This window comes from Medicago truncatula, chromosome 7, assembly GCF_003473485.1.
Source record: "Medicago truncatula cultivar Jemalong A17 chromosome 7, MtrunA17r5.0-ANR, whole genome shotgun sequence".
NCBI classification, from domain to species: Eukaryota; Viridiplantae; Streptophyta; class Magnoliopsida; order Fabales; family Fabaceae; genus Medicago; species Medicago truncatula.
The window spans coordinates 54,249,677-54,533,536 of NC_053048.1; the positions used below are offsets into that span (position 1 = coordinate 54,249,677).

The 283,860-nt window shown below is 32.4% G+C and overlaps 38 protein-coding genes, 2 non-coding genes and 2 pseudogenes across 50 annotated transcripts in view; 19 read left to right on the forward strand and 23 right to left on the reverse strand.

Moving 5' to 3' along the window:
• LOC11433323 (WD repeat-containing protein 48) overlaps positions 1–330 on the reverse strand; it is a 10,948-nt gene extending 10,618 nt beyond the window's left edge. Inside the window, exon 1 of the mRNA XM_024770496.2 lies at positions 174–330. The gene's annotated coding sequence lies outside the window, so the exon portion shown is untranslated. The remainder of the gene's footprint in view (positions 1–173) is intronic.
• A 7,136-nt stretch (positions 331–7,466) lies between these two features.
• Positions 7,467–10,400, forward strand: LOC11433325 (uncharacterized). 2 transcript variants are annotated; one of them, XM_024769786.2, is made up of 6 exons: positions 7,467–7,767; positions 7,840–7,988; positions 8,079–8,240; positions 8,832–8,947; positions 9,257–9,302; positions 9,744–10,400. In XM_024769786.2, the coding sequence occupies exons 1-5, from the start codon at positions 7,578–7,580 to the stop codon at positions 9,297–9,299; spliced, it is 660 nt and encodes a 219-aa protein (XP_024625554.1). In that variant the 5' UTR covers positions 7,467–7,577; the 3' UTR covers positions 9,300–9,302; positions 9,744–10,400. The 2 variants fall into 2 exon arrangements, with proteins under 2 accessions (XP_024625554.1, XP_003626375.2); XM_003626327.4 differs by lacking the exon at positions 9,257–9,302 and having other exon boundaries at positions 7,469–7,767.
• A 2,172-nt stretch (positions 10,401–12,572) lies between these two features.
• LOC11434193 (U1 spliceosomal RNA) lies at positions 12,573–12,733 on the forward strand. Its single transcript, XR_003007388.1, has one exon. It is a non-coding gene; the product is annotated as a U1 spliceosomal RNA (small nuclear RNA).
• A 5,790-nt stretch (positions 12,734–18,523) lies between these two features.
• Positions 18,524–19,896, forward strand: LOC11420857 (uncharacterized N-acetyltransferase YoaA). 3 transcript variants are annotated; one of them, XM_024769911.2, is made up of 2 exons: positions 18,524–19,056; positions 19,505–19,896. In XM_024769911.2, exons 1-2 carry the CDS (start codon positions 18,588–18,590, stop codon positions 19,684–19,686), a joined length of 651 nt encoding a protein of 216 aa, XP_024625679.1. In that variant the 5' UTR covers positions 18,524–18,587; the 3' UTR covers positions 19,687–19,896. The 3 variants fall into 3 exon arrangements, with proteins under 3 accessions (XP_024625679.1, XP_013450516.1, XP_003626377.2); XM_013595062.3 differs by having other exon boundaries at positions 18,529–19,056; positions 19,497–19,618; XM_003626329.4 differs by lacking the exon at positions 19,505–19,896 and having other exon boundaries at positions 18,529–19,407.
• A 4,793-nt stretch (positions 19,897–24,689) lies between these two features.
• Positions 24,690–27,460, forward strand: LOC11432264 (benzyl alcohol O-benzoyltransferase-like; annotated as a pseudogene).
• A 4,663-nt stretch (positions 27,461–32,123) lies between these two features.
• LOC112416750 (protein MAIN-LIKE 2-like) lies at positions 32,124–32,827 on the forward strand. The gene is made up of 2 exons (XM_024771126.1): positions 32,124–32,276; positions 32,360–32,827. Exons 1-2 carry the CDS (start codon positions 32,124–32,126, stop codon positions 32,825–32,827), a joined length of 621 nt encoding a protein of 206 aa, XP_024626894.1.
• A 6,665-nt stretch (positions 32,828–39,492) lies between these two features.
• LOC11435992 (benzyl alcohol O-benzoyltransferase) lies at positions 39,493–41,512 on the forward strand. Its single transcript, XM_003626334.3, has 2 exons — positions 39,493–39,990; positions 40,502–41,512. The coding sequence occupies exons 1-2, from the start codon at positions 39,547–39,549 to the stop codon at positions 41,444–41,446; spliced, it is 1,389 nt and encodes a 462-aa protein (XP_003626382.1). The 5' UTR covers positions 39,493–39,546; the 3' UTR covers positions 41,447–41,512.
• Positions 41,513–43,643: 2,131 nt separating this feature from the next.
• On the reverse strand, positions 43,644–46,406 carry LOC112416751 (zinc finger MYM-type protein 1-like). Its single transcript, XM_024771127.2, has 2 exons — positions 46,372–46,406; positions 43,644–46,224 (listed from the first exon to the last, which is right to left on the reverse strand). The coding sequence occupies exon 2, from the start codon at positions 46,125–46,127 to the stop codon at positions 43,644–43,646; it is 2,484 nt and encodes an 827-aa protein (XP_024626895.1). The 5' UTR covers positions 46,128–46,224; positions 46,372–46,406.
• A 2,029-nt stretch (positions 46,407–48,435) lies between these two features.
• LOC11429609 (benzyl alcohol O-benzoyltransferase) lies at positions 48,436–53,689 on the forward strand. Its single transcript, XM_024770376.2, has 3 exons — positions 48,436–49,034; positions 51,285–52,167; positions 52,804–53,689. The coding sequence occupies exons 1-3, from the start codon at positions 48,594–48,596 to the stop codon at positions 52,869–52,871; spliced, it is 1,392 nt and encodes a 463-aa protein (XP_024626144.2). The 5' UTR covers positions 48,436–48,593; the 3' UTR covers positions 52,872–53,689.
• A 5,438-nt stretch (positions 53,690–59,127) lies between these two features.
• On the forward strand, positions 59,128–63,593 carry LOC11423175 (benzyl alcohol O-benzoyltransferase). Its single transcript, XM_024770282.2, has 2 exons — positions 59,128–59,602; positions 62,652–63,593. The coding sequence occupies exons 1-2, from the start codon at positions 59,162–59,164 to the stop codon at positions 63,591–63,593; spliced, it is 1,383 nt and encodes a 460-aa protein (XP_024626050.1). The 5' UTR covers positions 59,128–59,161.
• Positions 63,594–65,752: 2,159 nt separating this feature from the next.
• Positions 65,753–68,332, forward strand: LOC11423176 (benzyl alcohol O-benzoyltransferase). Its single transcript, XM_003626338.3, has 2 exons — positions 65,753–66,341; positions 67,245–68,332. The coding sequence occupies exons 1-2, from the start codon at positions 65,895–65,897 to the stop codon at positions 68,184–68,186; spliced, it is 1,389 nt and encodes a 462-aa protein (XP_003626386.1). The 5' UTR covers positions 65,753–65,894; the 3' UTR covers positions 68,187–68,332.
• Positions 68,333–69,346: 1,014 nt separating this feature from the next.
• LOC11425668 (aldehyde oxidase GLOX) lies at positions 69,347–71,285 on the reverse strand. Its single transcript, XM_003626339.4, has one exon. It carries the CDS (start codon positions 71,172–71,174, stop codon positions 69,462–69,464), a length of 1,713 nt encoding a protein of 570 aa, XP_003626387.1. The 5' UTR covers positions 71,175–71,285; the 3' UTR covers positions 69,347–69,461.
• Positions 71,286–75,951: 4,666 nt separating this feature from the next.
• Positions 75,952–80,791, reverse strand: LOC11429795 (benzyl alcohol O-benzoyltransferase). Its single transcript, XM_003626340.3, has 2 exons — positions 80,237–80,791; positions 75,952–77,045 (listed from the first exon to the last, which is right to left on the reverse strand). The coding sequence occupies exons 1-2, from the start codon at positions 80,675–80,677 to the stop codon at positions 76,107–76,109; spliced, it is 1,380 nt and encodes a 459-aa protein (XP_003626388.1). The 5' UTR covers positions 80,678–80,791; the 3' UTR covers positions 75,952–76,106.
• Positions 80,792–82,569: 1,778 nt separating this feature from the next.
• Positions 82,570–85,406, reverse strand: LOC11421383 (benzyl alcohol O-benzoyltransferase). Its single transcript, XM_003626341.4, has 2 exons — positions 84,829–85,406; positions 82,570–83,652 (listed from the first exon to the last, which is right to left on the reverse strand). Exons 1-2 carry the CDS (start codon positions 85,267–85,269, stop codon positions 82,714–82,716), a joined length of 1,380 nt encoding a protein of 459 aa, XP_003626389.2. The 5' UTR covers positions 85,270–85,406; the 3' UTR covers positions 82,570–82,713.
• Positions 85,407–89,914: 4,508 nt separating this feature from the next.
• LOC11429796 (5'-3' exoribonuclease 4) lies at positions 89,915–99,983 on the forward strand. 2 transcript variants are annotated; one of them, XM_039828329.1, is made up of 22 exons: positions 89,915–90,326; positions 91,052–91,154; positions 91,607–91,683; positions 91,767–91,958; positions 92,091–92,210; positions 92,310–92,372; positions 92,456–92,599; positions 92,697–92,861; positions 93,068–93,145; positions 93,346–93,432; positions 94,018–94,098; positions 94,303–94,395; positions 95,057–95,127; positions 96,376–96,504; positions 96,582–96,658; positions 96,741–96,781; positions 96,893–96,967; positions 97,404–97,555; positions 97,649–97,753; positions 97,863–97,905; positions 98,136–98,215; positions 98,550–99,983. In XM_039828329.1, the coding sequence occupies exons 1-22, from the start codon at positions 90,117–90,119 to the stop codon at positions 99,199–99,201; spliced, it is 2,838 nt and encodes a 945-aa protein (XP_039684263.1). In that variant the 5' UTR covers positions 89,915–90,116; the 3' UTR covers positions 99,202–99,983. The 2 variants fall into 2 exon arrangements, with proteins under 2 accessions (XP_039684263.1, XP_003626390.1); XM_003626342.4 differs by having other exon boundaries at positions 89,916–90,326; positions 97,830–97,905.
• A 2,684-nt stretch (positions 99,984–102,667) lies between these two features.
• On the reverse strand, positions 102,668–103,530 carry LOC11434194 (rubredoxin). The gene has a single exon (XM_003626345.4). The coding sequence runs from the start codon at positions 103,404–103,406 to the stop codon at positions 102,855–102,857; it is 552 nt and encodes a 183-aa protein (XP_003626393.1). The 5' UTR covers positions 103,407–103,530; the 3' UTR covers positions 102,668–102,854.
• Positions 103,531–104,898: 1,368 nt separating this feature from the next.
• On the reverse strand, positions 104,899–106,733 carry LOC11434643 (probable transcription factor At5g28040). Its single transcript, XM_003626346.4, has one exon. It carries the CDS (start codon positions 106,542–106,544, stop codon positions 105,219–105,221), a length of 1,326 nt encoding a protein of 441 aa, XP_003626394.1. The 5' UTR covers positions 106,545–106,733; the 3' UTR covers positions 104,899–105,218.
• An 11,570-nt stretch (positions 106,734–118,303) lies between these two features.
• On the reverse strand, positions 118,304–123,743 carry LOC11431323 (40S ribosomal protein S24-1). Its single transcript, XM_003626350.4, has 5 exons — positions 123,557–123,743; positions 123,330–123,371; positions 122,578–122,745; positions 118,827–118,913; positions 118,304–118,721 (listed from the first exon to the last, which is right to left on the reverse strand). Exons 1-5 carry the CDS (start codon positions 123,626–123,628, stop codon positions 118,680–118,682), a joined length of 411 nt encoding a protein of 136 aa, XP_003626398.2. The 5' UTR covers positions 123,629–123,743; the 3' UTR covers positions 118,304–118,679.
• A 3,851-nt stretch (positions 123,744–127,594) lies between these two features.
• On the forward strand, positions 127,595–133,019 carry LOC11431324 (uncharacterized). The gene is made up of 6 exons (XM_003626352.4): positions 127,595–128,385; positions 129,908–130,010; positions 130,753–130,808; positions 131,313–131,477; positions 132,370–132,483; positions 132,563–133,019. The coding sequence occupies exons 1-6, from the start codon at positions 127,744–127,746 to the stop codon at positions 132,653–132,655; spliced, it is 1,173 nt and encodes a 390-aa protein (XP_003626400.1). The 5' UTR covers positions 127,595–127,743; the 3' UTR covers positions 132,656–133,019.
• Positions 133,020–135,939: 2,920 nt separating this feature from the next.
• Positions 135,940–139,343, reverse strand: LOC11425669 (probable serine/threonine-protein kinase WNK9). The gene is made up of 7 exons (XM_003626354.4): positions 139,180–139,343; positions 139,062–139,099; positions 138,683–138,910; positions 138,339–138,559; positions 137,708–137,865; positions 137,197–137,623; positions 135,940–137,095 (listed from the first exon to the last, which is right to left on the reverse strand). Exons 1-7 carry the CDS (start codon positions 139,252–139,254, stop codon positions 136,062–136,064), a joined length of 2,181 nt encoding a protein of 726 aa, XP_003626402.1. The 5' UTR covers positions 139,255–139,343; the 3' UTR covers positions 135,940–136,061.
• A 9,728-nt stretch (positions 139,344–149,071) lies between these two features.
• On the forward strand, positions 149,072–151,392 carry LOC11425670 (protein IQ-DOMAIN 14). The gene is made up of 5 exons (XM_024771128.2): positions 149,072–149,154; positions 149,245–149,578; positions 149,897–150,115; positions 150,562–150,693; positions 150,759–151,392. The coding sequence occupies exons 1-5, from the start codon at positions 149,072–149,074 to the stop codon at positions 151,272–151,274; spliced, it is 1,284 nt and encodes a 427-aa protein (XP_024626896.1). The 3' UTR covers positions 151,275–151,392.
• A 101-nt stretch (positions 151,393–151,493) lies between these two features.
• On the reverse strand, positions 151,494–153,223 carry LOC11432817 (F-box/FBD/LRR-repeat protein At5g22700). The gene is made up of 2 exons (XM_024771129.2): positions 152,802–153,223; positions 151,494–151,973 (listed from the first exon to the last, which is right to left on the reverse strand). The coding sequence occupies exons 1-2, from the start codon at positions 153,172–153,174 to the stop codon at positions 151,921–151,923; spliced, it is 426 nt and encodes a 141-aa protein (XP_024626897.2). The 5' UTR covers positions 153,175–153,223; the 3' UTR covers positions 151,494–151,920.
• Positions 153,224–155,955: 2,732 nt separating this feature from the next.
• On the reverse strand, positions 155,956–156,735 carry LOC11429797 (DNA damage-repair/toleration protein DRT102). The gene has a single exon (XM_003626360.2). The coding sequence runs from the start codon at positions 156,696–156,698 to the stop codon at positions 156,087–156,089; it is 612 nt and encodes a 203-aa protein (XP_003626408.1). The 5' UTR covers positions 156,699–156,735; the 3' UTR covers positions 155,956–156,086.
• A 3,373-nt stretch (positions 156,736–160,108) lies between these two features.
• Positions 160,109–162,512, reverse strand: LOC11435133 (DNA damage-repair/toleration protein DRT102). Of its 2 annotated transcripts, XM_013595064.3 has the most exons (2): positions 161,575–162,512; positions 160,109–160,735 (listed from the first exon to the last, which is right to left on the reverse strand). In XM_013595064.3, exons 1-2 carry the CDS (start codon positions 162,446–162,448, stop codon positions 160,713–160,715), a joined length of 897 nt encoding a protein of 298 aa, XP_013450518.1. In that variant the 5' UTR covers positions 162,449–162,512; the 3' UTR covers positions 160,109–160,712. The 2 variants fall into 2 exon arrangements, with proteins under 2 accessions (XP_013450518.1, XP_003626409.1); XM_003626361.4 differs by lacking the exon at positions 160,109–160,735 and having other exon boundaries at positions 160,960–162,511.
• Positions 162,513–170,417: 7,905 nt separating this feature from the next.
• On the forward strand, positions 170,418–172,268 carry LOC11434650 (uncharacterized). Its single transcript, XM_003626365.4, has 2 exons — positions 170,418–170,618; positions 170,902–172,268. Exon 2 carries the CDS (start codon positions 170,984–170,986, stop codon positions 171,902–171,904), a length of 921 nt encoding a protein of 306 aa, XP_003626413.1. The 5' UTR covers positions 170,418–170,618; positions 170,902–170,983; the 3' UTR covers positions 171,905–172,268.
• A 4,006-nt stretch (positions 172,269–176,274) lies between these two features.
• On the reverse strand, positions 176,275–180,025 carry LOC11431330 (ER membrane protein complex subunit 2). The gene is made up of 9 exons (XM_003626367.4): positions 179,679–180,025; positions 179,495–179,559; positions 178,729–178,777; positions 178,035–178,129; positions 177,538–177,623; positions 177,361–177,420; positions 177,179–177,260; positions 176,888–177,001; positions 176,275–176,682 (listed from the first exon to the last, which is right to left on the reverse strand). The coding sequence occupies exons 1-9, from the start codon at positions 179,863–179,865 to the stop codon at positions 176,512–176,514; spliced, it is 909 nt and encodes a 302-aa protein (XP_003626415.1). The 5' UTR covers positions 179,866–180,025; the 3' UTR covers positions 176,275–176,511.
• An 812-nt stretch (positions 180,026–180,837) lies between these two features.
• On the reverse strand, positions 180,838–181,266 carry LOC112416752 (uncharacterized). Its single transcript, XM_024771130.1, has one exon. The coding sequence runs from the start codon at positions 181,264–181,266 to the stop codon at positions 180,838–180,840; it is 429 nt and encodes a 142-aa protein (XP_024626898.1).
• An 8,758-nt stretch (positions 181,267–190,024) lies between these two features.
• LOC11429618 (multisubstrate pseudouridine synthase 7) lies at positions 190,025–202,168 on the forward strand. Of its 2 annotated transcripts, XM_024770697.2 has the most exons (20): positions 190,025–190,410; positions 190,493–190,601; positions 190,702–190,902; positions 191,379–191,593; positions 192,560–192,632; positions 193,367–193,423; positions 193,503–193,582; positions 193,669–193,731; positions 193,865–193,952; positions 194,170–194,272; positions 194,404–194,507; positions 194,659–194,732; positions 195,509–195,573; positions 195,763–195,935; positions 199,766–199,833; positions 199,967–200,027; positions 200,985–201,022; positions 201,144–201,212; positions 201,322–201,631; positions 201,823–202,168. In XM_024770697.2, the coding sequence occupies exons 1-20, from the start codon at positions 190,154–190,156 to the stop codon at positions 201,850–201,852; spliced, it is 2,238 nt and encodes a 745-aa protein (XP_024626465.1). In that variant the 5' UTR covers positions 190,025–190,153; the 3' UTR covers positions 201,853–202,168. The 2 variants fall into 2 exon arrangements, with proteins under 2 accessions (XP_024626465.1, XP_024626466.1); XM_024770698.2 differs by lacking the exons at positions 199,766–199,833; positions 199,967–200,027.
• Positions 202,169–205,236: 3,068 nt separating this feature from the next.
• Positions 205,237–207,282, forward strand: LOC11434200 (trihelix transcription factor GTL2). The gene is made up of 2 exons (XM_003626371.3): positions 205,237–205,881; positions 205,948–207,282. The coding sequence occupies exons 1-2, from the start codon at positions 205,427–205,429 to the stop codon at positions 206,942–206,944; spliced, it is 1,452 nt and encodes a 483-aa protein (XP_003626419.1). The 5' UTR covers positions 205,237–205,426; the 3' UTR covers positions 206,945–207,282.
• Positions 207,283–210,077: 2,795 nt separating this feature from the next.
• Positions 210,078–212,784, reverse strand: LOC11434651 (protein IQ-DOMAIN 14). Its single transcript, XM_003626372.4, has 3 exons — positions 212,124–212,784; positions 211,745–211,984; positions 210,078–210,995 (listed from the first exon to the last, which is right to left on the reverse strand). Exons 1-3 carry the CDS (start codon positions 212,481–212,483, stop codon positions 210,444–210,446), a joined length of 1,152 nt encoding a protein of 383 aa, XP_003626420.1. The 5' UTR covers positions 212,484–212,784; the 3' UTR covers positions 210,078–210,443.
• A 1,221-nt stretch (positions 212,785–214,005) lies between these two features.
• LOC11425678 (uncharacterized) lies at positions 214,006–215,098 on the forward strand. Its single transcript, XM_003626373.4, has 3 exons — positions 214,006–214,314; positions 214,413–214,583; positions 214,809–215,098. Exons 1-3 carry the CDS (start codon positions 214,221–214,223, stop codon positions 214,853–214,855), a joined length of 312 nt encoding a protein of 103 aa, XP_003626421.3. The 5' UTR covers positions 214,006–214,220; the 3' UTR covers positions 214,856–215,098.
• A 1,590-nt stretch (positions 215,099–216,688) lies between these two features.
• On the forward strand, positions 216,689–219,684 carry LOC11432827 (uncharacterized). 3 transcript variants are annotated; one of them, XR_005643072.1, is made up of 7 exons: positions 216,695–216,984; positions 217,078–217,245; positions 217,326–217,412; positions 217,605–217,745; positions 217,846–217,911; positions 218,214–219,222; positions 219,303–219,684. XR_005643072.1 is itself a non-coding variant. In XM_003626374.3 (6 exons), the coding sequence occupies exons 1-6, from the start codon at positions 216,885–216,887 to the stop codon at positions 218,264–218,266; spliced, it is 615 nt and encodes a 204-aa protein (XP_003626422.1). In that variant the 5' UTR covers positions 216,695–216,884; the 3' UTR covers positions 218,267–219,684. The 3 variants fall into 3 exon arrangements, 1 of the variants encoding a protein (XP_003626422.1); XR_003007120.2 differs by having other exon boundaries at positions 216,689–216,984; positions 217,064–217,245; positions 218,214–219,684; XM_003626374.3 differs by having other exon boundaries at positions 218,214–219,684.
• Positions 219,685–220,121: 437 nt separating this feature from the next.
• On the reverse strand, positions 220,122–221,141 carry LOC11421390 (probable ribose-5-phosphate isomerase 3, chloroplastic). Its single transcript, XM_003626376.4, has one exon. The coding sequence runs from the start codon at positions 221,061–221,063 to the stop codon at positions 220,221–220,223; it is 843 nt and encodes a 280-aa protein (XP_003626424.1). The 5' UTR covers positions 221,064–221,141; the 3' UTR covers positions 220,122–220,220.
• Positions 221,142–224,036: 2,895 nt separating this feature from the next.
• Positions 224,037–224,650, forward strand: LOC11429806 (zinc finger A20 and AN1 domain-containing stress-associated protein 12). Its single transcript, XM_003626378.2, has one exon. The coding sequence runs from the start codon at positions 224,137–224,139 to the stop codon at positions 224,539–224,541; it is 405 nt and encodes a 134-aa protein (XP_003626426.1). The 5' UTR covers positions 224,037–224,136; the 3' UTR covers positions 224,542–224,650.
• Positions 224,651–228,722: 4,072 nt separating this feature from the next.
• LOC11433336 (peptide-N(4)-(N-acetyl-beta-glucosaminyl)asparagine amidase) lies at positions 228,723–236,222 on the reverse strand. Its single transcript, XM_003626380.3, has 16 exons — positions 235,977–236,222; positions 235,729–235,890; positions 235,522–235,620; positions 234,678–234,764; positions 234,149–234,231; positions 233,800–233,913; positions 233,283–233,337; positions 233,072–233,158; positions 232,442–232,497; positions 232,284–232,343; positions 232,110–232,197; positions 231,230–231,976; positions 231,082–231,142; positions 230,517–230,619; positions 229,610–229,744; positions 228,723–229,095 (listed from the first exon to the last, which is right to left on the reverse strand). Exons 1-16 carry the CDS (start codon positions 236,106–236,108, stop codon positions 229,011–229,013), a joined length of 2,154 nt encoding a protein of 717 aa, XP_003626428.1. The 5' UTR covers positions 236,109–236,222; the 3' UTR covers positions 228,723–229,010.
• Positions 236,223–245,807: 9,585 nt separating this feature from the next.
• LOC11434652 (protein ECERIFERUM 2) lies at positions 245,808–249,447 on the forward strand. Its single transcript, XM_003626383.4, has 2 exons — positions 245,808–246,350; positions 248,248–249,447. The coding sequence occupies exons 1-2, from the start codon at positions 245,910–245,912 to the stop codon at positions 249,184–249,186; spliced, it is 1,380 nt and encodes a 459-aa protein (XP_003626431.1). The 5' UTR covers positions 245,808–245,909; the 3' UTR covers positions 249,187–249,447.
• Positions 249,448–249,587: 140 nt separating this feature from the next.
• LOC112416891 (U1 spliceosomal RNA) lies at positions 249,588–249,745 on the reverse strand. Its single transcript, XR_003007403.1, has one exon. It is a non-coding gene; the product is annotated as a U1 spliceosomal RNA (small nuclear RNA).
• A 1,146-nt stretch (positions 249,746–250,891) lies between these two features.
• Positions 250,892–254,128, reverse strand: LOC11434201 (probable aldo-keto reductase 1). 2 transcript variants are annotated; one of them, XM_003626388.4, is made up of 7 exons: positions 253,929–254,128; positions 253,680–253,847; positions 253,388–253,591; positions 253,127–253,299; positions 251,903–251,999; positions 251,489–251,645; positions 250,892–251,301 (listed from the first exon to the last, which is right to left on the reverse strand). In XM_003626388.4, exons 1-7 carry the CDS (start codon positions 253,980–253,982, stop codon positions 251,285–251,287), a joined length of 870 nt encoding a protein of 289 aa, XP_003626436.1. In that variant the 5' UTR covers positions 253,983–254,128; the 3' UTR covers positions 250,892–251,284. The 2 variants fall into 2 exon arrangements, with proteins under 2 accessions (XP_003626436.1, XP_003626432.1); XM_003626384.4 differs by having other exon boundaries at positions 250,892–251,284; positions 253,929–254,127.
• A 1,458-nt stretch (positions 254,129–255,586) lies between these two features.
• Positions 255,587–258,475, reverse strand: LOC11432828 (probable aldo-keto reductase 1). Its single transcript, XM_003626390.4, has 6 exons — positions 258,110–258,475; positions 257,834–258,046; positions 257,459–257,631; positions 257,226–257,322; positions 256,763–256,916; positions 255,587–256,004 (listed from the first exon to the last, which is right to left on the reverse strand). The coding sequence occupies exons 1-6, from the start codon at positions 258,344–258,346 to the stop codon at positions 255,826–255,828; spliced, it is 1,053 nt and encodes a 350-aa protein (XP_003626438.1). The 5' UTR covers positions 258,347–258,475; the 3' UTR covers positions 255,587–255,825.
• Positions 258,476–258,920: 445 nt separating this feature from the next.
• Positions 258,921–262,046, reverse strand: LOC11430578 (probable aldo-keto reductase 1). The gene is made up of 7 exons (XM_003626393.4): positions 261,899–262,046; positions 261,602–261,772; positions 261,168–261,368; positions 260,757–260,929; positions 260,476–260,566; positions 260,016–260,169; positions 258,921–259,349 (listed from the first exon to the last, which is right to left on the reverse strand). The coding sequence occupies exons 1-7, from the start codon at positions 261,968–261,970 to the stop codon at positions 259,156–259,158; spliced, it is 1,056 nt and encodes a 351-aa protein (XP_003626441.2). The 5' UTR covers positions 261,971–262,046; the 3' UTR covers positions 258,921–259,155.
• Positions 262,047–268,758: 6,712 nt separating this feature from the next.
• Positions 268,759–271,210, reverse strand: LOC11431331 (probable aldo-keto reductase 1; annotated as a pseudogene).
• A 6,235-nt stretch (positions 271,211–277,445) lies between these two features.
• LOC11425680 (calmodulin) lies at positions 277,446–279,830 on the reverse strand. 2 transcript variants are annotated; one of them, XM_039827340.1, is made up of 4 exons: positions 279,719–279,830; positions 279,411–279,568; positions 277,874–277,954; positions 277,446–277,795 (listed from the first exon to the last, which is right to left on the reverse strand). In XM_039827340.1, the coding sequence occupies exons 1-4, from the start codon at positions 279,747–279,749 to the stop codon at positions 277,661–277,663; spliced, it is 405 nt and encodes a 134-aa protein (XP_039683274.1). In that variant the 5' UTR covers positions 279,750–279,830; the 3' UTR covers positions 277,446–277,660. The 2 variants fall into 2 exon arrangements, with proteins under 2 accessions (XP_039683274.1, XP_003626446.1); XM_003626398.3 differs by having other exon boundaries at positions 279,674–279,829.
• Positions 279,831–283,860: the final 4,030 nt, after the last annotated feature.

Below are 283,860 nucleotides of genomic sequence, written 5' to 3' on the forward strand. Positions count from 1 at the left end.
ACTGGTTTGATCATAAGATTATGCGATTTGCAACGGTTCTGAGGTAAAACGAAGTTATAACGAGATGCAATAATTTTTGTGAAGAATCGAAAGCAGTGAAAAAATCGAAAGAAAGGAAATCAAGTAGAAGAAGGAAAGGATGGAACAGTGGAAGAAAAAGGATAGAAACTAACCGTGATCAGCGATGAATTTGAAGCACTTTGTTTGGTTTTGTGTTAGGTTTCTTACAAAGCTCAAAGTTTCAACTTCAGAGAGAGAGAGAGGGGGGGGGGAGGAGGTGGATGTCGAACAAAGTGACTGTAAATGTGGGCGTCAAAATTTATTCCGGTAGATCCTTTGACCCGACTTGTGCTTTTTTTACTTTTTTTTTTTTGTTTTTTTTGTTACAGGTATATTTTTAACTTTAGTGAAAATAGATGGGATCGAGTTAGATAGATTTCGTAAAGTTTTGTTGATTTATTTATCATTTGTCATAACCTATCTTATAGATTTGAGACTTGCGTTCTAAAATATTGATATGGTTCGTAAGCCTCTTTAAAAGAAGTCTATTTCGTATGAATGTAGTTAAATAAATAATTTGATCGATGTTTGATAGAACAATTTAAAAGAAAAAAATAGACCAATATGATAAAAATTTATTTGATATTTAACATACATTTTAGAGAATTTAATTATTATATTTCTAATTTAACATAATGCATTTAAATATGTGAAAAAATAATTTAGCTTAATAAACGTGAATTATTGAAAATGTTAACAAAATCATGATTTATAATCTAGAATACAAAATTTAATATAGTAATAGTAGTTATAAAAGTTTGGTCTAGTTTAAACGTGAGGTAGGTTAGGTCATAGGCCGATCTCACATATTTTCACTCTAAGTATATAGGTAGATTGAGCTGTGTTTATTGAGTTTTTCGTTGACCAATAATAATAACAGGTTAGAATGTAGTTGATTCATCTAGATGACTCGATAATAAAATAAAAAATTTAGAAGCAATTAATTAGTCTATATTGTAAGAAATTTGGGTCCTTAAAAGTGTATGTTCAACTTTTACGCATGGAGTATGGATTTATGTGTTTCACATGTCTTTCACACTTGGAGTATGGATTTATGTGTTTCGCATGTTTTTCGACATTGAAAGTACTAAATCACGGTAGAAATTTCGTATATAATATATAACATAATATCATATGTGGTATAGTACTGATATTTTTAATCCATCATATACGGTAAAAGAAAATTATTAAGAAAAATGACTTGTTAGCAACAAAAAAAAATGAGACAGTGAATACTTGATTGATATTTTTAATCCATCATATATGTTATAACTACTCATGTATGGTATAATATCTACAATTCATTTTTTTTTTCCGGATGGTTAAAGATTGTTCATTTTAAGAGTAATGTTTTCTTGGGTACAATTCCATATATAAAAATATTTAGACGCACACATAAACTAATAAAAATTAAAAGAGAATTAAATAAAATAAAATGGTGTCGAAAATCCTCTAAATGTTGAGTCAATAGATATTGGGTGTGTTTGGTTCGGCGGCGGTGAAAATTGATTTTGATAGAATTGAGTTTGAGAGAATTGATTTTGATTAAAAGTGAGTTTGATGTGAATTGATTTATGTTTGGATGCACTCGCTTAAAAGTGATTTTGATGGGTTGATGTTGTTTGGATAGTTTGAATTAAAATTGATTTTGAACGTACAATGACTAAATTATCCTTTTAATTATATTTTAAACTAAAACCATAAATACATTTTTATTGATTCATAAATTCACTTTAAAATGATATTAGTTTATAAGAGTTTACTTTTTCACTAAAAAAAAAAGAGTTTATTTTTAATTTTTTTTATCAATTGTATAATTTTTAATATAATATAAAAATCAAAGGGTGTCAAAAGAAAAAAAGAAAACAAAATCTGTGAGATAATTGAATGAGTTTATTACAAAAAATAAATAAATAAAAATCGAATGGGCCTTTTCTGAAACAATATTGATCTTGCTTCCCTGACCTTCAGAAACCGAATTGTAGCTAAGAAGAGGGAATAGTGAAACGGTGAAACAAAAGGGAACAGTAGATGAAAACGCAGCAGATAAAAAAGGGTAAAGCTGGAAATAAATTTGGGGCTTTTGCAGAATTGATTTTAACAGCCGCAGAAGCTCCAATTTGTGGCTTTGAGGAAACGTGGGTTTGGAGCTAGATTCACGTTTGGTAGAAGCACTTTTGCAGTTACCCAAACATCTTCAAAAATGGTGAAATGGCATTTGAACATCTAGACTCACGTTTGAGGCTGAAAAACGCGTATCCAAACAGGTACATTGTTGCAAAAATGAGATAATGGGGTAAGGGAATATGCATTACAAGGAGTTCCATTGCGTTGGGGACATATTAGGCATCAAAGAGAAATTAATTCCTTTTCTCTCTTCCTTCTAGGTTTGTAGCCCGAGCATGTGAAATCTCACTCATCTTTGGATAGGATCCTATCTTCTTGTTTTTTCTCCAGGCATGCAAGTTATTTATGTCTGGTGAACTGATATATTCAGGAATTGAAAGATGATTTTGCAGGACCGAGGAGAAAATAGGTTTTATTGATATTTTGTTTTTTTTTAAATGCATAAAACAATTTAGGAGCCTGTAGTGCATATGTTGCGAAGCTTTGGAAGGTGTTTGAAGGTTTGAAGTTGGCTCTTTCTCATGGGGTTTTAAGGGTGGAGTTTCATGTTGATTCCAAAGTAGTGGTTAACACTATTACTTTTGCAAAAGATGGGTCACATATCGGACGAACCTCGGTTCAAAATATTAGAAGACCTTTGGAGGTGGATTGGGAGGTTAAAATTTGTCATTCATAGAGTGAAGTAGACTTTTGTGCAGATGCTTTAGCGAATTTGACGTGTTATGGTGGTTTTACTATGATTTTATATGAGCAATGTCCCGCTCAAGTTAATTCCATTTATTTAGCTGATGTTATTGAAGTTTATACTTCGTGCTAAGTTTAGTTTAGGTCAAATGCATCTAAAGGTCCTTTAAGTTTTACGTTTTTCCCAAAGTCGACCTTTAAGTTTCAAACGTCCCAAACAAGTCCTTTAAGTTTCAAAAGTCCCAAACAAGTCCTTTTAGTTTTTGAATCGTTTCAAACAAGTCCTTTTAGAGGATGATGGTGATGATTTAGATGATAGCAATAAAGAGCATTATCCACCATTTGTCATGCCTAAAAAGATGACTAATTTTAAGTGGATGTTAGGAGCCAGATTTAGTACCAAAGATGAGTTCAAGGAAGCAATTACCAACTATGCTATCTACAATAGGACTTGTTTGAAACGATTTAAAAACTAAAATGACTTGTTTGGGACTTTTGAAACTTAAAGGACGACTTTGAAAAAAATGAAAAACTTAAAGGACCTTTAAATGCATTTGACCTTTAGTTTATGTCTTTTTGGGATTTGACGCTCTTGTATAAAAAAAAATGCATGAAACAAGTAACGATATGGTGTTAGATCTCTTCGTGGTTTTAGACGTTTAGTTCACTGTCACTCTCGACACTCCCCATACTTCAACAATTAATGAAATTTATGTTTTACCATGAAAAATATTTAGGATTGAAATAGTACGGTGAATACTCTTAATACATAATCAATTCATATAAAACGGTACTAGAAGAATAAGAGCTTAAATAAAAGTATTTGGGGGTCAATTCTCTTCAATTTTCTATACCCTAATCATTGACAATCAATATTTTATGGCTATATTTTATTTAGTGCACCCTAATCATTGATAATTTGTATTCATTTTGGTTAAGTAGTGTACTGGTTAAGAATTCATCTTTATAATTCCTTCAAAAAAAAAAAAACGAGTGTAACTTTAATCCTATCATATATTATACAATGTTTCTATCAAACGAGTTAGACTCGCGAGGACAATCGATGTTTTATTTATACACAATTCAAGAAATATTATTTTAAGGAAATTCAAAGAATATTATTATGTTAATAATTTGGCAAATTCTATGGTACACCCAATAAATTTGGGTGTATCGGTACACCAAATCGTAAAATTAATAATAAATGAGTTTTTTTTTGAAGAAAAATAATTATTTTCTATCATTGACAACTAAGATAATTAAATTTTATATACCAAAAGTTTCGACGAAATAAAATTTAATTTTTAAGAATTTTTATTACTCATAACAATGAATATTGATTATTTTTTATGACAAAATGTAAATTTTGTAATATGATCCTTATAAACAATGAAATGATGGTTTTTCTTATGAAATGATGTTTTCTAAAATATAAATATTGACAAATACCTTTTTATTTCATTAAAGTGATCTTTAATTTATATATTTTGTGAAACAAGAGTACCGGTACACTCAAAATTGTAAGTGTACCAGAAGTTCCCTAATAATTTATCTCTCTTGTCTCTCCGTACTTTTGTAAAAATTATTGGTGTGTTATTTTTCATTTGATACTTTTGTCTTGTTTGAATGTATTAGGAAGTTATTCGTATAGGTCACAATATTGATATTTTGAGGCAATTAAGTTTATGGTCATATTGGCAATGTAGATTGGTTCATATCGTGCAAATACGTGAATTCAATTCTTGCTTCAGACATTCTTTAAACTTTAAGATATTTATTAATTTCGATGAGCCTACATTTGGTTCTCCCTCCAATAAGACCATCTTAAGCCTGGAAGACATATATGAAAAATAAAAAAATAATGAAGAGTATCATAAACACTCTCTTCATAACATCATCAATAAACAACATATACGTACCGATAGATCATAGAAATGAATTGAACTATTATCAACAAATGTAGCATATGATCAATTTTTGTAGGATTATTTATATTTTATATATAAAGAAAACTACCTCTTTCATGACACTTTTGGGTTAAACTTTTCTTTCCAAAAATACCCTTAATTTTTAATTTGAATTTTATTTTAAATAAAATAGCACATGTAACAAATAAATAAGAATACATTTAATTTAAAAAGAAAACTCACACACAATTCCTTATGAATTGTTCTTACTGTTAGCCAGTTATAAAATAACACGTGAATTACTAATTCATGTCACTAATTGTCCCAGCTAACCCTCTTTTACCTCCGTTAACCTCATATCAAACTCATAAAAAACTAGCACAAAAAAAACCTCATGTTACTTTTTAATCAGCCAATTTTATGTTGTACATCTGTGTTGTTCAATACAACCGACAAAGATTACCAAATATTTTCATATCCCTTCCACAAAAAAACCGTATTTCCATATTATTTTATTACTTAAAAAAACAGTATTTCCATTTTAATTTTATTATTTTATTAATATAAGTTACTCTTCCTTAGTCTTTGATCAATTGTAAAAAACTTGAGCAAAAAATAATGGTAAAGAATGGACTTTAAATCCTCTAAAAAAAGATTATTAACAAACGTGAGCAAAAAATAATGTTAAAGATTGAACTTTAAATCTTCTGAAAAAAAAGATTAGCAACAAACGTGAGCAAAATATAATGTTAAAGATTGAACTTTAAATCCTCTAAAAAAAGATTAGGAACAAACGTGAACAAAAAAATATTGTTAAAGATTGAACTTTAAATCTTCTAAAAAAAAATTTAGTAACAAACGTGAGTAAAAAATAATATTAAAGGTTGGACTTTCAATCCTCTAAAAAAAAGATAAGTAACAAACGTGAGCAAAAAATAATAATGTTAAAGATTGAACTTTTAAATACTCTAAAAAAAATAGGCAAAATTACATTTTTAGTCCCTTAACTTAATTTCAGGTAACAGTTTGGTCATTTATCTTTTTTTCATTTCAATTTGGTCCTTTTTGTCCATTTTCATATGAATTTTTAAGCTTAAAATTCATGATTTTATTTTCTTATGGTCCTTCAGTCTTCAAATCTATGATCTTCATCTATGTTTGTATAAGAATATTAGATTTGAAGCTTGAAAATGAACAAAAAGGACCAAATTAAAATGAAAAAAAGATAAAGGACCAAACTGTTACCTGAAATTAAGTTAAGGAACTAAAAGTGTAATTTTGCCAAAAAAATATTAGTACCAAACGTGAGCAAAAAATAATGTTAAAGATTGGACTTTAAATCTTCTTAAAAAATATTAGTAACAAACGTGAGCAAAATATAATGTTAAAGATTGGACTTTAAATACTTAAAAAAAAAAAGATTAGTGACAAACGTAAGCAAAAAATATTGCTGAAGATTGGACTTTAAATCCCCTAAAAAAAGATTAGGACTCAAAATATTTTAGAAAAATATTTGTTAGCACTATATTAAATATTAATAAGTAAGGTTCTCACAGTTCATAGTTCGTTCCTGCATTGTTTAATTTTTTCTTTTTCTTTAATGTTACAACTAATCAAAGCCGATTAATTTTATGGATTATGAGCCCGTTTGTTACAGCTTTTTTTGAGGAAAAAATCACTTTTAAAAAAAAAATCACTTTTAAGAATTTTGCATCTGTTTGTTACAGCTTTTTAAAAAAATCAGAATTTAAAAATAATCTAAAAACAACTTCAAATGAGAAGCTGTTAAGAGCATCTTCTCAAAAAATTAAGGGAGAGAGAAAATATGGTTTAAAAGATTGAACTAATTTTGTAACAAAAAATCTCTTTTTATATAGTTATATCCAAACAAATTAAATTATTTGTTTTTTTTATAGATTATGATTTTTCATAAAATCTCTAAAATATAATCTCTAAATTATTTTATGTGAAAATCACTTTTATTTTAATCCGTAACAAACGGGCCCTATATTTGACTTTGCTGGTTTATAAGTGATTATGAGTCAAAAATAATTTTGTTATATGCCTTGACAATATTTTGTTTATAAATCAATATATCAATAATTTCTATTAATAATTTATATAAATCAATATAATCACATGCGTTAGCGCAGTAGAAAGTGCCCGTCTTTACGTTAGTATATATAAAAAATGTTTTTAGAGTAATATTATCGTGTGACTATAGCGAGACTAAGCCTTACGATGGATCCGTCCATGTCAATTTAACCTTTTTGACAGTGGTTAACTTGAAGATGCATTCTAAACTCATTAGTAATTTTTTTTAAGGATTAATCAAACTCTAAAAATGAATTATATTTGTACAACTATGAAAAAAAATCTCACTTGAATTTGCAAACTAAAAGAGTGGTTTTTTATTTTATTTTTTATGAAATATATATAACCTATACGAAATTTCTCAAGTTTAATAGAAACGCAATGATCGATGAAAACTCTTTCAGTTAGTAGGATATTGCATATTATATGCAGGGACTTTGGATCGAGAACTCCAAACACCTCACTTTTCATATGTATTGTGTGAGCTCCGACCACTAGGCTATTTGAAATAAAAGAAAAAATCTAAACATGATTGAAAATCAAACATCAAATTGCTCAGCTAAACACTTTTATTTTTTTTCTTTGTCAAAAAGAAAAAAACCACAAAAATAAAATAATGAGTTGGGGGAAGCCAATCTGAGTTGGAGTCTAGTTTTCCACTTCCCAGTCTTACAGAAACAGGATTTGAGTTAAAGGAATCGATTAATGGCCGCACTTCGCATCGCAAATAGAATCATAAATTATCATCATAATCTCTTATACAACAATTACCAGTACCGTTCAATTTCCACTACGGTTCACCTTCAGAGTTCATGGATGGACAAGGTCAAAAACGTCTTCACAGGCCAAAAATCCGAAGGAGCACCACCAGACGCATCTCAATTCACCTTACTCAGTATGTTCATTTTCTCATTTCAATCTATTCTTCTAGGTTTTCATTTTTTTTTTTAATCTATTTCGCCCTCAGATTTTGCCGATGAAATGAAGAAAGCAAGAAAAGTTGGTGCGTTTAAAGAGTATATAGTTGGACGAAGTAGCGAAGTTACTTTTTCTACTGCCATTGAGAAATACGAAGTCATTATTCGATATCTCGCAGCTTTCGATTACACAGGAGAGGTTAGATTAAACTGTATTAATTTGTTTGAATTATTATTACTAGAATGTTCTGCATTTGTTGATTTTGTTTTGTTATGGTTAATTGGTTAGAACTTGACGACGAATCAAAAACATGAAGCTGCGAAACATTGTAATTGCACAATTGCTGAAGTGGAGAATGCACTTGCAAAGTTTACTTGGGCTAAAGAAGCACACAAGAAGATTCAAAAGTTAAACCAAGAAGGAAAACCCATGCCTAAAAATATGGCTGAAGTAATCTTTCTTCTTAACTAATAATACCTTCATCATTTTATTAATTGCTTATATTACCCTTGAAGAATTCAATATATTATATAGCATGTTTGTAATTAGAGCGATCATTGTCATGTAACAATGTCACAGCGTAGCTTGAACGGTCACACTTCACAGCGTCATAATTGCAACTCCCAATTACATACTTAGTGTTCTTTTGTTAGAATCCATCAGACACTGCTTTGACTACGTTGATCCGTGCTTCTGGAAATGTATTTTATGACATCATGTCCTAGATAAAAATGAATAATACATGTTTATGTGTCTGTTATGTATTTTGTTGTCTTTTGGTGTTGGTATTTGATATTTCATTCAGAATTGCTTTCCTTGTTTGCATGATTTGGGAGTTTATATCTAAATAATCTAATGCAAACGAAGTCAATAATCAATTTCTTTTATAGCTAAGATATATGTGAGTTTATGATTATGAGTATATGTGTAATAAAGCAAGACTTTGTTGTGTCAACTGATTTGTATAAATGTGTTTCCTGTTCTTGTAAGGGCATTTGAATTTATGTGTAACCATCTATATTTATGTTTCTTCTTCTCTAGCTACAAAAGATGGTCGGTACAAATCCTATGGACATTGCTAAGTCTAATTTGGCTAAAAGTGGACAAGTTAGCAGGAATGCCCTCTGTCCATGTGGTTCAAAGAAGCGATATAAAAGGTTGTTCTTTCTCCTCCTTTCAAAAAAGGAAAATCTTTAGAGAACAAGCTGATTCCTGACACTTTTTTTTCTTCTTTCTGTTTTATAGTAGTTGCTTGATGCTTGTTCATCAATTAGAAAAGGCAAAATGTTATGTCTTCTTTATTATCTTTACCTGCTGAAGTTCTTGAGGTTTCTCACGTATTTTTACACAGTAGCTGAACTTAATGATACTTCTTTAGTCTTTTACATAGATAAGCAAATAGGTTTAAATAATACATGCCCCGTGAGATTAACTCAATCGGTAGAGACGTTGTATTATATATGCAGGGGCCGGCGTTCGAACCTCGGACTCCCCACTTATTTCCCTTAAAAGGTGAATTTCTAGCCACTAGGCTTCTCGACAGAAAAATAAATAAAGGTTTAAAGAATACATTAGTGCTTTCTGACCTATAATTTACTACTTTTTTAGTCTTTTGATAGATATTATATTAGTTTTCCACTTAGTAACTTTGTCATTTCTTACGTCTCTGTCACTTCTGATTAAACTAAATTTCTTACTCATTTTGTATATCTTCAAAAACTGGGTTTGGTGTTTTAATATGTATTACATTGTGAAAACCATTGCATGGCTATTTTAAACAGAACTCTTAACATTTTTCTGTTCTTTTTAATTATTTTCTATTGAAAAAGTGAAGGACCGTTTTCTGTCCTCCAATTGTTTTAAATTTCAATTTCAATATATATATTAGAGTCTTCCTTGTGAATAGATTTTCAAAATTGATCAGCTTATGCTTCTGAATATTTATTTATGAAGGTGCTGTGGAAAGGATTGAAAGAATTCAGAGGCCAAGTATTAAACTGCAAGGAAGCCTTGACCGAATGGGATCTACACTCATAGTGTTTTATCTGGTTCAGATCAAAGCTGCTCAATGCACTAGACTGCAGACATGGTTATAATAATCAAATGTTAGGATAAGATATTTTTCCAAATAGTTGCTTGAGATTGTTAGTCTACAATTTTGGGGGTATATTTAGGTAGAACTAAACAGAATATTTTTGTTCAGTTGAAGAGTAATTAGTTAGTTAGTTCTATTCTTACCCTTAAGCCTTAATAAAAGGCAAGAAGCAAAATTGTTAAGGCAGGATTTAGTGATAGTTGAAGATCCTCTCCATTTGGCAAAATAAATGGAGTTTTGCAAGTTGGAGAGAGATAAACACAAAAAATATGGTGGGTCCCACCACTAAATGGGTCCCACCATCATTAATTATATTTTACTTTTTCCAAGATTTTATGTGTTTTATCTCTCCAAATTGAAGAAATAGAGAAACACATAAATGGAGAGGATCCTAACACGGATTTAGTTTATGCTCTTTAATCTCACTCTTTTCAATTTATTTGATCCGTAGTGTAATCTTGTTTTGAAAATTAACAGATTTCAATTTCAGCTCATTTACTTTTGATTTTCAAATAGATCCGGATTTATAATATTTATTTTCGATTTTCAAATAGATCCAGGTTTATGATATATTTGGTATGATGAAAAAGAAAGTGAGGCAAATTGACCTCACTTATAGAGAAGATGTTTATCTTATATTACTTTTGTGCTTTAGGCACTTTATTTTTTTAATGCTTTCATTGTCATTTTTTTCAAACTATAGTTAAGCTTCTGTCAAATATGGATCAAAATGATGCTTTATCAAATGACGCTGTGAGTCAAAGATGACCCCACTTTTAGTTACTGGAATTGCTAAATTACTTATCCAACTGGGGGAGAAAAGGTAGCCATGGATGTCAAAAGTATTTGCTTAAAATTGTTTAGCAGCCGGCGTTGGCTCTGCAAGGTGCATCTTTGTTCTCTGCATGTCATCTAGCAGACCTGAGCACAACATCTTATGATAATAATCTATTCACGTGATAGTTGAGACTCTGAACTTAAATTAGAAATTGATATATGTTATACACAAGGGTCTTTCATGTTTATGTTGGAGCAGACGCTCATATTCGGTCTGAAAGTGGATGAAAAATTGCCTAGAATTTAAGAGAAGGATGATGGAGTGATCTACAACTACAAGAAATGTCTTTGATCAATTTATGAGGACGCTCTCTGCACTTATTTATTGATTGATTTATTTATTTTGAACGGCCTCTATCACTTATTGAAATTTCCTGCATTCACCATAATGGAATTTTGAAGTTAAATAACAGCAGCTCACACCATATGAATATTTGCTATTAATCAAAGCAACAATTCACTTGTACTCAACAAATCGGAAAACAGGTAATGGAACACATCAAGCATATATATATGGGAAAAAGTATCAGCTCATAGTCGTTAAATACCAACAAGTGCTAGCTGATGAATCTATTCTTGACAATATGATTCCTTTGTTGTTGCAAGTATGACATTTCTATAACCTCTCATGTGTTGTATGAACAACGAAGATAAAGAATCTTGAAAGTAACATCGTGTGCCAATATCTGAGGTGTCAGGGGATCGGACAACTGATGGTTTTGTTCATTGTTCATGGAAGTTTGCTAATACTTCAACAAAAGCATACCTTGATGCCAGTTTGTACCTCTGTTTGAGATTCAAACTAGTTTCTGGTCTCTTTGCATAACTCAAAGTTAATCCCATACGAATAAAACTGATTGTTATTGGTTGAATACGTATAGCTCAGCCAAATTTGTGTTCCATGCTTAATTATATACATGTTACATGATTAAACCAGTTTGCTTAAAATTAACGTGCAATCATGTTCCACTAATATTTTCATTGTCTGGAGAGATGTGAAATTGTGATTTTGTTTTCTCAGTCTATTGTTTTTAAAATAAACTAGCTATTTGGGATGACAGTAATCAACTCATTAAGAGAAGGATGATTGAGTGATCTATAACTACAAGAAATGTCCATAATCAATTCACGAGGATGCTGTCTACACTCATTAAAATTTGCTGTTAATCATAATATAACTTTGAAGTTAAATATCTCCTTATGAATATTTGCTATGAATCCGCAAGCAACGATTCACATGTGTCAACAAATTTGAAAACATGTCATGGAACACGTCAAGCATATTAACACCAAAGATATGAAGATGTAAGGGAAATAGTATCAGCTCATAGTTTATTAAATAGCATATCTGTATGCCTATTGGCTCTTAGTGGAGTAGTGTCTTCTATTACTTGTTTCTCACCAACTGATCGTTATTCAGTTCATTTACATAGTTATCATTGTGTAAAATTTGATGGAAGATGTAAAAGAAGTCTTGAGAAAGTGTAAGAGAGAACAAAAAATGATTAGATCAGCCAAAACAATGAAGCAGTATGAGATGCTGCCTTCCAAATTTGCATCTCTTATGCCAAGTTTTGACATTGATAATGGAGTTTTTTGTATGTTCAATTGTTGCTATAAACATCGAATCTAACTACAGATGATTTGATCTCACATAGAACTTGTGATTTGAGAAGAAACATTAGGCTAATCACCTTCCATGTGGCTCTAAATAAAGAGGGTTCAAGGGATGTTGTTTCATTTTCATATGTGTGAAGTAGCAAAATATTAGTTAGTCCCATATCGGTGAAGTTGTACGCGTGCAATGGAACAGAAAGCTATAAATAAAGAGGTATCAGCAGCATTACAACATACTTACCTGGATGGGGTCAATGGGTGATCATGAAGGCCTATGGCCTAGAAAGGTGACCTCCATTGCACTTAGGAGGGGTGTTTTTCTAAGGTCTATCCAAGTGGTGGAGCCTACATTATAATTTGTTGCTGAGGGGGTCTGCGTTCGCGCGGCTTCCATCCAATCATAGTTCAAAATTTTGAGGTTTGCGTTAAATCGTAGCCGTTGAGAATTGAAGCCTCAATTTATCTTTGATCGGAGGCCCAATAATGTGTCTTTTTGCAGTTGTTATTCGTTTTTTTCTTGACACATATATTGGGGAAAATGTTTTTTTTTTATAAATTTATTGAAAATGAAGGTCATAGACTGTTTATGGAATTAAAGAAAGCAACCATTCTAACCTTGATGGTGGGGAGGGGAAGGGAGGGGAGGGAGAGTTTATATTTTATTTTTGGATTAATTAAGTTTTTGGTCCTTATAAATATCTGCAGTTTTGTTTTTAGTCCCTATAAAAATAAATCACACTTTTTAGTCCCTATAAATTTTTTTTAAGTGTTCATAACATTTGAAAGTGTTCATAATTTCTTTTGCAAGTGTTCATATTTTTTTTAAGTGTTTTTAGTCCATGTTAAATTAAAATTTGTTTAGTTATGCTTAAAGTTCTAGACTTTTGAAAGATTTTTTACATACATGTTCATAACATCGGAAGACACTATTTTATAATTTTTTTTAGTTTTTTAACATGTAATGAATTAAATATGAATTTTTCTAAAAGTCAAATTTTCAAGATTATATTAATGAAAATTTGGACCTAATAATAAAATTTTAAGTTATTTTTTTGCAGAGGAACTTTGAATGATATTCTAAGTAAGTATGTGAAAAATATGTTACAAATTTAAAAGTTTACACACAATTAAGAAAATTTTAATTTTATAAGGACTAAAAGTATGTGTTGGTCCCTATTAAATTGAAATTTGTTTAATTATACTTAAACTTTTATATTTTTAAATGATTTTTAACAGACATGTTACGAACATTATAATAATCTCTTTTATAAAAAATTAGAATTTTTTAACATGTAATGAATTAAATATAATCTTTTGAAAACCTCAAAAATTCAAGATAAAACTAACGAAAATTTGGATCTAAAAATAAAATTTTGAGCTAATTTATTGTGGCTGAACCTTTACTAATATTTTAAACAAGTACGTAAAAAATCATTAAAAAATTTAAAATTTTAAGCATAATTAAACAAATTTTAATTTAACAGGGACTAAAAACACTAACGGAAAATTTTGTAGGGACTAAAAAGTGTGATTTATTTTTATAGGGACTAAAAACAAAACTACAGATATTTATAGGGACCAAAAACTTAATTAACCCTTTATTTTTAAACTACGGGTATTATGAAATATTTCTTAAAAAGCGAACATATTAACATGATAAACAATCATGTAATAATTCAATCACACGTAACATGTTATATAGTTTTTTTATTAAAAAAGAAAGAAGTAAATCCTCCCCTCCCTTTTCCTCCTAAACCCTCAATTCAAACACACCTTAAAAGATATATTAATCCCTCTTACTTAATTGATATCTTGAAGATGGAAAAAAAAAAAACAAATAGTCAAAAACAAAAGAGGTCAGACTGAAATCAGTTGGTGGACTAGAGCTCTATCTTAAATGTACATCTTACCAACTAAATTGCTCTCCCACATCCAAAATAACCTTCAATACCCCCAATGTACATCTTTAACTGTAGTTAACTGTCGTTCGCTTATGACAGTTAACTATAGTTAGAAATATTGAAGGTCATTTTGAGGTGTGGGAGAACATTTCCTAAAGTGTAAAGAGAAAACAAACCCTTATAGTTGATAATACTATTTGGGTTATGAATGCTTTATAAATGTACTAGCTGATGAGTTAGCCCCCTTTTTCTTTTTCTGCTTAATAATATTTGTCTTTATTAAATAAAAAACGTAAATGTACACCACTAAATGAATAATGGATGATGAAATAAAAAAAGAAAAAGAATAATAGATGAATAAATAATCTAAGGATTTAATGATGGTGGGTTGACAGTTCAAAACATTTAGAATTGTCACATAAATTAAAAACTTTAATTAATGTGACAATTCTAAATATTTTTGATTGGTTGTGTGTGTAAAATTATTTTGAACTGTCGATGCACCACCATTAAATCCTTAATTTATATACATTACCAAGGTAATTTTTTTACATATGTATCTTGCTTTATAAATATATACTAGGTATATAACCCGTGCGTTGCACGGGTTTGATCAAAATATTGCTTGCAATTTGCCCAAGAACCATACCCAAACAATATTTTTAATTGGATCCACCAATTTTTCCACATTATCCATCCCACCTTGAAATATAATATTGTTTCTAATATTTTAAATGCACCATATTGTTACCAATCAAACCAATTGCTTAAATTTCTTTATATGACTTTGTTATAACAAAGCTCTAAAATGTTCTCTCGTATTGTTATTCATAGAACCTAAAACAAAATTAAAAGAAAAACAACATCAATCTTGTTAAAAATAATAATATGCTCTCTCTAAAAATAAAACACAACAACAATCTTGTTAAGAAAATAATGTGCTCTTTCAATATATAATGATGCAAAATTGAAGAATATCATCCAAGAGTTGGTTGAAGAAAGTGATAATGATGATCCAAAATCAAAACAATACAACCGAAATTTATACACAAAAGGATAGGACAATAGCCCCTAATTAAAATTATAACCAACCAATTTTCATCAAAAGTGTAAAGAAGTATTTGTTGTGAAATTGATATCAATAGAAGGCATGGTGGAAACATCCTGGGATTGAGTGAAAATGAATGTGGCATAAGTTGTGGTTATAAACGGTGTGCGGGAATTATAAAAAAAATACACTTTAAAATTTTCCATTTTGTAGGTTATAATTGAAGGAATGTTAGGAGATACATCCAATGATGATGGTGTAAAAAATTACGGAACGTTTGAATAGTTTGATACATGCATAAACTATTACTATTAGATTCTTAAAACATGACTATAGAAAAACAATGATGTTTCTGTTCATTAACGTAACATCTTTGTTATTTTTTCTCTAGAGTGAGATCATAACACATTGTATTCTAATGCATTGTATGATTGAATTAACATTATTGTGAAGAAAAAAAATGAGAAGTTACGTGTTAGATTAGTTTATTAGATAGAATAATTAGAGAATAGAAATTAAACCTTTTTTAGAGGTGCCACATAGGCACAATCCTAGCATTAGAAGATATAGTTTACAAAGAGAAGAAGATATAGATAGATAGATGCTCCAAATATGCGACACCCATCTTGTTCCTCAGCTCCTTAAACTTGCCATGCTTCACAAATTTTGTTGGAACGTCTGCTTCATATATAGCAGTAGGACAATGTAACGGTTTTAGTCTCCTTTTATTTACTTGATCTCGTGATTCATTGTCTAAATGTGTTTACGGTAAAATGTCACAATATTTTTTTAGATAGGTAAAGTATCATAGTGTTTAATTTAAGTTTAACAATTAGATTGGAGAAAAATATGACAACTTATAATTTTTTTCTTGATTTACATTGTATTTCAAATGGTTCAAGTAAAAAATAATAATTTATTTAATATGATTCCTAATCTTCACATATTCTTTTCCCATAATTTTATAATATATTAAAATAGACCTCGAAATTATTTCTTTACAACTCATCAATTATACGCTACATGATTACCTCACATCCTCCTCTAATCACTACACTCCAAAAAAATCATTCCCAACACTTCTTTTAATTCATTTCTCATTCTCTTTTTTTTTTTAACTCTTTCTCACATTTTCTACTCTCTACGCCTTTTTTAATGGAGGATAAATAATAACTACAAATATATTAAGAAAGGATGATAAGTTTTGTAACTTCAAATTACTTCCAGTGTTATAATTATTAGATTAGATAGATTAGATAGAATAAGAAAGGGTGAGAAATTATTATACTATATGAGAGAATGATTTTTTAGAGGTGACACATATGCATAATCATAGCTTAAGAATAATGAGTCAAATTTAATTTTGGGAATATCTTTAAGGTACCATATCATCATAATGCTAGATCAAGAGTAACTCAAACTTACTTTACAATATAAATATAGAAGACAATATATAATTGATATAAACACTTATACATTCAACCTTAACCTCATACTTTCAAATATATAAAATCCATATAAACTTTATTAAATTAAATCTAAAAATATTGCTAATAAATTTATTAAACCTTTTTAAAAGAAAACAACTAAATGGCAATAATGTCATTTAATTATCCTTAAAATAAAGTAATAATAAAACTTCCCCAAAAGAATGTGAGTATAGTTAGACAATTTCATAAGATGCACCCAAATTTACTCTTAATTGTAGGAAACTCAATTGATGGAAAGTATGAAGGTCACCAAATTCCATGATCAAAGGTTAAATTTCCATGTAAATCATCAAAACATGATTTTGACTCTCCAATTCACGAAGGTCAAGAACATTCCATTAGAATTTTGAATAGATGTGTGCTTCTACAATTAGTTACCTAGGCCTTGAATAGATGTGTGCTTCCACAATTAGTTACCTAGGATACTTGATCTTATAAGAACCTATTCAATTAAAAATATAATAAGAGTATTTTCACTTATTACAAAGACACGAAACTTGATCAAATTAAACTAACAGCTATGGATAAAGATTCTTACTTTCTCTTGTTCGACCCTTTAGGATTTTTGGTGTTGAGAGTTTTGAGTTTCTTGTAAGATTCAACCAAATCCTCCTCCATCTTATGACAATTAGTTGTGAAGGAAAAATCTCTAATAGTTATAGCAACAACCACATGTTGGCTTGGAATAAAAATGAATAAAAAAATATTCATTTTTTATGCATTTTTAATATGTTTCCTTCCACATGTTTAGTGAACTCTTGATCTCATAACAATGTTAAATAAAAAATTTCAATGAAAAAATACTTTAATTTCAATGAAAAAATACAATCACCATTTCATATATGAAGTGTCCTTTCAACAAAACTCTATCTTTTTCCAAAACCTGTGTCTTTGAAATCAAAGAAAAAATATCCATTAGAGAATATGAAAAGTTATAGAAATAGAAACACACACACACACAAAGCTTGAAGAGAAAATCAAAACTATCAAAAAATGAAATGGAAGAAGAAATGAAAAGGATAATATAAGCAACATATATATAAGCTTATAAAAAAATGAGGAGCTTTATAGTAATAAACTTGTGTGTGTAAGAGGATTGATTAAGAATATGAATAATTTTAAAATGTAACCCCTTAATATTAATAAAATGGATTATAATGCATTCATTGTGTAACTTGCATGAAGTGAAGTAAATGAAGTGTTTTTGCAACTGATGGAAAATGAAAGATAGATAGTAAGGAATGACTAGTAAAGAATCAAGAACAAAAGATAGCCACATGACATAAGTATGAGAGATTAGTTAGAAAGGGGGCATTGGTAAAGTGACACATAGGAAAAATATAGTTTAGAATATATATATATATATATATATATATATATATATATATATAGATAGATAGATAGATAGATTGCAACATATACACTAGTAAATACACAAAATTTGATCAGATTATCACCTTTTTCTCTCCCATTCTCATACTCTAAATCATTATTATGTTCTCTAATGCATGAAAGTAAAAGAAAGAAACATTTTGCTATAGAATTTTGTTGAAAAGTAGGCTTGAAGTTTTGAAAAGAGACGATTTAAAATATTTGATTACATAAGGAATATGCCAAGTAATACAAACGTCACTTTGGAGACAAAATTGACTATTTATTTACTTAATTAAAAGTCTAACGTTGAAATTGGTTGGTTAAACACTTAAACTAAAATCTTAATTATTTCTCTATGTACAATAATTGTTATAAATAAATGAATATATATAATAGGGTGGTAGTAACAAGAATAACAATGATCATTTGACCAACATGGCAAAGGTGGATCTATCTAGGATATCTCTGAGGCCATTCAAGCTAACAGACGTTGACGATTTCATGTTATGGGCAGGGGACGATGAAGTAACAAAAAACATCCGATGGAAAACTTGCAATTCAAGGGAAGAAGCTCAAACTTTCATCAAAGATGTCTGCATACCTCACCCTTGGCGTCGTTCAATCTGTCTCGACGACCATTCCATCGGTTTTGTTTCAGTGTATCCTTGGTCAGGTGATGATAGGTGCAAAGCTGACATGGGTTATGCTGTTGCTTCTAACTATTGGGGTCAAGGGATAGCCACAAAAGCAATCAAAATTGCTCTATCTCAAGTGTTTAATGATTTTTCTGATCTGTTAAGGTTGCAAGCTTTTACTTACGTGGATAACAAGGCTTCTCAAAGAGTTTTGGAAAAGGCTGGGTTCCTTAGAGAGGGTGTTCTTAGAAAGTATACTTATATCAAAGGTACCATCATGGATTTGGCTGTCTTTAGTTTTTTGTCAACAGATGAAATTCCTCCTGTTGTTTAGTTTGCCTCTTGTTACTCCTAATTATGATCTATTTGAATTGACTTATTTAAGTTTTTTTTTTTATAGACATGAGTTGTTTTTAACTTATTTTCATAAGTTCTCTAAGTTATTAGATTGTGAAAATATGTTATAACTTATACGGAACAATTTAACTTTATTGTATTTTTTATTATATAAATAATTTATACATAAACGTTTATCTAATAAGTGTTTGTTATACCTTAATTAGCCAACAGTATGTGGCCTCAGTGAATATGTTGTAATTTGGTTCAAAATAATGCCATAATTCTCACTTGCTTTTGATCTTACTATATTAAATACATGTTTTAGAAAAAGAGAAGAGATTTGTTCTCAGATATATTTTTTTCTTATTAGAAAATCAGACATGAAGATTTGTTTGGACCAAAAAATCATACTTGGAGAGAGCTCAATTAGCCAACATAAATTCAAGTTAGGTGGTTCAAATGGAGAAGAATTATATGATACAAAAGTACCGCTTAAGTTGAAGGTAAAATTTTATTGGACAATTATCAGACTGACAATGCTGTATGAGACGGAGTGTTGAGCGGTAAAGAACCAACACGTGAATAAAGTAAGCGTAGTGGAAATGATGATGTTACGTTGGGTGTGGTAAGTCAAGATAAGATACGATTAGAAACAACAATATTAGAGAGATAGATAGTTGGGGTCAGGGGTGGAGGGCTTCATAGGGATGGGGTAGAATTGGCTACCCCAAAAGAAAATAAATTCTTGAATAACAAGCCTAATTTTTTATATATATATATATATATATATATATATATAGCTACTCCATTAATATATTATTTGGCTATTCCAAACAATTTTGTTGATTTAAAGAGATATTATATTAACAAAAATTGATAATCTATTTAGTTTAGTGTCAATTATAGATAAATTTGTCTTCTTAAAACTCCATAGAACTCATCTTTTACAAATAAATAGTTAGCTTTTATTTTCTTCGTTGATAATATAAGTAAAAAATATTGTGCATTTATTTTACTTATCGATTATGTTTATTATATAATTGTTCACAAAAAAAAAAAGATTAATATATTAATTTTTAAAATATATTTTATTTCTTCTTTATATTTGGCCCCCTCGTAAAAATTATGCTAGCTTCGCCGCTGGTTGGGGTGACATATATAGTAGAAAAGATGATGGAAAATAGACTTAGGTGGTTCGAACACATGATAGAAGATCTGTAAGTTCTGCAGCAAGGAGATAACAAAAAAATATTTTTTTTCTCTCTCGTGAGATAAAAAAATATCTTAACAAGACGAAAAAGGTCTCTTGATAAAGTCATCGACACATCCAACCAATTAAAAATCGCGTGCAAAACTGCACTAGCAAACACAGACTTCAAGAAAAGATGATCCATCATCTTCCTCACCCCCGACGCTAATGACAATATGTCATTTATTAGATTTAGCATCGTTTAGGAGTTAGTTTTAAGTCCTTATAGCAAAGTCTCATTTGTTTTAGTCGAGTTTTTGTTAATAAACTGATGATGATGCACAAGGGAGATCACAATGAAGAGTGGGACCTTGAGTTAAATCACACAAACTAGAAATCTTTGTGGTTGTGCTATACATTTTTACAAGATTATCAAGTGAATTCTTGGGGCATAGTCACCACGAAAGTTTCAATGAGGCAAATGGGACAAGAGATGAAGAAATACAGATGAGTCAACTATTGCCTAAGAATCGACCGTGCTTTGAGCCACACATCGTGCCATTATAATGAGAATCAAAGTGGATGACTAATTAATGTCCTTGATGCGATGCACAAAAGTTGGTGTGCATCACATGTGTATTGTTTCGAAAAGTTAGGGTTTTACACGCCTATAAATACAAAGGCCTGGCCTCACTTGAAAAACAAGCTCGAACAACGAGAGAAAGGCGAAATTTGGATTTAGGAAGGTTACTCTCGATCGAAAGCATCCCGAAGGCGAGAAATCAACCTACTATGTTGAAACATTTTGCCAACTTAACCATTGGCAAGTGCAGCCCCCCTTCCCATCCTGCACGTTACTTAATTCTAATTTAAACTTGCAGTCGTTTGTAGGAATTTTACAATCCATATAGAAGCAAACTTATTACAAATATTTTACTTGACGACACATTTAATACACCTGCTAAATCCTTCATCAGGCACCAATGGCACATCGGCTCCTCCCATCTTCAAAACCCCGCGTCTGAACAAATTTTCTCTTGTTGGCAACTGACGTTGAATCATTCGGCAAGAGAAAATACTAACCAGTGATGAAGCAAAACATATTTTACTCAAATAGTTTATATGTACGTAAGCATATTTGACTCAAATACATGATTTATATTTAGGAGAAAACTTAGGTATAATTCCTAGGTGCTTTTCCTATGGTTCTTAACTAAATTATTTCCTCGAATCCATAATTTTCTCAAAGTTTGTTATATAAAAAAAAAAAAATGTATTTTTAGTTAAGAACCATACGAAAAGCACCTTAGAAATTGTACCTAAGTTTTCTCCTTATATATTTAATACCAAAGGAAGTAGTGGGCTTTTGTTTATGTCTCCTCATGCTTTTTATATTTCCTTTTTTATTTAATAAACTTTTGGTTGTTAGTTTTGAATTGGGTCACTGGTGGCTGTGTAGTCCGGATACGAGATACGATACAGATACGATACTGCACCGATATGTTAATATGGGAAAATTTCAAAAATCAAGATACGATACGGCTGTGATATGTTAATAAAAAAAATTATATATAACTAAATGTACAATATAATTATAACCATTTTTTTAATATGGAAATATATTAACAAACATAAGAAACCAAAGGCTCGTAGCACATTAACATAAATATAAATAATATTGACGATTAAGAAAGTGATGATTAGTCAATTACATACGCAAAATATACCAAAAAGAGCACCACCAGTGCTATACATCAATGCTAACTACATCCAAAAGGGACATTGTTAATGCTATACTATATCGATTCAAAAAAGAAGCACTATATCCAAAAAAGAACACATCAGTACTACCTCCGTCCCATAATAATTGAGCCATTTGCAAAAAAATATTGTCCCAGAAAAATTGACCAATTTCAATTTTCAATACAATATTAATTACCTTTTCCAATTATAACACTAATTAATACTACTTTCACCACTCTCATCTCAACATTTTGTACTTTGCATTTATGATAAAGAAGAATGCACCAATTGTTGATAAGGGCACTCAAAACCATTTTTCTCTCTCTTTCACTTATACACTTTTTCTTAATAAGTGTGAAATGAGCCAATGACTCGGTTAAAATGGAACGGAGGATGTAAGAGTTAACACTAACATGTAACTAACTTTTACATCTCCTCTCCCCCATTCCCATCATCAAGATACAAATCAGCTTCCAAAAAAGAAATGTTTTTATATTATAGTAATATAATGTATACAAAAAAAAATAAATCAAAATAATATAAAAAAACACAAGTATCCTTGCGTATCGGGACGTATTGGAAAGTGTCGGATAATTATTTTTTAAAAAAATAAAATTTAATATTTGGATACTCTCCAGATACATATCGGGCAGGTATCGGTGCAATATACGCAGGGGATACGATACATCATCCATTTTGAAGTATCGGGGCTTCACAGGTTAGTGGTGTCAATCTAAAATATTAATATTACAATACTAATACCATGGAAATAAAAATTACAAATAGATAATAGAACGTGGTTATCAATTTTCTGATCAAAGCAAAAATTAGGAAGGAAAGTGGTTGAGTTTATGGAAAAAAATAACGGAATATCGGGTATTAGGCAAAAGGGAAGAAGAACTGATGAAGGGCAATTAAGAAAAATAACCGGTTGTAACAACCAAAATATAAAATTTAATGCAGAATTGATTCTAACTAACTCAAAAGTTAGGAACGGTAGCTTCAACCATAATTTCGAGAAGTTGAATCAAACATGTTGGAACTACTTGTTTTCACTTTTGAGACTACTAGAAGTGCTTTTGAGACAACAAAAAGCTGAACCAAACAATGGCTATATGGACCATGCCAAAAAAGCCTTAATTGTTTTTTACTATTACTTTTCCCACGCTACTATCTTCTCGCGTGCCCTATAAAATTTCCAAAAATGTCCATGGGTTTTCAGATTATAAAATCAAAAAACATCCAAATTGTGTTCGGATTTTATAATCAGAAATATGATGTGTATAATCAGCAAATCAAAATCTCTCTCATTTCAGCAGATTTGAATTTTGCTTTTAAAAACAACAAAAAAAACAAAGTAAAAAATAATAAAAATATGTCAAATAAAATCATAAAAATACCACCAAATTTGTTTAAAAATCTAATAAAACTAATGCAAATTTTTTTACAGATTTTTCTGAGAATAAGAAAAATAAAAAAAAATGAAAAACAGGACTAAACGATGAAATTTTGGATTTTGAGAGGCGAAGTCCCGTAAGAAGTCCCTTCTAATTTTCTGTGGAAGTTTCGGAGCAATCTGATCAAGTACTCCGAAAATCAGATTTTTGACTAACAGCTAAAATTTATGCTGATACAGTTTGGGTTATATAATCCGAACTGTTTTTCCTCTGAAAAATGGTGTTTTGGGGGGTGTTCGGATTCTATAGTCCGAAAAAAGCAAGGAACACCATATTTTTTTGTTTTTGATGTTTTCGGATTATAAAATCTGAATTGGTGAAAAACTCATTTTTTTTTATCCTATAACAAAGGAAAAATTAAATTCGGATTCTAAAATTCGAGGAATTTTCGAAAAAAAGATGCACGAGAAATGAATAGGGTGAAACAAGTAATAATCATTGTTTTTTACAACTCTATTATGGACTAATGTGTTGTCCGTTCAGTCTGACCCATGTTTACAAGTCTAACTCGTTCCCATATTTACGATAAGGAAGAAATTGCACATTTGCCTCAATTTTTTTATATAAGTTTCCAAACAACTTGAGTTAAATGATTAAAAGTTAAAAATTCATTATTCAAATCATAAAAAAGAGAAAAAAAATTGATATAACAATTAACATTCGATCTTCATTATTAGAAAAAAAAAAGGAAATATGCTAACAAATTCACTAAAGACATTTTATAAGAAATCTAATAGAAAAAATTATCTTAGAAACTAACTTTGAATTTATTACATTAAAACTTTAAAAATCTTTTGACATCAGTGACTTGACTTTAAATTTCTTGATGATGTTACTTTTTATCCGTAGTAATGTTATAATTTTATTTTGACTTGTTCAAAAAAAAAAAAACTTTAAAAATCGACGTTTGTTTCATTAAACTTGTTAGCATAACCCTTAAAACAATTCCAACAACAAAAACGTGAGCTAGCTACTAGTACAAGATTGGACATTGTACTACTCTGCATATTATTTGCATGAAAATGCTGTTTCAATCATGTGGTCCTTGAATTTTCAATTATTTACTTTTATTTTTTGTGGCCATGATAGACTTCAGTTGTACTATTATTTTCAAACACTCCATTTATAAATAGAAGGCAATCAATATATAACAACACACTCAAACGAAACGAAACCGTTATATAAAACTTGTCCTTTTTTTCCCTTCCTTTTAATATCATGACTTCATCATCGTTAATGTTCACAGTGCGGAGGTGCCAACCAGAGTTGGTGCCACCAGCTGCACCCACTCCTCGCGAAGTTAAACTATTATCTGACATAGATGATCAAGAAGGTTTGCGATTCAATTAAGGCGCAAGTTGATGGTGGATTGTACTGGTGAAGGTGTCATGTTCATTGAAGCTGAAGCTGATGTAACACTTGATCAATTTGGTGATGCTCTGCATCCTCCATTCCCTTGCTTCCAACAACTCTTATACGATGTTCCAGGCTCAGAACATATTATTGACCGTACCATTTGACTCATACAGGTCCAATTATAATAACTCTCACATCCTTGAAATTTTACAAGCCTCTTAACTATGATGTTGTGAGTGAGAAATTTTAATAAATGTGGACCCCATTTTTTTAGTAAATTTTAATAAAATTACTATTATTTTTTATCATCTATTATTTATAATTTATAATTATAGAATTCTTTTTTTTTTTCCCTGGGACGCACACTTATTCACTTTAAAAAGTGAATTCTAGTCACTAGACTATTTGAAAAAAAAAACCATTTTTTTACTAAACCTTTAAACCATTTTCGAGAGGTCTATATTAGACGCAACCTACAATTTTAAAGGTTTATTATTATATGCCTGCATTTTTTTTGGAAAATATAGATAGACACCCTTTTTTTCATACCACTCTTGTATACACTCATGTGGGAGGTTATTTTGGTAATGTGAAACAAATGATAAGTAGTTATTTTGGACCCACATTGCCACATGTTGCATTTATATGTGAGGGTTTAAGAAGTGTATGCCACCTATGTGTGTCTATGTATAAGCACTTTTTTTTTTTTTTTGGGTCAAGAATATGCCTACAATTTTATTGACTAAATTAGTTATTCACCGCTCTACTTCAACTATCAATATAAGAATGGAGGCAACACTACCAAAAAAAAAATAAGAATGGAGGCAACCTACCATCAAAATAAAACAAAACTTTTTCTTTTATTTTTTTTTATGTAAAAATAGAAAACATTAAACATTAATCTCACATTCAACTGTACATACCTTCACTATCAAAAAAAATCGTACATTCCTTTTCTTTCCACATTTTCATTAAAAAAAGTATTAGAGTTTTGCTAATGTGTCTTAAGAATCAGGGGCGGATTTAGTGTTAGGCATGGTGTGGCAGCTGCCCCACCAGATTAAGATGCAACAAACTTGCTTTAGCCGCTTCGCTATAGTGCTTTTTCTGTTTAATTTTCACATTACTAATATATATATCGTATTATAAATCAAATGTACACTTAAAATTTTCTTTTATAATTTTGCCACACCAAACCATCATATCTAGATCCGCCTCTAAGAACACTCTTTAATGATTCCCAACTAAGAAACTATTCATTCAAAATGTCTGATACCTCGATTTCTGATACATCGAATGCATAAGTTTTCATAAAAACTTATTATTATCTAAAGTTCTTAAAAGAATGTCCTAGAGCACTGGTTATCATTTGCCAAAGTGTTAATTTAGAAACAACCACTTGAACTTTCTACATGTTAATGTTGTTGCATATGCCAGATTGAGTTGATTATAACATATTCACGTACATACATCTTTACACACATGATAATTAGAATTAAAATGACAGGTCACACGTCTCAAGTGTGGTGGTTTCATATTGGCCTTGAGTGTGAACCATACAATGGGTGATGCAGCTGGTTTGAGACAATTCATGATTGCATGGGCAGAAATGGCTCGAGGAGCAAATCAACCTTCCATTCAACCTGTATGGAATAGGGAGATTCTAATGGCAAGAGACCCTCCATACATTACATGCAACCATCGTGAATACGAACAAATACTTTCGCCAAATACCTACATCAAAGAAGAAGATACTACTATCGTAGTCCATCAATCTTTCTTCTTCACACCTGCTCACATAGCTGTGATTCGTTGCTTGGTTCCAATTCACCTTCATCATTGCACTACATTAATTTGATCTTATCACTGCATATTATTGGTGCTGCCGCACAAAAGCATTGCAGATAGAGCCAGATGAAGAGGTACGAATGATGTGCATCGTTAATGCACGTTCCAGGTTTAGTGCTAACCCTTCTTTGTTTGTTGGATATTACGGTAATTGCATTGCTTTCTCGGCGGCTGTCACCACCGCAAAGGAGCTTTGTGGAAACCAATTAGGTTATGCAGTGGAGTTGATAAGAAAAGCAAAAACTCAAGTTACAGAGGAATACATGCATTCTTTAGCAGATTTTATGGTTATTAAGGAACGATGTTTATTTACAACTGGAAGAACTTGTATAGTGTCGGATTGGACTCGTGCTAATTTCTCAGAAGTGAATTTCGGATGGGGTGAAACAATATATGGTGGAGTAGTAAAAGGTGGAATTGGATCTTATCTTGGAGGAACCTATATTGTCCCGCATAAGAATGCAAAAGGAGAAGAAGGGTTAATATTACCAATTTGCTTGCCCCCTGAAGATATGAAGAGGTTTGCTAAAGAGTTAGATGATATGCTTGGTAACCAAAATTATCCTACAATGAGTGGTCCTAGTTTCATCTTATCTACCTTATAGTTTGTAGCTTGTGATGTTACAATATATATAAATGATTTTGTGTGAGTCAAGTTAAATAAAATTGTGTGTTGTGTGTGCAATAATGAAAAGGAAGGAGTTTAAAAAAATTGAAAAGGAAGGTCTATTTTTTCATTTGAGATGTGGATAGGGTGTCCAATAATCTTTTCTCGTTTGTCTTTTTTTTTTTTGAAGGAAATCTTTTCTCAATTGTCATTGTCAAAATTTAAAAAATGTAATAAAAGGAAGTTTATTTTGTTGTGGCTTTGATTATGGTTTTGGTTGGGTGCATTGATTTGTTATTGCCTATTTTCTCTTTCTTTCTGTGGCATACTTTGTGCCTTGGATAGTTTTTCATTTATGAGTAGTATTTTGATCTTAAAAAAAAAAAATGTAATAACATGCCAACAGAGAATCGCCTATAATTAAGGCGGATCCAAGAAGTTAAAGTTAGGGGGATCGAGTACCAAAAACTTTTTATTTTTTTTTTTATTTTTTTTATTTTTATGAACAAGGAACATAATTTGATTAAAAAATAACTTTTTAAATACAATATGTATATAAGAAACCCTGAGCTAATATTTTCTTGTTTATTTTTTTAAAGAAATTTATAACTATATTTAATAAGAGAGACATTAATCAGCAAGTATAATTGATATACAAGTGTTTGTAGAAAAAATATTAAAAATTAGAAAGAGAAAACATAAACACCCTTGTAAAAAAATAGAAAATAATAGTGCATGCATATGTTCTAGGGTTAAATATGTTTTTAAAATCTGAGTTCAATTTTCGAGTAGAATAATTATTGGCCATACTTTAGTTATCCATCAACCAAATTTCGGATCATCAAGGCCCTTTACCCTGAGAGGGAGAGGGATAAATCCCTAATATAATGTTGCAAAGAGGCAAGTATATTGCATGAAAACACTTTTTTGCAGCTGCAGCCATTAAGAAAAGTAGAAAAATAGTGTGCTTGATGAAAATGATGGATTCCAATAACAAAAGTAGTGAATATGCTTGTTCGTACTCGAATTTTGATCGATCAATCAATTTAATACTCAAATTAATTGAAATGAAATAGCTTAAATGTTACACAATGTAATATATGTCTATCAAATTACTCCATGCGCCAAGTTTCGCCATTAGTGGCGTGGGCGTGTGATGCACCTTGATGAGTTGTTCTTTACACTTGTATTCCACATATGTAAGGGACTGAACTGATAGAAAACACTGTTACGTAAGAAAACCTTTCACTTTCCCCTGTCAGCTGTTTCACCCTTTTTTCATTTCATTTCAACAAAGTCCTCCAGACTGCGGCAGAACTTCCGACAGCCTACTCAACCTAGCAAACCCAAGGCTTTTTGGAGTGGCATTGAAATCTTTGCACATACAATTAGTCAAGGTATAAGATAAGAAAAGCAAGGCGTAGCTAGCGTTGAAGCAAATTCCCAAAGCATTTCATTATTATTATTATTAAGTGATTGTATTTTCACATGTAGAAATAAGAAGTAACGAGTCATGTCATTGATGGACCACTAGCCTGAAGTAGAAGTGCAAAGTGAAGCCAACCTTGCATTGATGAACATAAATAGCAAGGTTTGTTAGTATTAATTAATAGCTCAAGTATATGTCTCTAAAATAACATATAATAATTTATCCAACCTTGATATCTTAATAAAAATGAGTTAGTTATTAATATATACTTTCCATTATGATACTTTTATGTACTTATGTGCATATTTTTTTGTTTTGTTTTTTGTTATACTTATGTGCATATATAGAATAGTGGAAATGGAATATTCCTATGCAAATATAAATATAATTAATCTTTTGAGCGTGTGAGTGTATTTATAGTGAAGCATTGCCCATTATATATATTGCGTTGAATTCTTCAATGTACTTGCCTTTGGTATAACACATCTTTTAGGACACCAACAATCAAGCATTCTACATTCATCATTAAATATGGAGGTTGAAGATGAAACTCTACTGCAAGAGCTTTCTTCGGACACATAACCACCACCCATGTTCTCATTTTGAGCTTGAACAACTTTTAGAGAATAAAAATTATAGATATAAGATTGTTAATGTGGGAGATTGAAAAATTAGGTTTTTAGAATTATAGAAATTAGGGAAGAAGAGGATATATAGGTTGAAAACCCACCAATAGTCATGAATAGTAAAAAAACATTCGAAGCCAAGATATTTTGATAAAAAAAAAAAACGTCTTTCCTTACGTGGGAGTTTAGATGAGGTCCACATCAGAGGTTAACGTCACATCACATCACTAATAACGATCCTAATTGATAGAGGGGTTAAATTGATAGAACATTAATTATAACATTGGGGACTATTAAGCTACTTTGACTAATTAGAGGATGAATTTGATTGATTGAACTAAATTCAAGGATGAACAAGCGTATTCACTCCTAGGAAAAGTGTGTTAGACAAAAGTTTACTATTTCACATGAAAATTTAATATGTTGTTTGTGTCATCAAGATAATTACTTACATAGAGTAGCTTTGAATAACGTTCACTGTTTTCATTTATTTTTAAACTAAATTTCATTTATCATTACATTTTTCATCTATCTTGAAATGATAGATGATATATATATATATATATATATATATATATATACACAGACACACAAAAAAAAAAAGATAGAGTAGTTTGGAGTAATAGTTAATAACTCTATATCATTATATTTGATTTTTTAATATTAAATATTTGTAGGACCCGTAGATAAATGAAATGTTTATTTGAGACATTCAATGTTATTATGGGTGCGTTTGTTTCAAATTATATTTGTAGATTCTTAGAAATAAAATGATATAGAAATATATATTTCTATGTTTGTTACAAGTTTACTGAATTTTATTCTCAGGTATAAAATGTTCTTAGGAATTGAATTTTTTTTAAAAGAAAAGGGTGAGAATAAAGTTCCCATGAATATGAGAATAAATTCATGTGTAAACTATCTATTATAATCCCTATTTTTAAGGTCTAGGAGTATTATAATGTTGACCAAACATCTTTTTTTCTAAATACTTTTGAATAAAATTCACATTTTATATTCCAAAGAATAAATTTGATAAATTTAAAACAAACACATCCTAATCATATAATATCATATTCATATACAATTAATAGATACCAAGTCTTGTGGAGTAAACCCTCGTGGATTGTTTAAATAAGACTATTACCTTTTCCATCCTATGGCCTTCTTGCACACCCTATGCAAATTACGAAAATGCCTTTCAGATTATAAAATCTGGAACATGAATGCGTGTTCCGGTAATAAAATCCGGACAACTGCGAAGTATAAACGGAACTTCACCCCCCATTTCTACAGTTTCACTTTCACCATTCACTCTCTCTCTACATTATACCAAAATTCGAACAACACAAATCTTGTCCAAATTTGGAGTTTTGTTGCTCAAAAGCACCGCGTTTCAACCCTTGTCAAACATCATGGAAGGTAAGTTCGTTTTCTTTACATTTGCATGGTTAATTTGGTAGTTTTTTTTTTTTGGAATTCTGGTTGGATGCAATCCAGATTTGTTTTTCCGGACTAGATTGTTAATTTTCGGAGTTCGAAATCCGCAGAACGTTTTTTTGCTTCTGTTTTGTGTTGTTTGATTACCGTAATTTGAATGTTACAGAAGGTTCAACATCTAATACTCGGCGCGTAAGGGAGGCAGGACATGCTTCCCGTAGGAGAGCGCGTAGGCAACAACTGGAGGATGAAGGTGGTGTTCCTCCGAGGCGTCGGGGTGCTAGAGGACGCCGTGCTGATGTCGAGCCTGATGTCGAGGATCGGCCGGAGCAGCAAGAGTACATGGACTTGCAGCAAGAGCAGCCTGATATGGGCTTGCAGCACATGGAGGAACAGGAGCTTGAGGAGGAGTTGCATGCTATAGACGAGGAAATGGAAGATGTTGAGCTACGACAAAGGCGAAAGAAGAAGGAAAAAGTGGTGGACCCTGAGCCACACGATGACTATCCCGGTGGCCCACACGAGACTAGCATGCTTTGGAAGTACCATGTGCACGTGGCCAGGAAGGCTGGTGATGGCGAGGTATTTTTTAATGTTAAACTCACTTAATTAATGTTAATCTGTGTGAAAATGATGTTGATATTTGTGAAACTGCGTGTTTATGTAATGTTAAATCTGTTTGTGAAGCCATGAGTTTAAACTCACTTTATTAATTTTAATTATTTGCAGTGGCGTGGAAAATTAAAATGCATCAACAACGAAAAGAAGATAGAAGCGATGCATGATAATGACACCAGACCTATCATGGCTGCACGGTGGTGGGAGAACAAATTGCAGGGCACCAGCCTTGGTTGGCTCCAGGACACCAGCTACAACATGATTGACCATAGTCTGATTTGTGCCTTTGTGGAGAGGTGGCACGAGGAGACTTCCAGCTTCCACCTTCCATTTGTGGAGATGACAGTCACACTTGACGATGTGGCCTCTTTGCTGCATATCCCCATTAACGACATGCTCTTGTCCCACGGGTCCATATCACGGGGCGAGATGGTGGAATTTATCGAGACGTACTTGGGGTCTAGTACGTTTGATGCTCGTAGAGGGGTCAAAATGAACAAAGGTGCACATTGCCGATTTGGCTACTTGGAGGAGATCTTCAAGGAGCGTTTGAAGGAGCAGAGGGATTTGGCGGCAGAGTATGGTGTGACTTAGGAGGTGGAGAGGTTGCCGGACCAGGCTGTCTGCATATATTTGCTGTACTTGGTGGGGATCACGATCTTCACTAACAAGAGCCAGTGGGCTATGGATGTTGTGTACCTGAAGTACTTTAGAGACCTCGATCTTGTTTCTGGTTTTTCATGGGGAGCTATGACACTAGCTCACTTGTATAAGGAGCTCAACAATGCTGCACGTTGGAATTGCAGTCAGGTGGCAGGATACCTGACTTTGTTGCAGGTATAAATTAAAAACTATGTTTTATTATTTAAAATGTAAGTGTATATGGTTTGTATTTTTATATGTGGTTGTCTTTGGTGCAGGCTTGGGTGTTTCATCACTTCCCAGGTATGGGAAGCAAGGATGTCTGGGAAAAGTATGTAGAAAATCAATATCCACGCGCGATGCTTTTTTTACCATTGTCTGGTTTAGGCACAATGGACCACTACATAAACTATCTCGATGCGCTAGATTTGACGAGGGTTGTCATGGCCCCATATGGAGAGCACCGTCAAGCACATCAGTTTGAGCGGGTCAGCCTTTACTCTGAATGGCTGAGATTCGGAGAGCACATGGTGAGATATTTGCCGGAGAGGGTGCTTCGTCAGTTTGGGTGGGTTCAGACCATACCAAGACATCCGGTTGAGAGTGCAGCTGTTGATGTTAATTTGGCGGAGATCACAAATCGCTTTCGCCATGCACTTGATTATGCGTTGACACCTCAGCAGTTGGGAGAGCCTGCAGTTCATGGTGTGGAGGCAAAAGATGGATATATCGAATGGTTTTATTGACATTCCCATCCACGTATGGTTCTTCATGATATGCCGTTACCGGTGCCGAGGCCACCAGAGCGTGAGATCCTTGATGCGCAAGCTGCTCAGGAGGATGGAGACCTTGCGTACCTACAGCTTAGCGAAAGGATGAGCCGCATCAGAGACCACATCTATGCTGTGATGAGAAGTGGTCTCGTGCCGAAAGAGACTGAGGAATGGCAGCATTTGAAGGATGCTTTGAAATAGGTGCATGATGAGAAAGTTTACCGTCGCCGGGGAGCTACTGAGGGTGGCAGAGGTGGTGGCAGGGGGTGGTGGCAGAGGTGGTAAAGGTGATGGGGGGTGTAGTTATTAGAGATTGATTGTATTTTATTTACTTTTAATGTTTGAACATCTTGTATAATTTTTAGTGATGTAACATTTGGATAATTTTTAATGTATAGATCATTTTTAATTACGTTTGATCAATGTTATGTTTGCAAAATTATATTTTGTTGATGATTATAACTTTGATTTACTGTTAGAACATGTCAGCAGCATGATATGTTTGTTTGGAAGCAAGCAAAATGCGCCAAAATAGAGGCTCAGCAAAAACAGATGGCTTCTGCCTCTGTACTGATGCATTCCGGATTATAAATTTCGGACAGATTTATGAGATTCCGGATTATATAATCCAGAACCATCATTCACCACCCCTTTTGTTGACTTTCACCGCGGTGACTTATACCTTTCGGATTTTATAATCTGAAAATTCTCTAAATTGTTCGGATTGTATAATTCGGATCCATCTATTCATAACTTACATCTTCGTCCATCAGCATGATGAAGTGCCAAAAACCACAAAATATTCCGGATTATATATTCCGGAATGGTTCCGGATTATATAATCCGGACTAGGGGTATTTTGAAAAAAAATAGAACGCGCGAGGAAAGATATAAGGTAGGAAAAATATTAGTCTTTAAATAATTCATATTTGAATCGTGATTGGGCCAAAACATGTGTTCTTAAAAGGAAAACAGGTCTCATCAAGGTCTACTCAAATTGTACGATGGTTTACTTGGTCTAACAAACAAATGCATGTTCCAAGGGCACGAGTATATCAATCCAATATTGTGATTGTACCACTTATGGGTCCTATATGCACAAAATAGTTAGGTGATATTGAGTATGAAAAAGAGGACTAAAAAAACATTGAGAAAGAGGCGGCTACATGTGATAATTGTTGCACAAATGTATGAAGAATAGCTTGGCTTAACTATGTCATTCAACTAACCAAACAATGAAGCTCAAGTGATTAATAAAACTATAACAAATGATGAATTGTTTAAGATTTCATGAATTCGATTTATTGATAGAACAATTTTTTACTAAACTTTACTTAACTCTTAACCGAATTACAAATTATCAAAACTCTACTTCTAAAATATGGAGGGTTCACACCAAAAAAATAAATAATTTTTTCAACTGTCACTTTTTTTTTTTGGTCTTAGATGAAGTGGTAATCCACTGAAAATAAACTCACACACAACTAAGAGATCCCAGGTTCGAACCCGGGTCATGACGTCCGGCCTTGCAATTTCGGCATTTGCCAGTTGAGCTAGGACTTCTAGATTTTCAACTGTCACTTTACTCTTTGAAAACAAATTTGCATTAGGTGACACAAAAATAAGTATAACCACCTCTTCATTTTTGCAAGTGGGTTGAATCATTCTATTTGGATAACTAATTTAATTTGTACGTTATATCATAAACATTTTATATGATAAGTGCTCATATAGAATATAATTAAATTTGCACTTGCATTTTTGTCCCTTAATTATTTAGGTAGTATCATTTTGGTCCCTTAATTAAAATTCAATTTATTTTGGTCCCTTAACTTCTCCCCATTACATATTTTGGTCCTTTCCGTTAGTTTTAATTCAAAAACGTTAGATTTTCTTCATCTTCTTCTCCTCTTTTTCATCTTTATATCATCTCCATCAACATTCAACAACAAGAATCCCAAAAAAAGAAGAAGAAAACCTAACATTTTTGAATTAAAACTAACGGAAATGACCAAAATATGTAACGGAGAGAAGTTAAGGGACCAAAATAAATCGAATTTTAATTAAAGGACCAAAGTGATACTACCTAAATAGTTAAGGGACCAAAAATGCAATTTAGCCTTTAGCAAATTTGGTCCCTTAATTAAAATTCGATTTATTTTGGTCCCTTAACTTCTCCCCCGTTACACATTTTGGTCCTTTCCGTTAGTTTTAATCAAAAACGTTAAATTTTCTTCATCTTCTTCTCCTCTTTTTCATCTTCATATCATCTCCATCAACCTTCAACAACAAGAATCCCAAAAAAATTCCAAAAAAAGAAGAAGAAAACATAACGTTTTTGAATTAAAACTAACGGAAATGACCAAAATGTGTAACGAGAAAAGTTAAGGGACCAAAATAAATTAAATTTTAATTAAGAGACCAAAGCAATACTACCTAAATAGTTAAGGGACAAAAAATGCAATTTAGCCTTTAGCAAATATGTATTATATTAATGAACTTTATCAATTTGAATGAATAAAACATGAATAGAAATTGATTTTCCGTGGTTTATCAAGTATTTTGAATGAATTTGTGATTGTTTTTCAATTCATTTGTGTTTTTTTTTTATAAGAAAACTTAAGTGATAAATATGTAATTCATCCATTGACTAGTAATTCTGACTTTGCAACGTCGTTTATTAGAAGACAAATTAATAAATTTGCTTATAATATTGTTAGAGTATCTTAATCCCACACTAGTCTCCATATTTTCTATGATGTACCACCCATTGTGTACTCTTTAATTATGAATAAAATGCATTAAGTTTACCTATGAGAAAAAAAAATGTAATATTCATCCTCATCTATTATTGAACCTTCGCGGTCGTAAAAAAAACTCTAGTGACCCTTCCCTTCCCGACACTATTAATAGATTCTGATACTAAGAAGAAAATACACATTACTCTCTCTCTCTCTCTCTCTATAAGTAAAATAGTCAAATATGAGAAAACATGTTCTCACAATCCTCATGCTTTTATAAATTTGTTTTTGACATTTTCGACTTCCTAGCATCAGAGACGGTTGACATTTTACATAGAGTTATGCTCACGAGGACAACAACTCATTTTTTCCCTTAGTTATACTCCCTCTTTCTCACAATATGTGTCCTCTTTGGTTTTTTCTACATTACCCTCTCTTGTTTAGGGGGTATTTACCCCTTCAAGATATCAACCAATCAAAATGTGATATACAAATGTAATATTATATGTCAAATAAATGAGTCAATTTTTTCTATAAAAAAATCAATTTTAATAAGGTAACTTTTAATTTTTATTTAATTATATTTAGGTATACAATCTTAATTAATTTACAATATAGAGATTGTAACAATTAAAATTTCACATCAAATTCTACCCATCATGAATGTGTTTGGTAACACGAATAAGCTACCTTATAGCTTGTTGGATTAGCTTATAACATTTTGTGAAAAGCTATTTCAAGTAGCTTTTTGAACTTCGAACTTATAACTTTTTATATTCTCTTCCAATCCTAACCTCATTAATTTAATTTTATTATATTTTTAATAAAAAAAAACTACCCACAATCATATATAACTACCCACTTTTAGTAAAAATAAATAAATAATAACTACCCACTTTTTATATATTGGTGCAACCACGTTATTACCTTGGTGTATTTTTCTTATTATCTCATGTTGTAGTTTTTCTACATTTTTCTTATTACCTTGCTCTTAATTCATATAATATAATTTTAATTTTAAATAAAATATACAATAAATAGTGAAGCAAATGTTTAGTAAAAAAAATGTTAATTGAATTCATAAAACACATTTATCATTTTGGAGATGAAAGTAATTTGAAATAAATTTAAATAATTAAAAAGAAATAAATTAAGTAAATTTTTTATGTATATATTTTATAAAAAATAAATAAATAAACATGTCCTTTTATGTCATTTTATACTTATCAGCAACTAATTTTACCGAACACATTATTTTTAATAAACGAACTTTTCAACTATAAGCTATCAGTCATCAGCTATAAGCTACATTTTCAGCTATCAACTATTATAGCTTCTTTTTACAAAACAGAGTCATAATAAGATGTGTTTGGAAAAAAGCTTTTCTCACTAGCTTATAGCGTTTTTTGAAAAGCTATTTCAAGTAGCTTTTGAGCTTATAGTTGGTAATTTTTTTATATTTTCTTCCAATTTTAACCCTATTAATTTAAATTAATTATTTTTTAATAAAACAACATGTTCATGGCTTAAAAAATAACGGCCAAGTTCATAGCTTGTTTTTTAATAAAACAACCGTCACATTTTTTCCTTTGAAAAAAAACTGTCATGCTTTGTTTTATTTTTTAATGAACGCTTTATATATATTTCTTAAAAGAAATGCTTTATATTTAACTATAACTAGCCTACGGTATGTTGTAAAATTTTATATATTATTGCTTACATTTTTTTCCACGTTCCTCTTATTTTTTGGATTCATAAAAGTAGAGATCAATGAGCTTTTGCCCTCTTTTGTACAAAAAAATGAAAATCAGAGATCAAAATTGTCGGGAAATCTTATTGGAGACTAAAACCAAAAGTTTGAATATTTACGGGATCCAAAACATAGTTAACCATAAATTAAAATATTAAAAAACAAATACGTTAGAAAAAATGTCTATATATATATATATATATATATATATGTCATTTTATGTCATCTTATACTTATCAGCCACTTCAACAACTAATTTTACTAAACACTTCAATTTTAATAAACCATCTTTTCAGCTATAAGCTATTAGTTATAAGATATCAGCTATAAGCTAGTTTTTCAGCTTTCAGCTAGCTTATATCTTATTTTTACCAAACACACCCCACACACGTTCATAAAATTTGTTCCATTCCAAAACCTAGAACACACATAACGTGCAATTTCTTCCTATCTTGATTGTTCAATTCTCTCCTTCCATAATTGCTGTCGTTTCCAATTATCGTGAGAATCGTTGTCGTCCTTTTGATTTCAGACATTGTGAGAATCGGTGTTGTTTCCATAATCACATCAGGTATCGTGACTTGATTTTTCTTCTTGATTTGATTTTTCATTTTCGTTTCTTTCTCACTACTATCGTGACTTGATTGCAACCATTTCACACTTATAATGTGACTGTGGTGACTTTCAACTTTGGCATGAATTCCAATGATGCTTCCATTTTTATTTGGGTTTTGTGTTTGATTGAGTTGTTTGAGATTATATAAAATTGTATTTTATCACACATATTTTGCGTTTGATTAAGATAAATGGATCTTCAATGCGTTGATTATTAATTTTATTTTTGGGACAATATTGATTATTCAATTTACTTTTGGAATTTGTTTTATTCAAATCATTATATTGTGTTCTTATGTTGTTTCTGTTCCTGGTGAATTTTGTGTGCCGAAATGAACATTTGTTGAGATTGTGACCGCGGTGTGAGGTCGGTTAAAGCTATGGAAGAGAAGACAAAGTGAAATAAATAAATAATAAATAATGCTAATACAAACTTGAATTTCATAAGGTGAGCATTAATTCGTGGATATAGCTTTTGGAAACAATGGCGATCTCACGATGTCTGGAATCAAACGGACGACAACGATTCTCACGATAATTGGAAACGGCGACAATTCTGGAACGAGAGAATTGAAGAAACAAGATGGGAAGAAAAATGAAGAAGAAATTGCACGTTATGTGTGTTCTAGGTTTTGGAATGTAACAAAATTTATGAACGTATATGATGCGTTGAATTTGATGTGAAATTTTAATTGTTACAAGACCTATAGTGTAAATTAATTAAGATTGTATACCTAAATATAATTAAATTAAAATTAAAAGTTACCTTATTAAAATTGATTTTTTTTATTGAAAAATTGACTCATTTATTTGACATTTAATGTTACATTTGTATATTATATTTTGATTGGTTGATATCTTGAAAGGGTAAATAGTAATACCCGTAAACAAGAGAGGGTAATCTAGGCTTCACCGTCCTCTTTTCTAATTTTTCTTGTCTCAGATTATTTGTCTATTTTACAATAGCAATACAACATTTATTATTTTTTTCACTAACATACCCTTATTTATTTCGTGCAATCATCTATAAATACTCTATTAACTATAATTAATAAGAGTGTTTTAGTAAATGAAATATATTTTACCAATGAAGTCAATATTATTAATCATTTTTTTTTGTCAAGTAGCCTAGTGGCTAGAGCTCACACAATTTAATTGTGAAGTGTCCGGGGTTCGAACCCCGGCTCCTGCAGATAATATGCAATATCTCTGCCAACTGAGTTAAGCTCACGGGATTATTAATCATTTCTTTAATATTGTAAAATTCAAATTAGGCACCTAATATGAGATAGAAATAGTAACTTATAAGAATGTCTTTTTTATAAAATTAAAGTTTTTATTTAATGATTTACACACACATTGATCCTGTCAAAAAAAATATATACACACACATTGATATATTTTATATTGTTTTTTTTAGTATATGATATTTGCCTCCATGACTTTTCAAAATTCCTGTATCGTCTCTAGTTTGTACGTACGTGGTTATAAATAAGTGCAATCCATAGCTGTATTTATCACTCAAACAAAACTCAACACTTCTTCATTTTATTTGGTTGCATCCCTCTTTCTTTCTTTGTTTTAACATGACTTCTTCATCACCATTATTGTTCACAGTGCGGAGGTCCCAACCAGAGTTGGTACTTCCAGCTGCACCCACTCCTCATGAAGTTAAACTCCTCTCTGACATTGATGATCAAGAAGGCCTTCGTTTCAATCTTCCTGTCATATTTGTCTTTCGTCATGAACCTTCAATGAAAGAGAAAGACCCTGTTAAGGTTCTTAAACATGCACTCTCACGAACACTTGTTTATTACTATCCAGGTGCAGGAAGGATTAGGGAGGGTGCTGGGCGCAAGTTGATGGTGGATTGCACCGGGGAGGGTGTCATGTTCATTGAAGCTGAAGCTGATATAACACTTGATCAATTTGGTGATGCTCTGCAACCTCCATTTCCTTGCTTCCAAGAAATTCTATGTGATGTTCCAGGCTCAGAATATATTATTGACCGTCCCATCCGACTTATACAGGTCTTATTATAATAATTCTCACATCCTTGAAGTTTATTGATAAAAACAAACATCCTTGAAATTTTATAGGTCTCTTAAGTATGTGACTTTGAAAATTTAATTTCTAGCGAAATTCCAAAATGATTATAATGAGATGGAATGATTCCGTCAAGTTAATACATGATAATTTTCGAGCTTTCTAATATTGATCTGGTCCAATGGTGGACCCTTCATTATTCATATTACAAACACCCAATAACTTCAAAGGCCAATAGCTTGTTTGTAGTAACCGTAGATTTGCATTTCTCGCGTCCAGATGCATATTTAATGTGAAATTGAAGAAGGTACATTTTGTAACTTTAGTGAAAACGTACCTTAAGCTTGCATTCACAGTTAAAACTAACAGGAGCTAAATAGAACTGCCTAAAAAGACTAATGCCATTGATTTGATTTTTTTTTTTAGTAGTTTATAACATAGTAACATACATACATCTTTAGGTTACACACATGATAATTAGAATTAAAATGACAGGTTACACGTCTCAAGTGTGGTGGTTTCATATTGGCCTTGAGTTTGAACCATACAATGGGTGATGGATCTGGTTTAAGACAATTCGTGTCTGCATGGGCAGAAATAGCTCGAGGAGCAAATCAACCTTCCATTCAACCTGTATGGAATAGGGAGATTCTAATGGCAAGAGACCCTCCATACATTACTTGCAACCATCGTGAATATGAACAAATACTTCCGCCAAATACGTACATCAAGGAAGAAGATACTACTATTGTAGTCCATCAATCTTTCTTCTTCACATCCGCTCACATAGCTGCGATTCGTCGCTTGGTTCCACTTCACCTTTCTCGGTGCACTGCATACGATCTTATCACTGCATGTTATTGGTGCTGCCGCACAAAAGCATTGCAGGTAGAACCAGATGAAGATGTGCGAATGATGTGCATCGTTAATGCACGCTCGAGGTTTAGTGCTAATAACCGTTCGTCGCTCATTGGATATTATGGCAACTGTATTGCTTTCTCGGCGGCAGTCACCACCGCAAAGGAGCTTTGTGGAAACCAATTAGGTTATGCAGTGGAGTTGATAAGAAAAGCAAAAGCTCAAGTTACAGAGAAGTACATGCACTCATTGGCAGATTTTATGGTTATTAAGGAACGATGTTTATTTACAAAGGGAAGAACATGTATGGTGTCAGATTGGACTCGTGCTAAGTTCTCAGAAGTGAATTTCGGATGGGGTGAAGCTGTGTATGGTGGAGCAGCAAAAGGTGGAATTGGATCTTTTCTTGGGGGAACCTTTCTTGTCACGCATAAGAATGCAAAAGGAGAAGAAGGGTTAATATTACCAATTTGCTTGCCTCCTGAAGATATGAAGAGGTTTGTTAAGGAGTTAGATGATATGCTTGGTAACCAAAATTATCCTACAATGAGTGGTCCTAGTTTCATCTTGTCTACCTTATAGTTTGTAGCTTGTGATGTTCCGATTGATATATAAATGATTCAGTGTGAGTGAGTCAAGTTAAATAAAATTGTAAAAAAAAGGATGGTGTTTTAAAATAAATAAATATGAAAAGCAAGGTCTATTTTCTTATTTGCGGTGTGGATAGGGTGGATTGGTTGTCCACTAATCTTTTCTCATTTGTTATTGTCATAATTTAAAATATGCAAGTTTAAGGATTTTGCAATAGCTTGTGTTCAATGATTTTGCAATGTGAACAAAAATCCAGTAACCATTCGTAGACCACCTCCAAGTTTAAGGAAAATCCATCTCTTACTACCATAATTTCATAAAAAAATGTGTCGTGATAAATCCATATCTACTAAAATAAATACACAGTGACCCAAAAAAAACTCTATTTTGCGTGGGAGTGTATAATGTTAGAGGTGTAGTGTACCGATTGCACTTGCAATTTCAAATAAGGTTTGCTTCTTCCAATACTCACGTACTTGAATTCCCTTTACGTATTGCACCAAATTGCATACGTGTGTGAGAAGAGACCAATTGCAACATGTTATGGGAACAAGCAATGAATATGGCAATTGCAATTGATATGGGAAACCAACACAAAACAAACCAATCACAATCGGAAACAGGAAAAAGCAAATTGAATATCAACAATACATCGGTGGCAGATGTTGGATCGTGTTACGATTTTAGTGGGCGGTGCTCATGCTAGAACTCTAGCAGAGCGTGTCTCCAATTGATTCAGATTTTATTGAATACTCTCCGAAAAGGCTCACTCTTTTATTGAACTAAATTCACTCTAAAAATATATCACACAAAGAAAGTGGTGAGACCCACGTAAATTTTACCGTTAATATGAGATGAATTAGAGATTAACATTTCACTACACATGCAGCAATGGAGGAGGGGAGACTAGAGCTGAAACACATTTTATCGGGCCCACACAGTGTAAGTTTGCCTCTCAATAAATTTGATATCAAATTGAATAAGAGAGAAGAGAACGTTGATTAGTGAGGAATATGCTAAGCTAAAAACATTAGAGTGGAAAATGTTTTTATGCCTATGAAAAATTCACTTGTATGGTATGTGAGACCTTTTTTTTGAGGAAATTGCTATGCTATGTATCCCGAGATATATTGTCCTTAGAATTTTCACGAAAGTATTTGGTCTGTATTTTCCTTAAAGTATGCCCCACCGCTTCCTTGATTTGTGGTTAGGAAGAAATTTGATAGGGCACTTGTTTTTAGCTTTCTATTTGGACAACATTTCTCTAGGAACTTCTACGCTACACTTCTAAATTGAGGTTTACCGTTACTTTTGTTTTCTAAGTCTATAAATTAACGATCAATTTTATAAAATAAATATTTATTTATTGGCATTTATATTTTAAAAAATATCATTTCATAAGAAAAACACGTCATTCATTGTTTATAAGAATTTTAGTAGACATTTTTACATATTATCGTATAAAATAATCAAAATTCTCTAATATGAGCGATAAAAATTCAAAAAAAATTAATTTTATTTCGTTGACGTTTTTGGTGAATAAGATTTAGGCTTAATTGCATTTTTGGCCCTCTATCTTTTCAAAAGTTGCAATTTTGGCCCCCTAACTAATTAAAATACAAAACAGCCCATATGTATTGGATCTTTGGCAGTTTTGGCCCTCAAGGCCAATTTTGACTTGGTCTTTGCTGATGTGACAATTTAAAATAAATAAATATTTTTTTAATTAAAAAATATACTTTTTTAAATAATTAAAAAAATATTTTTTTAATTACAAAAATAAAAAAATTATTTTTAAATAATAAAAAAGTCCACGTGTTCGTTGACCAAGTCAAAATTGACTTTGGGGGCCAAAAATGCCAAAGATCCAATACATAGGGGGCTGTTGTATTTTAATTAGTTAGGGGTCAAAATCACAACTTTTGAAAAGATATAGGGCCAAAAGTGCAATTAAGCCTAAGATTTAATCATTATAATTACAAATGATAAAAAAATATATTTTTTCTTTTTCAAAAAACAACTAATTTAACTATAAATTTAAGGGTTTGTTGTACCGGCAGGGCCGTCTTAAACAATTCGTTGGCCCCGTTTTAATCTTATAAATTGGCCCCTGGATACAACTTTAAGCTACTTTATGTTCAAATCACTAACATCAAAATACAACTTTAAGCTACTATCATTCTTCTGGCTACTTAAAACGAGCCACTCTTGCAGCATTTTTTGAAGCAAATTCATCAACCAAGTCTTCATATTGTATTTTCTCCAAAATATCATTCTCAATTGCTATCAATGCTAATCCATTAAGTCTTTCTTGTGACATGGTAGATCGCAAGTAAGACTTCAACAACTTCAATTTTGAAAAACTTCTTTCTGCTGAAGCAACTGTCACAGGAATAGTCAATAAAATTCTATATGCAATGATTGTATTAGGAAAACAATCCATGTCAGTCAAGAATCTTAATATATCAACAGGTCCTTTTTTTTCTCCAGGCAACATTTGTCTTAGTAACTGCAACTCCACATATAATGCATTCCCATCAATATCAGATTCCTCATTATGTTTCAACACCTGCTCAAAATGACTACAACAAGACTTCAAAGTTGCATTGTCCAACGATTGTAACTTGTGAGAAGTAAACAAGAAACCAAAAATAGTTTCATACTCTTTGTATTGCTCAAATCTCTTATTAAGAGAAACAACAGCTTGATCAACAAGGCAATTAAAATAATTAATCCTAAAAGCTTCCTCTCCAGATAGCTCAACTGATGGGGTATTCAAATCCTCATCAAAATGTCTCTTTCTTCGAATTATACGTTTTTGAGGAAATGTTGGGTCGATATTCAATTCAATAGCGATTTCCGTAGCATTAGCCAATGCATTATGAAAACCATTATCTCTATATCCCTCAAAAAAATAAATCAACCCCTTTATTTTTTCAAGAGCAACATCAATAAACATAGCCTTTGATTGTAAAAGCTTGCTAACCGAATTAATTGCCGATAAAATTTCAAACCAAATAATTATAGCCATCAAAAACTCAAAATCACCAAGCTCATTTGTTGCTAAGGACTTAGCTTCAGAACATAATTTAGAATCAGGATCCTTTTCTGATACTTCAAGTAAAGCTTCTCTAAAATCTGACATTTGAGCCCTTATAGCTTTGACACTCTCTACATGACTTTCCCACCGAGTGGATGAGAGTGATTTTGGAGTCAACCCTTTTACATTATCTTTTAGAATTTGCCATCTCTTAATAGAATTGGCAAAAATTGTATAAATGCGTTGAACAACTCCAAAGAAATCTTTAGCTTTGGTACAAGAGTTAGCCATATCACACAATGCCAAATTAAGACTGTGGCAACCACAAGGAGTATAAAAGGCTCTCGAATTAATGTCTAAAAATTTCTTTTGTACACCTTGATGTTTTCCTTTCATATTTGACCCATTATCATAACCTTGTCCTCGCGCATCAAATATGTCAAGATTAAGATTTTTCAATTCATTTTGTAAAACATCAAAAAGCCCTTGACCAGTTGTATCATTAACATTCAAAAATCCTAAAAAAGATTCCTCAATGCTTACAGAATTTGAAGAAACATCCACATATCTTATTATCAAAGACATTTGCTCTTGGTGACTAACATCAGGCGTACAATCAAGTATCACTGAGAAATACTTTGCTTGTTTGATTCTTCTAATGATTTCAGTTTTAATTCCAGAAGAAAGCAAGAGTATTAACTCGTTTTGGATGTTATGCCCAAGATAATGAAAGTGGAGATCATCATGTGTAATACGTCTAACATGTTCTTGGACAATTGGGTCAAATTCAGCTAACATTTCAATTAAGCCCAAAAAATTACCATTGCTACTTTCGTACAATTTCTCCTTAGAACCACGAAAGGCCAAATTATATTTAGCAAGGAATTTCACTATTGAAATAATTCTTTTCAAAACATTTATCCAATGATCCTTTTCTTTCTGGAGTAGTCTTTGAGATGTTTTATCAATAATTTGATTCTTCTGCATCCTTTGACGCAACTCATACCAAGTAGTCATGTTCTTAACATGTTCCATGCTTGTCTCATGCTCTCTAAGTCTTTCACTAACATGTGACCAATCACTAAAACCCTCATTTGTTAATTGACCATTACCAACCCATCTTTTATAAACTTTACAACAAAAACAAAATACTCTATCAAGCTCTTTGGAATAAACAAGCCAATCTCTATCACACTTCTCTCCATTTGGTAAAACTCTAGTATACAAATTAGCCGTAAAACGTCTAGACAGTTTATCTCTAGGACCCTTTACAACGGACAAATCTCTTTTAGGACCATTCATAGCTAATAAGTCAATCATTTTAGAATCAAGAGCATCCCAATTTCTTGGATCAAATATATCAAGGAAATTATTCAAATTAACATCATCAACAATGGGCACATCATCTCTATTTTCCGGATCAACACTTTCATTCTCAATATCTTGAACAGTAACCACATTTTCAAGAACTCCAACATCAACATTATCAACATTTTCATTTTCAATAGGAATTTGTTGCGGTTCTTTTATCAAAAACTTATTAAGAGCTCCTTTTTGAGATTGAATTAACTTTTCAATTCTTTTCTTTCTCTTACGCTTTTCACATCCAGATTCATACTTTTTAGGAGGCATAGTAAAAACCTGGAATTTCTCACTGTTTTGTTAGCTTATGATCAGTCAGCAATGCTTCTGTCCAAGTTCAATAGCTTGTTGTTCTCCAAAAAAAAACCTGGAATTTCAATGCTCTGCTCATTAGTGTTTTCCAATTCCAATTTCCAAACAAAGATAAAAGTAAACATAATACCTAATAACATTCAAATTCCATGAATTTAACAAAGAAAATTCAATAAAAAATAAAAAGGGTTTTAGTTTTTACCTTTTTGGTGGCGGTGGAAAGAAGGAGAGAAGCAGCGGCGATTGGTTGGATGAGAAGCGGCGGCGGCGATTGGCTGTAGGAGAAGCGGCGGCAGCGATTGGCTGGCGGAGGCAGGTCTGAGGTGAGGAATTGAGGATATGGGTGGGTGTGGTGGTTTATGAGTTTATGAGTTTCTAACTTCTAATTCAACAAAAGGTCTGTGTTGAGGAACTGAAGGGTTTTCATTTTTAATTAAACAAAAGGAATTAGTTTGAGCAAAAAAAATGATTAAAATTAAAATATATTGGGCCCCACGGTAAAGAAGAACTGTAAAGGAAAAAAAATGTAAGAAAAACGCCCAGCAGGAGTTGAACCCTTGGCCAAGCGGTCTTGCACATAACGCTCAACCACTGAAGTAGTGTTAACAGCTTGTCAAATTCTCGCTTTCAGCTCTATATAATACTTACAATAGGACCTTACATATAAAAAAAATATATGGGCCCCCAAAAATTTGAGGCCCAGTGTCGTCGCCCAGCCCCGACGGGCTATGGGCCGGCCCTGTGTACCGGTACACTCAAATATGTTGTTGGGTGTACAGTAGAACTTGCCCATTTATATGAAGAGAAATTGCATTGTTCTTTTTTTTTTTTTTTTTTAATCTTTCGGTTGGTATCAAAGCTGTGAAACATTTGCGATGCTTTTCTCGCAATGTATAACACGACTCTTTTGAATAGATGATACACATTTTCCTTTCCTTTTTTTGTATGATGATAATGATAATGATAAAAAAGAAAATACACGTTTCCCTTTAATTGCCCATACAAGCAGATTTTCTCCAAAAAAGTGAAAACGAACCTACTTGAACAAGACAAGGGATTTTTTTTTGAAAGATGAACTAGACAAGGGATATGATATATCACATGTTCGCATGGTCCTAACTTCTAAGATTTTTTATTTATTTTATTTTTGTGGCCAAATTTATTTTTTGGTACCAAAATAATGCAAGTTCTTTTGTCTATGCCCATCTTTTCATTCCACACCACACCCTCTTAAAAAAAATCTTTTGATCTCACACCACGTTCACCTCGTTCCTACATTTACATTGGTTGATATGTATAGATTCCGTAACTAAATCCTGTCAAGTTAGATTCCGATACTAACTCCATTCAAGTTAGACTTCTGTTGTGAGTTCCGGTTGATAATCACACCAATGAAAAACAAAGATGCGTGGAGCAAAGGAAGTGGTAATCAATGTGTAAAGTGTCTCCAAGCAACAAAAACAAAAATAGACCTAGTCTAGTGTAGAGCAACACCACAAGCATAAACAAAGAATAAAGATAAGCAATGAAATAAGAAACAAACACACCAAAAGATTGTTGACCCAGTTCGGTCCAATATGACCTAATATGGGGGAGAGCAGCTCTCCAATCCACTATGATGAAAGTGTTATAAGAAAATAGCTTGCAAGCTTACACAAGAACAAGACCTAATTTCTATCCATTTGTGTTTCCCACTCTCTCAATAATGAACCCTAAATAGAAGACACAAAAGGAAGCTTTTGATCCTTCCAATGGTGAAATCTCACTACCCAAGGTATTTACAATGTTTCCCAACCGAAGAGATTCTCACTACAAAGACACTCAACCCTAAAGTTACCTCCTTTATAATCCAAGTTTCTCTCTCTTCAAGAACACTTATATAGCAGTCTTCAGCTGATAAAATCGTGCCACGTTTTCCAAATCGTGTCAAGATTGATACGTACGACCCAAGATACGACCAACCTTATCCTGAAAACTTAACCAGCAAGTTTGAAAATCGTGTCACGATTTCACACAATTGTGCCACGATTTGACACCCTACAAACCAGCTCACGACATTACAAAATCGTGTCACGATGCCAAAATCGTGTCACGATTTCTCTATTCTTCCAAACCACAAATTTGAAGCCAAATTTCAACAGCTTCTGTCCTATTCCACGTGTCCATGAATTCGTAATGTTTCACTGTCTATTTAATTTTCCTTTAATTATTTCATGTGCAAGTTTTCCCAATAATATTCATCACCCAAAAAAAAAAATCCAAGTTGTTCGGCAACGACACAATAAGGGGCGTGAAGTTTATATCACATGCTTACATAGTCCTTATCTTTTCAATTTCTGTATTTTTGTGGTCACCACAGACTTCAGGTTTACGTACACAAGTCATTTATTAACTCACACAACACTTATTTTCTCATATCATATCATGACTTCAGCACCATTATTGTTCACAGTGCGGAGGAGCCAACCAGAGTTGGTGCCACCAGCTGCACCCACTCCTCGCGAAGTTAAACTATTGTCTGACATAGATGACCAAGAAGGCTTACGTTTCAATATTCCTATGATGTTTATCTATCGTCATGAACCGTCAATGAAAGAAAAAGATCCTGTTAAAGTTCTTAGACATGCACTCTCACAAGCACTTGTTTATTACTATCCATTTGCAGGAAGGATTAGGGAGGGTGCTGGACGCAAGTTGATGGTCGATTGTACTGGCGAGGGAGTTATGTTCGTTGAAGCTGAAGCTGATGTAACCCTTGATGAATTCGGTGACGCTTTGCATCCCCCACTCCCATGCTTCGAAGAACTTCTATACGATGTTCCAGGATCGGAACTAATTATTGACCGTCCCATTCGACTCATACAGGTAAAGTTACGCTAGTAGATGATCAAGAAGGCCTACGTTTCAATTATCGCATTCCAATAATTTTTACGTACTCACTTTTTTTCTTGAATAATAAGCATATACTCCCTTGAACTTGAACTTTCTATGTTAATTACGTATGCTAAACTGAATAGTTTACAAACATATATCTTGATATGAGATTTAATATATCTGAATTTTTACGTTTGAGACTTTTAAATATCAACAATATAGCATTTTTAAAAATAAATTTGTTTAAGAGTACAACTAAAATAATGAAAATTCAGCCCACAAAAAATCGTATATCCAATTTTATGTTGTTATAGATGCATGGAGCCAAAAAAACCCTAACATCTAACAAAAGATGACCTCTAAGAGTTGCTTAAAGATGAGTTGCTCCAAAAAAAAAAAAAAGAGTACACCTTTTAAATGACGGAGCCACACACACAACACGAGGGCTCCACAAATTTTTTGAAATGGAATACTACATTATAAAAAAGTATTAACTAATTAAACCCTATATAAAAAATTTGGATCCAAATATAATATCTTTTTTTTTGAACAAGCCAAATATAATATCTTAAAATGTATAAGTCATTTAAATTTGGTGTAGTTTGTTGAGATAATTTTTCTATATAAAAATATAGTTTTGTAAAAAAAGTTATGGAAATTAACATGGGAGAGACTACGTGTGTAAAAAGAGAAATAAAATATAATTTTTAAAATTTGAATTAAGATTAAATAATTAAATTTATTGAAAATTATAAGTTAAAATAAAATTATAAATTAAAAATGGTTAAATATAATGAAAAGTGATGAGTATTTTGTTTTGATGTTTATGCAATTTTTTTTAGAGGATGTTTAGGCAACTCAAAATTTTTAAAACAATTAAAAACTCAACTGAAATACAAGCAAAATCACATCAATTTTCTAGGTTAATTACACTTGCTAAACTGAATGGTTACAATATACAAAACATGAGAAGTTGTTATTTTACAAGCCATGTTTCTTTGTTTTATAGTATATTTTCTAAGGAAGGGAAAAATAAAACCATGAAAAACTAGAGTAATTTAACACAACAGGTAAATGGAAAATAAATGGATTCAAAGTTGTTGGAAAAACGGTTACAGCATGTTTCATTTTTTTTTTAATTAACTAAATTTACAAAACTATCCTTCTATTTAAAATTGATTTGAATAATGACAAATGAGCTTTTTGGTAAATAATTAGTAGGTGTAGCTTGCTAACTTGCACCTTAGGGGGGTTTGTTTTTGGGAAACACAAATTATTCTCAGGAATAACATATCCGGGAATGAAAATATGAAAATTTGATTCTTGGGTATTTGTTAAAAAAAGTGTTTGGAAAATAACTTGACATTCCTGGAAAAAAATTGGAAGTTACAATTTTTTTTTTAAAATCTATGCATAATATCATGGGAATGCACATTCCCATCTCTTTACATGGGAATAAATTCATGGGAATAATGGAAGTTATGGGAGGTTACTCCATTCCCAGGAACCTTTATACCCAGGAATATTTTTTTCTCAACCTCATAACAAACATGGGTATAATCATTCCCTAGCCATGTATTCCCGGGAATGTCATTCTTAACCTCGAAACAAACACGTGATTAGTGTTTTTAGGTGGGTGCAAGTTACCAGCCCCCTATATATATATATATATATACAAAACATGAGAAAACATATTTTGGCAATTGATCAACATGCATAACAATATTATGTTTTCTAAGTTCATGAATGTTGGGTATTACGATGATTAATTTTGTCATCTAGAAAGGCTTAGTGACGCAGCTTATTGCGTCTTCCGCTCATTTTTTTTTGTTGTATATACCAGCAAAAAAGACGGACACTCACGTGCTTGTCTTTTTGTTCTTATTATTGCGCTAATACATGTAAATTATGAACAATGATTTTCATGAAATTAGGATTTTTTTTTAATAGTGTAGAGATTAGATATTTATGAATTGTAAATTGAAACAAACCCAATAAATTATGTTTATCTTTTACAATGACACCTACAATATTTGTCAAGAAAAAAGACACCAGCAATATAAAAAATTTAATATAAATTCTTGTATTTTTTTATGACACCAACAAAAAAAATATTATTATAAGAAAATTCGTTCTGTTTATAATTAGACCAGCCCAAAATCCATTATATTTATATATATATAGTATAAATAAATTTACTTCTATAACATATATCTTGATATTAGATTTAAAATATGACAGGTCACACGTCTCAAGTGCGGCAGTTTCATACTAGTCGTGTATTTGAACCATACAATGAGCGATGGAGCTGGTTTGAAACTATTTATGAATGCCTGGGCAGAAATGGCTCGAGGAGCACATAAACCTTCCATTCAACCTGTATGGAATAGGGAGATTCTAATGGCAAGAGACCCACCACACATTACATGCAACCATCATGAATACGAACAAATTTTTTCGTCAAATACAATCAAGGAAGAAGATACCACAACCCTAGTTCATCAATCTTTCTTCTTTAGGACTTCAGACATTGTTGTGCTTCGTCTCTTGGTTCCATTTCACCTTCGCCATTGTACCACATTCGATCTTATCACTTCATGTTTTTGGTGTTGTCGCACAAAAGCATTGCAGTTAGAGGCAGATGACGAGATACGAATGATGTGTATTGTCAATGCACGTTCGAGGTTTAATGCTAACAATTCGCCACTTGTTGGATACTACGGTAATTGTTTTGCTTACCCGGCGGCCGTCACCACTGCAGGGAAGCTTTGTGGAAACTCATTAGGTTATGCTGTGGAGTTGGTAAGAAAATTAAAAGCTGAAGTTACAGAGGAATATATGCATTCTGTAGCAGATCTTATGGTTATTAAAGAGCGGTGTTTATTTACAACTATAAGGTCTTGTGTTGTTTCAGATGTAACTCGTATAAAGTTAAGAGAAGTGGATTTTGGATGGGGTGAGGCCGTGTATGGTGGAGCTGCAAAAAGTGGGGCTGGGCCTTTTCCTGGAGCAGCCTATATCATCCCACATAAGAATGTAGAAGGAGAAGAAGGTTTCATATTACTAGTTTGTTTGTCCTTTGAAGCTATGAAGAGGTTTGCTAAAGAGTTAGATGAGATGCTTGGTAAACAAAATTAACCTAAAGCAAGTGGTTCCTAGTTTTGTCATGTTTATCTTTTTGTTTGTCGTTTGTGATGTTCCAAGTACTCATTCTTGTCTCAAATTGAAGTAAAAGTTGTGTAAGTAAAAGTTGAGTCAACAAAAATGAGTGTATTTAGTTCAAATTTTGAACAAAATATAAATTTGGACCTAGTATAACCTTTTAAACAAAAATGAGTGTATTTTCATGATCAAATACCATTAACCTTTTATGTTTATATGTTAGATTCTTTCTTTTAAATTAGAAATTTTTTAGATTTAGAGTTTGTTTAAATTTTGGTGTTTTTGGCAAGAAATCATACAATGTTTGCATGTAAATGACTTGTGTTGCTTAAATGTTTAGATGTTTGCATGTTTATGTTGTTGTTTTGAGTTTTAGAGAATTTTTTTAGATTTAGGGTTTGTTTAAATTTTGATTTTTTTTGCAAGATATGATACAATATTACATGCAAATGAGTAATATTGCTTAATTATCTAGATGTTTGCATGTTTATGTTGTAGTTATCATTTTTAGGGTTTATGTATAATTTGCACTCCAAGTGTTTGATAAAATGTTGGAATGAGTTTTTTCATTGATTGTGTTAAATTTCTTATTGTGTAGATTTGAAGCAATGGCCGGGTGGATCGACGTTCATGCAGAATTCAACGGCGGGGAACCTCAGAGGTTGAAGGTTCGGTGCCTTGATGTAACGTTAAGAGGTCTCAAGGATCAACTGAATGAATTCAACCCCAGAGACGCAAGGAGGGTGGAATACGTTCGTATAAACGTCCAGCGCTCGACGAGGGGAGAGTATCATTCACTTGGGTGGAGTTAAAGAACGACGAAAACGTGACGAGCATGTTTTGGGAGCACAACATGTTCCAGTGGATCGATATGCGGGTAACGTTGCTGAGATTAACTAAAAATATCATCAACAATTTGATTCCGCCAAAAGATCGTCATTAATTAGGGTAAGATGCATTCCAACTACAACAATTAGCTTACCTGTGAAATGGGGTAATTCAAACTTGCCAAACGACCCTAATTCAAGTATTTCGCCAAACGTTCATGTTTTTCCTTCATCCGCCCTTTTTGAGTTTTAATTCAAATATAAAAAAAAACTGCACACTACACACTTGAATGCTTCTCTTGAATTAATCGACCCCTCAAAATTTCGAAATAAAATAGTGAAACCCCATTAACAACTAAAATTACAAACTTGCTACAATAAAATCAAAATTTTGAAATTGAGTGAGAAACCATATAAATCCTCCAAATTGCAATTGAATAAGGTGAATCTCGTTATCAATCAAACACATGCAAATAGTTCTAATACAAAAAAAATCTATTTTATTTTGGCATACTCCATTTGATTTCTTTCGCATGGAGTGTGAACACCGATCTCTACAGTGCCACCATATTGTGTTCTTTTGCATCTGATTCACCCAGATTTGGGTTGCGTTTTCCCTCTTGGTATGGCGTCGACAAAGATCGATGAGATCGACAATCTGTCTCAGTAATACATAACGATTTCTGCTCTGCTCGAAATCATGATCTCCAAAAAAATTATTGGGCTACAATGGGAACAACAGTTGCAGTGGCTTCGACGGTTGGAAACAGATTTGTTGGGAAGAAGAGTTTACATATAGTATGAATTGAAAATTTGATTACATGTTGTTCAATAAACATGCAGTTTTGCAATTATAAAGGACCAACTATCCAGTTTATTCTCGACTTGTCTTTCATGTGTAATTTTCTATTTGCTATATATCATCAATATATAGTACAAATAAATATAAATAACACAATCTAGATCTGATAGTTTATATTACAAGTTAAAAAAAATCATGCTAACAAATGACGAAAGTATTCAAATTAAAAATAATTGATGAAATTCAGATAGAAAAAATTATTTTTTGCTGTTTCAATATTAAATGCACAATTTTTTAGATAAAGTCCTTATTTTAAACTTCTTAACCAATACCTTTAGACATGTGTTAGTATTTCACTTAACAAAAAATTAGCTATACACAATCCCAATCAGGAATTTTAGATTATTATTGGGAAAAAAATGAATTTAAGATTGGACAAGCCTAACACGCGTGACAACGTAATTGCCGCATTAAGTACAAATCCTATAAATTACACTATCGTCGCTACGAGTTAAGATCATCTTCATTTATTAAAAAAAATGAAGTATACAATTTGAAAAGAGATAGACAGATAAAGAGATAGTGGATATTTTGGGTTAAGATTCTCTCCATTTATTAGTTTCTCCATTTCAACCATTTGAAAAGATAAAGACACAAAGAAAATTGAAAGTAATTAATAGTGGTGGGACTCGAGTTAAGATCTTCTCCATTTTGTATCCTCTCCATTTCTTCATTTGGAGAGATATAGACTCAAAAAAATATTAGAAAAAGCAAAAAATAATTAATGATGGTAGGGCCTATTATCTATTTATGTGTCTATCTATCTCTAAATTGTGTAATTCCATTTATTTTATCAAATAGAGAGGATCCTAACCCGTGGGACTCACTTAGTGGTATGATCCACTACCTACTTTTTTGTTTCTATATCTTACCAAATGGCATTATCCATTTATTTTAAACAAATAGAGAGGATCTTTACTTGGATAAAGTACATATCCTCTCCATTTGTGAAAATAAATTGAGAATGACATTTAGAAAGAGATAGACACAAAAAATAGGACGTGGGTCCCACCATCATTAATTTTTTTCTTTTTCCAAAACTTTGTGTGTTTATACCTCTTCAAATGGTATAATGGAGAGGATATTGACTCAATTTTTTGTGTCTTTATCGAGTAAAGATCCTCTCCATTTATAAAAATAAATGAAGAATGTCATTTAGATAGAGATACATACAAAAAAAAAAAAAAAAGATTGTGGGTCATACCATTGAGTGAGTCATACCGTCATTAATTATTTTTCTAGTTTTTATGTCGATGAAGATCCTCTCCATTTAGCAAAATAAATGGAGTTTGCAATTTGGAGAGAGATAGACACAAAAAATTGATGGTCCCACCATCATGAATTATATTTTATGTCTTTATCTCTCCAAATTGAAGAATTAGAGAAAGAGACAAATGAAGAGGATCTTAACTTTTTTATGTATTTTTATCACTCCAAATAAAACAAATGAAAAATGACATAAATGAAAAGGATTTTAACTCATCTTTATCTTTTAAAACGGAGGAAACTGAGAGAATCTTATGTGCTAATATTAATTTCAGGACTGACACAGTAACAAGGCGTCATGAATCTATTGGTGCTCACAAAAAGACATAGTACGAAATGACGACTTAGAATTTTGTTGCCCCATTCCATGTGATGATGTCCTTCATGAATTCATAATGTGAATTTTCCGAAAAAAAAATAGAAAATGAATTCATAATGTGAGACTTGCTCAAAATAACTGCGGGTCATACACATTTTCCTTATATTTTCGGTGCAGGTTTTCCCAAAAAAACAAAAACGTGAGCTTTTTTATTATTTTTTTGAAGAAAAACGTGAGCTTTCTAGATACCTCCATTTTAAAATGAGTGTCGTTTTAGCAAAAAAAAATATTTTAAAATGAATGACACTCTAGATTTCCAATACAACTTTAGTTTTTTTTCTTCCAACTTTACTTTCAATAAAGGTCAAATGCATCTAAATGTCCTTTAAGTTTTTCATTTTTCCCAAAGTCGTCTTTAAGTTTCAAAAGTCTCAAGCAAGTCCTTTAAGTTTCAAAAGTCTCAAACAAGTCTTTTTAGTTTTTGAATCGTTTCAAACAAGTCCTTTTAGAGGATGATGGTGATGATTTAGATGATAGCAACAAAGAGCATTATCCATCATTTGTCATGCCTAAAAAGATGACTAATTTTAAGTGGGTGTTAGGAGCCAGATTCGGTACCAAAGATGAGTTCAAGGAAGCAATTACCAACTATGTTATCTACAATAGGACTTGTTTGAAACGATTCAAAAACTAAAAGGATTTGTTTTAGAATTTTGAAACTTAAATGACGACTTTGGGAAAAATGAAAAACTTAAAGGACATTTAGATGCATTTGACCTTCAATAAATACTTCAACTTTTTCCTCACACAATTTTCAATGCAATTTTATGTTTGTCTTTTTCATATAAAACAAGGGCAGTTTAGTAAAATTGTTATGTTTAATGGTTATTCCATTTCATTCTTTAATCTGTGTGCAATTGGCTAATGCGCACTAAAATGAGAGAGTACTAGTTTAATAATTGAAGATATGGTACAATTTATATAAAATTCAAATGGTAAGCATGCTTTATGTTATCTTGCGGTGGAAAGAGGTCACGCCGTACGATAGAAGCCTACAACCTAACATATTTAAAGTATGGTTCGGTCTAACTCGTTTAATAAAAATTCAAACTCAAACATTTTATAAAGTCTATTTAATTAAATAGGTCAAGCAGAGATTTACAAAAAAAGCATATTAAATCCCTCAGGCCAACCTATCAAGCAGAGACTTACAAAAAAGCATATTAAGTCCCTATAAATATACCAAATTTTTTGTTTAGTCCCTCTAAAATTTTCCTTCAACTTTTAGTCCATATAAAATTTTCAATCTTCACTTTTGGACCCTCGTTTAAAGTAAACTCATATGTAGAATTCATATTTTTAGATAAAATTTTGGACAAAAATGTATAATATTATAATGATCTCTCCCAAAAAAATTTAGAATTTTTGACCAAAACATGAATTAAATATGAATTTTTATATTTTTGGTGGTAAAAAGTTCATATTTAATTCATGTTTCGTTAAAAATTCTAATATTTTTGGAGTGATTTTTACAATATTCCATACATTTCTGTACAATTTCATTAAAAAATACAAAAATTTACTTAAAAATAGGGACCAAAAGTAGTGATTGAAAATTTTAGAGAGACTAAAACGAAAAGTTGATATATTTATAGGGACCAAAAACATATTTAACCCTTTTATTTTTTTTGAAGGAATATATCTTCTATTATTGATATTGTTAAGTTTTTTTTCCATAATCTCAAGTCGTCATATTATTTGGTTATTTATTAGCAGATATTATTAGTGTGATTAAATCTTCGTAAGATTTCGTTATTTAGTAGCAGATCTATTCGTATGCTTTAGATATTCATAAGTTTTGATATGTTTAGTAGTAGGTTTATAGATATTCTTAGGTCTTGATGTAAAATAAGCTTTTAAAGAGGCTTATACAAGTACTATGCTCCGAGCATCCACAACGGTAGCACATTAATAAACTTCTACTATTAGTGTACTATGCTTTGAACATCCACAATAATAGTACATTAATAGACTACAACTGTTAGTGTATTTTCATAAGTTTTTTTTTTTTTTTTGAAGAAGAAAATACTTTCATAAATTTTGATATGTTTAGTAGTAGGCTTATAAGGTACTATGTTAGATTTTTAATTTTTGAATTAATTTTTATAACTTTTGTAGTCATGATAGACTCATGTTTCTACATATAATAAATTTTTCTAATGTTTTTTTTCTTTGAGAAAATAGTCATGATTTTGCCCCTCGAAATTGTAGTGGTAAGGCATTTTGACTTTGCGAATAAAAAACAATATTGTGATTGTAGTTTTGTTTTTAAGATATGGGCGTGACTGCATATTCACGTTTGCTTTGTTGTATCATTAATTTTCAGTTCTCGGCGCGACTACAGTTTCGTTTCACATTTGGGCTTTGTCTCCGTTTGTTAATCTCGCGCGCATTGCAATGGTTATTTTTCTGCATGATCAATGTCTGAGGCAATTGGTCCATTGAGTGTTTTTTTTTTTTTTTTTTCCTTTCTGCGTGCTTTTTTCAGCCGGAAATCCATTTATTTCTTGTAGTGTTTGGTTGACCACCTACAATGTTGGTTCACCTTAAACATTTGAAATTAAAATTTTCAAAATGAGATTATCTTGACTAGCGGAAGTGCATTTAAGGGATCTATATAAGAAAAAATAATTAATTAATTATACGACCAACCCACTTGGGTTGGTCTGGTGTTGTTAGCTTGGGTTCTTGGAGTGTATTTCTTCTCAAAGTCTCAGATTCGATTATCTCTGGTACCAATTTTTGTGGGCTACTTAAAGAAAAAATTATATGACCGAAATGAAATGGTAAATAAGTTAAGGAAACAATATCTTATTTAGCATACAAAATAAGGTGCAATTTATATCAAATGGTCCCTGGGTTCTTAATTTTTTTTATGTTTTTATAATTTTTGTGGCCATGACAGACCAAAAGTTTGTACATATCATTAAGTTTTATATAAAATATTTGAGTAAATAGTCATTTCATCCCTTAAAATTGTAGTTGTCGACATTATGTCGTCTGAAAATGAACGAGATCGAGCATTTTGTCCCTTCCGTTACGTTGTGCCGTTAAGAGGTATGATGTAGCACGGTAACCGCATATATAAACATCCAAGTGGATGACACACTCGCGACACGTAGCAAGAAAAATCCATCAAATCATGACTTCGAGTATCAAATATTTTATTTTTATATTATGCATACTAGATTTTGAAAGCAATTGATAGACGAAACTTTCTTTTAAATTTTATTTTTTGAAGAAACTAAACTAACCCACTCCAATCGAAAAATAAAGAAGGGGCATGATTTTTTATGCTAAAAGAAAGTTTCCTCTAGTAGTACAATACAAGATAAGAAGCACTTTTGTAATGGTCCTTAGATTTTAAACTTTTCATTTGTTGTGGCCATGCATGGTAATTTTTCAGTGCAGGTTTTCCCAACAAAAACGCGTGTTTGGTTGAAAACTATATGTTCAATAAACATGGTCCTTAGATTCTTCAATTTCTAAATTTTTGTGGCCATGATAGTTCAGTTGTACGTATCATTTTCAAAAACTCCATTTATAAATTAACGCAATCAGTGTATAACTCACTCAAAAGAAACACGACACATATTAACTCTTATATATAGTTTTGTATATCATGACTTCATCACCATTGTTGTTCACAGTGCGGAGGTGCCAACCAGAGTTGGTGCCACCAGCTGCACCCACTCCTCGCGAAGTTAAACTATTATCTGACATAGATGATCAAGAATGCTTGCGTTTCAATATGCCTATCATATTTATCTATCGTCATGAACCATCAATGATAGAGAAAGACCCTGCTAAGGTTCTTAAACGTGCACTCTCACAAACACTTGTTTATTATTATCCACTTGCGGGAAGAATTAGGGAGGGAGCTAGGGACAAGTTGATGGTGGATTGTACCGGTGAGGGAGTCATGTTCATTGAAGCTGAAACTGATGTTACACTTGATGAATTTGGTGATGCACTGCATCCCCCATTCCCTTGCTTCCAAGAACTCATATACGATGTTCCAGGCACAAACCAAATTATTGATCATCCCATTCTGCTTATACAGGTCCAATTATGTTAATTCTTTCAACCTTAATGTTTTGCAGGCCTTGTCCATGAAGTTGTGACTCAGACAATATTACACACCTCACTTTTAAATTTTAAATTTTCCTTAATATTATTTTATTTCCTTTAAAAAAAGATATTATGTTATTAATAATAATGTCTACAAATTTAGAGAATAGGTTAATTTTTATCTAAAAATAGTAGATGGAAGGCATGGCAACTGAATCTACTCGAACCGATTTTTACAAAAAATTCATTAAAGCTTTGTTTGGGAGTTTGGAGGGGAAGGGAAGTGAGGGCTTTGGGGGGTTGAAAATATATAGAAAAATGTACAAAAAAATTCACATTTTTTGAAAGAACAGTTTTTTAGAGAATGATAAACTAATACTTATGATTAATATACTTTTAATTTTAAGAATATTATAATAACATAGATTGGATTTGAAAAATTCATATAAACCTTCCATAACCCCCCAAAATCCTCCCCCAATATAATTTTTGAGTTCCCCCAAATGAGGGGGATTTTTTATTATAAGTAAAAAATTAACCTCCAAAGCCCTCTCCTCCAAATGTCTTCTATTTCTTCCATTTGCTCCTCCCTTTTTTTCAAAAACCCTCCCCTCCCCTCCCATCCAAACTCCCAAACAAAACCTACGGGTAGAGAGCGTACGGTTCAAGTTTTCTCCATCAATTCAAATAAGGGCTGTGCTATATATCACAAACGTGAAACTTCTTTGGTAACAAACAAAAATAAAACAATCCATTTAGAGGCGGTTAGCAAAAATAGAGAAACAGGCGAAAGCGCAGGGTCGTGAAATTATGAGATTATTTTCGCTATAAACAACATTTTCTTTCAAAGAAAATTATATAAAAAATTAGTCATATTTTTTCTACAAAGAAAATTATATAAAAAATTATTCATATACTATGTTTAATACATTAATTTTTTAGGGAATGTTTAATATAGATATACATTTCCCTTGAAATAATACACATATAATTTTATTTTAGGCTAAATTAAATATCCAGTTCCTTAACTAATCTCATACTTTTCTTTTGGTCTCATAACTAATATTTTTTAGTTTTGGTTCCTTAATTAATGGGGAGAGGACCAATTGGTTGGCCGACGAAAACATATTTGAGGAAACAAAACGTAAGAAATATTAGTTTTGAGATCATAATAAAATTAAAAAATTAATTAAGGGACAACTAGACGTGTAATTTAGCTTTTATTTTATCATATACATATTTAAATTTTAATCTCTTTTAAAATGGAAAAATCATTTTAATTTGAAATTCAACTAGTCGAGTATGAGTTTAGAAGAGTGTGTTAGAGGATGTTTTTCTAATAATCTTCATAAATTAATTATGATTTATGGTCGCATGAGCGCCATAAAACGTTAATCTCATACTAATGAAGCCCGAATACTTCAAATATGAAGACGTACTCGCATCAGATACGTATCAGATCTCGATACTCTGCGGATACTCGTAGATAATAATCCACGATCAGAATTAATTTATTGGATATTTATAGGATACTCGAGAGATACACACATATATTTATAAAATATACTTAGAAGAAGAACGAATGGTAAAAAAGTGAGATTGTGTTGTGAAAATTCAATAGAGATGTATATATATATATATATATATATATATATATATATATATATATCGATTCCATGGATACTAGACAATTTGTCAAAACCCTTTCTGATACCCATAAAACAAAGGAGATTTTCCGTTATCAACCAACAACGTTCGAAACGGTAACGGTTCTTCAAAGATTGCAAAACAATTTGTCAAACCCTTTCTGCTACCCACAAAACAAAGGTGACTGTTCATATTCGGTTACTTGTTATATTCGAAGATTGCAATTTGTTGGCTATATGGTTTACAATTTGCAACCTTTCTTCAAACTAACATAAGGGGAATCGAAATATATTGAATTCAATACAAATACAAATGAGATTGTTAATCCATGAATATTGTGCAAATTAACAAATGAGAAAAGCTACACACAAAACTCGTGAGATTGTTAATCCATGAATTAACAATCACAACCTTTCTTCAAACTAATATATGGGTCACCATTGCGAAGGAGATGAGGAACTCTGGACATGAAGATACGATGGGAAACAAAGAAAATATTAAAGCGTGTGACTTAAATTAAGAGGTTTAATATAAGCCATTAATTTTGATCCAAAGGTTGTTAAAAGCTCCTCTCATCTCTCACAATAAAAAGTTTCACACTTGATATGCGCTATATATATAGGTGCACCGATACCCTCAAATTTTTCGAGTGTATTATAGAAATTGTCTATATATATACTCAATCAATCAACATTAATCAAACTTTGTTTTGAATTCTTTTATTGAAGCATTTGTTGATATCCTAATATATGAGTGAAAATAGAAAATTATTTATACAAAAACTTCACATTTTTTATATTATCACATGCATTATTTTGTGTAAGGAAAATGTTTAGCCGCACGACATTTGCCGTCGTGAAATACACACGACCAGTGTATTCCACAATACACTCTTCCAATTTTAAAAAATCATTTTAATTAAAAATTGATTTAAACAAATTAAGCGAAACCACGCATACATTCGTGCCAATCTATGGTCATGCATTGGAGCAGTGCTCTTTGTGTAAATTGTGACTTTCATGGTTATATAGTAACGAAGAGTAATCAATGTTTTTTCAAGTATTTTACATGCATGTAAGTTTTAGTAGAAATTTTTTGTTAACGTATCGTAGCAGCATTATCTCCTAAATTTTAAAATTTCTATGTATCCGTATATTTGTATCATATCGTACCAGCACCCGTACTACATATCCGGGCTTCACAGTCTCAGACTAAACAATATACTTGTCTTTTTTCAATGTTCATAGAAGAAAACACAAATTAATAACTACAATTAAACAACCACATGAACTTTCTACATGTTAACACAACATTACATATACAAAACTGATTGGATTAGATTTAGGACATATATTTATCTTTATTATTTACTACTATTACATTTAAAATTACAGGTCACACGTCTCAAGTACGGTGGTTTTATTGTGGGCGTAAATTGGAATCATGCAATTGCCGATGCAACAGGTTTGAAACAATTTATGAATGTTTGGGCAGAAATGGCTCGAGGAGCACATCAACCTTCCATTCAACCGGTATGGCGCAGAGAGATCCTAATGGCAAGAGACCCTCCACGTGTTACTTGCAACCATCATGAATACGAACAAATACTTTCGTCAAATATCAACAAGGAAGAAGATGTTGCTGCTACCATAGTCCATCACTCTTTCTTCTTTACGCTTACTCGCATAGCTGAGATTCGTCGTTTGATTCCATTTCACCTTCGTCAATGCAGTACATTTGATCTTATCACCGCATGTTTTTGGTGTTGCCGTACAAAAGCATTGCAGTTAGAGCCAGATGAAGAAGTACGAATGATGTGCATCGTTAATGCACGTTCAAGGTTTAGGGCTGACCATTCGCCACTTGTTGGATATTATGGTAACTGTTTTGCTTTCCCGGCTGCTGTCACCACCGCAGGGAAGCTTTGTGGAAATCCTTTAGGTTATGGAGTGGAATTGATAAGAAAAGCAAAAGCTCAAGTTACAGAAGAATACATGCATTCTTTGGCAGATCTTATGGTTATTAAGGAACGATGTTTATTTACAACAATAAGATCTTGTGTTGTATCAGACTTGACTCGTGCTAAGTACGCAGAAGTGAATTTTGGATGGGGTGAGGCGGTGTATGGTGGGGTGGTAAATTGTGTGGCCGGGCCTTTACCTAGAGCAACGTTTATCATCCCACATAAGAATGCAGAAGGAGAAGAAGGTTTGATATTACTAATTTTCTTAACCTCTGAAGTTATGAAGAGGTTTGCTGAAGAGTTAGATAAGATGTTTGGTAACCAAAATCAACCTACAACAATTGGGCCTAGTTTTGTCATCTCCACCTTATAGTTTGTGATGTTCCATTAGATAATTTAAATGGGATTAAGTTAAATAAATTTGTTGGCTTATGGCAATATATAATGAAAAGAGTGGTGATACATGTACCATCCCATCTGACAATACACCCTTTATACCCACATAAAATTCTGATATGTGGTAATCTGGATCCTATATAAATAGAAGATAAAGTGTGGTTGTGACATGGGGTGTACAATGGGATGTATGAATAAAGGGTATTTATGTAATATTTTCCTAATGAAAGTAAAAGACCAGTTTATGATTGTAATAAGTTGAAACTTTCAACAGTAGGTAGTCAGTAGTCAATAAGAGTTGGAAACTTGTGTAAAAGTTTTATCACTCTTCTATAAATAAGTTCTCTGTCATTGCAAAGGAAATATTTATTTTAGAAAGAACATAATAAATTGTCTCTATCAAATTAATTATGATCGTTTAAAAACAATTTTATGAGATTAAATTAACAACCTATTTAATTTAACGATCCCAAAAGAAAGTATGCATGGAATAGATAAATTGAAAATAGGAAAAAATTTCACGGCATAAACTCTTCACGGATTAAAGTGAACTCTGCACGGTGTCAAAAGGATTTGACGGACTAATGTTAATTTATTACTCCCTCCGATCTTTATTATAAGAAACAATTAACTTTTTTGTTCATTGTATAAATAATGTATTTAGTCTATATTTACAATAAGATACATTAATTATTCTATGAACCTAAAAAGTCAACTTTTTTTTTTATAATAATATAGTTGTCTTAGCTAACTCATGAGCAACCTCATTTGATTGCCTTCCAATAAGACATGAGAGTTTGTTAAAAAAGTATTACAAAACTGAATATTATTATCTATAATGGATCCAAATTCGGTGTTGGTGCTATCTCTTTTGCCTTTGTTAAAATAATCAGCTACTGTTTTTGAATTTACCTCAAAATCAACATTTGTGCTATTCGACCTATTAACTTTTTTTAACCTTTATATGTTAAATTTAAGGGTTAAACATACTCTTTAAAAAAAAAAGTTTAAATATGTTCGATCTCTATAAAATTATGCTTTATGGAGTCAAATATATATTCATAATTGCATATTTGTTAAATAGACTAACAATGTAAACAAATAAGTTATTTGCATTAAACTATCATCCATTTTGTTTAACTATTGATATTTTAAATGCTAAAAATACATTCACTTTAGTTGTTGTAAAGACTAAAATGTTAAAATAAGTTTATTAATCAAGTAATAGTTTGTTAATCTTTTTTATTTGTGCTAATTGTTTTGCAAATAAATTTGTTTGAAGTAGTTGAAAATATATTATTGAGGTAGCTAACTATATTAATACCTTATTCATTCAATAGAATAAAAAAAATATTTGGGTAGCCAAAGCTACCCAATCATTACACAGGCATTTGCCCCTCGTTTCGGTCTTAATATATTAGGAAGAAAATACACATTTCCCTATTATAAAAATGGTCAAATGCATCTAAAGGTCCTTTAAGTTTTTCGTTTTTTTTCAAAGTGATCCTTTAAGCTTCAAAAGACTCAAACAAGTCCTTTTAGTTTTTGAATCGTTTCAAACAAGTCCTATTGTAGATACCATAGTTGGTAATTGCTTCCTTGAACTCATCTTTGGTACCAAATCTGGCTCCTAACACCCACTTAAAATTAGTCATCTTTTTAGGCATGACAAATGGTGGATAATGCTCTTTGTTGCTATCATCTAAATCATCACCATCACATCCTCTAAAAGGACTTGTTTGAAACGATTCAAAAACTAAAATGACTTGTTTGGGACTTTTGAAACTTAAAGGACTTGATTGAGATTTTTGAAACTTAAAGGACCACTTTGGAAAAAACGAAAAACTTAAAGGACCTTTAGATGCATTTGACCTATAAAAGCATACAAATTTTCCCTTAAATTTCTAGTGCAGGTTTTCCCAACAAATTAAAAGAAACGTGAGCTTGTTGGATAACTAGTAGTCTAGTAGTACAATACAAGATAAGAAGCACTTTCAAATGGTCCTTAGATTTTAAACTTTTCATTTTTTTGTGGCCATGCATGGTAATTTTTCAGTGAAGGTTTTCCCAACAAAGAAAGGCGTGTTTACTTGAAAACTACTGTTCAATAAATATGGTCCTTAGTTTATCAAAAGTAACTTGATCCTTAGATTCTTCCATTTTTCAATTTTTGTGGCCATGATAGTTCAGTGTTGTACGTATCATTTTCAAAAACTCCATTTATAACTCACTCAAAAGAAACACGACACCTATTAACTCTTCTATTTTTGTATATCATATGACTTCTTCATCACCATTATTGTTGACAGTGCGGAGGTGCCAACCAGAGTTGGTGCCACCAGCTGCACCCACTCCTCGCGAAGTTAAACTATTATCTGACATAGATGATCAAGAATGTTTGCGTTTCAATATGCCTATCATATTTATCTATCGTCACGAACCATCAATGGTAAAGAAAGACCCTGTTAAGGTTCTTAAATGTGCACTCTCAAAAACACTTGTTTATTACTATCCACTTGCGGGAAGAATTAGGGAGGGAGCTAGGGACAAATTGATGGTGGATTGTACTGGTGGTGAAGGTGTCATGTTCATTGAAGCTGAAGCTGATGTAACACTTAATGAATTTGGTGATGCTCTTCATCCCCCATTCCCTTGCTTCCAAGAACTCATATATGATGTTCCAAGCACGAAACAAATCATTGATCATCCTATTCTGCTCATACAGGTCCAATCATGTTAATTCTTCATCCTTAATGTTTTGCAGGCCTCGCCACACTTTTGACTTAATCACCATTTTTGTCCTTAAAGTTGTGACTCAGACAGTATTACATACCTTGCTTTAAAATTTTAATTTTTTGTTGATTTCAGATATTATATTGTTATTGCCTACAGTTTTGGAGCCTAGGTTAATTGTTCAACCAATGTTTTTATCCAAAAAATAGTAGATGGAAGGCATGACAATTGAATCCACTCGAACCAATTTTGACAGAAAATTAATTATGGGTAGAGACAGATTCAAATCTTCTCCGTTAATGATCAAAGAAAATTATATACAAAAATTATTAATATACTATGTTTCATAACTAATTTTGTCTCTCAACTAACAGGCGAGAAGACAAGTTGGCTAACAAAAACTTAGTTGAAGGACCAAAACATAAGAAATATTTGTTATGAGATCAAAATGGAACTAGGATATTAATTAAAGGACTAAACATATAATTAGCCTTTATGTTATCATATACATATTTAAATTTTAATCTCTTAATGAAAAAATCATTGATTTGAAATACAAATGATTAACACTAAATGCATGTGAGACCTGCATGATTTAGTGAGACTCATTTGAGTTTCAACTAGTTGAGTATGAGTTGATAAGAGTTTGTTGCTAATGCTCATCATTTAATGATTATATGATTTTTATCATATGGAGCCAGAAAACATTAATCTCAGACTAAACAATATACTTGCCTATCTTTCTATGTTCATAGAAGAAAACATATAAATTAAAAATTACAATTAAACAACCACATGAACTTTCTACATGTTAATACAACATCACATATACCAAACTGATTGGATTAGGACATGGATTTATCTCTATTATTTAGTATTACATTTAAAATGACAGATCACACGTCTCAAGTGCGGTGGTTTCATTGTGGGCGTAAACTGGAACCATGCAATTGGCGATGCAACAGGTTTGAAACAATTCATGAATGTCTGGGCAGAAATGGCTCGAGGAGCACATCAACCTTCCATTCAACCAGTATGGCGCAGAGAGATCCTAATGGCTAGAGACCCTCCACGCATTACTTGCAACCATCGTGAATATGAACAAATACTTACGTCAAATATCAACAAGGAAGAAGATGCTGCTACTACCATAGTCCATCAATCTTTCTTCTTTACACTTTCTCACATAGCTGCAATCCGTCACTTGATTCCATTTCACCTTCGTCAATGCAGTACATTTGATCTTATCACCGCATGTTTTTGGTGTTGCCGCACAAAAGCATTGCAGTTAGAGCCAGATGAAGAAGTACGAATGATGTGCATCGTTAATGCACGTTCAAGGTTTAGGGCTGACCATTCGCCACTTGTTGGATATTATGGTAACTGTTTTGCTTTCCCGGCTGCTGTCACCACCGCAGGGAAGCTTTGTGGAAACCCTTTAGGTTATGCAGTGGAATTGATAAGAAAAGCAAAAGCTCAAGTTACAGAAGAATACATGCATTCTTTGGCAGATCTTATGGTTATTAAGGAACGATGTTTATTTACAACAGTAAGATCGTGTGTTGTATCAGACTTGACTCGTGCTAAGTACGCAGAAGTGAATTTCGGATGGGGTGAGGCGGTGTATGGTGGAGTGGTAAAAGGTGGGGCTGGACCTTTACCTGGAGCAACGTATATAATCCCACATAAGAATGCAGAAGGAGAAGAAGGTTTAATATTACTAATTTTCTTAACCTCTGAAGTTATGAAGAGGTTTGCTGAAGAGTTAGATAAGATGTTTGGTAATCAAAATCAACCTACAACGATTGGTCCTAGTTTTGTCATCTCTACCTTATAGTTTGCGATGTTCCATTAGATAAGTTAAATAAATTTGTTGGCTTATGGCAATATCTGAAAATGACAGACCAATTTATTATGGTAATAAGTTAAAACTTTCCACAGTATGTAGTCAATAAAAGTTGGTAACTGGGACTTTTGGTGTCACTGGTTGCTGGGTTCAGGTTGTGTTTTGGCTTCTGTTTTGATAGCAGGATCTGTTTTAGGCTTGCTGCCTTCCCGGTGTTCTATTTTCAGTTTTTAGGGAGTTTCTTGATTTTTTCAGGTTGCTGTTTTCTGCAGTGTACAACTGCAGTCCTGCTATTTTCCTTTCTTGGCCTCCACTGTAATGTGTACTGCTTGTATATTTCGGTGTTATTAATATAAGCTGTTTCAAAAAAAAGTTGGTAACTTATATAAAAGTTTTTTCACTCTTTTATAAATAATTGTTTCTATGAAATTAATTATGATCGTTTAAAAACAATTTTATAAGAATATTAAATTAACAACCTATTAATTTAACGAAAGTATACAGTAAAGAGATAAATTGAAAATAGAAAAAATTTCACGGCATAAACTCTTCAAGGATTAAAGTAAACTATGCACGGTGCACATGCACCCACGTCCCGCTATCTAAAAGATGATGGTGTGTAAAAATAAAACTATGGTTGGCATTTGGATATGCTTAGAGGTGGATATCAGAATATGGAATTGTAGTGTAGCTTCAACAAAAAGAAGTTTATGCTTCATCTTCTTAACCGATATTTTTCAACCCATCTTTTATCTTATCAACTTTGTAGCATTGACGCCATCACAATATTAACACATATAATTACATTGAATTAATTTATTTTCACAAATTTTTACATAGTGTCGTGTCTAAGTCGGTGTTTCATAGCTTAGGAGATATTTGTCTTTTGACATGTAGAATATGTTTTGATATGTAGAATATGTTTTACACTAAAAGGTGTGTTTGTGTCATTTAAAGATACCTCAAGGGTATGTGTAATTTTCTCAATAACTTATCGTATCTTTTTGAATAATATAGCAGCATGGTGTATAAAAAAATAGTTTAATAAGAAAAAAAGCAAAATAGTGTGAAAAAATCATGGCAAAACTATAGCAATGAATTTTTATTCAAAGTTTATTAAAATTATGAAAGCAAACTATGACCTACCTAAAACTTAAACAAAATACATTCTCCATGATAATTAATTTGCAAACATCTAATCTAACCTAATACAATCCTCCTAACAAATCAATCTAATCTAACAAACCAATATCTGCAACTACATTATTACATGAGTTGCACCCACTCACCTGAACTAGGCACACCAGCATGCACCAAAAACAAAAGGTAATAACCTGGTGGTGCAATCTCTTGAGTAGATGGTCCAACCACAGTAGCATAATAAATATCCAAATTCACCATTGTTACACCAATCAACTTCAAAACCACCATCCTCTGATTCATTCCAAAAGAATGTGTAGTAAACGACGGTGCCAATAACCTAACGGAAACTTCACTTGCCGAAGCAAACTTAGCTACCGTAAATGTCACATAATAAAACACCCTATACCCTAAAATTTTATTGGTGACATGCCAAATCGTTGGCCGCACTAGATCAAACTCCAACGACAAATAGGGCGGAGAAAATGCCTCTAAGCTTAAATCGGTTGGAAATTCAACTCCGGTAAAATTGTAATTTACATGTGGATTACTACCACCTACTAAAACTCTTCCATCTCTTAACACAATTGCAGATGAATGGTAGAGTCTAGGTCTAGAAGCTGGTGACATTACACTAAATCGTTTATCTGATTTGGTTTCTGATGAACGGAAAATTACCGGTGTTAAAACAGGTTGACGTCCGTTTTCCCATCCAGCTGTACCTGATCCAGCGCCGTTAATTATAATAACATCGCCGTTAGGTAGAATTAACATGTCTCCCATTACTCTTGCCATTGGCATATTCTCAATAATCCAACTAGGATTCGAATCCGTTACTTTGAGAAATCCACATGTTTTAAGTGCTGGCATGAAGTTCTTTCCCTTTGCAGCTTCGAATGATCCTCGAGGTGCTCCCCCACAGATCATGATTGTAGCTTCCATGGAGATTTGGTTTTCGTCTAATGGAAGAAGAACAGATGATCCTGAACTAGGATAGTTATGAGGATCACCACCTGGAATCTCAGGAAATTCTTTAACAACGACGTTTTGTTTGTAATCAAATAAAATGGATCGTGTGTTTGCGAAAATGAAAAGGTTTCCATTAGGTAGAAGATGAACGAATGGATATAAGTTGTTTTCGCTTGGATCGTTAGTTTCTTGGAGAAAAGATAGATGAATGGATGAAGAAGACGAAGAAGAAGAAGAAGTCGTTGTTTTAGGAATGAATTCATAGTTGAATTGTCTTCTACCACCAATAATTATAATGCGATTATCTGGTAGTATTTGATTTGTTGCATACCATCTTCTTTCGGATAAGTAACTTGGGAATTCAATCCAATCACAATTTTCGTTGAAACATGGTGTGAACATTCGAATTCGACGCTCACCATCGTTGAAACCACCGGTTTGGACTAATGTACCGTTTGAGAGAACAGAACCTGAGGAACACCAAGTGTCTGTTTGTACAGTTAAGGATCGGAATGTATTTGTGGCAATGTCGTATAGAACAGAGTGAGCAGTGCAATCAATTTTAAGGGCAGTGTCGAATGGATCCATACGACACCGGCCATTTGAAAGAGGGAGATTTGAAGGGCCAAAATCGGTTCGATCGAAAATTATGATTTTATTGTTGTGTGAAAGTTGCATGTGCATAGCTGAAATGCCAATGGTTGGTTGTATTAGTTCCCATTCTCCTTGATTGCTAGAGGGTGATGATAATAATGATGGTAATGGAGATGGTGATGGTGATGATGATGATGATGATACGATTAGGATGTGGAAATGTGGGATTAATGAAGATAGTATGAAGAAAATTAGGATTAATGTGATAGAGCTCATTTTGGGTGGGTTAGAAGAGAAAAGGAGGTAGAGTGTTGGAATTGAGTAGCTAGTAGTTGGATTAATATTTTACTAGTAAAGTGTTGGTGGGATTTGGGTTTGTTTAGTGTACGAAATTAATGAAATATATATTGATTTGAATGATTAAATACTACATGAGATATATATATACATGCATGTGGAATTGGTGGTAAGTGTCTTTGAAAGGAGTGATGGATTCGGCAACTAAAGGGGCAATTTTGAAGGAATGTAGTTTAAGGCCAAGAAGTATGATTCCTACTAATATGCGACAAATCTTGAATACATGTTCATGAAAGACTGAGCAATGGACTCATGATACAGTTACTAATTACTATAATTGGAGTATCATATCGTATAGTTCTTTGGTAGCAGTATGACACGTTTGCCTTTTAAATTTGTGGCATCTTTCATGCCAAGTTTAATTTCAGATTGATCATGCAGTATTTTGTGTGTAATTCAAAGGAGCCTATAATAAACACAGGTTCCAACAAGAGATAAGTTGATCTCACATAGAACTTAAGCTTTGACAAGAATTTTTTTGGCCAAACAACTTTTCGTAAACTCATATCAATTTGAAATTAATTTAAAAAACTTAGTTAGGCTACATCAAGAGTACATGTAAGACGGGTTCTTTTCTCTATCTTTTTTTTTTTTTGTCAAGAAGTCTAGTGGCTAGATCTCACACAATGTAATTGTGGAGAAGTGGAGTGTCCGAGGTTCGAATCCCTGCCCCTACATATAAAATGTAATATCCCTACCAACTGAGTTAAGCTCACGGAGATCTTTTTTAAATTGGTCAAAACCACTGGGGGTAAGTATTACATCATCATAATCCAAATAACAGTTAACATGAATATTTCAATTTAAACATCATGCACTTGATCAATAATAATATTCTCGTACATATACTTACATCAAAAACCCAATATCTCACATCAATAATCACCAATCACATGTGTCATGAACAAATATCAATTCACAATTATTCATACACAATCACCAATTACATACATCAATAAGACTCATGTCATGATATGCACCTATCGACACATATATGCATGTGGTACCAAATCATCCCAAGGTTGTCACCCATATCCAGACCACCAAGGGTCTCTGCAAGGCCTGAAGCCCAAAATCTAGATCACTAAGGATCTTTGCAAGACCGAAGTCCACAAACTAGATCACAAATGATCTCTGCAAGGCCGAAGCCCAAAAACTAGATCACAAATTATCTCTGCTAGGCCGGAGCCCAATAATGAATAAAACATCATATAAACTCTCAACACGACTATGATGCATGGACATGTACAAGGACTCGATAATGCAACAACAATCCACAATTTTCACCTCAAAATATAGGACAACACCCAATTATATTGATTATCTCCACAACATTTGCATTATCAAGAAAACATGTCCATACACAATCAATTCATAGTATTCATCTTCACACATCAACATGATTATCAATAATCAACAATGTCATTCAACATCAACTATCACATATGGTTTCACCATTCAAGCATTCCTTACATTATAAGTAAGATAGCATACATATCTCATGATAAACATCATATCCAATACAATCATTCATTCATACAACTTCACTTATTTATATAAAAATGGTCACCACAATTCTTAAAACAATTGGTTCAAAAAACATTTCCGACCAAAAACCGTGTCAAGTGGCAAACGGCAAACATTGACAACTCCCAAGACCAAACGTCATAGACAAGTTGAAAACATTCAAACAATCTTAATCGACAATGCATTCATGAATTTAAGTCGCCTCCGGATCATTAGACATTAACCCAAGAACAACTTAAGTTCGTATGAAAAACTCAATTTCACAACCTTTCACATTCCCACCCGAAATATCACTTTTTACATGATTAATATGTTTGAATACTCTTACAAGTTTTACCTAAGTCTATATGAGTTGTAGGTTCAACGTATAAGTCCCAATGTTTGCAAAAGTTTGTTTCCGACAAAAGTCTAAGTTCCAAAATTTCCAAGTTAAGACTCAAATAAAGAATTTCAAGTTTAGGCAAGCTAATCATTGTTCCAGTAGGTTTTAGGGGATTGACAGTAGTTAAACATGTTTAAAGAGTCATTTTACAAAGCTCGGATTGGCCCCCAAAGACCCTGAACAAAAATCAAGGTGGCTGAAAACTAGGCCTGTTCGCTTAAGCGATCACCTGGTTCACTTAAGCGAACGAGTTACAGAAGCAAACCACCTTGCACGTTTTCTGGTCGCTCACCCGTTCGCTTAAGCGACCACATGTTCGCTTAAGCGAACGAGTTCCAGTAGCAACCAGAAATCTTCGCTTACCAGCACGCTAACTGGTCGCTTAAGCGACCTAACCCAGAAAATCAGTACGAATGTTCGCTTACCAGGTCGCTTAAGCGAACGTTCACAGTTTTGTAGAAAATGTTATGGGTTTGGACCCCTTTTAACCCAAAATCCTCAATTTTGATCCCTCATTTCCCAAATGTGTTTCCATAACATGTTTATAGGTCAATATGACTAGAAAGACTCACAAAGACTCAATCAAACTTGAAAACACTTGACAATTGGACTAATTCACCATTTTCATCAAAACACCAACAACATCTCATTTCTCCATAACAAAATCATGAATCATGCAACACAAGCCATGAATTATCATCATCAACATGACTTAACAGCAACAGCAACAATTGATCATGAAACTTTTCACAATTCATCAACAACAAAGCATAATTCACCAATTGAGCATATTTTCAACACATACCCATTTTCATACACTTTGAACATGTAATTCAACTAACACAATTCAATTATTCATAACTTCATATATCTAAACATGGCATCATAATTAGAGCTCGAATTTCATCATTTATGAACAATTAATCAATTCATCCAATTAAGCATTTTTCATACAAATAATTGAAAAATTGCAATAAGTGATTATGATGAATTCTAACCCCCTTACCTTAATTAGGTTAATCTCTCTAGTTTAGACTTCAATTTTGCTCCAAGCTCTTCTCCCAACCCTTGATTCTTCAAGTCCTCTTCTCTCTAACCCTGTTCTGCTCTTGCTCCCACTTTCTCTCTCTATTCTCTCAAAAATATCTTATGAATGAAAGTGTGAAGAAATTTCTCAATAGTGTAGGTTTTTATACCAAGTTTCCTTAATGGGCCTAACTCTACACTTAATGGACTTAACCCATTTCTATTCACATCTCAAATGTTTCTACACTCTAACAGTAATTCACTCATAATGGTCAAATAACGGTAAAATGTCACTAACGGTCACTAAACGGTAAAATCTTAATTTTACTCTATTAACTTAGTAAAACAACTATTCTCACTAACAACTAAAAGTAATTCTCACCAAAACTTATAATTTTACCCGTTCTCACCCAATGACCAAAATACCCCTAAGTCCACAATGACTAAAATACCATTCTAATACGGAAACCATGAAAATGCACTCATGATGAATAATCACACACAAACACATAAAACACATAATAAAAGTAATTAAAATAATAGGAGTCACAAAACCCTTTCGAAGATGTTGTTAAAGAGCTCGGAAAGAAAAGACCTTTACCAGGTTTTACGGTACTTAACAATTCAAGTGCAACCTGCATATGCAAATAAGTAGGGGCGGAGAGATATGGACTAAGCCTACAAACTGAAAAAGAAATGTCACGACGAGAAGGAGTTAAATAAAGAAGCTTGCCAATCAGCTTCCTGTAAGGAAATTCCTCTCTTGGATCTTGCGGTTTCAAAACTCGAAAAATAACTGAGAACACTAAATCTTTTTTAACACTGTTAAGTTCAGAAAGATTGTTACCATAAATTAATAAATCATTCATACTAATTAAAAAAAAAAAAAACAGTGAAAGCAGCAGAAGAGCTTTTAGTAAATAAGGAATAATCAGACTTAGATTAGACTGCTTAAAACCAGAATTTGTGAGAGAAGAACATGATTTTTGGTTCCATTGTCTGCTCGATTGATTTAATCCATAAAGAGATCATTTTAGTTTGCAAAGACTCGGGTGGTTTCATAAAAACATTGTCATCAAGATATCCATGGAGAAAAGCTATGTAAATATCTAATTGATATAAATACCAATTTTTAGGATCAACAATGGTCAAAAGAAATAGTGTAGAAGTCCTCTTAACAACAGGGCTAAAAGTTTCTAGATAATATAATCCTTCAGTTTGTGTAAATCCTTTTGCTATGATTACGTGCCTGCCTTATAATCCTACATAATTATACAACACAAAACACTTCTACAATGGATTTATCAACAGAAAGAGTAGAATCAGAAACTTTGAGCAATTTCAACGTCATATTCCATATATATAGAGGACACTTTGAGCAATTTCAGGATCAGGACCGAGGACCATGAAAAATCAGAGTTTATTATCATTTGATACCATGTAGATTTACGAAAATTAACCAAAAAAGTACGCTACTATATGTTTCTTGTTAGCAGAAAAACTTGATCAATTGAATATGAAAAGGGGCGATTTGTTATATAGATGGCTCAAAGGATGTAGCATCATTCCCTTCTATCCTCTCTAACAGATTTGAATACAACCGTGCCATACTAACAAAAACTTACTTCTCTAATTTTGACTAATTAAGTCAATACAAAAAAAGGGTATAATCAACTGGGCTTAAGAGACTGAAACAACCAACTTAACTAAAACAGATGCAAAGCAGCCTAAGGCTAAATTAAATAAAACAGCTGATAATAATAAAAACAAAGAATAGGGGCTGATAGAATTATAATATTAAATCCTAGATACTAGTTAATATATCTCACAAACAATAGGCCTTTCATTATCATTATATAGCACACAAGCCCCCAACTTTATTTAACAGGAATCACGACATTACAAACTACAACAAACTATAAGGTAGACATCGCAAAATTATGAGCACTCGGTGTAGGATAATTTTGGTTACCAAGCATCTCATCCAACTCTTTTGCAAACCTCTTCATATCTTCAGAGGGCAAACAAATTGGTAACATCAAAGTTTCTTCTCCATTTATATTCTTATATGGGACGATATAGGTTGATCCAGGAAATGTTCCAGCCCCACCTTTTGCAACTCCACCATACACCCCTTCACCCCAACCAAAATTCACTTCTGAGAGCCTAGCACGAGTCAAATCTGAGATAACACAAGACCTTACAGTTGTAAATAAACACCGTTCCTTAATAACCATAAGATCGGCCACAGAATGCATGTATTCCTCAGTAACTTCAGCTTTTAATTTTCTTACCAACTCCACTGCATAACCAAATGGATTTCCACAAAGCTTCCCTGCAGTGGTGACGGCCGCTGGGTAAGCAAAACAGTTACCGTAATATCCAACAAGTGGCGAATTGTTAATGTTAAACCTCGAGCGTGCATTGACGACGCACATCATTCGTACCTCTTTATCCGCCTCTAACTGCAATGCTTTTGTGCGACAACACCAAAAACATGAAGCGATAAGATCAAATGTGGTGCATTGACGAAGGTGAAATGGAACCAAGAGACGAAGCGCAGCTATGTCAGAAGCTCTAAAGAAGAAAGATCGATGAACTAGAGAAGCAGTATCTTCTTCCTTAATGGTATTTGGCGAAAAAATTTGTTTGTATTCAAGATGGTTGCATGTAATGCGTGGAGGGTCTCTTGCCATTAGAATCTCCCTATTCCATACAGGTTGAATGGAAGGTCGATGTGCTCCTCGAGCCATTTCTGCCCATGCAGTCATGAATTGTCTCAAACCAGCTGCATCACCCAATGTATGGTTCCAATTCATGGCCACTATGAACCCACCACACTTGAGACGTGTGACCTGTCATAATATAATTCTAATATTAAGATACATCTATGCATGTTGTAAACTTGTAATCAATTCGATTTGGCATATGTAATTAACATGTACAAATTTCAAGTAATTGTTTGAAATTGTAGGAAATCATATGTTTTCTTCAAATGGAGCATGGAAAAATTAAGGTAAGTGCATATCAGTGCAAAAAATTTCAAATGGGTCAACCTGTAATTAAAAATAGATTGGTTTTTAAAGCATGTGAAATATAGGATTTGGACCTATATTGCATATCGGTGCAGTAACGTATCCACTACGATACGAGTACGGGTACAAAAATATGGCAATTTTTAGAAAAAGTAAGGTATATGTACGTCAATAAAACCATAAGTTTTGTTACGTAATACCAGCGTTCAGACGGCCATTGTCCGCTTTTTTTATTGCGTTAATGCGTATAAATTATGAAAATATTTTTAATACATTTTTTATTAAAATTATTTTGATTGTGATTAAAATTATAGGTATAGTAATATATTTTGCACTTGTATTCTAACAAACTATATTTATATTTCTCAATGATAACAATAATATAACAAATACAATATGAATTCTTATATTTTTGAATAACAATAAAATTTGTTTAATAGCATAATTGAAAATGAAAAAGTCAACCCAAAATTATATATTTCCTTTATATAGATAACATGAAAATATATATTCTTCAATTCACAATAACAAAATCACAATAAAAGAAAAGGTTAGGGTTGGTTGCAACGACAAAGAAACTCAAATTCACAAATCATATTATATATAAGAGAAAGCCACAAATTTCACTCACAATACAATACTGAGCAAAAATGCAGTATCACGAGTATTGTACATGCATCCGGTACGGGTGCTTTACCGTTTCAGAGTTTGGACATTAAAATTTGAACCCTAATTATAAGAGAGATTTTTAACTCACTCCTAAAACATGAAGAGGAGCACACTCACTCCAAGATCCTAAACCAACATCACGAGGTCAATAAATTAATGTATGTGTGTTTGTTTTTCTCAAACTCTCGTGTATATTATTTTAGCGCATATATTTGTCTATATGTTAATGTTTTTCATAATACATTCTCGTTTTTTCCTGTAATTAATTTGATTGGATAAAGAATAACAACTGTAAATACAAAAATGTTAACGGAGAGTAAATTAAAATTAGTAGAAAAAATAAGGTCAAATGCATCTAAAGGTCCTTTAAGTTTTTCATTTTTCCCAAAGTCGTCCTTTAAGTTTCAAAAGTCCCAAACAAGTCCTTTTAGTTTTTGAATCGTTTCAAACAAGTCCTATTGTAGATAGCATCGTTGGTAATTGCTTCCTTGAACTCATCTTTGGTACAAAATCTGGCTCCTAACACCCACTTATAATTAGTCATCTTTTTAGGCATGACAAATGGTGGATAATGCTCTTTATTGCTATCATCAAAATCATCACCATCATCCTCTAAAAAGACTTGTTTGAAACGATTCAAAAACTAAAAAGACTTGTTTGGGACTTTTGAAACTTAAAGGACGACTTTGGAAAAAATGAAAAACTTAAAGGACCTTTAGATGCATTTGACCAAAAAATAATTATACAAAAGTTTTTGTTTTATTTCTCATACCAAAAGTTGGTATATGAAGAAGGAAAACTTTTTAAATAAAATAGTTTAATAAAGATTATAAAATTGGATATCAAATTGTTTTTATGAGTATATATGTTTTAAGTCCTTGTCAAAAAATATTTTTCAACTTTCTTATAATATTGTACAGATGTGATTGAAGCTTGGATGATATAAATGCAACATTGATGCATCTTTTTAAAACAATTAATAAGGTTAGAAATGTATGTGCATTAGAGACAAACATAGTGTTTTGTCCTTGCAAAAACTTAGTGGTTTAGTCCAATTTGTGAAGTACATATTGAAGAAGCTCTTAGTTTATTTTCAACTTAGGAATGAGTTCATGAACTTAATTTGGGATCTATTGACTTTGAGTTGGATGCGAAGAGAATAGTTGATAGTTTTTTATCACATGGGCGTGATGTTACATAATTTGGAATTATTATTCAAAATTGTAAAACTCTCTTCAAGCAATTTTATGAAACTCAAGTCTTGAGTTTGTAGAGACAAGCAAATGAGGTTGTTCATAATTTAGATACAGCAACCTCGTTAGCTAGTTTTTAGATTTTGGTTAAAATACCAAATTGTATTGAATACATCTTAATTAATGAAATTTTATAAGTATGTTTCTCTAAAAAAAAATGTGGTGGAAACTTTTCAATCATATAGATAACTTTGGATTTTTTTCTATGCACATAACTTCAGTAACTATATTTTAATGGAAAAACCTCTCAAAAAAATATATATGAAAAAATAGTAAAAAAACGAGGTCGATCCGTAAAACATCTCGATGAATTTTAAGTCATCTACGTTGCAGATCCGAAAACATGAATATTCTTTCTTTTTTTTAGAAAGAAAACATAAATATTCTTAAATATAGTAATATTTGTAAGCATATGTACTATGTCATTTTATGCTATTAACATGTGTTCTTGATTGACCAAAAGGATCTTTGACCCATTTACTTAGGTCCAATACACTACAAAGCCCAAACACCACGTTTGGAAAAATTACTCGCGACACACCCATTCCACGCGAGGGGGTGCACGGAACGAAGGAGACTGGTTCAAACGAACCCCAACGTCTCTCTCCACCTTCCCGCAATAAACTCACAAGCGTTTACACTTCCCACGATTTCGTAACCGTCAGAGTAAGGTGTGCCATTACAACGGCTCTGCAGCCCTCCACCTCTATAAATAGGGGACTCAATGCAGTCCCCAAGGTAGAATCTTTCTTCCTCTCAAACCCTCACTCTCTGATCTCTACTGACTTGAACGTCGGAGTGCCAGGTACACACCCCCCATCCGCTCCAAGAAACATTCTGACGTATTCAACCACCGTCACCACCGCCACATTCACGACACCGGCAGTCACCTTCTGATCATGTACGATCAACATGTATATTGTGAGTTTGTTCCCAGATTCATCTTTTTTGTTTTTAGCAACTTTTTATTTATATTGTATTGATGTACTCTACCGTCAATTATGAAGGAATGAATATCGTTTATTTTTGTAAAAATAAAAATAAAAAATAAAAAAAAATAAAAAAAACTTATAATTAATATAATTGAACCTGTATTTGCCGAATGGGACGGTCGATAATTTGTGTTGAGCCTGGAACATCATATAGGAGTTGTTGGAAGCAAGGGAATGGAGGATGCAGGGCATCACCAAATTGATCAAGTGTTACATCAGCTTCAGCTTCAATGAACATGACACCTTCACCAGTACAATCCACCATCAACTTGCGCCCAGCTCCCTCCCTAATTCTTCCCGCAAGTGGATAGTAATACACAAGTGTTCGTGAGAGTGCATGTCTAAGCACCTTAAGAGGGTCTTTCTCTACCATTGATGGTTTGTGGCGATAGATAAATATGACAGGACTATTGAATCGCATACCTTCTTGATCATCTATGTCAGATAATAGTTTAACTTCACGAGGAGTGGGTGCAGCTGGTGGCACCAACTCTGGTTGGCACCTCCGCACTGTGAACATTAACGATGATGAAGTCATGATATCAAAAGGAAGGAGAAAAAAGACAGAAGTTTTATACAACTGTTTCGTTTCGTTTGGGTGTGTTGCTATGCATTGATTGCCTCCTATTTATAAATGCAGTGTATGAAAATAATAGTACAATTGAAGTCTATCATGGCCACAAAAAATAAAAGTAAATAATTGAAAATCCAAGGATCACATGATTGAAACAGCATTTTCAGGCAAATATCATGCAGAGTAGTCCAATGTCCAATCTTGTCTTGTACTAGTAGCTAGCTCACGTTTTTAATTGTTATTTAATTTATTTATTTTTATGATTTGAACTTGAATCATGAATTTTTAACTCTTTTCCATGATTTCTCTCTGTTTTTTTTTTTCTTTTCTTCAATTCAATGATTCATTTTGGAAGAAGATAGACAAACACAATAATACATCAAACCCATTTCTTCATTTTATTTTATGTATTTGAAAATGTTGAAAAAAAAAATCTTATCTTTTTGTTTGTTTCTTCCACTGTTTCAAGCATGGATATGTTTTTGGGGATGAGTTTAGTTTGCACCACCTCTTAGATTGATCCAACTTAGACCAATTTTTTTCACCTTAGATTAAATCATCTCACCATATTTTATCATGTTCCATACACATCAAATTCAATCCACACACTATTTTAGATCTTTGGATGCCTTTTTATTTCATTTTTCAAACAACAATTAATTATTAATTGAGGAAAACCAAACCACACACTCTCTAATCTTTATGTTTTTCGTTATCTCAATTATACTCTTAAACAATTTTTTTTATAATAAAGATTTTTGTTGATGTCATTAAAAAAAGAATTTAAATTATATTTTTTTATTATATTGTTGGTGTCATTGAAATAGATAATCATGATTAGTTTATTCAATTATAACTTGAAAATAGCAAACATAAAAAAACACCGTTATTGTTTGTTCATGTCTATGGAATCGAAAAAATGTGTACCTTGTAGAGAACCACAGTGAAAATCTTCCAAATAAGATGGTGGCCTAGTGATTCTAGTAGACTTTAGATGAAGGATATGTATAGTAGGTGTAGGAGAGTTGCTAGGAGAGTCGGTATGTGTGGGAACAATAGTAAGAAAGTGTCCAAAATGTCAAAAAGTGTCCAATAGTAAGTGTTTTTACCAACAAAAAAAAATAGTAAGAAAGTGTCTGTGACGATATATGGAAGGAATAGAAAAAGGTCCCAAAATGTCAACATGAACTAAATCGAAACAATTATCAAAACAAGTAATACTATGAGAAAAAGAAAATCTCTTTTGTTTTGCATAAAAACAAGTATCACAAGGTGAAGAAACCTTATTAATCAAAACAGAAGGAAATTTTGTATTGATGCGCATTAAGGTTTCACAAGATGGGTGACCAAAATGAAAATGCCAAATATTACAATTAGACCCTACATAATTATACAAAGCAGAAACACTAGGAGATTCTACAAGGGACTTATTAACATAAAGAGTAGAATCAGAAACTTTGAGCGATTTTTCAGCTTCATATTCTATATATATAGAGGACACTGAGCAATTTCAGGATCGAGGACCATGAGGAAAACCAGAAAATTAACCAAAAAATACTCATCTATGTGATTCTTGTTGGGAGAAAAACTTGATCACTTGAATATAAAAAAGGAGGATTTGTTATATATATGGTTCAAACTTCAAAGGTTGTAGCATCATTCCCTTCTCTCCTCTCTAACAGATTTGAATAGAACCGTGCCATACTAACAAAAACTTACTTCTCTAATTTTGACTAATTAAGTCAATACAAAAAAAGGGTATAATCAACTGGGCCTAATTAAGAGACTAAAACAGATGCAAAGCAGCCTAAGGCTAAATAAAACAGCCGAAAATAATAAAAACAAAGAATAGGGGCTGACAGAATTATAATATGAAAACCTATATACTAGTTAATATATCACAATAACAAACAGGTCTTTCATTATCATTATATAGCACACAAGCCCCCAACTTTATTTAACAGCAATCACGACAGTACAATTTTACAAACTACAACAAACTATAAGGTAGACATCGCAAAACTAGGAGCACTCAATGTAGGATGATTTTGGTTACCAAGCATCTCATCCAACTCTTTTGCAAACCTCTTCATATCTTCAGAGGGCAAACAAATTGGTAACATCAAAGTTTCTTCTCCTTTTATATTCTTATATGGGACGATATAGGTTGCTCCAGGAAAAGGTCCAGCCCCACCTTTTGCAACTCCACCATACACCCCTTCACCCCATCCGAAATTCACTTCTGAGAGCCTAGCACGAGTCAAATCTGAAATAATACAAGACCTTACAGTTGTAAATAAACACCGTTCCTTAATAACCATAAGATCGGCCACAGAATGCATGTATTCCTCTGTAACTTCAGCTTTTAATTTTCTTACCAACTCCACTGCATAACCAAATGGGTTTCCACAAAGCTTCCTTGCAGTGGTGACGGCCGCTGGGTAAGCAAAACAGTTACCGTAGTATCCAACAAGTGGCGAATTGTTAACATTAAACCTCGAGCGTGCATTGGCGATGCACATCATTCGTACCTCTTCATCTGCCTCTAACTGCAATGCTTTTGTGCGACAACACCAAAAACATGAAGCGATAAGATCGAATGTGGTGCATTGACGAAGGTGAAATGGAACCAAGAGACGAAGTGTGGCTATGTCAGAAGCTCTAAAGAAGAAAGATTGATGGACTAGAGAAGCAGTATCTTTTTCCTTAATTGTATTTGGCGAAAGAATTTGTTCGTATTCAAAATGGTTGCATGTAATGCGTGGAGGGTCTCTTGCCATTAGAATCTCCCTATTCCACACAGGTTGAATGGAAGGTCGATATGCTCCTCGAGCCATTTCTGCCCATGCATTCATGAATTGTCTCAAACCAGCTGCATCGCCCATCGTATGGTTCCAATTCATGGCCACTATGAACCCACCACACTTGAGACGTGTGACCTGTCATATTTAAATCTAATATTAAGTAGAGATATATCCATGCATGTTGTAAACTTGTAATCAATTCGATTTGGCATATGTAATTAACATGTACAAAGTTCAAGTAATTGTTTGAAACCGTAGGAATTCATATGTTTTCTTCAATGGAGCATGGAAAAAAGTTAAGTGCATACAAGTGCAAAGCTTTTTAAATGGGTCAACCTGATTATAATATATTGGTTTTTAAAATGTAAAATATAGGGTTTGGACTATGTTGCATAGGTACGGTACGCTGCCCACTGGCCACTACGATATGTAGACGCTCTTAGTTTACTCTCCGCGTTGGAATGAGTTCATGAGCTTAATTTCGGGCTTATTGACTTTGAGTTGGATGTAAAGAGAGTGCTCCCTCAATTGAGTTTGATGCAAAGAGAGTACTCCATCCCTTGCTAAGTAAATTTGATTTTTTAAGTTCATTCAATTAATAATGTATGTGGTTTATATTGTGGACCACATACATTATTAATCGAATGAACCTAAAAATTAAAATTGCTTATAATTGGCAACGGAGGGAGTAGTTGGTAGTTTTTTTTATCACCTCACCTGAAATTACATAATTTGGAATTATTATCCAAAATTGTAAAACCCTCTTCCGGAAATTTTATGAAACACAGTGTTGAGTTTGTATGAAGAGAGGCAAATGAGGTTGTTCATAATTTAATTACAGCAACCTTTATCGGCTAATTTTTAGATTTTGGTTGAAATACTAAATTGTATTGAACACGTTTTGATTAATGAAATATTATAAATATGTTTCTCTTAAAAAAAACGTGATGGAATCTTTTCAATCGTATAGATAACTTTAAACACGCCTATTTTAATGGAAAAACCTCTCAAAATATATGGAAAAAATAGTAAAAATCGAGGTCGATCTGTAAAATCTCTCAATGACTTTTACGTCGTCAACGTTGTAGATCCAAAAAAATAATATTCTTGAATAGTCATATTTGTAGGTATATATACTCTGTCATTTTATGTTATTGACATGAATGTTATGAGTTTGTTCGCATATTTATTTTTTTTGTTTTTAGCAACTTTGTATTTGTATTTGTATTGTCTGTCGTCAATTATGAATGAATGAGTATCGTTTATTTTTGTAAAAAAAATAAAAAAAATTGACAATTAATATAATTGAACCTGTATGAGTCGAATGGGACGGTCCATAATTTGTTCCGAGCCTCGAACATCATATAGGAGTTGATGGAAGCAAGGGAATGGAGGATGCAGGGCATCACCAAATTGATCAAGTGTTACATCAGCTTCAGCTTCAATGAACATGACACCCTCGCCAGTACAATCCACCATCAACTTGCGACTAGCTCCCTCCCTAATCCTTCCCGCAAATGGATAGTAATAAACAAGTGCTTGTGAGAGTGCATGTCTCAGAACCTTAACAGGGTCTTTCTCTGCCATTGATGGTTCGTGATGATAGATAAAGATCATAGGAATATTGAAGCGCAAACCTTCTTGATCATCTATGTCAGATAATAGTTTAACTTCACAAGGAGTGGGTGCAGCTGGTGGCACCAACTCTGGTTGGCACCTCCGCACTGTGAACAACAATGGTGATGAAGTCATGATATCAGAAGGAAGGGGAAAAAAGACAGAAGTTTTATATAAGTGGTTCGTTTCGTTTAAGTGTGTTGCTATACATTGATTGCCTTCTATCTATCTATAAATGGAGCGTTTGAAAATAATAGTACAACCGAAGTCTATCACGGCCACAAAAAATAAAAGTAAATAATCGAAAATCCAATGACCACATGACTGAAACGGCATTTTCAGGAAAATGATATGCAGAGTAGTCCAATGTCCAGTCTTGTACCAGTAGCTAGCTAGCTCACGTTTTCAAGCAAGCTCACGTTTTCAAGCAAGCTCACGTTTTTGTTGTTGGGAATTTTTCAAATTTGCATGATTAGGTGTGTTTGGTATGGCAGTGGCTAGAATTAATTTTGATATAATTGAGTTTCAGTGATTCTTATGGGTTGATGTTGTTTGGATAGTTTGAATCAAAATTGATTTTGAATGTAAAATGACTAAATTATCCTTTTAATTATATTTAAAACTAAACATCTCATTCTTATTTTAGATACTTATCTAAAATCATAAATGGATTTTTATTGGTTCAAAAATTTATTTTAAAATAATATCAATTTGAATATCAAATATATATAATATTAGTTTATAAAAATCTTTTTTTTTAAGAAAATTAATAAGATTTTTTTAAAAAAAACTTTTTTATCAGTTTGGTTATTTTTAATACAATATAAAAATTTTTCAAGGGTGTAAAAATATGCAGCATCAAACGATATTATCAATCCAAAATATTCGAACACAACCCAACCTAATAGATAAAAAAAAAAAAAAAAAAAAAAAAAAAAAAAAAAAACTCCAATTTATGTCACTCTAGAAATCACGTGTTCCTTCTTCTATTTCTTAGATTTCTCAGAAGCTTCATTACATTTCTACCATTTCCATCTCCTTCTCACCTCTCACAACTCTTACGCTTCTAACCTTTCTCCTCCCCCATCTCACTATTTTTCTTCCATCCTACCATTTCTCCATCGCTCAGTACTCGTCTGATTGGCCTCAAGCTCACAGAGGGGAAGATAGATTTGTATCGAAGGTGTGTGTTGTGAAGAAGAAAGTTGTTAATGTGTAATATGGGTAATTATGTAAATTTACATGTCATTGAAAAACAAATTGTTTGATTCGATTTTGCTTTGCTGTGAAAGCTTCAATTTGTAGCTTTGAGAAAACCCACGTTTGGGGCCAAATCCACGTTTCAGAGAATTGATTCTGAAACTCATCCAAACATCAAAAGTATGTTGAAACCGCGTTTCAAAAAACAAACTGGCTTTTGAGGCTATCAGACGTGATACCAAACAAGCACTAGGTCAATTTCATCCTTCAATTTTTCGAAATAGTCAATATGTAATTTTATAGATGTCAATTAATTTAGTTCCTTCGTCAAGTCTCGCCGTTATCAATGTTGACGTGTATATGGATGAATTTGATCAATTTTTTTTTTTGGACTTTCTTTTAAAACGTAAATCAACGCAAATTATTACACTGTCAAATCAATCCCCTAACTATGTCATTCATTGTCAAATCGATCTCTGAATTATTTATTTCATCTATCAATTTGATCATTGATAGTGTCAAATAAGTTGGATAAACAACTTAATTTGCAGCTTGTAGCATAAGCGCTAGTGCTAATAGATAAACTATTTTTATAACAAGGGTTAAATATGTTTTTTTATCCCTATAAATATGCCAACTTTTCATTTTCGTCCCACTAAAAAATTTCTTCAACTTTTAGTCTCTATAAAATTTTCAATTTTCACTTTTTGTCTCTCCTTTAAAGCAAACTCATATGTAGAATTCGTATTTTTGAATAAAATTTTGCAGAAAAATTCATAATATTATAAGAATCTCTCCAAAAAAAATTAGAATTTTTTAACAAAACTTGAATTTATATATTTTTTAAGGTTAAAAATTCATATTTAATTTGCGTTTTGTAAAAAAATTCTAATTTTTTTAGAATATTTTACACATTTCTGCACAATTTATTAAAAAATACAAAAATTAAATTAAAAATATGGACCAAAATTAGTGATTGAAAATTTTATAGGGACTAAAAGTTGAAGGAAAATTTTAGAGGGACTAAAACGAAAGGTTAGTATATTTATAGGGATCAAAAACATATTTAACCCTTATAACAATACATAAAATAAAGCTAAATTGTTTCCCTATAAGCTACTTTCACAAGCAATCCTGGAGAACTTGTGAAAATAAGTTGAAAACGGCTTATGAACTTGTATGTTTTTTTCCTATAAGCTGTTTTCGTAAGCTATCTTGATGAACTTATGAAAATAGCTTATATACAGTCATAATGTGTTTTCAAAAGTTCTTCCAAACAATCTCAAAATGCGTATGCTAGTAGACAAACTCATATAACTCAATCTAGACAAGTCTAGTTACTACATAAGATCTTATACTATAAACACTCAATTAAGTTGTTTATCCAAATAATGCCTTACTAAAATACTTTTGGTAACAACTAAAAAATGAAATATTTCACCTTACGGTAAACAGTAAACAACAACATACTGAACCCCTCTCTCTTCATTCATTTAAATTTCAAAGTACAAACATATAATTTTTGAGGAAAAATCATTTACTAGAAAAGTATATTCAAAAACAACAATTTCATGTGATCTTAACAAACTCATCAAATCTTGAAGAACACGCAAAATAGAATGCCTTTTCATAGCAACCATTCAACAAAATTATATGAACAATCATGAAATTCAAAACCGGTGAAATCGCGAAATAATTTAAAAGAAAAACGTAAAATATGGTGAAAACGAAGAACATGTGCGTGATTTGATTACGATAAGAATAAAATGGCGTAACCAATTAAGAAGAGTTTGAGCAAGGTTTAACCTAAGTGAGATTCTTCACATTCTTTTAGTTTTTAGGATATATTTGACGGTATCAAGGATTAAATTGATATATAAGATAAATGATTCAAGGATCGATTTGAAAGTGAGTGGCATAATTCAAGGACCAACTTGATTTTTAATGAATAATTATGGGATCGATTTGACAATGTACCAATTTTATTGACTTTCATTTGTTTTAAAAGTAAAAAAAAAAAAAAAAAAAAATTATCAAATTCGTCCATGTACACATGGAAGCTAACTTGGAACTAAGCGCTTAACATGACATTTCAGCACTGTTAACGACGAGACTTGATGGAGGGACTAAAATGATTGATATTTATAAGTTTCAAAGACGTATTGGCTATTTCGAAAAATTGAGGGATGAAATTAACCGATGCATGCAAATTTGAGGACCAAAAAACATATTCACTCAATTTTTTAATAATAAAGGTTGAATGTTAATTGTTATATTTGTATTTTCACTTTTTTATGATTTGAACTTGAACCATGAATTTTTATCTCTTTTAGTCATTTAGCTCAAGTTGTTGGAAAAACTTGTATAGACAGTTTGAGGCAAATGTGTATTTTCTTCCTCATCTTTTAATAATGTAAATATGAGAACGTGGTAGAGTTATAAAAATCGATCAGGCTTAACGGACGACACATTAACCCATAATTTGGATCAGGTTAGGCTATAAAAATCAAGCCAAAAAACAATTAGGCTTTTTTTCGTAGTCCACTCAGCCTTTGTTTGGTTTAGTTTCTTGTTGCCTAAAAAACACTTTTGGTAGCCTCAAACTTGAAAACCAATTATTTCAATATGTTTGGTACAACTTCTCAAATCAATTCTCATCTCGAAAAACAATTCTGCTTGAAACTATAAAATAGTGTGATTGTGTATTGCATTAGTCAAAATAGTTAACGTTGACAATAAATAACTCTCTCTTATAACGACCGATATGATAATAAATACTTATATGAATTAATATAATAATAAATAAGTATATTAAAAAACTAATACAATAAGGGCTAAATTGTATTTTTGGTCCCTTAACTATTTAATTAGTATCGCTTTGGTCCCTTAATTAAAATTTGATTTATTTTGGTATCTTAACTTTATCTCCTTACACATTTTGATCATTTCCGTTAGTTTTAATTCAAAGACGTTAGGTTTTCTTCATCTTCTTCTACTCTTCTTCATCTTCATATTATCTTCATCAACCTTTAACAACAAAAATCCGAGAAAAATTCCAAAAGAAAATGAAGAAAACCTAACATTTTTGAATTAAAACTAATGGAAATGACCAAAATGTGTAATGGAGTGAAGTTAAGATACCAAAATAAATTAAATTTTAATTAAGGGAGCAAAACGATACTAATTAAATAGTTAAAGAGGAATGTTAACCGGTGCTCCGGGGCACTAGTTAAGGTGTTTAAATGGTAACTTATCATGAAAATATGTGTAATCTATGGATCGAAAATTCGAAATATTTTTATGAAATAATTTCTTCTTTTGAAATCCTTAAAGAGTACCTCCGTTAACAAGACTCGTGATTAAAGGACAAAAAAACATAATTTAACCTACAAACTAGAAAATGAAAGTTAATATTTCCGCATACTTTTTGACATGTTAATCAATGCAAAAAGAAATAATAATAGAAATGATTTAATGTCAACTTTTTAACTATTATAAAATTGAACATTCTACTTTCCAGTCGTTTCTATGTAAAATTTCTATATTAGTTTTTTTACTCGTGATTAGTTAACATTTCCAAAACTAAAAAAAGTAAAGTTAATATTTCCGCATACTCTCCTTCTATTGTCAGTCGACCACCGCATCCGCCCGTACATTCGAAACTGGCAACTGAGATCGTCATCTCTTCTTAAATCTTATTTATCTCTCTCTCTCTCTCTCTCTCTCTCTCTCTCTCTCTCCGGTCGTTTCTGAACCGGACCGAACCAAACCGAACCGGAAACATGGGAGTGCCAGCGTTTTACCGGTGGCTCGCGGATCGATACCCGCGATCTATTGTCGACGTCGTGGAGGAAGCACCTTCCCCCTCCGTCGCCGGCGGTCCTCCGTTTCCCGTTGATGTATCAAGACCTAATCCCAACGGCATGGAGTTCGATAACTTGTACTTAGACATGAACGGCATCATCCACCCTTGTTTTCATCCCGACGGCAAGGTACCTACCCTACCTACTTCACTTTCATTCAATTATTGTTTTGTTTTTTCGGTTGAAGAAATTCAATATCTATAGCTAAAGAAGCAAGGAAATTGTAGCAATGAATTTCTGAATTTTCTTTTCAATTAACCATTGTTTTGCTTATTTCATTTACTTGTTAAGGTCTTCATGTGTAGTGAATTGATGCTCCGTGCTTAAATTTATGTTTGTGGAATTGTTTGTTCAAAACCTGTTGATGCGTTTAGATGAATTGTGAACTTTTAGTGTAACTAGTGCTTATTGAAGATATGTCAAAAATTGATTTTGAATATTAATTTTAAATAAAAGCGAGTTTAATTTAATTTTGAATAAAAGTAGGTCAATGTGAAGTGATTTATGTTCGTTACTTTTACATTAAAGCGAGTTGAATCATAAATCCGAGTGTGTAAATTACGTTTGGAGTTTAAAGCTACAAATCCTAGCTGTAAGTTAGAATTAATTTTGTAGACAAGATCAATTCTACTGGATAACTTTCAAACATGTCACAATCAATTTTACGTCTTCAAGATCAATTTTAACAATGATCGCGTGAGTAGAGTGGAATCTCATGAAATGTAAAGCAGACTATTATTCTATGGCAATTTTGGATCAGAAATTTATTGATTGTGTCTGAAATGGTGTAATCATGTAATGTGAAGTTAAATTTTTGTTCTGCACGCTGCTTGTTGATTAATTTTTTAATGCAGCCAGCACCTGCTACCTATGATGATGTATTTAAATCAATGTTTGACTACATCGACCATCTCTTTTCATTGGTTCGACCAAGGAAGCTTCTTTATCTTGCAATTGGTATGTCACATTTTATTGTTTTTTTGTATTTATGTAATGCACTAACTTCACTCATATACGTGTCAAATTTACTAATGTTACCGGATCCTCGTTGCCTTCTTTTTAAGTTATAAATCCAAGATGTCGAAAACCGAGTAATGACAATAAAGATGTTTATTAACCTCTAGCCACTTGGTTTCCATTAAGCCTTCAATTTCTTTTCAATTATTTGTAACTTAACACACACAATTCGAAGTGGTTTGAGCATTAAAATTTACTGCAAATCTTTTCAAGTGAATACTTAGATAAGTGTTTGTAAAAACAGAAAAATTAAAACTTGTATCCAATTTTTGGAATGCTGCAATCTTTTTGTCTATATTTTGTAATGTTAAGATTGTATGTCTTATTTAACTTTGAACTGATTTCTCACTCCAACCATTTCTTTTCCATATTTATTTCTCTTGCCCGTTCAGATGGTGTTGCACCAAGAGCCAAAATGAACCAGCAACGTTCTCGCCGTTTTCGAGCCGCAAAAGATGCAGCTGAGGCTGTAAGGAAATGAATGTGCCTTTGTTTACGATGGTCTCTTACTATTTCTGTGATGAAATTTTGAGTTATAGTGTGGTGTTGTAGGAAGCTGAAGAGGAAAGGCTTAGGAATGAATTTGCTGATCAGATAGAACTTTTGACTTCCAAAGAAAAAACCGAGACTCATGACTCAAATGTCATTACTCCTGGCACTCCGTTTATGGCAGTGCTGTCGGTGGCACTTCAGTATTACATACAAACTAGATTGAATTACAACCCGGGCTGGCGGAATACTAAGGTGCACTTGAACTTATCCTGATATTTTCTTTACCCAAATGGCACATACATCCGTTTTTAGGATAGTTTGTCTATGTGTATTTATATTTATTTATTGATTTATTAATGGGCTGCTTTGGGTGATTATTTGAAGGTCATGCTTTCTGATTCAAATGTTCCTGGCGAGGGAGAACATAAAATAATGGATTATATTCGATTACAGCGTAACCTTCCTGGTTTCGATCCAAATACTCGACACTGTTTGTATGGATTGGTAGGTTTTTGTCCAATTCTGGAAATCTCCCTTTTATCTGATGTTGGTATATTTATCAACTCATTGATTTTTACGTTGGTAATGTGATTTTTAAATTAGGATGCTGATTTGATTATGTTGTCCTTAGCTACACACGAGATTCATTTTTCAATATTGAGAGAGGTTAGTTTTTACTGTATGAAGTGCTTATTTTAACTCTTTGATCTCAATGGATTGCCTTGATGATTAATTATCTCAATGAGCAGGTAATAACTTTTCCTGGACAACAAGAGAAGTGTTACATGTGTGGCCAAGTTGGCCATCTTGCAGCTGAGTGTCGCGGTAAGCCAGGTGATAATGCTTTGGACTGGCCTGTTGACGATACTCCAATTCACAAGAAGAAATATCAGGTTGGAGGATTGGAATCTGGCATATCAATCTGAATCTTTACTTCTTTCTCTGTTGATTTTCAATTTTTCATTACTAACTAATTAAGTCTGTTCACAGTTTCTTCACATTTGGGTGCTGCGTGAATATTTGCAATATGAATTGTTGATTCCTGACCCTCCGTTTGAGATCGACTTTGAGCGCATAGTAGATGATTTTGTGTTTCTATGTTTCTTTGTTGGCAATGACTTTCTTCCGCATATGCCAACATTAGAGATACGTGAGGTAAGCATCTGGCAGGTGCCATGTTAAACTCAGCTGTAGCTTGAAACAGAAAATATGCCAATTCGGTCTGCTTCTTGTTACTACATATTGATATTTATTCTTTAGATATGGGACCTTAAAATGCTTAAATTATGCCCTTTTACCCGGATAGTTTGCTTTCCACCTGATGATTGATGTGCTCTCTGATAAGCTTTTTACTTTCTCAGGGGGCTGTGAATTTATTGATGCATATCTATAGAAAGGAATTCACTGCCATGGGTGGTTATCTTACTGATGCGGGTGAGGTAAATTCCTCTTCTCTCAAATTGTATTTGGTTTTGCATTTGTTGTTGTAAGTCAGTGATTTGTTCTTGAACATGATATATTCTTTTTCGGCAATCCTTCAGTTGCTTTTTTCTGTGCTTTGTTGACTCTTCAACTCATTCATGTGGTGTTTAGTCTTTTTTAATGATCATTGCAATGTGGATATCAATAAACCTCCCAGGTTTTCTTAGAGAGAGTGGAGAATTTCATTCAGTGCGTTGCTGTTCATGAAGAACAAATATTTCAGAAACGAGTTCGGATTCAGCAGGTATTGTGATTTCTGACTTTCTGTGTATTGACTGGATTTCTCTTTGGAATGGGTAATTATTATGAATCTTTAAACTTCTGAACCATTGGAAGTTTTGCACTAATCAAACTTGTTAACTGTCACTGTTATGATATTTTCATGTTCTGTATTTAGAGTTGGTATAACATGCTTGATGCTTCGTAACAAAATTGTTCTGTCAATATTGATCTGGGAAAATCTTCAATTTGTTCTATTCCATTTTGTTTCTGCAAATTTTTACCCGTTTAATTGATGAACATGATAGTTTTCCTCAATCTTGATTATTGTCACATATTTGAGTTGATCTGAATTTTATTTCGTAAGAGTTGAAGCCTTAATTATACTGCTTCATAAGCCTCAATCTTTAATATGGTTTTTAAGTTTATTTGTAAATGTATAATACTTGTGATTGTGATTTGGTTGTATTTTAGGTTCAAGAAATTAATGAAGTGATGAAAGCTAGGGCTTGTCAATTTCATGAACTGATATGCACAAGCCATGTGTATCTTTAATATGGTTTGAAGTTTAGTTGCAAATTTATAATACTTGTTTTATGGTTAATTTTAGTCTCAAGAATTCAATGAAGGGATGAGAGCTAGAGCAAGAGGAGAAATGCCTGAAGAGCCACGTGCCTCAGTTGTAGACAAGGTTCAGTAATAATTGTTATTGCCAGAATCATTTGAGCAGTTGGTTTGACTAATTATTTTTATTGAACTTTTAAACACGTGTTTGGGAGCTCCACCACAATTAACCGAAAGCATGGCTAATGTTAGACCACATGAAATTCAACGGTTAAGAAATCTAGAATTCATGAGAATCTTCTTATTAACTGCCGGGTGTTTATTATCTCAGGTTAAGTTAGGACAGCCTGGATACACGGAAAGGTATTATGCCGAAAAGTTTGGTGCATCAGATCCAGAGATTGAGAGAATTAAGAAAGATATAGTAAGTTCTGCCAGTATTCTTGGAATTGTTTACTGTTCTTTTACACACTTACGCTAAAACATTGATGGTACAAAATGAAAATAAGTATTTAAATTACAATTTTATTGCTTTAATTTTTTGAAGTCCATATCTTGAATGATGAGATTTTCAATTTTCTGAAACATGCTTTAGACAAGCTTGTTAATTTTTCCATTTTCTATAATGAATGTTGGACGCATGCTGATAGCATGTCTTGAATTTTGGTCTTTCTATCAGCTTGTGTTTTACAAGGAGGAAAAATAATTCAGTGCTAAAGGAGTATGTATTCCTTCCATTCAAATCTGAACATTTGTATATGGTGACCTTTTTTAACTTCTATTGGAATTTGGAAATAAAAAAAACTGTCAACCTTTGGGCATTTGAGTAGTAGGTACTAGAGGATTACCCAAAATTGTCTCCGTAAGGAGAAGAGAGAATATGCTTGTATAGTTCCTTGTATGCCATGCTCATTAGTAAATAAGTTCTGAACTGGCTGCAAATGTATTAATAGATATTTGTTGGATTGTATATTTTTTTACTTTCCTCACTTCTTGGTAATGGATATTGTGCTCAACTCCATTAATTCATGGTTTTTATGCATATCACATTAAGAGATAGCTGATTGTCACCTCTTTCCTTGCAGGTCTTGAAATATGTAGAAGGCCTTTGTTGGGTTTGCCGGTATTACTATCAGGGTGTCTGCTCGTGGCAGTGGTTAGTCATTATTTTTTGAGACAACGGTTATTGGTTATATTTGCTCTCCAGTGCTTACTGTTTTTATGTTATTGGATTAACAAGCTGTGCATGATATACTGTTGGTAACGAGTTTTGGTGAAAAATGTACTTCTAAACTCATGCTGAGAGAACTTATTTTGACTTTTATTAGTACTAGGAAGGTGACTTGTCTTGAATTCTGGATATTTGTTTGACTTATGATTATTTCGTAGCTTGATTCTGATATACTAGGGCAATGGGTGTCATAATCAATAATTGGTTTAAATATGTTTTTAGTTCCTGCAAATATACTACATTTTGCTTTTAGTCCCTGACCCTGTAAAAATATTTTTTATTTATAATCCTTGCAAATAGTATTTTTTTTATGCTTTTGTTCTTTGTTGTTTCTTTTAGTTCCTGAAATCTTAATTTACGTTTGAATTGATACATACGATATGTAGAACATTTGGTTTTTGTCCCTCCAATACTATGACTACATATGAACTAAAATGAAAATTACACACATATTACAAAGACTGGTTCTGACATGAACAAATTTTCCAGAGACTAAAAGAACATCAAGGACCAAAAGCAAAAAATTATATATTTGCAAGGATTAAAAACAAAAATATTATTTTGTAAGGACTTAATTCAAAAGGTGGTATTTTTTTCAGCACAGAATATATTTAAACCAAAATAATTTAATTGATGTGTGTCGTACACTAATTTAGTTTTTATTTTATTTGGTGGTGAGTACACAATTTTAGTATGATGCAGGTTTTAAGTAATTGTTTTGCATATCAATTATTCCTCATTTCATAATTACACTTTCTTGTGTAACCTCTCCACGTTGTGTTGTAAGATGATGAATTTTTTTTTAAGATGCTTTGTATGAAATATAGTGAGGAAAAACAATGGTTTGAATGTTCTCTTTCACAATTGCACTAAGTAACTTGAGTTGCAAGTTTTTTCTGCATCTTTCCATTCACTTGAAACTGTGAGTTGCTACTTGGAACTTGTAAGTTTCATTGAAATCTGATATTACCCAAACGATGGTTGCTAGGATGAACTTCAAATCATGGTTTTAAAAGGAATGTAATGTAATAAGCTGTAATATTCACTGGGATATAGCCTATAGGCGTTGGTGTTTGAGTTGCTTTAAGATGATGTAATTATCTCGGAGTGCCATTCATTTTATTGAATTGTCACTTCGTTATTCAATTTTTTCAATATTTATTGTTTCATCAGGTATTACCCGTACCATTATGCTCCTTTTGCTTCTGATCTTAAAGATTTGGCTGATCTGGAAATAACTTTTTTTATGGGAGAACCATTTAGACCATTTGATCAGCTCATGGGGACTCTACCCTCTTCAAGGTTTCTTCACCTCTCGAATCTTCAGATCTGTTGTATTGTATCTTCATATATTGATGCTTGTTAATTTTTTGATACAGTTCAAGTGCACTACCTGAAAGATATCGTGATTTGATGATTAATCCTTCATCGCCTATTCTTCAATTCTATCCTTCTGGTGAGATCACTTGGCTGTTATTGATATATTCTGCTATATCTTGTATACATTCTGGTATTTTACTTGGATTGCCTTTTGACAGATTTTGAGATTGATATGAATGGCAAAAAATATTCCTGGCAGGTAATATTGTAATGTTTTGCCGTGTGTACACATGCGCTCGTATGTGATTTTTCATCATTAAAATGCTTTAGAATGAGGTGGTAATAAGGCTATTGTTTGGAGTATTTTCAGGGTGTTGCCAAGCTGCCGTTCATTGATGAGAAGAAGTTGCTTTCTGCCACAAGGACACTTGAAGGCACATTAACGGTCTGGAAAATTTATTATTACATTTTTCTGGGAAGAGTTGTTTGTTACTATGTATTGTTCTCGTCCACCATATTTATGAATTAACTCAGATTTGTGGTCCAAAACTGTTGGCCTTGAAATCATATCATTTAAAGAAAAAATCTTATAAAAAAATGACAATTATTTTTTTATCAAAATAGAAGTCGATGATTGACAGTCGCAGCTTTTAAATTGACCTGATAAGTACTAATCCTCTGTCATCGCCGTCTTGTTACACTAATTATCCCAACTTCTTTGCACTCAATTGTATGTTCTTTTTGACCTTGGATTTTTTCTTTTTGGGAGGTAGCTTCAAATACTGTTTTTGAACATGTTCTACAGCGCATGAATTTATGAAACCAACCTATTCTTAGCTGTGTTTGAGTGCTTAATTTCAATACTGAGTTGTTATGTGCAGGAGGAGGAACAGCTCCGAAATAGTAAGATGCTTGATTTGCTTTATGTCAGCCGTGCACATAAGTTGGTTCCACATATCTTATTCTATTACCAAAATTATAGTCATTTGCCTCATCAACAAAGACCTGTTCTGCCAATTGACCCAAGTGCTAGGTTAGTAAATGTGCTTGTCATGTGCTTTATTTATCAATTCTCGTTCGCCTTTTCATACGGCTCATGGGCTTGTCATGTTTTCTTTATTGACAGTGATGGTATGAATGGATTTTTGTGGTCATATGAAAGAAATGTGTTCAGAACCGTTGTATCTTCTCCCATCAAAGGCCTGCAGGATATCGCGTGTAATCAAGTTTTGTAAGTGTTTTCCTTCGACCTGCCTAATATTTTAAAATTTTCTGATGTACTTATGTTGAGTGTTTTTAAATTTCAGAAATATTACTTACCTTAATCCTCGCACTCATAGGCATATCCCAAAACCTCCGGATGGTGTAGTAATGCCCCAAAAGGTCTGTATACTTCTCTTGGCATCTAATATAAAATGTTAACGAATTCATCCCGTACACGGTGTTCCATGACTAGATTTTTGTGTCAATAATATGGCTCAGATGGTTTCCATGTGTAAAATCATTCTATCAACTACTGTTTCATTATTTTCAAAGAAAACTTTAATTCTCATCTATTTCCTTTTGGTTCAACGATATTGATCACATATACTTTGAATTGGTTATGTTTGCAGATATTACGAGCCCTTGATATTAAACCTCTGCCTGTGTTATGGCATGAAGACAATAGTAGGCGGCATCAAGCCAGAGAAAGGTGAGAATCCATTCCGGAGTCTGTTAGTTTGATCACTGGTGTAACATTATTTTCATATTCTTGCACGCATCCCAGAATTACTAAAATATAATGTTCAATGCGGTAATATTACTGCTATATGCGGATTATTTTTGAAGAAATCATCCACACTTCAAGTTATATTCTTGTGGAGAATTTAGGAAATTTCATGTTATGTTGAGGGGTTACATTCTCAGTGCCCTTCAAACTAAGCTCATGAAGATTTTGGTGTGTGAAATCTGGTCTTTAGAATGTTAGTGTTGAGTCCTATACATTGAAAGAACTCTTACCTTTCAATTTGTGATACATCTCACAGACAACAGGTACCTGGAGCAATTGCCGGTCCTCAACTAGGAGAAGCAGCTCACCGTCTTGTCAGAAACTCCCTTCAGTTCAATAATAATACATCCTATCCGGACCAGTTTCCAAGCCAGCATACAATGAACAGGGTCAGACCAACTGGAGCCTCTGGATCTGGAAAATATTACGGTGAGGAATCAAGTGGTTATTATGGACAAAATTACAATCCCCAGGGCATGATGACCAGGCCTAGATTTCCAATAGCGTCTAATGGTTGGCAAAATGACAGACAGAATATTAGGATACAAGATAGGTCACAGCATCATGAACAGTTCCACAACATGAAAACTGGATTCCAAGCTTTGACCATAGATGAAGGTGTGAGACCTAGGTCATCTGCAGTGCCTTCACCAAAAACACCTGCAATGATGTTAATGAGGCCGCAAAATTCAGGGCACACAACCAATCTACAACCCCAATTCGTCCAGAACATTGGTCCTCCTATTCCACCTCCAAATTGGATTAGTAAAGCTCCAGATACGAATGGAATGTATGCTAGACATCAAGAAGCTGCAGTAGGGGGAGCTTATGATAAACCCATCAAGAAGGTGTACCAAATTAAAACTCGTAATCCCCAAGATATGCCAGAGCAGGGGAATCAATGGTGATTGTTGTGGACTTTATTTGTCTTATTTAACTGGAGTGCTCTTGCTTATTGCTTTCCTCATCCCCAGACTGGAGCTCATCCAAGTTGATAATTGCAGTTTGAGGGGGCACTTATTTGATACCATCATGCAATAGGCAGAAAAATGGTTATCAAAAGCCATCAAAGACAATCTGCAGGGAAGGTGCTGCTTTTATCTTCGCATACTAGACATGGGACTTCCTTGATAGTGGTCCAGGCCTAAACCAGTTGGAAAGGTCCGAGATTCATGAAATGTTCACAGTTGTTGTACATTCCTAGTTCTGTACTCATTGAGCTGGTCAAGGCCGTTGGAGGATATCAACTAGATTACTGTAAAACAAGTGTTATAAAATCATGCTGGCCTCGGGGCTCATTCAATTCTTGTCTTTCATTTTTTTTGTATTGATGTCAATCTTCAATGTTATGTAAAGCTTAGACTGGTGGAGTAGAATGAATTCAACGACCGTATAAGGTAATCCAATCGATCAAGTTCCAAATAAACTATATAGGGGAGGTTGCAATATGGATGGTAGAATGTCTTTTTCCTTCTAAAGAGTCTAGCGGCGAAACTTACACTAACAAGTGTTAGGGTGTTGAGAAGGGAAAAATTGCGGGGTTCGAATGTCCTTCGCAGCCTTTTACCATCTCTTTTATCGGTCTGTGTCTGTTGTATCAGTCTTCGTGTCAATTGTTGTGTAGAGTGAATAAATAATGTCAAGTTTTACTGTTTGAATTATTTAAAATAAACAAATTATCTTTCCTCTTCTTCTACTTCATCGCAACATTATTTTTGTTTTATTTGATTGTTTCTTTCGTTCTTCCCGTTCTTCTAATATTGAATATTCAATTTAAATCTATGTTCTTTTTTGAAGAAAATTTATGGTTCTGTAACGGTTGAAATCAATCAAATATTTCAACAGTACCTTACCATTTGTCATTTTAACCCCTCCCGTCTTATACTTGATGAAAATTTTCCTTTAAGATGTATGTGAGATCTTATTGTTCTACTTTGATGTTAACCTTCTAATCTTCAAAAATAAAAAAATAAAAAAAACCTTTTAATCTCTTTATGACGCTGATCTGACTTAGAAGCATAAATGAGTATTCGAGTTAATAAATTTATTGAAGACAAGGAAAAGATGAAAGTCCATAATCATAACGAAGTATGATTCACGGAATATACTTTGATATGATAATAAACAGGGAATATTGTACCCAAAAAAAAAATGCACATGGAATATACTCTGAATTTCGACGTCCTTATAAGTGAACTCAAAAAATCCTTAAGGCTCTTTATGAGTTAGGAGGGTAGAGAAGGGGATGACTTTGGATGGATGGAAAAGAATAGAAATCTTTTATCTTATTTGAGAGATTGATTTTGTAAGGAGTTATAAGTTATGGGTGCGTTTGATTTGCTAAAAAATGAAGGATATGACAGAATAACTCTAGTTGTCCAGTGTTTGATTTGTAAAATTGTTTCAGGTACAGGACAAACTGGAGGCAAGGGACAGGACAAAAACTCATATTTTTGTCCCTCACCAAACCACAACACAACTTTTTGTCTCACATGCAAGTTGTCTAAATTACCAAAATAGCATTTTGTCCCTCAAAAATCGTATAAAACAAAAAATTACTCAATGCCATAAAAAATTTGTCTTGTGTTGTACTGTTCTATCTTGTACCGTTCTGTCCAGTACTTACTGTTTTGCAAACCAAACACACGAGTCTTTATGATTAATAATAATACTTTTAATTTGGAGAGTATTATACCAACTCAAGATTTCAAAAATTTATCTAACCTTTTCAAAACCATCTAAAAAAATTCTTCAATTTGTACCAAAAAATAAATAAATCTTCAATACATTTGTTGAGTTGTTCAAAATAAGAATTTTTTTTGTATTATCAAGAAAAATGAACTTCTCAAAATTCTTGCCTCGCAAAGTTCTATATTCTTTCACTTCCTCCTTCCTTTTTGTTTAAAAGCATTCTATCCCCTCTTAAACTCCCAAACAAACCCAAAATATGAAGAAAGTTGCTTTTTTGACATCAAAAGTTTCCTAACGACACAAATATTACTCCAGCGGTAACTACCGTTGAATTCCTTTCTTCAATTTATTGGTGTACGTTCTCTCCATCTATTTCTCTTTCTTTTTTTCACTCTGTCTTTCCATGTCATTTCCCTTTTGCTATCTTACAGCCCCATCCTCCCTTTTGCCATCAATGATATCTTCGTGAAGCTTGCTCAAGAATCACAAGAAGCCAACAATCACTTCAAGGGAAATTCAAACTGTTGTCAGACTTATTCTTCCTGGTGAATTGGCCAAACATGTTGTTTCTGAGGGTACCAAAGCTGTGACCAAGTTTACTAGTTCTTAAATTTGATAGGATCTAATTTTAGGAACCATTGGTAATTTTAATTAGCAGTTTCTTTTAGATCTTGAAGATGTAATGAAGTAATGGATCTGGTTATTCTTTTGTGTATGATAATGGTGGAATTTAATGCAATCAGACTTAAAATGTTTTTATTGTTCAATTTGGTTGATTTTGAGCAAGCTTCTCTAAGAACATACAACAATAAATTGAAGAAAGTAACTCAGTCCTCAACGGTAGTTAACTACCGCTGGGGGCATTTAAGTATTTTACTTGTGTCATTGTAAAGTTTTCAATGTCAGAAAAGCAATTTTCAAATATGAACTGGGGACAAATGAACTCGAACAATACACGTGAAATGCTTGTCCTTCTCAGTTCTAACGGCCTCTTTTTGTATGTGAAAGTTAAGCTTGTACCAGCAAAATCCGACATCTAAAATTTAAATCTTTAAAGATATCCTTAAAATGAAAGAAATAATCAGTTGTCTTAATTTATGCACTCTTTTACACCGTCGATCAAATTGTAAGTGTCAGGCCGTTAAAAACATTTAGCTTTAAACCTAACTACTTTTAATGGTAGTTCAACCAGTTTGAGCTAAAAGATGAGGAGTTAAAGATACTGAGTTCAAATCCGGACGAAAGAGTAAACACTAATCTAACAAATAATTACTAATATTTGTGGTAAAAAAAAACATGAACACATAGTTGATAGTAATCTCATGACAAACAAGCTAATAGTTGGTGGTAGTAATCTCATGACAAACACGAAAGAGTCTTTATTATTTTTGTCAAGAAAAGTTTAGGCGAATTAGATCTTTGATGCTAAAGAAGCTAAGGAAAGCCTCAACCAAACAGACCAATCTACATTCAAACTCTTTAACATACATAATTCATCAAAAGTTATATATTATTTGTTTCCATATTTGAAGTTTAGCTATCTCCCAGTTGGACAGACTTGCAGGTAGCTAATAACCAATCAATAATTTATCAAAATAAGAAAACTTGGGCTAGCATAGTTTCCCACCAGAGAAAATTTTCAGATTTCTAAAGAAAATTGTTTGTACTGTGTAAGATGAATGATTGATAATCCTCATACTTGGCTCTTACGGTTAAGTATTATTAACAACATTACATACACTTGTCACCAACAAAGTATTGGACAGATAGTATCTTATACTCATTCCAATTTTAAATACGCATCCAATCCAACAAAAATTCAGAAATGAGAGAAGTAATTTGATTGATAAGATGAGAATGAATAATAACACTATTGTATGAAGTAGCCACTGAGAAAAAGGGCAAAGAAAAACAACAAAGTACCATAAATAAGCACAGTTTTCTGACCACCAGTGAGAGAATTTCCACCAAGTCCATATTGTTGATTCTGAGCAAAACCAGCAATTTCAACACTTTTACTTTCGAAGAAACTTTGTGCAGCACCACAAGTGGGACATCTCCAATCATCTGGAAGCTTTTCAAACTGATAACCAGGTGGAATTGGATACGAAGGGTCACCTACACCTTCATCATATTTATAACCACATGAACGACATTCATAGATTCCTGTATTCAACACAGCGAATTTTTCTTCTAAACGACGTTTTTCTGAGTCAGGTTTTTCAGACTCCGATGTTGTGTCTTCTTCATTTGAGATGTCTACGGAGTTTAAAGTGAATTTTCGTGGATGAAGGGGTTTGAGTTTGTTGGAGTGATGGGTTTTGGAGAGGAGAAAAAGGGAGGGGTTGGTGTAATGGAGTTTGGGTTTGAGAGGATGGATTTGGGAGAAAGGAGTTGAGAGATGGAACGTGGAAGCAGCCATTGTTGTTGTTAGTTTGAATAAGTTAGAGTTGTAGTGACAGTGAAGTTGAACAGAGGAGGTGTGGACGATAACCTATCATCGTAATGTGTTGTTGGGATGGAAACACGCTTGGATAAGGTAACCCAACTTTGTTTCTTTTTTTTTTTTTTGTTCTAAATAAAAATAAAAACTATAAAAGTATTTTGATTTGGGCTAGTTATGTTGGTTTGGGTTACTGCAATTTGGACTCTTGGCCTACTCCATTTTCCGTGTGCTATTATGGCCCTCTTCATTGCTTCCAAGCACCCGAACTTTCCCGTTTTCCCCTTTGTCATAGTGTTTGGAAGATATGAGCACTTTGGCAGTTATCTTGCGTTCAGTGGGTTTCAGAAGTTCATAATATTATGTCCTTAAAATGTAAGTTTTGGGAGGTACCCCAAAGCTTATGCAGAATTAGTAGGTGTAACAGAGCCTCAACACAAGACCTGAAGAATAAGACCAAGTAATGCTCAATAGTTCAGCAGAGAATAGTTTGGGAGATAACTACCAAACTACTTTAATTCATGTCTCCCAAAAATTATGCTTAAGGACAAAACAGAAATTTTGGGGACTTGGAAGCAATGAGGGAGGCCAGAAGAGGTCTTTCCGCAAATGCAGCTTGACTAGAAGTTAGGAAGGAATTTGGGTATTTCTTTTTCCCTCCTACTCCTACACTTCTAAAGTGACAGACTTGTTTTTTGAAGTATACTTTTTCCGGAAAGTAGTATTCTTTTTTCCTTTCTTAAAATATACTTATGAAGTGTCCGTAGGAGAACAAGAAAAGAGCTTACAAAAAGTTTTCCTAACCAAAATCACTTTGAATGTACGCATTGGATGTATCACATTTTTGTGTTGCTGATATGTGTACTTTCAGAATCATGTAGGTAAAGTTGCTCCTTAACTTACCCAAGGATGCCGAGAGATAAAATGCGCTAGTTCCCTCTATCCGAATTGCACAAATAATGATTTTTTTAGATGTATACCTCTAGATATATGTTAGGGTGGGAAAGTAGCACCGAATGTTAAACACTTAAACCGTTTAATAAGATTTTTTTGGTATGTTTTCTTTTCTTGACAATGTCAACGAAACAACGCTAATAGAAAACATATAAACAATGCAAGGATGGCTTCAAAAGTTGTCTTTATAAAGGATTTCCATTCACATGTCACTCAACGTTGATTAATTAAACATTTTATTCCTGTGCTATTTTCCTTTTTGCCACATGACACAGCACTATCGTCGTTATTTTAGTACATTGCGGTGCATAAATGAAACATTGGATAATGGATAAACTAATCATTGCACAAATCCCATTGGAGTAAAAAAAAAAAATCATCGCGCAAATCTAAACAATGTCAATGGTTAATCCTTGTTTCTAACACCACCTACTAATACTTTCATCTCTGATCTCTGGATTGATTCTGTGCACATAACAGATTATTAAAATTCAAAGCAATTCTGTCAAAAAATAAATCCAAAGCAATTACAAGGTTGTATTTTATTAAACAATATTACTCTACGAAATCATCCATCACAAACAAAAATTAAGAATGAAAAGTAACTAGCTAGCTGCTAAACTATGAGTATCATTTCATCAACCATATTGGTGGATAAATTATGAAGCAAATCTGTATAAAGTAAACATAAAGAGAAAATTGAAGAATTACAATAACTTAAACTAAGCACTAAGTTAAAACAAGAATTAACTAAAATCTAAACTGTGGATTGAGATTTTTCTCCGAAACTTACACACAACTGTAAGGTCCCTAGTTCGAACACCGATGAAGCAACATTCACAGTTGAGATGATCCACCAACTGAACGCAATTCATCAAGAGATGTTTTGATCTGATCTTGAACTAACTCCAATCTCTTTGAATACACTTCCAATTCCAAAATCTGTTGCTTCCTCCATTTCTCATCCGCCAATTCTCCACCTCCAAAACCTAAATTCATCATCTGAAACGGCAACGGATTCATCGCGAAACTTCCACGCGATGCAAACAGTCCTCCTCCCATTGCACCAGCCATCAATTCCTTAAACGGCGATAAACAACTCCTCACTGTCTCTTCAATCACACCAGCTACACCATTCCCAGCGGTACTACAATTATTACTATAGTTATTAGCATGAATTGCAGCATTAGTATTAACATTAGGAGTAGTAATTGTAGGTGTTATTGCAGGATTAACTGTAGCAGTTGTAGTATAAGCATTAGGATTAGGATTAGGATGATGATTGTGATTAGGATAGGGATTAGGATTAGGATTATTGAGGTTGATATTGAGATAATCACGATCTCTGTTTGATGCTACTGCATCATTTGATTCACGCTTCTCAAAGCTTCTGATAGAAACGGATCGAGGCCGTGAACGCTTCCGCGTGGTTGAATTTACCTCACTTTTGAGAATTACGGGAGTGAAATTGAGGTTAGGGTTAGAAATTGGATTGAGATTGATTTCATCGTCGTCTATAGCAATATCACCGGCGATTGGCGCCACGTTGTTCCAGATCTTGCGAGAGATTTCAAACGTGGCTTGATCGTGAGCAGTTTTGAAGACGAATTCCTTACCGGAGCTCATTTTGCTTACAACGTTTCTGTATTTCTTCTTCAACCTTCGGATCTTCTCAACGAGCTGGTTCTTGTTGAAATCGAGCTGAAGCTTGGATTTGATTTGATCGTAGAATTGAGCGGTGTCGTTGTGATGAGAAGAACCTCTCTGTGTTGTGTAATCGAGAAAGCCTTGTAACAGTTCCATCTCGTCTTCGTCGGTCCATAGACGTTGAAAAAGCTTGCGTGAATCTTCAACCAGGAGTGGTTTTTTCTCCTCAATTTGATCCAAACGTTGACGTTTGGAATCAGAGGAGAAAGTTGAGTCGGCGAAGATGATCGTGGTTGCGGTTGGTGTTAGAATTGGAGGTCTGAGAGCTCCACCGGGAACGGCGACGGTGACGGAGGGAACAGAGATAGAAGCAGAAGCAGATGGAAGATCGTTTTCTTCGTCATCGACTAAAACGTCGTCGTCTTCTTCATCTTCTTCTTCGTATTCGTGAAATTCGTCTTCTTCGTCATCGATGTCTTCTTCGGGGAAAACGGTGTCGTGTTGCTGTGAAGCCATGGGGGGGGGGGGGGGGGGGGGGAGAGAAAAAGAAAGAGAGAGAGAGTGAGTTTGTTTGGTTAGTGGGTTAGGCGAAGAGAGAGAGTGGGGACGAACGAACGCACACGGGTTTGGTTTTGTTTAGTTTATGATGGGAATGGGTTGGACTGATTCATTCATTCACATTTGCTTGGTGGTAAGTATAGTAATGTACGATTTGTTGTTTGTAAGAGTGGTTTTCGTTTTGGTTTAGGTGGTGGACCAACTAAACTACTCCTCATAGCTCGTACTTTCTCTTTTCCCTTATTGTTACTGTCCATTCTTTGTTCGACCGAATCAAATTACTTACTATTTTATTTTTAATTTAATAAAAAATAATGTCACCGTGAATTGATAAGGACAATGCATAACATATAAAAGGACAATACTTTGGTCCCTGAATATGAAAGGAAAGGTTAAATGTATCAAAATTTTAAAATAATATTTAATTGTGCATTCGTTAAAATAGTTTTGATGTTAAAATGTTGGTTAATATTATCATATTAGTCCCTCGATATATTTGTTTATTATCATATCAGTCCTGATTAGTACTTACGTTATTGATCCTTATATGAAAAGATTTATTGTGTTCATTAAGAAATTATTTTAGCATTAAGGACTATCTTGACTAATAAAGTGCACAATTTATAGATTATTTATATTGAAAAACTATTGTGACCGTTCATTACACATTTAATGATCAAAATAATTACTTTTTTTTTTGACAAGACCAAAATAATTACTACCTCCGTCCCTAATTATAGGGTCTTTTTGAAAAAATAACGGGAATTAAGATAGTGGATATTTGTATTAAATATGTTTGTAATTATTATTGTTTTTACAATTTTATCCTTTAAGAGAGAGGGTTGATTTATGTTTTCAACATGTTATTTATTGTTGATTGAAGAAAAATATGTATAATAAATAAGGGCATGTATGTAAAGAAATAATTAATGTAGTTGAAAATAAGAAAGAGATTTTATAAAAAGGGACAAAAAAAATTCTCAAAAGAGTCTTATAATTAGAGAATGAAGTACTAAAGTTGCAATGCACAGTTTTCAGGGCACGGACATCAAAATACTTACTTATGAAAAAGTGGTCACAATCTCCATAATTCATATTTTTTTTTTATTAAATTTCATTAAAAACATGTTTACAATACATAATAAAGTTTTTTTACGATAAATAATAGTAATTAATTGTTAGATTAATTTTTTTGTTAGGGTTTAAACTCGTGATCTTTAATTTTTTTTCTCTTAACATAAATCAGTTGAGTTATTCAACTCCCTAAATTTTAATCTTGAACTCAAGATCTTCAACTATTTATCCTTTAACTCGAAAATAATTAGAATCAATCATGAGTATGATTTTGAAAATAAATGTTAAATAGTTCTAATAAATATCATAAATTTCGTTCTTTATCCATATAAATTATTTTAGCAAGTTTTGGTCCCTCAAATGTTTTCTATCACAACTTTTGATCTTTTTTTACTAAATAAACTCATGTGTATCCTTCAAAATATTGATTTTTTTTTTGCGCTTATGTTTCGTAGTACATTACAGAAACCTCTCTTTCAAAAGTTTAATTTTTTTAAACAAATGATGAATTAAATATGAACTTTTAACGTTCAAAAATACATATTTGGTTAAAAAAAATTGTGAAATATCGTTATAATATTCTAAACAACTTTAAAAAAAAATGAATTCAAAAACATGAAAGGTATAACTGACTTAAAAATATAAATCAAAAGTCGTGATGAAAAATATTTAGGAGACCAAAACTTGTTAAAAAAATTAAAGCGTCTAACAATGAAATTCAAATTATTTACAGGTTTCAAAAACTTATTTAACTTTGCAATTGTCAGATAGTGTTAAAAATTGTATGATTTAAATCCATGATCATACACTTTATGTCCATTTTTTTTTCTTTTTTCAAGTAGCTTAACAACTAGAGAAATTCACCTTAAAGGTGATTAAGTGGGGTGTCAGAGGTTCGAACCTCAGCTCATGCATATATTATGCATTATCCTTTACCAATGATCTAAACTCGGAGGACACCTTATATCCATTTATAAGCACCATCGTATATTTCACTTTTATTAAAATATAATTTGCGTAATCAATATTTTTATTTCATATATAACCCTTTCTTACTCCCTCCGATTCGATATATAAGCAAAAATTGGATTAATAAAATTTGATATATCTGACTCTTCTCTAAAAAAAATTGATATATCTGATTCAAATGTTAAATGAAATCATCAATTTTTTTTACTCAACTTTTGCTTATATATAAGAATAGATGGTTTATTTCTTTCGGTACAAGTACATAACTTTTCTTTTAGGGGAAGAAGTATATAGCTGTTAATCACCAATCGTTTATAATTGTATTTAATGTTAACTTTTAATATTTTAAGATAAATTGATAACTAATTTCAGTTATGTTTAAAAATAATAGTAAACGCTCTCTAAAAAAACACATATTTGAAGAACATTCATATTTTGAAACAATTTTCTTTTTAAATTCTGCTTACAACTAGAAGTGGAAGAGGAGGTATATAGTTAATTTGTAGATTGGAAAATAATAAAATAATTGCATGCTGAGGTATGAGAAAAATAATAATAACAATAATAATAATACTCCAAAGGTATATAAGAGTATTTTTCATTTTAATGGTAGTGAGGATAGAGAGATTTGGGTTATTCTAGTTCCACTTTGAGTTGGACTTGACTACTTCGCATTACAAAGTGCCATCTATCCATATTATCCAGCTGGTAGTTAGCTGAACTTGAAACTCATCGATTTCTTTCATTTCACGTTTCTTTCCAATTTGCCAATTAAATCCATTGCGTGTACCATTTACATTATCAAGCAACTGTTTCATTTGTTTGTTTTTTAATATGTAATGTACTATGTGACACCATGGAATTTAAAAGAAATTTTGATCAAATGGTCAAGGTTGTTATATTTTTGTGCGTCACACAGGAATGGAGATTTTTTTTTTTAATCGGCAAATATTATTAAACGTCATCCTCGTAAGACGCAAGGTATGGACGAAACAAGATACAAATGGTGCTGCATATAGACGGTACACCATAACCACCTAAAAACACTCTGAAGATAAACCCACCAAAACACATCACCACCTAAAACAAACTTCAAAAAAAAACAAGCACTGTAAACACAGTATCCATCATCGCCCATCGTCACTACTCACCCACAAAGAACACCCTCAAAATAAAACTCCCAGACCCCAACACCCAAGCTGAGCCACATTTCGAAGAGCACCTAACCGAAGGATCATTCAGCTATCACAAACCTCGCGACCTCCGATCCATCGAAAGAGCACAGCACAAAGCCCAAAAACCAACTTGAGTCAAAGAGCTGACTCCCGATCTCAAATCAAAAGCGATCGGCCCACCAGACTATAGTACCAAATTAGCAAGGCACCCCTCGCCCCCGGTACACCAGAGAAAAACCAAATCAAGTTAAACAAAGATTGCTGCTAGACCCCGACTCCCGATCTCGAAGCCAAATGAACCGGCCCATCGAAAACCAGCACACAATATGTAAGAAGAAAGACATGGCATGCGAAGTTTGAACAACAAACAAATCAAAAGGAAAAGGCTCAACACAACGTGACACGCACCCTCCAAACTCCGTAAATACCTAAACCACCCAAAAAGCACAAACAAGAGCTAGTAACGACGAACATGGACCCGTGTAACAAAGGTTGCTTCTAAAGGAAATCACCCACAACAACCGCCCACCTCCTCACCTAAGCAACACCAACCACCACCACCACAACAACAACTGAATAACCTCCACCACCACTGCATCACCATCGCGCATCACCACCACTGCATCACTACGCCGCCAAACATCCTCACCAAGAAACAAGCAGCAACACAAATATTGATCTAGAGGAAGAGGAAATCCAACAACAAAACACGGGCAGCGACACCGATTTGAAGTGAAAACACAACCGAAATCATAGAAAGGCGGCCGCCGGTGACAAGGAGAGGCGACTGTCGGCGGAGTAAAAGAGAACCAATGGTGGAGCGAAACGGTGGATCTGAGCAACATTTCCCCTAGCCACCACCAAACACTACAATTGCACCAAAAGCATCTCACCCATGAACTCCTATTCCAAAGCTAGCTTAAGAAACTAGCCACACCGCCTCTTAAAATTTCCAACGACAATAATCACCTACACCATGTGAATATAGTGCCACCGCGGCGCATTGTTGCTTCAATCTCCTAAACCCATCGACACAAAGGTCGCCGAAGGTGAGGTGATGCGGAAGGCCATGCCTCGTCGCACCACCGACATCGGATCTACATCTTGGAACGAGTTGTTGGATTTGAGGGAAAGGGAGGCGGGATGTGTTTAAAGAGAAGGCAAAGAACTTTGAGTTTAGAGAGAGAAAAAAGTTATATATCTGTCTATTCTTTTGACATGTGTGTAAATGTCCAGAAATGGAGATTAATTTGATTTAGAACTTATTTTATTTTTAGGTATAAGTCAGTCTCTTAAGTTGGTATATTTTATCTAAAATGGAGGAAAAAGTTTTTTATTTCCCTTTTTTCTTTTCCAAATCAATATTCCCCCTTGTTTAATTTAGGGCAAGCTTTCCAAAATCAAAATCATCATTCTCCAAATTTTTTGATGTCGTTGCGATTACAAATAAGAATTTCAAGCAATGATCCTCTCAGGGTGCTCACAACATAGTCATCCAAAAATCGTGACAACAACGTTGAGGACAACAAGTATTTATCTTTATTGTCTTCTAATTTCCGATTTCTCTTCAACAATTTCATCACACACAATATGATGAAAGGCCTCTTTCTTTGTTTTCTATTAATGTTTCTCTTTTCTTTAAACACAATTCAGTTTTTTTAAAAAGATTTGATTCTCCGTTATCCGTCTCAAGTCCACGTATAATAAAATTAACCACGTTATTTACTATTAAGAAAAATGTCATAGTTGAAAAAAATAAAAAAAATGTCAGAGTTCAAAACAATGGATTATGGATATAGAAAAAGTTACTCAAAGATGGGGCCAAAAATACTGACATTGGATGTGTGAGTCATATATTTCGTATATTCTCTTCTTTTAGTCAATTCACAATCGATTTTGACTATAAATTTATGCTCAAGCTCAAACTGTTTTCGTTCATTTAACCACCCATAGTTTTTTTTTTTTAAGTAAACTATTCATTGCTAAATTCATACAAATTGAACTTTTAAAATTAGGGTTTAAATATTGGGAGCTTCTACGAAGAAGTCAGGAAAATGACTTCTTCGGTGAAGTCGTCTGAATGGGCCAATCAGATTTTAAGCGATGACACGTCAGAAATCTTAATAATGTTACAGTGTAGTGCAGTCTACAATACTGTAAGTGAAGAAAAACTTTATTTCATGATCTTAATAGTTAGATTTACTTGATCTTTATGTTATTGTGGTACAACATCTACACATGAATTTTCTTCTAGTACCAATTCTCTCTCCTTTTTATTTCTCTTTCTTTATTTATTTATATTCTCTCTTCCAGATTTTTATTAAATCAACATCTTCATCTTTCCTTCATCTTCTTCATCATATCTTTATCAACTTATTCATCATCTTCATGAGAGAGAAAAAAAACCAGAAATTAAAAAAAAAATGAAATTACATAATAAAAAAAAAACATTACAATTAAATACATTTCCATAAAAACAATTCCAATTTCAATTCCTCATTTCCCAAATTAATCCCCTAATTAAGCGTATTTCTCCAATTTTATCTTAATGAAGACCTCAATATAATTTCATCCCATGTATTTTCTGATTTGTTTTTGCTCTTATCCACCGTGTTTTTGAATTGCGAAAGAAAAATCAAAATTTCATAACAAAAATGATACTATTTAGATCATTATATTGTCCTTTGTAACACCTATTTGCTAAAAAAAATTATTACGTAAGTTTTACATTTAATCTTTCAGTTTTTCTTACTATAAACGATATAAACACTTAATCTTTCAGTTTTCAAAGATAAGTGATATGGTATGAAAAAGTATAATAACCCATAAATATGAGTCACAAGTTGTTCATTATAAACCTACAAGAGTCTTTGAAATTCCTCTCAAATTAACAAAAAAAAGTCTTTGCAAATCTAAAACTCTAAATCAGTATATATATATTAGTTTTATTAATATTAGCTATTTTAATTTTATTTTTAATATTTTTTTTTGAAATAATTTCTAATAAAATTATAATTAGGTATCTACTATACAATATTAAATAAAATAAACGTCAACATAATATAATCAACCAGGTCATGAAATATGACCTTATTGGAATAAGAACGAAGCAGAAACTGAAATTTCAGAAATCGAAATTTTTTTATTTTTTTATTTTTTTACAACATATTAACCTTTCCAGAAATTTCAGAAATCGAAATCGAAATCTTTCGGATTTTACAACATATATTTGGATATATTTTTTTTTTTAAAGCATAAATCTGGAAATTTTAATAACACAAAAAAAACTGTTTGTAATATTCAACAAGCTAGTGGATGAGACTCGCCAACGTCATAGTTGATCGGCGTGAATTTTCTTCTATTTGGCTCAGTTACACTAGATGTTTTTTGACATGCTACGTCACTGACTTGTGAATAACCAAATGATGCTCTACTTGTTTCTATTTCATGTACTCTTAATTGAATTTCAATGTGATTGCTAAAAATTTTAAAATCAATTCAGGTCTCTGGAGATAAGTTCAAGTTGCGTTGCGCAGGAGATTAAGCCAATCCATACTTCACGAAATAACACAGAACTGCAAATTTTAATTTTTGGAGGTGGTGGCGGCGGCCATCATCATGGTGGTGGATATGGTGGACGGGTTTTATGAACAGTTTATCATAGAATAGTAAAAAATTATAATGCAAAACAATAAATAAATAAATTGGAATAAATGGGTTGTTGAAATAGAAAGAAGAAAAAGTGAAAAAAGAGAAAGAAATTAAATATAGTGTGAAAGGCAACACAATAAGACTAGTGAGGTACTTAATCCGATGGTTCAAAAAATCTAATAAAACTAGTCTTCGGTAGAATATATTGAGCAGATGCACAACACATACTATGCAACAATAAACACACATGACACATGGCGCATTATTATTGGATGTAGGATAACTTCATCAAAAAAGTCAATTGAATAACTTCACCATAAAATTTCCCTTAAAATATTTGACCCGAAATAAGTGTTTAAATTGTTACATCTCCAAGAACTAGAAAGGGTAATTTCAAATTCTAAGAAGATAAAAATCAATTAGGAATGTTTTTAAAGAACTAAAATTGAATTCAATCATTTTATGTTGACCAAGGACAAATCTTTCCTTAAAAAAACCTTTTAAAAAAAGTACATATATTCTATTTTGAATTTTTTTTTTTTAAGGAAAGATTTGTCCTATTTTGGTGAATCTAAATGTCGTTTTTTTCCGACATTGACCAAAAAAAACGACATTATATCATCCATTTAGATTCATTTAAAAAAAAAAATACATATCTACTATTCTAGTTAATGTCGTTTTCCTATATATATTATGCATTTATTCCTACCAAACTAAATTCACGGAAACTAACTGATCAATGTCTTCTACTAGTCATCTACAAGCAAATATCATCCATTTAGATTCACCGAAGTAAATAAAAATAGCGTAGTTGATGGTTTAATGATCCAAATAATTTTTTTTTATATTGTATGTGGCATTTATGGATCAAGTTTTCCTCCGTAAAGTTTTAACACAATTTCAAGTTGTAATAAATAACATCCGTTAATTTGAGATTGTATGCCTCATATTTCAACTTGATTTCACACAATAAAATAATATCAACCATTAATTTGATCGAAAGCCTGCCATTTGTTACCACAAGATGCAATTATGACAGAAAATACTATCCCGACATTTACATACCTGTTTTTTTGCAAAACTGTCACATATTATTTGAGCTGGTGATAGATTAAAATTTCCCTATTTTATTTATGGAAAATGCTAAAGAGTACCTTAGGGCATTGGTTAAGGAAACAAAAATAAAAATATTATGTTGAAAAATGGTAAAAAATGGTCAAGTCAACATTTCAAAAATTTAAAAATTATTTCCAATGCAAAGCCACTAATTTCGATTACCTTAACAAATGGTTTAATTAGTTCCAAAAGTTTAAAAATCTATTCACCATTTATCTGTTTACCACAAGTTTCTCAACAATTAGTTTCATTCAAAAAACAATGGTTCAATTAGTTTATTTTTTGATGGGTAGTTCAATTAGTTTTATATATTACAAACGTCTTTTTCAACTATGATGACATAAAAAAATTCGTCCATGAGCATAGCTCAGTCGGCAAGGATATTACATTGTTATATGTAAGGACAAAGTTTAAACCTCAAACACCCCATTCATGCATGTTACAAGGTAACTTCTAACAAGTAAGCTACTTAAAAAAAAAAAAAAAAAAAAATCAATTAGATTTAATTCTGTCTTAAATTCAGTTTCGGAAAGAGGAATAATGTTTATAAATGATGCATTACTGCTAAAATTGGTGAGGCTTAAATATTGCAAATTTTGCTATCCAGCAGCAATGTTACAATCATGTTTTTTGAACAGAACAAATTAGATCCCCGACCATGTGTCATTTGTTTTGTGTTTGGTCATGAAAAATAGTGGAAAGACCCTCCGTGCGATAGGACCTATGCATTTAATTTGGGAAAAGGTTAGTTTTTTCCCACCATGAGAAAGTTTTTTCTGACCATTGGATCTAATAAAGAACACATCTTTATCATGAATCAAATCTCCCTCACTTTTTCTCTTCACCTCCTCCCAACAACAAACTTCCTTCCACACCATCGGTGGCACCTACTCTTCCACCACCACCACCCCCTTCCCCAATAAATGGATCAATCCAATAAATATCTCATTCATCCTTGTTTCTCATTAAAGGTTGAAGCTTTTTCAAGAACAAGAGTGATATCCATGATGAATGAGCAGCCATTGATGAAGGTGAGGGAAGATTTCATGATCTCACCAACTGGTGACAGTGAAGCAACTCTTAGAATGGCTCATTTTCTAAAACCCATTTCAAATTCCATTCATGAACCATCATCACCTTTTGGTTTTAACCCATCATCATTGTCTTATGTGTTTGATCCAAATGAGTGGTCTTTGAAATTCCATTTCAATGGATGGCGTCACCCACAAGAGAAATGGATTTATTGGGTTGATCCATTTATTGGGGATGGGGGTGGTGGTGGTGGAAGAGTAGGTGCCACCGATGGTGTGGAAGGAAGTTTGTTGTTGGGAGAAGGTGGAGAGAAAAAGTGAGGGAGATTTGATACTGAGAGTTCATGATAAAGATGTGTTCTTTATTAGATCCAATGGTCAGAAAAAGCTTTCCCATGGTGGGAAAAAACTAGCCTTTCCCAAATTAAATGTCACCTTCATGCCATTAGTAAAAGTGTCGTGTAGGAGACAATAATGAATGAAAATTGAAAACACAAATGACATGAATTCAGAGAGAAGAAAACTAATTAATAAATTTCACTTAAGTCCAATTAATTGAAAGCAGGTCATTCTATTATATATACCCAAATGAGATAGGTCTTGCATCATCCACATATTTGTTTTCATCATTTAATCGATAAATTTACTAATTGAATCAAATCATATATAACACGAGATATATTCAATGGTAGAAAACAAACTTATCCATGATACAAAACCAATTTACTTATGCAGGTTAATAATTGAATCAAATGATATATAATTGGTCAAATACCTTTTCAGGTCGTTTAAGTTTCATGTTTGTTTTAGATAGATCATTTAAGTTTCTAAGGTTTCAGATAGGTCTTTAAGTTTAAAGTTTGTTTCGAATAGGTCCTTTAAGTTTAGAGTTTGTTTCAGATAGATCCTTTCTATCAACCTCCGTTAAGCCAAAGTTGATTTGATAGAAAGGACCTCAAAACTTAAAAGGTATTTGGTCATATATATACATGCAAGTTACACAAGGGATAATCAATGGTAGAAATCAAATTTGTCCATGATACAAAACCAATTTGCTTATGTACGTTAAACAAAAACTTGAAAACATTTGAGTTCAATCTCATTATTTGATAAAGATCATTGATAAGACAAAAGTAAAATGAAAGGTAATAAAAGAATCAATTACATTAAGGGAGACATAAAATTTATACAGTTAATGAGAAGATAAACAAACTATTGTAACCAATTAATGTAACTATTGTGCACATCATATCAGATTTTCATAACGATTAATCGATCCAAGTAGTGCCAATTGGGTTTTCTACATGGATTCCTGCAGGCATAGGGTTGTTTATGTTGATGTTCACTTTTATCGTGATTATCATACTCCTACCTGGGTAACTCATAAAATTCAGCTGCTTCAACTGTTCCCATGAGATCATAGAATTTTGCAGTGTAGGAAATCACCATAGTTGAAGAATTCTGAAGAGGTACAAAAATAACCAAGGACAACACTGATGTGTTTGGTTTACTAGAGAAATTGTGAAGAGAGAAATAAGTGAGAGAGAGTTTAAGAAGAGAGAAATATGATAGATTTGATGAGTTGTTTGGTATAAGAGAGAAAGATGAGAAATACAAAAGAGATGAATATATTACTTTTTTGGATTGACAAATAAGCCCCTTACTTAAAAATATATTTAGTTTAAACTTAAATTTAATTTTTCTGTTAAAATTTGTTTCATGTCACGTTAATTAACAACTTGTCATTGTTGTTACCGGCAACCATGAGTCTTTTTTCATGAAGAAAAAAAAACAAGAGACAATCATTTTTATTTTCTAAAAAAAATATATTTAAATTGTGTTTCTTTTTTTTAGCAATAAATTGTGTTTCCTTGGTACAATTAATCATAAAGAAAATTACTTTTTTAGAGATAAAAAAAATTGTATTCGTATTAATTAAGATTTAGAGGTAAAAAAAATTGTTATTCGTATTAATTAAAAAACAAATATGAAGTATATGAACTAAAAACTTGTCAAAAAAAGAATATGAACTAATTGTTGCTAGTAAAACGTGGTAACAATTAAAACGTAGCACTTTCCCTCGAAAAATATTAAAACGTAGTATGTGACTCCTTGCATTAGACAAACTGGTACAGTGTTAACGTACGTGTGTGTAACAATAATTTACAAATGAAAAATAAAAACTAAAGCGAGGGTAGAAACGTAATTGTTGTGAACAGTCAATACTCTCTCCTCATTTCTTCTCAATCCAGCCAAGAGAGTAAAAAGTGGGAATTTGGTCTCTCTTATTTCTCTCTCTTTAATCTCTCTTCTTCACCAAACACAAGAAAAACTCCATCTCTTCTCTATATCTCTCTTTTCTCTATCTCTCTTTCTTATTTCTCTTCAACCAAACAGAGTGTAAGGGGTGACCTTCAGGAGAGTCAAGTTTCAGAGAAAAAATAAGCTAGAATGATAGAAGATAGTTCTTGGAACATCTTGAGAGAATTTTCAGAAAAGTGATTCATTCAAACAAGTATTTCATAGATCATAACACTGAATTGAAACCAAACTGTATAAAAGCTAGACTAAAAAATTAAGCCAGACGTAAATGCTAAAAAGTTTAATAGCCCATATAAATTGCGGTGGGGATGTATTGAACAAAAGAAAATTGAAGCAAAACAAGGAAATCATCTCAATTTGATTTTGTCATGAAACGTGATAACGAGGAACATTGGCACATTCATCACTCATCAGCCCCTAAAGTTGCATCATAATGTTTTGATATAACAATCTTATTTTTCTAGTAACCATAAAGCATAATCTGATCTATATAAAAAAAAAAAGGCATAACCATGTTGCGAGGCAATGTTGCTTCCAATCTACTAAATTTTGAAGTCGAGAGGGAAAGTAAATAAGAGAAATAGAAAATTGTCAATTCTGGTACAGATTTACTTAAAGCCTTCTGTGGTAGCAAAACAAGGATTAACCCTTGTACCAAAATATCTCATTCTATAGACCTATCACGAGATGAAATAGGCATTAAAAAACTCTGAAAGCATAATAGTAAATAAAACAAAAACAGGAAGTCTCAACACTCATTTCTTTTTTCCAGCCTTAGCAGCATCAGAAGCCTTGGTCTGCAGAGACAACACAAACAAAATTGTATGATTTAATGAAACAAGGATTGCATACGGTGTAAGCAATCATAAACCTACAACAACAATTACTAACTGTAAAATTACCTTCTTTACACCACGAATCTTCTTAGCTCTATTCTTTCTCTCCTTCATTTGCTTCCTTGACTTCTCTACTTTTGTGTCAAGGCCATTCTGAAATAGATTTATATTTTGGTTCAGTCCACAAAACAATGTAATCACGGATATTAATACAAGCTTATTGAAGGGAAAAAATATGTTTTAATTCACAAATATTAATATGACAAAAACACAAATGGTAAATGATGGTAAAAACAAGTTGAAACCAACAAGATACCAAGGAAACACATTATTTAAATAGACACAGCAATGACAGTGAAAATACACAACCAGTGCTAAACAAATTTATGACCACACCTGACTTGAGAGTTGTATTGCCCTGCTTTCATAGACAGTTTTATGTGTTTCCTCCCTTTATACTTTTGTGATTTAGATGGAACAACGGTAACATAGATGTAACCTTTGTGCACACTGACATATATAAGTGTAACCACAGTGATTTAGATGTAACCTTTGTGCATACACTTAGACTAATGTTTCAAGAAGACTTCGAGAGCATGCCTTGTAACAAATATATTAAATATGCGGTTTGACAACTAGCAACTGTACTATTAGAGACAAGTTTGTTAAGAGGTATACTATTGTACCCGAGCGGTTTTGGGACGGATATTTAGGATCCCTCCACCTCCGATAGGAAATGAGACGGGGAGGCATCACCCTGCCTCATTGCATCAATTATGTCCAAAGGAAATGGTTGAAATCTAATCTTTTATATATTTAACAAATTAAAATAACTTGTCCTCCTATTTACCGTATACTATTATAATAATATTTGCTGCTATTTAAATTATATTAATATTTTCCAACAATAAGTTATTATAAAACTTATTGGAAAGCATTGAAATATCTTCCTCTTTGTTCAAACATCCTTCATTCATCTTTCTCAGCTGCAATAAAGAAGTTCATGCCAAGACATAATAGCATCATCATCTTTGTTCATAATGACATCATCATCTTCTTTGTTCATAATGATATAACCATCATCTTCTTTGTTTATAATGCATACACTGCCACGTTCTTTGGTAAATGTGCACTCTGTTTAATTGATAGTTTTAACCACTTTAGTCTTGTTAGTCCAATTGTCAAGTTGATTTTTTGTTTTTATTTTAAACCATCAAATATGATATTTTCTCTACAATCCTTCAATAATTAGGTAATGTTTTGCTTAATTTTCAGTCATTTCGATATTTAAGTGTAAATAATAATAATATAAAAAGATTCCAATTTTTGTCTCCATAATAATAAAACTTCCCTAAATAAATTTTCTCTCCTCAATTTTTTTTTATATGATTGAAGTAGTAGTGATATCTCTTTCTTGCCACCTTAATCATATAAAGTTTTTTGAGGAGAAAAAATTATATTAGGTAAGTTTTCATCGTTGGAAAAAATTAAAACATTACAATCTCAATAAATGAGCAGATAACCAGTGCATTTGTGTAATATTGGGAAAAAAAATTTGTGTATGAAATGTAATCTTGAAAATTTATATAAGCAACTATTTTTTTGTTATATACAACTCATCGCCTAAAAAAGTTATCAACAGACTATGACAAATGAAATTACTAAACAAAAAAATGATTTAATTGTTCCACCCCCTCACAAAAAGGATCATATAATCAAACATAATATGAGGCTACCGAATTACCGAACACGGCATGCTTAACCAACTCTAGGCTATTTCATAATCATTGTTTGTTACATAGCACGCTTAAACAATTCTCCTTGTATTGATCCAAATTCCTACACGGTTTTGGAGAGATTGTCCTGATTACCCGATCATCCACAAAAGCACACCGAAAGATATGCTTGTTTTTGTAGGTTATCCCAACATTCATATCCTCAAAAGTCACATTTTTGACCGGAATCTCTTTACTACTTTGAATGCTTACAGGTACATGAACTCCCTTGCTGAGAATATTGATAAAGCTCATGTCTCTGAGAATTGGAAGCATTGTAGGGACATATCTAGAGTTAGGGTGTTCATTCAAATCAGTTTTGATAACAATTCCAACAAAAACGTTGTTGAAAGTTAGATTGCGGTCTTGATCCTGATGTCATTCTTATATGTTCGCCAAATAACTTATCGCAATCTAACTTTCAACAATGTTCGTGTTAGATTTGTTATCAAAACCGAATACAACGAACACCCTGATGCTGGATATGTTCCTACAGCGCATTCCAATTCTCAAAGACATAAGCTTCACCAATATTTGCGACAAGGGAGTTCATGTACATGTAAGCATTCAAGGTAGTAAAGAGATTCCGGTCGGAAATGTGACTTTCGAGGATATGAATGTTGGGATAACCTACAAAAACAAACATATCTTTCGGTATGCTTTTGTGGATGGTTGGGTAATCGGGACAATATTTACAAAACCGTGTAGGAATTTTGATCAATACAATGAACAAGGAGAATAGGTTAAGCATGTTGTGTCACAGAATGTAACAGACAATGATTATGAAATTTGAAGTATATCAAATATCCTAGATTTGGTTAAGCATGATGTGTTCTGTAAGTAAATAGGTCTCGCTTTATGTCTGAATATATGATTATTTTTAGGAGGAGATGGAACAATCAAGTCACTTATTCATCTTTTTGTTTAGTAATTTCATTTGTCATAGTCTATTGATAGCTTTCTTAGGCGATGAGTTGTATATAATAAAAAAAAAATTACCTAATTATAAAAGGATATTAGCGAAAAGCTCATATTTGGTGGTTTAAATTATAAACAAAAAATCAACTTAACAATTGGAATAACAAGACTAAAGTGGCTAAAAATACCAATCAAATAGAGTGCGCATTGCTTCAAAGAAAGAGATGGCAAATGCATTATGAACAAAGAAGATGACGGTTATATAATATGAACAAAGAAGAAGATGGTGAACTTATGAAGAACAAAGAGGATGGTGATGTCATTATGAACAAAGAAGACGGTGATGATATTATACCTTGGCATGAGCTTCTTTCATTGCAGCTGAGAAAGATAGTGAAGGATGTTTGATCAAAAAGGAAGATGTTTCGATCGATGCTTTCCAACAAGTTCTATAAGGACTTATTGTTGGAAAATATAAATATAAATTAAATAGTAGCAAATATTGCTATAATAATATACGATAACTCGGAGGACAAGTTATTTGTATTTGTTGAGTATGAAAGATTGGATTAGATTTAAGATGGACTCATGTTTAACCATCAATTGTTTCCTATCGGGGTTCGGGGGTGGACGAGTCCCCTATATCCGCCCCAAAGCCGCTTGGTAACAATAGTCTAGCAATGTTAACTAACATACCTAACTATAAAATAACTACCACTACCCCTTCTAAATAAGGAAAAGTGACAACAAAAAGGAACAAAGACAATGTAAGCACTGAGCTTTTATAATGGTATAGAAAAAACATGAAACAACAACAATGTACGCAATGAATACTAGAATGTATTATAATTGTAAAGAAAATATTAAAAAAAAAATATTTCACAGCAAAAGATAGTCGACAACAACGATGCAAGGAGTAACTATCTATGAAGCACTAACATGGACACCAACACTTGACACCGGTGATAAATAGAAAAGGTGAATTATTTGAATGTAATCACATGCGTAAGTGTCGTGTTGGTGTCGGACAGTGACACGTGCGGTGCTACATTGTAACTACAACAATGTACCGTAAATAACATATACAATACTTCAACTACGAAATGGTCTTATTATTGACTCACCCTGATAAGTCTGTACTTGGGCTCGTACTTCTTTGCGTTGTCAACTGAATCATAAATCAAACCAAAACCAGTAGATTTGCCACCTCCAAAATTTGTTTGTAATCCAAAGACAAACACAGTGTTGTCCTTTGCTCCATACATTGTTGCCAGCTTCTCCTTAAGCTCAGACTTTATACCACACACAACAAAGCAATCAATAACTACTTAAAAAATCTGAATATTCAATTGCTAATTTAAGATACTCAAATCCTAAAATCTGAATATTCAACAAGATGATGAAATCTGAATATTCTATATCCTACCTATAGGATTCGAAGGGGTTGTAACTTACGTAATAAGTAGTAAGTAATAAAAGACACTTATTACCTATGTAATAATAAGTAATAAAATTATTGTCTCTCTCATGATTCATCAATGCTACTCCAAAATAAAAAAATTAACTGATATTTCACCATATTAGGATAACAGATCTCACTGTCAATCATATTTCCGCAACATTTGTCAATGCAGCTTATCCAAATTGAAATACACTGGGTCAAAAAATATCCCAAGACGTGGAGATGCGAAAACAAATCCACTAGAATTGAGAATCTAACTACACCAGGAGCAGTTTTGATCTAACGGCTAAAAATGTTTAAACTTGTCTTCGCAAATTAGTTTAAAAATCTGAATATTCAATTGCTAATTTAAGACGATGAAATCCTAAAATCTGTTAATATTGTTTAAATTAAAAAACGAATAAAGAAAAGCACCTTAGAAACATTTGGTTTCCCAGGATGATTAGCTTCGACAACCTGCAATAACAATAATAATAGGAAAACTGTTAAGTATCACGAAATAATGTATTAAAGCTAGCATCCCAAATTCATTGCGCATTTGCATATCGAGAGGTTCTTATTAATACTTCGAAATCATATAAAGTGAACCTATTAACCTAAAATTGATAAAGAAGAAAAGGGATAAAAATTGAGAAACTCACGAATTGCTTTCGTGAAAGCAGGCGGTTGGTGAGGAACTTCCTGGTCCTGATGGTAACGGCTTTGTCCGCCATGGTTTTCAGTTGAGTGATGCAAGCGATGGTGGAGCAGGAGATGATCGGGTGAGAGAGACAGAGGCAGCTTCAAAATCGGTTAATGCATAAAGAAATAATACATGTATACGACAAAGCCCTGCCGTTTTATAAAACTAGGGTTTTGGATAATTGGGCTATGCTAAAACTTAAACAAAATTTTGGTGACTTAATCATCAACTTCGTCCCTGAATTTCTACGGGTCGGCCAACTTCGTCTCTCAATGATGCGAAATATCAATTTAATCTTTGAATTTGTTAAATGTCAATCAAGTTAATCCTTCTGTTCAAACGGAGTGTTAACGGGGCTGACGTGACTGTTAACCTCTCACATGTCAGGCGCCACGTAGACAGAGACTAATTTGGCCGATAATAACACACATTTCGAAGGACTAAATTGATTGATTTGCAAAAAAAAAATTGGTTTCTTCTCTAACGGCTCTTTTCTTCCCCAATGGCTCTGTCTTCCCCAATTGTATAAAATTTGAACCCTAATTACACAATCTGCAATCTACGTTATAAAATCACCTAAATTTCGGCAAAAGTTATGGTGCATAAGTTATTTTCTTATGCACCGTGCATAAAACACATCACAACCATCAGATTTCTTTTATTTTGAACAAAAATGGTTTTGGCTCACTTTGGGGGTGTAGGAAGCAATTATGTTGGGATTTATGCACGGTGCATAAGGATTTCCTTATGCACCATAACCACTCCCCTAAATTTCCTCTAATAACAAGTGGTCCAGTTCTTCCCCAGTTCAAAAAACTTAAAACCCTAATCTTTCGTATTGAATCTGAAAGCCAAAATCCACAAAATTTCTTGAAGTAAAACTATTGAAATTGAATCTAAAATGAAGGGGGTGGGAATATGGGAAAAAAATTGTTATGAAAGTTGAGCTTCATCTTCAAACTCCAAGTTTAATGGTGATGAAAAGAGGTTGAAGATGATTCAGAAATGTATCTTTTCTGTAATAATATTTTCATCATATTAGTCCCTGAATTATTTCACTATCTATCAAATAGATCCATACGTTATATTAAAAACCATCAAATAAGTTCCTGAATTGTTTAATCAGATATCAAATTGATCCTTGAAGCATATGGGTACAAAATTAAGTAAAAATGCCAGAACACACAAATTGAAACTGAAATATTACATAGGCAAAAGTCATAGGTCATAAGTCTGATAAATTACATAGGTAAAAGCAACCTAACTATGGGGCATTAACAAATCATAAGTCTTAAACGGTAAGTTAAGCAAAAAGAAACCCAACTACGGGGCATAATTCAAATAAGCCTAAATATTACAAATCCAAAACATCTATTAAACTTTAGGAAGCATCACTTCTTTGGAAATTCGGGAGTTGGTATAAACTCCATGAATTTAGTAGGTTGAGTCGAACCGGGTGGACCATAGGTTGGATATGGAACCCTAATCATGCCAGCAGGAGTTGGATAAGCTGGTGAAGAATCCCTCATTGGTGTCTGCTTAGGCCTATTAGCGAAAGGAACCGGTCCTCTTAGGCCATACCTCCTTGGTGCAACACTCTGAAATTGCAAATTCAATCAAATTATTCTCTAAAATCATAACATAATCAATCATATCTGTTTTTCAATTAATAGATTAATTGCCAAAACGATCCTTAAAAATTAAGAGTTATACCTGTCCAACATTTACAACAAATTTCCTGCAGTTTCTGCATCTCCAGAGTGAATACGAACACAGAATCTTGGTAAACAACTTGAAAGGCGTTACCTTTAATCACAGCCGAACACAGAAACGTCAAAAACTTCAGAATCGTCGGTGATGATGATTTTGGAGGGGTGAGAATGAAGAAAGTTTTAGCGGAAAGGTGAAATGTCAAGGATGTTTTTGATGTTTCTCACTGAAATGTGAAGAAGGAGGTATGGGTAATGCAGGGGCAAAATGGGAAAAGCAGAAAAAAATAAAGTGAAAACTGGACTTTTTCCAATTCAATCAAATTAGTCCTTGAACACGTGGCTTCCTTCTTGCCACGTGTACAAGACAACACAGCATGCATGCAGGGCGACATGTCCCCATGGCTAACGGAGCACTTGGACGGAGATACCTTTTTGATTAACGTCTGACAAATTCAGGGACTAAGTTGATATTTCGCATAATTGAGGGATGAATTTGGCCGACCCGTGAAAATTCAAGGACGAATTTGATGGTTCACTCAAATTTTCCTTAACCAAGTTGCTTGGGCTCCAGTGGCAAGGAGCTCATTCCAAGGACGTACCCGGGGAATACCGAGTTCGATTCCCAGGGGGAACAACACTTGGCCAGTGCGCATGCCTCTACGCACGAGCAGGATTGGTCGTTCACCATTGGTGGGTCGGAAATCGGTGCGAAAGCCGAAAAAAAAATCCTTAAACCCTCAAGTACTACTTTTAGTACTTTTTAAGAATTGCTTTTAAGTGCCTAAAATTCACTCCCAATCGTGTCGTAATTTCCAACCGGTTATTTTCGGTGAATTGAAAAAATGGAAGTCTCACATTTGATATAGTGGGGTATACCTCTCTAAAGGATGCATAAATATAATATATTTATATATTTTATTTGAAAATGTTAAATTAAATTATTAGAAAGTGCTTTTTCAATCCTTAAATTTGCTAAAATATTTTGGAATATAATCTAATATATTTCAAAACGCAGTGTGAAATATTTTGATATGCAATCTAATATATTTTGGCACTTGATCTAAAATATATTGGTACATAATATAATATATTTTTGCACTCAATATAATATATTTTGGTACTTAATTTGTGATATTTAGAACTGTTTTTTGGTAGTGGTCGGAGTTTGAACTCCGGACCTTGCATATATTATGCATTGTCCAAACCAACTGAGTTAAGCTCATGAGGACTATCCCTTCAAAAAAAAAAAGCTCATGAGGACTATGATATTTGGAACTAAATCTAATATATGAATTACTTGTATTTCAATCGAGACATAAAAAAAAATCACATATGTAATGTCGTTTAGAACAAATCATGCGACGAACCTGATCAATCATGTCTAAAGCACGATGTATTGTCCTCGTGAACTTAGCTCAGTTGGTATGGACAATGCATAAAATATGCAAGGTTTGGGGTTCAACCCCGGGCACCAAAAAAAAAAAAAACACGATATATTAGTATTGTCATCTATTGTCATTTATTTTATTTTTGAGAGGGATATCTTAGTATTGTCATCTATTTTATTAGGTTAAATATGTTTTTTTAGAGAAGGTTAAATATGTTAATTTTTGTTTTAGTCCCTCTAAAGTTTTCAATCACTACTTTTGATCTTTATTTCTTAGTCAATTTTTGTATTTTTTTAATGAAATTACGCAGAAAATTGTAAAAATTACTCAAAAAAAATTTGAATTTTTTAACAAAACATAAATTAAATATAAATTTTTAACCGCAAAAAATATAAAAATTCATATTTTGTTAAAAAAATATATTTTTGTGAGAGATTTTTATAATATTTAAATTTTTCAGCAAAATTTTATTTAAAAATATGAGTTTTACATACAAGTTTACTTCAAATGAGGTACCAAAGTGTCACTGTGAACTTAACTCAATTGGTAAAGACAGTGCATAATCAATGCAAGATCTGGGGTTCGAATATTGGACACCACAAAAAAAAATAAGGACCATAAGTGAAGATGAAATGAGGACTTAACTCAATTTATTACGTATGACTCACAAAAATGAAAGATAGAGTGTTTACATAATCCCTTTTTTCTAAAAATACTAAATATTAGAATGCTTATTTATTCTGATGCTAAATAGATAAAGCGCCATCTTATATGTTTTAAGTGAGGATGAGGATTATGCAAAAATGGATAGAGCCACGTGGCATAGCTGGAGAAAACTGACATGGCAATGAATGTGAAAATGAAAACGATGAGATGAGGTTCCAAAACGATGGGCCGTCAAAGGCACACAGCATACACACAACAAGTCTCCCAACAACAGGGTTTCATTTCTTCCTTCTCACATTCTTTTCCCCACCAAAATCCCCATTTTCAATTCAATTCATCATCATCACAACAAATATAATAATATCCAAAATTGAAAAACCATGACCATGTCCACCACTTTGTTACTAGAACCCTGTCCCTTCCATTTGAAATGGAACAACCAATTCTCTTTTCCTCGCACACACACCTTCATAACTTCAATATCAATACCCAACATAAAGTCACACAATAACACCATCAAATTCAAATGTCACTTAAGCCAAAATCATAAAACCCCCACCTCAATAACTTCTAATTCCAATTCCAATTCCAATTCAAAATCTCTATTAGAATCCCTCGCAACCACAATATGGAACACACTTCGAAAACCCGCGTTTGCCGCGATATTAATAGGAATTCTATTGATGTACAATCCAAACACGTCCTTAGCAGCATCTGGAGGTAGAATTGGAGGAAGATCATTCTCTTCTTCTTCGTCTTCCTCTTCATCGTCTAGGAGTTATTCGGTTCCATCACCGAGTCCAGGGTTTTCTTACTCTGCTCCTTATTACGGGCCTTCTCCGTTTAGCGGCGGGGTTTACTTTGGGCCTGCCGTTGGTGTTGGAGTTGGTGCTGGGTCAAGTTTATTTCTCATCTTAGCAGGTTTCGCTGCTTTTATTTTGGTTTCTGGTTTTCTTTCTGATCGTGATGAGGGTAGTGTTCTTACTGCTGCTGCTGGAAAAACCACCGTACTCAAGCTTCAGGTAATTTAGTTATTATTACTCCCTCTGTCGCAACATAACTGACTTAGTTGATCAATTTATGCAGATTAAGAAAAAAAATGTATGCATAGATGAAAGAGAGAATCATACTTTTAATGTAAAGAGTTTCCATCATAATCATAAATGTAATGCAAATAGTATTAATTAGATGATATAACTATTGAAAATGGAAGATAGTTGGTCATTTTCGGACAAATTATTTTTACAAAGGAATCAGTTATTTTGGAACGGAGGGAGTGGGACACTAATATTTTCTTTATTCCTTGCTTCTTGTATTTGCCATGCTTCATGTTTGCTTTTGCGTTTTGAAGTTTAACAAGTACACTTTTTCATGTTCTATTTTGTTTTTATACAAGCAAAATCAAGGCATTTCATTAATTAAAATTTGGGTTATACAGAACAGACGGAAACATGATAAAAAATAGCGTGAGGAGAATACGATAGGGATGCTTGCGCTAAACATGAGCACTACTATTTGTTGGTCGCCTGGAAAAAACAACCCTATAGGTGTTATGGCATATACCATTAGACTATGTTTACTTTTCAGTCAATATTGCATACAACGATGGCTTAAATTTCTGAACTAAAGGTTAATGCCCTAGGATTCTCTTTCTGAAGTGCTATATTATGTGACTTCCGCTTTTAGTGGGATTTACGTTGATCCTGCTTTAGGGTTCAGTGAGGATTAAGACTCCAGTTTCTTTCTCACCTCAGTTGGCTTCGTCACATTTATTTAGGCTTCTAAGTTTCTTCCAGGTTGGTGTGGATAATGTACTCGCTACCATTGAGAACCACCATGCATATGCTTCGCTTATGGTCAAGTTTTTCACATAAATAAACTATTCAAGACAACTATTTGCATTTGCATGTATAGTTAAGTGAAATGCTCAATCACGTGCTTTCAATAAGTTGTGTTGGTATTTTTGCTTAGCCGAAGTTAGGGGTGGAAATAGTCTAGGTTGGCCGGGATTTGGTAGACCTGAGTCTTGTAATAAGACCAATAAATAATTCATAAGTATATGTAGGCTAATATGCTTAAATCTTTTAAATAGGTCAATAAGTATATGATCTCAACACATTAAATAGTAACAACTAAATGTTATATTATTTACATTTACTTAAATAGGTTGTCCTGTTAATTCTGGAAGGATTTTGAATAACATAAAGTATGGTATGTTTTGCTAAATAGACTTTTTTAAAGGCTTATACTAGCTTTTCTAGTAAATACGTCTGGCTTAGCTTTTGTTTGAGGTAGACTTGGCCAAGGACCTTTACTGGATGCCTGACTTATTTCATCCTTACCTGAAATCATGTATTGTTACTTTTAATCTCATTAATGCATACATTGTTCATATAGATTTATGAATGAAAGGTTATTGGGTCCAAGATTTCTCAGCATCTTGTTAGCTACCACTGCACTACACATTACAGTCATTTCATTTTATTCACTATTTTGAATCTTTGGTGGAATTTCAAATTCTCAACGATAGTGTTGTTCTTGTAGGTTGGTTTGTTGGGGATGGGTCGCTCACTTCAAAGGGATCTCAATAGGATTGCAGAAGTTGCAGATACATCATCTCCAGAAGGTTTGAATTATATATTGACAGGTGAAGTTCCTAAACATGTGATTTTTGGTCACTTGTCTTTGGTTGTTTCTTTTTTCCTAACCACATGATAATACTTTAAGGTTTACTGAAAATGATTAGTGATTTTTTGTAACGAATATCGAGGCCTAACTCATCCGTACAAAACCGGCTTGTACGGTGAGGAGTGCCTCCTCTTTATAAACTCTTCTCAAGATTCCTATCTATCTGATGTGGGACTAAATCCCACCCGAGAGTTGGCCGCTAACACACCCCCTCACGCTTCAGCCCGGTCCAATGGGCCTGAAGCGTGGAGATGCAGGAAGCCCAACGACATGGACCCGATAGGCTCTGATACCATGTAACGAATATCGAGGCCTAACTCATCCGTACAAAACCGGCTTGTACGGTGAGGAGTGCCTCCTCTTTATAAACTCTTCTCAAGATTCCTATCTTTCCGATGTGGGACTAAATCCCACCCGAGAGTTGGCCGCTAACATTTTTCAGTATTTTGGTGTAATAATGACATAAAATTAGTGCTTTGTGATGTTGTGTAAACTATTGTGGTTTTTATTGTCAACGTGGTGCAGATGCATGTAGAAAATGATGAGGGTCAAATCTGTTGTTAAAGAAATATAGAAAATATTGAAAAGAAATATCTTCGTTAAATATTGAATTACTTATGAGTTGTATAAATTATAATGTAGTTGAAATAAGCGTGGCTGTACAAACTACTTTCTGAATCTAATTTGACCTTCTGTTGCAGAGACCTCATTAGCTTTGCTTCGGCATCCGGATTACTGTATCTCGGGGTACTCTTCTGTAAGTGACTTTAATGCTTTGTACCATTCGTATTGCTGGAATGATGACGTCTTGTGACGCATCATAAATGTTCTAGATTTTTGCTTCAGATAAAAGAAAAAGTATTGAAGTGGCTATATAAAATTCAGTGCTGCTATATTTTTTGTGCCTTTTTGGTTTTGAGAAAATTCAAGCTTAATGTTATAAGAGTAATTTTTTCTGTCATAAAAGATAATACTTCACTTTAATAGCTTAATGTTATTAGAGTAGTTTTTTCTGTCGTAAAAGATAATACTTCACTTTAATACTTAAAACTTCTATGTTTACTGTTTATAAAGTTAATTGTATCTAATATCTACTATACAACATTATTTATTTATTATAGTTCATCATTAGGGAATTTTTTTTCCAAGCTCATTTGCAATTTATATTATACTTACTTTATATTGTTGGCATAGAAATAAAGGAAACTGAGTTTATAGAAATTGGAAAGTTGAAAGCACATATTTTCCGACATTTTTGTAGGTGGACATAAAGCGGGGTATAGAAGAAGGAGAGAAACGTTTTAATCAACTTTCAATCGAAGAGCGAGGAAAATTTGATGAAGAGACGCTGGTCAACGTTAACAACATAAAGAGGCAAAGCACGAGAAGCCAGAGATCTAATGGGTTCAGCAATGAATACATAGTGGTATCATAACTATCTTGGTGTCTGTTTTCAACATGTTGTATTCCTTTATGCACTATAAACTTAAAACTTGAAAAAATAACTAAAAATAACTTAGGGATTAGAATGACATAAAAAATTCAGATATTAGTACAAGTTAATCTGCTCTAGGCAAGAAACTAGACATGCAATTAATCATTTTAGGCACCTCTTACCGGTTCAACATCCAGGTTTATATCCCTATTGACATCAATATCTAAAAAAGAATGTTTTTCTATCCAAAAGAAAAATAATCTATAAAAGATATGGATAATGTTTGGTCGATGATGTCTTGATGTAAGCATTATGCTTCCAGCCTAATGCATTCCACTGAGAATCAAACGGTTTTTTGGGTAGATTCCACCTTTCCACTAGCCACATTTTCACATGCCATTTAAGATCATTCATGCTAATGTTTTCAAAGATGATCCTTGTTGATATGTTGATATATGTAAACAATGATTGTTCCATCGAGGAAGACAAAGAAGTAACAAGAAAACAAAGAAAAGGGAACAAGGAAGGAAAGCAATATGAACCTTTCTCATCCGTGTTGCTCTTCAGAAAATTAGGATGCATTTGATTCATTAAAAAATGAAGGAATGAGTGACCCAAATATTTGTTTCGTGATTTATTATTTAAAATAGTGGTAGTACGAAATAAAGATGATGCATAGAAAAAAGTTGAATAATATATTACTCACTCAACTACGAAAGGACTTTTTGTTCCGCAACGCAACATTCAAAAATCAAAAAATAACCAACCATTTCTTTTTTCTCCTTGACAATCCTCTACCAAACAGAACAAAAAGTTGTTTCGTTACTCAATTACCTGAATTGTGTTTTTCTTTTTTCTAAACTTTGTTTTTCTTATATATCAGATAACAATCTTGGCTGCTGCTGAAGGAGAACATAAACTTCCTGGCATCAATGGAAGTGGAAACTTGAAGGAAGCTTTACAAAAACTTGGATCCATTCCTTCGAGCAAATTATTAGTAAGATCAATAATAGTTTGCAAGTCATTTTCAGATGTTCTCAGTACCTTTTTTTTACACAATTTTTCTATAATTGCAGGCAGTTGAGGTGTTATGGACCCCACAAAATGAAAATGATACTCTCTCGGAACGGGAGTTACTTGAAGATTACCCACTTTTGCGGCCTTTGTAAATTGTAATGGAATGCTTGTTTTCTGCTTCCAGTCTTCCACAGTTATTAGCTGAACTTGGGTTGTGATTGCGTAGTCGAGGATTATATACTAATGGTGATACTGAAACAATAACATTTAAACCATTGATACTATCCTGCTACTCAATCTGCAAAGGTTATACAGCTGCGGCGAATATCAGTGTGACATTGTGTGACTATAAAGGTTCGAAATCATTGTTCGTATTAGTTGTACATATTACCAATTAGGATCTCATCTAAAGAATATGTATCATGTTATAGACAATTATTTTATCGCCTTAATTTGACATAATTCTCCATTCTATTTAAAAATTTATCTGCCGTTGAATCTGGTGGATTTTTACAGTTTGTTTTTGCGCATTATCGGTATACATTATTTAAAAAAGCTTTTTTGAAGTACTGTAAGTTGCACTTGCAAGATAAAATAGAATATCAGTGTTTTACATTGTTTTGGTATGTGTTCATTGAAACCAATATCTAGCTGGTAGAATTAGTAGTTTGATTTCACTAGCAGACTTGAGTTAAATTTGCTAGGGGAGTATCGACTAACAGAAAGCGAACCTTGCAAGTTGCAAACATACTCTCTTTTGTGCTGGAAAACTTGAGACCCACTGAAAGTGTTCTTGAAAGTCATTTCAAATGTCTGCTGTAGTGGTTGAGTAAATCACACTAGGCACTAGCAATAATGATTTTATTCTTGTGTGGCAAAAATGTTGTATGCTGGAAGTAGAGAAGATGAAAATCGATAATCTAAAGGAGGGAGATAACAAATCAAAACTTATGATGTCATGTTGAAAGTAAAGAATAGGAGATTAGGAGTTATAAAGTTTGTTTGATGGTTAGTGTGGGAGAGTAAAAGAATGAAGTGATTGGGGGAGAGATAGTTAAAATTTTCAATGCAATGATTAAATATCGATTGGAAGAAAGAATTACCTAGAGTTGACTACCTTAAAATTCTAAGGAAAGAATTTGCACCAATGGAAGAAAAAAAATACTTAAAATAGAATGAAGTAATTGTAATGGTAGATCGTTTCGGCGTCTCCGTTTTCGTACGGTTCTACTAAAGCCACCCTAACCCGTTTTTGAACAAATTGACCGGGAAGCCTGTTCTTGTGAAACTAAAATGGGAAATGGGGTACAAAAGTTATCTTGTTTCACTTGATTCTTGTATGAACTTGCTGCTGGCTAACACTAAAGGTCTGTTTGATAGTCAAGATATGAAGATAGGATATTTATCCAGCTTCATATCCTATCATGTCTCTATACTATCCTGACCATTAAATGAACCCATATTGAGAGAAATTTTATTGGGAATTTAGAATATACTTAGACTAATTTATCAATTATTTGTTATCTTTTTTACTATTAAATAGAACCGACGTGTGCCTTTGAATAAAGCTAAGTGTTTATATTATTTATAAATGGTCTTTTAACTTTAAGCATGAAAGTTTCCCTCATTTCCTGTTCCACTTAAACATCATCCTCTCAGCCTATGCGGGTTTCCTAATAAGCTCCAGGGCAAAAAAAAAAATCTAAAATATCAATGGAGGAAGGTCAGCTTGAATAATGTCTAGAAGGTGGTAGACAGAATGATTGATAATACTACGTAGTAATTAGGTATTTGTAGCACGTCTAGTTTTGCAAGCATAATCCATAAAGTACGCATAGAAATTGAATACAATACCCTCTCCTCTCACTGTCTTTTATGGGGTCCAATGAATTGATTACCTTTGAAAACAACATACACATTCATTCATTCATCCATGATTGAGAAGGAATAATGCAATGGGAAAGCAAAAAAGTTCTCAAAGACTATCTCATTGGCCAATGACCAGTCATAACTGACATACGTGAATGAACCATTGAACCAAACTAAAAAAAATAAGATGATTCATTGCTTTGTCATTTGTCAAAGATCCTTCAGCCACTTAGTTTATACTTATAAAAAATCTAACACTTTTCTACCTATAAAGTGTAAACACTAGAATTTTAACAAATGAATATGAATACAATGCATCGAACCAGTGGAAAAAATACAATCAAACAACTGGACTAAAGAATAAAATCTTATCCATGGACTGAAATTACATGTCTAGTTTTACTGTATCTTTCTCATCTATTTAAAAAATACCACATCATAATCATTTTTTAAAAATAAATAGGCTTAATTGCATTTTTGGCCCCCAATCTTTTCAAAAGTTGCGATTTTAGCCCCTTAACTAATTAAAATACAAAATAGCCCCCTATGTATTGGATCTTTGGCAGTTTTGGCCCCCAAGGCCACTTTTGACTTAGTCTTCGCTGACGTTTCACCCACATCTCTTAAGTGATGTGCCACGTGTCGACCATTGTGGGTGCCACGTCAGCGAAGACTAAGTCAAAAGTGGCATTGGGGGTCAAAACTGACAAAGATCCAATACATAGGGGGTTGTTTTGTATTTTAATTAATTAGGGACCAAAATTGTAACTTTTGGAAAGATAGGAGGCTAAAAGTGCAATTAAGCCAAATAAATAAATAAATATTCTGTTTTAAAGCTTTAATTGAAGAGTGTCACATGGATGCAGAGTGTCACTTTCCAACTTATGCTCACAAAATTAGTGTTTTGATTGTGAGATCGATTCCTAACAAAAGTGATTAGCTATTAAGTATTAACATACACATCTGTGAAAAATTATAGAAACAACTTATGAACTGTTCATAAATTATTTTGAACTTAATTTCATAAACTTTTTAAGATAACTTTTAAAAACAGTTATATACATGAGCACTTGCATGGATAAACATTATCCTGTAAATGTTTAATTAATTTTTTTATCCGTATTGCACCGTAGCACTTGAATATGGTCGTTGTTTTGAAAGAATCGCCAAAAGATATAATTGACTATAATAAAGAGACAGACACACATATTATATGGTTGAATTGAATCTCCATGTGCATCAACTTGACCCAATTGCCACTTGCTACAATTATTGTAGTGTTCTTAATTGGATTTTTGGTAACAAACAAACATGCAACTCCACAATCTACACACGACACGTTTTTTCATTACCTGTTATTCCAAATTAGTCTGGAAAATATTTTGCCAAATTTGCATAGAATTGCCTCATCATTATTATACACCATCATAGTACAAGCCTAATTCAAGATCCACAAAAAAGAATCTGATTTTTATCTAAATATAAACTGTACCATATATTCATACTCTTAAGAAAATGATTTGGTTTCCTTGCAGGGAGAAATTTAAGTTCCTAGAAGAAAAAAAAATCAAAAACAAAAGGTGGCATGCTGAATTTATATACACTCTAAGGGTGATATGTTTTGTATATACATATACATGATCTACAAAAGAATTCAATAAGTGCATCACATTGTATTGTATATATATATTATACATCCACAGCATCAACAGGAAGGGAAATAGTCCTGTGTAGAGTGTCTGGAAGAAACAACCTTGTGTAAAAACTCTTTGCAGTAGCCATATCTTCTTCCTTAGAACATATCACACCGCAATTTTGGACCCTTCGGGTGTCAAGATTGGGATGGCTCTTCTGTTCTCGAGAATTGTAACTGGAATCACAATCCTTGTAATTATGGAAATGAATCCCATTATCGAATCCGTTCACTGTTTCGGTTTCTGGTGGTGTTTTGTGCTCAATATGTGGAGATTTAGCTTCTACACCCAACTGTTTATCCTTAAGTTCCCACAATTCCATTTGATATTTTGCTTTCAGCCATCTCAACTCATGTTGGATCTCTTTCTCGTAATCATTCTCAACTCCACAATATAGCGAACCAATAGTAGATAAATAATGGTTTCCTGATAAATCTTTCAAGGAGTTTCCTGCGTTGGGTGCGAAACTGTTTTCCCGAATACCCTCTCTTTTATCTTCAATCAGAAATGATTTATCTAATAGTTCATATTGTTCGTCAGAATGGCTTCGAGTAGACTCTACAGGACTCAGTTCACGGCTTTCGTGCTGATTCCATGATTCCTGATACTGCAAGAAATCTGATTTGCTTGATATGTTAGGTGCATCCTCGCTAACATGGATGTCGTCATAGTCCTCCGATTGGAATGTAATCTCCTCGAACCGGCCGTGCATTGAAGCACATCCGTGCATGCAGCATTGAAGAAGGTGCAAGTTTTTTGCACTTTGATTACGTAAAAGAGAATCTGTATCTGTAGTATGATTAGACACACAATTGTCACAGAAACTTTGATTTGAATAGTTGATGGTTTCATCAATTCCTGGTCCTGGCCTCCATTCAGGTACCAAAGAAGCAATTTCTCCATCTATCATATGGGCTATACTGGTAACATCCTGATCTGTAATGTCGAGTTCCGCAACCATTTCAGTCGCTACGCTTAATGCTGTGTCCAACTCTATGTCAAATGGGAAATAAATGTTTCGGATATGATCTGTGACATGAATAAGTCAAATTGTCAAGCTTAAATTCCATCTTAACATATACACAAATCATGAGAATAAAATAGCAAAATAATAGAGTTGCTGTTCCAACCTTCTTTGTCTGCAATTCTTAGTCTCAAAAAGATACCACCGTCGTCTTTCCTCTTGCCTTTGATGCTTATGTCAACATCTTTGGAGGGTTCATCGTCATGGCACTCAAAAAGTTCAATTCCATGTTCAATCTCGGTTGGCTGAGAATACCAATCTACTTCATACCCAAAACCATTGGAGTATTCAGTACTTATGTTACTATAGCTGCGGTCAATTGAAAAGAATGACTGACTAACGAGAGGACCCAAGTCACCAAACTCTCCAACATCTACCGACCCCAAATCATATTCGTCATCATCAATTCGAAGAAAAGGATCATCTAGAAGCTCCCTTGCAGACAGCCTTAGAGACGCAGTTGCAAGACATTTCTCAACGAACTCTCGCACTTCTGGATCCTTCACTTTATACAAAGCATCTGGTTTTTTCCCCTATAGATGTAAAATGTCAATGATATTTTGCCCCTCCAGAAAGAAACAATGCTTTAAATGGAAAGAGAAAGAAATTATTCTTACAGAAGAAACTTTCTTGTAGATCTGTGCTGGATGGCTGCATTCACTATAAGGATACTCAAATGTGACCATTTCTAATACGCACATACCAAAGGAATATATGTCAACTAATTCATTATATTCCTCTTCATATACTTCTGGTGCCATGAATTCGGGTGTTCCTGCGGATATGTAAATAGAACAGATATAAAACTCTAACTAAAATTATCGACCCTAGTTCAAATCAATCCTCTGACTATAACCAGTAACATGAACGACATGTTATTGCCAAATCATTTTCAAAAAGTGTCAAACCATTAACTAAGTCGACTAGTTGCAATTGATGTTAAAGTATGCCAGAATTTTTCTTGTTTGGCTAAACAACTTAAATGAGAGCTTATAGAATAAATATTTATCATGCAAGTACTTATGCATAAGTAATTTCTATAACAAAATGTAAAGTCCAACTGTTTTCATAACCTATCCTAGAGAGCTTATGGAAAATAAGGTGAAAACAGTTAATAATGGACACATCACAAGCTGTTTTCATAAGCTCTTTCAAAGAGTCTCGCACGTGCTTATGCCAATAAATAAGCTCAAATAAGCAAATCTAAACAAGCTCATATTATACATTCTAACATGAAAAAAAACATACCTACACAATGAGCAGCATGTGATTTCCGGAGAATTGCTGCCAAACCAAGATCCCCAATCTTCACTTCCCCTTGATTTCCATTAATGAAAATATTATCACATTTAAGATCTCTATGGATCACAGGTGGGTCGTGGCTATGAAGATAATGAAGTCCTTGCAGGATCTGTCTACACCAATGCTTCACTGCTCTAATATTAACCCTCTTGTGCTTTAGCCTATACCTATTTCATCAATTAAATCAAGTTAAATAATATCCAACACAAGATCTCAAAAGCACAAAAAAAAATAAAAAAAAAATAACGAATCTTATCATCATGATATAGTTAAAAATCAAGAGAACTCACTGTCTAAGAGTACCAGAAGTAAACAATTCAGTGACAAAGTTGATATTCCTATTTGCAGTATCAACCCAAGAAGTATAAAATTTCATAATGTTTTTGTGCTTCAACGTCTTGAGGAGATGAATTTCGCAGTAAAGCCTCTCGAGATCTTCGGGGTTTTGTAGGAAATCATATAGTTTGATTTGATTCCAAGCAACTTCAATCCCTTGATACTCATCAAATGCTCTATATCTGCATCAATTCAAACCCAAAAATCAAAATCAAAACCTTCAAATGTTTATTTCTACAAACTTAGAAAAACAAAACAAAAAACAATCTTTCAGGAAAAATAAAAATGGGTATGATGCAAAATTGAAGAAAAAAGATGGGTTTGTATTCATACACTGTTTTGGAAGCTCCTTTGCCAAGAATTTCATGGTACTGTAACAAACAAAACATGATTAAACAAAGTGAAAAACATGGTAAAATGGAAAAAAGACAAAACATGATTAATAACATACTCTGCCATATCTACCGGTTGGATCAACTTCAACAAAATCAGAGTCATCTGTTTCAAGCTGTGTCACACAATTCATGTTGTTGAACAAGAGAAGAAGAAGAAGAAGAAATTATCTGTTTCTCCGTCGTGTATGAAATGTAAAATAAAATATTTATATATGGACTTCAACCATTCAAAGAGAGATATAAAGTATAATAAAATATTGCGAAATTATTGACGACAGCCAGAGCATGAGAGAGGGAGAAAAAGATATTAAAAAATATTATTTTTTGGATTTTCTTCAAAAAAATAATAAAGATTATTTATTGGTTTGTTTAAATAAATTTTGCTGAATTAAATAAATATAGTAATTTCCTACGAGACATTGACTAAGTTTTATTTTTTTTTCTTCAAGAGATGTAATATTGTTGTATTTCAAGAACTACATGTAAATCTAATAAAAAAAAATGATATTTGTACTGTTATTTTGTAATAAATTTTGTAGCAACTTTTTCCTTCCATTATATTTTTACTTTTTAGTTTGGTTTTGTTTAAATAATTATTTTGTTTGAATTAAATAACTATAGTAATTTCCTACTAGACATTGACAAAGTTTTTTTTTTCTTTTTCTTTAAGAGATGTTTTTTTTCTTCTTTTTCTTTAAGAAATGTAATATTGTTGTGTCCTCGTGAACATAATTCAGATGACAGGGATATGCATTGTTATATGCAGGGGCCGGGGTTCGAACCCCAGACATCCCACTTATTCATTTTAAAAAAAGATGAATTCTAATCACTAGGCTACTTGACAAAAACAAAAGATGTAATATTGTTGTATTTTCATAATTACATGTAAATTTAGAGAGAAATGATATCTGTACATTTATTTCATAACAAATTTTGTGACAATTTTATCTCTTATACTCTCATTATATTTCTACTTTTTATCACTATTGTTTTGGTTTTTGTATCAATACATACTTTTCTTTATAAATCAATGGTTGTCCCGTAAGTTGTCATACAAATGGTTGTTAAAATAACACAACTCTTAAAGATATGTGCTGTTTGAACAATAATTTGTATGACAATTTATGAGACGACCATGAATTTATAAAAAAATAAAAATAAATTATTGACATGTAAATCAAAACAATAGAGAAAATAGGTAAAAACATAATGTGAGTGTGAAAGAGAAAGTTATCACAAAGCTGTCATAAAATGGTTATACAAATATAAGTTATCTATCAATAACAATATATATATAAAGGAAATACATGATTTTATTATGCTGGATTTTTTCATTATTCCAGTTATCCTCTTAAACAAATTTGCTTTTAAGGTTGATACATTATTGGTGTTTTTGAAAAAGATAAAAAAATTATTATATTGTTGGTAAAATATTAATATAATTTGTTAGTATTTAAAAGTCACAAACACCATTAATTTTTTTTTTTTGCTAACAAGTATCCTAAGGACAATTGTTACGGATTTTAAAATAGAAATAATTGGTAAATTTTATGTTGAGAAAATTACTTTTGTAAGTTTTAATGTGTTGAATGCATTCATCCTAAGATAAAATTTCTTCTTTATGTTTTTTACATGTGCTCCAAAGATACATATTAACATTTTTTCTCTAATATTAACTTTAATCAAAATAAAATTTCATAAAAAAATATTTCTTTTTAATTTACGTGGGTTAGCGCAATATAAAAAAAAAAACATAAATGCTAATAATTAGATAGAAGGACCGTCGATCTTTGTCAATTGAAAAGGAAAAAAAATAAAATTAAAGTCCTATGATGACATATTGAGACATGCTAACATGAGCAGGTGAGTCATCAAAGACTAGCAAGGATCATGCCTCTTCATACTATTGTTGTCACAAGTAAAGCAAATACCTAGGAAGCAGCACAACTCTCTGCATCACTATCACCGATCAAAACTCATAAGGCAAGCAAGTATTTGTTTTTTGAAAATGCTAACAAATGCTATGAGTACATCGTTCGAAGAAGAAGGTTAATAAATGTCTTTACTCTTTATAATATATATTGATTTAAGTATTAAAATAAGTAAGTTTACATAAAATAGTAATGTGATTATTGTTTAAGATAAAAATAAAAACTTATATTTAAAGATAAAATTTCTATTAAGAGATTCATTCATCAATGCTTTTAAAGCACTTGTTATCAAAACTCTTACTTAAAAATCAAAAGAAATAACTTTTATAAAAAAGTTTATGCAATTATGACTATAATAAGTGTTTTACTTGTACTTTTAAGATAATTTTTTTATGTATTTTTTGAATAATGTTCTTAATCACTTGTTAACGTGACCATTTATTCGTTTACAACTAGGCATTACTGTAATACACTTAGAATTATATTATGTCTTTTTAAAATATTTTCTTTTAAATTTTTTAACAATTGTTTTAAAGACATAACTAAGACTCGTATAACAAATACACGAGATAATGGCTCCATATGTTTACTAGTTATCTAGAAATGTAAATTGGGCATGTGTCCCTGTTTGGAGGTTAGGGTGCATTGATTGCCAATTACAGCACACGTCCACATATAAGTGGGCTCGTATGCACTTCTCAACCAAACTTCTCTGCATTGCTATGTCGATAATAATCGATGATGAACCAATAGTGTACAATAAATATATGGATTTCAATGGATGACTTGCATTTAGATTTATTATTAAATAAATATTTTATAACTGATAGATAGATAGATAGTCAAGTCATTTAAATACGTAATCTGTATTTAATCCCGAACTACACACACGTTTGAAAAGACATGTATTGAAAAAAAGACAAAATAGTTAAAATATCAGTCTTTGAACTCTACTTGTGCTATACACTGAGTTTTTTAATAAATTGAAACTAATAACTAGGTTGATTACTTATAATATTTTTATTAAAACAGTTACCATATATATTTATACTTTAAAAACTAAAATTTTACACATAATATGTACGCACGCGTTCTATATGTTGCCCGACAATGTGTTTATAAGCGGGAGTAATCCTCACTTCACAAATTCGATTTTACAATCTTATGTCAAATCTAAGTATGATTTCAAAGATCTACCCTTAGTGATAAAATGCATGATGATTGCTTTAATAAGTGTATGAAAGATGTCTGTCCCTCTTTACATATTCGTCCTTGTTTATGAATCCTCCCACTTATATATACCGCATAAATTCAACTCTTCCATCTAATGTAAGATTTTAACTCACACTTAACATATCACAGCAAAACCATATGTAAATATGATGAACATGATCCGGTGTTTTAAACTCCCATTCATTGCCCAACACTTGACTAGAGTTAAAAGCCACCACTTTTGGTCCGAACGCCATCGTTTTGGTTTTAAATATTTCAAGTTTGGTATCATCGTAATATTATATTTTCATGAGGAAGCAAGTAAAGTTATGGTCAATGAATTCGTGCAAATTTGCAACATGCTACTAGTATATGATTTAATTATAAAGTTGAAGAAAAAGAAGATGCAAATATTTATACAAAGCTTTACAAGTCAGGCAGACCCACCAGAGATGGCCTAAAAGGACAGTGATGATGAACCACATGCATGCATGTTTATGTTTATCTATAATAGCAAAACTTTAGGGTACTCATCATGTAATGTAATAGTGCTGCATCATCATCAACCACAATCACAAAGGCATGCATTAAAAACAATGTCTACTTCTTCCCCTGCCGTGCACGCTGTACGTACGTCTTAATTGTTTTTATTTCTCCAGTCTAAAAAGCAAACTCACCATTTTAAGTTTGGTTCATGCTTAATTGTCTGTGCCCAATTGTCAATGCCCGTGGGGGACCTTATTAAATTATTTAGGGTGGACGCTTATGGACTACGGTGGCCAGCTAGCAAAGCAACGGTAAAAGAATGTATATATTTGTAAATTGACGATGAGATTGACAAAATTACAATGACTTATGTGTAAGTTTAGCTAAAACTACACTTAGATAAAAAGTATAGTTAATTGTTGATCTTATATAAAGTACGAACATTGTTGATCTTAGAGTTTTATAGTTGGTTGGCATGCCCGCTTGCCAGGGCCGTCTTTGTAAAATATGAGGCTCGGCTCTCTTAAAAAAATTGGCCAACAATTTTTTTTGTAAAATAGAGAGAAAAAAAATTAGTGTAATGCTGAAAAATAAAAATAATACAAATAATAAAATGTGAACAATTGCCATCACTAGGAATCGAACCAAAGTTAACAAGCATAACACTCATGTGTTTTACCACTCAACCAAGCCTTCACTAATGTTAAATTCACAATGCTACAAGTTGGAGAGGCCCAAGCCTTCATTAATAATTTTTTAGCATTATATATTAAAAAAAAAAAAAAAATTAGGCCCCAAAATTGGAGAGGCCCAGCTCTATAGAGTTGTTTGCACCTCCCTATAGACGACCCTGCCGCTTGCTTGTTTGGGGGAGTGAGTATCAAATATTGTATAAAAAAGAATGAGTGAATATTTTTTGTTCCTATGTGCCATCTCTCTAGACCCACCAAAGTAATGTTAAGAACCTAATTTTGGTTTTAGCATAGAAGACTCTAATAGTCTAATTCCTAATTTAGGTCAGAACTCATTCATATTTAACTTTAAAAAAATATAATATATACCTATATAAGATGAATACTATTTTTTTTATCTATATAATAAATAAAGATAATTTGTTTTGGTATAGGATTTTTTCTTTTAAGTATATCGATTGGGTCATTTTATCACCGTCCCATGGAAAATTGAAGTCAACACTTTGATGTTACAATATTAAACTTTTATCATTAAATTAACACCTCAAGTGTTTTAAATTATACAGTTTATTTAAACTGTTTTTTAAAGGATTGTAATTGTAATTTTATTTTTTTCAATATTATTTAAATTGTTAATTAAAAGAATAAGTTATATCTCATTACAATATAAACAATCTAAAATAGAAAAAATGTCGAACATTGTAAAGAAAATTTATTTTGATCTTATTTACCGAAATTAATTGATAATATATATGTAAAAAAATTACAATCAATTATGATAAAATAGATACACAAGTAAGCACAATAAAAAATAAGAAGCATCTCACAAACGTAATTTAAATGATTGGAATTGATTTAAGTTGAAGCACCTTTCTTAACTTCAGCGTTTGAGAGAAATCGATTCTATGACAAATCAATATGCTTTATATACACACTCATTTTAATTAAAATCAATGTTAATCGAAAGAGATCATTTTTACATTGATGTATCCAAACACATATAAATTTACTTTTAACGGTGGTCTATACTCTGGTTTCCTTTTTAAATAATTAAGATAATCATCATTTAGCAAGATAAGATGTGGATTTTCTCCCCGTGGATATATCTTTTTGACTAGATAGTCGTTTTTTTTTTTTTTTTTTGAGAAGGGATTACATAGTGGCTTGATTTTTTTTTTTGGGTGAATCACATAGTGGCTTGATTCCACGTCATAAAAAGCTCCCTTTTTGTTATATATATGGATTTAATCGATTCAAAGCCTTCAAAGGAAGTACTGCCATTAACAGTGTGTGTATCATGGCTGCGAAGAAAGTTATTTAGCCTGTTAATTTTAAAAGCAATATTCTGATTAAGAAAAAATATATTTTCTTCCAATTAGTTGAGTCCTTACACTTAAGTGAGGTGTGTGGATACCATATAGAAGCTTCCAAAGGGGAGGAAAAACAAAATGGACACACGGCTATTTTCATGTATGCATTTGAATTGCAAAAAAAAAATTAAAATTAAAATTCTTACTATATTTCTATTCATTAATAAGCTTTGTAGGTTTGGACAGGTAACAATAAATAAGATTGGGAATTTTCACGTGAACTCAATCTCTATGAACCAAAAATAATTATAAATTAATAAATTTGAATCCTAAGAATTTTTTTCAATCAATTATAACATGGTGGTTTATTGATAGATTCAATTCAGTCAACATACAATTTGCAGAACATGGTGAATTAGAGAAGATGAAAGAGTTTATGAGAATTGATGCAATAAGGTTAGGTATACATGTGACTTTTCAATCTCAACCATCTATTTTTGATCTAATAGTTGATGATCATTCTCGTCATTTTCATATAAGTTAGTCATTCTCATAGTATACATCATCCTCTAGAGATAGATATAGATATAGATAGACTAACAACATTGTTTGCTATGAATATTGCTATCAACTTGGTTGACAAGACATACATTTTTTAATAAATACAAATAAAAACCAAGTTAAAATTCCTAATAGACTAACAACATGTAAAACAACAAATACAATAAAATATAAATTAAAAGGGTGTGTTTTTTTTTTTTTTAGAGAAATATAAAAGGGTGTTGTTCGCATCTTCATATGGAGAAAATATTTGTTCATGGTCCATTTCCTGCAATAAAACAAATAGGGGTTTTGTCAGTCCTATTTATGGTCATTATGTGTATAAAAAAAGTAAGACACAATATATTACGATCATTATGATAAGAATAAATCTCAATCATTGGATCAAAGTGTATGGTTGAGATTTATTCTTATCATAATGGCTATAATATATTGTGCCTTACTTTTTTTATACACATAATGACCATAAATAGAACTGACAAAACTCTTATTTGTTTTAGCAGAAAATGGACCATGAACAAATATTTTCTCCATATGAAGATGCGAACAACACCCTTTTATATTTCTCTCAAAAAAAAAAAAAACACCCTTTTATATTTTATTGTATGTGTTGTTTTACTTGTTGTTAGTCTATTAGGAATTTTAACTTGGTTTTTATTTGTATTTATTAAAAAATGTATGTTTTGTCAACCAAGTTAATAGCAATATCCATAGCAAACGATGTTGCTAGTCTATCTATATCTATATCTACCTCTAGAGGATGATGTATACTATGAGAACGACTAACTTATATGAAAATGACGAGAATGATCATCAACTATTAGATCAAAAATAGATGGTTGAGATTGAAAAGTCACATGTATACCTAACCTTATTACATCAATTCTCATAAACTCTTTCATCTTCTCGAATTCACCATGTTCTGCAAAATTGTATGTTGACTGAATTGAATCTATCAATAAACCACCATGTTATAATTGATTGAAAAAAAATTCTTAGGATTCAAATTTATTAATTTATAATTATTTTTGGTTCATAGAGATTGAGTTCACATGAAAATTCCCAATCTTATTTATTGTTACCTGTCCAAACCTACAAAGCTTATTAATGAATAGAAATATAGTAAGAATTCTATGTTTTTGGTTGAACAAATCTACAGAGGTTATTAATTAATCTTAGGTAATCTGAAAGATTCGTTTTGCTTTTTTAATCTGCAATTCGTAAGAATTCTTGTGTTTTTCTTTTCTTTTAGAAATCGTAATAATTCTCTGAGATTGCAATGTTTTCATGATAGATCAATTAGGTGGAACCTGCTTGAGAGAGACTTCGACGTTGATCATGATGATGGTGGATTAGAGAAGATGAAAGATCCACGTATTGATTAAGTGTGGGGAGAAGAAGATGAAAAGGGAAATGAGTTTATGAGAATTGATGTAATAATAAGGTGAATATATATGTGAATTTTTAATCTCAATCATTTATTTTTGATCTAGTGGTTGATGATCATTCTCATATAAGATAGTCATCATCATCATCATCATCATATATATATATATATATATATATATATATATATATATATATATGTGTGTGTGTGTGTGTGTGTGTGGGTGCGCACGTGCGTGTGTGTGTGTGGGGTGGGAGGGAGCGGGAGATGCATGTCGCGGGTACGTGTGTTTTCTATATACTTCCTACACTACTCATCATTCTTATATAAAGTAGTCATTCTCATAATATACATTATATATATATATATATATATATATATATATATATATATATATATATATATCGTAATTGTTTTAATAAAAATATTACTTTCGATATAAGTAATGAAACAATCATTTAATCATTTAGTACGACTTCACGTGTGATTTCTAATAATCTATAACAACATATAAATGGAAAACATAATTTTTTTGGGAGAAAATTTTCATTATTACAGTGATACTGTTAAACAAATTTGCTTTTAATAATGTTATATAGTCAGAGATGCTTTTGCTTCAGCCACAAACTTTGGAGCTTGTGGAGATGACGAAATAACAAAGTCTGGAGTAGAGAACCAAATGAAGTTGTTCAGCTAGCGCACAAATGATGTTCGAGGTGCACAACAAGTGCAGCAGCCGAATCCAGTTTGGCAGCCACCAGTGGAAGACTATGTTAAATGTAATGTGGATGCAACTTTGTTTGGTGATCAAAGGTGCAAGTTGAGCTAGATTCTAAGCTAGTGGCTGATAGCATAGTTGATAGGCCGAATAATCAGTTGGAATTTGATAATATTATGTCTCGTTGTAGATCATTTTTGTGTCATTTTTCAAACTTATAAAGAAATTGTGTCGCCCATAGCTAGCCTAGCAAGAGTGTCAAAATTTTACGATTTCAGCCGTTACGGGTGTTGCGATATAAATTGCGGTTGTCTTGGTGTGAATTAATCAAAACATTGCACAAGTCTTAAATAATGATAATAACTTAAATAACTTAAACTAGAGAAAGATTTGAAGTTCTAAACTAGATAAGGAGATAACTTATGTAATCTATGATCAAATATGTACTAAAAATATGCTTTTCATCTAATCTCAATTGAAAAAATATCCGGATTCTATGTCTATTGTCATGAACGGCAATTTTTTGCGGTCGTATCGGTGTTTCGTCGTGATTTTTGTCCACTTTATAAAAACGGTAACGTCCGCTACCTATACTTTTTGTGGTGGCCTTTTTCTCGGTAACGGACCGTTTTTTAAAATCTTGCCTAGTACTACCAAGAGCTCATTCAGACACATAATTTATTAAACAAATAGTCATTCAAAGAAGAAAGGTATAATACTTATAAATTATAATAAATAAAATGATATGTATATATGGATAAATCCATTGTGAATGCTCTAATAGAAGGGGTCCATGAGATGCTCTTTTAAAATGAAAACAAAGTGAGTCTGTTTCTTTCATGCTCCTGAAGACCCGCACTTTGAAAAGAAAAAGCTCATAATGTAGTATATCTTGATATATATATATATGCACATTGTAGTAACTAAAAATCTAAAGTTCAACATTCTTGGGTGTCACTGTATCTGTCAGATACTACGTACACTAAAGAATGTTTGTTGATTTCAAAGCAATCCCATATGATATTACTGACATCATCACTATGCTTTTTTCAAAGCACCTAGGTCTCATAACTATGAATCTTCTCCTTTTTTAAAGAGTTTATGGAAATTTCATATGATGGATAGGATAGGTAATCAATTTTGGATGTTGGTTCTCACTCAATCTACATCACATGCATCATTATTTTAATTCTTTGAACTGTGTGCACTATTAAAATTACTGTTAAGAGTAAAGTTCTCATAACGTGCATGTTTTTGGTCTTTGCAACGACTACTTTTGCCTATAAGTAGCTATTATTTCTATGTCAAGTTCAGCAAATTGTTCTTCCATTTACAGACAAGTCTAATGTCTAAGTTTGCACCTAACCATTACTTAAATCAGTTAAATGTCTATTTGCAAACCAAATTCTAAGTTGAAACCTTCTATTTTTTTCACATGAAGATATTTGTAAATTTGTAATTCATGCAGAAAAAGAGAAGACTCCAACGAGCAATTCTTCAGATAACAGAAACTGAAGTTAGTCTGTGTGATATTTCTAAATGGCCAAGATGGGTTGGTTTAGCATGGTAAAGAAGCTCTTTACACGGGACATACATTCCACTCAAGAGAAGGTAGGTGTAATGTTTATTTGACTAAGTGTTTATTTTGGCAATGAGTTTGGCAACATTGCGGTGTGTCGTAGTGATTTTGTCGAAAGCTACAGTATCAAGCTTCAACAAAATCACAGTGCCACCGTGGGTTCGTCTAACTTACTGCGATTCCAAACATGCACTACTTTTTTAAGTTAAGATTGTGGTGTTGACGAGACAATAACCTGTTTTCAGAAGGAGAAAAGAAAAGAAGTGTGTATTTGGGAGGCTAAAGAACAAGAGATTTCCTTCGATTGAAGCACCACCACCATTAAAAGAAACAAGATTATGTGAACCTGAGGCTTTAACAGTTGCTATTGCCTCAGCTGCAGCAGCTGAAGCTGCTTTTACTGCTGCTCAGGTTGCAGTTGAAGTTGTTAGGTTCCAATCGGCTTATCAATGTAAAGGAAAACCAGAAGTTAAGCTTGTTAAAACTAAGCATAATGCTTCTCAATCAACACATAGCTGCAAGTTAAAGATTGAAGAATCTTCAGCTATCAAAATTCAAACAACATTTAGAGGCTACATAGTGAGTTTTGTATTCACTTTTACCTTTCATTTGTATCAACTTAAACCCTTTTTTCATAGTTTTCCCCTTCTGCTAAATGCTCAATTATTTTTGTGACAAACATAGTACAATTAAGGACAGACAAACTGAAGGTGAACTTAGGAACAGATACTAGAATTTTATATGCAAATTTCACATATTTAATACTAAAGAGAGGAAAAGAAATATGGAAAATTGGGAGATAAGATAAAAAATAAGAGAAACTTTAGTGGATTAGATTGACAAACTGAAGTCACCTTACTATATTCTTACACATCAATGATTGGTGAAATATTGCAGGCAAGGAAAGCTTTGAAGGCATTGAAGGGAATAGTGAAGCTTCAAGCTATCATTCGTGGCAGAGCTGTAAGACGGCAAGCTATGAGTACTCTTAAGTGTTTGCAGTCCATTGTGAGTATTCAGTCACAGGTCATTTCAAGGAAACTCCAAATTGTTGAAAGAAAGTTGAATTGTGGCGAGCATGAAAAGATGCAAGGTTCAAGAGACAAGATCATAAGGGTGGGCCTAACAACTTTCATTAGATCATTAGTTTTTACTTTTCAATACATAGCAAAAAAACAAAGTTTCACTGCAGTTAGTGTTGTTAATCGCAAATCTCGGAAATTAGTGGTTTGTTAGAATTTCATTACGCTGTGGCGCTGCAATAGCATTTATTTGACGATTAGTTCAAATTCACTATGCTATAGTGCTATAGCACCACCTCTATAGCCGCTATTTGCCAAAACTGACTGAAGTTTATCAACTATATATTACCTACCTGTCATCCCTTGGATCGGGTGTTTTAAGTTGAGGTTACAGATGCATCACAAACCTTGATATTGTGGAAATCTTCTGCTTATGCGACCTTAAAATCTTTTATGTTGCAGCACAGATAATGATCACTGATCTTTTTTGAAAACCCTGATCCCTTGTACAGTTAGAAATGTAACATTTAATATTTACAGATGGACGAAAACAGTGAGCGAAAGTGGGATGACAGCATTTTAATGAAGACAGAGGTAGATTCTTCTAGCATAAGCAAGAAAGAAGCTATTATTAGGAAAGAAAGAGTAAAAGAATACTCATATAACCATAGGGTAAGAAGCTCTTAAGCCTAGTTTTACTCTTACTAATTTTCATACTAACTGAGAAATCCTTTCAGAAATCAGCTGAATCAGAAAGAAAAATTGGAAGATGGAAGTACTGGATGGAGCAGTGGGTAGACACACAGCATTCTAAGAGTAAAGAACTTGAAGATTTAGACTCAGTTTTCGGTTCACGCTGTAGAGAAGTGGAGGATTGTGGAAGAAGACAGCTAAAATTTAGACAAATTCAGAGACAAAATGAAGTTGAAAGATTCGACTCTCCATTACTATCTTCAAGAAAATATTTACACCATAGGAGCAAAAATTTAGAGGGAGAAGACCATTCCTTTCAAAGATCTCACACAATTCCAACATACATGGTTGCAACAAAATCAACACAAGCAAAAGTAAGATCAACAAGCACACCAAAAACAAGAATAGGAAGGAATTGGGACATGAGCTCTGATTGCTATTCACCAAGCAAAAGAATGATCAATAATAATCAACAACAAGGATCTCCTAGCCATATATGTACTCGATCTTGCATCCAGTATTACAAAAAGGAAGTACATCCAATAGTTGTGAGAAAGTAAAACTCCTAAGAATGTCCATATATTGTTTTAAATTTCAAGAAATATTTCTTGGCTTACGTAAAAATTAAACTTCATGTTTCAAGCATTCATAGAATCAATATATCATAGATGTTCATACAACAAAATATTTATCCAACCCACCAAAAATCAAGCACTTTCATGTTTCAAGCAATCAACTAAAACTCAATATATCATAGTTGTACATTTTACTAGCATTCATATAATCAACTGCCGAATTACACCATATACATGCAATAGAATAAAAAGGAAAACTTCCATTACAAGGATTGGTCCATTTAAACTGAGCAAAGGTTTATGATATAACTCCCAAACCAATTCTTTCATGAAAAACCACTACACACTTCAAATAACATAAATTAATTATCATCATCAATCAAATAAAAGTTTACAATTTGGAGAGCCCCTTGTGGATGAAGATAATATTCTCAAGAACTTTTGGTTCTTTGCAAGGAAGGAAGTCTTAATTGTCATGGTCTCTAGTACTTTTGAATGTTGCACAATATATTTTGCAAATACGCAGTACCATTTTGAGTCTCTATAACCTCTTATGTAGCATGTTTTGAGCTGGGATGAAAGACATTCAGGAACAGTGGCAGGAAAAGTGGTGACTGGATCTATCCAACATTTACAAGAAAGTGTTGCAGTCGCACAATCCTATCAATAGTTTCACATAATTTTCTGTTATTGAGAATTAAAGAACGTGAAATTAGAGTTAAAAAAGGAAACATATAGTATATTTCTAAACATCAACCAAACCTGAATTTTAAAATGTTGAAGTTTAGGGAAATGTGTGAGTATTCCCAGCAAAGAACTGCACTCCCAACCCCAAGATCTTGTATGAATGCTAAGTTTCATGTGGGTCAAATTGTGAAACATGGGAAGCCTTGTCTGAGAGGTCAACAACATCTGCATGAGATGCACAAGATACAAGATTAGAAATGTATATTCCCCTCATTTCGTATCTAATAGATTTTATCTTGTAAAGAAAGAAATTATATATATATATATATTTGAACCAAAATAATCAATGCAAAGAGCATAAATACTATGAGGATATAGTTAGAAAAATAAAGGTCAATTATATCTTGAATTTCTAAAACAATGATTGTTTTGTAACAAAAATAAATACAAAAAACTAGCAAGGATTTGAAATGGAGGGAATAGCAAGATCCCATAATTTCTCTAAACAATGATTTAGGAGGATGGATGATATTCATACCTCTTCTTCACAATCACGCGAAATCTCTGCATTAGAATCAGAAATTGTTTTGAGCAAAATAGGTAAAGCCAATTCTGTTTGCAAATCTTCTAGAATAGGGCAACCGAATAGAAACTTCACACTATTTGCACGAGATTTGAAAAAAACATAATTCAATTCAAGAATTTTGAGGCGAGGAAAATTCACTTGATCAAAATCTCTCATTTGTACGTTTGACAACTTAAGAACTTCAAGAGTCTTGTTATAACGGAGAAAGCATAGAGGTAATTTGATTTGACACTTTTTACCAGACATGTCGAAGTTAAGATACTCGATTCCTCGTTCCATCACAAATTTAAAAATTTTAACCCAGTCTCTTTGAGTGAATCGAGAAGATTCGCCGCATTTGAGGGTAAAGGAATAGATTGAACTCTTTTTGTCTCGCAATGTGAACATGCTTAACCATACAAAATTGCGGAAGCTTGCAAAGCTGTTGAAGGTTTCCTGGTCAAAGTAGAGAGCAACAACTGCGATCCAAACCAGTTTCCATCTCTTTGAGAGAACGCTTGTGGTTGCAGCGAATTTGGTTGGGTGAAAGGAGAGAATATGACAGAGTATCGAATCAGGCATGTCGCTGATTCTATCTACCGTGGGAATGGATCGCCAGGAAGAAGAATTCATCTTCTCTAATGGTTGGGTTATACGCGTCTATTAGGGTTTTTCTGGTAGAAGTCTATTAGGGTTTTAATTATGGGAATTTCTGCGGTACACTGGTGTATTGATACTCCTGCTTCCTAATTATATAAACAAACGATAACAAACGATAATTTTTTACGTGGTAAATAGCTATTTGTCAATATTTATATTTTATAGAACAACATTTCATAAGAAAAAACATCATTAGATTGTTTATAAGAATCATAGTAACTTTTTTTACATATTATTGTAAAAAATAATGAATGTTCTCAATTATGAGTGATAAAAATTTAAAAAAAATAAAAAATTATTTCGTTGACACTTTTGATGAATAAGATTTAGTTATTATAATTATAAATGATAAAAAAAAATATTTTTTTTCAAAAAACAACTTATTTAACTATGAATTTAAAGAGTGAGTGTATCGGTACACTCAAATATATTGGGTGTACCATAGAATTTGCCTTTAATTATATATCTACTTTTTTATTTTTATTTTAATAACATATTTAGGGTTATGTTTTTTATTTTACAGAACATATTTAGGGTTATGTGATTCACCATCTGCTTCCCATTGGTCTTTAAAAAAATCCACGTCACCATCAATAATTAAAAAAAAGGCTAAAATGCACTTTTTTTCCCCTAACTTTCAAAAACTTGCAATTTTAGCCTCATAAGTACAAAAACTATAATTTTGGCCCCTTAAGATTTAGCCCCTTTGCATCTTTAGTTATTTTGGTCAATTTTGACTTATTCAACGCCTATGTGGCAGGCCACGTGTGTAATTAATTAATTAAAAAAAAAAAAAAAAAACTAAAAAATCAATTTATGAAAAAAAATCAGAAAAACATATTCAGCGCAAAGATCCAGACGCGGAGCTTAGGATACTAGCTTGTTTCCACAGCACCTACAACATTCCTACCTTAATCAATCTAATAGAATCATCAAGAGGAACACGAAAGCGAGGAAAGGTAATGCTTATACTGTTTAGGGTTAATAGTGTTTTAGCCCCCTGTAATATAGGTCATTTCCGGTTTTACCCCCTATAAAATATTCTATTTAGATTTCGTCCTTGTAACTTGAAGATTTTTTATTTTGGACCTTCATGAATTTTGACTGTACAAAATCGAAGATATGACAGGGGGTAAATTGAAATTTGCTCAAATTAACAAGTAGGTAAACTAAAATTTCCTCAAATTACAAGGGGGTAAACCTAAATTTGCTCAAATTACAAGGGGTGAAATTTTCATTGAAGGTCCAAAATCAAAAAATCTTTAAATTACAAGGATGAAATTCAAAAGAAATATTTTACAAGGGGGAAAACTGGAAATGGCCTATATTACAGGGAGGTAAAACACTATTAACCCTACTGTTTATATTGCTTTGACTGTTTGACACTTGACAGTAATTTGCCTTCTTTGAACTTGGAGATTTTTCTTTACCATTATCTACTGAGATTTTTCTCCTATTCTTCTACCTCTTTTCATTTTAGCATCATGCATCCAACAACTATTAAGCATGCATGCACCAGCATTTTCATTCAATAGGTACAAATCTAAAAACCATGAGTTATATAGCACTAGGCTCCCCTAAAATGAAACAATGAATACTATTCAGATTTGATTTTGGGAAGAAGAAAAAAACACATCAAAAGAGAGAATGTGTCACTTGACAATTGCACCAAACTACACTCATGATCTATCATTGTTAGGATCTGACATATAAGTAATGTTCGGGGGGAACTTGTGAGAAAGAGAAGAAACACATTATTTTTGGCGAGAGTCTTGCAAATGTTGAGGAAGTAGTAGCGGCGGCGGAATGATGCAAAGGTTGGAGAAGGGGCAATGTTGTTTATGGAGAGTTAAGGTACATGCAATTTTTGAGTGTTTGTCTTGTTTCCGTTATAAGAATATTAGCAAGGAGGAAGTTGAAAGGAAGATTTTAGAGCTTAGTAGGTTAATAAAAAACTATGTGGGATGAGGTTTTGTTCTATACTTGGGTAATCTTAAATGGTTGTTTGAGTTCTGGACAAAATTATTATGAAAAAAGAAAAAGCTAATAATGTTCTGTGGTTATGGGGAGAATGGTAAATTGTGGCTTATGGGGACTTCAACCTTCATAAGGTTTGAGTAAACTACAAACCTACTGCACTACCAAAAAAAAAACTAGAAACCTACTTGTATTAATATTTTTCCTAAATAGTATGGCATGTAATGTATGTAGCAGCTGAAAAGCAGTGACATTAGATACATTACCTACCAATAGGAGCAGACCAGAACCTGAACCCTCCGCCCAAATAAAACCTGTGTTATGGCATTGTATTAATTTAAGTGCAAATAACACAACCATGCATGGATAAAAATAATATGCTCAAAATTCACAACAAATCAAAAACTACCCATTACCAATGTCGGCCTCGCAGACCATTGACAAAGCAACTTTGAATTATAAAACAATCTTCAATAAGACTATTATTTTTCCCTGATATGGCAGTGAAGTTTCAATTTCAAGCTATGTATATTATTATGATGCCAGTGAAATTGACGTAATTTAGATTTTGCATAGTCAAGAATTTGCACATATTTCTACTTGATTGTCTAATATCATATCAATGTGCCAAATTTGCAAGATGCCAAAACAATGAGTGGATAATAGAAAAACGAACAGATACGAAATCGATGGCACAAACCCTTATTGTATTATCATTAGGGTCTTGCATTATTTAAGGATCCCAAATTTAGAATTTCTTAAAAAGTCAAATGTTACAATTTTCATAAAAATTTATTATTAAAGATTCTTAAAGAGTATCTGGGACACTCGTTGACATTTCATTTCTATTATTGTTGTTGTTGTTTTTAACGACCAACAAATGCAGATTTTGCAATTGTCAAAAAAAATCATTTGGCTAAGCCTGATTCCTTATCAATTGCAAGTTTGGCAGAGTCAACAAGATCCTCATCAAAAACCATATCCAAATTACCATCCCACTTGATAGAGAAGCTTTTCTTCCCTATTTTTGGCATGTCGACAAGTGATCTATCTAGAAGGTTCTCAACCTCCTGTGGCCATGGTTTGTTGTCGCTTGCAAGACAAGGAGACTTGAACGGCGTGTTCAGCCATGCATTGACAATCTCAATTCCTATTTCGGGTGAAGTGAACTTGCCTGAAAGGGCAAGGACGTTTGAATTGTTGATTGATCGGGTGTTGACAGCTTCCCAAGGGTGAAGGCAAGTGGAAGCATACACGCCAGGGAATTTGTTGGCGAAGATGGCGACACCGATACCAGTACCGCATGCAACAAGGCCGATGATCTCTGGAGAGGAAGATGATGAAGATTGAGAGACAATGCGACCAACCTCGGCGCCGGCGGCATAGTAAGATGAGAAGGTTCCAAGATATTCAAATTCAATGTTGAGGGAACGGAGGTGGGTGAGCAGAGCAGGTATGATCGGAGAGCCGAATTTATCGGCTCCGACGATTATTTTTATGTACTTGCTAGAGTATGACATGAATGATTGACGAAATATAGATTGAGGTACTACGAGGTGGGAGTGATGAGGTTGAAGTAGAGTAGACTCGATGATTTATATATAAAAAATAGAGTGGACTTCTTCACTAAAGAACAAACCATTTTTTGAATGAATCATAACTCAACGCATTAAATTGATTTGTCTCATTCTATTATAGATAGAGATTAAATAAAAACACCTTCGATACTTACTTTTTAACGAGAAATGGTAAGTGTTTTAGAACATTGTTCAAGTATCTTAAAGTAGTAATTTGCAGATTGAAAATTATATAGTTATGATTTTTATGATGTTTATGCGGGGATAGTGCCTTTCACTCTTTTACGACCATTGGATGAATTCTATAACATAGATGATACATTGTGGACAACTATTTTCACAGCGCTGCTATATCAAGCAAAATTTCTTTTCTTGAAATTTCACAAAGATTAGTGAGAAAAAAAGTGGTGTTCAGTCGTGAAGAATTTGCGAGACATTTTCTCGTGATATTTTTAACATTATTCCTATTTTAATTACCGAAGAAAATTTAAACAATGAGTAAAAAAAATGTTGATTAGTCATAAACCCTCACCACGTCATCATAAACAATATCTTTTTTTACCATTTTTATCAAACAAAGTCAAGGCAACACATACAAATGTTATTTTAATATTTTTTTTGTCCCATTCTATTCTACTTGGAATTCAGCAGTAGAGATCAAATCTAAACAACACATCACTGCTAAAAAAACTAAACAACACATCAATACTTTATTTTCATAATAATTTATAAATGGCTTATTCAATCACTCGATCTCTTAACTTAATTGATTGTCTCAATTTGATCCTCTAATTATATAATTTGTACCAATTTGGTCCCCTATGTTTTGCTCTGTTGCTAGTTTTAGTCATTTATGTTAGTTTCTCTCAAAAAACGTTAACTTATGTACCAATTTAGTCCCCTATGTTTTGCTCCGTTATTAGTTTTAGTCGTTTCTGTTAACGTTTTTTAAGAGAAACTAACATAAAGGATTAAAACTAGTAACACATCAAAACATATGAGACTAAATTGGTACAAATTATAATTAGGGGACCAAATTGAGACAATCAATTAAGTTAAGGGACCTGTGATTAAATAAACCTTTATAAATTGACAACTATTTTAGGGTCGATTTGACTATGTGTCAAAGGGCCAATCAACCCTTGCCACATAATCATAATTTTTTTTTTTTATTTTTTTTTTACATTTTTATAAAAAAAAAATAGTGAAGACAAAATACATCCATACAAATATTATTTTAAATTGTTTTTGTCTCATTTTACTAGGGATGTAGCTCTTAGGGTTGTGAACAATGGATGATTATGTTCGAAAATTAGGCTCAAATCCTCAAACTGAACAAGTATACGGCTCAACATCACATATCCATTTCTACCTACTTCATGACTCGGTTTAGTCGGATTCGGTTTAATCAGATTTGTTGGAAACACGGGTGGGTTGAATCGGGTTATCCGGTACCCTTCAGTTACGATTTCGGGTTTCAAAAAGGTTGGGATTTCAAAGCTTCAAGATAAAGGCGACATACAAACATGAAAGAAACTGGGATTTCAGAGCTTTGATAAGGTTGGTGAATGAGAAATTGAAGCATCGAGAGGGAAATTGATCTGAAGTGGTGTGTTGGTGTATGAAGGAGAGATGTTAGAATAATTCAGAACATGAGACAGAAGCAAAGAAAGAGAGAAACTAAGAAACGGCGGAAAGAAGGTGATGGATGTTCTCCATAAACAAAATCAAACCCTAGTTTTGTTTTACATTGTTGGGTCATTAATCATATAAGTTAGTTTGAATATGGTTCAACCCACAAACAATTTTATCTAATTAATCATATAATTATTATATATATCAGACGGGTTCGGTTTCCGATGGACTCAGACCACCCACCTGGAACCCACCGTGCCTAACCAATATATTATGGTTTTATGCAACCCGCTTGACCCGAAGCCCTGAATAAACATAACTGCTTGCTTTCGAGTGTTCTGCTCCGGACGGTTTGGGCCAGTTACAATTTTTCCCCAGCCCTAGCAGCTGCAGAGATTCAATAAAAATATCATCTTCAATACTTTATATTTTTAATTCACAAGCAAACACCAAAGATAGGTCGAGTATTTGGTCTTCTCAAGTCATGCTCTCAAAGATATGGATTGATATGAATTAGAACATCATGTATCAACGTTAATTTCTCTATCATGACAAACGTCTTGGATAAAAGCTTCTTCTCGAAAAATTTCCTCAACAGTGAACAATACCGATTCAAAGAAAACAACTCAACGTTCGAAGGCACCCTCGTAGACTTGAATTCCTTCACTAACAAGGCAACATAAAATAAGCCATCCTACTTGACAAATCACTGCATGTCATAGCAAGCACACCTCGACAACAAAATGTTCGTTGAGGATGATTTTTGTTCTTGTCCCTTGATTCAAACTTAAAACATTTTAGTCAAAGCAAATGATTATCCATCTCCAAATTACCCACATTAACGGTGCATTCAGAGACCCTTCTTGAAAGAATCTTCTTCGTATTACCGATAAAACATTATTGTCCATTAAGCTCAACACACTCTTCTTGTATAAGGTCATACAAATTCATCACTCCTGGCTACGGATTGACGACTTGGGGGCAATTGTTTTGAACTAACCCAAGGTCCTAAATATTCATTACATAAGGCCCAACTAAACTAGATTCTTCTCATCTTTGGATCTCATCATTTTGTAAGGTCTCAATGACTAGTAACAGTTGATGAAGCCTAACATTGATGAGCATCGTTCGAAACGAATCTTTTATCACTCTCAAACAACTTTCTTTTTGTGCTTGTAAAAAGCATCATTTACCACAATGCAAGGTACATAATTTCTGTCAACTTAATGCCCCCACTTCTTAATCTCATACTAACTTAAGCGTCATAGTGCTTGCAGGTATCACCGCAGTTGTTCAACTTCAACCAACTCATCTCGATCACGCAAGATCACTAGTGATTAAGTAATTTTTTATTATTAATTTTTCATATCTTATACCCAACAAAATTAAAATATTAAACTAAAATATAATATGGGTCATGTTAACTTGTGTCATGTTAAGATCTAAAAAAAGAATTAAAACATAAGTTTTGTATTGAAAAATAACTTTTTAATCTTTCAAGACATTGAATGCACAATTTCCAAAAATAAGTTTCTACATTTGGATTCTAAACTTGTGCCTTCGAGTTAACATTTCCCATATAATATTTATAATTTTAAATCAAAAATATTATATTAAACCCAAAGGCTTGATAAGATTCACAATTATGAAGAGAATAACGAGTTCATAGGGCAGCTAGATCAAGTTGAAGCTTCAGATCTTGAAGAAATACAAGAGGATTTCAAATCCCATGGAGAAGTTCAAGAGGAATCTAATTATATAGAGGAAATTAAAGGTTTCCAAGAACCAACACAATTACGCAAGATAAAAGAATAAGAAAGCCACCTGGTTACCTTAAACTCTTCTAGTAAGTCCTATCATATCTTTCATTATGTCGGTTATAGCTTTTCTGCAAAGCATAGGGCTTCTCTTGCAGCAATTACATCTAATATTGAGCCCAAGAATTATGTGCAAGCTGCACAATAACAAGAGTGGCTTGCAGCTATGGAGCAAGAGATTCAAGTTCTAGAAGAAAATAACACATCGACCCTTGAACCATTGCGAGAAGGAAAGAAATGGGTTGATTGTAGACCGGTCTATAAGATTATTCATAAGGCTAATGGAGAGATAGAGAAGTATAAAGCTCAATTGGTCGCAAAAGATTTTGTGCAAGTTGAAGGAGAAGATTTTTGAGACCTTTGCTTGAGTAACAAAGATGACAACTGTCGCTGCTTATTGACTATTGCAGCTGCTAAAGGTTGACAATTACACCAAATGGATGTGAGCCTTCCATGATCAACCTCCACACCTCAAAGCTTCCTGTACGACACCAATTTGCTGCAGCTATGAATTGTCCCTACCAATCCCTAATAATGCACCCAAATCCCAATTACCACATTGATGTTGGGAGAAAAGTAAAAGAAATAAATATTAAAAATCAGGAAATACCAAATTAGACAAGTGACCATTATACAATTTGGAAGGCTTACAATTAGGGTCAAATTGATTTCAATTTCAACTAAATAAATGACATAGCAATCTAATTAACATTTGAGGCTAACGCTAAATATTAAGAGAAAGTCCTCAAAGATGAGAAAGAAAAGGTAGACAATCCATATTCATCCCAATGCCAGAAACATACAGTCAGTGTAAGCTATAACAAATTCAAATTCAATCTTGGGTGAGGATGCAGATAAAGACTCGGTAAATGCATCTACTTTATTGTCTTTAATCTAATTCTATGAACAATTTACGTTTCTTACTTTCTTAAATGTCCCAAATGGGAATATGGATTCTCTCGTGTGTAATTTATAAGTGTGATCTCTCACCATTCATCAAAAGATGGAAACACATGAGAAATTTAGATAAAGTGAACTCTCTCATGTTTAAATTACACATGAGAGGTTCCATTCCCCAATCCATATTTCAAGTGGTTAAGCTGAGCTTTGGACATTTGAAAAGAGTTTGAGAAGTAGATACATTGTTCAAATTCAAACCCTGACTAGTAAATTTGAAAACAAAATTAAGCATATGAGTAGGACTCCGATTTCACGTTGATACAACTATGGCATTTGATGTAATGACAACACAAATAGGAAACTACCAGCATACAGAACAGAACTCATGAGAGCGCACAATATTATTCAAAATAGAACAGAGTAAAATCACTTGTTTAAGCCTAATTCCTTATCAATTGCAATTTTACCAGTTTCAAGATCCTCATCAAAAAACATATCCCAATGACTATCCCATTTGATGAAAAACTCAGTATCCTCATGATATTTCACTCTGTGCACGTCACCAGCAGGTGTAAACAAGTAATCCCCAACCGTTAGATCATATCTCTCTTCTTTTGTCAGATTCCAAACACTCTTCTTCCCTTCAATCACCACTAAATCATGTCCAAAGGTATGATGATGTGCCGGCTCGACGCTCCCGGCTTTAAACCTCACGAACGCCGACGTCGGAGTTTCTCTAATGATCTTCATTGATCCGCCAGGAATCAAATCGATCGGGTTCAGTTCCCGGTTCTTCACCAAACAACAAACCGCACACGAGTCAACCGGTTCCGGTTCGCTTTTTCCAATTTCCGGCATTTCAACTAGTGATTTATCTAGAAAATTCTCAATCTCTTGCGGCCATGGTTTGTTATCGTTTGCAGGACACGGAGACTTGAACGGCGTGTTCAGCCACGTCTTCACGATCTCGATTGCGGTTTCCGGTGACGTATACTTGCCGGAGACAGCGAGGACGTTTGAGTTGTTGATTGATCGGGCGTTGACGGCGTCAGAAGGGGTGAGACAAGTGGCGGCGAACACGCCGGGGAATTTGTTGGCGAAGATGGAAACACCGGCGCCGGTGCCGCAGGCGACGAGACCGCGGACTTCTTGGGAGGAAGAGGAGATGGATTGAGAGACGCGGCGACCGACAACGGCACCGGCGGAGTAGTAAGAAGAGGTTCCGAGATCTTCGACTTGGATGTTGAGGGAACGGAGGTGAGAGAGTAATGCATCTTTGAGAGGTGTGCCGAAGTCATCGGCGCCAGCGATGATTTTGATGTGTTTGCTGGATTCTGCCATGAATGAATGATTTATGGAATGCAAATATGGTGAAATATAGAGTGGACTGTGAGTGGAGAGAAAGTGAGAGTTGTATTAGTAATAGTAGGCTTAAATGCAATTTTAGTCCCCCTATTTTGATTGAATCTGAATTTTATCCCCTCTATTTTAAAACTCGGAATTTTACCTCCTCTATTTTTATTGATTCTGGATTTTGCCTCCCCTATTTTAAAACTCGGAATTTTACCCCCCTATTTTATGTTTTTCAGGATTTTGCCCCCTCCTCCTATTTTATCCACATAATTAATTATTTGTATTAAATATTTTTTAATGAAAAAATAAAAATAACACCAAAAAAATACTAAAAAAAATGAATAAAAAATACTGGAAAAAAATGCATAAAATTAGTATGATCTCTAAAAGTAAAATTAAAAACTAGTATGAAAATACAAGAAAATAGCAAATATTTAGAGGTGTAAACTAGTTTTTTCATGTATTCTTAATTGAATTTTTTCTTGTAATTACATTGTTTTTCTATTTTTAGTTTTTTTTTTCTTTTTTGTTTTCTTGTTTTCCTTATACTTTTTTCCAAATTAATATTCGTTTCTTTATTTTTCTAGTATTTTTTGGTTCTTTATTTTAAAATAGGGGTAAAATTCTGAAAAACGTAAAATAGAGGGGGTAAAATTCCGAGTTTTAAAATATGGAGGGCAAAATCCCGATTCAATCAAAATAGAGGGGGTAAAATTCCGAGTTTTAAAATAGGGGGGATAAAATTGCATTTAAGCCGTAATAGTATTATCGATTCATTGAATCTAGACAAATTATAATTTTTTTTTTTTTGTGGTGACACAAATTCTAATTTGATCAATATGGTGAATTAGATTATATTTTTTTAATTATCAAAAATATTTTTAAAAAAATGTATCCTTCATATTCTTGAGGGAAAATGCATCCTTAATATTAGAAAATTATATTAAACTCTTATTATATATATGTACTTTATCTAGAAAATTATATTAAACTTGTATTATATATATATATATGTACTCTCACTGATCATGCTATGATAGAAGATGATCGACAACCGGTGTAGGTGTGATGCGGAGGAATGTTGTTGAACATAGTGCAATGTGGTAATTTTTCGTTAGAACGGATGGTGTCTGTGTAAAGACTTTTCAACGTTCAATTTGTACAACAATTTTGATACAACTTTTGTATAATTTTCTCTCTCATACTCACATTATGTTTTTAGTCTCTCTCTATTGTTTTTAACCAATGAGAAGAGAGAACAACAAAGTTGTCTCAAAAGTTGCACCAAAATAGTTGTCAAAATATCACTAGTCTTTGAGAATTTTCTCATAATGAGAGTGCATACCTTCTTGTTGTAGTGTGTTTATCCTTTTATCGGTTGTTAAGGGTACCATGTAGTCATAGAGCGGTTAGAAGGTTTCTCCCTTTGTGGACGGATGTTTGATCGTAAGTGTAGGATCTCGATTGACATTGGATGTTTTTCTCATGCTTTATGATAGTCCTTACTTTGACTAGGCACGGTATTAGGCCCTCTACCTTTAGGGATTATAATTTTTTATAGAACTAATAATATAGAGAAAAATTTTAAAAAGTAAAAAGGAAAATAATTTGATTGTGAGAGAGTTGTTACATATCAAGTAGTACATTTAGATTTATATAGCCAATTAGGTCAAGTAACTCTTAACTAATCTAACTAGTAACTATCTTTTATATCTTTAATAGTCTTGTGCACGTTGAAAGGTGTTTACAACACTTCCAACTTAGGAAATACAAAAAATAAATACCAAAGAATATTGACACAAAAAATATGAAATGCCTAAATACATGGAAAAAAAATGGATGATCATCCTTTTTTTTTAGGGAGATTATCTAAAACCTTAAAAATATCGATCTTGAACAAGTTCACAAGCTGTAGCCTCGTTCTAAATCTCTAAAGAAGGAAAATGAATTTGTTTATAATCTTCTCTTGGATCTTCTCCTTCTACTTGGAACGGTTGCTTTGTATGTTGTAAAGCTTCTTGGATGAAAATTCCTTCCTGTTCTTGGAAGGGCTTATCATACACCCACTTCTTGGAGAAAGTTAAACAAAATATAAGATTTAGCACCAAATTTGCAAACTTTTTTTTTGTCTTGAATATTGTATCTTGCATGTTTCCACATTCTTCTTGAAGTTTTAGTGCTCACCCTCATTGGCTTGCATTTCTTGTTATCACGTAAAACTTGCAAGGACTCGCATGCTAACAATTTGAGTTACACAAGGTGACAAACCTCCATGTATGGAAGACATCAACCCAGACAAGGGAACAAGCATTCTTCAAAATTGCAACGCTTCTCTCCATTATCATCGTCATCAGTGGAAGTGGAAGGCGTGGCCAAATATTCATCTGCTCCACCGAGTTCCCAACTCAATAAGAAACAAAAGACCAACCTTGTTGTTGGAGGGGAAAATTATGGGTTCAAGGGGGATTAAGATTGGGGTTGGCCTAGTGGTTGGCTTGAGATTTTGTAGTTTGCTCTTCTCAAGATTTTAGGTTCGATTCTCACTTGTGCCAATTTCGGTGTGCAAGTCCATACATAGCTTGCTTAGAACGGGGCCTCTGCAAGTGGGCGGTGGGATTGGTCCCTTGAATTAGTCGGTCCTTGAATCGGATACTGAGTTTTAAAAAAAAAATTGGGGTTAGAAAAACTTATTTTTTGTAAAAAAAAAAAAATGATTTAACTAGGAGAGGAAATACCCAAACCGTCAAAAACAAGGAAAGAATTCAATTTTACATCGGTATCAGAAGAATTCGGGGACGGAGAAGGTGTCACCTGATAAGGTCTGACAACACTCTGCTTAGTTTAAAGAGTATCTTTGCTTCGTAGGTTGTGGTATATAAAACAATCAAATTGGTTGATTATTTAAAATAATCAAATTTGATCTTTTCAAAGTTCTTTGTTTGTGTATTTGAAAAATTTGCTTCCCCGGGCTCAGATTAGTTGGGGTGAGTTAGGGTTATTTCAATTTGGGCCCCATTCTTAATTTTTTGCGGGCTGCCCGTGGCCCGAACGGGCTCCGGGCTTTTTTGGGCCGGGCTAAAAAGCCCTGGAAAAATTCGGGCTCCAATTATTAGGCCCAAGCCCTACGTTTTATGCGGATTTTCGGGCCGGCCCATTTTGACAGCTCTATTTTCATTCATAACTTTCACCCCCTTGTATGAATTTCATTTATATTTTTAGAGAATGCAGTATTTCATTTTGAATTTAACTTATCATTTGAGATTTTAGTTACGGTATGATGAAGGGACAATATTGAAAGGGATAGCATGGGGAGAGTAGATAGGACGAGGTATGTGAGGGTCTACGTTCCAAATCCCAAACAAAGCATGTGTGGGGATTGGGGATGGTGCTTTGCATTTGCACGAGGTTGTGGGATCCACGTCCTAGGAACCAATCGTTTCTTAGTCCTAAAGATTCTTTTTCATGTTTCAAACAAGAGTCCTAAAGATGGAGTTTTTTTTTTAACAAGCATAATGCATTAAAAATGAACAATTTTATAATACTATTAATTTCATGTGTTTGTATATTTAAGGACAGACAATGCTACTACATTTCCAGGGAGGATCCTGAAGATGTTGCGGTATCCTTCAATAAATAGATATTCTTTAATAATAATAATTAAAGTATTGTTATGGAATGATATTTTGCATTGTAAAAGTAATTTTAAATTTAAGTTCATTTTAAAATAACTAAATATAAAAAATGAAATGATTAGATGTTGGATGCATATCCAACAACACTATCATAGTGTTCATTTTTTTCTTTAATATGGAAAAGAAATCACTTGAGTGAGTCAATTTCTTTCTTTTTTATCGTTCGTTCGTCCACCGTTTGAGGTGAGTTCCTCGTCTCACACCTCATGCTCAAATGGGTACACACACCAATGCTTATTGGGATTTTTGTATGAGAATATGCGGTTATATTACTCTCTCCGTCAGGGACGGAGCACCCTATGGGCCGAGGTGGGCCACGGCCCACTCCAAAAATAATAATTCTTAGTAGGTATATATAAATATTACATCTTAATTTGATATTATATATATTATTTCGTGCGATTTAGTAGTGATATTCTAGTATGTTGTAGTGGTTAAGAAGCTTTTTGCCAAGTATAATGTTCTAGGTTCAACTCCTGCCTAAGCCATTTTCCTTTTTTTTTTTTTTTTTTCCATTTTTTTTTATTTGAAAAAAACATCCTGCATGCTAGAAGTCTAAAGTTAAAATTCATAAAACACATAACATATATATAATATAAATGTTAAAAGATCCTTAAATAACATTATATCATAAAATCCTTAAAAAAAAACATTATATCATAAAAATATTTAATTTTTTTTGGTTACATAAAAATACTTAATTGTATAAACACTATTTTTTAGGTGCAAAAATACTATATTATTTATTAAATAAAAATATATTTCATTATTGTACTTGATTATAAGTATATTTTCTTATGTAATGATCTTTTTTACATTACTATATGCTATGGGTTTTTTTTTACTCAGTCGTCTGATTCATATACATTTGTTTATAGAAGTCAAGAGTCATTTAATTTAACCATGAGGTTCAATCGATGACCTAGTTGTTCGATCAATTATCTTGTACTTTGTCCGAGTTGATAATCGGTTAAGATTTAAAAATATTGGTTTGAACTATATTCAACAAATAACAAGTCTATAGTCATTCGAACGAACCAATGATAAAATGTGCCGATAAGAAAATATATATTTTCATACACTAAACAAATTGGCCGCCCACAAAAAACTTAAGCTCCATAAGTATTTACGGATCACCCTAGATTTATTTCATGGCTCCGCCACTGCTCTCCGTCTTAAAATATAAGCAAAAAAATATCACTTTCTTTGTCTCAAAATATAAGCAAAAAATACCAACTTTTATGATATTATTATGTTTTTTCAAACAAATCATCTTTTCCAATGTAAAATTAAATGTAAATTGCATTCAATTTATTCTCCTTTTTATTTTCTCCATAATTTTTAACCAATGAGAATTATTTTTACATCTTTCCATGAAACTTATTTTAAGGAGAACACAAAAAATTATATCTCAAATCATTAAGTGTTAGTTTTCTTAATATGTGTGAATTTGTGTTTTTTGCTTATAAATTAGGACGGAGGGAGTATGTGATGAGTAGTTCGTTTCTTCTCTCCATTCTCTCTCAAGTAAAAATACTCGATAGAATATCACAATATAGAATAGTAAATCATAAGGCAGAATAATATAGGACAAACTTTTATGGAATTGAATTTTTTTTTTTGTCATACATTATTTTTTATGGATAAAAGACTATTTTAGTGTTTTAGATAACTTGTACTTGAGATAAAAAGTTACGCTTTTATTTAGTGAGTCACAAGAATTTCAATTTTAATTTTGTCGCAACAGTTCTACAATCAGACACTCTACGACTTGAGTTGTCCTATTATGTCCTATATTTTTTAACAGATCAAATGCTCCAAAGGTATATTTGAGTAAAAGTAAGCAAGTCATCATAATTATATAAACCCCTAAAAAGTCATAAATAAAAAAGAAAAACTCATAATATTAGTTATAATGTAAATAAATGAAATTTCACTCTGATCACTATTATAGATAAATATATTTTTCTCAAATTTAAAAGAATAAATTATGTATTGTTCATAAGTCTTAGTTCGATTAATAAAAACGTTAAAATAAGACATCATGATCGAATTCAAACATCCACTTTTTCACTTGTGTCATTAAGTTTCCAATGACTCTACTACTGTTTCGTCTATTAACAAACAAATAATGTATTCGATAAATTTAAAAAAAAATGTATCTCATACATAGACTAATACCTCAAATTCGTCCTTGAATTTTGAAAAATGAGCCAAATTCGTCCTTGAATTTTGCGAAATATCTAATTAGTCCCCGAATTTACAAAATGTCAATCAAATCAGTCCCTCCGTTAAGTTGGTATGTTAACGGAGGTGACATGTAACGTTAACCTCTTACAAGGCTTACCACGTCAGATGTCACGCAAGCAGTGACCAAATTGATTGATTTACATAAAATTGTCAAGGACCAAATTGATTGATTTTCAGAAAATTGCCAAGGACCAAAATTCCCAACGACTATTTCTCCTCTTTCTCTTTAACGGCTATTTCTTCCCCAATTATATAAATTTGGAACCCTAATGTTATAATTTGTCACCTAGAGTTCAAAATCCCCAAAATGTCTTCCATGAATTGATGTCAAAGTTCTTCCCCAATTCAAAAAACTTAAAACCCTAATTTTTTTTATTCAATTCGAAATTCAAAAATCAGTGGTCATTGTTGAAGATTTGGTGTTCAGAAATGATGGGTGGTGGACGTATGGGAAAAAACAGCTACAACAGACAGTCTTCATCTTCAAGCTCTCTGTTCAATGATGATGTGAGAGAGATTCAATGTTGGTGTCCTAGAATTTGTGTTGTAAGAAAAACCAACATTGTCAATAACCCAGGAAGGCCTTTCTATGTTTGCCCTCTTCCAAAGTTTTGTTTAACAATGGTTATGTGATGTGTGAATGGTTTGTTTAAATGGTACTGATTTTGTCTTTTGATTGTACAGGATAATGGTGAAAATTGTAAATCTTTTGTGTGGGTTGATGAAGCTGAAGAACTAGGTTATTTTAAAAACAATGGTGCTGGTCATGGAAGAAATGCAAGGTTGATGGAGAAGCCAAAGGATAGTGGCAGAGAAGAGGTTTGGAAGGCAAGGTTGATGGATAAAGTTGATTGTGTAGGAAGTGAGCTTAGGTTGATTAAGATATTGATAGGAGTGATTTGTTTGATTGAGTTGTTTAGAATTTTATTTTATTGTGCCAAGTCTGTGTAATGCTGTAATGTTGTAATGAACAGTGGTTGTCAATGAATGAATTCAACCTTTCTGTCAAAAAAATTCAATCAAATTGGTCCTTCTATTATATGTCTATCCATCATATCGATCCCCAAATTAGTGAAATTACCATCAAATAAGTCCTTGAATTTTCACAACATACATCATGTGATCATGCATACATTTGCTGAACAAAGTAAAAAGTAAAAGACAGACACATTGATTGTAAAAAGACAGACATTTACATACCATCATAACTGATACATTTGATGTTCATAAGTCATTACATAGCCAAAAAAAATAACATTGCAGAGCCATCAAGTCATTCGATGTTCTCAAGTCATTACATATCCAAAAAAGCATTAATTAAACAAGTCCAAAAAGTATTAATTAAACTACTCCAAAAGCATAATTTAAACAAGCATCATTGTTTTGGAAATCCTGGAGTTGGGATAAACTCCATGTATTGGAGTTGGGTAGAAGCGGATGACCCGTAATTTGGATTTGGAACTCTGGTAACTCTAAGAACAGTTGGATTTTGTGGAGCAGGACCCCTCAGTGGTGTTTGTTTATGCCTGTCATTTAAAATCACTGGTCCTCTCATGCCATATCTCTTTGTACTCATTCCCTGAAATAAAATCAATCACATCAGGACTTAAATTATAACAATATCCATCAAATTAGTCCTTAAATTATCACAATAAGTATCAAATCGATTCTTATATAGGGGTATAATTGGAAACCCAAGAAAAATTACACTGAAAAGTTAAATCTCGAATTTTTACAATTTCCATCAATTTAGTCCTTGTACACGTGGCTGCCTTGTTGACACTTGTACAGGACAACACATCATGCAAGAGAACACATCATCACCACTAACGGAGCTTTTGGACGGAATGACCATTTTGATGGACGTCTGTAAAATTTAGAGACTAAATAAATATTTCGCAAAATTCAAGGACGAATTTGACTGATTTTTTAAAATTAAAGGACGAATTTGAGGTATTAGTCATCGACTCATCGTATATATATACACTGTGATAGTGATAGTAGTAGTGTATAGTACCCACCAATACCTTTTTCCCTCCCCCTCACCTCACTCACTCCTCCTCCTTCAGTGGCGAGTAGTTGTAAGACTAGTAACCTCCCTTTACTTTTATTTATTTATTTTTACCCATTTTCGTTCGTTTCCGTTTTCTTTTTCACTCTCACTCTCTCTCTCTCCCTTTTTCGGATCGTGTCACCATCGCCATCTTCTTCTTGAGGTTCGTTCGTTCTTTCGTTTTCCTTTTTTTCCGTTTTAATTTCTTTTATATATTCATCTATCTATCTATAATCTATCTATTATATTATTACTAGTATTCTGCTTTTTCTTTTTTGCTTTTTGAGTTTTCAGAGAACAAACATTGACAGTTAAACTAGTTTGCTACTTTTCCTTTTTGTTTAATTTCACACTGAACAAACATTCTCAAAATTTGTCCTTTTTTGTTGTTGTTTTTGTTGATCCAATTCATAACCATTTTTCCAATCCAACTGTGTCTGACACAGGTTTTGCAATTAAGGTAACTTTCACTATTCTGGGTGCTTTGGTGGGTCTCCATCTGTTTGTTGAAAAACCTAAACCAACAAAATGAAGGATTTTCCTTCTTGTTTTGGTGAAAATGGTGTTCAAGTTGCGGATTCTTCTTCATCGTCTTCAAGTGCTGCTAGAAATGCTCAGAATAACATGGTTACTTGTGTTTACCAATGCCGGATACGTGGTAGGTCGTGTCCGATTACTGTCAATTGGAGTAAGAATATGGTGGGTCAACTTCTCACTGTTGGGATCCATGATTGTCTTTGTAAGGTGGATGTTAAACCTTGGGTTTTTTCTAAGAAGAAAGGTTGTAAGAGCCTTGAGGCTTTTTCTGCTAAAATTGATGTCTTTTGGGACCTATCTTCGGCTAAATTTGGTTCTGGGCCGGAACCGTTGGGAGGGTTTTATGTTGGAGTTGTTGTGGATCGTCAAATGGTTCTTCTTCTCGGGGATTTGAGGAAAGAAGCTTTCAAGAAAACCAATGCTGTTCCGCTGCCGTGCAGTTCCAATGCAGCTGTTTTAGTTGCCAAGAAAGAACATGTTTTTGGTAAGAAGTTGTATGCTACAAAGGCTGTGTTTTGTAATAATGGTCAAATTCATGATCTTGTGATTGAATGTGATACTGCAAGTGGTGTTAGTGATCCGAGCCTTATAATTCGTCTAGATAGCAAAATTGTGATGGAAGTGAAGCGGTTGAGATGGAAGTTCAGAGGGAATCATACTATCCTTGTTGATGGCCTTGCAGTGGATGTTTTCTGGGATGTCCATAATTGGCTCTTTGGTGCTTCTCTTGCAGATGCTGTCTTTATGTTCAGGACGTGCCTCTCCGCGGACAAGTTGTGGACTACACAAGCACAGCCCCTTTCTTCTGATGATGATAGTCTGCTGCAGTGGTCTTTTTCCGAGAGGTTTTCTGACACTAGATTTTCGGATCTTGGTTTCTCGCTTATTTTGTATGCCTGGAAGAACTTGTAAAGATGCAGAAATCCACCATATATTTAATACTAACAGACATCTTAGTGAGTTTTCTATTCATCAACCATGTCACTGAAATACAGTCGACAGAAAATGAGTCCTTTAGTTTTGTTTCTTTCGATCCACCTGTTAAATTCACATCCTCGATCTAGCTAATTGGCTGAGCTATTTGAACAGATCAGTTTTTGTTTTGGAAATCCAAAAGGCTGTATATTTGTCCTGAGGTGTTAATCTATGGTCTATTTGATTTAAAGTTTGCTTCTTGTGCTTTTTAGCTTATCACATGTCCATTCTTTTGATTAGTATGTACATACATATTAGTAATTAATAATTATACACAGCTCCGGGTTGTCGAATGTTTTAACTTCTAGTGTTGAGAAATGAGAATTTATTTGATCAAATATGTAATGTGGATACTCCAAACTGATAATGCATAATTATTACAAAATTACTTCAATTATAAGCTAAGGGGAGCTGAGATTGAAGGTTGCCTAATTACAATGTCACTGCTCTTTCATTTTTACGACTATTGGAGGCTTTCTTCTATGCTGAGGCAACTGAGATGATTAAGTTATCATCAGTCTCTGGACCATTAATTCTTGTTTTGTACACTACGCGTGAGACATGGATATGAATATTTTGCGCAAATTGGGTGTCAGATTCTGACCAATTATATATTAATACGTTGTTAGATGCCAAATATCATTTTAGTTTACTCTATCTAAACACTCCATTCTCCCATTGTTTGTGAATCATTGTTGTCTTTACATGCTGAAACTGAAACATTCGCCCTGCTCATTGTGATCTCTTAAGGACATATTAATATTCATCTACTTTTCAGCCATGTAGCTTGTCTGTTGTATGATTCTTTGCTGCGGGAGTAGACATGCTAATTATAAAGAATGATAATTTCTTTTTAAGATTGTTAGGTTGCAATTCCAGCTGCGAACCTCGTGCAGATGAAATCCTCTAACTACGAATGCTATATAGAAAACTCTTGCTTATTGATATTTTCATTATCGTTCTTGACATAGTATGTGTCAAAAGTGATGGCACCACTGCACCAGTGTAGTTATTCTTCTCAAACTCCAACACAGGCTAGAACTTTACACTCCTGTGCATCCCTTTGATAAAAAAAACTGCACTGCAGAATCTCTTTTACGCTCTTGTTAAGCCTAACTTGTAGATATTTTGTTATCCTTCTTTATCCCTTAAACCATGAATAAATAAACTAGACCTCCTTAAAAACATATACACATGTTTATGTACTCATGCTCCTAAGGGCTGTCATCCACATCTACATGATTTGATCGTTTGGGACCATTACCAAATCATGTACCCTTTAAAGCCTTCTAAATAATTGTTGTCAGAAGAGAACCGGATATTGTGGTTTTCGATCATCTAGGCAGTCATTTTCTGCTGATTCCTTTATCAGACTGTTCTACTTCTACATGGTTTAGTTCTTTGCAACCTGGGATGTAATTTTCATTTGTTGATATCTGGCTGAAGTCAGATGTATATCATTTCTAAGAGCATCTGTTACGCAGCAAGAGAATAACAGATGATAGCAATCCAAATTCAGTGTATTAATCTCCTACATTGCAACCCCCTTCTTCTTTCTTACCTGCACAGTTGTTATTTAAGGTGCCCTGTAATTAACGAGATCTGCCAACAATTTTCATAGTCTGCCACATTTTCACACTAGGTTAGAAAATGTTTTTCCCTATCGGCATTAGCTCCAAATTCAAATTGCTAGTACTGCAGTTTGCTGCATCTTCATTTGTAACTGTCTGCCAAGAATGGTGGCTAGGATTAGTTACATTTCAGAGACTTCAATCATATAGCATACAAACCAGCATAAACCGTGGCTGCGCTTGGTTAATTCCTGCTTATAAGCAACCAGACTTGTTTTATCCCCAATTTCATAAGTTCCATGTACCTAGGATTCAAAATTTAATTCACCTTTTTGGCTAGAGTTTTAATCTTGTAAGGCTTGATTTTTAGAACTATATTTCCCACATGGAACTCTACCTCAAGTCTGTGCTTGTTGGACTTTTTACGTATTCTGTTTTTAGTTTGAATCAAACGCTCTTTCAATTCATTCAACATGTGGTTTCTTTAAGCCATTAACTTTGTAACCTCTTCTACTGCTGTTCAAGTCACACTAGCTTTAATGAAGACAATCAAGGGTGCCTCTCATATAAATGCTTTAATGTGATTTAATAAATGAGAAATTCACAGTTTTATTACAACATTTTGTTTGTTTTTGTTTTACCCGAGACAATCAGTACGGCTGGTGCATTAAGGGATTAGCTCCTTCTGCTGAATACAACTTCTTGTTAGTAAGTTCAAATGGAACTGTTGGTCAATTTCATTGAATTACACTGAAGATTTTTTCCTTTTCAAATTCATAGTGTGTGTAATGAAACACGGCATATCCATGATTGAAGGGGTAGAGAGAACCCTGTGGATTATGTATTGATTGAAAGAGAAAATACAAATGTTATGGGAGCTATGCCCTTTTTCCTTCCCAAAGAAAAAACGTATTATACAGAACAAGTGGTTCCAAGAGCTTTTTTTTTATGCCACCGCCCACCGCTAGCCAACAAGTGGTTCTAAGAGGTTTTTTTTTATGTCATGTTAACTTGTACCCTAATGATACATGTTAAAAGAACTTAAAATGAACAATTTTGTATTGAAAAACATAATATTTGAACTTTCAAGAAGTTGAATGTACGACTTTTAATACGTATATTTAAATAATGAGTTTTTTAACATATGTCCTTGAAGGCATAAGTTGGCATTTACTTTTTTTTTTTAGGTATCAATTGAAGTTCTACACACGCATGAATATTACACATGAATGGAGGTTAAAATTATAGGAACCCTTTAAAGTCTTTTAAACTGTTTCATTACGCACTAACTCAATTTTATGACGCTTAATTTTCACCCTAACTTAATTTTACGGCACCAAGTTGTTTAGGGTGTGTTTGGATTGAGGGGTTAGGAGGGGAAGGGAGTGGAGGGTTTACTTTTCTTTTTTAAATTATGAACTATATAACATGTTTTTCTAAAATACATTAATTGTGATTGAAGTATTATATGACTTGTTTATCATGTTAATATGTTAACATTTTAAAAAATGTTTTATAGTGTCCGTAATTTAAAAATGAAAACCAAACTCTCCCCTCCCTTCCCCTCTTAAACCCTCCATCCAAACACACCCTTAATTTCTCTTCAATATCACATACTCTCTCTTAGCTTTACACTCTCAAATGTAAAAATGTCCATATTTAAATTGTAGGAAACTCTCGAAGCTCCTTAATAAGTCTATATTTAAAGTTGTGTTAGTTGAACATTCATATATGTAATAACTTTTAAGACAATCAATATTTTATAAAGGAAATGAAATATTGACACAAAAATCAAAACAATAAAGAGAAAAAGGAAAAAAAATAATAATGAATATGAAGAGAAAGTTGTTAAAAATGGTTGTTCAAATATCATTTCTCCTATATTTAATAATACACAGTATAAAAAGTATACATAAATGTAACAGAAAAGAAAATAGTAAAATTGTTATTGGAATTATTAGGCAGATGCCCTAAAATTGGAATAGACAAGTCATTACTCACAAAGAGTACTGGTTGACCAAAAGTAATGGCAAATTTTAAGGTAACTAAAAAGGACGGTAAGAAAATAGCGACTGATACGGGTGCTTGCCTTGCGGGATTGAGATGGGAGTGAAGTGGAGACCATAAAAAGCTGATGTGTGCACCTCAAAAGCACTCTAGAAATAGAAATAGAAATAGAAAATTATAGGAACGATGTGTCAAGGCCCGCAATTAATGTCGTGTGTGTGGACAGGGAAAGAAAATAACAAATGTACTAACTAGCTAGACTGAACATCTCTGAATTGATCAAAAAAAGACTGAAAATCTCTGATAGTTATTTTTGAGGGTCAACTTTGAGTTCGTACATTACTTCCAAGTGATCCTTATAAGGTTATTTTATACTTATTCAACTCAGTTCACATTTTTCTCATATGATAAAAATATATGTAACCCTCAATCAATCTAAGCTTTTTGTCAAAAAAAAGTAACCCATTGTTTCATGTTTTTTATTTGCATGAAACAAATGTTTATTTCAATTCAATGCTACCGGATCTGTATTAAACTAATTCAACCAAATCTATGCAGTACACTCTGCCGCCAGATGTTCCTTCATTGGTAGAAATATAAGGAACGGGTTCATTTTTCTGTGAAACCCTTTGGAGATCCTATAACAATATATTTCTCTCAATTAAAAACACTTATACCAAAGCGACCATGGAAAATACAATGTCAAAAGTAAATTGCACCCCGATAACATGCATTAGGAAAGTTTTATCACTATTTTAGAGCTGCAATGCCAACAAAAGCTTCACGTGTCTTTAGACAAATATTTATTACCGAAGGTAATAAAATACAGAACAAAATGAATTCTCATTTTAATTTTAAAGAGAAAATAAATGAGGAATTCTAAATATGTTGATTCAAGCTATAGTATTTATCTAATAAAGTGCCAAAAAGTTTGTTAAATAACAACAATATTTAAGAAATGCTGCATCATGACGACAATGTTAAACTCTTCAAGGCAGTTGTAAGTTGAGGAAGCTTGTCAGGAGCTCTCTGCTTGTAATCCCTCTCCAACGCTTTGGCTGCTAGAGATTGTAACTGTGATCCTTCTTTATCTTCCTTGTTCTTCCCTTTTGTAAGTTGTGCAATAGCAGAAGTGCACTGGAGAATAGAAGCAAAACTCAATTTCAAGCATATATGTGAACAGTAAGTATGAAAGAAGAATCCAAAAATCCCAAGTTGTAGAGAGGAAAATCAACACAATATATGAAGGAAAATATGATATCTACTAACCAAAGCAGGACTATTCAAATAAGAGAATCGTGAACTTGTAACTTGTATAGAACCACATAAAATAAACACTCACCAAGCATATACCGAAGAGTGCTCTGGTATTCTTGCCTCCAGTTAAGTCAATAGTGGATGCATAGTATTTCTTGGCAGTTTGGACATTTTCTAATCCACCAAGCGTATAAAGTACCTGGCAACACCATTTCAGTTAAAATAATGTTTTATAACTGTTGCTAGGTAAACCCATACATCTCTAGGACGCAATATTCGGTGACTTGCTGTTATTAGAGTGTAGAAACCCGGGAGACGGGGAAGAATTTGATTTAACTATGATAAATTAATCTTAACTCATAGAGTAGATACTTACATCAGCATATGCTAAGTGATAAAGTGGAACAGTTGGTTGAGCTAATATCACTTCCTCGTAGCAAAATGCTGCTTGTTTATACCTAACAGGAAGACAAGTAAAAAAAAAACACAAAGGCAGCTGAATAATTAGCAACAGAAATAAATCACTACGGAAAGAGAAACGGAAGAATAAAATCTTACATTTGCAGGGATGAGTATATTTCAGCTAGTTCTCTCCATGCATCGTGATCTGCCATGAATCTGTGAAAATGAGGAGAGAAAAAGTTCATATCTATTCGGACTGATGTTAGTTATAAGCAATATTTTCCTTTAAACGGTCTTCAATTTCAGATGGGAAAATATTAACAGCAGTCTTACATTTCTAGATATTTATTAAGCCATTCAATAGCCCCAGAAATATTGCCTTGTGCCTTTGCCATAGCCACCCTCCTTTTATGGATGATCTGTACAATAACAAAGCCAAAAAGAAAGTTTGGTTATTGTTACTCAAGAAAGCCTTGGTGCAACAGTTGGAGTGGCTTCCGTGTCCGGAGATAACAGGTTCAAGTCACAGAATCCGCCTCTTGAAAATGCAAAGTAAGACTAACAAATTAAATACGCAATTGGTAAAACCCTCCCTAAATCCCACTATAGTGAGGCTCTATAGTATTAGGTTACCCTTTTTGGTTTCATTACTCAACCAGCCTGGATTATTAGAAGGTTAAAGTGAAAGTATGTTATACATCAAGTCAAATTGAAAAAATATCCAAAAATAAGTCATTGTTATAAAATTATGCTTCATCAGAGTAACTGATCAACTAACTGAATGTCCCCCCTCCTCTCTTTTCCCCAATGGTAAGGTTAAGTGAGTTTACTTGATCAAGAGGATTATCCTCCAAAAGGCTTGAGTAAGCTTTTTCTGCCTTTTCCCAAGAACCTTTTGCTTCAAGCAACATTGCCTCCAGCCTTCCTGTAATAATTAGTTACCACAAATCAATTAAAGATACTTATTTGGAAATTTTCTAGTGGGAGCAAAAACATGCATATGTAAAACAAACTTTTTTGGATTTCAAACTGTATATGTATTTACATTATATTATATAGCATCCCTCTTGAAAGAATGGAAATCATCCATGTTAGTCACCCACCAATCCAAAAATTTGCTAAAAGAAACTAGAACTGGACATCAATAATCAGGGAACGGTGTGCAGTTGCTTGTGTTTTGGAACGACTAAAAATTACACTTAGTATACTTGAAAAATTATCACAGTTGTAGAAGTTTTAAATGTCAAGGATCAAGACCCAAAACAAAGATGCCAAAGGTTAATCATTGCAATTTCAAAATAGATTTTCCCTAAACAACAGTTACATTTGCTACCTAGACAGCTGTTACATTTGCAAGGCTCTATCTAAGATCAGGCGCTTCCACTTGTAATTTTTAATGTTTTTTCCATTAAGCTTATATTGACTCAAGTAAACAGTAACAACTGTTAGGTTGATGGTGCTATTCTTTCAAGCAACTTAAATCCACAGCACGGTATAGACATAGAATAAGAAAGTATAACTTACCAACTCTTTTACTCTCCGAGAACCTCTTCCGAAGAGCCTTTGTGCAGTCCTGATAAAAAAAGTAAAATATTATCAACTTCAAGCCATGAATTCTAAAACTAAAGACTTCTCATCATGTATGAAGGAGACAAATGTAGCAAATCCTCAATTCTGGCAACATAAAGGTTTAGCAGCATGTTACTATCCACTATCCAATTTCAGAAATTACAAGAGCAAACAAGATTTCTATATAGAACCAGTACCATCTAACACATGGATCCCCCGGTATCTCCATATCATAAAAGAGTCAAGTGACAAGAGTCAGAGAGACAGTCTGTTTTGATTGACTTATTTGACCTTATTTAATAACAAAAAGACTTGTGAGTGAGACTATTGGGGAGAGCTTATGAAAAATAACTTACTACATGTTTATAAGTTGTTTTCAACTTATTTCCATAGGCTCTCAAAAATAACTCTAGAAAATAACTTATACCATATATGGAAACAGTTTCACTTGATTTTATCTTTAGTGATATAAATAACTTATACATAACCACTTATATGATAACTCTTATGCTTTAATTAAGTTGTTTATCCAAACGGAGCCTAAGTTAATGAATAGCTACGAAAAACTAGAACCACTTATGCATTCCCTAAACAGCGTAGAATTACAAAAGAATTTCACACTAACAAATATATATATCCACAAAATTGAGTTGCAAATGAAATCCACAACATCAAAACCAATCAAAAAACACAAAACAATAATTAAATTAAAGATCAAAACCTGAGCAACATCAAGACATTGACAATCCATGGCAGCAACTGCAACTTGCTCATACAAAGTCCATTCTGAATCAACAAAAAAACAAAAACAATCAATCATCAGAAAAACTTTAAACCACAATTGGAAGTAGTTGACTTGCATAATCTTATTCACAGTTAAGCAAAAATTAGGTTTAAATTGATACCATCGGCGCCGAGTTTGGATCGGAGTTTGGAATCATTCAAGATGGACAATCCATGCTTGAGGACTTTATCAGAACGGCGAACCTTGAGTTTTCTGACGAGGGAAAGATACTCCCAAGCTCCTCCGCCACCATTATCGACCTGAATTTCTAGATTCTTCAATTCAGATTCCTCTGTTTTCGTTACCATCTTTGCCGAATTCACAGATCCAAACAACAACAAATCGATTATCGCAGGCCACACGGGTTTTAGATCGATTTGTTGTTATTGTTAATTGGAAATATCACTGTTTTTGCCAGCACCGCACACACTATCACTCACTCCTATACGCTACTACTAGTATATTATACTATACTTTTTTGCGATGGAGTATTCACTTTAGAATGGTATACGATCCGTATATGTGCCTTTATTTTATTATCTTCTAATTATATAATTCCTTTAAAATATTATTTATAATTACAATTTTATCTTTTCTACCATCAATCAATACTATATATATATATATATATATATATATATATATATATATATATAAAGTAAGGTTTTTTATGTCACGTGTCACTTTCACGTTTATTCGCAATATTTTTATTATTTTTTTATTTTTTAAAACCAATATTTTAATTGACATAAATATCTCAACAAACTTTTGATCTTATCTATTAAATATTTTACTTAAATTTTTCATTGTATTCCTAATATTTTATGTAACAGAAATAACACAAATTCCTAAAAGTTAATTTTATTCTATATGTGTTAATATTTTTACTAAATCCAATTAATTTTATCTGTATGTCCATCTATAAATTTACGAGTATTTATAATATGATATATTTTATTATATTTGTATGTATTTATTAAGATATTCATCCTATACCAATCTGTGATAAATTTTATTTGCGGATATCATACATATATTTTTTTTATCTTCTTGAATATGTCTATCTAACACGGGCAACGCCAGGTAAATACACTAGTATTATTTAAAAAATAAGTTAAATCTCATTATAACAACTAGCGTTTAAACAAATGTGTTCGTGTGTCTAGCTTTCTCATTATTTTTTTGTTACATGAGAAAAAAGAAAAGGAAGAAATAAAAAACGGAAATAAACTAAGTACTTGAAAAAGACGCACTTAAGGCATCGCCTAGTAAAGCTGATGCTAAACAATGAAGAGGTTCATTGAAAGTAACAAGATGGTTTGAACGGTTAGCTCCCATATCTTGGCAAGAATGCCAGCACGAAAATTTCCCTCTCGAATGATATGATGAATTGAAATAGACCAGTCCTTAGCAAGATACATTCGAATGAGTTCTAAGATATTTGCATAATGGTGGAACTTGGTAGTCTCCTTCATTATCAATTGTACTGCATGAAGAGAGTCGGAGTAACATATGAGCTTTCTATATCCTGCATCCCAACACAACTTTACGCTAGTCAATAGAGCTTGAATTTCAGCATGTAGGATATTTGAGATACCTACACTACCAAAGAAACCAAGCTGAAAACTTTCATCGTGCTTACGAATTAGACCACCATAACATGCCTTTCCTGGATTTGTCAACGCGCTTCCATCAACATTGAGAATCATGGCGTCCTCATCCCCGTGTTGTCAACTCACCATCCTTGGAGTAAGAGTACGAGTATCTAGGGAGTTAGTACCAAAAGCCTGCTGAGCAAGATGATGCTTGGAAAAAATAGTTACAATGAGTATAAATTACAAATTGTAATCAACTACGGTAAAATATGCTTGAGGATAAATGCAACATAAACGCTGAAAAACTTCAACGTTAGTGTTCGTTTTGGTGTTAGTATAAAGCAATACATGATTTTGGGTTTAATTTTATTTGTCAAAAGTGTTTTTTGAGTCAACTCTCTCGATTTAGGAGACCCTAATAATCTAAAGTTCCGCTGTTAGGTAAGAAAAGTTTGACCAAGAATTATTCTTTCAATTTTACCCTTCATTTGATTACTTTTTATAATTTTACCATTCCTTGTTAATAAACTAGTGTAACTTCCCGTGCCAAGCACGGGATTCATTTTATTTTAAAAAAATTAACGAGGTTTACACATAATTTGGTTTTCATATATTATTTGATTTTTTTAGTTTAATTTCATTTCAAAATTTTGACATTATGCGTTACTCTATCCTCATATTTAAAATTGAAAAAATAAATCACCGTTTATTAGGACAAAAAAAGTTAAATTTTAAAAAGATATAACTATTTTTGTGAGAGTCGCCGCCTTCCTTATCATCCACCCTCCTTCTTTGCTCATCCTACCAAATCCAAACATTCCCTTCACAATGTAACCTCACGCATCAAGGAGGTTGCGGTGTGATTCTTTGACCACCTCCTAGAACCCCTTTTTTAGGATCGGTTCCATCAAACCATTCAGCACCTACTATGGATTGTTACTCTCAAATATGGTTTCTATACAGTGATATTCTAATGCGGTTGTCTCATGTATTGCAGATCAGGTTTTTCTTCTTGGCATATTGAAACCACCGTGAATCTCCTCTGTTTTGCGGTGGTTGGGTTAGCGAACATTATGGTTGTGTTTCAACGACGGTGGTTGGGTTTTTCGCCGCCATTGTCATCGGGTTTTGTGTTATCCTACAAATCATGGTTGAATTTTCCCTTCTCGGTCCGATTCTGATTATGAGCTCGACATTGCTTCGAAGTTGCGTTTTTTCATATATGGTCTCACCGAAAATGGGGGTGTTGTCGTCTTTGTCAACAGTGATATGTATGGCTAGAAATGACCTTTGAAGCTGGTTGTTGTCATGTTAGATGTAGTGGGTTGGTGGCGTGTGGATTTGTTTTCGTGTTGGCGATCAGTTCCTTACCGGCTTCAAAATTGGGATTCGAGACTCATCAGTTCACACATCACATTTCTTTTACACATTGATTTTGTGCCCGTAATGCAGGTTCGCTGGATTGTGCAACATGATGTGTGAGTCTAGTTATGAATTCGAATTTGTTTATTTACCCATTGGATTATCATGTATTGTATTATCATATCGCTGATTAGCTTTTTGGTTTAACTGGGTTACTATGTCCCTCAGTCCTCTTTCTTACAAACAAAAATATTTTAATATAATTAGAGTGTCGCAGATCTATCTGCATCCCATTTGCTTAAAAGAAATATTTTTATGAGTCATAAAATAGTGGGCAAAAGTACAACTATACTTAAAATATAAGAACATTATAAATAATTAATATATTCTTCAAAATATATCTACTTAATAAGAGTTCAAATTAAATTTGGTTTCTCAGTCATTCAATACATTAAACATGTATTATTACCTCCGTTTTAATCTACGAGTATGAATAAAATTATTACTTTTTTATTTAATCACAATACTCTCGGATTTCAATTATAAAAAAATATCTAACTTCAAAATTTCACTTATATGCAATTAGTTTTCTTGATTTGATAAAAAAACTATAAAATTATGAAAAGTACCATATATTGGAACGTGTTTCATGAGAATAAAAAAATATTAAAATGAAACTTACATGAATTAAAATGTATATTAGGACAAATAACATTAAATAGAGTCAAAGTAAGTTATATATGTTTTAATTTAAGATAAAAAATTATTTATTTTTTATATTTAAGTTTGGAGAGAGTATTTCTCTTGGAAGCAAATTATCTCCGGTGAGAAAAAATTGACAGAAAACAACTTTCATTAATCTCCTCCCATCATTTTTTTTAATTAGTGATTATGAGTCAAATTAAAACACTCTAACCTAATTTTGTTATACTTTACTGTAATTTTGATTTTCAAATTCATTGTTCCCCTTTTTCCAAACAAACATTTCCTCCTTCTTAAAGTTCCTAGCCGAACCTCACAAACTAAAACCTCCACCAAACGTGGGTTAGAAAAAAGTAGGAGATTTATGTCAACCCACTTAATTATATGCAAGTTCTTCAACTCATTAGTGGTGATCCTAAGAGTAAGGTTAAAAAAACTCTTCTAGTATGCTAATGCGAGATAGATCAGACAAGTAAAAATAAAGGTAAAATGCAAAGGTCATAAATATTGATAAACTTTGATTCCCTTTGTTGCATATGTGTTGTTGCTATATGTTTATGATGACTGTGCTCTAGAACTGTGTTAGGATCATGGAAGAGTGTTATTTGAGCTAATATTTCATTTTGTGTCACTTTACATGCTATCTGTCAAGCTCAATTTGTGATCTATGAGATAACAAAGATTAAAACACAATACTTTAAACAAAACAAAAACAAAAAACAAAAACAATATGAAAAAGTACCTTTCAATCCATTAGAACCAACTCCATGAAAAATGGTAGTTTTTTTATTTTTGTAGTCTTGAACAAACCAAGCACGAACAACCCTCACAACCAATGTCCACGATTGTTTTCTTGGCGAAACATCAGAGATGAAGTCGTGTTTTGCAGACCTTTTTCTTTGCAATAAAAAAGTTACATAAATAGCTTAGATTATAGATATCAAAGAACCAGAGAAGAGGAAAAAGAAAAAAAAAAACTATATTTTGTGATTGTTGTGTACTCATACCCAAAAGTGCTTCTATTTATATAGAAAATAATACTATAACGATTAATATATATATATATATATATATATATATATTAATTGTTAATTTGATCGTTTTAAAATTAATATTATCAACGTCTTTAATATTATAAAATGTACATTAAATGATTAGATTATATTTCATGTAAATTAAAAAAAATTAACTTTATAAGATTTGAAATTTATAATATCTTATTAATATTAAGTAATATAATTTTGTAATGAACAAAAATTAATTATATAACCTTAAAAACTAATTACTACAATTAAATTTTTTAATTAGTAGGTTCTTGTCATAGTGTAACGGACCAAAATTCAAAATATAATTTATTCAAGTTATTTATTATAATTTTGTAACCTACCAAATTTTTAATGTACCGTATAAATGTTAATCGAATACTAATTATATCAATAATTATTTGATTGTAACGTATAAATTTTTAATGTAACATATAAATTTTAATCGAAATAATAGTTATATTAATAATTATTTGATTGTAACCAACTATGCATTTTATGTACAATTTAATGTTAAATAAAAAACGGTTTTTAATAATAATTATAATTATTAAGTTTATATTAACAATTAGGAGAAATTTTTGGAGCAAATGCCAAATAGCATTTGGATGATGTGGACATCTTTAGAGGAGAGGATTTTGGAATAAACTATTTCTAAAAACTCTAAATTGTTAGTATAAAGATTTAGTTAAACTCATTTTAATTAGTGTGATTGCATACATCAGCACAGATGAACTCTGTTCAATAAGTCTTACTAACCTATTACTTGTGCTCGTCTCTCGTAAATGGATAACAAATAAAACATGTCTATATATATATATATATATATATATATAAACGATAATAATTTATTATTCCTTTGTCTTTTTTAACTTGTGTGCCCAAATCATTTTAAAAGTAGGTTATGATCAAACAAGTTTTACTTTTTCAATAGTAGAATAAGATCATTTATTTTTTAAATATGATTTGTGACGTGAATATTAAATAATTAATTAATTCTGCATTAAATTTATTTTGAATAATTATTTCAAAAATATTAATTATTTAATTCATTACTCCTTTATCTTTTTTTACTTAAATCTGTGTGCCCAAATCATTTTAAAAGTGGGTTATGATCAAATAAGTTTTACTTCTAGTTTAATAGTAAGAGTGTAGTTTTTTTTTTTAAAAAGTTAAATTAATCCACACAAATTAGCATCGATAGAATCGAACCTGAGACTTTAAGAGTATAATATTTTTAATTTAAAAAAATCTGTTATTTCATAATATCAAAGATTATTTTTCAAAAAAACTATTATACTCTTAAAAGTCCATTAATATGACAAAGAAAGATATGAAGATTGATATGAGCCTTATGGGTATTGTTTATGTAGCTATGGCATATCCAAATCCAATTACCTTCAAATTCTCAATTCTATTAATTGTAATGCTTGCATTCGAGGCTAGAGAAACTATATCTTTTCATAAGGTAACAATTGCAATTATATAATATAGCACCATAACCAACCCCCACAAATATAACCGTTCATTGCAAATCCAAAGATGACGGTCTTGAATTTCACACACTTATGTTTGGAGAAAGTTACATGTTTTCATTCAAGCCAGCTATTCTACCGTGGATAGAAACATTATTCTTTTGCAGTTTTACATGGTCAGGAAGCCCCTATCGTCATTAATTCATTATCTTGACATTTATGTTCAAGACAGAGATTTTTGCAACACTTGTAATTGGAAAATAAATAAAACAGGCGATTGTACGTATATTAAGGAAGACCATATAATCAAAAGGTGTTATCGTTGGGAAAGGGTTGAAGTAATGGATGCAAACATAACATCCAAAATGTAACTTTACTGTGTTTCTTGCAATCGAAATAAACTATAAGATTGCTAATAGTTGAAAAATTAGTTTTATAGTTGATGACTGATAGCTCACAGCTGAAAAATTAATTTAATAAAATTAAAGTGTTTGGTAAAATTAGTTGTTGAAGTAACTAAAAAATATAAAATAACCTAAAAGGAAATGTTTGTTTACTTTTTTTTTATATAAATTGTGTGTGTACACACATATAACTTTTTTAATTAATGTATTTATTTTTTAAGGTTGTCATTCTCAAGGTTGTCGTCGTTCTTCAAGGTCCGGTAAAGGATGAGTTGATGTGTTGCTCCAGATTTTTTCGGATGGTGGTTGTGATTATGATCTAAAGCTATAAGTCTTCCTCCACGCGGGAAGGGAAGGGTTTCCATTCACCGGAGTGTAGACCTCTCTAATCTATATGTTGTTTTAATCCACTTGTGTTGTTTTTTTATTTCTATATTATCTCTTTGGATAGATCTACACTTGTGGGTGAACTGGGTTAGGTGTTTATATCCCCTCAAATTTTTCTTGTATTTTTTCCTTTTTTTTAATAATACATTTGAGCCTATAACAAAAAGTATTTATTTTTTAATGTTTAAATTTATTTTAAATTATTTTTATCTTCAAAATAATAAATATGCTTTATGAATTAACTTGACATTTTTTATGTAACAACTTTTTTGTTGAATTTTATTTAACTAAACTTGCTTCATATTTATTGCAACTTTTATTTAAAATTAAGAGCAAGGTCGAAAAAGAAAAGTTGACAAGAAAATACGAAAAGCATTACCGTAAGATAACAACCGAATTGTAAGTGATATAAAACATGGGCAGTTACTTCCTTCAAGAAAAAAAAAAGACATAGGCAATATTTTTTTTAAAAAAAATTTGGTATCCGATCCAAAATCTGAGGGGATCAATCACACCGCTCACTTGCGGGGGAAGACATGGGCAATTACTAATGTGGGTAGTTTTTTTTTTAAAGAAATAATAAAATTAAACAAATAAGGTTAAAATTGGAAGAAAAAATGAAATGCTATAAACTATAAGCTCAAAAGCCACTTGAAATAGCTTCTCAAAAAACGTTATAAATTGTAAAAAGCTTTTTACCAAACATGTCTCATCATATGAATGTTAATTTTTCTTGAACATTATTATTGATCATTTTATTTTGTCATCTTTTCTATATTTTTTTATTGAAATTATCTGTTGTCTTAAATATTATATTTTTTCTTTAGAAGATTAACTCATAAATATAAAACTTCTAAGGTATCTTATACTATGTACATTTTTCTATGAAAATTGTTGTATACACATGTTATAAGGCTCAAAAATATATGTAAAAGATAAAAATGCTTCCTCAGCAGTTAACTATCGACAAAAAAAAAAAAAAAAACCATTGGCACTTAAGTGCCGAAGAACACATATCATTTTTTTTTGTTGAAAATATTATGGTTCCATGTTTTTTTTTTTTTTTTTTGTCAGGTAGCTTAGTGGCTAGAATTCACCTTATAAGGTGAATAAGTGGAGTGTCCAGGTTCGAACTCCAACCCCTACATATAATAAAGTATTATTCACCAACTAAGCTATGCTTACGGGACATTATGGTTCCATGTTACCTAAATGATATATTGCATATTGATGGCACTGATAGGACCATATGAGAACCATATTTTTTGTTAAATATTATGGCACTGAAAATATTTTGGTTTCGGTGGACAAAATTAATGCCATATTGCATGCTGTGCATTTAAAATTTTAAGGTTTAAATGAGTCATTGGTCCCTGCACTTTCATCAGATTTTGGCATTGATCCCTGCACTTTCATCGGATTTTGGTATTGGTCCCTGCATTTTGTAAAAATATTGGTATTGGTCCCTCTGTTAACTTTCTGTTAAAAAAAAAACACAAAACCAACGGAGTGTCACGTGGCCCAATCATTTCATGCCACGTGGCACCAATATCAATATTTTTACAAAGTGCAGGGACCAATACCAATATTTTTACAAAGTGCAGGGACCAATACCAATAGTTTTGTGTTTTTTTTTAACACAAAGTTAATAGAGGGACCAATACCAATATTTTTACAAAGTGCAGGGACCAATTCCAAAAAAAAAAAAGTGTAGGGACCAATGCCAAAATCTGATGAAAGTGCAAGGACTAAAAACATATTTAAACCAAATTTTAATATATCATGAGAACAATTCAAATATACCAGTATTATTCTACTTTTCGGGGCTAATAAACCCAAATACACCATATATACTGGTTTTATTGTTTTCTAGTATGTGAGATAAATTCAAGGAGCCATACAACCATGATCTAATAGGTGTCCATGGAACCATAATATTTTTGTTCACGTAAGTAAACATGAATTACAATAGATGACACTTATTAGATCATGACCTAATGGGTCTCTCTACGGATGTCCAGGCCCATTAGTAGAATTGGATACTCCTTCTCTGTGCATCTCATCCGTACATGACACATGGAGCTGGAGCACGTGCAGCTTACATCACTTGTCCGTGTAGGACGCGTGGCACACAATGAAACACTTCTTGTGAGGACCACAACTTTCACTTGGACAGTAACGTGAGGAAGAAGTGGAGCTCAAGTTGACCTGAAGAGTAGAGTTGAGCTAGGCATGCTGAAGGGTTAAGCTGAGCTGAGCATTTTGAAGGGTCGAGCTGAGCTGAGCATGCTGCAGAGTCCAGCTGAGCTGGTCATGCTGAAGGGACAAGCTGAGCTAAGCATGCTGAAGGGACGAGCTGAGTTGAGCTCAACATGCTGAAGGGACGAGTTGAGTTGAGCTCAACATACTGAAGTGACGAGTTGAGCTGAGCATGCTGAAGGGATGAGCTGAGCTGGACATGCTGAAGGGTATAACTGAGTTGGACGGACATGTTGAAGGGACGAGGTGAGCTGAGCATGCTGAAGGGACGAGCTGAGCCGAGCATGCTGAAGGGTATAGCTGAGTTGGACATGTTGACGGGTGGAGCTTTCGTGACCTGAACACTCAAGTTGAGCTGGATATGTTGAATAGTCAATGTATAGTAAAGTTCATGTGGTATGGTCCTCTATACCAGTCCAATTTCCAACAAAATAAATATGGGAAACATTAACAAGTGGCCTCAGGACATTGTTTAGTAACTTTAAATAGTAAGTTTTTGTCAAAGTTTATGAAATCAATGCATTAGAAATTGAAGTTTTTGACCTTTTTAATGAATAATTTATTTATTAGGAATCCTTAAAGAGTGCCCTCAAGGCACTCGTTAACAAAAGCCAAAATGATATGTGTTCTTCGGCACTTAAGTGCCGACGATTTTTTTTCCTTCCTTTTTCGTCGGGAGTTAATTGGCGAAGGAACTTCGGTAGTTAACTGCAGCCGGTTCTTTATTTCAGTAGTTAACTGCCGAGGGGACATTTTCGTCTTTTACATGTGTTTTTCAACCTTATAACATGCGTATACAACAATTTTCATTTTCTATTCTATATAATAGTAAATTCCCTTAACTGAGATTTAACATTAAATGTATATTTATTTTTAAATATCATTATATTTACAAAAAATTTGCCATGTTATTATCATATTTTTTTTTTATTTTGACTTAAAATCCCCCTTTTTTTTTAGCAAAATAAAATCCCTTTTTTTTTTAACAAAGCTAAAAGTCCCTTTCTTTAATTTGCATCACTTTTTATTCTATTGAAGTATTAAGATTTTGACTAAAATTTAACAGATTATTATAAATAATATATTTTTAATGATTTTTTTTTGAAGGAATGTATTTTATTTTATGTTTACCTATTAGATATAAATTTCTAATATATTATAAATTTATATAATTTTTTTATGGGTGTGAGAGAGAATGACAACAAAACACACATTTTGTGGGTACCCGTCCAAACACATCATTTTACGGGAAAACCCAAGTTGACTAAGTTTATGTTTGGTTTTCCTTGACAAGGGTATATTGAGGACACTAATCCCATAAGTGGGAAAAATTTCAAGCACCATACAGGGTGGTGTATTAACAAAAAATATGGTGCTAATACCAACGTTTTTTTTTTTTTGGTTTAATTTCACAAACCCAAAAAGGAGTTACGACACAATTTTACAAATAAAACCGGCGCGTTTTCGAGGAAAATCGTCGAATACCTTATATGCAACTGCAGCTGCACGTAGCAGTTACCACTCACTCCCTCACTCGCTCACCATGAATTCTATGGAAGAACACGATGTTGGCATCACCTGCTACATTTCCAACCTTCCTGGCTTCCGTGGAGTTTTAAAGCAAAGGTTAATTCCCTTCATTTCACTGTGATATTATTCAACACTTTCTTGTTTTGTTAATGCTGAATCAATTCAATTTGTGATCTAGGTATTCTGATTTTATTGTACATGAAGTAGATTTAGATGCAAAAGTTGTTGAGTTGTCCTCACTTGAAGCCCTTGCCGAGGAATCTAAGCTTGCAGCAGTGGAATCGAAGGTATATCATGATTTTAGCTTATTGATTAATTGATTTTCGGTTAATTTTAAGTTATAAGTTATGCTTTTCACAATTAATTGATTTGTGGTTCTTGTTTCAGAGTGTCCAGGAAAATAAAACAGACACTCCATCCGAAACTGAAGTTATAAGTTATGTTTCTCAAATTGAATCCTTTAAGTCTCTTGCGGGGGATTCTGATGCGTCTAGTTTGGAAGAATTTATTAATCAAATTAGTGCTGGCGGTGAAGATGATATCTCTCCGATTACTCTTTCTCCGGATTCCGATAAATCCCATCGAACGGTTAGCACGAGTCTTCCAACTTCTGTGTTCTATGTTAGATTTGGGAGAGACATATGATATGGTACCTATATCAATTAGTAACATTGATATTAGGTTAAATTCTAGGAACCAGGGTTTATCATCAAGACCATGGATTTGGAATGCATATGATAAAGTATCTCTATCAGTGAGAACTCTGATATTAGGTCAAAGTCTAGGTAGGGATTAGGGTGTCTCACCATAATGGGTTTATGTTTTCATTACCGATAATGTGCATTTTATATCAAGAAACTGAGTGTCAAATTGAATCCTCTTGATTTGCAGTTCATTTGTTTAGGTTATTTTTTAGTTCAGCATTATTTGTTTTTACATTTAGTTGAGATGAGTAATATGACACTGATTTGACTCTTCTATAGAGGCAAGCATAATGAATTCATTTTGTAGTTTTGCCCCCCAATTCAAAATATCATTAATTGTATGCTTCTTAAATCTATCAGGCAGTGCATGTTTTCTTTAGGGAAAACTTCAAGTTCCTGGTCACCGACACAGTCGATGGACCTGATGCTTCCATAAAATGCATCCGTGTGAGATTGAATTCTGGTGGATCCAACAACAACGGCAAAAACTCTAGGAAACGCAAAGAAAGAGATACCAAACCTTTTGACAGCAGAGGTTCTGAAAATTGGCCAGAAAATGCTGGCAAGTTCCTTAGGTAAAGTTTCTGATAACAAGCCTGTTCTTAGATTAGAAGGTCTACTTTATGTAGCAATTGTGGGGATAATACCCTAAATAACTGATCGTGATCGAGGTCACGGAGAGGTTTAGGTTCTGTTGAACACCCTGAAGACTTGCATATTGTATTTCATTTCTCTTTGTTCTATTTGGGATTACTCTGATTCATGGGGAAAGTAGTTGAATTGTACCCTATCTGTTTCTGTCCTTGGTTCTTATTCACTTTGAGTCTATCGAGCATTTTGTTTGATAAACTATAAATTTAGTAGTGCTCAATGTATTCCATGTCGATTTTTATATTAACAAAATTATATTACAATTCATCTTATACTGGTGATAAATACACTCATAATATGCCCTACTGCGTATTGGTCTTATATAATGCTTGTTGATGCTGGTTTATCTTACAAAACTGCTCTATTACAACAAATAATAAAAAAAGGAGTAAAGACTATCATTTTCCCTTGTAACTAAATTCACCAAGCACTGAAATTGAAATAACCGATGACGGAGTGGACTGGACTTCAATCAAACTACTCCCTCCGTTCCTTTTTAAGTGTCACTTTTGGAGAAATTTTTTGTTCCTATTTAACTGAATATATGAAATGAGTAAAGACTATCATTTTCCTTTTTGTTCCTAATTGAAATATATGAAATGAAATATTAAATGAATAAGGTTATTATAGTAAAAGTATATATTATTGTATCAAAAGTAGTAACATTTATTGAATGTCTTGGTTTGTGTAAAATGTCAAAAAGTGACAATTAAAAAGGAACGGAGGTAGTATTGTCTTTACCAACATATATTTTATTCAGCGATTACATGAAATTGATATCAACTCTTGCTTGCATTTCATATTTTGGTGATGATATATTCCCACTTTTATATATCGTGTTTAGTTGCCTATTGCTATTGGTTGAATGTTTCTACCAATGTGATTTATAGGTTTCACCTTTATAAGGAGAACAAAGATACCCAGGAAGCTTTGGGGGTGCTTGGACATATGCTTGGCGTCAAGGTGTTTTTGCTCATCTTTGATATATATATATACCACACTCATGATTGCATTTCACCATGATAGTTGATAGTTGATACACAATCTACAAACTGTAGCTTCAAACGTGTTCATGTTTTACCCACTGCCAAAACAAACACATATTATTTATGTGTACATGTTGATTTTATTTTCCTTGGTTGATGACGGGAATATGGAAATTGGAGATGTGCAATAATTTATTTCTATTTGCTTCATTTTTACTTTTTTTTTATTTTTTATTTTTATAAATTTGCTTATCGTATTTATGTAAATTTTTATTATGCCTCTATGACTTTTATTTTTAACCTGGAGGTTAAAAATTTGATTTATTATTATTATTATTAGTTAGAGTTGTGTGAATTTTTTGGCTCATTAAATTCATTTTTATTTGTGGAAAATGTAATATGTTTGGCTCATTTTTTGGCTCATCAACCTGGATGTAAAATGTTTGGTTCGAGTTAGATGAAACAATTTTTATCGTCCAGCGTCCAAATTTATCCATTTGACATTTTATTCCCTAACCACAACTTTGTTGTGATGACTGGTCAGTAAGGAAATTGAGTTCTGTTTGTATTATGTCTTGTGTTTTCCTCTCTTCTTTGTCCCTAACCACCCTTTTGAAAAGTAAATTAATATATACTGTCTGCTCTTGCTATAGTTGATTTCTAGCAAATCTTGTTAAGGTTTTTACTGACTGGTAGTTGACTAACTGACAGTCGAAATCATTTGGATTTGCGGGTACAAAGGATAAGCGTGCTGTCACGACCCAAAGGGTATATAATTTTATATTTTTTCTGATTTTGCAGTAGAGACAGATGCTTCAGTTGGTTTATTTCTCATTTTTGTTTCTAGGTTACTGTTTATAAGAAGCAAGCAAGCAAACTAGCTTCCCTTAATGAGAAGTTGTTTGGTATTAAAGTGGGTGATTTCTGGTAAGGGGATTGAATTATAAGTGCCCAATGTTCCTATTCATTAGTTTTTTCATGGATGTTGAAACTATAAATGTATTATTGTCCAGTTATGTTAATGAAGGACTCTGTCTTGGTCAGCTATTCGGAAACAGATTTACAATCACATTACGGTGAGAGTATTATCTATACATGAAATTCACTTTCCCCTCTTAATTTACTATCTCGTGTGGTTATAATTACTTATATTTGTTGATGTAACATCACCTTTTTATTGTTACCTATATAACTGACATATTTTACCAGAGGTGTTGTTGCAGATTCTGTGGATACCATAAAAGCTGCTGCAGATTCCTTAGGACGGCATGGCTTCATTAACTACTTTGGTTTACAAGTACTTTCTAAGTCAAACCTTTGTGCTGTCTTCCAATCTTGTGTCCTTTTCCTCTTTCTTCTTGTTTATTCTTGAATTAGTTATCTGGTGGCTGGATTTGTTATAATAGCACAATTTCCTTGTGCTAGTGGGAGCTGAAATTCCCTAATTACATATTCATGTATGATAAAGCTTTTTAAACTATCTGGTCCAAAAAACTTATATGTTCACTGCTCAGCGTTTTGGAAGTGGTTCTGTGCCCACTCATCGTATTGGAGCTGCATTACTCCGGGGGGAATGGAAATGTGCTGTGGACTTGATCCTTGATCCAAGAGATGGAGATATCCTTTTGTTGTTTCTATAAGATATAACAGATAACAGATGATATGTCTTAATCAATTAATTCTGCTCTAATCAATTAATAGCAGTGTATTTTTTTTCCTTTGTTCTCCATAACTTTGCTATTTATTACAAAAATATGTAATAGCCAAGGCACGCAAGTACTATAAAGATACCAATGATGTTGCTGGGACACTTAAGCAGTTGCCCCAATTCTTAGTTGCTGAAACGGCCGTGGTAAGCTTCTGATGGAAAATTACTTACCTACATTTGTAATTTTTTCTATTCCATAAACTTGATCTGAGAGTGAAGCTAATCTTTTTGTTTACCAACTATGTTCTTCCATGTATGATGCCATAACCAAGTTTTGTTGACAAATCTTCTGCAGCTGAAAAGTTTAAAACAAAATCCTGGAAACTACTTGCAGGCTTTGAAATCTATTCCACGAACTTTAAGGATGATGTGAGTATTTAAATAAATTGATATGTTTTGAAGTAAATATTTGTCTTGTCACTCTGTTACTGGTAGTAATTTTTCGTAGTTGGGGTAATATCATTTCTGTTGCTCAACAATTTTTGGATAACTTCTGAGTCACTTTACTTTGATCACTGTACTGATAGTATTGTTTCTTGCTTAAAAAATCCAAAAATTCTCTTTCACATATAAGTTTCCTTTTTCATACTGATCCTTCTTTTTCATTGAATTTCAAACTAAAGAAATACCCGAGTTATCAAGATGTTTGGTGGGGTTTTGGCTGACAAGCTTATCATGAGCATAAATATTCAACACAAAACATGCAGAAGGATTATATGCAACATCATTTCCTTTGTCAGTGTGAAATTTATCACTAATGTCAATTTTGTGCAAGATGTGCACGTCTTTGCTCTTCTCCTCATCCCTCGGGGTTCCATTCAGTCCTATACTTTCATATCAGGCTGATTGATATTTTGATGGTAAAAACACTTAGGCTAATAGGCTGGTGTAATATATTTGAAACATAATTGATGAGTGCATGTATTTTTTCACCCTGTTTGTACGCTTCACTATCTCCAATATAAAATTGGTGGATTCAGCACTAGACCTCTGCTTTTGAGATACTGAAGCTGAAACTCTAAATGTTTAGACTGTTTATATGGTGATGTTTTCTCTTACGTTGTGCAGAGCAAGTGTGCTATGAACACAAATAAAAGATGAAAATATTCATTCATTTTATCATTCCATCACTTTTTTTCTTTTAGGTATGTGCATAGTTATCAAAGCTATTTGTGGAACAACGCAGCAAGTACAAGGGTTAAAAAATATGGTAAGTTGTGATTTGTAATAATTTTCTATCTTGCTTTCTCTGACAATTAACTTCCAATGTTACATCTCCTGTCATCCTTACTGCATTCAATGTGTTTTTCATACAATCCTTGCCAAGAACAATCATTATTATGGCAGTTGAAGTTAGATGATTTTTTATTAAGTTGAATTCAACACTACTATGTGGCAGGAACTGAACAAGTAGTATTAGGAGACTTGGTATACTGTAAAGAAAATCCTTCCGAAAAAGTTACAGGGATTGTTGGACCTGAATGTGATGATGACCGCGGCGATAGTTATGATACTAATAACGAAGATGAAGTCTCTGGAGATATTCATGACAAAAGAAATAGCTATGTAAAGGTTAGTCTTTTGATTTTTGCCTATGACAGAGGTCTGTTACTAAACCAAGTTATTGCTTTAGATGTATGTCCTTTTATGTCATATCTTTCTGGTTTATTATTTGAATATAGTGCGTACAATATGCAGACATAGAGATACATGTATGCAGATTTTGTTGGCTATTCCTATTTTTAGTCTTTTTATATATTGCTATTATACTGAATGTAAGTTCAAGATGAAAATGTGAAACTTAACTTTTTTATATAATAGTATAAATTCATTAAGACAAAGGAGATTATGGTTAGAGTTAAAAGGATAAGAAAACCTCTTGGAAAAAAGGAAAACAAACGATATAGAACAAAGAGAGCATGAATGAAGATATTAGGGTTACTAGTCCTGTTCGTCTTAGTCCCGTGAATGTGTGCCATGAGGACAACACATTGACCTAATTAGCATATGTTGGTACAAAAAGTGCATTAGATTATTATATTTGAGGAATATGCTACTAATACTATAAATCTTGTAACGTTGTCATTCTCTCCTTTTCCTTTTTATAGTCTAAACCTTCAGACCCATTTAATGGTCAAAATAAGAGAGAAATGATGGATAAACTATCATATTGTGCCTTAATTCAATGTTTGTTAAGTAACATGATAGGATTACTTAATTCTTTTGCCTATTCTATTTTGTCTATATATTTAAAATTTGGGTTAATATCTCAAATAGCCCCTGTACTTTGGACGAGGTCAGAAGATAGGCATATAAAACAAACACACAGATCCCACCCTTGTAATTTTTTCTTCATATTTTGACCCTCATATAAACCAGCCAGCAGAATATGATGACGTGTCACTGACACACGAATATTTTTTTTTCCTTCCGTTTTTCTTTTAATCCATGTGACATACACATCATTTAACCTTTAGTTTTTACTTTATTTTCATATATATATATATGTATATATACTTTGGTGATTTGGTGTTAACTTTGTCGGCATTCGATGGAAATCGCTTCAAATATCATATATATATATATATATACAGGGGCTGTTAACTTGCACCCACCTAAAAACACTAAGGTGCAAGTTAACAAGCTGCACCTACTAGTTATTTACCAAAACACCCTTTTGTCTATATTCAAATTAATTTTAAAAAGAAGGGTAGCTTTGTAACTAACTTAAGGACATGATTGTGTTCCAAAACACCCTCTTGTTCCTTAATACTCTGAGCAAAACCATCTTTATCAGACCATAATATCAATGAAGCAAGCATATAAATAAGTATCAATTACCACCGACTAGCAGAAAATCAACATGTAGCACAGCGAGAGAAGCTTGGAAGAGAAAATATATAATTATAGGGTATGTTGTTGAAATGGTGTTAACATAAATTAATATTACTAAGGACGAATAAGAAAGAAAGAAAGACTTGACAGAAAAAAAAAGAATGAAAGAAAGAAAGATGACGACGACAAGGAGATGGAGTAAGAATGATGATACAAACCTGCGATACCTACGATGCGTGTTCTCCGTGTGAAATTGTTTTTATTAATTTAATAATATAATGACAAATCTACCCTTCTGCTTAAAACAGGTTTCAGGGTTATAAATATGTTTTTTGGTAAATAACTAGTAGGTGCAGCTTGTTAACTTGCACCTTAGTGTTTTTAGGTGGGTGCAAGTTAACAGCCCCCTATATATATATATACTTTGGTGATTTGGTGTTAACTTTGTCGGCATTCGATGGAAATCGCTTCAAATATCGGTAATATAAAATATAAGTAAAACTTTTAATTCAAAATGTCAATATAATAAATATATTCTTTACAACAACAACAACAACCAAGCCTTATCCCACTAAGTGGGGTCAGCTAATATATTTTTTAAAAAGGTAAATGTCAAATATAATATAATATACTGTAACAACATATATGTTGTTCTCTTTCAACATTTCATAGAACTTAGAATACACAGTGCAATGAACGGTAGCGTGTATCTTGTCACCCTGTATAGAAATTTGTTTGGTAGTTACAAACAATAACGCGTCGATTAAAAAAAATCACAGAATCCGAAAAACAAAAAAAATATTATTTTCCGAGGCTTACATAATCCATGAAAACCATTTATATAGCTGTCCCTAACAACATCAATCTGATAGACTGATACCACAACCTCACAACACGAACCACAATGATTAGAGAGTTATTGTGAAGGGAAATTTGTGAGACTGAATCGTAAAACCTTCAACGATGCAAGAGAAAATAGAAAATATTGGTATATCAAGTGTGTAGTGAATAACAAAATATCAATGGTGCAGTAGACTCGTTGTCCTATATAGTTTTGAATAACAAAATATCTCACAAATTCTATGATCCTTACGGTTTGTGTTCTTTGGCTGTGGTATCAGTCTGACGTTGTTAGGGACAACATGTCACAATCCATAGAAATGGTTTTCTTGGATTCTTATGTAAGCCTCGAAAAATACAAATTTTTCGTTTTTCTCTTTTTGTGATTTTTTTAATCAACACATTAATAGAACTACCATACAAATTTCTATCCTGGGTAACAAGATGCACACTGCCGTTCATAGCATTATGTATTCTAAATTCTATGAATTGCTGAAAAAGAACAACATATATATGTTGTTACTAATATATTACATTATATTTGACATTTTCCCTTTTAAAGAATATATTATATTGACATTTTGCAATAAAAGTTTTACTTATATTTTATATAGTAGTGTTATATTGACATCCAAAAGCCAACAACTTTCCACACACCATATGTCTCTTACATTGAGCTATTAAGGCTGGCATGCGTCTCAAGCAAATAAAAATGATTACATAAATTGATTTGTACACTTTACCAGATAAAAATACAGTGTGGACAACTATTAGGTTGTTCATTTATCATTTCCCTATTTTATATTACCGATATTTGAAGCGGGTTTCCACTGAATGCCAACAAAGTTAACACCAAATAACCTACATACATATGTATGTATGAAAGGTTAAACGATGTGTCTTCCACATGGATTAAAAGAAAAATGGAAAAAAATCCAGTGTTAGTGACACGTCATCATATTCTGCTGACTGGTTTAAGTGAGGGCTAAAGTATGAACAATCCAAAATCCCAAGTGTGGAATCTGCTTTTTTTTTTTTTTTTTTTTTTTTTTTTTTAATCCAAGGACTATTTTCAAATTGACGTTCGAAACTGCTGGTCCATATCATAAACATTTGAAGCCTCCAAGCTATCATGAGTTGATATTTCCGATGCTTAATAAGGAGTTGGAATACAGTGATAAATTTTTTCACAAAGTTAGCTGTGGTTTTTTAATAGAACATTGCATCCAAGTGGCCTTTTGTACTCTTTGCAGCCGGAAAAGTGACCTCTTCAGAGGGCATTTTTCCACTTCAAAAGCAATGTTATGTCCCGGGTGTTTGGGGTGCAACTAGAAGCTTCCTTTTATTCCTAATTGATGTTGTTTGACCCTAGAAATTTCTCCCGTAGTAAGTAACAATCTTACAAAAATCACATGTAACCCTCTTCCTATACTTGTCCTTTAAACTATTCCATCTCCATCCTAATTAATATTAGGTGTCATAGCTGCTGGAATCTCCATCCTAATTAATATTAGGTGTCATAGCTGCTGGAAGGTAGTGAAGTTTGAATTTGATTTTTTTTAATCTAAAAATAAATCCTGGTAGAGTACTACAATGGGAAGGATAAATTAACAATTGAGAATTTTTAACAAAAAATAGTCACACAACTAGGAACAGCCAAAGTTGTGTGGACGGTCTTCCTTCTAAATAAGGTTTACAATTTAAAGTGGGTTTACTTGATATGGCAGGCTGTGACCACTGAAGATCTAAATTCAAAATGTTATGCAATTGATGATGTCATCCTTCCTATGCCAGGGTCAGTTTGATCAAATTATGTGTGGCTGTTTATTTAATTAATTTGTTTGTGTGTGTGTGTGTGTGTGTGGGGGGGGGGGGGGGGGGGACATGTGTATATTTATTTGATTAACTCTATATTTATGATCTTGCAGTTCACGGTCAATTTATCCAACCAATGATATTGTCGAAGTGTATAATGATTTGACAAGTAAAGTACGTACCAGTTTGACCTCTTGTAATTCTAGTATACTAATTTTTGCATGTGTATGATGATATCCAAGAAGCCAAGATTGAATGTCGTGTCAGTTCACTTTTGAACTATTATTTGATTGGTTTGCATTTTGGGATTCTTAAGCAGATTATTTTATTTCATGTTGGAAGAAATTAAAAAATTGTTCTAACTCTGCTTCATTTTATTGTGTCAAGCTGGAAACAGTCCTTTGCTATGAAATCAGTAATGATCTTGAAATTGAAATAAGTTGATTTTTAAATTTGGCTATAGGTTATAGCTATAGCTATTCCTTAAGGGTTTGTTTGGGAATTGGAAGTGGAGTGTTTGAGGGAAAAGGGAGGAGGAATTGGGAGGGGAAGGGAGGAAAGTCCCCACTTCCCATGGGGATTTATTTTCCTCCACAAAGATTGAAACCCCCTAATTTTAGAGAACTCAAAAAATAAATTGGGGGAGGACTCTGTTAAGGTTTTGGAAGGCTTTGAAAAATTTCTCAAGTCATTTTCCCTTTTTTATGATATTCTCAGCAAAGAAAATATTAGTCATAAGTCCCTCTCCTCCCCTCCAAAAACACTCTCAAACAAGGTGGGGCTTCCCCTCTCATTCCCTCCTCTCCTAACACCCGAACAAAGTCTAAAGGTTATATGTAATTTCTTACATGCCGTAAGAGACCAACCTGAAGATCCTGCTGTATCGACGTGATTAATATTAATATCCAGTAGTTGAGTTGGTTATTAGAACTGGCATTTCTAGTTACGACATCAGTATAGGACATAGCTTCTTTACTTCCTCTCTTTGTACCTCATCCTTCTGTTACTCCAGCTAGCTCCGCATATATTTATGGTTCTTTCCTAGCATTTTTCACAACCTGCTTTGCTCATTGTTCGATCCATAAATGATTTATTTTACTAATTAGTTACATATTTGTTTTTACTGTTCAGGATGGAATCAGTTTAACTGATAGCGTGCATAATGCAAAGTATGTAATAAGAATCTCGTCTCAAATCTCAACGAGTCTGATTCTACATTCATTGTCTATTTTACCCTTCTTGTTTGTTTTGCCAGTTCCCTTACTCTAGTTTATTTTTACTTCTTATCAGGGAATTCTCGATCACTAGTGTTACTGGAAGTTACAGGAGGGTTTTTCAGAAACCAATTGACTTTGAATGGTACATGCCTAACTTAATCCTCTGCTTGATTTCATAGACTATTATTTATACCTGTTTTTTGAATGAAGTCCACTTGTTGAATAATGTCTTTGACTGGATGCAATTGCAGGGAATTACTTACATATACTGATAGTAATAAGCCATTGGTAGAGACAGATTTAGATAAAATTGGAAAGTCTAAACCTATAATTGTCAACACAGTGTGTGCACTAAATGAGCAAAAGGAGAAAGTCTTTGATTGCATTAGCCAATTAGAGAGCTCTGATGATGCTCCAAAGGAAGTAATATTACCACATGATGAATCTGTCCATGACTCCAGCTCTCAAGACTCCCATACTGCTCTCAAGTTGACTTTTACTCTTCCTTCTTCATCTTATGCGACAATGGCGATAAGAGAGCTTCTGAAGACTTCAACATCTGTAAGCACCCAAGTTGAAAAAGCCTTTTACTCTTACAATGTTTGTTCAAGTTATAATCATGACTGATAAATTTCTATTATTGGTTATTTGTTCTTGAACAATAGGCTTCTAAAAACATAAAATTTGAGTAAGCTTGATCCTTGCATATTAATATTTTATGTACTATTAATATTTTTTAAATGCTGCTGCAGGTTGCATATCAGAAGACATTAAACCAGTAATTATCACAGAGAACACTTGAAAGATAAGTTTAAGCTCAAATGTTTCTAATTCTCCGTGGATGACTGGATGCTATATGTATCTAAGTATCTTGTTCGAAGTAAAGTTGTATACTCTTAGTTTTCTCTATATTATGCTGGAGATACCGCGACTTTTCTACTGCAAATTATAGTTGAATACTTTCAAGTACCGTAGCATTAGTTTTATTTAAAGATTTCCATGTATTAGTTTTAGTGCGTTGTGATTGCACATACTTTCCTATTTTTGTACTGTAGCAATTCTTTTATTTCCTGTTGTACTTATTTTTTAGCTGCAACATTCTATTCCTATGCTTTCTTTAGACACATGATAAAAGTAATGTTTCATTGAAATCCGCTGAATAATATCAAGAAAATTTGGATCATAGGTAGGAAGTTAAACGTAGTTAATTGCTATATATCTGTTCTCCTTTTGAATAACCAATTTAATGTCTTGAAACTTACAAAGTGAGAGAGTCTGCGGCAGAAGGTATGTTGAAACCAAATTAGTTCTGACTTTTGTCTTGATTATTATGTATACATTGCAATGAAAGATTCAATGAAGGAATTTATCATGCCTGCGTAGAGAGGACTTCACCATAGTAACAATAGAACCCACCATTTCTTATCCGTACAATATTTCGTTTAATGCTGCGAGTAAGAAGTACTGCATGATTTATCTACAAAAAAAATGCGACGAGTGCATAATTTCCATTCTATAGTTTCTGTTACAACAAATTACTATTGTCACCTTATCTGATATTTTAATACTCTCTTCAGTCACTATTATATGTTAAAAATAACTTTTTATATCAATTATTCAATTAATTTAAAATGTTTTTTTTTTTTGCTTATTATAGAATTGGAGGAAATATTTTTTTTGATGTCAACATAGTGTGAATGTCTTGTATGGCTCCTCAGAAGGATGAATAACACAAATGGAGAAATGGTCTAAACTTATTTATCAAAAAACAATAGTGTTAATGCCTTGGGAAAAAAAAAGAGCGTGGACTGTTGTAACAAGTTAGTTGGGAACGAGAGAGTGAGCTAGTAGTTCACTTCACAGTCTTTGAGTACTCGATAGAACATCAAGTATATTGTGACAGCACACGAGATGCATGTAATGTAACGCAACGTTTATGTTAGGGATGGGGGTCCCACGTTGTCTTTTATCATTTTAGTCTGTCTTTTGGCCCACGATTCTGTCGCTAGACACTGCCTCTCATACTCAGACTTTATAACTCATCGTTCAACAGTCAGTCAATGTCATATTTATTTCAGTATTGATGATATAATCTTGGCTCTACGGTTTTTTTTTTTGAGAGAACCTCTAATTTAACAAGAAAAAAAAAACTATTTTTTTCTTTAAGACACGAATTGTTATTATGTTTAGAATGATAAAATGCACTTAAATGAAATATGAACAATGATAGCGCAGAAAATCAGAAGCGGAAGCTTGTTCAGAAGCTCTGTTCGAAAGCTCGTTCAGAAGCAGTTTCTGATTCTAAGGTTTATGTGAATTAGAGAGAGAATTGAGAGAGAAGTAAAATTATGATGAAATTGTAATTGATTTTTATTGATTCTACATACGAAAATATACAAAGGAGGTAGCTTATATACAATGTCTAGCTAAGTTGCTTGAAACACAAACAATGTAACAAACTCTAGATATTATCTGCTAACCTCTAAGAAACTTGTAACAAACTTCATAACAAACTAAAACAAAATGTGATTAACCACTGATTGTGATTATCACTAAACTAAACTTGAATTAAAACAAAATAATAAACAAAAATGATGTAAAACAAAGATATTCTGTCAAGATGAACTCACGTGTGGTCTGGTCTTGCTCTGTGACTGTGACTGTGGGCAATGCAAGCAAAGTAGAAGAGGGTAAAAGAGCTTGCACGTGGTGGTGACTGCCATGGTGATATGTGAAGATTCCCATCCTTAAAATCACTGGCCCCACTCTCTGTTTATTTTCACGTGCACTGTCATTTCTGTACCGTTAATTATACTATCGTCACTATCAGGCTTAGCTACTGCTACTCTAGTACTCCATCCATGCTACCCCCTCCTCGCGCGTGTACTTCAATCCCCAAATCATTCATTCATCCAACCGATTTGCAAACTTCAAAATAAATTAAATGTAAAATGAAAAATCTCACGTACTATGGATATGACCACTCATCGAATTAAACCTGCATTGGCGTCGAAAACGTGTTGGTGTTCAACACCGATATATATGATTATGTTGAATTATAATAGGCGTCAGCGTGACATTTTTTATGTCTTGTCCCATGTCCATGCTTCATAGTGAATAAGTCAAAAGATAAAGACGATTAACTAATAATATTTTAGTATTTTTATTAGTTGAGAAAGAACTTGTGGATGAAATATTGTTATTTACTATAATTCATTTACAATATCTATTTTTAAAATTAACGGTTGATCTTTAAAAGAAATAGTTCACTTTAAAGGTTTGTTTGGTTCAAGGGATAGTGAAGGGATTGATTGTGGGGAGGAAAGAAAGTGAGGTGAACCAAGATCTTTTTACAGTTTGGACTCCCCGTCAGTGAGGTAGGAAAGATTAGTTTTTATGGGTCCCACGGCTAAAATCCTTTCCGCCCAGTTTTAGAAAGAAAGCAAAGAATGGAGAACCGCTTCAGTGAAAGGACAAAATTGCTCTTGCTTTTGAAATGTGTTTTTTTACATCACAATCATATTGTGGTTTTATTTTTTGTTTGTTTAATTTCTTGTTTTTGAGATCTAAGGCATCAACCAAAGCATACATTAGTTTTTCTTTTGCTATATGCTACCGTCACTTTGTTTTTTCACATCATGTACTCCTGGTGTTTTCTTTGTTTTAGTTGATTAAGTTCTTGCGAATAACATGTACAAAAATCAATTAGTAATTAAGTCAACGTTTAAATAATAATGTAATAATACTTATTTTAAATTTACATTTATTATATATATAGTCGCACATTTATTACCTCATTAAAATATGACATTTATATTATGTAAGGGTGATTATGTCATTTACTAAGTAATATATATTTCTTTCCTCTCACTTTTGATTCACTTTCACTCATACCAAACAACTAAAAAATCATCTCACTTTCCATTCACTTTCTATACACTTCCATTCCTTCAACAATCTTTCCTCTCATTTTCTTCTCTGATCCAAACAAAGCCTAAATGAGTTGAATAACGTTGGAAAACATACAACCGTAGTGTGTAGATTTGAGAATGTTACATTAGTTAATTTATAGAACGATTTATATACTTTGTATATATAAAAATTGGTATTAATTTTTAGGCTTAATGATGGTATTATTTATATAATATTAAGTGAACATAAAGGATAGGCAGCTATAAATAATAATGCGTCATAGAATATAGAGATCAATTTGAATTGACTTGCCTCAATTTATTTATGGCTTATTAGGAAGCGTGTTTCTTTGAATTCATACACTTTTTAATTTCATCTAAATAAACAAAACTAGCATGTTAAGTGTTGACAAACAAGAGAGAAAGAGACCGGTTGATTAACGTCATGCATGTAGAGTATAGTAGTAGAGCTGCTTTGGTAGCATTAGCAAACATGTTGGATGAAGGAGAACATTTTGAATTTGAGCAATTGAGTAGTACTACTACTACTAGTCTTCTTCCTTCGTCTTCTTCTTCTTCTTCTGTTGCAAACATCAACAACACCTTCCACCACATACCCTTAATTCCTTCTACTTCTACTTCCAATTCTCATGATCAATTTCCACTTCAAACTCAAATAAACCTCTTCCACCCATCAATATTATCATTGCCCCACCACTCCCCTAACACCACTACCTTTAATTCTAATTCTAATTCAATCAACTTCCAGATCCAAATTCCACCACCGTTGATCATCGATTCTAGCTGGACCAACCACGAACTTCTTGTACTCTTCAAGATCACATCTACCATCCACAATTTCTTCCCAGATCAACTCATCACATGGGATCATGTCTCAAGGTAATTACAATTATTATATAAATGTTTCATTGATATTTGGTTAATTATGTCAATTGTTGTGTGCAGTAAGCTAGCTGAGCTTGGGATCAAGAAGAGTGCTCAAAATTGTAAGGAGAAGTTTGAACATGAGAACGCATCATTTTTCCCCCGGTTCGTTAGCGAGCTTCAAGATCTTTATCAAGGTGGTGGTTTTAGTGTTGACGAAAACACCCAACTCGAAGAAGATGATAGATTAGAGACCAAGCAATGTGATGATGATGACGACAAGGTGAGGATGGAGAAATCAAAGAACAAAAAGAGGAAGAGGCGCCGTGATAGATTTGAAATGTTGAAGAGTTTTTGTGAGACAGTGGTTAATAAAATAATAGCACAACAAGAAGAAATACACAATAAGCTACTTGAAGACATGCTCAAAAGAGATCAAGAAAAGCTTGATAGAGAGGAAACATGGAAAAAACAAGAGATTGAAAGGATGAACATGATGGTACAAGAACAACAAGCTATTGCAAGTGATAGACAAGCCAACATCATTGAATTCTTGAACAAATATCTAGCCACAGGATATTCTTCTTCTTCTTCTACACAATTGCACCCACAAAACCCTAATAATCCTTCTAACAATCTAGAATCAAAAACACCTTTTTCTAATGTGATAGCAGATCAAAACCCTAGCTCAAGTGACACAGAGTACTCAAATTCCACTTCTACCCTTGTTGTGCCTACAATAATGGAGAAATTAGAGGATAGGAGAAGGTGGCCAAGAGATGAAGTGTTGGCACTCATAAACCTCAAGTCTACTACAAGTGTAATAAACAGAAGCAACAATAATGTTGAAGGAAATAGTAATAAGGGACCTTTGTGGGAGAGAATCTCTGAAGGGATGTTTGAGTTGGGATACAAGAGAAGCGCAAAGAGGTGTAAAGAAAAATGGGAAAACATAAATAAGTATTTTAAAAAGACAAAGGATATTGTTGTGAATAAGAAGAAAAGGTCAATGGATTCTAGGACTTGTCCTTATTTTCATCAACTCAGTTCTTTGTATAATCAGCAGCAGGAAAAATAATTGATCCACCCCAAGCTCAGTCTTCTGATTCTCCAATGGGGTAGTATAAACATGATTAAGAATGATACATCATGTTTATCATGCAATCAGTGAATTAGCCGGTGAGAAAATATATTTTTGAATTTGTTTACTTGTCCCATTTTTGTTTTTTTTTTTTCATCAAAATAATTAGTTCAACCATATATTTTTTTCGTTTCTTTTAATTGTTTTGCTTGGTGATTAGCATCCTTGTTTTGTTAGAAGAAAATCACGGTTCAAATTATAACTTGTTAGCATACTGCAGTCCACCCCAGTGACTGCGGAGAAATACATCTATTTATATATGTTGGGAGCTTCTACGGTGCATTTAGTAGTGGTGAATAATGACTATTCCGTGAAAATTTAATTATGTTTTGTAGGTGAAGTTGAGGGTGTTGGGTTAATGAGCATAGTTTTAAAACTCGGCTCGGTTATCGATTCGGCGGGGGTACTGGGTCAATGGTCGAACCACTGAGTCATTGGTCGAACCGCATGACTGAATCGGAACCACTCAGATGATTCGGTTAGATAACTCGGTCCTTAGATTAAATTTATATAGTTATTTAACCGGATTAACTCGGATTGAATCGGTGACTCGCGATCACTTTAGAAACTAAAATAATTAATGAGTGTTGTAATTTAAAAAATGTTTACATTTAAGGACAAAAATAAAATAAAATGGGTGTTTAAATATATGGACGAAGAGAGTAATACATATTCAAATAAATATAGTAAAATAAAACTATTCTTTCAAAAAAAATATTGTAAAAAAAATGTTTATTAAAATATTTGAGATGTCGGACAATAATATTTAAATGATAAGAGTGAGCTTGGTTCCTTAAAATAAAAAAGAGTGTTTGGTTTCCTTTAAAAAAATAGAAACGTTTACTTGTATAATATATTATGAAGATAGAATAAAAAATAAAAAGAGAATACATGTTTTTTTTTTTATTTTTAAGAAAGACAAAATACAAGTTATTCAAAAAAAAATGACAAAAATACAAATTATGCAAAAAAAAAAAAAAAAAGACAATACAAGTTCAAATGTGAATGGAAAATCAATATGGTATTTTGAATTAATATATAATCAATATGAATCAATATTTTATCACAACAAACAAAAGTGGTGCAGTGGTTCTTAGTGCCTTAGTGAATACATGCGCGCCTGTTCGATCCCCAGCTGCACCAATTTTCAATATTTTGATATATAAAACAATTGTCCATTAAAAAAACCGGTCAGCTCATTAAACCGCCGGTTCACCGGTTTTAAACAAGTTTGTCCGGTTCATGCCGGTTCTCACCGGTTTAAATGCATGACCGATCCAATATGTCAACCGAACCGGTTACCTCTCCGATTCATGGTCGGACCGGTTCGACCGGCCGGTCCGGTTTTCAAAACTATGTTAATGAGGGGATGAACTTTTTTTGGATGAATAACTTAAGGAACTTAAACTTGGGAGGGAGGGTCCCATATATAAAACAATTGTCCATTAAAAAAACCGGTCAGCTCATTAAACCGTCGGTTCACCGGTTTTAAACAAGTTTGTCCGGTTCATGCCGGTTCTCACCGGTTTAAATGCATGACCGATCCAATATGTCAACCGAACCGGTTACCCCTCCGATTCATGGTCGGACCGGTTCGACCGGCCGGTCCGGTTTTCAAAACTATGTTAATGAGGGGATGAACTTTTTTTGGATGAATAACTTAAGGAACTTAAACTTGGGAGGGAGGGTCCCATATTGAATTTTGCTTTTTGTGTAGGAGACTCGTTGTGCTGTGTTCTCTCGTGCTTCACTGAGCAGTGCCATTCATATTTCATTGAGATTGAATAGTGATATTTGAACAACCATTTCATACAACTTTTGGTGACAATTTTTTTTCCTCTCTTTTTATTGGTTAAAAACAATGGAGAGAGAAAAAGGAAGAGAGATAATAAGAGGATAATGTGAGTATGAGAGAGAAAATTGTCAAAAGATTATCACAAAGTGGATATACAAATATCATTTATCTTTGAGATTTGGACCCCTACCATTTCTACTATCTCTTTTAATTATTTTCTCCCTTCTAATGAGACTTATGCGTGAGCGATTGGAAACTAGGGAGGGATAAAGAAGTATCTAATTTGCAATTTTTAATTTCAATAACCCGATTTCAAACTAGCGGTTAAAATCTTTTTTCATTTGATTTTGTGATTGAGTCAGGGAAGTCTTTTGAGAGATCATCCACATTGAAAGTGAGTTTGAAAATCACATTTCAATCCAAAATGTTAAGCCATTAAGTTTATGGTTTTCTCACTTTTATATTGTTCAACTATCCCCCTCTCACGTGTGACTTATAAGTCATACGTACCACACAACTATCCTCCTCTCACATGAGTCAATACATTTATTATGCTCCCCGTCAAACGGAAACTTTTTTCATCCAGATACACATGTACTTGCACCGCTGTTTGAACAACCTTAGTTAGGAAGACTTTTGATACAAGGAGTTGGTCGAACCCTTTGCAAATCAGGATCTGATACCATTGTTGAATCATAGGGGGAGCCCAAATAACCATCCATATTGAGTGTTGAACAACCACACAAGTGAGTTTGGACACCATACTACTAATCAAGTGTCTTGGATATGTGAGTAACTAATGCGATTAAGGATTTGTTATACAAGAAGCTTTCACTTTAGTGTAATTTTTTTGAATTGAGAGAGAAAATAAAGGAAAGTTTTAGAAAACCTAAGAAAATTAAACAAACTAAAAATATAAAGAAAACATACAAGGTTGAATGAGATGAGAAGTGGAAAGAAAGATCGTCATATTCATGAAGAATGACTAGATCAATTGCGGATTGACCACATGAATTAGTTGTTCATGACAAGGATTTAGATTTAGTTCATCTAAAAACCTAGAGAAAATGATAAAATAATTGTTATTTATATATACGTCTTGGCATATCACGCACAGTGCCAAAAAAATGAGTTAAAATCGTTCAAAAAGAAATTAGAAAAACAAGGAGCGTTGTACAACTTCAAAATAAAACAATCCAAATTTAAACTAAACATTATTACGATCAAAATTCACTACAAAAATATTAACATATCGATCCTCATTAATAACAATCATTTTAGGCGTGTAAATTTGTCTTGTTTTTAATTTGTATTTAGTGTTGTGTTTCAAAGACATAACCTTTATTAAACATATATATGAAGTACTATTGGTGTCATTATATTCCACCGTAACCTCCACATTAACACCATCATTAATTTTTTTATCCTCCCTTTCGATCTCCATCCTCTACTAATTTCTCCTCACCCCTTCATATAAATCATTCCTAACATATTCACGTATCATTATTCTTAACAAATATAGCATTGCTACAAAACATACATCAAGTTTTGTTACAAAAATTCCAATTTCAGAATTTATGTTTTGCTTTATGCACCAAGGTTCAATATTGAATCTTTGCTTACTTTGTACCATTCAAGAATTCACGAGTAATAATAGGAATCATCACTAGTAGTAACCGCATAGCTACCAAAGGAATCATGCTTACTCTCCTTCATTGAATTAACAACCCAATGATCATAGCGTGCTGAGTTTGACAACATATTTTGCTTCAAAGAAGCAAATTCTATAGACTTGTTTCTCTGTTCTGTTCCTTGTTTAGGTCTTTGTCTTGGTTCACTAATAGACCTTGTTTTTGCCCTAGAAGATTCTGTCTTGTTCATGTAACTTGGTGATGACCATGATTTTCTAGGAGGCACAATAATGTGACGCTGAGATGTTGATAAGGTTGTTGGGTCCATATATTCAATCATGTCACTGTAGTACTTTTCTGGGCTGTTTGGTGCTGTGAGAATTGTTCTAGGATTATTATTCATGTGATTCTCCTTCTTTTTCAATTGATTTTCTCGTTTTGAAATTGATCGACTTCTTGAATAATATGCCATTGAGTCATACTTTCTGCTTTTAACATCTAGTGGACCACTTCTACTTCTCATAACCTCCAACATTTCTTCCATGCTCATATTCTTTGAATACTATTCAACAATTAATAACCATATTATATATAGTTATTGATATATAAATGAATAACATCTTTGTTTAGATAAATAACAAATAACTTGTGTTTATGTCATGAGCACTTATCATATAAGAAGTGTCTATGTATAAACTAAACCTATTTAAAATAACTCATTTTGAGTTTATCTATCGAAATAAGCAATTGTGAGATGGTTTGAGAGAGCTTATGGAAACAACTTATGACATCTCTATAAGCTATTTCAAGCTTATTTTTTTAAACTCTCAAGAATAGTTTATGAAAATAGCTTATAACTTCTATGAAAATTGTTAACTTTAGTTTATCTTTTGTTATTGAAATAATTATATATAAGAACTTATGATAAGCTCGTATCATAAAAGCATTCATGTGTATAAGTTAATCCTATAACAAAAGACAAAATAAAGTAAAAGTATTCTCATATAAGCTATTTTAGAAAATTTGTGGAAATAAGATGGAAACATCTTATGTAGATGTCATAAACGGTTTCCGTAAATTTTGCCAAATAGTCTCACAACTCACATGTGTTTACTTCTATAGCTAAGTTCAAATAAATTAATCCAAACAAACCTTAAACCGATTCCAGTTACAAAACATGTAACTGGAAATTAGCCAAAAACTTTGTTAGAATGAATTTTCAATAGGATGGATTGACATCCAAATTGAATACTGGTTATATTACATAATCTTCTTTGTTCAAATATTTGGAAAGTTTCTGCAGAGGCTTACTTGATTTTGTTGTATCATTTGACCTTTGAAGGAGGGAATTTCTGTGTGTTTTGGAGGTTGTATTTCGAGGGGATTTACTTCTTCTGCCATCTTAATCCTTTTAATTCGTGCTCTAACTTGTATCGACATCAATGCATGCATTCCACGTAGTGTTGCAGTTGTTTGTTTCCTTACAAGGTGACCCCTCACTAGTGCCTGTAACTTCACCAATCCCTTTAAAGCATGCAATGCTCTCCTTGCCTGCAAATTTTGTATGTATGTTATAGCATAAACTTTGTATCACATACACTTGAGATCGAGAAGACATGTCCGGTGTGTGACACCAACACATGCGATCACATTTTTTAAAATGTAATGAAATATAGAGAGAAGTTTATACCAAGTAGGAGCGAAAGGAAGCTTGAATCTTTGTAGCAGCTTTTTTCACAAATTCAGCAGCTGTTGGACGAAACCTTGGGGACTGAGTATAGAACAGGCCTTGTATTTGTAATTTTGGAGAGTCATCTGAATCAAAAGACTTGGAAATTTTATGAGCTACTACCTTGCCCGTTGATCTTCCACTTGTTAGTTTTCGGAAGCTCCATCTGCGCTTCACTACCATCTTATTACTATTACTGCTGCTACTACTATTAACCGTGTTTGCGGTCTTATTATCGGGGCAGAATGTATCAATCTGCTTGAAGTTCTCTTCTTTTTTCCCTAGAAGAAGGTTTCTAATCCATTTGCTTGCCTTCCCCATTTTTTTTCCTTCTCACCTTCCAAAATTCTACTTACTGGTTTAATAGGATTTAGTAACTAAACAGGAAGAGTAACAAATGCTAAGGCTATAATATCAAAATAATAAATACGCGTAAGAGATATAGTTTTGTTCATATGTTAGATTTAATCTTGTTACATAACATGCATTATATATGTCTCATTCTTCTATACTTGTTTAATAATGCTCATTTTGTGTTCTTGTGCTGCTTTGACTATTTGTTATTGGCTTTGGCCTGCAAGGGCTTTTCCTGTTAAAGCCATTTGCCACCCTCCTAGAGTTTCCTATATATAATTCGACGAGAGTAAATAGTAATTTTGTTCTTCAAACGTTGCGCTGTCACAGTCGTTTTTGAATGTATCAAAATTACAAAAATATACATAAATTTATGTTTCATTAGTTTGTTTAGTTTTCAAATTTGTGTCTCATTAATTTTTTATTTTGAAGAATCATTTGGTTCTCAAATGTATCTTTTGTTAGTCAATTTGTTTCATAAAATTACTAACTAAAATCACACTCAAATATTTTATATAATTTTGATACATTCGGTGATTATTGTGTCCATGTATCACATATTTAGAATCAAAATGACTATTACACTTTTAACCTAGTCAAGAGCCAACAAAATTTCCATTAGTGTATGTAGTAATTTTTAGGGGACCATGCTGTTAAAATCAAAAGATGTTTCTTTATCATGGTCTAACAGCTAGTTTGAGGGTTACATTTAAATATTCAATGATACTGTCTCTCTATAAAAGAAGAAGGTAAAAACATCACTGTTTTGCAACGTTTTCTTTTGTTCCTTTGAGGCTTTAACGGGAATTCAAGGGCCATACATTGCTTGCACGCAAGTGCTAAGAAAATTAATTAAGATGTTAACATTTTTTTAATCATATATCAGTGACCATTTTAGTCTTAGAAGATGAATTATGATTTTGATGATTAAATGCAGTATTTAATTGCTTAACTCTAATTCAGTTTAATGTTAACATAAATTATAAATTAGCACAAATTAATTAAAAATGTTGTGTTGACTTGGATTTTTTATCTCTATGCTGTTGTAGTGTTTTGGGTTTGGCTTTGATCTAGTCAAGGATATTAACTAACCATCGTTAGCTATTTCGAAAATTGAAGATTCCAAGCATCATCCACTTTCACATCAACTAATGGGTTTAATAGCTCAACTAGCTTGAGTAAAAGATTAAAAGAGTTGAAGAGTTAAATGTTCATGATTCAAGTCATCGCAATGAGAAAAATAGAAACATAATAATTAAAACATTAACATTTGTCATTAAAATAAACCTAACTAAAAACATAGTGTTAATTGTTTAGTCCAATAGCTTTTGATTCTTTGTATAGTCCCTGTTTTTGGTCTCTCCACATGATCCTATAGTGGTTTTTCACATCAAGCTGCTAGAATATTCACATTGCTCCTTCTATAACTTGATTCGGTAATCCAAGGTTTATAACACACACCCGCTCACAAAGGAGTTGATAAAAAATAAAATTATGTCATAGATTTTTCAATCAATAAAATCAAACTTAAATAATTGACCCCTCATAATTGCAAAACTCAAAGGTCTGCTCATGGAATGCAAGAATTGTAACCCTAGACAAAACTTTAATAATTGAGTACTCCATCTTGCAGTATATATTGGAAATTTGCCACAAACCAAAATCAATTTGTTTTTTATCAAGAGTTATTAGAAAAGTTACCATATGGGTTCCAACAAGTTTTTGGTCTCATTGGTCGTTGTTTCCATACTATTGCTACACTTGACTGCTGAAGGGAGCCTCTTTGACTATTTGAAAGGTGCTTAAATCCCTCTCCTCTCTCTATCTAATGTGATAATCTTACTCAAATCATAAATTTTGACGCATTAATTAATATATATTAGTGTTGCATTGCAGATAAAGCTTGTAAAATGGCTGTGGATTGTGGAAAAGGAAAGTGTGTCGTTAGGTCAAACCACAAACATCCATTTAAGTTCGTCTGTAAATGTGAACCTGGTTGGAAGCAAATCAAAGCGGGTCCAAAACATATGTTCCTTCCAAAAGCATGTGTCATCCCTGAATCTGAATGTGAATTTCACTCTGATCTCTCTTTCTTAATGTCATATATTTGTTTGTCATCAGCATTAGAGTAGTATATGTTTGTTAACACGGTGACTCACTATGATTTTGCAGAAGCTACCAAGTGTAGCTTTTTAAAAATCATTGTGGATCGCCGTGGTTTTGGAAAATCTACGATCTTACCAAACATCCATTTGATTACTTTGTCATCTATTTCTTTCATTTATCTCTTAGGTTCTTTCTACACTGAGCTCAACCCAGGCCAAGAAGCATGCATATGATCGTTATGTGGTAGGTGTCTATCAGCGTGGTGATGCTACAGGAGAAAAACTAATACAATCTGAGATGGCTTCACACATTGCTTAGTCTAAAAAATGATGAACTTCTCTATATTTTATTGTTTTCTATATATATATACAGTTTCATCTTACCGTACTACTTCAGTTTTAAATATAAGCAAACAAACTTTTATATGCAATGTAAGCCAATTTGTAAGAATGCGATGAATTTCTCTTATTTTGTGAGCACCAGATAAAACTTATGCATCTCTGATTGAAATATTAAAGTACAAATCAACAATGTAATTTGAATTATCAGCGACGTAGGTAAAGAATTGTATTATTTGATGATAGAATATGATGACTTCAACGTTCCTATGAAGAGATCATAGCTATATATCAATAATGATATAATACTTGATAGCCATCCCTTTTGACTCACAGTGGAGCGATTACATCTATATATGGAAACAAATTAAACCAAGATAACTAGGAGGGAGAATCAACAATGTTTTAAAAATTTGAACGGGAATCAAAAAATAATGTTGTTAAGCTAATAAATAAACTAGCAAAATTTTAAAAAGGGTCATACAAACTTATAAACTTGTGCCCTTGAAATAAGTTAAGAAGCTAAAAAAATTAAAAGATTATACTCTTGAAAAGATAAATTTAAAACTTTTAAAATATTAAATACATAATTTAAAAAAAAAATATATTTGTATGTTTAGTTTCTTAACTTATATTTAGGGAACAAATTAACATTATTTTATATATAAAAAAAGCCCAATAGATTTCACAAGTCCAAAATTAAGGAAAAAAAAAAAATCCTAAATTTAATAAAATAGCAAACTCCAAATTCAATATTGACAACAAATCAACAATGTGTCATTTCTTCAACTTCGGTTCAAACAACTCTAATCTATTTCATCCTCTTCGCCTCCCTTTCATCTAAAATTCTGTCAGAAATAAACATACAAAGATATGAATTTGCATCATCTTCTTCTACTCCCTTCGATCAGCTTCATGCCTTCATCCTCAACTCCTCCCTTCATCCCTTTGACATGCTTCATCATATTCTTTAATTTGTTTCACCTCCGTAAGCACAATTATTAACACAATAAACTTGAGTGTAAGTTCTTTTTTTTTTTTTACAAAAGGTAACTTATTTTTCTTCATTCAACATAATAGAACTAATACAAGATGGAATTAAATAAAAAATATGGTGACTAGCATACAATTTTAACTCCTTGTTAAAGTATAGGCAACATAAAGTTTGGAAATTGTTGTAATAGCAATCTACAAGTAGACATAATATTGCCAAAATTTGATTGGTTGTTAGATTTATCCATGATGTCTTCCACCACTAGCTTGCAATCTAGCACTATTTGCACTATTGATAATCCTAGTTCCCCAAGCCAAGATATAGCCCATTTAGTTAGAGCTTTCACAAGTTTTTTAATATTATCCAGAGATTCCCTCAATAATCCTTTTTAAAATGTATCAGATATTAAATATGAACATTTTTATTAGTTAAAATTCAAACATTAATTCGTCAATTTGTGTGAGTATGACCCCTTTCGCTATACTCAGCTCCTGATAGTAAATCAAGTGCAAGTTTGGTGTTAACATATACTAATAAACTTATAATAATCTTTAATTATATCAAAAGGTTGGCAATTTTTATCAATATCTTATCTATCATCAAAACCACCAAGAGGCCAACACACATTGAATATATATGATCACTTCTCTTATACATTTTTTTTATTTAGCTCGTTCATGTCGATGTCACATTTAAATTCCATCCTATTAAAATTATATAAGCATATAATAGCCGAAATGACCCCTCGTATTTTCATGACTCTAATGTTTGCTCATGAAATGTAAGGGTTGCTACATTATTCAAAACTTTTATAACTAATTGGGCACCTTGTGTATATATTGGAAAATTAGAACAAACCAAAGTCAATTTAATCATTATTCATTTCCTTGTCTTTTATAAAGTCTCAATCATTAATAGAAAAGTTAACAGATGGGTTCCTGCAAGTTTTTGATCCTTCTGGCCGTGGTTTATATACTACTGCTACGCATGACTGTTAATGCCAAAGGGAGCTTTTTTCACCGTTATAGAGGTGCTTAAATCCTTCTCCTTCTCTGTCTAATGCATCATGCATGGATATGAAGTGCTGATTTTGAAACATTATATCTTAGTGGTTGCATTGCAGATAAAATTTGTAGAGAGGTGGAATGTGGAAAAGGAAAGTGTGGGGCTACATCCACTCACAAAAACCCATTTAGTGTATTCTGTGAATGTGAGCCTGGATGGCAGCAAATCAAAGTGGACCCTGATTATTCAAACAAGTTTCCTCCATTACCATGTGTCATTCCCGAATGTAAGCTTCACTCACTTTTTTTTTTAGAGCACTAGCTAGTAATTTATTTGCATCATTATTGAAAACTTTGTAATTTGCAGGCACCATTAATGATGATTGCAAGCAAGCTTTGCCTCTAGTTCCAGAAAAAGATTTTCAAATTCCACACAACATGTCACATTCTGACCGTAAGTAACTTATCATGGACATACTCCGGTATGAAATATATATAATTAAGTAAAAAAAGTACTTATATTTGGTGGTTTCAAATATAATTCTAACTTTAGTTATTTTTACTTATATATAATCAAGATCGGGATCACATACGTTTTTGTTTTGTTTTAACCGTTTTCTGTGGAAAAATATGAAATACTATGTAGCTTGCTATTTGGCTTTTTGTGGGGAAGGTACCTGCATCAAGAACAGCAAAAAACAAAAACATAATTACAAATACAGATGCGAATGCAAACCCAATTATTTCAATCTTCTAAACATGTCTGGTTTGCCTTGTTACAATAAATGTACGAAATCCAGAGCAATATTTTTTTAATCTAATTTACAGTTAAACTGTGGATATTGTAAAATAGTTTTTTGTTTTTTGGTTTATAATTAATTGCTCAGGTAGCCTTGGATCTGATTGTTCGAAGCTTGGAATTAAAATTGTGAATTCAATAGCTGACAATTCAGGTGAATTTATTTTCATCCACCACATAGTCCAGATTTAGCTACACTAAAATGAATTGGTTATAAAAATGATTTTACATATACACTAGTCAATTACCGGTTGGGTTGGTTAGCACGGGTCTTACTAAATTTGGTTATATTTGAAGTATAAAATTAGATCTTAGTTTCGCAATTTTTTTTTCTGCCAAAATCTCTATTTAACCAACAGTTAGATGCTACAAAACAGCAAATCATAACCATCCTTATGTTCATTAGAGAGGTAATAAAAGTTTAAATGCAGAAATTTAATCATCTTTTTTCATCAGTTCTTTCCATAGCAAGCTCAACCCGGGCCAAGAAGGTTCCATTGGATATTTAGTATATGGGAGAAAAAATTGTCAAGAGAAAAGAAAGGAGAAATAAAGGAGAAAGAAGCATGTTTAATTTTTTAAAGAACAAACATATCCTCTTATCCTAAAAACTAATGTACTTTATAATTACTGAATAGAATTACTTATCAAATTACTGGTACTTTGTTATTTTAATCTAGTTACTAGCCGATTAGTCGCCAGACAAAAAATTCATAGTTCAAACTTAGAAGATGATCTTTCACTAATCAATTATATCATTAATTGATACTGTATTTTTTCAATATCTTCTAAATTAAAATTTGAACAAAAGTATAATACATCAATTTTAATTTACCGTATAAACCATAAATAGAACAAATGATTGTCGATAGTTAATTGTATAATGAATTGACCAATGAAATCACATGTACATGTGTACATAGCTTTGTCCAAATTTTTATGTAGAAGAAAATATTTGGCAATTCAATCAATAAAAAGATACATATGTATTTCATTAGTTTTGTATACATTAAAATTTGAACAAAGTTATGATACACCCGTAATACGATTTCGTCGGTCAATTTGTTACACAATTGACTATCGACAATCATTTGTTCCATTCATTGGTATCATACTTATGAAATTAGCATGATATTGTAAACCCTTGAACTTTTTGGGTGCAAATTTTGAAGTCCAAAATACCATTGCAAGACCGATATAATTCATATTATTGGTCATAAGGCGAACTGCTCCTATATATGGTGAGGTATTGTCTATGTTTGGGAAGATATTCTGAAAGGCTTCCATTGGAATATTGGTATTAACATTCAAAGCTAAACCCATTTGAGTTGCCCCAGTTGTATTGACTTGGGACATTGAAGTATGATCCTTCTTAAGGTCTCATGTTCGAGTCTCCTTGGTGCCAAATGACGGTGGGCTAATTTAACTTCTTCGAAAAGACATACGATGGCTTGGAGAGGCAAAGGTTTTGTTCCCACAACATTCAATTACCTATTTTTGATTTGTCTCTTCCCTTAACTCAATTGGGTGCCGTTCGTTTTTTAGAGTGGTGGCAAAGTTGTTTCTCAATTGGATTTTCCAGAATCAGCCAACACTATTCAGAACCAGGAAAATTCAAACCGAAATTTTTTCTCAATTGGGAACAGAACTTATAAACGGGCGATGGTTGAAAATTTAAAAAGGGATTAAGAGCATTTTTGACAATTGTGTGTAACTAGAACAAATCAAATAGTCTTTGTTTTGGGTTTATAATTTCTAAGGTACTCCTAGATCTACTTGTTCGAATTCAATAGCTGATAGTGCAGGAGATTAAGAGGTATCTGTTTCATCTGATAGGCCATATTTAGCTCTACTAGAATGAACATTTGTAATGTATACAATCTGAATTCTTGAGGAATAAATGTCCAAAAATGATCAATAAAAGAAAGGAACCGCTCAATCTACAAATAAACTGTTTGGGTTCAATGACAAAAAGAACAATTTATTTCAAAAGAATTGTTTATAAAACTATCTTACATAGAACATTATTGTATGTATGGACATCCAATAAAAGTTTTTAGAAGCAAAAGCAAAGGAGATTATGTGTTTGGGGACCAAAAGATCTTCCAAGCTCTCAACTAAACCAAGTTTGTTTAACGGCTATTAAAACAAAACAAACTGTTTTTTGTGTTCTAAGTAGGTTCTAAGGTGGGTTAGCCAAAATCACAATGAACCAAACAACCGTAAAGTTTGCAACAACCACACTCTTAAAAGTTAAAACACTTCCACATCCTAGCCATTGCTTGCATCATAAACAATATGTATGAATATGAGATTGTCTTTCTTTTATTTTCATTGAGCACAGCATAAAAATTATTGCATGATATGAATGAAGCTGTAATATTTATGTTATCATTATCCAAGTAAAACAAAACAATTGTACAACATACTCATAAACAAATGAAAATAAAATTTACCAATGAATCACTTGTCTTTCACTTCAACACCAGTTTTACCAGCAATGATGACAGAGGTAGCCATGTTCAAGAACAAACCATGCTCGACGACACCTTCGAGGGACGAAATCTCAGCTCCAGCAGCATTTGCATCTCTAATGGGAGTCTTAAAATACAAATCAACAATGTAATTAGAATTATCAGTCACATAGGGTTTTCCACTTTCATCCACTCTCAATTTCGCATCAACACCTTCTTCTTTGAACAATTCTTGAAGCCTAATCAAATTATATTTCCAACAAAACTGAACAACCTCCACCGGCATCGCTAAACCGCTTCCACCGAGACCAGAGACCAATTTTGTATCATCAACAACCACAACGAATTTATCAGAAGCGGCTTCCACCATTTTCTCACGGAGAAGAGCACCGCCACGGCCTTTAACAAGGTTGAGAAACGGATCGACTTCATCAGCACCATCAATAGCGAGATCGAGACGAGGATTATCATCGAGAACGGAGAGAGGAATACCGAGAGAACGAGCTTGTTCTTCGGTGCGTTTGGAGGTGGGAACGCCAATGATGTTGGTGAGTTCGCCGGAGTTGAGAAGTTCGCCGAGTTTGGAGACGACGAAGGCGGCGGTGGAGCCAGTGCCAAGGCCGAGGACCATGCCGCTTTTGACATATTCGACGGCTTTATCGGCGGCGAGTTTTTTGAGGTCGTCTTGAGTGAGGGTTATGGCTTTGACGGAGAAGGAGAGGGGTTTGGTGCGTAGTTTAAGAGAGGAAGGGGTGCGTAGGTTAAGTCGTGAGGAGGCATTGAAGAATGAGGAAGAGAGTGATGGTGGTGATGAGAGGGATAAGGATGCCATTGTTTGTTTGAGGAAATTCAATTCAATTCGATTCAATTCAGTTCTATAATCCTATCTCATCTCATCTCATTTGTGTTTGGTTGGTGTGTTAAGATTTAAGATTTAGATTAGATTGACCCAACCAAACCACACCGCAGGTTTTTTTTTTTTTTTTTTGTTTATTTTAGTATATTAAGTAATTTTCAATTGAATTTTGGCGTTTTCCTTTTCAGCAAAGTTGGATTGGATTTGGATGTTTCTTTTCCAACAACCAACTTCTAAAGGATGCTCATTCATTCACCTAATTATTATTCTATACCTTTTTTTTTTTACTAAGAAACTACCTTCCTATCTTATTGACTAAATCTTAAATGGGATTAGTGAATTGCTTGTGTTTGGACTATTTTATAGGCGCTTGTATTTGGACTTCTTTATGTTTTTGTTCCCTTCATTATGTTTTTATGTTACATTTTTTCCTCAATAAAATTTAACATTATCTATAATTAGCATTCAGAAGGGTACTTTGTGTCTGTCTGTCGGCTCTTTTAATTGCACTAATGCGTATAAGTCACAACCAATAATTTTTATAAAATGTTGATTAAAATTTTAGGTATAAATAATAGATATTTTGCATTTTCGTATTATAACAAATTATATTTTCAATGATATCAACAATATAAAAAATATAATATAAATTCTTATCTTTTTTAATAACACCAACAAAATCAAATTCTTATAGTCAAATATGTTTAAAGGTTTATTTATAAAGTTATCATTCTTTATCTGATTAAAGAAGTCATGTCTACTCCCCGTGAGTTTAGCTTAGTTGGTAGGAACATTGCATAATTTATGCAGGGGCAGGGGTTCAAACCCCGGACACTCCACTTCTCCACATTTAACTGTGTGAGCTCTAGCCATTAGGCTACTAGACCAAAAAAAAAAAGTCATGTCTATATTGGTCTTGCTATGTTATGTATAGTTGGTCTTAAACCTGGATAAAATAAAAGGACTATGTTAGGCAGTTGACAACCAACGTAAAACTTCGTTGAATTTCTATGATATGGACCAAATATGTTATAATGTGATGTTAGGTCGTTCTACGGAAGCAACACCTATTATATAGCTTGGGTACAATACAATGAGCAAGGATTGATGTATTGCGCGACTGGATGCAGTGAAAAATAAGCAAGACTTTTCACATCTTTATGAACGGGTGTGGTAAAGAAGTTAATTTATAAGAGTAGGATTTGTTTTGGAACATGAAATATATACACTCTTACTGAAAAATTTATGGAAATATGGACAATATGACTAGGATGAGGATAAATTTTACGTGCCTACGAGAAACTAAGTAGGTGAGTAAAAATGCGAAAGAATTAGGCAGTAAAATGATTCAAGTTTTAGTACATTGACAAAGTTAGATCGAGAAATAGGGTAGGCATGATTGTAGATAAGGAGTGTAAGAAGGATATTATGGATGCAAAAAGATTAGGTAATCGGATCATAGTCCAAAAATTTGTAGTCGATCAAGATACCTTTAATGTTATTAGTGCTTACACATCCTAGGTGAGGTTAAAAGAATACCTTAAAGTAATGTTTTAGGAGGAACAAACCACACTTTTTTTTTTGTAAATGATGTAGTCGTGCTTGAAAACTCAATGTATGGATTGAATGAGAGGTTGGAAACTTGCAGATAAGCCTCAAAAGTGTATGACTTCGGTCAAGTAGTAGCAAGACAAAGCGTATGGAATGTAATTTTAGTAAAAGTGGAGTGTTTCTAACTTAGAGATGAAAGTTGAAGATTATATCAAACTTGAAGTTACACGGTATATAATAAATCTATAGTGGAAATTGATGGGGAAATTAATATAAGCATATGCAAAATCATGCAATTCAAGTTTGGTGGTTAAAATGGACTAAAATAGGTTTTTTTATGTGATACGAAAGTACCACTTAAGTTAAAGGAGAAATTTTATTGGACCGTTGTAAGACCGACAATGTTGTATGGATCAAAATGTTTTTTTTTTAGGGGGTATGGATCAGAATGTTGGGCACCAACACAAGAATAAAATACATATAGCGGAGATGAAGATGTTGAGTTTGAAATTAAATCTTATCCAATAATTTAAATCAATCATAACTAATCACATCTAATTAACTAATTCTAATTCTAATTCAAATTTGAATTAAAAAATATAGTAATGATTAAAGTAAAATTAACAACACTAATGGATAGAATTATGTTGGAAAAATTGAATTAACTTTTTTGTTAATTGATTAATTAACATGTTGGAAGAATATAATTAATTTTTTTGTTAATTGCTTAATTAACAAAACAACCTTCGTAATAGTTTTTAAATTTTATAGACAACCAAAATTATGTTTGGCCCATATCCCTCATTGTAGTAACAATATTATTATTAACTAGTGTTTGCACGTTTGCAGTTTTTATTGTGTTAATGTATATAATTATGAACATTAGTTTTTGTGAAAAATAGATTTAGATTAAGAATATTTTGATTTTTAATAAAATATAGGTATAGATATTTTACAATTTTTTTTTTTTGACAAAGAATATTTTAAAATTTTAAATTGTAACAACCTATACTTATCTTTTTCAATGACACGAACAATATAACAAATATAATATAAATTATTTTTCAATGGCACAAACAATATAATAAATATAATATAAATTATTATCTTTTTGAATGACACAAAATTTGCTTAGTGTATAACTGAAAGTGAAAAAGTCAATTCAAAATTTTGTATTCCCTTTATATATATAGTATAGATATAGATGAAATTTTATAAGCACCTTTATTTTAATACACAAAAAGTTTGGCCCGTTTGAAATATAATTGGATAACGATTACTTTCCTAATTTTTCGTTAAAAAGTTTCTAGAATATGGTATTATTTGTTATAACCATCGTGCGATTTTCCCTTATAAATACACACAACCTATTCAATCATCCAACAATTTCAAGCTTTGCATCTTTTCTCCACAAGCCTCTCCCTTTCTCCAAGTTTGTTAACCGATATAATTACAACTATTTTAATCTTTTTCTTCAGTCAAAACTAAGTGAAACAACATGGTTCCATCACTTTGTGCCAATGGTTGTGGTTACTATGGTCTTCCTTCAAACAAGAACCTTTGTTCAAAGTGTTACAATGTTTATCTCAAAGAAAACATTGTTCTTGAGTCATCGTCTTCTTGTCCTTCAAAGAACCCTAGTATCAATGATATTTGTGATGCTGTGGCAGCTATTTCTCTCATTGACAGTGATAACATGAAGGAGAAGAAAACTAGGTGCAAGAGTTGCAACAAAAAAGTGGGACTAACAGGGTTCAAGTGTCGGTGTGGTGATGTATTTTGTGGAATGCATAGATATCCAGAAGAACATACATGCAAAGTGGATTTAAAGAAGATTGGTCGTCAAATATTAGAGAAACAAAATCCTTTGTGTATGGGTGATAAGTTAAAATACCGAATCTAGATATGATAAATAGATAGTGAATATTACTTTTCTTTTAGGTGCAAAAGTACTTTTTATTGTACTTTTCCTTGAAACAAATACTTTTTTATTTGAGTACTTTCTTTTTTCTTTTGAGTTGCTCGTTTTTTTTTTTGGTTAGGTAGTCTAGTGGCTGGAGCTCACACATATTTAATGTGGAGAAGTGGGGTGTCCAGGGTTCGAACCCCGACCCCTGCATATATTATGCATTTGTCCCTACCAACTGAGCTAAGCTCATGGGGACTGCTCGTTTTAATTTTAGTTTCTTATAATTAAGAATTGTAAATATTGCTATTCTTTACGAATACATATTTCTTACTATTAATAATTCGTTGATTTTTAACTATTACATGTTGTTAGTTATAATTTCGTTTTTAGATTATAAAACTAATTTAAAATTTATCCAAGATATCATTTTGTACTCCCTACCTTCTTTTTTAAGTGTCATATTAAAATAATTCTATTCAATTGACGAGTTTTTGGATTTTTTTTTTCAATTATACCCACATTTTAATCTAACAGTTTCTCCTTTCTAATAAATTTAATGTTATCATTGAAACTAGGAAACAAAATTTAGTTTCATGGAAGTTTATTGCATATAACAAACAAATTTTGTTTAAAAAAAATATTTAGTTTTATTTTTTGAAAGCAGTAAATTTCAAATCTTCTAATCTACAACCAATTAGTTTAGAATCACTTACACTCGTTAATAAATAACTCAATAGTTCAAACCAGGCAATGCATATACAACAATTATATTTTGAAATACATCTAAGCACAATAATCAAATATGCTTGCAGCCATGTATCACAAATCACTAAGGTCTTTTATTAAGGTTTGTAATGTGGTCGGCTAAAAACATATCTATTTTTTAAATTCAAATAGCCCTAAAAACTAGAGAGCATATGTTATTGAATTATGCTCTTCACCCTGCACTTTTTGCTCGCGTCCTGTAGCCTTGCCAAAAATGCCTCTGCGTTAGTTAAGTAACGCAAGTGTTAAACTCTGCGTTACTTAACTAAAGCTGCGTGAGTTAACTCACGCAAGTGTTAAGGTATGCGCATCTTAACTCACGCAGGTAGAAAACACACTGAACACCAGCGTGACTTAACTCACGCTGATTTTGTTTTCACCTTTCTTTGTCATTTATTCCTTTGATTTATTCTATCCCATTTACTCCACTTTTGTCATTTATTCTATCCCATTTATTCCTTCGATTTCCTCCATTGAATATTGACCAAAACCAGCAATGAATTCAGTTTGGTTTCCCATGAAACAATAGCCATCTCTACTTTGTCTATCATCACCAAATTTCATTGAAATTTTGTTCATTATTTGTTGTTGTTTCATTGTATTTCATATGATTTGGTGATTGAAGAATTTCATGATTCCTGATTCGCTTTGGACTTGCTTGTGTTATTCCCTCAAGTTCTGTGAAAGCTAAATCCTGAATTGTTTCTAACATTCATACCAATAGGCGAAGTTGATGGTGTTGAAACTGAAACCATATAAAAATGTCTTGTTTGGAATTGAAACTTTTGTTGAGGTTGGAGCAAGCGTGAAAGTAGCAAAAGTAAATATTGAAAGAAAATCAACGTGAGTTAACTTACGCATGAGCATTTTCAGCAAGGCTGCAGGGCGCGAGTGAAAAGTGCAGGGGGATGAGCAGAATTCTATGTTATTTGTATGGGAAATGCTTGTTATCTCGAACACAGCTGTCACAATTTTTTCAAATATTAGCAAAAGCCCAGAAGTATATATTGAAAATATGTATATTTTTAAATATTAGCAATTTTTATTTATTTTTTCCAAATATTTACTATATTTTTAGAGGTTCCAAATATATGTCCCGAGAGCTCAGTTGGTAAGGACAATACATAATATATGCAAGGTTTGGGATTCGAATCTCGACAAAAAAAAAAAGACGTTCCAAATATATTAGTTCCTAAAAAATATTCAATGTATATGTAATTTTTTTTAAGTTAATAGTGCATATAATTGTTGTGAGCGAAAGCCAAAATTATATATTAAAAAGTGAACGAGGAGTACTTCTAAGATCAATGTGTTGAGGGATGTGAATGTTTTAGGTAGTGTTTGGTTTGCAAAACAGCAAGTATTGGACAAAACAGTACAACATAAGGCAGAACACTACAGGACAAATTTTTTATGACATTGAGTAATTTTTTGTTTTATACAATTTACAAGATCTGAAATCTGACATACTTAAATATTTTGAATAGTTTGACCGTATTGACCATGGATTTAGATATATTTTGAAGACTTTTTTTTGAGCTATTACTTACCATAGATCTAGATCTATTTTTAAGATCTTTTCTATGACAGCCTGCAAATAGCTTTCATTAAAAAAAAAATCTCACTCGCTTTTGTAATTGTGTATTTGGTTCTACGGTGACGAGAATTGATTTTGATTGGATTGATTTTTAATAAAATTGAGCGAGTAAAAATTAATTTATATTTGGATATATTAAAGTAAGTTTTAAATGTGTGATTAATCCCTGCACTTTTTTTGTTTGGCTTCCCTACACTTTATAAAAAATTTGGTATTAATCCCTCCGTTAACTTTTCGTTAAAAAAAATAAAAATTATTGAAGTACCACGTGATCCAATCATTTTACGACACGTGGCACACTAAGAAACAAAAAATCAGAATTAAAATAAATAAAATAAAATAATTGATTTATAATTAGCATTCTCCTTATTCAGAATTAATTAAAAAACAAAATCCTCTACAAGCGAGACATCACCACTACCATCAAATGGTTAACACCATATCTGTTCTTCTTTCTTCACCCATCTCCATCAACAGTCAACTCTAATTTCACCTTCTTCTCTTTTTAATTTATAATTCATCAACACCAACTCTAATTTCATCAGATTCAACATATAGTTGGCATGAAAATTCATCAGAAATTAAACCATTTAACAGAATAGAAATAAACAGAAGTTGAAATAGCATAAACAAAAAAGTTACAGAAAAAAATAGAAATTGAACCATTAAACAACAAATTAGTGATGGAATGGCAGATCAAAACAAAAAACAAAGGTGGTATCACGGCCAAGATCGAAATCGCAGACAGTAACAAAAACGGAAACAAGAACGAAACTTGAATCGCAATGTTAGATCAAGTTGAATAAGAAATCCATTTCTTCCCCTTTCTCAAAGGTCGCCTTTTTCATTAGCTCTGATATTGTCTTTTTAATTTTTCAATTTCTATTTCTAATGAAATAATGATAATACTAGTTAACAATCAATTATTTTATTTAATTTATTTTAATTCTGAATTATTGTTTTTTAGTGTGTGTTTTTTTTTTTTTTTTTAAACGGAAAGTTAACGGAGGGACCAATACCAAATTTTTTATAAAGTGCAGGGATTAAAGCCAAACAAAAAAAAGTGTAGGACCAATGCCAAAATTGGGTGAAAGTGCAGGGACTAATCCCACATTTAAGCCTTAAAGTAAAAATGATTCTTGTCAATTTTTTGTTTGGATAATTATGATCAAAATTGCTTTTGAATATAAAATGGATATTAATATGTGCATCTATAAATATGCACAGCTGATGCAATAAATTGCATAGCATTAGTTCACATGTTTATAGATAAAAGCATTGATTCACATGTAAAAATGTGAATCAATTTTGGTTGGACGCATAAGCTTGAAATACTAGCTTCAGGTTCAACTTGCGTTTGAGGCTAGAATCCATTCATCACAATGTAAAGCAAACATAATAATTTTACACCAAATCACGTTGCACTGTCCTAAACGCACGAATGGATGGGATAGACGTGTTTCCAAACGAGCACTTATTTATAATATGTTCATTTCCATGGCAAAACAGCTCTAAACATACATTCGCCAAAAGCTATGACTTTCTAGCTTCTTAAAATTCACAACATAAAGGGCCAGAGATGCACGTCCATCATTGTAGAAGTGATACCAAACACAATATTAGAAGGAACAAGCAACAAACCATTGGTTTTGGCAAGCTGGATCCTATGAACTCTCCATCAGTCAAGTATATGCTACAGCCTACAAGACTCTCCAAATACATTAAAAGTGGCTCGCTGCAAAATAAATCCATAGAATACCACCCGCAAAATCTAAATGCTTCAAAAGATAATGTACAACATAACCAAACTAGATAATCAAACAACAATGTATTATTTGGAACTCCAGCATTACCTGACAAGCTAGTAAAGCAAATTAGAATTCAACGCAGTCCCATAAAAGCTGCTTTCATTCTATTGGAGACATTACTCAGTATATGTAATAATACGATGCATGTGTTAACATACTATGTTCATTCAAGGTGATGCTTCCTTTTAAGGTACCGACACAATAAATTTACCATTCACATATTGACATAAAAATTGCTCAATTTTTCATCAAAAAAGAAAATGCTGAATTGGGCTCACAATTTAACTATATTTTTATAATGATTTGGCATAGAGGTCAATACTACCAATTTGCAGCCGGGAAGTAGACTGAATGTCTTTGACTGCCAGAAACCTGAACCTGCAAAATCATTTCAGGGTTTAGCAATAATACCTCGATGCAATAATTTTCTTGAACTAATTACATAAAGTATAAAGCAAGGATTTATATAAACACCAAGATACCAACACTCTAAACAAATTTACACATACATCTAGTCATATTACTTTAACCTACCAACCGGTGCCCCTTGGGCACTGGTTAAGGAATCCTTAAATAGAAATTTTGCTTTGAAAATATAAGTTTTTACTTTTGATGAAGTAATAATTAAACTATTTTTTTATAAAAACTTACATGTTCTGGTCGCTTAACCAATGCCCATGGGGCACTAGTTAATATTCTCCTACTATAAACAGGTTTTACACATACGTAAAGCCATATTTTAGCATCTTGACATGGTGTAAACAAGTTTTTAAGAAATACTAAGATGTGGTGAAGATGATAAAATGAAATCAAGATGTTTGTGTAAAATTTGTTTATATTATCATTGTATAGCTATTAAAGTCATAAAAAAAATATTGCGAGTAAAAATTACCTGAACAGATTAGATGGAAAACTTGCTGAGTTGATCATATATGTTCTACGTTGAAAACGGTCTTTAAAGAACTGAGAGGTTTGCTTGTCCAAAACTTGCCAACTGGTCCCCTCATCATTGCTTCCTTCAAGAATCCTGGGAAAAAGGTCGTGTGTGTGTGGCATATCAACTCAAGTTAATTCATTTCAAAGCAAAGAAAAGAAGCTGAGTGAACCAACATAACAGTCACCAAAGAAAAAATATAAAGAAACACACTATTGGAGACATAGTTGCTAACAGGCAGAGCAAAAGTGGATGGTCATAAACACACACTACTTGCTTGGCAAGTCTGTGATTTCATATGATTTTTAAGAATTTGATTTTTAAATTGAAAGCCTAATAAGTTTTATAGCACCAATAAACTATATCGTGCCACCTGTTTCAAAACAATTGAAAGCTTCTAATTAAATATCGAGAGACACTTTCTCATTCATAAGTAGTTTAAGAAGTTTTAAATCAACAATAGATTAAAGTCAAACTAAATTTTCAATGTTAATAGTCTTTGGAAAAATAGCAATTACCTTACTATAATTTAGAGCAATGAAGCTTACAAGATTAAAGAATCAGAAAAATATATCAAATAAGCACGAGTAAATCATCCACGAGTGAAGATCCTCTCAGTTCTAAAAAGAAGTAGATAGGTCCATTACAGTTTTGGAGTATATAAAGGATATTAAGACACACATTCTCAAAACTGGTGACAATAAGTTGGCCTTCATAAACCAAAATCATAATAATGGAGATGTCCATTTCTTTCTTTAAAGAAATATATAGAGGATCTCTACTCCTCATCCACTCATTAACAATAATTATAATAAAATGAATCAAGAATAAAACAATTTATCACCAAATATAAAGTCCATACTACCAGTCCATCGGATCCCTTTCTGGGGCATCATTGGCAGACATCAATTCATATGCCACAAGCTCAAACTTCTTGTCCTCAAACGTTCTATACACGATCCAACAACCTACACAGTCAAATATTTAACATTTTTATTAATACAAACATCAAGATATCAATGTCAGTGCCTTTAGAATAGTAATAAGATGGACTCATGCTAGCATTTAAAACGAGTATACTTAGGTTTCTTGCTCGATTATTTTTCATATCATGATTATGAATGCTTTTCATTAATCTTAATTTATGCCCTGAGGACAGAGAATGCAAACAGAGCATAACTCCTAGGAATGAGTAAGTTAACATGAATTATCAATCCAAATCTTACATTAAGAAGATTTCCTCAATAGAATTAGTAATTAGTAGAAATAGGTGGAAGATGAAATGGCGCAACTCTTGCTTTAACAACTTAGGTAAAACATGTCAACTTTATTAAGAAATTATATAGAACAATGTTTAACCTACTACTGCAATTTGACGTGAAACAAACTCTATAACCGCAAAGAAGTTATTTAATAGGTTAACTATACACCTTTTGCTCCATTTGGTTCTTCCCATTTTGATATCCGAGTTCCATCAAATGCTGATGTTACCTGATTTTATAAAACAACAACAAAGTTATTGATGCTATATATCATAATTAATGATATACATAAAAAATAAGTGAGATATAAACTCACAATCCCTAAAGGCAACTCCTCAGCACTTGAAACGACTGAACCAGAATGTAATCTATTTAACTTCAGAAGTGGCAACAGGATCATATCTTTCCCATAGTTTTCACACTTGTTAAGATTGTTAACCATGTCATCAAGAGCATCTAGCACAACAGGCAGTGCTAAAGAAGTTACTACAGGGTTACCAACCGAACAAACTTCAACCCTCCCATCCGTATTCACTTTTTTCTCCAGTGAAAGAGCATCAAGTAAATCATCAAAAGACGGCAAAAGTTTCTGAAATTTCGGGTTGCTTAGAACTGAATCGATGGAGGCCCTTCTTGATTTAAAAGGGGAACTGGAAAGATCCAAGAGAATTCCTTTCGTAATCCCAAGTACTTCGACAGCTTCGGACTTCGTTAGTTCTTCCTCAATAAATTGATTAAGTACAGGACGAAATGCATTATAAATCTTAGTCACATGCTCGTCTACACACAATCGAATTGGGCAAGCAGAAGAACTTAGGTTATCAGAACCAATTTCAGATCTGGATTTGCGCCATTGCTCATTCCCACTTCTTCTTCCAGGTAACGAGAGGGACTCGTCGTCTTCAGAATGCAAACCCCTCTCAAGTTGCTGGTTTTCTTCCATATCACGTGCTTCAATTATTGAAAGTAGTTGTGATGTAAAGCCTCTTCGACATTCGGTGGTTATATTTGTGAGTACAGATGATAGAGAAGGCTCTGTAAGCATAGTACGTCGAGAAAGGACCTTAAATTTTGAAAAAGGTGCAAAAATTTATTATCAATTATTACCAATTCAGGAACCCTGATTCGTTATGAAAGTGGAAAAAAGCTTGATTATAAAGAAAACACAAGGAAAGAAATTATATAAATTAACCTACCTCATGCCACTTCCTTGTGTATCGTTTGGTGACATCACGAGTTCCATCTTTCGCTATGGCAATAGCATAATTTAATTTCTTATTCCACCTGATTTCATAGATTTAAAAAGTTTAAAAACGACAACAACTACCTCATTAGGTCAATTAAAAGGTGTACTAGAAAATGAATTATACCCTTTTTCATATAATAATGGCTTGTCATAGATTGCTTCACATGGGTCAAGATGCATCCATCTGTAAGATCATCAACGTGCTCAAAACAAAACACTGTCCAAATGGAAATAGTTTTAACAGCATATTACAAGAACAAGCAGTTTTTGTGTCAATTGTACCTTCCCAGGAATTGAGAGTAGCACTCTGTCCAAACATGGTCTGTAAAGTCTTGGATCTGGAGATCGACTAAAATTCAGTGACAAAACCTCACAAGACAAACACATTTATAGTGGGTTGTGAATATAAGCAGAGTTCAAAATACTTTAAATTCACAATAAATGAAATTTACTAGAAACACTGTAAGGACTCATTAGTGAAAACTGGTTCACTCATCATCCCACAGAAATCAACAAACACCACTGTCAAATCATCACCATAAGTGGCAAATTGTTTCCAATAACAATGCAAGCTACTTTCAAGAAGAGAAATGATATTTGAACAACCATTTTTTGACAACTTTTGTGACAACTTTCTCTCTCATACTCACATTGTGTTTTTACTTTCTTTCTCTATTGCTTTGGTTTTTGTGCCACTACCTAAATTTCTTTGTATATTTTAGTACTGCATTTGTAATGTTATAATCATCACAAAATACGTATCTCAAAGATTCAAAATCCTGTCTACACCATAGGTCCTAGCAACTAATGATACAGAACACCGGCACTTTATCTGCTCTATTACAGCATAAAAACTAAGAAAGATTATCACACTGAAAAGACTAAATTTCATCCAGTATTTGAGTTACAAACCAGACGTGACTCATAGCCAAAAGCCCGACAATAGAGCGTAAAGCAATTGGCCCATTCTCCACAGCGGCCCTCTCTTGTTTCCACAAGCTGCAAATTCAATTTGAAAGAGAATAAAGGGCGTGTCCAAAACAAATGTGATAGGAATAGCAGTCAGTTTGACAGTTGGCCAAGTGTAAAATGCATCAGCAGCAGTTTAACATGAGTAGAATACCTTTTTCGGATCATTATACCGAGGGAAGCGAGTCAGTTTGGAGCAAATGGTGCAGCTGTCATGTGGAAATATAAACGTTGATAACCAGAAAATTAAGGAAGTCAGGCAAATAGTGGAAGCTAAGATTAGTGAATATGTCAGAAACCTATGAAAATGCTTTATAAGCAAAAGGTCAGAATTCTAGTAACCATGTATGTAACAGGGGAATAATTTAGTTCATAAAAAAACAGGATTATCTGGCCAAGACATGTTCTAATTCGAAATAAACTCAGATGATTAACAGATTGTTGATCTTGCAAAACAGGACACTCAAATATAAATAAAACTAAAATGTTAATTATAAATTATACTTTTGATCAGATGACTAAGTATAGCTTAATGAAGGTTGTGCATGATGCCATAAGAGAAATAAGATATATCTCAATTGATAATTACCAAACCCACATTTCTGATCTCAGTAAAAGGAAAAACAAAAAGTAATCTCACATTACATTAAAGCATATATTCAACAACATACCGATATTGTTCAACCCTTGAAGCTCCATAAAGAGTCTCAGAAGGAAGTGGAGCAGTCATACCCTGGGCTACAGTGTCGTTGCCACAGTCACGACAAGATGGTGAATTCACCCATCTATTTGATGAGAACAAGAAAGAAAGATAAATGATTAGAAGCGAGTGCAGGTGAGTTAGTGCTTTTCATGGGGGAGAGAAAAATATAATGTAACTCAGCTCAGCCACAAATATCATGTGAATCATATTTGAGTTAAATTATAAATAACTCTATATTTTGTCCTTATAGAGTGGTTGGCCATTGATGCATTTGATTCATTGGGCATTAATAAAAAAGCACAATAACTAATTTAAACCTGAAGGATTGTTTGAACCAGAAAAGCAGCTGCAGCAGGAAAGCATGATCTCGTTCTATTTTTGATGGATTGAAGTTCCCCTCCTGAAAATATTTATCAGGCTTACACCAATTACAAAACAATTGTAGCAGCATACAAAAGCTTATCCTTATGAAATGACAAAAGCATCTCAGCCAAGGGTGATATCCATACACAAGCACCGACACTCCAGATTGAAGGTGCGTCTGACAGAACATCGACACATATAGTTATACTAAATCCATTCTATTTTCTTAAATTATTATTGGTATCTGCATGTCGATGTCGAGTCCAATGTATGTGTTTGTGTTAGTGATTTATAGCTTGTTACAACAAAAAGACAGACAAATCCAGGGTGAATGAATTTTCAGAATAGTTAGAGACACCGTAAAAGGAATTAGTTAGTTTAGAGTTAACACTTAACACAATATGAACATCCTCTAAAAAAATTAAATAATTGACCACAAGGAGTTAGAATTTTCTCTTGAAAGAGAAATTTACATGCTCTTACTTTGGCCAAAGAAACCAATGCTTTCTCCTCAAGCTCTTCCACAGGAACAGTATTTCGAGCAGCTTCCTGGCGCCTTTCATCTTCATACTGCAAGATATAACATAACAATCAACATGTGAAATCAATCATGATGTAATTAATTTTCTCAAGGACAATAGGGAAACCTCACTTTGGCAAACAGTTGTGTTATTTGAACATCAAAATAAAGACATTGTATGTGACACCCTATGTGTTCTCTCTTACTTTTTATTGCTACAACTTGCACACAATTAAAAAATACACATAAAAATCAAATGACACCGTATTTGACATTAAAATTATGATGTCAAAGTATTATTTCACTTTGGCAAATTCTAAATGCAGCTTCATGAACTAAATGCCATGTGTTTCTCATTCAAAACAAATAAAAGAAACTACTGCTATTGAGTAAATCAGCATTTCGGTCCTCGAATTGTAAAAGTTGGTTGGACGTTTTAGTTCCTCAAATTTACAAAGTAGCAAATCAGTTCCTTAAATTAAAAAATGTCAATCAATTTAGTCCCTCCAACAAATTCCCTCATCAGTAAACATCCATAAAAAAACAATGTAATACTCACATATTGACTTGAATAGTCTCTAGCATCATTAAGGCAAGTATAGAACCTTTACATTGTAGTAATAAATTTGAATTTTTTTTAATCTAAATTGGCCAACATTGTTCAATTTAAGAGACTAAATTGCTATTTCACAAACATGATGATTAAATCGACCGAACCGGATCAATTTGAAGGAATAAGATGCCGATTAACTCTACTACTATTACAATGATGATTTAATCGTTGCAATGTAATAAAATGAAAATTACCATGAGGACTTGAGTAACATATGGTCGTACTCGACTCTCAAATTCCTGAGTATTTTCGCTAGCAACATACTGCTGAAACATCAGTGCTTCCTCTTCTGCCTGAACAAATTTACACAGACAACAAAAGTACAAAAAAAAATCACAAATAATTCAAAACTAAGTTGAAACTTGAGAAAAATTGAAGCGAGAAAATCAATGGTGTAAAACCTGCAAGAGCCTGGCCAATTCCTCGTCGGATTTCAAGAAATCGTTGGAGTTAGTTTCAGGTTGTTGAGGATGATCATTGATGGAGACAAGTCGTAGTTTATCAGAAATTGTTGCAAGATCAGAATCAGTTGAAATTTGAGTATCAGGTTCAGCTCCATAAATCTGTTAAATTGATAAATAATTAAGAATAAAAAAAAAAAAAAAAAAAAAAAAAAAAAAGAGAATTATGAATTGGGTAAAATGAAAACCTTTTGTTGATCGGGAGGAACAGAAGTGAGAGAGTAAAGCTGGAATTGAAGAACTTCGAAGCCATCATCGGTATCGTATTCGAGATCAAAATTGGAATCGTTGTGAAGAACTTCGAACCTTCGACCCACCATTTTTGTGTTCAAAACATCGAGTTGTTGTTGTTTACTTAGCACTGTTGTGAAAGTTGAAATGGGAAGAAGAAAGACATCACGTGGAATACAGTACGTGGCACGATTGATTACAAGGAAATTACGTGGTATGACACGAGTACATATAGGATTTGATTTAGACAACAGTAACGCGGCTAAGAATGTGTTTGGACAAATGGAATTCAAATGATTACTTTCATGAAATTTTAAAATAATCCCTAAAAAAAATTAAATTTTTTGAAGTTAATTTTTTTTGAATTTATTAAATGACAACTACAAGGTGAGGTTTTTAAATTTATTCTTTCTTATAATTTTTTTCAAGATTTTCAAATTAGTCCCAATCAAATTTTCAAAATTGCTAATTCATCCCTAAAAATTAAAAAGAACACAAATTGGCCTATAATCTTTTGAAATTTGCAAATGGTCCTATTTTTCAGATTTAACCCATGACATTTAAATTTTATAAAGTTAGCACAAACATACTTCAAGCCATTGTATGTACTTAGTTTTCGCTAAGGCTATGTTGATTCCAAACATGCATTAAATGAATCGTTATTATTTATAAAATGGTTAAATGAGTTTTTTTTAATCGAATATCAAATTTTGTTTTTAGTCAATCTAAAAATTTTTAGTAAGTTTTGATCCACTAAATTTTTTCTATCACAACTTTTGATCTCTGTTTTTTTAGTAAATTCATGTGTATTCTTAAAAAAAAATAAAAATTGCAGTCATGTTTAGTATTGTACATTATAAAAATCTTTCTTGGAACCAACAATGGATTGGTCCAAGTGGTAGAATACTTTGCCCTCTTAAGCATATGGTTAAGGGTTCGATTTTTGCCTCATGTATATGGGAAAAAAAATTGTTGGAAGAGCAGAACCCGCCTTGCGTGTCTCATAAATTCTCTTACGAAAATTAGTCACTATCAAACGGTGGTGAAAACTTCGAAAAAATATCATGGTAACCCAAAAAAAAAAAGACATCTCTTGCAAAAGTTTAAATTTTTTAACAAATGATAAATTAAATATAATTTTCTAAACTTTTAGCATTTAAATTAGAAATTACTAGCTATTACAAGAAAATCTTGTTCATTCTTAGTGAACGTGAGGTTTATTAAACGACAAATGAACTAAGTCAATTAACTATTTCAATTAAGATGGTTGTAGTGCTGTTTAAATCGATTTTGAGTCAAAAAATTATTTGATCGAGTGACGGATCTACCTCATAATTGGTGGCAGTTGCCCCAACTAATTTATTGATTTTGTGATAAGTTGTAGAATATTTTTAAATTACTCACATATTAAAGGAAAATCTTACTATTTCAAAATATATCATTCTTAGTGAACGTGAGGTTTATTAAACGACAAATGAACTAAGTCAATCAATTATTTCAATTAAGATGGTTGTAGTGTTGTTTAAATCAATTTTGAGTCAAAAAAATTATTTGATCGAATGACGGATCTACCTCATAATTGGTGGCGGTTGCCCCAACTAATTTATTGATTTTGTGATAAGTTGTAGAATATTTTTAAATTACTCACATATTAAAGGAAAATCTTATTATTTCAAAATATATCAACTTTTAGGTGTAAAATGACATAGTTTCTGGTTTCTAATTTGTTTTTTTGTTAAGTAGCCTTTTTAAGATAAATGAACAAGGTGTATGCGGTTCGAACCACATTCACTTTGTATTACTCCCTCCATCCTAAAATAATCGAGCCATTTGTAAAAAAAAATGTCTAAAATAATTGAGCCATTTCACTTTTCAATACAATATTAATCATTTTTTTCCCTTTATAACTATAATTATTACTACTTTCATCATTTACAAATCAATATATTTCACTTTACATTTATGATAGTGGAGAATGCACCAATACTTAACAAGTGCACTTAAAACTATTTTACTCTCTCCTTCATTTATATATTTTTCTTAATACGTGTGAAATGAGCTTTTGACCTAGTAAATTCGGGACGGAGGGAGTAATATGCATTGTCTATATCGAGTTATGCTCACATCAACATAATTTCTAATTTTTTATCGCTTATACATCAATATATTTTCTTATATAAATATTTATATTATAGTATACGATCTTGAATCTTGGTCCCTCTAATTAATTTTTGGCTTATTTGATCCAGTGGTCCCTCAAATAATTTCAAGCTTTCATTTTGGTCCCACAATTAATAAAACGTACATTTTGGTCCCTCAAGTTTTTCTTCGTTTGCCAAATAAATCCCGACTATTAACTTTAACTCTAAATGTCTATGGTAGACCAACCTTAAGAGTGGTCCATCGTAGACCTTATTAATTTTATTAATTTTAACCGTTTGATTTTTTTTTTTAAAGAAAGTGGACCGTTAGAACATACAAGTCTATTATATCTTACGGTGAATCATCAACACTTAATTTTTTTTCTTCATCTTCTTCCCTCATATTCAACAACATTCATACAAAAAATAAGAAAAAAAATTAAATTCAGAAGAAAAGAAAAAGTGTGCCGCATTTATCCAATTTCATTGCTTCCGTTTTGAATTCCTTTTCTTTCCACAACAACTACCTCCCTATTATTATTGTTATTGTTCATCATCATATATATTTCTTCATTCTTTCTTCTTTTAGGGTTTCATTCATTTCAATTTCAATTTCTTCTATTTCTTCAGAGTTCCTATTGATCCAACACATTCCTTCCTCAATAGAACCCGAACCCAGATATATCAACAATAATTCCAATTGAATTTTCCTCTATTTAGTTAGAACCCGAATTTGAAGAATGGAGAAGATATATTTAGGAATTAGGGATTTGGATAAGACTGGTGCTAGTCACACCCCAAAAAAAACAAGTTACACCCAAATTTATTTAAAATTTTACAATAATACCAAAATTGCCCTCTTCATGTAAATTTTTAAAAACCCATCTTTTATGATCATTCTGAACCCTTACCCCCTTTCATCCACAAATCATCATAGATGTGCAACCAATATCTGAATCAACATCTTTGTTATTGATATGTACTATATTCATAAAGGTTGGTGAATTTCATGAATTTCATTTTCGATGAGTTTCTATCTGTTTATTGTTTGTTTTGGTATCAGATATGCCTGTCAATTTGATTTTAAGTGAGAGGTTAGTGTAAATTAAATTTACGTGTATGTATATAAAAGGGGTTAGTGTAGTTTACGTATGTAGGTTAATGTAAATTCAAGTTTACGTATGTTCAATTTAGGTTAGTGTAAATTCAGTTTACTTACGTTCAATCTAGGTTAATGTAAATTAAGTTTACTTATGTTCAATTTAGGTTAATGTAAATTTAGTTTACGAATGTATATAAGAGGTTAGTGTAAATTCAGTTTACTTACGTTCAATCTAGTTTAATGTAAATTAAGTTTACTTACGTTCAATCTAGGTTAATGTAAATTAAGTTTGTAAATTCAATTTACTTACGTTCAATCTAGATTAATGTAAATTAAGTTTACTTATGTTTAATTTAGGTTAATGTAAATTAAGTTTACTTATGTTCAATTTACGTTAATGTAAATTTAGTTAATTTGAAATTTTTATTTTAGTTAAAGGGTATATTAGTCATTCTGAGGTGTAATTTTTTTTTTTTTGGGTGTGACTAGCACTTGTCTTTGGATAATAATTCAGATATGGCATTAATGGGTTTAACGATTTTGGAAGAATTGGGTCAAGGGGTTTTCTTGCTGGTGCCATTGATGGGTTTCACTATGTTTTCAAGCGATGATGGGTTTTGGAGTTTCCCATTATTTAGGTTAAGCTTTTTAGTCAAATGGGTTTGTTAAAGTTTCAATCTTTGTTGTGTTTGTTTGGGAGCCAATACTGATTATTGAATTTAGCTGGGGGTAAATGATTGTTTTTTTTCTTCTATATGAAACTTTATGCAAGGAAGCAACACAAAATCTAGGAGCTGCAAGTGTTTTGTGATGATTTTGGTTCAATTTCAATTTTTGGTTTTTCTGGAATTTTGATGAATGTCAACGATGAAGATGAAAATGATAGGAAGAAGATGAAGGTAGAAATTGAAAAAGATCAAAGGGTCCACTTTCTTTAAAAAAAAAAATCAAACAATTAAGATTAATACAATTAATAAGGTCTATGATGGACCACTTTTAAAGTTGTTCCACCATAGAGTTAAAAGTTAACAGTCGAGATTTATTTGGCAAACAGAAGAAAAAATGAGGGACCAAAAAGTACGTTTTATTAATTGTGGGACCAAAATGAAAACTTGAAATTATTTGAGGGACCATTGGATCAAATAAGCCTTAAATTTTTTAAACCATCCCTCGTCCATCAAAATATTGAAGTCATACGCATATCACGGTCAGCTTAATATTATATGTTTGGTATGCAATATCCGGGTAAAGATCATCTCCATTTACAAAAATAAATGGAGAATGTCATTTAAAAAGAGATACACACAAAAAAAGTGTGAGTTCTACCATTGAGTGGGATCCTTTTTTTATTTTTGAATCAACAAATTTTATTAAAAACCAGATCTCTGCTCAAGACGAACAGAGACCGGTGAAACAGAAAATACAAATGAAAGGCGCAGTATATAGGCGGAACACCATAAAAAAATCCCTACATCATCACCACCTAAAAACAGACCCCTTCACGAAACCACCACTGAAAAAACAAAATCCATAACCACCAATTGCCACCACTCAACCCAAAATAACCCCCTCTAAATGAAACACTCGAGTCGCATCCCATAAACTGAGTCACTATTCTAAAGATCAATTAGCTTCCACCACCTCACAACTTCCGGACCACCGAAAGAACACCATAAAAGCCCATAACTAAACTTGAGCCAAAGAACTGACTCCCAATCTCAAATCAAAAGCGATCGGTCCATCAGACTTCAGGACCTAATCAGACGGGCACCCCTTACCCCCGATCCACCAGAGAATGCTAGCCAAACAAGAATGCAGCCAGACGCCAACTCCCGATCTCGAATCAAAAGTATCCGGCCCACCAGAATCCAGCACACAAAAAGTAAGACTGCGGTGGTTCATACATCAATCAAAAAGGAACAAAATAGAACAACTAAAAAATGACATAAATGGAGAGGATCTTAGCTCGCAATATCCTCCCCTTCAATTTGTTTTTTTGTCCATATGAATAGTGCTTTGCTGAATGATTATTGTAGTTGTCAAACCATAATACTCATACATACGTATTGGAAAACAAGATAATATGATGGACTCTAGGGAAGTTTTTACAATTTGGGTTTTTCTATCATGTGCAAATTTGCACATGTTAAAAAATTTAAAGTAGTAACTTTGACTTGGAATTTATGCATTTTATATTATATGTGTAGCTTTTAAATAAATAATTGTTATTTTCAATAAAAAAATTACTACTTTTAGTTGTTTTAACATGTGCAATATTGCACATGTTAGACAAATCCTTACAATTTTTATAGAGATGGTAACTGGTATGTTTTACGACATTTGATGAAACATAGATGATGCTATTTGCCGTGCATATATATTGGGATGATAGCAAGATAGCATGATTTGTTGATTCTGCTCTCAGAAAGCTTTTACACCTTTTACACATAGAGGGTGAAATGTTTGAGAACATTTGTTGAAGCATTGATGATCTTTAATATATACAGATCACAATTGTGCTCAAATTTTGTTGTCTATGTTTTGGTTATATCTGTGATGGGTACACAATCTCAAGAAGCCAAACCAACCACATGTCCCATCTGAATTGAAAAATTTTAGGCTGTCTCAAAAGGTAAGTAACTCTATGCACAAACCTAATAGTGGTAGACCATGTCGCTTAATTTGACCAGAAATTATAATATACTCCCTCCGTTTTATATCTAATCATCTATTTAATTTTATTTTTGTCCCTAAATGTAAATTCCTTTTTAAATTACTAAATGCATTTATTATTTTTTCCCTAAACATACCCTAATTAGTACCACTATCTTGTCTTGAAATATAAAATATTAAATTTAATACACATACAAACAAAGGACAATTTCATAATATTAACACACAAAAGACAATGGATGCCTACATTAAGGGACGGAGGAGGAAGTACATACGTAAAGTCATTCCTTGATCTCCACCGTTAGTTTCAAAACAATGATGTACCATCCTGTCAAGTTTTTCTTTCTTTTTTTGTTATTAATGGGCATAGATAATAATAGATTGGTAATCTAGCGCACTTATATATGAGTTTTCACTTGGAAGTAATATACAGAGCCTGCCTAGAGTGTTTTGTACTCCTTAAAATTTATGTACTTGTTTGATTCGGTTCAGTATGCACTTGTTTGATTTATTTTAAAAACAAATCAAAGATAGTCTGTGAACTACTATATTATTAGTATTAGGGTTGGAAATGAGTCCAGCCGAGTCGAATTTAGTTCAATTTCGTTCGACTTGATAAAAATAAGCTTGTTTCAAAACTCGACTTGAGTTCACGAACTCTTTTTCTCGACTCGATTTAAACTCATGATCAACTCGATTCGGTTCGATATATGAAATCAAATGCACAAAAATAACCCAAACCTTCTAAAAACCACATTAAAAAAATGTATAAAAACACTATTAATCAATCAATTAATTAAAAATACTATGACTGAATTTCTATAGTACATGGATATGAATGAGTCAGGGCAGGGCAGGCTGCTCTATTTATTCATAAGAGAGTTCGCTCCCTGTCCTGAACAAATCTTCTGATGTGGGACTAATAAAATTGCAAGCATACAACCTGCTAGTTGTTGAATAAACTTACATGCTAATTGCTATCAATATTTTCAAGGGCATTTTCATTTTACTTTTTACTCAGATTGTATTACCTTTGGCTATTGAATTTAATTATTTCTTTATTTATAATTGTTAAAAAAGTAGTAACAAAAAATACAGACAAAAAAGTAAAACTAATATATCCTTTAAAATTAGTGTAATTGATTTAGCAATATATATATATATTGCTAGTTCAATTTGTTTGGTTTGTAATCCAAACAAATTGAATTATGTATAACTTAAGTTCAACTCATTTGTTTGACGAATTTAATTTTGAATTTAAGTTTGATTCATTTGGTTTATGAAACGAATTAATTATAAAATCGAGTTTCGAACTATTTTAGAGTTGTTTCAATTCATTGTCGATCCTAACTAACACCCAAACTACCAAATGGTTCGGATAATACATTAATAAAATCATCCAAAAGTCATAGCTCAACTGGTAAAATGTCGAAATTGTTAGGCCGGATGTCATGACCGAGGTTCAAACTCAGGTACCCCCATTTATTTGTGCGAGTTTATAATGGCTTTGCTATTTCGTATATATCAAAAAAAAAAATCATATAACTATGATAGAGACATTTTATTATAAATACATGAGGTGAGCTTTGAATCTCGTATTGTCTATATACTCTCTCGTTTCTTTTTAAGTGTCACTTTTGGAGAAATTTTTTGTTCATATTTAACTGTCATTTTCGAAGTTCAATGCAACATTAAATATTTTTTTTTCCAATATTATCCTTGCTCATTTATTGTGGAGAGAAATATATCAAATGAAATATTAAATAAATAAGGTTATTATAGTAAAAATATATATTATTGTTCAATGCAACATTTATTGAATGTCTTGATTTGTGTAAAATATCAAAAAATAACAATTAAAAAGGAACGGAGGTAGTATTCATTATAAGAGACCAACTTTTAGTCGAGAGACAATTAAAAAAAACACATTTTACCATGTATACAATCTCGGATATTGATTGATGGCTAGATTGGATGGATGGCTACACCCATAATTGTGTGATGTTATTTCGTCTAATCATAATCCATAATACTTCCACGTTGTCCACTTGTATTTTCCTAATTGTTTATTGTTTGGATTGTTCAGTAGTGGTGACTACTGCCCATATCTTGAAGTTATTGGTGGTAGTATATATTTTTTTTATTGGATTTGTAGACGAAGCATAAACACGTCTGAAACATATATATATATATATATATATATATATATATATATATATATATTAAAGTTTTGGGTATGAATCAGAGTAAAAACGTTTAATCTAAATAGACGTTATTGGTGATACTTTGTTGTTTTATTGATTTCATGTGCAAAATGTCAATGATATGGAAGGAAAATCAATGTAGTTTGGTAGGAAGTCAATCAAATGATATGGAACGAAAATCAATAGTTTGGTAAGAAGACAATCAAGATTTGATTGTACAGATCGACTGAACATAAAAAAATAATGGGCTACACTATATAAGTTTTACACCGAAAAGTAATTAAATCTTTTTATTTTGCTATAATTATTTATCATCATCATCAAGGGCGGATGGTAGTATATTACTTTTTTGACGGATTGGATGATATATGTATGAGGTAGTTTCGGCTAGTTCAATGACACTTTCAAATAAATTTGGTTATTTGAAGCATCGTTGAACTCAACATTTTTAAATAGTTATTGTAACTTTTTGTTTTTTTGGTGTTGTTTTAATTTACAATTATAGAAGCAAAATTAATATATTAATTTTTCTTCAAAGTTAATTTAATGGTGACAACTAGGGTACCCATGAAAAAATGGTGGGTAATTTACCTCAACCAATAAACATTCATCTTTTTAGGTGGTATCCATAAACTATCTTGACCCCACCAATAAATTGCTCATTATAATTGGTTGGTGGGTAAATTATCCACCATTTTTTAAAAGTAATCTAAAAAAAATCTAATTTAATATATTAATTTTTAAAAGTAATTTTTTCCTATATATTTGACACCCTCGTGAATTTATTGCTAGCTTCTCGGTTGATTATCATTGCACTCATGTATAAAGTCCATTTAGATGAGAGTGCATTTCCTTCCGGAGACAAACAATATTGCAATGAAATGGAATTTTTTTTAAACTTTTAAAAAAATTAAATACACAATTTTCAATGTTTCCATGGTTCATAGAAGAATACTTGCTACATTCACTCTATTTAATACTCATTTGTTTATTGGGTAAAATTAATGTATACATCACCGCTATTTTTAAAGCGTAGATCCACGTTGATTTAAACCAATAAAATACTCCATCCGTTTCAAAATGAACGTCGTTTAAAATTTTTACACACATATTAAGAAATACATTAATTAAAAAAAAAAAGATGTCATTTTATCAAATTATCCTAATCAACTATTGGTTTGTTTTTCATTAAAGAAAAAATAATCTTTAGGAGTAGTGTATATAGTAATAATTGAATGGTATAATTCAGTAAAAAAAAAAACTATAATTAACTAGTACTACATTAAAAACTAAGGTAGGAGTAATTAAGAACCAAGAAATTAGGTTTGGTTCACAAAGAAATTGAGGGTCTATGACTATGAGAATGTGAGGTCATCCATAAACACTGGAAACATGCATGCATGTGAACATAATTAACTAGTACTACATTAAAAGTTGAAATAAACATTAGTGATACTAGTTATTGAAACTTGAAACTAGTAAGCCTTGTGAAGCAGAATGGGTATGGGCCCTCATGGCTTAAATAAAACTACCAACCACCACCGTCTCCTCTTTAATTCCTAACCGTTTCCTCTAAAAATAAATCACTCTTTCTAACTTCCTCTATATTTTGTGTTCTCGTTAATTTCCTCTGAAATAGTACTCCATGTTTGTTATAAATAGTTCACAATATTAATGAAGCTAGGTACTTACTTGTTCATTTAAGAAAGAGTACACAACATAACACTAACACACACTGTTAGCATATTCTCATTTTATTCATAAGCAATCATGTCAGAGACAGAGTGTAAGGTAACACTTGATTCAAAACTAACGGTTGTGTCAAGCAGACCAGTGAGTTCGGGTAAGAGCCACAAGTTGACGGGTGTAGACCATGGTATGAGTTATCATACACTGCATTTGATATACTATTACAAAAATGAAGAAAAATGGTTTGGATCATTTGAGTTGGACCCGTTGAGAGAATCATTGTCTGAAGTATTGTCGATATATCCGACAATAACGGGCCGGTTGGGCCGAGAGAAGGAGGAGGATGGTGGTAATTGGGAAGTTAGGTGTAATGATGCTGGTGTTAGAATCATAAAAGCTAATGTGGATAGTACTATTGATGAATGGCTATCATCTTCTGCTACTGGATCTGATGAGGCACAGCTTATAGCTTGGGATGATATGCCTCATGACCCTAGCACATGGTCACCTTTTAGAATTCAGGTACTTTATTTATTTCACCTTTTAATATTTTTCATTTTTAGTATCAAATAAGTCTCCACAATTTTAATTAGTATCAATCATATGAGAAGAAAACTTTTCTTGCCTAACCAAAGGAGGAAAACAATCTATTTTCTCTCTTACCAACATGCATCCCAAAATGGGATCGGATCTTCTTCCGTGAATGGAGAGGGATTGTGGAATCATAGCCGTTTAAATTGAAAGATTTAATATTAAAAATAGGAGAGACAAACCACTTAAGGTTGTGGTTGGAAAATGGAGAAAAATTCATGAGAAAATTCATTCGTTTCCATATGAGAGGATCCTAATCTTGTGCATCAACCCATCTCTCAGCGTAATCTAAATGGTGTAGGACTAAAGATAAACTTTAAATATACTTTTTTTTAAGGGATTTTAAAATATACTTAAGTATACACACAATAATTTAGCAAAATAATATATTTTCATGAAATATGCGTTTAAACTAATTTACAAATTATGTTTTAATTATTATTTTTCCAAGTTCCCTCCATTTGAGATGATTCTATTTGAGATGTATCGAATATTTTAATATATATATATATATATATATATATAGGGTTAATCAAGTTTTTAGTCCCTATAAATATACTGAATTTCGTTTTTAGTCCTCATAAAAAAAATTGACAGTTTTTGGTCCTTATAAAATTTGTTAGCACGTAGTTTTAGTCCCTATTAAATTAAAATTTGTTTAATTATGCTTAAACTTCTAAATTTTTGATTTATTTTTACAAACATATTCATAATATCGTAAGACACTCTTTTATAAATTCTTTTAGTTTGTTTAACATATAATGATTTAAATATGAATTTTTCTAAAAATCAAATTTTCAAGATTATATTAATGAAAGTTTGGACCTAATAATAAAATTTTGAGCTACTTTTTTGCGGAGGAACTTTGTATAATGTTCTAAATAAGTATGTAACAAATATGTTAAAAATTTAAAAGTTTAAGTACAATTAAGAAAATTTTAATTTTACAAGGACTAAAAGTATGCGTTGGTCCCTATTAAATTAAAATTTGTTTAATTGTACTTAAACTTTTATATTTTTAATAGACATGTTAAGAACATTATAATAATCTTGTTTATAAAAAATTAGAATTTTTTACCATGTCATGAATTAAATATAATTTTTTTAAACGCAAAAAATTCAAGATAAAACTAACGAAAATTTAGACCTAACAATAAAATTTTGAGCCAACTTATTGCGGAGGAACGTTTTATAATGTTTTAAACAAGTATGTAAAACATCATTAAAAAATTTTAAATTTTAAGCTTAATTAAATTTTTTTTAATTTAACAGGGACTAAAACTATGTGCTGAAAAAATTTATAGGGACCAAAAACTGTCAAATTTTTTTATGAGGATTAAAAACAAAATTCGATATATTTATAGGGACTAAAAACTTAATTAACCCATATATATATATACTTCAATTAGAATTTTGACATTAATATCACCGTGAGCTTAACTCAGTTGGTAGAAATATTGCATGTTATATGCAGGGGTTGGGGTTCGAACCTCGGACACCCCACTTCTCCACAATTAAATTGTGTGATCTCTATCCACTAGGCTACTTGACAAAAAAAAGAAAAAGAATTTTGACATTAATTCTTCACATTATAAAAGTTTAGCCCCTTTTATTAGACTTCATCGTATTGGTTGCTTTAAACCTGATTTACATATTTGAATTTATTTTTTATGATGTACTTTCACATACTAAATGTATATGCAAAGTACAAAACTGAAGTATAGATAAATTAATAGCAAAAAAGAATTATAGATAAATTGAACTAGTGGTACGGGTGATTTTGTATTTAAGAAGCTATGAACTAATAAATTGGTGGGGTTTGTTGCAGATAAATAGCTTCAAAGAAGGTGGTGTAGCAATAGGACTAAGTTATAGTCACATGCTTTCTGATTTAACTTTTGCATCATCATTCTTCAAATCATGGACCCAAACTCACCGCCACAGCCCCATTTCCAACTCACCTTTCTTCACTCCAATCAATATTACTACCTCTTCACCACTCCTAAATAACAACATTCCAAATTCATCCCTAAAACCACAAACTATTACCTCTTCATCAAACCTAGCCACAGCCACTTTCAAATTCTCAAGTTCAATCATTAAACATTCCCTCTCCATAATCCAAAACAAAAAATGTCTCAATGCCACCCCATTTGACTTCCTCTCAGCTTTATTTTGGACTCGTGTTACTCACTTGAAGCCCACAAAAATTCATAATCAAACTCACTCTTTATCAATCTGCAGAGACTTCAGAAAGCTAATAAAACCATCCCTCCCAACTGGATATTTCGGAAACGCGTTACATTTTTCAAATCTTTCGCTAAAAATGGAAGAAATGGAGAATGGTGAATTAGGAGACATAGCAAGTTTAATTCACACAAAGTTGAAAGGGGTTACTGATAAAGAAATAAGGTCTTCAATAGAATGGTTTGAGTCACAAAAGGAAACTGAGGAAGGGAAATTTGGAACACCTAAATGCATGTATGGGAAAGAGTTAACTTTTGTCTGCATGGAAGAGGAAGAGACAGAATCATTGTTGTATGAATCAATGTTTTGTGATAGTGAGAAACCAGCTCATGTTTCTTGTCGAGTGGGGAATGTGGAAGGTGAAGGTTTGATTATAGTGATGCCTTCTTCAGAAGGAGGGTTTGCAAGAACTGTGATAGTAATGTTGAAGGAGGAAGAACTTGATAAATTATGCAATGATCAAGAAATATTGAAGCTTGAGCCAAAGATTATCCTTGCTGGTTGTAGGATAAACCGTTGATTTTTTAAAATGCTACTAAATTCCGTTTGAGTCAACAATTATTGGCAGGGTAGTTGTTGTATAACTAAATTCTGTTTGTATGAATTAATAAGTGTAAGCTTTGTTTGGAAGAATTAATTATTGGCATGGCAGTGGCTGTTAGTTGTAACTGAAAATTTAAATTGTGATTATGAGACCGATTATAATCAGTGTAAGCGTGGGATAAGATATGTGTGTACTTTTTACTAGAATGAATTGTTTGGTGCAAAAATTTGTTTATTTTACTCATTTTTATCAAGCTTCACGTGTATGAGTATTTTACGGACATTTTTGTGGAATATTTAAAAAAATAAAAATACTAGTCTAATCTAATTAGCTAACTCTTTCTGCATAAATCAACTCTTTAATTAATTTCAAATCCTCTCAAAAAAAAAAAAAAGATTAATTTTAAACTTTATTATGATGTAGGCTCCACCACTTGAGTAGACCTTAGAAAAGCACCCCTCCCAAGTGCAATGGAGGCCACCTTTCTAGGCCATGGGCCTTCATGATCACCCATTGACCCCATCCAGGTAAGTATGTTGTAATGTTGCTGATACCTCTTTATTTATAACCTTCTGTTCTATTACATGCGTACAAATTCACCGATGTGGGATTAATATTGCTACTTCACACGTATGAAATGAAACAGCATCCTTTGAACTCTCCTTTATTTAGAGCCACATGGAAGGTGATTGGCTTTATGTTTCTTCTCAAATCACAAGTTCTATGTGAGATCAAATCATCTTTAGTCAGAGTAGATGTTTATAGGAACAATTGAACAGACAAAAAACTCCATGATCAATGTCAAAACTTGGTATAAAAGATGTGCAAATTTGAAAGGCAATGTGTCAATACTGCTTCCGTGCTTTGGCTGATCTAGTCATCTTTTGTTTTCCTCTTACACTTTCTCAAGACTTCTTTTACATCATCCATCAAATATTACACAATGATAACTATGTAAATGAACTAAATAACGATCAAATAATGGTTAACAGATTCAACAGAGAGCACTTTTTTCAGTTGGTGAGCAACAAATAATAGAAGACACTACTCCACCACCAAGAGGCATGCATAAAAGCTATTTAATTCCTATGAGTTGGTACCATCTCCCTTATATATGTTTATCTTTGATTTTAATATACCTGACTTGTTCAATAACATGTTTTCCATTTGTTGAGTACTAGTGAATCATTGCTTGTGGATTCATATCAAATTATTCATACGGTGTGTTTGTGAGCTCGTATTTAACTTCAAAATTTCATTATGATTTATGCTGGAACTTAAATAACAGCACACAACATCCTCTTTAATTGATTAAAGACATTTCTTGCAGTTGTAGATCACTCCAGCATCATTCTTTTGAATTCTAGGTAATTTTGAACTCCAATGTTTTCCAAGTGTTGCTGTAATTGTTGTTATTTCCTAGATTTAATGCTCGAGTTGTATGCCTCAACCATGACTTTCAATTTCAATCACCGAGTGTAAATACAAAGAAACACACATTTGGCACTTCCATTGGAGTCCAAATGTACAAATTAAACCATTGTACCTGTGGAAACTGATATGCGTATGATTGTGAATGTGGATGTATAAATTAACCTAGCCCTAGTTTATTTTAAAAATTTGAACAACAGGCAGAGAGAAAAATAATCACAATTTCACATCTCTCTCCAGACAAGGAATATATTAGTAGAACATGATTTCACATTAATTATAAGCAAATTGGTTTAATCACATAACATGGACACAACTAAGCATGAAACACAAATTTTGCTGAGTTATCCGCATTCGACCAATGACAATCGGTTTTATTATATGGGATTAAATTTTTAACAACATTCAAAGAGACCAGAAACTAGTTTGAGTCTCAAACACTGAGGTACAAAACTGGCATCAAGCTATGATTTTGTTGGAGTATTAGCAAACTTCCAAGAACATTGAACAAAAGCACCAGTTGTCCGATCCCCTGACACCTCAGATATTGGCACAGCATCTTCAATCTCCTTCAAATCATTTTTGTTGAGTTTCACTTTAAACGAACTGATATTACTTTCAAGATTTTTTATCTTAGTTGTTCCTACAACACATGACAGTCTGCAAAGTCATATTTGCAACAACAAAAGGAATCATAATTGAGGTTTCAAAAATTTCAAATAATTTCATGTAGTGAATTTGTCATAACAGATTGATTAGTATCCTTCCCTGAACATTCAAATTATACACGGGAGTAAGCTCCATAGATGCCTAACTTGTTGAGGTCACAAAGTGGAAAGTTACTTACCAGGGATGGGCACTACATCGTCTCCTTGATGAAGAATCCATGCAAGAGCAAGTTGTGAAGATGTACATTCATGCTTCTCTTGTGCCAACTTTTCCATCCGATGATAAAAGATCTTGTTCTTGTCAAAGTTTTCCCCTTGTAACCTTGGTTGGATTGCCTGGTGAAAAAAGAGATGTTGGTGAACAATGAACAAGGACCTGTTTGGATTTGTTCATTCGGATTTATTTACTGGTATAAACATATATGAGACTGTTTAGGACTCTAGGATAGCTTACGAAAAGTACTTATTGTTTATATAAAAACAGTTGGACTTTTAATTATCTCTTATTATAGAAATAGCTTATATTTAGACACTTATAAATGATATGCGCTAACAGTGACTGTCATCAGAAACAAATCGGGTCGAGTCCATACCAGAAAACTGTCTGCAGGTACACTTTCTGTAATAGCCTTGCCTCCAAAAAATCCACGGCCAAGGGGACTGTACGGTACTATTCCAATGCCAAGTTCCCTGTAAGAGTTGTCACCAAACAACTGAAGTCATTTCGAGAAAGAATTGTAAAGGATATCAAAAATCATTAAGTTAGGAATTGTAAGAAAGAACTTGGTATTCATACTCAAATCAAAAGGTTCCAAATCAAGGAAGTAAAACTATTCGATCAAAGGTATATCTCTTCTCTAGAAATCAAACAACTTTCTTTGTTTAAGCACTATCACATGAAACAGAAGGTGTGTTTTGTTGCCATTTCTAAGACCACTAACAATGTAAAAGCCATTGTTTCAAGGAACTATTGTCATTTTCAATTGTCTCAACAATTACATCAAGATGAAAATTATAAACAGATTACAAAGGTGACATAACACAAAGAAAGTTGTAGGAAGTAACCACTCAACCCTTAATGTTTGTTTTACTTGAAGTTATTTATTTGAATTTTGAGAGTTATCAAACCGAAGTTATGAAATCGTGAAATAAGACCGAAGTTTTTCTAAGTTCTGCATAAAAAGGAAATGACTTAACTCTTTCATGAAGAAATGCTAATGACCTCTGTTAGAATTTGTTGGACTTGGATATAATGGTTACAAGTTGTTTAGTATTAATTGCAAGTTAGTTAAGATTTGTTAGCTTAGTTAGGAGGATCATTAATTAAAGTCAACCATTTTCATTCTATCAACTCCAAATAACCGATCCTTCTCTCAATTTATTCTCTCTTTTTTGGGCAAAAAATCATGCTTCTTAACATGGTATTAGTGGCTATTCTTTCAAGTAATCCACCAAATTATTCACACACCAAGCCCAATAGTGTTGAGCGTGAGAGAGTGTATTGTGAAAAATTGAAGTCCCACCTTTTAGAGGATAAGGTCTGAAATAAGTTTATATAGAATGAAATTCACCACCTTATAAGCCGGTATTTTAAAGATGAGTTAGGCCTAATGTAAAATTTAAGATGGCTCATAACTGAAACAGTCATAACAAAAATTGAAATTTTCGACTTGGTGCATATTTGGATTGAGAGTGAATTTCGATTTTGCCAAAATTAAGGCAGCGCAAATTCACAGTAAATCCAAACATACTTTTGCAGTCATAATCATGGATAATCCGCAAGTTAGACAGAAAAAGAAAATCAATCAGTTAGGTACCTGCAAAGGGGAATGATATCTGGCTCAATTTCACGAGTCCAAAGAGACCATTCCATTTGAACAGCAGTAATGGGATGAACAGCATGTGCCCTTCTGATTGTATCAGTACTAGCCTCAGATAATCCTATGTACTTAATCTTTCCCTCTTCAACCAACTTCTTAAGCTCTCCCATCTGTGATTCATTCAAAACACCAAATCAAAAACACGAGTACCTACCTACCACTTCCTAACAAATTTTAAGAATAGATTCTATTACTTACAGTGTCCTCAATGGGAACAGTGGTGTCAATACGGTGCTGATAATAGAGATCAATGTAATCCACCCCAAGACGTTGAAGACTACCCTCACAACATGATCGAACATATTCAGGACTACCATTTACTACAACGTTACCAGATTCCATTTTGACAATCCCAAACTTTGTAGCAATCTGAATTTGATCTCGTGGTATGTCCTTAAGTGCCTGAGAATTGTTAAAATGTTTATGTTACATCATTTTTGTTATGCTAAAACATAATAAAATAAAATAAATATGTGAATGAAAGTAGTACCTTTCCGACAAAAACTTCATTGGTATGTGCAGCATAAAAATCAGCAGTGTCAAAGAAAGTGATTCCTTTGGAGAAAGCATGTTTGATCAAAGATATGGCAACATCTTCTGGAACAGCAGCGTTGTATACTCCAGTGAGGCCCATACATCCATATCCAAGCTTAGAAACCTGAAAGCAACAATAAATATTATCAATGATTCTCAGGAACAAGGAAGTGTGAAAATTCAAGGAAGGACAAAAGTTACTTACTTCTAGGCCTTGGCTTCCAAGCTTCACTCGAGGAATATGAATAGTATCTCCCATTTTTATTTTTTTTGTGTTTCTCACTTTCTGTTTCTCTGCTCCACTCCAAAATTTTCCACTCTATCTCTTTTTCTCTGTTGTGTTGTTGTTTGTATGTTCCTCTTCAAAAATGTATTCATAGGGGCAGCCGGTAGGTGAGCGTTACCTAACTCTTGGGGCAGTGTCATAATGCCACCATTTTCCTTTTTTATTTCATTAAATAATCTTAATTGACTTTTTTAATTTTAATGCTGGCTTATTTGATTGTCTAGGCATGTAAGTCCCTGTCCTTATTCCAGGTGTTGTGTATTCAAGTCATCATCAATCTTATTTTTAAGGCTATGTTTGGTAAAAATAGCGGATAGCTGATAAGCTAGCTGATAGCTTTTAGCTAATAAATTAACTGAAATGTTTGGTAAAAATAGCGGTTCAACTAGCTGATAAATGTAAAATGACATAACAGGTATTCTTAATTCATAATAAAAATTATATCATTAATTTAAGTATTTGTAATTTTGTAAACTAATTTTTCTTTAAAAAAATACTTTAAATTTATTAATTTAATATATCCTATGTATTATAAATTAAATTAAATTTTATTCACTAAAATTTTATCTTATATTTATTATCATTTAAGTGTTTCCACTTTATAAAAAAAATAACATTTACCTCAAAAACAAAAAAAAAGTAGCACTAATAGAGTAATACTAATAACAGAGAATAAGGAAAATAACACTTACCTCAAAAAAAAAAAAACAAAGGTATATATTTTTTAAAAAAAAAAAGGTCAGCTGATATATATACAAAAATTGGAATAAAGAGATAGTAGTCTTTATTACGTAGCTTATTATAAAAATTATAATGGATAAAAATACAATTTAAATGAAATAATAAGGATAAAATTGGAAGAAAAAGTGAGAAGCTATAAGCTATAAGCTCAAACGCTACTTGGAATAACTTCTGAAAAATAGTTTATAAGCTCGTGAAATAAGCTATAAGCTCATGGTGAAAAAGTATTACCAAACAGAACTTTTTTTGTCAAACGAGCTTATAAGCTATAAGCTAAAAGCTAAACGCTCTTTTTTGGGTTAACCAAACAGACCCTAAACCTTACAGTTATATATACACTCTCGATCGGGCCATGCAAGTTCCTTGGAATGTTGAGTTTCAAGTCCATCTTACAGCCCCATTTATACATTTTTTTATTTTTTATTTTTTTAGAATCTGAAAATCACTAAAATCAATGAAGCGATACAACATGTCACACTATGAGAATCTGAAATACAAAATATGTCATACTATGAGAATCTGAAAATAATTTTGTATTTTGATACTAGCTATGAATGGGGGGTAGCCTACTTTAAAAAGCAGGGTGCAAATTAAAATAAAAATAAGAATATTTTCATTTAAATCACTCAAGTTGGGGTTGGGTCAATCTGAGTGCAGTCACACAACTTGGGTCAATGTCAACCCATTTTCGCAATTATATACATTCCTAAGCAATTTTTTATTCAAGCTATCGAAACAACATGAACACGAATTTCATTGTTTTTTATTTCTTTTTCTACATTTTGGTTTCTATTAGTTTGTTTTAACATTTCATTCACATTGCCTGAAAAAAAAAATAGAAAAAAAAACATTTCATTCACATTCATCCAACATGGAATCCTATGAGAATATGATTGAAATCCCTTATTATTTATTTACTAATCAAAACAGCAGAACAACTGTGAACAGCCGGTCTTGATTTGTTCAGCCAGGTCATAAAAGAGTTAAATACAAATAAAGAAATCATTGCTGCGCTTTATTCATGACTGACTGCATTCTCCAACTAAAAGGGATTTATACTTCAGGTTGAGACACTTCAAACTTTTGGAGGTGTGTTAGCAAACTTCCAGGAAATATGATCAAATCCATTGTAGTATCTACTACCTGCTATATCATCCACAGGAACCGCTGCAGAAATTTCTCTCAGGTCCTCTTCTGATAGTTTCACTGCTAAGGCACCAAGGTTTTGATCCAGATTCTTAATCTTCGTTGTTCCTGAGAAAAAAGAAGTCCCCAATATTTTCAAGAATAAAAAAACTGAAAATAAAAACTTAAATAAACACTTAGATGCATGACTTGTATAGTGCATTATCAGCGCTTAAAAAAGAATGCATGACTTGTATAGTGCATTATCAGCACTTAAAAATTTAGAAGAACCTTCAATAACCCCAAATACATCAGATAACACTCATAATATATGAAATTTAAGGCCACATAATGCCAATATGTAGCAAACGAAAGTTGTTGAATAAATAAGCGAGGAGATGCTCAAGTGTATTGAACCCTCCAAAGACTGCATGGTTAAGGGGTAAACTTGTAAAGTTGTAATCTAAACCGCACTAGTTAAACATTGCATTATACTCTATAATCTTAAGTATTACATAATCGAAAAATTACAGCAGTCACTTTGCTGTCGGAGACGTAGGAACAATTGACCAGATTACGTGATAAATCATTTATGTTCTTCTGTGCATTTATTTATTTGTTTTCTTTAGAGTTAAGTTTTCTTTTTTAACAAGTGTATACATAGTTTTTTGGTGTAAAGACAAGAGTGTACATAGTTCTACTCTTGATTGATCAGTGCACAACGATAGAAGTATACAGAGCATACTAATTTGTTCAGGCTTCAGATTAACAAATAAGACGAAATCTCATATTTCTGATACTGTTAGGATACCAGCTAAGAGTAGCTAGCATCAAAGGTTTTTGCAATAATACTATTTTCGAAAAAAATATGCATATTTTTCACTTACCGGGAATAGGCACAACATCCTTTCCTTGTTGGAGTACCCATGCTAATGCTAACTGAGCAGGAGTGCACCCATGCTTTTTGCCAAGACTTTCGATCTTATCATATATGTTTTTGTTCTTGTTCAAGTTCTCAGCTTGGAAGCGGGGATGAGAAGTCTGATAAGCGAAATATTTATCAGAAAATAACATACACTTTTAAAAAAGGAAAGGGCATTAATTTTATAAAAGACTTTGCATCATTTATGTGAGAAAAAAACAGATAAGGATGATATTCCCTGTATCATTACTCTAGTTTAAAAAAGCATGCATTTGTTTGTTTACAAAATAAGACAACAAACCAACCAATATTTAATACATGATTAAGATTTGATCAATTACATAAATTAGCATGTCTTAGTAATAGTTCAATTCCATGGAAAGCAACGGAAACAGACATATAATTTAAGTTCTGAAATGCTACTATACCAGGGAGCTAACAGCAGGCACATTTTCCGTAACCCCTTTGCCACCAAAGAAACCACGACCAAGAGGACTATATGGTACAATTCCAATACCAAGCTCTCTGTATCAACAAAAGCTTTAAATTAGTGAAGTCACATTTAACACAAACAAGCAACCAGGAGCAAATGGTTCCTATTCCTTAACCCTCTTTTCAAGTAACACTTAACCAATGAACTTGGAGAGGAACTCAAACTAACCTGCAGAGAGGAACTATCTCCTCCTCAATGTCGCGAGTCCAAAGAGACCACTCTATTTGTACAGCAGTGATGGGATGAACAGCATGCGCTCTCCTTATTGTATCAGGGCTGGCTTCAGATAGTCCAATATACTTAACTTTTCCCTCTTCCACCAGTTTCTTAAGTTCACCTACCTATAACACAACAAACTTGTTAACAACACATCTAGTGAAATAAGCCAAATAATCTTCAAATTTGAATTGTCAATAACTCAACCCTAGAAAACCAGCTTATCAAGGTATGGGAGTCTCCCATTTATAATTTGGGACTCTCAACAAATAATGTAAGCATATATACGTAACGCGTAGTCGAGTACTAGGAAGAAATATCCTTAACTGTATCCTCAATAGACACAGAAGTATCAATTCTGTGCTGATAATAGAGATCAATGTATTCAACATCGAGACGTTTCAAGCTAGCTTCACAACACGAGCGCACGTACTCAGGTGAACCCTTGATGGTCACATCAGCGAGACGAGAAACGTCTCTTCTAGATATACCAAATTTTGTAGCCAACTGGATCTTTTCTCTGGGCAATTGCTTTAATGCCTAGTCAACAAAATCAAATTAGCATAATAAAGTTTGAATTGAATTGAAACATGATTAAATTACCTTTCCAAGTAAAATTTCATTAGCACCACTACCTCCATAGATATCAGCAGTATCAAAAAAAGTAACGCCTTTACTGAAAGCATAGTTAATTACGGAAATACCATCTTGTTCAGGAAGAGGATCATTGTAAGCTCCAGTGAGTCCCATACACCCGAAACCCAATTTTGAAACCTGAAAGCCTTGGGTTCCAAGTGGGACCTGAGGAGGAGGAATTAATTCAGTTTGTGTTGTGGCCATTTTGGTTGAATTGATGAATAATTACAAACTCCTAATTGCATTGCACGGACTATATATATATATACGAAGAGCGCATCCTACTCATTACGCTTTCTTCGATTTGTGAGATATCGTCACTCGGTATGTCAGCGGGTGGGTATAATTCATCACTCAGTATGTCACTATATATATTTTTTGGCTTGGAAAAGGAAGGATGACGCCAAAAAAAAAATAAAATGTAGCATGTATTTTGACTAAATTTTAAATCAAATTTTGCTAATATTTTGTAGGCCAATTAATTATTTTTCATGGTTTTACGAGGTCAGTTATTTAATAAAAGATGAAGAGAATGATTTTGAGTGAGATAGTACTTATCATTAACTGAATGTGCTCTGCTCTATTCCACTTCCTATTAATTATGCAATCGTCCTCGTTGATCACTAAGAAAGAAGTAATTCATTCTTTCAACAGTTTAGATTTTTGGTCACATGCTGGGTGCGAGTAAAATAAATATTTTGATCCAAACAAAACACCAATTTGTTTGTTTTAATTTTTTATTTCTATTAATTCTTTGAATTTTTACATTTCACTCACATTGCCTCAAAAAAACCATTTCATTCACATTCATCTAACATGGAATCCTATGAGAATTTGATTCAAATCCCTTATTATTATTTATGGAATGAAAACAGCAGAACAAATGCAAAAGCTCAGTCTTGATTTTCTCATCAAGCATGTCATAATTGAGGCAACTACAAATATAGAAATGATCGCTGTGTTTGCGCCTTATTCATGATCGAGTGCATTCTCCAACTAAAAGAGATTTTACTTCATGTTGAGACCGTTGAAACTTTTGGAGGTGTGTTAGCAAACTTCCAGGATAAACTATCCATTCCATTGTAGTATCTACTACCTGCTATATCATCTTCAGGAACTGCAGCAGAAATTTCCCGCATGTCCTCTTCTGATAGTTTCACTGCTAATGCACCAAGGTTTTGATCCAGATTCTCAATCTTGGTTGTTCCTGAGAACAAAAGAAGTCCATAATATTTTCAAGAATAAAAAAAAGCTGAAAATAAAACTAGGTGGAAAGCATAACATGCATGGCTTCTATAGTACATTATCAGCACTTAAAAATTTAGAAGAACCTTTGGTTAGTAACCTGAGTACATCAGATGACACTCTTAATATATGAAATGCAAGGAAAGTTGTTGAATATGACTCATATTCACCAATAAGGGGTAAACTTGTAATCTGAACCGTACGATTTATAACGTTACATTGTACTCTATAATCTGAAGTATTGCATAATCGAAAAACTACAACAATCACTCTGTTGTCGGAGACGTAGGACCAATTAACCAAACTATGTGATAAATTGTTTATGTTCTTGTGTGCATTTATTTGTTTTTATTATAGTTAGGTTTTCGTATCTAACAAAAGTGTATTTTTTGGTGTAAATACGAGTGTACATAGTTCTTTTCTTAATTGATCAGTACACAACGATAGAAGAAGTATATGGTGCATTCTTAATTGTTAGGATACATGGTTCTTCTCTTAATTGTTCAGATTCACAAATAAGAGGAATACTCATATTTCTGATACTGTTAGGATACCAGTTAAGAGCCTACCATCAAAGATTTTTATGAGAATACTGTTTTCGAAAAATTGTGCATATTTTGTCACTCACCAGGAATAGGCACAACATCCTTGCCTTGTTGGAGTACCCATGCTAATGCTAATTGAGCAGTAGTGCATCCATGCCTCTTGCTAAGACTTTCAATCCTATCATATATAACCTTGTTCTTGACCAAGTTCTCAGCTTGGAAGCGGGGAAAAGAAGTCTGATAAGTGAAATAATCATCAGAAAACAACATAAATTTTTTAAAAAGGAAAGGTCCTTAATTTTATAGAAGACTTTAAACATCATTCATGTGAGAAAAAACAGATAAGGATGATATCCCCTGTATCATTACTCAAGTTTAAAAAAGCAAGCATTTGTTTGTTTACAAAATAAGACAACAAAGCAATCAATATTTAATTCATGATTAAGATTTGATCAATGCTATTGCATAATTGGCATGTCTTAATAGTAATTCTATGGCAAGCAAGAGAAACACACTTTCAATTCAACTACTAAAATGCTATACCATGAAGCTCGGCACATCTTCGATAACTCCTTTGCCAGCAAAAAAACCTTTACCAAGTGGACTATATGGTACAATTCCAATACCAAGCTCTCTATATCAACAAAAGCTTGAAATAAGTAAAATCTCATTAACACAAACATGCAATTCAATACAGCAAAGAGCAATCGGTTCCACTGAATAACTCGTAATTAGTGAAAGTTGTTCGAATTATTATTTAATGAACAAACAATCATGAGTGTTGTAATCTTATCATGTGAACTTGGAGAGGAACTCAAACTAACCTGCAGAGAGGAACTATCTCGTTCTCAATGTCGCGAGTCCAGAGAGACCACTCTATTTGTAAAGCTGTGATAGGATGAACAGCATGTGCTCTCCTTATTGTATCGGGGCTGGCTTCAGATAGTCCAATATATTTAACTTTTCCCTCTTCCACCAGTTTCTTAAGTTCACCTACCTATAGCACAACAAACTTGTTAACAACACATCTAGTGAAATAAGCCAAATAATCTTCAAATTTGAATTGTCAATAACTCAACCCTACAAGACCAGTTTATAAAGGTAGGGGTGTCTCCCATTTATAATTTGAGACTCTCAACAAATAATCTAACCATATCAACATGTATATGTAACTTGTTGCCGTGTACTATGCTCAAATCAAATACTAGTTTTACATAGGAAGAAATATCCTTAACTGTATCCTCAATAGGCACGGTTGTATCGACTCTGTGCTGATAATAGAGATCAATGTATTCAACATTGAGACGTTTCAAGCTAGCTTCGCAGCTTGAACGCACATACTCCGGTGAACCTTTGATGCCCATACCACCGCCACTTCTGGATATACCAAATTTTGTAGCCACCTGGATCTTTTCTCTGGGCAGTTGCTTTAAAGCCTAGTCAACAAAATCAAATAATGAAAAGAAAGAAAAAAAAAAGCTCAAATTGGCATAAGTTTCAATTGCGGTATTAAATTTAGAACATAAAAGAAATTCTTGGCATTTTTTTTAATGATAAATGTTACTAGTTAGTTAGTTGTGAGATTACTATTTACTCGTCTGTCCAGATTTAAACCCAGGACCTCTTGGCAAAGTACCAATTCTTGTAGTTATTATTAATATGTATATACCTTTCCAACCAAAATTTCATTCCCACCATCGAGTCCATAAACATCAGCGGTGTCAAAAAAAGTGATGCCTTTACTGAATGCATGATTAATTACGGAAATGCCAATTTCTTCAGGAAGAGGATCATTGTATCCTCCACTGAGGGCCATACACCCTAAACCGAACTTTGAAACCTAAAATAAAAACAATAATATTAATAGGTAGTAGTAGTAAATTAGTATAGTATAGTATAGAGAGAAGAATATAAATGACATTTGTATATGTAAGTGTAAGTGTACAAGTGAGTGAAGTGATGATACCTGAAAGCCTTGGGTTCCAAGTGAGACATGAGGAATTAGTTCAGTTTGTGTTTGTGTTTGTGTTGCGGCCATTTTGGTTGTTCAATAGTAATTGCTTCAGTTCCAATTTGCATTTTGCAGTGATATATACGAATGCGCATCGTGGCACACGCTTTCCTCGCTTTGTGATGTCGTACCATTCTATGTGTTATGTTCCATCATTGAATATGTTTCTTTTTCTCTTCCATACTGGTCAACTATGATTGACTTGGAAAAACACAACTTTGGGTGGGTTTTTATCATATAATCCATCATTCAAAATTTTGAATTATTTTTTGCCCTCATGATTAATAAATATTTCTTCCGTCTGTCTCATGTTAACCGAACATTTTGTTCATTGAAATTTTTTTGTGTAGAAACGAACTTAACTATCATTCTTACAAACAACAAATTACATGACACATCATTTTTTTTCTTTTAACCATGATTGATGGTGGTGAATACTAACTGCAAATAATGGTTGAGAGAGAGGAGGAGCAATTATTTTTCATTTCTTAAATTATTTCCAAATAACGGGCAAGCAAACCAATTATGAACCCCTAACTCATGAACAACGTTAGCTGCCTTCAGCCACCAGAAAGAATGGTTCTGAACCTGTACGAACAACTGGTAAATAGTATTTTATGTATTGTTGAACTGCCTGTTATTACGCTCAGTCCACAACACCCACACACAAGCCAACCATAACAATTGCATAAAAGAACGTTTTTTAACCGCATAACCTAACAGATAAGAAAACTGAACAAAGTGGTCAGCAACATCAAAAGGGTCGGAAGGTAGGACATTGTTCCGTTGAGAGTGCAACTCCTAAATAACCAATTGCAAAAACTTGCTCACTCACATCAACATGCATGAGCTTGTTTCAATCATCATAAAATCCACAAAGTATGCCACAGCATCCAACAGAGGCATACACTCAAGGGAATGCCAAATACAAGATTTTTTTACTATTTCAATACAAACTCAGTAACAAACATCGTCCAACAGTAAAAACAACTAAGATAAATCAAAAGCCTTCCATTAAAGTAGTTTATGACAATAAGAATAAAAGCTTTCTTTCAAGCTCACTTTATTCAAAATAATTTCTTTACGTTGGAAAATTGAAAACAAAAAAATCCAAGTATCTTTAAAATTAACAACCATATCCCTTGACAAACATTGCCTTCTTAGCTTCATCGTATCCAAGCATAGATAACACATTACTAACAGAGATTAGTGTTATTTCCAAGCTGAGCCAAAGAACTAGCTTCCAAGCATAACATATTGGGATTTAGTTGCTTCAACTTTTTGTAGTCCACCTGTCAAATTAAAAACAAGAGATAAATTATTTTATGGTCCTCAATTTTAAACTCTAAAGTAAATGCAATCTTAAATAGAAACCATAAATAGTATCATCGCGGTTTTTTTTTTCTTTCAAAAACAGTATCATCATGTTATGGCTGATTATTCTAATGAATTCACATGATATTTATAGCATTGCAGCCGTACAAGCATAACATTGGCTAAACAAGGACACAACGTTCGGAATCACTAGTCAAACAGATCAATCCGTTGCAGGTACCAACTATACGAGAGCATTCTTTATCGTTCAAAGAATAGTAAAGATTGAGGTGCAGTTTCACGAAGGCAGGATCGGAAATTAGGGTTTTCCAAGACTTACTTACACAACTGAATCGAATAAGAAATTCAACGGGAAGAAAGGAAGCAGCTCTGTGATGAGATCATTGGAGAGAGCCACCGTAGCCGTCGGAGTCATAGACATTGTTGATTATGGCTGTGTTTGGTAACATAAATAAGCTAGTTAGATTAGCTTATAAGCTCGTTGGATGAAAACGTGACGTGTTTGGTAACAAGCTTTTCTCATGAACTTATATCGTTTTTTGAAAAGCTAATTCAAGTAGCTTTTTAGCTTATAACTGGTAGCTTTTTATATTTTCTTCCATTTTTTACCTTTATATCATTTTTATTTTAGAAAACTACCCACTCAAAAAAGGACAATCTTTAATGTATACACTTTCTTCCATACACACATTGTACCACCCCCATGTGAGAGTGTGTAAGAGACAATAAATGTAAGTTTTTTTGTGTGTGGGAACCATATGGACACATGTCACAATTGTATTGGGTGTACAAATGGTACATGCCACCTAAGGTGGTCTATGTATCATTACTCCTAAAAAAAACATAACTACCCACGTTGTGTTTATTTTTATTTTTTTTACAGTTGCGTTTTCACTTTTTTTTTCTTTCTATTTGATTTTTTTTAATGTTCCTTATGTTTTGAGGTTTGTATTTTTTTATATGGTCTCATTCAATTTTTTTTTTTTTTTGTAATAATAAACAAAATTTATTAAATATAATATCAATTAAATTCACATATCATGTAACAGCCCGATTTTTCGCTAGATTTATTTTTAATTAATTATTATGTGATTATTTGTACTTGTGTGTATTTAATTGTCATTGGGTGCATTTTCATGGATTACCGTATTAGAAGAGTATTTTGGTCATTTGGTGGGTAAGGGTAAAATGGTAATTTTGGTGAGAATTATTTTTAATGTTTAGTGAGAACCATTATTTTACTAAGTTACTAGTGTAGTGATTAGTTTTTACCGTTTAGTGACCGTTTGTTATATTTTACCGTTGTTAGTAATTACCGTTGAATGTATAGAAACTTTTTAGAATTATGTTAGAATGGGTTAAGCCCATTAGGGTCTAGAATTGAGCCCAATTGAGTGGGAACACACCTAAACCTAAACTTGGAGAGAAATTCATTCATTCTTTTCATTTCACAAAGTTAGAGAGAGGTAGAGAGAGAGAAAATTGGGAGAAAGGAAGAACAAAGGGTTAGAGAAAGGGGGAAACTTGAAGATTGAAGAATTAGGAGGTAAAGTGAAGCCTAAGTTTGGATTAATCATTATCTAAGGTAAGGGGGTTAGTCTTCATCATAATCATATTCATTTATTGCAATTTCTCATTTGTTGTATGAATATGGGTTGAATTGAATAAATGGATAATTGTTGCTAAATTCGTGCTCTAACTGTGATGTTATGTTTGTATGCATGAATTGATGATAATTGTATGATTGTTAGTGAAATTACATGTTCAAATATGTAAAAATGATAAGTTGTGAAAATTGTGTTCAATTGGTGAATTTTGCTAAGTTGTTGTTGAATTGAGTTATGATTCTTGTTCAATTGATGTTATCGCTCTTAATTGATGTTTTTGTTGATGAATCATTGCTTGGGTATGCATATTCATGAATTGATGATGATAATTTGAATTGTTGTTGGTGTTTTATGTAAATGAGTTGATTTGGTGAATTGGCTAAAAGTGAGATTGATTTTCATGTTCAATGTGTTTTTGAGTATCCTTGTGAGTTATTTGACCTATAAACATCATTTGGGAACACCTTTGGGCAATGAGGGATCAAAATTGGGAGTTTTGGGTGAAAAAGGGGTGGAACCCGTAACATTTTTCTGCAGAAATTTTGAATGGTCGCTTAAGCGACGCTGCAAAGTGCTGTCTGATGACTGCACGCTTAAGCGTTCTGTAAGCGAGCTCGTAAGCGTGTAGTTACAGTAGCTACTGGAATTTGGACGCTTAAGCGAGCAGTTCTTTTTCCAGCACTTTTGAAATTTTGTTTTGAGCTTCCTAGGGCCAATCCGAACTTCTTAAAACACTTCTTTTAACTTGTATAATCATTAGTCTCATACTTAATCCTATTGGAACAACTCCTTGAATGAAATTTGGACTTGGTTTGTGAAATCAAAACTTAACTTTTGAAAATTGCTCAAGAACGTTGACTTTTCCGGAAAATGGGATCTTCAAGGAAATGGAATGGGATTAAGATAGAATAGAGATTATATGATTGCCGAAAATGGTAGTGATTGGTTTCCTTGAGTTTTATTTAGTTTTGGTTTTGAAAATGGAAGATTCTTGTAAAATGTTAAAGAGAGACGAACATTGATGAAAATATCCTTTTAAGCCAATCATCTTATAAATCTTTCATAATTAGTTTTGTATGACTATATGGAAGTATTTGACTGATAGTTGAATATGGAATGTGATGTTTATCTTAAGGTGACGTATTTCCCTCTTTACTTGGAATGTGAGCAAATCATGTATTTGATGTGAAATTATATGAATGTGATGATATTGGTGAATCCATATATATTGTTTATTATGATATGGTGGGTGAATATATATATGTTGTTGTGAATTGTTGGTGAGTGCATATAAGTCGCGAAATGAATTATTGGTGTGATTGCATAAATGCAAATAATATTGGTGAGAATTTGGTGAGTTGTTGTGTGGACATATGCATTATTATTGAGTCATATGTTCATGCATACATGACTGATGGAGACGGATATTTTATATATCCAAATTGTGATGATTTTGGTGATGATTATGATGTTCTATCGGCATCATGGGCGACAACCTAAATATTGGTGAGATCGGTACCGCATGTATATAGAGTTGTGTCTAGGATCATATCATGTTGTGGCATGAGTCCTAGTTGTGAAATTACTTGATGTACTTGTGGTTGTACGTGATTAGTGGTGATGTTTGTATTTGATGAATTGTGGTGTCATGTTATGATTAATTTCGTGAATGATGAATATTGATGATGATGTGTTCATTGAATTTATGTCGGCGAGACTTGGATTATGGTGTTAATGCATGTATGAAATTTATCTATTTTGATTTCATTACATGATATTGGATTATGCTATTCCTGCTTATCTGTATTATTGATTATGTTGATGTAATACTCACCCCCAGTGGTTTTAACTGCCTACTTGCCTGTATGGATGAGTAGACGTTGTGCAGGAGTAGTAGCTTGGTGAGTTCCTGATGTTGGTGGATAGTGGGAGCTTTCTCCACTATCGGGTCTTAGAGTAGAGTTGGCTCTGATCTAGGGTTTTGTTGTTAGCTCTAGATCTTGTTGGATTATTTTTATACTTTGAGATTTTGTCCATGTGTCGGACTTGGAGATTTTATGCTTATGCATTTTTGAGATCACATGACATGTATGTTTGATGTATAAGATTTGTATCCGCTGCGACTGATGAGGTTTTATATACATGCATGTTGACCGTTGATTTGATTTTGTTTTTCTTTGATTTGGTGAAAGTAGCGACTATTTCTTAAATATATGAATTATTCGCATGTTTAATTGCTTTAATAGAAATAGGGTGTTACATATCACATTTATCATTTTAAAGCCAAAAAATAATTTGAAATAAATTAAAATTGTTATAATAAATTTATTAGTTTAAAATGTTTATAAATATAATTCATATCATATTAAATATATGTCCTTAAAAAAACATATTAAAATTAAACTTATGTGTACTTTTCTGTCATTTTATATTTATCAATCATTTTAAACGCTAATTTTACCAAACACTTTAATTTCAATCAACTAGCTTTTCAGCCATAAGCTTCCTGCTATCAGCTAGCTTTTCAGCTATCAGCTAGCTTATAGCTTAATTTTACCAAACACACCCTATGTGAATGAAGCGCTGTTGTGGTTGAAACCTAAAAGGAACGCACCATTTGTCTTAAAGATGGTTTGCGCCTTCGCGATTGGATTTGGTTCGGTTCTGAGAATAAAAATCATCCGTGATAAAAAAAAAGTGGTTTGATTGACTTTTAAAATAAAATCCGAACTAAACCAAACATATATGATTTGAGTTGGACAATACGATTTTTTGTTTTCAACATTAAAATCGAGTTAAAAAATTGTTACACAACATATTTCCAACCATGTTTCCAACAATATTTTAAATTTCATCCAACATTAAAATTTTATTTTCACCAAACAATATAAACGAAATTAAAAATGTGAACAAAAAGCAAGTATATTATGTAAGAAATATTAATGTAAAACATCAAGATTTTATCATTGAATAAAATTTCAAGTAGTACATAAATATATTTTTTTGAAATAAAAAACAAACAAGAAACTTAACAAGAGAAGAAAAAAATACACTTCATCCGGTCCTTATTATAAGAAACAATTGATTTTTTTTATTCATTGCGTAAGTGATGTATCTAGTCTATATTTACAATAAGATACATTAATTATTCTATGAACCTAAAAAGTCAACTTTTACTTATAATAAGGACAGGAGGGAGTATAACATTTATTAAAAGTTTATATGAGTATTGGTTTATGTGACATAGGTTTAATTAGCATTTTCTTATATTGCGGTTTGATTCAGTTGGTAAAATAAAAACCGCAAAAAGAACCAAACCATTTGGTTGAGTAAAAAGTTGATCTGAATACCTCCAAACCAAATGCGTTTTTTTCGTGGTTTCCATTTGGGTTGGTTTTGTTTATGGTTTTTCTATTGAATTTGTTCGGTTTTGAACACCCCTAATAATGAGAAGACCTTAACCAAACATGACTTTTTTTTGTCAGAAGAGTTTATAAGATACCTGCTATAAAGTTAGCTTCTTGATCTTTGCCAAAAGAGCCTTAAAAAGAAATTTTTGAATGTTGACAAGTTGAGATTGTCACATAATCATAGTCAAAATTGTTGATTTCGTATGACATAAGCTTACTTCCTAGAGAAAGAAAATGCAAATTTTAACTTAAACAATAAAGGAAAGTAAAATCCAAACTTCTCTAATAGAAAATCAAATGATTGATGTTAAGTGGTTTCGATTAAGTATAAACCGTTTGGAAGAATCTAAATTTAAATCACGCATACAACAATTTTTTATCAATTTCATTTACATCTTAACAAAACTCGACTTATAGCAACAAAAGAATATCTTATAAATGAGGAGCGTAATCAACTCTAAACTTTTGTTGTTGAAAGAGAGATTTTATTCTTTTTCTGCATTTAGTTTGTTCAACAAATTCAACAATTTGGTAATCAAGTACATGTGGTAATCAATATTTAGGTTTTATCAGAACATGCACTGTTAACAATGTAATCCATATTCAGGTTTTATACTGCAAGTTGAGACCCTTAAACTTTTGGAGGTGTGTTAGCAGATTGCCAGGTCCAGGATGATTGATCCAATCCATCATAGTGTCTACCACCAGCTATATCATCAATGGAAAACACTGTAGAAATTTCTCTCATGTCCTCTTCTGATAGTTTCACGGCTAAGGCACCAAGGTTTTGATCAAGATTCTTAATCTTAGTTGTTCCTGACATTCAAAGAAAACGTGTGAAATAATGAATAGTAAATAGATATGCATTTCCAAAACGAAACATAGGTAAATAGATAAATATAAACACCACAATGTACAGCAGCCACTCAACTATAAAAGACGTAGGCACAATTGACTGAACTCGGTGGTCAAATGTTTAATTACTTATATGTGTTTATTTATCTGTTTTCTCTAGAGTCAGGTTTGTCATTCTAACAAAAGTGTATATAGTTTTTCACTTATTTGAGCAATGCACGAGCACAAAGATATAAATATATTATGCAGATTGACAAATAAGGGGAAAAAAATCATATTTCTGATACTGATAGGATACATAGCTAGTAGTATTAAGTTTCTTGTGATATACTATTTTGATTTGTCACTCACCAGGAATAGGCACAACATCATGGCCTTGTTGGAGTATCCATGCTAATGCTAACTGAGCAGAAGCGCACTCATGTTTCTTGGCAAGACTTTCAATTCGATCATATAAACTTTTGTTCTTGTCCAAGTTCTCGGCTTGGAAGCGAGGATGAGTAGCCTGAATAGTGAAATGATCATATCAGAAAACAGCATAAAAGCCTTAATTTTATACAAGAATTTAAACATCATTCATGTGAGAAAAACAGATAAGGATGTTATCCCCCTCATCGTTTCTCTTGTTCAACAAAACAAGTATATATTTGCAATGGAATGGACATATACATATTTTACAAAATACGCCAACAGAGCAACCAATATTTAATTCATGATTAAGATTTGATCAATGCTATTACATAATTAAGTATATCCTACACATATAATTTAAGTGCTAAAATGCTTTACCAGGGAGCTAACTGCTGAAACATTTTCCGTAACTCCTTTGCCACCAAAGAAACCACGACCAAGAGGACTATATGTTACAATTCCAATACCAAGCTCTCTGTATCAACAAAAGCTTTAAATAAGTGAAGTAGTACAACATTTAACACAAACATCCAAAAGAGCAAACAGTTCTATTTCTTTAACCCTCTTTTCAAGTAACTTAATCAAAGAACTTGGACAGGAACTCAAACTAACCGGCATAGTGGAACTATCTCATCCTCAATGTCACGAGTCCAAAGAGACCACTCCATTTGTACAGCTGTGATGGGATGAATGGTGTGCGCTCTCCTTATTGTATCTGGGCTAGCTTCAGATAGCCCTATATACTTCACTTTTCCTTCTTCCACCAACTTCATAAGTTCACCTACCTGTAATAGAAGAAACTTGTTAACAATGCATCTAGTGTAATAAGTCAGATAATGTATATCAATAAGAAATAACATATGTGATGCACTATATGCTCAAAATAGAAAACCTTACCGTATCCTCTATAGGCACAGATGTATCCACTCTGTGCTGATAATACAGATCAATGTATTCGACATCGAGACGTTTCAAGCTAGCTTCGCAGCATGAACGCACATAATCCGGTGAACCTTGATTACCATACCAGAATCATCGCTTCTGGCTATACCGAATTTTGTAGCCACCTGGACCTTTTCTCTAGGTAGTTGCTTTAAAGCCTAGTCAACAAAACCAAATAATTATAAACTAAAATTAGCATGAAGTTTCATTTGCAATATAAAATTTAGAACATTAAAGAAATTCTTGGTACGTAGTTATTTGTATGCATGTACCTTTCCAACCAATATTTCATTACCACCATCGACTCCATAAACATCAGCAGTATCAAATAAAGTGATGCCTTTACTAAATGCATACTTAATTATGGAAATACCATCTTGCTCAGGAAGAAGATCACTGTAGGCTCCACCGAGTCCCATACACCCAAATCCCATTTTTGAAACCTGAAAGCCTTGGGTTCCAAGTGTAACATGAGGAATTAGCTCGGTTTGCATTGTTGCCATTTTGGTTAATGATGAATGTTTTTATGACTTCACCATAGAATTTTTCATGATTGATTATATTATATTTTTGACCAAGTTGATGATGAATGATTAGAATTTCAGAATTATATTGCATGTCTTAGTTTCCATTTGAAGCCTTAATATATTATATACGGATATGATATGATTCGCACATTCATTTGTTCACAAACAAGACATCAATGACTATTCGTTGGCAAGGCTTATGGGCTATGGTGGCTGCTTTAATTTGTGATATATCGATCGTCACTCAGTATGTCACTATGTCTTTACCTTCCATACTGGTCAATTATGATTGGCTTTCAAAAAGGAAAGTGGGGTATGTCACTATGTTTCTTTTTCCATCATATTTTTTTGGTTTGGGAATTTATTACAAAAATAAAATGTCGGTAATTTGGAAAGCGGGAGAAATTCAAGAAACATAAATGAAAATTTTTAATAGTTAGATCTTCAAGAGGAACATAAATTTAACATCTTTGGCCCTAAAAAAAAAAAAAACTTCAACTTTTTTGAGAGAACTTAAAATTCTTTTTGAAAGGAAAACTTAAAATTCTTCTCTTGTAAATAATTGAATTTTCATCTCTAATAATTTTCTTGATTTTTTAAATTGTACGTTATAGAGAAAATTTTTAATTTGTATTTTTTTTATTAGAATTACATATTTTTTTAGCAAAAATTCAATTCATAAAAGCCATGACTTACAAGAACAGACAAAAATTTTAAACAAAATATTTATAAGAAAACTAAAACCTGTATTATAAGAATCTTAAGTGTATTTTTTTTAACTCGATATACGATGTAATGATCAATTAATCTTAGGAGTTTAATCACATCATCTGCATCAATAACGCAAACTTGCCAATAGGGACAAATGAAATTATATAAGTTTGCTTTGCATAAAAGCAAAAACAAAACCAGAAAGAAGAAAAAATATAGAAATGAGATTTTTTTTTTTGAGGGATATAGAAATGAGAATATTGTTCTACGGCTTAATAGGAGAAATCAAATTATAAAATTACTTATTTTTTCCCAAAAAATAAAAAAGAAGAATGAATGGTAGTAAGCTCCATTATATGTAATGAGAGAAAGGGGTGGTAACACGTCAGACCATGCATAAAAGCTCGGTTAGTCTTTTAGGATGTGGCAGACTTCTCCGTGATAGTAATGAAAATTGTTAGAAATAGTCATGTTCATAAGATAGATTCATGCGACGTGCTACATGCAGAGATGTGGGACATGTATATTGGTATGAATATGGCTCAAAGACAGCGATTCACACACCTACAAGTGGAGAGCAGCTCCTAAGTTTTGGTCAACAGGGAAACAAGGAAATGTAACATCAATGGGAATGTTCCTACCTTGATTTGTCGCATTTGTGATCTAAAAAACATGGTTAGCTAATTTTAGTCTCTCTTTGAACTCCTTTGATTTACATGTTATTGAGACTCCACCAAGAGAACTTGAATGTCTCCTTTTTTATAACATTTATGGCGCTTGCATGCCTCGAAATGTTCATTTAATCGCTTAGTTTTTTTTCCTTCAGCTCTGCCCTCTTCTTGTGCGAAAAAAAATGCCACACGAGTTTACGACACTTAAAAAGAACTGAAAAAGTATAGAAAATACTAACAAGTGTCCTTGAAACATTTTATTTTTACAAGAAACATATACATATTCATATGAGGGGTGCCATCAAATCGAAGGCCACAACTGCATCAATACAAGAAGGTATTTTTTCAATCCAAACATCATAAGAAGAAATAGAAATTGCACATTTTGTTAAACATTTAGCAGTTTGATTAGCTTCTCTTCTAACATGTGAAAAATTAATATTATTGAAATTGTGCCGAATATTTTGGCACTTAGGAACAATTGCACCTAAGGAACTATGATGCATGTTGTTGTCCTTGAGAGCCTCTCTATAAATCTTTCGCAAAATTCAACCCCATAAGAATTTCCATATTTTCAGCTATGTCTGAGTGAGGGAGGGTCCGACGATACCAACAAGTTGCGGCCAATACAATGCCAACAAAATCTCTCACTACTGCTAACATTGTTAGGGTCAGCCGCGTCAACTCTGCAGCATTATTGTAACCTGTAACTTCTTTAATTGCTCTCTTGCAAATATCTAAAGTAAAGCATATTAATCCCTTCAAATCACTTTTTATTCAGTACACTCCAAAGAACATACCACTTGAATTATTTCATTATCAGTCTGCATAATGACATGTTACAGCCACTCAGTGAACCTGCTATCCAATACTGTATTTGTCACCAACCAGCCCTGGATCCGCGAAAAAAAATTAATTCTAGGCCCTGGACCCGTCACACTTCATAGAAAGATGGATGATAAATCGTTTCATTATGTTGATCGCATAAACAATACAACGGTGTATAATTAATCATCCCTCTATTAAACAAAGAAAATCTAACTGAAAATTTATTATATATGAAGAACGCGCCATATGAGATGGATGTCTCGGGACAGATTTCACCTTCACAATACTTTCCTGGGAATATTGGATTGGTTAGAATTCATCACCTCCCTTCTCTCTTTAAGAAACTTGTACACCGATTTTACTGAGAATACACATTTTTCATTCACCACCCATAAGAATTTATGTCCTTGAAACATATTGTTTAAGGGACCAAAAGTAGCAATTTTTGCATAAATTTTTTTGTATTTATTAATTATACATGTGTTTGATATATATTTTCACGAGAAAACTTCTTACGATGAATTTCTTAAACAATAATTCAAAATAAGTATTAATTAATTTACTATTAATATGGTTTCCTCGTTAATTTTCCATTTTGTGGGAACGGTGTGCAACACGATTTGACGGACCTGTTGCATATTAAGCTGCGAATGGAAAGATGTATGGTCCCCTAATAAAGTGCACTCATTGTTCAAATACTTTGTTTGGTTCATTCCAATTGATGCCTACCTTACATGCGACATAGACAATGCAAGAAAGAGAAAGTAAAAGCATGAAAGGGCCATCCAACTAAAGTTCTTCAAAAAATTCAATTTGATCCAATAAAACACGGTGTAATTTGTACCCACATTACAATTAAAAAAAAAACTCTATTAATACAATTGCAAAATTTTAATCCAAAACGATTCAAATTAACATACTAAAAACTAACATTATTATAGAATAATAATCCTTCAAAAAAGATTATTATAAAATAATAAATTGATTATGATTGCGATCAACATTTGATTTACAAATTCTTCACCATATGGAGTAAGAATTTTTTTGAGTACATGGAGTAATCAATATTATTAAAAAAATTAAAATTGGCATAAATTAAAACAATATCTCATGCACGGTAAAAAAAAAATTGTAATCGATATCTTAAGTATTATATGCACGGTGAGAAATTGAAAACCTACTTAAGTGACAATGTTCACAGTTTTCTATAAAGTAATTAGTGATTAGTGATTTTTTAGTCTATCTTGCTTATTTTCAACAAAATGAAAAAGAAAAATACACATTTCTATTGTTTTGTCAGCGCACTGGACCGTTTCTCGTGGTTTTTATTTTTATTTTTTATTTTGTTTATCTCTTTATGGTTTAGTTTGGTATTTGTTACCTGGCTCAGAGTATGGTACATGGATCTTCTATCATAGGTGACTTGATTTTTTTTTTTTTTTTTATAAAATTGATGTCAACCATTAGATGTGCTTAAAAACTTTTGAAGACCATAGTATTATCATACTCTTTAAACATTAGATTATTTTCACACTATGTTCCATCATCTTTCTCTTTCTCTCTCCATATCTCTTACTCGCCCAACAACAACAACAACGCGATGCACCGCCGCCGGAAAATCACAACAACAACGACGAATTTTGGAAATCTTAATCCAATCCATTCAACCCAAAGTTGGAGAAAACAACATTCATTAAACTCAAATTTCATTTAATCTAATTCACCTGAAAACAAAATTGCAGAAAATATTGATTTCTCAATTATTCAATTCATTCAACCCGAAGTTCACATATTCATCACTAAACTCAGATGAAAGTGATTAAATCCGTCGCCAGACCAAATGTTACACAACAAAACAATCAAAATCGGAATGGAAAATCTCACAGAACTCAGATCTGAAGAGGGATGGTGTTTAAGTTCAGATGTGAACACAAGCTGGTCAATGGAAAATTACGAATGAAAATAGAATAAAAAGAACAAAAAAAGACGTGTTGGTGTTGAAAAAAAACAACGATTTGCAGTTGAAGATCGATGAAGGATAATTTATTGTGTTGGAGGTATAACAATCAACAGAAAGTGCACCAACAACAATGGAGTTGCTACAGTACATGTCTCTCTCTTAGATCTACCAAATGAAAAAAAAAAAAAAAAATCTAGTGTAGAGGGATTATAATAAGATCAGTGTTCTTCGTCAATCTAACCGCAACACATGTCATTTTTTTAATGAGCTTGCGTACCCCTTTACTCATTTCCCAATTATATAAAAATTAATGGGATCCTACATTTAACAATGAATGAATTATAGAAACACGAATGTGGGTGCCTAGATGCATGTGGTGCTATAAGCGTGATATTATTAAATTCTTATATAGGACAACATGCATGCATCTTTCTCTTTTTTTTACTTTTCAGTTTTCTAGTGGTTTATTCTCAATTGATTGTGAAATTACAAATAGCCAACGGAGAATAACCAAAACCCGTGATTAATGGTCACTTGTCGAAACATACAATACATGTCCTATCCTATCTCTTGTTTTTTTAACATGAGTCGAGTTGGTTGTTGGAGGACAGAGATCTCAATCTCAATATATAGCATGTTAATTTTTGGTATTCCGTTTGAAACATTTCCAATCACATGTGGACAAAAACTACAAAAACAAAACACTCTATTCTGCCAAAGAATATATATATATATATATATATATATATATATATATATATATATATATATATTAATTGATGTTTCTTATATATATTTCATTGGAGTTTAAACATTAAATTGAAAAACGATGTATATATTGGTAAACATGTGGGGTTTGGTGTCAAATAAAAACATGTAGGGTTTAATTAGGCAGTAAAAAATGTATGTATATATAATAATTAGGCAAAAAACAACAAATTAAAGAGAGAGAGAGAGAGAGAGAGACAGCGATCTAACTATACGTTATTATATGAGACAAAAGAGTTGGCACTAGAAACGGTAACACCCGCTGATGGTCCAAACTTGGCTATAGCGTTATAGTAGTAACAATAATATTTAACAAAGGAAACATATGAACTTTGTATATACTATGCCCTATATAACATTTATATCTTACTTTTACATTGTCCTCAAGTTTGAAAATTAGAAGATAGGAAGGAAGGAATGAGATATGCTAAGAGAAGATAAAGTCCCACCATTGTGCGCCAATGACAGTTGAAGCTGCCAGCATGATCTGTGCTTTCCTTCCTGTGTATATACTTTAATTTCCAGCTGAATTTAAATATAACCAAAAAAATAAATATGTTTGGTCTAAATTTTGATCAAACTTATATATATTTTTGCTTATGTTTAAGTCTGGGGTGAGTTTATTTGTGGTAAGAACAGATCATGTTGGAGCTTCACCTGTTAAATGGAAGCATCTCAAGTTCGAAATTCAATCAAGACGAAGAATGAAACCAAAAAGGTTTGAGTTCATTTTTCATTTAATTTGCTGGTTTTGGTTCTAATTGCGTGTGTGTATATATACAAATATATTCTCTAGAAATTGATTATATTTTAGTAGTTCTGTTTATAAAGATGATTTGAACCGATGGTCCACCACCTTATATAATAAACTCATGAAAAATGAAAGAGGGCGGAGATGCATAACAAACATGCGAGTTTTGAATTGTTTACTTTCCTTGTCGCATACTTGGATTTATTGAATCCATCCAAAATGTGTCTCAAAATAAACCCAATGTTAAACCTACAAATTGTTTGTTTGAATTCTGTGCAAAATCTGATTGGGGAATTTTTGTGTCATTGATAACAATTGTATGATCATTTAAAACTTAAACGTATCTTAAGATTATAAGATTAAACTCTTACCACTAATCTACCATTTTTTTTAAGGATTAATCTACCACCTTAAATATTATTTAAAGTTAAATATATTTTTGGCATTTATAAGTATCAAGAATTTCGTTTTAAATCCCTACAAAATATAATCCCATTTTTTACTCCTGTAACATTTTTCTTTGGCATTTTTAAGGACCAAAAATGCTAGCGAATTTTTTGTAAAGACAAAAAATATTGATGTAAATTTTTACAGGAACTAAAAATATGTTGGCTGAATTTTTTTACAAGAAACTAAAAAATGCAACTTATTTTTTATAGAGATTAAAAACAAAATTATGAATATTTAACCATATTATTTATGCAAACTAATTAAACTCATAGGTAATAAATCCAAAAGGAGTGCCAAAGACATGTCACTCTTTTTAACTCCCTATCACTTCCCTCAAAATAAAATTAAAAAAAACTCTCTTTCGCACTAGAATGCATTCTCTTAACCGAAATTCATATGGATTTCACTATTTCTAGAGTGTGAGATACTGAGAGTCAATAAAAGATATGTGTTGAAAAATATTTAAAAAAATGAGAGCTTCATTTTAGTGATTAAACAGTCAACATCATCCTGACGAACTCTTGATAATCAACGAGGCCGTCACCATCCAGATCAGCCGTTTTGATCATCTGCTCCAGTTCTTCGTCTGTCACCTTTTCTCCGATGGTACTCAATACTGACCTCAACTGGGCTCACACGTAATATCAATTATATAGTTCATTACGGTACAACAAAACAAATTATATATGTTGAATTAATTATACCTCACTGGGTGATATGTAACCATCTTTATCTTTGTCGAACACCCTGAAAGCTTCCTTAAATTCCTCTTCCGCTTCACTTTCCTTTTTCGTACATACAAATTCACAATTAATAAAATGCATCAAATTTCATCTCAATCTCCGAAAAAAGATAGAACTTTGGACAACATTGAACAAGATAATAATTTCTTCGCATTGGAAAAATCTCTTGTAAACTACTCTTTTCGATTATCGAAAATGGAATAAGTCATTGCGATATATAAAAAACAATCACTTTAAAAGAGTCGTACGAGATGAAAATTCACAGTTTTTTTTTTCATTTATGTCTAAGTGATGGAAAAGAATGAATAGCTTTCACGTATCCACCTGATATTTATCTACTTTTCTAAATATCATGGAAAAAGAAATGGTAGGTGCTTCCCGCCATTCACCTCGCTAGTTTGCTTCTTTGCTTTCTTTTTATTTTGGTTCTTTTTTCTCTTATGGAGGATTTTGGTTTTGTCCCTCCTCTTTTTTGTACTTTTTTCTTTCGTTTAATATATGTTTAGGATACTGCAGCTGGAGACCCCTCTGCATCCCATATTTCGCTTAAAACAAAAAAATCTTGTCTCCTCATCCAAAATAAAATGCCGTTTTAGCATATAAAAAGATCAAAATAAGCTGATTAAATTAATCTTTGTGAATTTGTATAAGATGACTCAAGATCAGAGGTTCAACTTTTTTAAAGTAATCTATAATTAAATTACGGTTTCATTTTTTTATCCTATTAAATAACTAAATATTTAAAATTAGCGCATATTTTTTTCTTGTGTCTTCCACTAATTTTATTTTTATAATGTAAATCTTAGAATTTGCCACTTCGAATTTAAGATCATCAATGATAGGAAGTACATAATTATAGTCATAGTGCCATGAGATGAAAGAAAAAGAGAAGAAATGAATAAAAGAAGAGAATAAGAGGAAAAAAAAAGTTATTTAATAATATATACTATTTTTGCGAATAATAATTATGGAGAAATGATATTTAAACATCTATTTGGTGACAATTTTTGTGACAACTTCTCTATCATACTCACATTATTTTTTACTTTATCTCTCTATTGTTTTAATTTCTGTGCAAATACCTATCTTTTATTTGTAAATTATAATTATCATATAAGTTGTGAACTAAATTGATTGTTCAAATAACACTCCTCGTTTAGTCGTAAATTCCCTACATTCAACTCATATATATGTCTTGAGTTCACTCCCCAATTACTTATGTATTTTGGTCTTCAGAATAATAAGAGTTTGTTTAAAAGGAAAATAAGAAAACTAGAAAAGTGTAAGGTCATAAAAGTAAAGCAAGGCATAAATGTTTATAAGATCATCATAAAGAAATATTCGAGGTCTAAATGCAAATTTTTGAGTTTAAGGTGCAAACTAAATAATTCATGGTAGTCGGATCCGCCCCTAGATTTGAACTTCTCAACCTTTTAAAATAAATGCAGTATGGAGGATTTAAATTGACATGAGATAGTCAAATTGAATTTTCACTCACCTTCAGTTTCCTTGCCATGAGATTCAAGAATTCCCGGAATTCTATGGTTCCATTTCTGTCTGTATCAACTTCATTCATCATAATTTGCAACACCTCCAACGTAGGATTTTCATCTAATGATCTGATTGCAGTGCCTAATTCTTCAATGGTTATGCAACCTTTAAAATATAATATAATATAATCAAATTAATTAAGAAAAAAAGTTAAGCTTGCAAATTACACAAAGAAAGAAGGGTTATAATATAAATGTAGGAATTAATTACCATCTCTATCTTTATCAAGAAGAGAAAAGGCTTCCAGAAACTCACCAATCTGCTCTTCCCTCAGGCAGTCGCTCATGGTGACTAATATAATAATAAAATATATTCTTTTTATAAAATATTTTAAGCAAGGTAAAAACTATAAAAATGATAGATATATCTTTAGGGAACTAAGTAGTTATATATATATATATATATAGTAATTCTAGGAGAGAGCTATGTATGATGTCATTTTCTTAAATATATATGCATATTGGACGGGTTGTTGCTTTGACCAAACCAATGTACGAAAAAAAGGTAAGGACGTGCTTCATTACGTACGTTGTAGGTTTGAAATTCATGTAATTTTTATTATGTACCTTTGAATTTATTAAGAAAAATTAAATATAACTAGAATATTATTATATATGTGTGTCAACAACACATTACATATCTCTTGAAAAATGAATCTCTAATATTAAAATGAGAATTAGTTTCAATATCATATTAAAACATATGGTTGAAATTAAAACACTCAAGAAAGACTCACGTGGCCACAATATTCTCTCTTCTAGATTTTTTTTTCCAAAAATATCTTTGTTCTTTCCCTGTTTTAACGAAAATCTCTTGTACCTCACTAACCTTTTTAACATATTAAATATATATTTTTGTAAGCCTGACATATGCCTATATAGTTTCATTATGTAATATTTCTTATATAAGATTGATCACCACCGCTTTTCCTCTATGTACAAAAGTTTAGGGGATGAAAAGTAGTTCCTTTAAAAACTTGGTTTAAACTTTATGCAATATCAATTTTTTCAAGGGTTAATAGTGTTTTTGCCCCTGTAATATAGTGTACTTTTGATTTTATCCTCTGTAAAAAAAAAAATTGTATTTGTATTTCACCCTTGAAAAATGAAAATTCTTCAGAATTGACCCCTCACCCCAATGTGTCAGCAGAATCTTCTACGTGGCAATGACGTGTCAAATTTTTATTTTTTTTATTTTTTTTCATACCACGCGTGTAAATGAACGTCACGTGGCATTTGTGATTTTTTTTAAAAAAAAATTAAAAAACGAAAAAAACTAATAAAAGTACTGAAAAATTTTAAAAAAAATCTGGAAATATTTAAAAAAATTGTGGAAAAGATTAATATATATTGGAATTTTCGATTTTTTTTCCAGAATATCATATTTAAAAAAACTAAATTTTCGAAAAAAATTATGGAAAAGATTTAACTAAAACTTCTTACTTTTGAAAATAAAAATATGAATTTTTTCCAGAATTTTTTCATTATTTTTCTTTTTACCAGATTTTTTTAATCATTTTTTATTTTTATTAATTTTTCTAGATTTTTCAAATTTTTTCAAAAATTTCCAGGTTTTGTTTTAATTTTTTAAGATTTTTTTTCGTTTTTAAATTTCACATTTTTTTAAATTAATTTTTTTTAAAATTATAAATGACGTGACGTTTTTATAATTTTTTTAGATTTTTTTCGTTATTTTTTATTTTACCAGATTTTTTTAATCATTATTAATTTTCCCATTTTTTTAAAAAAATTTCAGTATTTTTATTAATTTTTTAAGTTTTTTTTTGTTTTAAAAAATCACAAATGCCACGTGGCGTTCATTTACCGCGTGGCATGAAGAAAAAAAATTGACACGTCACTGCGATGTAGGAGATTCTGTTGACACATTGGGGTGAGGGGTCAATCCCGAAGAATCTTCATTTTTCAAGGGTGGAATCAAAAAAAAATTTACAGAGGCTAAAACCAAAAGTGCACTATATTATAGAGGCCAAAAACACTATTAACCCTTTTTTCAATAAACAATTTCTTTAAGCAAAGTATGTTAATTTGTTAGATGTCTCAAAAATAATATTGTTAATTTATTAGAATTTTATTGGAGGTGGAAATCGAACTTAAGATCAATATTATCACTTCATTTTTTAACTCTTTCACCCCAACATCATAGCAACAAATATGTGCGTTAGCATTCTTCAAATGAGACCCACCAAATTTGTATGGGACCCACATAATTTGGTGGGACTCATGTGAATTTTAACCAATCAAAGAAAATATATTGAAAAATGTGTGTTAGAATGTGTGTTGTTAGAATTTCTCATCTCATGAAACTTAGTAGGTATTGACAATTCACCGTCTCTCCCTTATGAAAACTGAATCCAAATTTTCTTCATTAAATTCTTCATTTAATGTTCATTTATAAAGGAGATAAACAAACTAACTTCAGAAAAGAGATAAACAAAACGAACTTCACCGATAAGTCCTAGCTTAACTGGTAAATATGTCGAAATTGTTAGGTCAGACGTCATGATCTGATTTCGAACCCTAGTACCTCAATTTTATGTGTGTGAATTTATGATAGTTTTGTCATCTCGTCTATCTAAAAAAAAAAAAAAAAAGTTTCACCGATAACTCTTGCTAATCTTCCTCTTATGTCTAGATCTATCATAAATTGACTCTAAATATAGAGGAGACAAATTCAAACTCGTGAAAATTACACTATTTCTCAACATCCAAAACGACAATACCACTACCCTAGAAATTTAACTATCCTACATTCCTACTCCTTTCATCACGTAGAATATTTAACTATCCTACCCTTTTCGTCACGTAGATTCGTAGAATATATATTGTTGAACATTGAAAATTTTTTTTTTTTTCCGACATTGAAATTCAGTGGAGGAGAATTAGTATTTCTTATCATTTCGTAATGCAGAAATTAAAATTGCTGTTTACTTGACTAATCTATACTGATATTAATTGATTATACAAAAATGTTTGAACGAATACTTTCAAAAATAACTTTTTCTACCTCTGCTCTTTTAAATTATAATTTTTTTGGTCCCACAAAAAAAAAGAAAAACTTAAAAAGATTGTAATCATATCTCTAAACTAATATATTTTTTGTAATTAAGTCCTTTCAACGGTTAAGAAATAGGTAATAGAATGACCTAATTACAAAGAATAATAATAGTTCACGTATCTAAATTATACCTTTTTTTTTAGTTTAGAGACTTGTTTGAAAACCTTAAATAAGGATCCATCCAATATTTCTGTACCAAAAAAAAAAAAGGATCCATGCAATTCATCTATAAAAGTACATTAATTTTATTTTTTTGACAGTTTTTTTTGTACATATTTTGTTGAATGTTTTGTAGGTAATTTTATTTTTTTTGTCAACCACTGAATTCAGCCGAGAGTATGTTTCTGTGGTGGCCAACGATGGTGTACAACGGAGCTCTGGCGGCAGACGCTAGCTTTTCGGTGACTTTACAATGACAATCAGTGAAGCTCCGGAGACTCAAGTACAATTACCTAGTAGAACCGAAAATGCACAAACAATAAGTTAGAACTAAATTTGGTTTGATTAACAGGCTCAAACAATGCAGTTTTTAAACCATTTTTTTAACTGATTATTGTGATTTCTAAAATATATTCACTTAATGCTGCATTTTATTAATAAATAAATCCAATTTGATTTAAACCCTATATAAAATTTTGGCATATATGCCACGACCTCTGTACTGTTAGGCGTTAGCATCAATGCATCATTCGGTAAAAAAAACATCAATGATGCATCATTCACGTAATTTATACTCTCAGTCTCTCACATTACGTTTTCAGGAGAATAGGAGAGAAAAAAAGAAAATACCGTAGGAAGTTGGTCGTATATATTCATGAATCGGAAATGAATCAATGCAACCTATTTCAAACTCTTATATCTAGCGACTAAAGCTAAGGTACAAAATCTTCGTGAGTCTAGTTTAGTTGATATGAACATTGTATAATAGTTATAAGGATTGATGTTCGAATTCAAACATTCATTTAATCATCTTAAGATGCAAATCTTTAGTCATTAGGTCACTTCACCAAGAAAAAAAATAGCGAAAAGTGCTACGAAGTTTTTTTTAATAGAAAAATATGAATTTCTATTTATAGACAAATGTCATTTGTTACTCCCTCTGTCTCTCATGATAGATGTCTAATTTGAGTTTCACACGAATATTACTGAAATGATTATAGTGTTGATTTCACTGATAAAATATATGTCATTTTCTATATAACACTCTTAATAATTATAGTTAGTAGGGTAATTATAGACGATTGAAATGCAATAAATAGAGGTGTGTTAATTAGTGGAAAAAAATAATAAATGTTGTATTTGTATTATAAAATTGATAAATA

Excerpts from the sequence above, each read along its gene's own strand:
- LOC112416751 (XM_024771127.2), bottom strand. The coding sequence starts at position 46,127 with ATGCCTCCTAAAAAGTATGAATCTGGATGTGAAAAGCGTAAGAGAAAG.
- LOC11429795 (XM_003626340.3), bottom strand. The coding sequence starts at position 80,677 with ATGACTTCATCATCGTTAATGTTCACAGTGCGGAGGTGCCAACCAGAG. Across the intron at positions 77,046-80,236 it reads GTCCCATTCGGCAAATACAG|GTCACACGTCTCAAGTGTGG; the intron begins GTTCAATTATAT and ends ATATTATGACAG.
- LOC11425670 (XM_024771128.2), top strand. The coding sequence starts at position 149,072 with ATGAGTTTGGCAACATTGCGGTGTGTCGTAGTGATTTTGTCGAAAGCT. Across the intron at positions 149,155-149,244 it reads AACAAAATCACAGTGCCACC|AAGGAGAAAAGAAAAGAAGT; the intron begins GTGGGTTCGTCT and ends ACCTGTTTTCAG. Across the intron at positions 150,694-150,758 it reads AATACTCATATAACCATAGG|AAATCAGCTGAATCAGAAAG; the intron begins GTAAGAAGCTCT and ends AAATCCTTTCAG.
- LOC11423176 (XM_003626338.3), top strand. The coding sequence starts at position 65,895 with ATGACTTCTTCATCACCATTATTGTTGACAGTGCGGAGGTGCCAACCA. Across the intron at positions 66,342-67,244 it reads ATCCTATTCTGCTCATACAG|ATCACACGTCTCAAGTGCGG; the intron begins GTCCAATCATGT and ends TTAAAATGACAG.
- LOC11429797 (XM_003626360.2), bottom strand. The coding sequence starts at position 156,698 with ATGTCATACTCTAGCAAGTACATAAAAATAATCGTCGGAGCCGATAAA.
- LOC11434650 (XM_003626365.4), top strand. The coding sequence starts at position 170,984 with ATGAAGGATTTTCCTTCTTGTTTTGGTGAAAATGGTGTTCAAGTTGCG.
- LOC11434200 (XM_003626371.3), top strand. The coding sequence starts at position 205,427 with ATGCATGTAGAGTATAGTAGTAGAGCTGCTTTGGTAGCATTAGCAAAC. Across the intron at positions 205,882-205,947 it reads ACATGGGATCATGTCTCAAG|TAAGCTAGCTGAGCTTGGGA; the intron begins GTAATTACAATT and ends TGTTGTGTGCAG.
- LOC11432827 (XM_003626374.3), top strand. The coding sequence starts at position 216,885 with ATGGGTTCCTGCAAGTTTTTGATCCTTCTGGCCGTGGTTTATATACTA. Across the intron at positions 216,985-217,077 it reads CTTTTTTCACCGTTATAGAG|ATAAAATTTGTAGAGAGGTG; the intron begins GTGCTTAAATCC and ends GTTGCATTGCAG. Across the intron at positions 217,413-217,604 it reads CAACATGTCACATTCTGACC|CTTGCTATTTGGCTTTTTGT; the intron begins GTAAGTAACTTA and ends AATACTATGTAG.
- LOC11434643 (XM_003626346.4), bottom strand. The coding sequence starts at position 106,544 with ATGGCTTCACAGCAACACGACACCGTTTTCCCCGAAGAAGACATCGAT.
- LOC11421383 (XM_003626341.4), bottom strand. The coding sequence starts at position 85,269 with ATGACTTCATCACCATTGTTGTTCACAGTGCGGAGGTGCCAACCAGAG. Across the intron at positions 83,653-84,828 it reads GTCCCATTCGACTCATACAG|GTCACACGTCTCAAGTGTGG; the intron begins GTTCAATTATAT and ends TAAATATGACAG.
- LOC11425680 (XM_003626398.3), bottom strand. The coding sequence starts at position 279,749 with ATGAGCGACTGCCTGAGGGAAGAGCAGATTGGTGAGTTTCTGGAAGCC. Across the intron at positions 279,569-279,673 it reads TCTTGATAAAGATAGAGATG|GTTGCATAACCATTGAAGAA; the intron begins GTAATTAATTCC and ends TATATTTTAAAG. Across the intron at positions 277,955-279,410 it reads TCATGGCAAGGAAACTGAAG|GAAAGTGAAGCGGAAGAGGA; the intron begins GTGAGTGAAAAT and ends TGTACGAAAAAG.
- LOC11431323 (XM_003626350.4), bottom strand. The coding sequence starts at position 123,628 with ATGGCGGACAAAGCCGTTACCATCAGGACCAGGAAGTTCCTCACCAAC. Across the intron at positions 118,914-122,577 it reads CCAAGTACAGACTTATCAGG|AATGGCCTTGACACAAAAGT; the intron begins GTGAGTCAATAA and ends AATCTATTTCAG. Across the intron at positions 118,722-118,826 it reads AGATTCGTGGTGTAAAGAAG|ACCAAGGCTTCTGATGCTGC; the intron begins GTAATTTTACAG and ends TTGTCTCTGCAG.
- LOC11431324 (XM_003626352.4), top strand. The coding sequence starts at position 127,744 with ATGACCATGTCCACCACTTTGTTACTAGAACCCTGTCCCTTCCATTTG. Across the intron at positions 130,011-130,752 it reads TTTGAATTATATATTGACAG|AGACCTCATTAGCTTTGCTT; the intron begins GTGAAGTTCCTA and ends CTTCTGTTGCAG. Across the intron at positions 131,478-132,369 it reads TCAGCAATGAATACATAGTG|ATAACAATCTTGGCTGCTGC; the intron begins GTATCATAACTA and ends CTTATATATCAG.
- LOC11433336 (XM_003626380.3), bottom strand. The coding sequence starts at position 236,108 with ATGGTGGGTCGAAGGTTCGAAGTTCTTCACAACGATTCCAATTTTGAT. Across the intron at positions 233,338-233,799 it reads TCAAGGGTTGAACAATATCG|CTGCACCATTTGCTCCAAAC; the intron begins GTATGTTGTTGA and ends TCCACATGACAG. Across the intron at positions 232,198-232,283 it reads CCATTATTATATGAAAAAGG|GTGGAATAAGAAATTAAATT; the intron begins GTATAATTCATT and ends CTATGAAATCAG.
- LOC112416750 (XM_024771126.1), top strand. The coding sequence starts at position 32,124 with ATGGATGTTGTGTACCTGAAGTACTTTAGAGACCTCGATCTTGTTTCT. Across the intron at positions 32,277-32,359 it reads GATACCTGACTTTGTTGCAG|GCTTGGGTGTTTCATCACTT; the intron begins GTATAAATTAAA and ends TCTTTGGTGCAG.
- LOC11430578 (XM_003626393.4), bottom strand. The coding sequence starts at position 261,970 with ATGGCCGCAACACAAACACAAACACAAACTGAACTAATTCCTCATGTC. Across the intron at positions 260,930-261,167 it reads CCGTGCCTATTGAGGATACA|GTAGGTGAACTTAAGAAACT; the intron begins GTTAAGGATATT and ends GTTGTGCTATAG. Across the intron at positions 260,170-260,475 it reads AAGATGTGCCGAGCTTCATG|ACTTCTTTTCCCCGCTTCCA; the intron begins GTATAGCATTTT and ends TTCACTTATCAG.
- LOC11434201 (XM_003626384.4), bottom strand. The coding sequence starts at position 253,982 with ATGGGAGATACTATTCATATTCCTCGAGTGAAGCTTGGAAGCCAAGGC. Across the intron at positions 253,848-253,928 it reads TTGGAAGCCAAGGCCTAGAA|GTTTCTAAGCTTGGATATGG; the intron begins GTAAGTAACTTT and ends TGTTGCTTTCAG. Across the intron at positions 253,300-253,387 it reads CTGTTCCCATTGAGGACACT|ATGGGAGAGCTTAAGAAGTT; the intron begins GTAAGTAATAGA and ends AATGAATCACAG.
- LOC11431330 (XM_003626367.4), bottom strand. The coding sequence starts at position 179,865 with ATGGTAACGAAAACAGAGGAATCTGAATTGAAGAATCTAGAAATTCAG. Across the intron at positions 178,130-178,728 it reads CTCGGAGAGTAAAAGAGTTG|GAAGGCTGGAGGCAATGTTG; the intron begins GTAAGTTATACT and ends TAATTATTACAG. Across the intron at positions 177,421-177,537 it reads CTTAATAAATATCTAGAAAT|ATTCATGGCAGATCACGATG; the intron begins GTAAGACTGCTG and ends TCATTTTCACAG.
- LOC11425669 (XM_003626354.4), bottom strand. The coding sequence starts at position 139,254 with ATGAATTGTGTGACACAGCTTGAAACAGATGACTCTGATTTTGTTGAA. Across the intron at positions 139,100-139,179 it reads CAACCGGTAGATATGGCAGA|TACCATGAAATTCTTGGCAA; the intron begins GTATGTTATTAA and ends TGTTTGTTACAG. Across the intron at positions 138,911-139,061 it reads AAAGGAGCTTCCAAAACAGT|ATATAGAGCATTTGATGAGT; the intron begins GTATGAATACAA and ends GAATTGATGCAG.
- LOC11432817 (XM_024771129.2), bottom strand. The coding sequence starts at position 153,174 with ATGAATTCTTCTTCCTGGCGATCCATTCCCACGGTAGATAGAATCAGC. Across the intron at positions 151,974-152,801 it reads TCTTAACTTCGACATGTCTG|AAAATTATGTGAAACTATTG; the intron begins GTAAAAAGTGTC and ends TCTCAATAACAG.
- LOC11425668 (XM_003626339.4), bottom strand. The coding sequence starts at position 71,174 with ATGAGCTCTATCACATTAATCCTAATTTTCTTCATACTATCTTCATTA.
- LOC11433325 (XM_024769786.2), top strand. The coding sequence starts at position 7,578 with ATGGCCGCACTTCGCATCGCAAATAGAATCATAAATTATCATCATAAT. Across the intron at positions 8,241-8,831 it reads TGCCTAAAAATATGGCTGAA|CTACAAAAGATGGTCGGTAC; the intron begins GTAATCTTTCTT and ends CTTCTTCTCTAG. Across the intron at positions 8,948-9,256 it reads TCAAAGAAGCGATATAAAAG|GGGCCGGCGTTCGAACCTCG; the intron begins GTTGTTCTTTCT and ends TTATATATGCAG.
- LOC11429609 (XM_024770376.2), top strand. The coding sequence starts at position 48,594 with ATGACTTCAGCACCATTATTGTTCACAGTGCGGAGGAGCCAACCAGAG. Across the intron at positions 49,035-51,284 it reads GTCCCATTCGACTCATACAG|GTCACACGTCTCAAGTGCGG; the intron begins GTAAAGTTACGC and ends AAAATATGACAG. Across the intron at positions 52,168-52,803 it reads AGAGTTAGATGAGATGCTTG|ATTTGAAGCAATGGCCGGGT; the intron begins GTAAACAAAATT and ends CTTATTGTGTAG.
- LOC11434652 (XM_003626383.4), top strand. The coding sequence starts at position 245,910 with ATGTCAGAGACAGAGTGTAAGGTAACACTTGATTCAAAACTAACGGTT. Across the intron at positions 246,351-248,247 it reads GGTCACCTTTTAGAATTCAG|ATAAATAGCTTCAAAGAAGG; the intron begins GTACTTTATTTA and ends GGTTTGTTGCAG.
- LOC11429618 (XM_024770697.2), top strand. The coding sequence starts at position 190,154 with ATGGTGCTAATACCAACGTTTTTTTTTTTTTGGTTTAATTTCACAAAC. Across the intron at positions 195,936-199,765 it reads AAAGAAATAGCTATGTAAAG|GCTGTGACCACTGAAGATCT; the intron begins GTTAGTCTTTTG and ends TTGATATGGCAG. Across the intron at positions 200,028-200,984 it reads ATAATGATTTGACAAGTAAA|GATGGAATCAGTTTAACTGA; the intron begins GTACGTACCAGT and ends TTTACTGTTCAG.
- LOC11420857 (XM_024769911.2), top strand. The coding sequence starts at position 18,588 with ATGGCAAAGGTGGATCTATCTAGGATATCTCTGAGGCCATTCAAGCTA. Across the intron at positions 19,057-19,504 it reads AAAGTATACTTATATCAAAG|ACATGAAGATTTGTTTGGAC; the intron begins GTACCATCATGG and ends TTAGAAAATCAG.
- LOC11432828 (XM_003626390.4), bottom strand. The coding sequence starts at position 258,346 with ATGGCCACAACACAAACTGAATTAATTCCTCCTCCTCAGGTCCCACTT. Across the intron at positions 257,323-257,458 it reads GAGATAGTTCCTCTCTGCAG|AGAGCTTGGTATTGGAATTG; the intron begins GTTAGTTTGAGT and ends TTGTTGATACAG. Across the intron at positions 256,917-257,225 it reads TGCCTGCTGTTAGCTCCCTG|ACTTCTCATCCCCGCTTCCA; the intron begins GTATAGTAGCAT and ends TTCGCTTATCAG.
- LOC11421390 (XM_003626376.4), bottom strand. The coding sequence starts at position 221,063 with ATGGCATCCTTATCCCTCTCATCACCACCATCACTCTCTTCCTCATTC.
- LOC11429806 (XM_003626378.2), top strand. The coding sequence starts at position 224,137 with ATGGTTCCATCACTTTGTGCCAATGGTTGTGGTTACTATGGTCTTCCT.
- LOC11434651 (XM_003626372.4), bottom strand. The coding sequence starts at position 212,483 with ATGGGGAAGGCAAGCAAATGGATTAGAAACCTTCTTCTAGGGAAAAAA. Across the intron at positions 211,985-212,123 it reads CTTCCTTTCGCTCCTACTTG|GCAAGGAGAGCATTGCATGC; the intron begins GTATAAACTTCT and ends CAAAATTTGCAG. Across the intron at positions 210,996-211,744 it reads AAATGATACAACAAAATCAA|TATTCAAAGAATATGAGCAT; the intron begins GTAAGCCTCTGC and ends ATTGTTGAATAG.
- LOC11429796 (XM_003626342.4), top strand. The coding sequence starts at position 90,117 with ATGGGAGTGCCAGCGTTTTACCGGTGGCTCGCGGATCGATACCCGCGA. Across the intron at positions 90,327-91,051 it reads GTTTTCATCCCGACGGCAAG|CCAGCACCTGCTACCTATGA; the intron begins GTACCTACCCTA and ends TTTTTAATGCAG. Across the intron at positions 93,433-94,017 it reads AACGAGTTCGGATTCAGCAG|TCTCAAGAATTCAATGAAGG; the intron begins GTATTGTGATTT and ends GGTTAATTTTAG.
- LOC11435992 (XM_003626334.3), top strand. The coding sequence starts at position 39,547 with ATGACTTCTTCATCACCATTATTGTTCACAGTGCGGAGGTCCCAACCA. Across the intron at positions 39,991-40,501 it reads GTCCCATCCGACTTATACAG|GTTACACGTCTCAAGTGTGG; the intron begins GTCTTATTATAA and ends TTAAAATGACAG.
- LOC112416752 (XM_024771130.1), bottom strand. The coding sequence starts at position 181,266 with ATGATTCTCAATGTTGATGGAAGCGCGTTGACAAATCCAGGAAAGGCA.
- LOC11434194 (XM_003626345.4), bottom strand. The coding sequence starts at position 103,406 with ATGGCTGCTTCCACGTTCCATCTCTCAACTCCTTTCTCCCAAATCCAT.
- LOC11423175 (XM_024770282.2), top strand. The coding sequence starts at position 59,162 with ATGACTTCATCACCATTGTTGTTCACAGTGCGGAGGTGCCAACCAGAG. Across the intron at positions 59,603-62,651 it reads ATCCCATTCTGCTTATACAG|GTCACACGTCTCAAGTACGG; the intron begins GTCCAATTATGT and ends TTAAAATTACAG.
- LOC11435133 (XM_003626361.4), bottom strand. The coding sequence starts at position 162,448 with ATGGCAGAATCCAGCAAACACATCAAAATCATCGCTGGCGCCGATGAC.
- LOC11425678 (XM_003626373.4), top strand. The coding sequence starts at position 214,221 with ATGGGTTCCAACAAGTTTTTGGTCTCATTGGTCGTTGTTTCCATACTA. Across the intron at positions 214,315-214,412 it reads CCTCTTTGACTATTTGAAAG|ATAAAGCTTGTAAAATGGCT; the intron begins GTGCTTAAATCC and ends GTTGCATTGCAG. Across the intron at positions 214,584-214,808 it reads TGTCATCCCTGAATCTGAAT|GTTCTTTCTACACTGAGCTC; the intron begins GTGAATTTCACT and ends TTTATCTCTTAG.